Here is a 238,623-nt window from a genome sequence, read left to right as displayed (position 1 = left end):
CAGAGACCGGTGTGAACAGACACTGAAAAAAGAGTGTGTGTGTGGGGGGGGAAGCGGGGGGAGGTCACAGGACACTCAGGTTGACATGTCTTCAACGGACACATAATAGACTTGAGTGAAGACAAAGAGAAAGATTAGAGGGGAAATGACTGTTTCTGATCCAGCTCCACGTGGATTATTACTGCTTAATTTTCATCAAAAGCCAGCAGACTCTAAGAGCTTTACTCTCCTGTTAACCCCCCCCCCCATTCTTTTATTCTTTTTTTACCGCACCTACCACTCAGATATTGTGTCTCCAGATTTTCACTGAGGAAACGTCCCAATCCTGTACTGTAATATGTACATTTGTTGATATGTATATGCGTCTGAGTTTTTTCACATAATCCCTCTTTTATTTCCGTGAACAGTTCCACCTTGCATTGACTCTCTGAAGCAGCTTGAACAGTTCTGAAGTACTTTGCGGTTTATACCTGGTATAAATTGCTCTGTTTTATTGTGGTGACAGCTGCAGAGGTTAACTTTGAAACTTATAAGTAAAAAAAAAAAAAAAAAGTTGGACTATGAATGTGGAATGATAGAATATTTGCAACCCCTTTTCTGTTCCCGCCTTCACTGGATTTGTCATTATGATCATGTGCTCTAGGTGACCAGCGGGGGGTGCTGTTTTCACCTCAACAACTTTTGACTTCACCCTTTAAAATTAAACATTTTCAGGCCAACTTGCTCAAAATCTTTAACTCTGGTTTAGGTGGTTGTTTGGTTAAAATTCACATGGTTTGAGTTTCTGCGCCACAAAACTGAACAAAAGCTTAATTTATGAGTTTAGAATTTGAAAACACAACGATGGCACATCTAACACATCTCCCTGAAGAACACTGCAGGATCTCGCTCTCTATCCCTTCCCCAACCCCCCCACCCCCTTTTTAGTTTTTTGTTTTTTACTAACCGAAACATCTTTGATACTAACTCTCTTCTACTAAACATGATGTAGGTGTGTCCCCCCCCCCCCCCCCCGGAATGCAACAGGAGAAAGTGAATGTAACAGTACACCTGCTCCACTTGTCTCCTCTGAAGCCAACGCTGCACAGTCCCTGCAATATTTACGAGTTGACTGTGCTTGTTCCCTATGAACCTGAGCGTCTCTCTGTCATCTCATTACTGCGACCCACTCCACTGACTTCAACTCGCCAAGGGGGATGATGGACACTATTTTTGTGCAAACTCAGCTAACAAGCAGTTGCCTTAAATGCACTTTCCCCTTTTATCCACGTTTTTTTTTTTTTTTTATAATTATTTTTCCAGGTGGTTGATATTATCATGTAATGTGTATATAAACAGTATATATATATTCGTTTTTATTTAACAAAGATTTTTTTACATTTTATTTTACCTTGTCTGTCTTCCAACAACAATTTAACCCGCCCCCAACCACTTTCGTCTAGATTATTAAATAAACTGAAAAAAATGGAGTAATGCTGTAAAAAATAAAAAGAAATCATAGCCTTTGACCTCGAAGGATACAATCTCTTCTTTTTATACCGTTATTACAGCTTCAGTATAATATGCTTTGCTTGAAGGGGAACATTCTTCACATTCCAAACATTCATTCTTTCTACTACCTAACACGGAATTTTCAATTCACCAGTTCATTGCATTTGTACGGTGGCCCTGAGAGCTCAAAAATACATGCAAATAGACAAAACATAAGCAAATTAAAACAAAAGCAGCAGGTGCAGCACTTGCAAAAATAGAAAACAATTGTTTCTGGGGACACTAGAATTCATAGGGCGTAAACATTTTGTCGTTTTTTTGCACCCTGGAAACATTTATGTTGTCTTTATTATTTACAATAGGATTTGTGTGTGTGTGTGTGTGTGTGTGTGCTATATCTCGCTACAGTATTTTTTTAATAATGTGATGTAAAATTGTTGAGGTTTTCACGCTTTCTTGTGTTTTCTTTATTTGCATGTGTTATCTTAAATTGCAGCGTGTTGAGCTCTGTGGGCCACCGTACATTTAAGTGCTTTCTGCATTCACAGTTAAAGAATAATATCAGTACAAGACAGTTGAGACAATTACCTCATTGTTATATTTGTCATATTTACAGCATACTCATATTAATTCATATTGCGGAAAAGTAAAACTCATTTTAAGCTGTTATGACATTTGGAGTTAATGTGTCCTGTTTACAGTATTTGTCTAAATGTATTACATTCTTAAGTCTGAGTTTTACATCTATTTGAGCAAACAATGTCACCACAAGGTCCACTCAGAAGCTGTCCTGGTAGTTTCACTCATCACACGCTTTCCCAAAACATGCTTGTTATCGTGGATTTTGTCATTTTAATGCCTTCCTGTCCATGTTGGCTTAGTGCTGAGACTGGAACTGCATTTTTCGCCATAGAAACCACAGTTAATAGAACAGCCACTGCCCAATGTCCATTTAGTTGCTGTTCCTCAAGCGCCATCTGGTAAAGAAGATAACGTCATCTCCGGCTCAGCTACACTTTCAACGTTAAGAATGAACTTTCTGTCTTTGACATCGACATCTACACAATCCTATTTTTTAATAAGCAACAATTTGTTGCGTGTGATGCACTTCATTGCCAACTCCTGTCAGCTTCCATTACATCTGTCATCATTTGTCCCAGCTAAGGGAGAGCTGCTATGTTCAGCTCAGGAAGAGGGAAATAGGCTGTGAGCTGTGGGTCGTATTGATATTCTTCATCTGATGTGTACTGTAACTGTTTTTTCTGTTATAGATCAATAGTGTTCTTCATTTAGTGAAACAGTTTTAAGACTTGTGGTATAATATGAGACTCATGAAACCCTCCTTGTCTCATAAGCTTGTTAAGCAGCAGGGCTCTCCACATTTTTTTTAGCTCTATGGGAAATACTGCAGAGTCTGTCCAGAGTACGAGTCTGTTTTTTCACTTCAGTTGTGAATGTCCTTGCCAATTCAGACCAGAACTGGGGTCAAGCCAGGTTTTGTGCTGCCAAAGGACATCTTCTATAAAAGCACTTCTATCTGGCGTCCACTCACACAAGAGGCCACTCCCAGAGGTTACAGATGGAATGTCGGTCTTATCTAAAAACAAATTTAAATATGAGAAGAATGTTTTAAATGGGGAACAAAAGGCTCTGGGTAATTTAAGTCATGTTACACTCTGCATGTTTAAGTGAAGCTGGTTTTTGATAACTCAAAGTGACACTGTGTGTTAAAAAGCCTGCCTCACTGTAAGGGATACAATTCTAACAGCACATCCTGCGAGGCTCTTTAACCTTATTTCAGCAGCAGCTGGTGAGCAGCCAAAGCATCCCAGGCGGATGCAGCTGCCCAGTCTGCTCTGTTCAGCTGCTTCATAGCTCATGTACGAATGGCAACTCACTTGTTTGCCTTCAGCTACTCTTTTAACAATAGTGACGTGAGACTGAAATCACAATGCACGAGTGTATTAAAGTCATTTAAAGCAGGAAAAATGATTCAGTGACTTATTAACATCAGTTCAGACGAGTCCATTTTTTAATCAGATTCAAAGCCATTCATACAAGCACGGCAAGTCAATGTTGGCGTTAAATTCTGAAAATCATCCTTTGCATGTTGCAGTATGTAAAAGTATACAGAAGTATGTCATACAGAGGCCAGACAACAATGCAGACGAGCCAACTGGAGCCATCAAATTTAGATGTGAAGTACAGGTTCTGCTGTAAGTGTGCATGATACAAAGTCTTGAGGTTTAGTAGCTGCGGCAGAAAGACATGTACACTAAAGACGGCTAAATTGTAATGCAGTCGTGGGTCCCGAGCACACATATCTAAATACAGCAGTTATTTTGTCCTTTTTTATATCTATCCTTAACTATGTTTATTATCACCAACAGCATGTGACATGCCAGATCTTATTCGTTACCATTTGTGTTAAATGCTGCTGACGTGTCTGCGGAACAGTGGCCCACTTACCCACTTCTTCGAAAGTCTCACTCGCCGTAAGGCCTTTTGTGCCAAATCCATGAAGCCTATTGCGTGTGATAAGTCTGTCTTATCTGCTGTCAGTCCATCATGCCTGAATGAGCATTGCCACTGGAAACATGAGAGCTATTGTCTTGTGAAGGGGGGCACTCAGTTAACTAGCTGGCTTACCTTCCATCTACTTTTAATACGAAGATGGTTAAGCCAAAGCAATATCCTGTTTGTGATCATCTTGACAACAAGCTTTGTGTCCGAGGGTTGTGCATGTCGTCCAAATAGTGCAATGCCAAATTCTAGGCCTTTATGGAGACTATTTGCTTAAAAACACCAAAACCATAGAGATTCAGCTGGACCAAATGCAACAAAGCGCTCTGGTGACAGTTCTGTGGTTTGCAGCCATCATGACGTCACAGACCCTGAAAGCCAGACAGTGTGAGTTGATGGCTCCACTGCCTCCCAGTCAGTCTGGTCTGGCCTGACCACAGTGAGACAGGGTATAGTTTAAGACAAACACGCTCTGCATGAGCCTCTCAGCCCCGCCCTTTGCTCCCTCACACAATATCTCATTCTTTTCAAGTCAGCCGAACTGATTGCTAACAGCGTGTAAATGTGCGGCCCGGCTAAAACCCAAAGCCTGAGGGGGAAAATCTAAAGACTGATGTCACTTTACTTTCGTTTTGTCCAGCTTCTCTCTGCGTCATTTACTGCCTAAATACAAGTGTCATGTTGGAGGGAAGGAAGACAGCGCACACTCCACAGAATTACATTAGGCAGGAAATGTCCACAAACCTGGACGCTTTATAATCATGTTCATGTAAGCAGAAATTTCTGCTGGCCTGACAATGTGCTGCGCTAGATGCCAACAGAGCCACAAGAGCTGCAGCAGTGGTATTCAGCAAGGAATGTGTGGAAAAAAGCTGCTTATCATATTTTACTTTACTTCCGTATTCTGGAAAAATCTCCCTCTCTGTAGCATATGTTCTTTTCTTTCCCATATATTTCATATCTTGCGTTTCTGTGATTGTCAATAATAAAATGCAAATACTGTATGTGACAACTCCTATTAAACAAGACAGCAATATAAACACATTAAGCAGAGTTCAGATCAGAACAACTACAATCGCGTTGTTGACCTAATCAGTTCATCCTTGAGTCCTATGTGTTGCAAATGTAAAGAAATTCCTTGGCTTCCTTGGCTACAGCTGTTGTTGCTATGTAGATATAGTTGAAGCTACATATCAACTAACGATTCAAAGCAAAAACTCTGGTGGAAGTCATTTTCAATTTTGTAACATGCATGATAAAATATGTTTTTTCAATAAATTGCTTTACATCAAAGTACAGGTTGCTTTTCGAAAGCTGCACCTTGCTGCAGTTGGATGTTCCCTGACTTAGCAAATTTACAAAGACATTTTAAAACTGGTGTTATCACCAGTTATTTAAAAGTATGGTCGTCAACCGTGAGTCTGCCAGAGCTAAAATGACATAACTGCTGAGCCCAACGAAGCAACTTCATTTCAGTGATGACAACCTGTTAGATGAGACCTGAGGGTGCGTCCTGTTTGACTTTGCTGACTAACCTTGAGACTCTCTCTCTCAAAGCCCAAACACACACACACACACACACTCTTTTAGCACTTTAATGGGATGTGTTTCACCTAATCCAGCTGATGAGTTCACCTCACAGTGAAACCAAAGCCTCAGACAAACTGTTACAGGACATTTTTACTCAAAGTTATTTGTTACTCTTACCTGTATTGATTGTATGTGGGGGAAAAAAAGGAGGCTAGACCCCAGAACAGCAAAGAAGAAGCCTACAAACAAAAGGATTCTTTGAGATTACTGTGACCCCACTCAAACCCATGAAACATGCTGATGTGTTGCCGTTACATAACTGCATTCCCGACTCAGCAGTCTCTCCGTTTGAGGCCTTCTGCCTGAAAGCTGCGTGTCTCCCCTGCTGCTGACAAGATCCTGTCTCATTTGCGCTGGCGTAAGTACTAACCCTGCACTGTCACCGATGATGACCCAGACGAACACTATAACAAACATCAGCTCTATGCAAAATCTCAGTAGAACTGTTTCAAACTTTGGCCTCTTACAGGAAGAATATTTTGAAGAACCAGGCAGCAGAAACTGAAAACTGCAGTATGGTACAGGACACATGAACATCTACTGTAGATCGTCCTGAATCAGTCGGGTCAGTGTTTGTTAACATAAATACTAACTACTTTGAAACCAATTGGCCTGTGCAGGTACGATATGACAGGGTCTCACTATCTGCCCTCTGCTGAAACCTGGGATTCGTACTGTGAGCAAATGGCCAAAGGTTTAAGACGTCCAGTCGCTTAGGTTTCACTCCATATTATTTAGATCCACATAATCTGATTAACTAAAAATTGAAATTGAAATTTGCAGCCAAATTGTGTAACACGTCAGAACCTAGTTTTAAGAAGTGACATGTTTTAGTTTATTTTGCAGACATTATATTGGAGATACTAGTAAAACTTCTCCAATACTGGGCCCCGTACCACGTACAAAGTTGCTCTGTTTATGAAACACTGGTCACCGCCTGAACAAAGTGCAGTTTCCAATCTCGCAGGATTTCCTGCACTGTTGTGCGGATTTTCATACTAGAAACAACACGGTTTAGTACTTGTATCGGTACTCAATATCAGCGAGTGCCAAAATGTAAGTACTTGTACTTTTTCTGGGAAAAAGGAGGTCGGGACATCCTTAGATTTTACAGTATATTGCAAAGATTTGCAGGCTTGCGTGTATATTTTATTAGAATTAAACATTTATACAATGTTGCAACCAATTGTTTAACGGGAATGTGATTGAGTATAGGATAGAAAATAGTTTGAACAGCCAAAATTAATAACAATAATAATACATTCAGTGAAAACACAGAATGATAACGGCCATCAGAAACAGAGAAAATTATACATATTTACAGTTTTGCCTTTTGTCCTTTAAAAAAGACTTTGACTAGTAACTAATACTTTTTATATTGGCTCTAACGAATATTTGGCCCTGGGCGTGTTAGGAGCTAAATGCTTAAAAGTTTAATTTAAATCACAAACTCAAATGATAGAAAGAACTATTTGTCCACAACGATGCGCTTTCCAATTACTTTACTTCCAACATGTGTCACAAACCTTTACGCACCTCTGCCTCTAACTCAACTCCTGCCAACCGCTGGCTTCCTCGCAGCTCCACACACACACACACGCACACGCACACGCAGGCACACACCGCTTCAGCACCAGTTTCACCGTCTTTCCCGGTCACTCGTGCAGGGCTCCACCATGGCAGATCGCAGGGGAAACCGGGACAAGGCAGAAGACGACCTGCCGGTTTATCTCGCCCGACCCGGCACGGCCGACCAGGTACCTCGGCAGAAACACGGCGGCTTGTTTTGCAGCGTCGAGGGCGCATTTGAGAGTAAAACCATAGACTTTGATGCCCTGAGCGTTGGGCAGAGGGGCGCCCGCACCCCGAGGACCATCAAACGAGAGGGCGGCCAGGTGGCGACCGACAGGAGCCCGGTGGGGGACAACAAGAGCTCCCCAGCTGTGGAAAGTCTCACAGCGGCCGCGCGACAAGGAAAAGGCGCGTCTCAGGTGGAGGCGACAGGCGGCGGCGGTAAAGAAGTGCTGCAGAACCTGGGAGATGAAAAGGTACCTGGAAGTTTGGTGTCGGCAGACTGCAGACTCAGAAATGCTGCTGTGAACCTGTGGTGCTCACCTACATGCACTTTAGTTAGTGTCCAAATTCTGTTTGTCATCCTCATGTGGGGTGATTCTGCACAACGAATTATGCAGGTAAACCGGATCTCAGAGCTTTGCTGAGATGATTTAACGGCACAAGACAAACAATAGAGCTACATCATGATGCTAAAACTACTAAAAATATGTGTTGTGAACACATATAGTTACATATTGAGGCGCCATTTTTGCTATTGTTTTGCCACCAGTTGGGCCATTAAGCTGCAACCAATGACCTCAGCAATAAACGCACAGTTGATTTGTGTGTGTTTGTGTTATGGTCAGAGATATTAAGAAAAACACCAACTGCAAACAGTTAAAAACATGGGCAACAATCCATTGGTGACCAGTGCCCCTTAGTTGTGTTTTTGTGAAAAATGTCACCAAGTGCATCCTTCAGCAGAAGCAGCCTAATGGGAGTCGTTCAGACGCATATGTTTTAAATGATGTTACATTGAAACAGTTAAAATGCAGCCAGTAATATTGTGGGGCTGACTGATGTCTCAATAGGTGCATTTGCATTGGAAACTGTTTCATCCACTTCGTAGGAAGTGCAATAGTTCGAGGGGCTGTATGATATGTTGAAGAAAAAACTATTGCACATGTTTTGACCCACTGAGAGAAAAGTTTCTAATGTGTTCAAAGTGTTCGCAGTGTATTTTCAGGTGGTTGCAGTAGTGTTTTTGGTGGATGTTTGCGATGGTTGCTAGACTGAATTTTTCAGCGGCTGTCGTTTTATTATGGAACGTCTGGCTATGTGGAAGAAACAGAAAGACAGAAGCATGGTTGCTTAGATATTAAAATTGTAAGACTTCATAAAAGAGCAGGATGAGCCTCTCTTACTGCCGCGTTTCTCCAAGGGCTTAAAGGTCGCTGGTAGGGACTTATTCACGTGTTGACATGCAATTGTAACCCTCCACCCTAATTGGATAAAGATCTTCTTTCTGCGGGAACAAAGAGTGAAATTGACATTAAAAGCTCTGTAAGATATTAAATCTGTGTGAGCCAGTTTTGTGTTTTGGACCTTAACCGTGTTTACACCCCAACCACTAGTGGGTGCTGTGTTGTTGTAGACAGCAAAGTATTTAGTGAATCCATTTACCTCATTGTGGCTGCTTAAGTTTCACGACTCTCAGCTCAACTTTGCAGTTTGTTTGTGCAAAACAAGAGCATCATACTTCACTGCTGTTGAGCAGAACAGGACAACTTCTAGCTAACAACTATTTTATGTTTGCTTTCCACCCTTTGAGCCTTGAGTCACGCAGTTTCTTTCTCTTCAGTAGTTGAATGGCACCCGAGAACTAGTGCTACTGTTTACAATATCTCCATAAACTGATCAAATTTCCCTTTTCGGTCGTTGATTTTCTCGAATAGTGGTCGTATTTTGCTCTACATTTGAATGAAAACTCCCAAGTCAGCCTTAGCAATACCAGTACTCTGAAACTGCAGTAGCTAAATGGAATTCAGCCTTCATTAAAGTGGTTATTTACACATGTTATTTTCTTTTTGTGGCGTCTTTGTGGTAAGTAGGCCATGCGACACTAGGGAGTGATAAAAGCTGGTTTTTGAAAGACGCACAACAAAATTCACACTGCACATTTGCACTGTTTTGACTCCAAATGTGGACAGAACAACGGGAGAACACACATGTTTGCTTCTTCTAATGCATCAGCCTGAGATCACTTTCTGGGCACTAAAACTGATGATTCATGTCTCTTCGGGTTTTTTCTGGCTTCGGCACATAAACACAAATCACTTTGGCTCAGAGAGGAAAGAAGCCATTAGACAAAATTAGGATGATTACTAGTCAGTCGTGGCAGCGCTGGACACGTTATGGCTCACACAGTTCATCTAAAGTGTGAAAGAGGCAGAAGGATTTTAGGAGGAGCAGGAAAGAAATAATTTTCATAGTGTGTGTTGCAGAGGACAACAGTGCTAATGAGGACGTAAATATTTTCTCTTGATTACGATAATGGGGTTGAGTCGTGTGTTTGCACTGTGTTCTTGAATTAGGAAACTGTCTTTTCAGTACATTTTTAGACCATCTTTGAATTTCTTTTAAAAAGCAACATTTCCTGAGATGATATTTCTCTGGGAAGAATTAGTCAGCACCGGTGATGTGAGCTTCACTTTGTCCTCATCCTTTATGCTTCAGTGATTCCTGTGCTTCTCGGACAGACAGTTTGGGACACTAATCCTCACCAACCAGTCTGTATCTGCGCTGTATTTCTGTGATTCAGTGCTCACTTTTTTTCTGGTAAAATGTTTTATGTCTCTGTCTGTCGTTAGTACTTTATTACTCTAAGTGTGAAAATGTGGCAGCCAGTTTTCCCCCTTGTGGTCCGACACTGAACTGCAGCATTGGAACAGATGATTCAGCAGAGACTTTAAATTTGTATTTTTTTATTGTTTATTCTTTCTTTACAAAGTGTTGGAGGGAATCAGACTGACAGCCGAGACAGAGCCATGCTTGTCTTCCTCAAATGAACTACACTTGTACATTCCGGACGCCAATTACACTTTACAAGTTGCCCGATTTTTAAGTTTATAAAGGGAGCAATCAGGGTCTGGTTTGGGGAGGACCTCCTACTGTATCTTTTTACGTGCATGCTGAAAATGAGCATTTTACTTTACATTTAAAGTGAAAACATAAGTATAATAAACAGTACATGTCCACATATCCACTGAGATGTTTACACTCATCCATATGCACAAATGAACTGGAATAAATGTATGTGAGGGGCTTAGGTACAGGTACAAATGATGGAGAAATGTTTCAGGCCTGTTGTTGTTGTTGCTGCTCCTGGTGTCCTATTAAAGACACCAGGAGAGAAAAAGAAAAAGACACAGTTTTTGTGTCCAGTTCTTAAAGGTTCACTCCACCAATTTGATACAGTGGAGTGCAAAACTCGTCATCCCAAAAATGCTGTCATAAAAGCATTTAAAGCACGTTTGTTCTCTCATTATCAGAGGTAACAACGATGGTCAAGGTCAGTCAAGTGAAAGTTTTTTTTAATACTTGTATGTCCTTCCTTCGCATTTTTAACCTCCTCCAACCTCTTCAGGTACCCTGCGAGCAGCAGTTATATCCTTTCAGGTGTAGCAGATTCAATGATTTTTGTGTTGGGAGACTGGTGAGGTCATGGTAAAACATTCACCTTGTTCTTTTTAAACCACTCCGGAGTTGACTTTGCTTTATGCTTTGGATTTACCCAGAGGGACTTTTCAAAGCATTAAATGCATCCATCCACCAGTGTTACAGTGACTCTTTTTCCTTTGCCTAGTAATTGTACATGGGCCCAGCTAGTAAACATGATCGTGCTGATGGGTAGAAGTGAAGTTTGTCTTTTATCATGATTGCTGGCTATTAAAGCAGAGCTTTACCAGTTTCCGATTCCATATTGGAGCCACCAAAGGTGCGTAATTCGGCTGGTACAGCTTTGCCGACCTGATGGAGTCTTTTCTGCATCCTTGATCTGTCTGCCCCATGTCTGTCTGTCAGTGTCAGCTGGTTAATGTGGTCTGCAGAGGAGACAGGCCGGCAAAAGTGTGTTGTTGATGCATTCTTCAAAGCCTGGGAATGCTGAGGTAATGCTTTACTGCCTCACTGCCATGAAAGGACATGTCAGCATGCAGGCACTGTGTCCTCAACCAAGGAAAACAACCAGGGGCTATCTCCTCATTATCTACAGTATTTGTAATTTACAGTAAGGTACTGGCTCAGATACTAGTTTTGACAATAAATATAAAATGTATTGTTTATATTTTTATTACTTCACAACTAACATATATGTGTATGATCCCAATAATACAGTTTTAGATAGGCACTAAAAATTACACTAAAAGTATTTAAAATCGAGGCCTAAGTTTGATCATTCACAAGGGTAAGTAAGAATAACAATTTGGTAAATTTTTATCTTTTATCTTCAATCTATCAGGTTGAAGACCAAGTTGTCCACAAGGTCGGTGGTTCAAACCCCAGCTCCTCCATTTAGACATTGAAGCCCAAGTTGCTTCTGGGTTTGTGTCGTTCACTTTTAAGTTGTTTTATTTACTAAATGCAAATGGGAAAAAAATAAAACCAGATGACAAAAATCTTTACTAGATTTACTAGATTACGTTAGCAGCTAAAATATCAATGAAACCAACACAACGTGGTTGTGTTATGGTATCAAGCACAATGTTATTTCTTTTTTCTTTTTGTCATTACACATAGTATACAAATAAATCACAAATATGTTTTCTGCAAAGCTATGAAAACTCCAGTATGTATGAAATAACACTGTGATTTTTCAGTTTTTCAGAAACAAACATATTTGCTGGTCAGTCTCAGAACCTCATTATTGGTGCATTAGTGGTGAAGAGGGGAGTGGTGAAGGAAATGACTGGTGGTCTTTAGGGGTGGCTCCCCTTCAGACTCAAACAATAGAGACACATGGCTGGGTGGGGACATGGAGAGAGTGGGGGTAGTGTGTGTGTGTGTGTGTGTGTGTGTCGGTGTGGGGTGAGGAGACATTTGGGGGCTGTATGTGACAGACAGCTGCTGCACCATTTTGCTCCTCCTCTGTGTTCATAAAAAGAAACACTGAAATCTGTAGCTATCTGTACACTTAAAACTCTTTACATACACAATACAGATTTTTTATTTAGTTTAATAATTTACACAAAATGGCCATGAATTTAAATATACTATACTAGGTCTATAATATACTACAAACTGGTCTATTCGTGTTGATGTCTGTAATGTGAACAACAATAATGATGGTGATTTAAATGCTGCAGGGTATAGATTCAGACTTTTTCTTGTTCCAAATGGAAGTTCGGTGCAGCACATTACGCTCCAATCAAAAATGACTGATTGGATCATTCTCCTCTGATCAATTTATCCACTGTATAAATGCTGCATTCGTGTAATGACCAGCTGCTCCACTGCGCCCTCCGGTGGACGATTGTGACACTGCTCCTTTCCACATGAGCCCATTGAGGGAGGGGCCGCGGTGTCTGAGGGAGAGACGCTCCTGTAGCACTCTGCGAGGCACTTTACATCGCACTGACTGAGGGGTGACCATTCCCTGAAGCTCCCACCCAGGCGAGGCCCTTCTGCAGCATCCGTAAAGAAGGATTTTTTTTTTAAAGAAAAAAGCTTGATTTCGGAGCTGAAAGTGAAAGAAAAATGTCTTATCAAGGAAAAAAGAACATCCCAAAGATCACAGTGAGTAACAAAGCTCTTTATGCTTCACTGGCTGCGGGAACTTTAAGACCCGCTTTTGCAAATCACTGCGTTGTTGCTGCTGCTGCTGCTGCGCTGCGGTGATGCATCATAAACATATGTGCAGCCATTCTGGGCTTGTGAATTTTCTTCCTATTGTCAGATCTGACTGCAGTCCAAGCCGCCGGAAAAAAAAATGCGCACGATGAAATGGCATGACTGGCTGCCATAGTGACAGCCAGGCAGGGAGATAAGGCGTTTTCTTAAAGGTGTCCTGCATCTCCTTTGTTGCGGGGCTCCATGCGCACCGGCTCGCCCATAAAAACCATTTCTGCAGCGAGATCTGAGATTATGTTGACGCCGTAGGACCTTAGTAATCAAACCACTTTTAAATGTACGTTTGTAGTAAGAAGTTAGTAATGTTTGATGTATCACTATGCTTTACAGGACGTTATTTGAACAAACCTTTTGCTGTTTTTCTCTAAGAATGAACCACGTTTGACTTAAATCAAGTGATTTGGACACAATGCATTCAACCCTTTTCTTGTTGGAGATTATTTAGGGCCTCATTAATCTCTCATATGGGAGTCTAGCCCACAGTAATCTCATTTTCAATCGGATTTATCCCCTTTTAATTGTTTTTTATAAAATTTTTTTTAAAGCGTTCTGGTGAATATTATAGTTTCGCCATATTGTTATTACTTGGAAAATATTTGAAGAGAAGTGAGTTGTGTAAATCTTCTTCTAATTTTTTTCTTGCAAATCAGCTCTTTGTTTCCACAAAGGGTCGCAATAATTTAATGTTAAGAAATGGATCTGTCTGTGTAGACTACAGACATGGGCTTCTGTTCATGTTGCAGCCTGGTGCAGGGGACAGTGAGAGGCAGAGGAGAAAAGAAGAGGTGGGGGGGAGACACACGCCCATTTGTAATGAGCCGTCATGAGGCAGGAGAAAAAGAGCGATTCGGGCTCATGTCAGAGCATCTAGGGTGGAGGCTGAATTCAGGGAAGGCCATTCAACTGGACGCTGGTGTGTGTGTGTGTGTGTGAGAGAGAGAGAGAGAGCCCAAAATGCCTGCCTTCAAGTTTGTATTGTTGCAGCTCAGGCTGCAGTCAGGGGTGTGTTGCCCAGCTGTAGGAGACACAGCTTTTGTCCTCTTCTCAGTTGATACTACAGCAAAGGGGGTATTTGTGGGAAGTACCTGTATTTGAGCTGCTCCTTGATACCATTACACTCTCACTCTCCTGAATGTCTCTGTAATATAATGAGGTGGGCCTGGATTTACCAAGTCTTTTGAAAGTGACCAACCTTCTGCAAAGAGGGCGAGTGGTTGTTTAATGGATTGTTAATCCTGCACAATACACGTGTCAAACGCGCAGCACTTGACTCACCAAGTTAGGATCAGATCAGTTCAATATCTTCACATACTGGAAAGGACACGCGAAACTACTATTTTCAGTTCAGCCTGAAATAGTTGTAATTCCCAAAGATGCAGCAGCTACCACAGTCTACAGTATCTTCGCGATGTCCTTGACCCAGAGCAGTGATAAGGTGGCTTCATTTTAAGTCATTTGAAACGTGATGTAATGTCTGACTGAACCACCGGGGGAAGCTCACATATACTGTTAAGCACAAACGAAAAAAATCTGATCAGACGAATTTCACCCTGTTATATTTAATGATATAGTCAACACAACACAACAATTCTGCACAATGAAGACTGAATTATGACAACAATGGCAACTTCTGTGTAGAGAAACAGTTAACACAGTTAAAGGCCACTAGAAAATGGGCATAAGTAGCATCGAGACAGACTGATGTCATTATTTCTACTCAAATAAAAACCAAGACCAACAATAACTTGACCTTTTAACAAGTGTCGCTCTGTTACCACAATGTAATAAAGCTTATTCCTCTTCACGTCATGAATCTCCATTGGGATCGGTGTCATGGTGCTTCATTAAAATGAGCGTGTAATTTAGAGGAGGCACCAAGTCCAATAGTGGAAATAGTTCCTAACAAACACAGACAGAATTTACTCCATTTGGGTAAAGTCTCTAATAAACTACAGTTGCCATGTTTTGGTTTAGGATCTATGCAGTCAGTCAGAACCAATATGAATGAATTAAAAAACAAAAAGTATGCAGGTGACACATTTTTAACCACTGTAGCAGGCTGGACGCATACCAAGATGGCGCCCCTTCTTTTATCATCATATTCTCTATAGGCAAGCGAGAGACATGTGAACGTCTTGAGAGATGGGACTTCATGGAACAAAATCAAACCCTGACCCAAACCGTCTGAGCCGCTGTGTAATTAGAACTCTGTAATGTTGGTGGCACCGGCCCGAGAGCAGCTACCTTCTGAAAATCAAATGTTGGGCTCGAAGATTCAAAAAGTGCTTATGAAAAGTTTGCAGCTTCCTCCATCAAAGCAGACAGATGACGCCATAGACTCACAGAGTATAAAGGTACATAGTTACACAGACGTAACTTAAATCCTTATGTGGCTCTATCGCCCTCCCAGACTTTTTTCCTCTTTATTTCCATTCCTGTCCAGTCTACTCCAGCTGTTTCCTCACATCTCCTCCCTGCCAGAGTGGCTCTGTCAGATTTCTAGGTGTGGCCCTCCCCTTCCCTCACACCCTCTCACAGCAGCCTCAGTGTTGTTCCAGGGTGCTACATGTCATCAGTAATCCCCTCCAGCTGGAATGAGCATCTGTGGGCATGAGACAGACGGGCAGCTGTGCGCCGCCAAGTGAAACCCGTTCCCCGTGTTGACGCACCGCAAAGCAGCGCTCTGCCACACCAGAGGATGCCAACGCCAAAAAACCTGGCTGCAGCAAAGTGGGCTTGAGTGCAAACAAAATTCCCAGTGGCCACCCAGACATCGCCATGACGACCAGCATACAGTTGCGAAGGCAGGAAAACACAACCCCTGTTCGGCTTGTTGTGCGGGGGCGTGATTTGACACATATAATTTTGGTCGCACACACACACATTCTCAAAAGTTGTAACTCTGGCATTTTGTAATTCAACCTGTCGGGCCCAATCAGATGCAGACTGTTTTTTTTTTCGTCGCCATGGTTACGCTGCTGCCTATCACAAGATCAACATTCCAGACAGTCAGGATTTCTCTATGACCATGGCTGGCAGGAGCCTCCACAATTAATTTAGATTGATAACTCTCATTGTTTTCACTTTTCCAGAATGTGAAAAGAAAAAAATCCTCTGCAGTTTTGGGTAAAGTGTAAATATTTTTGCTCGCTAGGCAACAGGGCTGCAACAGAGGCCCTGGTGCACATTCAGGATGACTTCCCTCTTCCACTGGTTCCTGCTTGCTTCCCTGCTCTGCCCCTCCCCACACTGTGCACCAGGCTCTCTGTCACAGATAATGGAGGTCTTTTCTAATATCCCCTCAGACGCCTCAGCCTGCTTTGTAGCTCTGGACTTTTCCAGGACCCTCCCCACTTATTATGAACTGTGGAGAGGCTATATGCCTCCCAGGTTATGAGCGCTACTTCATCCAGTCTGGTGGAAGTGGAAAAAAGTTGTCAGTGTATATCGTAGTAGTAAAAGAACAACATCCTGCAGTCTGTTTTTTTTTTTTTTTTTTTTTTTTTGATTACTTCTGGCTTGTGTAACACAAAATGACAGTTTCCTGTGCAGAGAGGTGTGTTATTTTTGGTGCTTTGTGTGACAAGATATTTTTTCCTGCCTGAACTTTACACTTACTTTGTTGCCATGAATTTATGAGATGAGCTTGTCAGTAATAGTGGGAAAGATGCAACTGAGAAGGACAAAATGGTTTTGATTTTTCTTTTTTTGGCTCCTCAGATGAATAAAGCAGGAGGAAGTTGTAGATTTGTAACTTTCACTTGATCTGTGAGGATCATTCATAGACACAAGTCAGTGTGTACATGTGTTGGATTTCAGCACGTTGGGATTTGTCTTTGTGTTGTAATGTTTCATACTGCTTGTGTTAAAGATAATCCTCCTCCAACTGTCCTAATTTGTTAATTCTAAAAGCTGAAATCCTGTGCCATGACCCTAACCCTCCTCTGTTTACCCAGTGCCAAAGTGTTGAGAGCAGGTCACAGTTAGCCGCGCAGAGATACAATGATCAAACCCACATATGGAAGTAAAGGTGGGTAAGACTGGTTTGGGATTGCTGAGCCATGAAAATCCCTATCCGTGTAAATCCACGTTTAGATCAACTGGAAAGGTTTGTGACTCGCTTTACTGGATCTCTGCTGATACAATTTTGAAGTCCCAATTTGTGCTACGCAGTTGACAGTATTGCAGACCATTCAAGTCATTTTAAACGATGCAAAATCTCCATCACCACAGTGGAGAAATGTCAGAAATGAGGAGCGTTTTCTTGTTCTACCAACATTGTGTGAATGCAGAACGATCTCTGTATACACAATCTCTGATTATCACAAATAAACTCAAACTGCATGGTCCATTAGTCAAATTTGTGCACAACGCCTTGTTGCCAACAAAAATATGTGGCTCATACAATCGCTTATATGTGACATCACTGACGAGTTAGACCGAAAGGAAACACAAATGTCTTTCACATTCTTGTGTTTTCGCGTACATTTGGACGGGGGTTACTAAATATAATGTAACAATGGCGCCTATAGAAATCCATCCTGTGACCCAGAAATACATTTAGGAAAAAAGTTACATATTTTCGCTTTAACCTCCATACTTCTAACATGTGTGTAACAACAAGTAAATACCAGTCGGTTCAGTTAGGATGTGAATACGTGTTGTACTGACAGCTCCATGAGGCATTATTACACAGTATTTACTCTTCTTTCTCATCAAGACTTAATTGGATTTACGTCTGCCACTGATTCCAGACCATCAAACAAACTACACCACTGCCAAAGCCAGGCAACAGCATTGTAATACTTCATCTAAATGTGGATGGCTCTGTTTCTTTTTTTAACCACACAATAAGCGCAGACAAACTAAAAACGAGCATTATATCGTATCCCTTTAAATTATTGTAGTAGTGGAAAAAATGACATACTGGCATCTACCAACTACGTCATTGTGGTAACACCAGGAAATACGTTGTCATATTTACCAGTACATTTTTAAGGCTAACATTTCGCTGTTTGATTGACTAGAGTATAACAACCGGTGGCTTTCTGTTTATAAAAAGACCCACGATAAACGTAAATTCGCATTCATGAATTGTGATCAGTGTTCTTGACCCTACTGTCTCAGATTATGTGCCTTAAAAAGGACTGACAGCTCGGTCGCACATACGGCCAAACAGTACCACCACATAGGTTTAAGTTACATGTTCAGTGACATTTTGGACATGGTCTGCTGCGGCATGATTTTGCATGAGGATTTGTGTTGCTGACATTAAGTCATTTGTCGTCAATCGCCACCTATATGAAGTTTTTGACTGGCAGACGCAGCAACTGAGGGTTACAGAAATCAGCAGACTCATAGAGGCTGGAAAGCAACGGGAATGGAAAGCTATTGATTGTCAAATGGCAGTGGAAGAGAGTGAGCAGTGTGTGTGTGTGAGAGAGAGAGACAGAGAGAGAGAGAGTGAGAGAGTGAGAGAAAGGCCGCTAATATAATTTAGTAAGTGCGGGCACACCCATTGCTGCACTGTGATAAATCAGATAAAAACTCTTTGGGAATGGGAACAGGTCGGTACTGCTCAGCCGTACTTCATCATTACTGTATTATAACTGGAACTGGTTTTTCCGTCGTTTGTGATGTAAATATTTTATATTTCAGAAAATGTTAGAAAATAGATGTCCGTCACTTTTTTCTGTCGCCTGGAAACATTTCCACGACAGTTGTCTACTACGGTGCTGCACCTGTGTTGTCAAGTTGATGAAGTTGTTTTTGTGTATTGTCAATTTGCAGTGCGATGAGCTCTAAGGAATGCGGTTCTTTTCAGATATAAACATATAAATATGTTAACATTTCTGCGCATTAAAATTGTTCATTTACCAAACAGTATCATTTAGAGTGACATATTTGCATTTCACTCATTCGCCAGCTTTTTACACTAATCAGCTATTTAGACGAAATTGTTCACTTTCTGGAGAAAAGAAATTGTCAGCGGAGGACGTCTGAGAAGCTGAAAACAAAATGTGGACAAATACAATTAATGTAATTCAAACGCCCATTAGCTGCTACTGTGAGTAGGTGCTGATTTGCATTATGTTTACTTTTAATTTTCAGGCAGAGTATTACACAGCAGTATTTCTGTGAAAGAGGTCAAATAAAGTGATGCACTCCACATTCACGGGCTACATTAGAACGTCCGGGGTGATGAAGCACATAATTAGTGTTCTACTGTGGAACCAACTGTATCTGAGCTGATGAGTGACAGTTTTAGGGCAGCGTGTTCTGCAGTATGATCTATGCTATTGAGGCCATTGATGATAGTGTTTTCTCGGGGTGTGGTTGTCTGGGAAGACTCTGGGCTTTGGTTCACACTACTCCATCATCATCACCATCACACACACACACACACACACACACACACAAACATGAGAATGCTCATATTGAGTGCTCTGTAAGCTCAGCAGATATTTTGCTTGTGTTATTTAAGCTGCATACAAATCCATGTTTTGCTTTTTCCTCCTTTTCTGTTGTGTGAGGGAGTGGCTGCAGTTCAGTACAATGATGAAACTGTGGGTCCAAAGCCAGGGGTGTAAATTACTTCACACATGTGCTGATGGGAGAATGCGGAAGTCTGTTCCTCATAAAAGGGTGAAGAACCGAGTCTTACTATTTTACAGTGGGACTGTGAATGTATTATTAAGGTTATAGCCTGCTATTTAACATATTTTACAGAAGAAATTGCTTGTTCTGCAGCTGTGTTTACAATTATATTTATTTGTTGAAATGGGAATATAAAAATGTCTGTTTTCCCATGTCTTCAAAAAAAAAAACAAGGTCAACAACAAGGATAACAACAATGTTATACAAGATGAAGAAACGCCACAAAGAAGACAATGTCGAATATATTAATGAACAATGAATCCATCCAAATAACACAAATCTCTACGTGACAGGCCTAATCCAACATCACCAACCGCTCCCCTCTAATCACGTAGCCCTCCCTCCTCATACTGTAGCTCCCTGAGTTGTACCCTCAGCCAGTTACAGCATCCAATAGATCCAATAGCAGAAACAGACTCCCAGTCTCCTCTTCTCCCTGCAGTCACCATGGCAACGAGCTACCAGAGCCAGACCTCGGTGCAGCGGCGGCAGCAGATTCAATGTCTGACTGTGGCGTCATGGCGACGCCCAGATCAGACCATATTACAGGATGCAAGGTTGATGTGATTTAGTGCCGCAAATTGAGGATGCGTGAATGTTATTTTACTCGTGCAGGTTAAAAATATTGTCCGTCAACAAACGATGAGTTATCAATATTCGCAGTTGGATTTGATCTGTTAGATAAGTGGGTTACACTGAGAAAATAGCACAGTTAGTGTTGTTGTGTAACAAAATCTGGATAAACATGGTACAGATGTTAATCCATGATCAGTCCTTAAGAGCAGCTTCAGTTCTGCTTCCAGCAGCAAACTGTCATCCTCCCAAATGTCACCCCTCTGTGGTTTTACTGCAGGGGAATAGAAGTCACAGTGAAGCTTCTTTCTTTATCTTAAAGGACAACTTCACTGATATTTAACTTGGTTCCTTTGGTTCTTGTTTATTGCCTCTTTTTACAACCCTTCACGGCTGCAGAATATTAGCTTTCTGAAGAAAGCGAGCGACAGTAGAAGGCAGCTACCATGGTGGCAGTGATGAAGACTGTCCCTTGGACATTGTGCATTAGGTAAAGTTTTACATTTATGCATGCACACTGGCATCACAGGAGAAAAAGCCTCACATGCATTGTGTAGGGTTATACAGCCACAGCATCAGTGAGTGAATATAGGTTGCCAGCACAGGGAATGGAACCACTTTGCTGCACAGGACCACAGGGAAAGCTAAGGGTCCATAGCTAGTGTGTGAGTGTGTGGTGTGTTCACACGGGACAAGAGTGACAAACATGAGTTCCCAGCCATGAATGAATGCATGAATGAAGCATTGTTGATGTCCTCTGAGCAGAAGACAGATATAATGTAATATAACTACAGAGAAATACTATGAAGAGGCATTGTGCAATTCCAAATGTAGTCCAGACGTGATCTGGCCGATATTGCTCCAGTGAGACACTGCAAACCATGAAGGAAGATGCACTGAAACAAAACATTTCCTTTTATCCCCTCTCTCCCTCCCTCCCATTTTTCTTTCTGCAGAGTGACCGGCTTCTGATCAAAGGCGGGAGGATTGTGAACGATGACCAGTCCTTCTTTGCTGATGTCTACATGGAGGATGGCCTCATTAAGTAAGTCCTCATTTCTGCGCTGCTCTTTTCTGTTCCCATTCGCTTTCATCCCTCCCTCTTTAGTCTCGCCACCCATTTACTGTTTTTGAGTCAAGACAGCTGGATCTCGGTCTCTCCTTCACATTTAGCTCGACCTTTCTAATGAGAGTGCAGGTCACTGTTGCAGGCATTAAGATATTTGGGGCAATAATACTTTGAGCAAGACATCCTGACCATTCCATCAATAGGATCAAAGTAGGGGCAAAGGTGAACAAGCCTCCCACTTTGAGAAATGGCAGAAAAAAAATCCCAAACTGTTTAACTAAAAGTAAACACAGATATTGTTTAGCTGGAAAACTCCTCATAACCAATCACCACAGTGGACAAAAATGTGAAGGTAACAGCTTCTGATTTGTCTGCATTTTTGCACAGCAACATGCAAACTAGTGCAGGTCTCTCAACAAAATGATAACATGTTAAGCAGCATCCTAAACGTTGACAGGTATTACTGGTCTCATAGTAAAAGTTTTGACCATGAGACAGATGAGTAGTACTTGTCAGTGTTATCAGCTCTTCCTCCAGTGTGGCTGATTTCCTCTTTCTCGCTCTGCCTGAATCGGTATGTCTCCATCCCCCCCCCCCCCCCCCAATTGATTTTCAGTGAGGCACACACAGAAAGTCTGGGGTTGCATAATAACCAACTTGATGCCTGCTGGACCATTGGGCTCTTGGCAAATTCAGTGACCCTGGCCCCTGCCTGTCTGCCTGTCTGTCTCGTCCCCTCTATAAAGTCTGTTGGGGCAGATTAAAGTTAGCTGCCTTTGTTTTGGGGTCAGTTTTAAGGTTTTTTTTGCTCATGATTTCAGTGCATTAGAAATACAGGTTTCAGTAGATAAACGCTAAAAGTACAATTTCAAAAATCTTTCCCAGCTGCCACTTGTTTTGTTTGTAGCTTTGTTCTCAAGCAAGTTCAGAATTCTGACTTTTACATACATTTCAGTCGGATAGAGAAATGTCCTGCATGTGAGTGTGTAGCTACCAATGCTAATTTAGTGACATCTCTGATTTTACAATCCGGCCCAGGATAAAACGAAACACTATTTTCTGCTACAATCCTACCACATCTGACAGCGTAATCCGTCTCCCAACAGGCAAATTGGCGACAACCTGATCGTGCCTGGCGGTGTGAAGACCATCGAGGCCAATGGGAAGATGGTGGTGCCCGGCGGCATTGACATCCACACCCACTTCCAGATGCCGTACCGTGGAACCACAACTGTGGATGACTTTGCTCAGGGATCAAAGGCGGCTCTTGCTGGGGGCACGACCATGATCGGTAAGAGCTGGGGGAAAGGGCATTTTTTTTTTAGACAGAGGCTAAGGCTTAGATGAGTGGAGAAAATGCAGATGGGGGTGGTGTGGAGAAAAAGAGGAAGGGATGCCAAGTGGTTTTGGGCGGCTCTCCAAAAGAGGTCCACACAAAAGACTCAGTGTAAAAGGATAGAACTGATGGGGGGGCACAGAGTGAAGCTCTGCTCCCATGGAAGTAGAGCACCAGCCGTTGTCGTCATGCATGTCTACATACAGTATAGTAGTTTTCTATGGGTGTGCAGTTTGGACACAGATGCTAACGCAGCCAATAACTGGTAGATACCCCAGTCTCATTAATACTGTCAATGTCTTTTGAGCCAGCTCCTGCTCTGCCACCCGTCTCCCAGTGTCTCTCTGTGTTCGCTAACAGGCATGTTACTGTAGTAAACCCTATTCATGGGCTCCATTCACTGAGGGATTATATTCTAGCTAAAAGTGTATCAGTGTGTGTCCGTGCTAAATGTGTATTCTGTGCCCCAACATATAATGTGTCTGTATAGAAGTTGACCATGGTTTAGGGAAAAAAAGGTCAACAACAGTGTTTTGTTTTGTGACTGCTGTTTCCAGCTCTATCCTACTAACGTGCAAAGACCAGATAAGCAGATTGTGCCTTCTTTAATGAGATAAAGAAGCCAGTCAGGTGGCAGCCAGCAGGAGGCTTTATTTTATTACAGCTGAGTAAGATGGAGCGGGATTTTTTGGGTGCACAGTGATACTGTCGTGTACTGAGAGGATTTACTTTGACCATGAATAATTTTATGGAAAGCTGACACAAAAGAATGGGGCTATGGATTAGGGTGAGCATGTGCAATAAGAGTCCATGTGTATGCATTTGGTGATATTTGTATTTTTTATCTGCATGAGCATCATTCTCATTTGCTTGTTAGTTACTAAAAAGAAGCGCATCTGCTTCGTTATTGTTATAGATTCTTGTTAAACGGATAAAAACAGCCACTTTTCCCTATTAATCCAAAATCAATATTGCTAATAGAAATGTAAAAAGTAATGCACTGCCTGTTTGTGCCAATGCGAAACCTACTACACTGACCACGGTTACATAACTAGAAACACCGTTGAAGTGTCCGACAAGATTTTGAAGGACGCCCTCGCCCAGACAGAGATATTCAGAATGTAATGTGACAAGCAGGTCCCCAGTGGCTGAGCACTGCAGGAACTCAGACACACAACTCATTACGCAAGACAAAGAATAGGGGGAGAAAAGCAGCAAACACCAGCAGACATCACTCTGTTTTTGTCTTTCTGTGTGTGTGTGTGTGCGTGTGTGTGTAACCTTTTCTCCTTCTTTCTCTTCTAAAACCCATCCTACTTTCATCTTTTCATCCCTGTACCTTCTCCTCTCCCCCATCCGTCTCTCTTAGTGGACCATGTGATCCCGGAGCCTGGCAGCAGCCTGATGGAGGCCTATAACCAGTGGAGGCAGTGGGCCGATGAGAAGACCTGCTGCGACTACTCCCTCCACGTGGACATCACCCACTGGAACGACAGCGTAAAGCAGGAGGTGGACACCCTCATCAAGGAGAAAGGTACTGTAGGTCACCATGGCAGAATATGAGTGGTGTAACTTCTAATTTGAGAAAGTTATAGTGCTCTTAATTGAAAAAAAATATAGTGAATTTAGGATCTCGGGAAAGTGATCAAAAGACTACAACTTGACTGGAGTCCACCTGTGGGAAGTTCAGTTGATTGGGCAGGATTTGGAAAAGCATACACCTGACTATATAAGGTCCCACATGTCAGAGCAGAAACTAAGCCATGAAGTCCAACGAATTGTCTGTAAACCTTCGAGACAGGATGGATCGAGGCACAGAAGGTCCCAATGAGCACAGTGGCCTCCATTATCCATCAAAGCCTGGTGTTGGCAGCATCATGCCGTGGGGCATCAAGCCCTGGACTTCAGACTGCGATGGCGGTTCATCTTTCAACAGGACAGCGACCCTAAGCACACAGCCAGGATAAGATAGGATTGACTACAGGAAAACTCTGTGAATGTCTTTGAGTGGCCCAGCAAGAGCCCAGACTTGAACCCAATTGGAGAGATCTGAAAATTGCTGTGCACCGACGCTCCCCATCCAACCTGATGGAGCTTGTGAGGTACTGCAAAGAAGAATTGGAGAAACTGCACCAAAATAGGTGCAAGGCAAGCTTGTAGCATCATACTCAATATGACTTGAGTCTGTAATTGCTGCTAAAGGTGCTTCAACAAAGTATAAAGTAAAGGTGGTGAATACCTTTTATGTAAATGTGATTTATTGTTTTTTACAAATTTGCAAAGATTTTAAACAACTCTACGTTGTCATTATGGAGTATTGCTTGTAGAAATTTGAGGAAAATAATGAATTTTCAAATAAGGCTGTCACATAACAAAATGTGGACAACGTTAAGCAAATACTGGATGAGCTGTACATCAGTTATGGACATTTTCAGGATTTCCTTTTTATATTTGTGTCGCTTTTTTACAGGCGTGAACTCGTTCCAGGTTTACATGGCTTACAAGGACTACTTCCAGATGACCAACAGTGAGGTACGAAAAGAAATCTTTTGCACACGTACACTCACTGGCCACTTTACCCTGTTACTTATTAATGTTTTGGTCACCTTATTCAATTTAAATAGGGGGGCCAGAACAACCACCTCTTCTAATAATGCACACCAGTACAACTCCACTAACCACTTTAACTTCAATAATAGAATTATGAGTTTACAACTTAACTTATTGCACTTACAACTTAAAAACTGAGAAATTATAAAACATTGTAAATGTAGAATGTATGGTAGAGCTGCTGGATAGATTATACAGGTGTACTTAATAAAGTGGTGAGTGTGGTATATAGCACACTATAGATGTACATTTCAGTCCGTCATCATCTTATTCAACTAGTGAACTAGTAAATTGGTGCAGTTAACATCTATTCATGCTAACCTGTTATGATTGGTGTGGTACCATAAAGCATGAAATTCTGGTTTGGCTTCAGTCTTTCAGAGTGAATTTGTCTTGTTAGATTTTGCTGGATTAAAAGCATGTTACTCATGCAGCCATAGTTAATTTAGTTTGTCAGAAATAAAATCACATGCAGCAAATGAAACTCTCCAGCCTGAAAAACTGATGTCATGCAACTCGCCGAAGAACTGTGGCACAGCAACGTCACAATAACTCATCCCACATGAGCTTAATTTCTGCAGACCACACACAGTAATTGCAGCGTGTGGTTATAGACATCATGTCGGCTGTGGGCTTCTTTTAAATTGTGGCTTAAGGTTGAACCCTGAGTTAAAAAAGAGCATCTGATCCTTGTGTAAACAGCAAGGCAGGATGTTAAATATAAAAGCAGTGGCACTGTAATTTCACCGTTTCTTTCTGCTCCAGCTGTATGAGGTCTTTACCTTCTTGGGAGAGAGAGGAAGCATCGCTCAGGTCCATGCTGAAAACGGCGAGATCATTGCTGAGGTAACAATGAATATGTATTCTTCCTCCTCTGCTCGATCTTTAATTACTTGTCTCAGCTCTGTTTTGGCTTAGTGTGATTTATTTCAGCTCAGTTTGCATCCCTTCACCTGTCCACTCAAGCCTTATCACAGCACCTCTCCATGTTTTTCCTGTGGGACAGTAATGTGAGGGTGTAGTTTATACAGGGCTGCACCATACTGTGGACAAATGAAAGTGACTGAACTGTAATAGTTGGTGGATTGAGAAGGTTGGTATTAGTCAGAACTGCAGAGCATGCCTGGATTCTTTCACTGTGTGTGTGTGTGTGTGTGTGTGTGTGTGTGTGTGTGTGTGTGTCTCTGTTGGATCAGATTCATCACAAATCCCCGCTCTGCTATCCAGTCCTAAACTAAGACTTTAAGGGAGTCTGATTTCTATCAGCCTTAAGCTCAGAAATGTCTAAATCCAGATAATATGCCATGACCTGACATTACTTCAGAGCTCTTGAGATAAAGAGGCATTGTTTAGACCTGGGCATGAGAAATGTTGTTACAGAGAGTACAGGGAACGTCTTGTAATCAAATGAAAGTACAATGCAAAGAGTACCTGGGTTGTACGTAGATTCAGTATCGAAGTCACGTTTGGCTGATGTTGAACTTTTGGCCAAAGCCTCTAAAGATGCAATTCCTCTTAAAACCACTAGAGGTTTTCATGAGGAAAAACTTACATTTTCCTGCAAAAAATAAAAAATGTTTTTTTCCTTTCGGCTTATCCCGTGAGTTCAGGGTAGCTGATCATTTCTCATTAATATGGCACAGTTTTTTCACTTTCTGACAGAACCCTACCCGGATTCCACCGGGCTTGGGACTGGTGCTGCACGGCGGGGGGATGGGCTGTTGGGGGTTTCCGTTTTCGGCAATTTGGCACGTGGTCCGGAGGAGCGGGCCCTGAGCCTCCGACCCTGTGGTCAGTAGGCGGCCACTCTACCAGCCGAGCCACTGCTGCCCCTTCCCTGCAAAAATACTAAATTCAATTAACATTTTTCCTCCGAACGTTTACGTGTCCGACAAACAGAGAAAGCTCTTTCTAAATAAACACTCGTCTCTGTGTCCAGCCTACATGTAAACAGAAATTATACCCAGTTGAATAGCTAGAGCCCCTGCCCACATAGGCATCCACTTCCAGGAAAACTTACTGAGCAATCAGACAAGTTATCGTTTAATCTAGTTGTCTCTCAAACATTTATCATCAATTTATTATCAATTTTGCATGACTCACTACATCAGAGGCCAACGTGCTGTGGGCTAAAAGGGCTTGGTAGCTGTGTAAGTGCTGTAATCACTGTTGTTTACCACACTGAGAGTTGACTGTTTGGTCTGGCTGCCGTCTTCCAGTTGATTTTAGGGAACGAAACAATCACTAGACCAGTAATGCTGATCGAAGCAAGGCCTATGTGTAGAGTTTACAGAGGACCTCAATAGCCCCTGGAGTCTTACAGTCATTTGCATCCTTCACACCGACCCAAAAAAAGCCGAAATGTTGTTCTCTTAAAACTTTGCACGAGCCCAAGCGTTCAAGCCGCAGAACACCAAAACAAAATTCCGAACAGAAAATCCTGCACATACCATGTGTTTGAGCCAACAGCCAACTTTTTCTGTGCTTGTTCAACAGGAGCAGGCCCGCATGCTGCAGATGGGCATCACTGGACCAGAGGGACACGTGCTGAGCCGGCCAGAAGAGGTACAACACATACGATATACAATACAGTGCTAAAGTCTTTGGCCACCATGAGCTTTGCTGTTTCATGAAGGTTGCAGTGGCAATTCATATTTATTTCTAGGTCTATTTATTAGGATAGAACGTGAAAATAGAGGAAATACCTCCAAAATATTCAAAAGCGCAGTTTTGGTACAATAAAGCAGCTTCTACGGGCAGAATGAAGTATTTAGTGTGACCTCCTTTTGCATTTAGGCTGTTACGAATTCTTTTGGATACATTGTCTTGCAGTTTTCTTAAGTAATACTAATACTTTTTTCTACTTATCTTCACTCCAGTTTTTGTGAGCTTTTGCATATGTCTGCCGTTTTTCACACTGTTCCCTTCTGAAAAAGTGCTTTCTTGACTGCTATCCTTCCACAAAGACAAGGAAGGATCAACTTGACATTGCGCTTCTTTGAATGAACGTTAGCTGTTGGTATTGAATATAAATATACTGTGAATGTGCTGCCAATGCGGCCAGGGCTCTTTATTTTTTAATCCCAAAATCACATCCTAATTTTTCGTCTTTGCCTCTTTTTTTTCTATCGAATACCAACAGCCCATCCCAGACTACTAATACACTCACATTGTCCACAGTGGCATTCCTAGACATTTATTCACACATTTCTTGTTCCACACTCGTCATTTCCGACACATGAAAGGCTCTGGAAGATAATGGTTCAGTTCCCCCGATTGTTGCTTCTATCGTTTCTGCAACAATGCGAAATCCATGCGCTCAACTAAGCAACTTGTCTGCCTTTGGTGCGCTTGCCGTGTCCCGACCCTAAGCTTGACCGGGACTTTCCACTCTGCGGTGCAGCTCAGTGAAGACGTCCCACCAGACTCACAATGCCATGTAGTTACTGTAAGTGGCGTCTCAGGAATCAGATGCTTGGTAGTATAATTTAATTGAGCAGAGGCCAAGTTGGATTAAAGTCTGATGTCCTGTTTGGTTTGAATTTATTGCTTATTGGACCCAGGGTGAGCTCATGGACTAGTGCACATTATACAGGATAGTTTGCATCACCTTGCAAACTACAAAACACATGTAGCTGTTACTTTTTTAGCCTTTTCATACTGAAAGTTTTGGGGTGTTTTTCCTCATCCACAATTTCATGATCACCAAAAACGTTCATGTGCTCTGCAACTTGTCCAAAATGTTTTTGAATTGTTTATTTGTCGAATGCTTAATGTGGACTGCGAGATGAATATTCCAGGATTCTGATTGGTAAATGCTTAACAAGGCGGGAAATGTTTGTTGAAGTTGGAGAAATTACTCTGTACAACCAAATTATTGCTTAACCTCACCAGTTAATTATGTTCAAATTACAAGCTTCCACTTGTCATTTTAGTTAAAATGAGTTATTCAAATAATATAGTTCTAGAAATACATTATTTATTTTTTGCTGTGGTAAAGATATTTCAAGTTTTTGCCTTTTTTGAGGAAATCCTAACGGGAAAAACATTTCTAAGTCAGCCGCAATGTCCTGACCCTTCTGTAGCTGGAGGCAGAGGCGGTGTTTCGTGCCATCACCATCGCAAGCCAAACCAACTGCCCTCTGTATGTGACCCGCGTTATGAGCAAGAGCGCTGCTGACATCATCTCACAGGCCCGAAAAAAAGGTAAGGACAAGTGTATCTACTTCATTGCACAGTGCAAATTATAGTTTTTCTTTAAACGCATTTTTATTATGTGTTTATATCCAGCAAGCAATTTAATGAATTGCTTTGCACCCGAACAGCAAACTTGGTTTTTATTAACAGAAATGGAAAATATTATCATAGTATATTTGTGCAAGCACCTAAAAATAAGAACCGTGCTCTTTAGCATGGAATGAGCTGACGGTGCCACAATGGGCCGCCATGTTTCTACAGTAGCCCCAAACAGACAAACCAAACACTGGCTCATTCGTGTTTCCATGTCACACGCTGCACCTTTAAAATTGTGTCCTGAGAATATCACATCTGAATTGTATAAACCACAACTTCATTGCCCATTTTTTTTCTCTCCGAGAATGTCTTTGGTATTCCCCCGTCTTTTCTGTGTGATTTCTTAGAGGTTTGGAATGCACATACCAGCTTCACTACACCTACAAATGCCCTTATAAGATGATTTCACAGTCTTTCCTGAGGCTGCTGATGTAGACAGATGTGGACTTTGCTTGACATAATGAAAAAAAGATACTTTTATATCCTCAGAGGAATATTCAGCTCTGCCCAGCAGGTGTTTTTTGTGGTTTAGCTGTCCCACAGACTACACCTCACATTCCCAGCGTGAGGGAGCAGCGGTAAACCGAGGGTCTCTTCTTTGATTGTTTCGGAATGTACATCTTTTAAGAATGGCTTTTTTGCTCGGAAGCCGTTCTTCATTTGTGCCTCAATCAGTTGCCTTTAAGTCTTTGTGTGCATCTGGAGTTTTAAGAGTTACTCTTAAAAAGGACCCACTAAAGTTTGTGTCAAAAGACCACAAGGGTGAGCGTTAGTGAAAGAAATCAACCTCTTCATCGTACACGAGAGAACGATTGAACCCCAGGGAATAGCTTTGCAGATGTTTGGCTTTGCAGAGGTTGGACATAGTCCCCCTCCTGCAAACATTCAAATGATTTTCCAAACTTTTAGTGTGAGTCAAATGCCCATGAAAGGCCTGATGAACATAGCTAGTGATTTTGCCATCAATACCAATAAATTAATCAACTTCATATAATTTGATATTTTAAGTTATTTGTACCATTGTTTCTCTCCAGGAAATGTTGTGTTTGGGGAGCCAATCACAGCCAGCCTGGGGACTGACGGGACACATTACTGGAGCAAGAATTGGGCAAAGGCAGCTTCTTTTGTAACATCCCCTCCTCTCAGCCCTGATCCCACCACTCCAGACTATCTGAACACACTGCTGTCCAGGTACAAATTAAAATACTTCTCGTAACTAAGGTTGTCCTCAGCTGTGGCAGGATGCAAGATATTTTGAGAGTTTTACTTCCTGTTGTGTGTACAGTGTGTAAAGTTAACATAAGACTAAGCTGGATACAGTGTCCTATCCAAACTACGCACTGCTTGTTATATTTATGCAATAGACTAGCAAGAATAATAAAATAAAAAATTAGCTCCATGGTTATGGTTTGAGTAACATATAACAGGACTAATTTTAGTAGAACTTTAAAGTAGACTTTACCCTCTACCTTACATGTTCCATAACCAGGCCTTTAATGTGAGTTAGGAAACTTAAAGAAGAAGTCCAACAGTTGTTTTCTGTGATAAATGATAAATCTGCAGTTGTTGCACAATTTGTGGACTGTAAGTAAGTGGAAGTAAATGGAAACAAGAAACATGACTCTGTGTTAGAAGTAGAAACGCTGGAAAAAGACTCCCAGTCCTTGTTTTGGTTTGTTGTGGCTCTACGTCTCAAGTAAACATCTTTTCCCTGAGTGTGCGAGTCTTGTGTACACAAAGTGCGCTCTGCTGGCATCATTCCACCTTAACTGTGTGTCTGCGTTTCTCCCAGTGGAGACCTGAGTGTGACGGGCAGTGCTCACTGTACCTTCAGTGTGGCCCAGAAGGCCATCGGCAAGGATGACTTCACTCAGATCCCAGAAGGTGTGAACGGAGTGGAGGAGAGGATGGCTCTCATCTGGGACAAAGCTGTGGTGGGTTAGATTTACTTTTTCCATTTTTTACTTTTGGAAGAAAGAGAAGGATAAAAACTAACAGACTGTTTCCTTCCCTTTTGCCTTGATCCACATATTTTCAACTTTTTTTTCCCCAAGGGCGAAAAGTGAGAGAAAAGTGACAGAAAAGTGAAAGAAAAGTCTAAGCTTTGTTTAAAAATTGCATCATTTGTTTTATAGTTTTAGGAGGCTGTGGTTCTCTGCCTCTGTTCCTTCTCCGACGTTGCTGTTCTCAGCTAGTACTCTCAGTCCCTTCCCTTTGTCTGTCTTCTTTTCACTGTTTTTGTCTCATCCCATTGTCCCTTCTTTCACCTTTATACACGCCCTCATTTCTTTCCTCTTCTCCTTTATTATCGCTGCATCAGTGTACTGGTGTACAGACAGAGCTGTGGAGTGTTGTGCCACCTTATTACAAAAGCATTGATCTCTGTATGTGTAGCAAATGTTGCTTCACATGCTCTGAATCAGTATATCTACATGTACTCAGCCAGTCAACTGCACACATGTCACGTGGAATCACGGTAGTTCAATAGTCTGGACCATAATTCTAATGATCAGCAAATTTTGGGATGATGAAACATACAATGTCAACAAGCTAATCCAGGGCGCAGGCTGACAGCTAACCAAACGTGAACAGAGACGATTGGTTGGTTTGTAACGTCTGTGTGGTGATTGCAGACCGTTAATTTAGAAAATGAACAAAATGATCCTCTAAGCTAAGAGTCTTTTCATCTGACTCTTGGCAAAAAAGCAATTAGATTAAATCATGAACTACTCCTTTCATTCTATAGTTTTCTTTATGTAAGTATAGCTAATTTATAGATATCTTCAGCAAACACATAAGTCAAATTAGTAACAAACATTTCACCGTTTTCCTTCACAGACTACAGGTAAAATGGACGAGAACATGTTTGTGGCTGTCACCAGCACCAATGCAGCTAAGATCCTGAACCTGTACCCTCGCAAGGGTCGGATCGCCGTGGGCTCTGATGCCGACCTTGTCATCTGGGATACAGACTCCGTCCGCACCATCACCGCCAAGACGCACAACTCGGTATGTGCAGTGTGCACGAATTAAAGTTTCTACGAGTTTACAGAAATGTACGGCATTTTTATTGCATCTTTTCTTTGTTTTTACTTCACCATTCAGTTGAGCTGGAAATCATTTCCCCCAAAAACATTCAAACTAATGAGACTATTTTCCCACCTTCTCTGTCAATCTAACTTGATTAGAGTGGAGCAAAGCAGTTTCTGTGCACATGATGTGTCTACATCTGTGCAGGACTGTGTGCAAGATGCTGAGAGAAAGGAAAAAGACGGAGAGAGAGAGAGAGAGAGACAGAGTGTGTTAAGAGGCCTGAGAGCACATTTTTGAGCAGCTTCCAGAGAGCTCTCAGTTCCCCTGAACGGAAATGAAATCTCAGTGGATGCTCGCTACGACTCACTTGCCACATGACCGGGTCTCAATGTAATGTCGAAGCTCATTCATTCCAGAAACCCTAAGGAATGACGGAAGTAATTATAAAAAAAAAAAAAAAGGATTATACAGATATACTGGTGTATCCAAATACAAAATGCACATCAGTGATGCTGAGATTTTCCAGTATGCCCTGTACAGTGTGAGTACAGTTAATCAACAGGGAATCTGTATAATCAGGAGGTATTTCCTTACTCTGTATCGCATTCATTTGTGCAGATCATTCATAATATTCTCATGATTGGACAACCATAATAGCTTTAAAGAACGGCATTCATTGCACAAGATTGTGTTACAGTAAATACCAGCAGTGCAAATACTTTCACAAACCCCAGAGATGTGGAACATCTGAACAAATTGCTTAATGGATCCTCTAAACAGCTCTACAGTCATAAGACATCTGATTTCACAGTGACTATCTCACTTGATATGCAATTTGAATCCGAACCAGCAGTTTGGCATAACCGCCACTTAATCCATCCTCTGTCCTTTGCAGTCCACTTGGCTGCACATTGACGAAATGATTAAAAGAAAAGCTCCGCTCGCTACTCCTCCTTTCCTTTAACATATTACTGGACATCATAGCGAAGCAACAGGAATCCTCGTGTAGCTGTGCCTCTATACACTTTTCTTCTGATTATTCAGTAAATGTTCTTCAATTATACATGTCCGTTTCCACATGTTCAGTGTCAAATATTTAAACAAATGAAACTACATCAGAAACTATGTAACTGTACTGTATCAATGTTGTTTTTTGTGTAAGGCCTCCTAGTGATACACACACATTCATACTCACACATGCACACACATTTTGCATGCACGCTTCACGTACAGTACAGCACACCAGCCACATGTGAGTAATGAGGTCCTAACCATTACATAGACTTTAGAGAATCCCAAACAGGCCACTCAGCAGCGGAGGAAGTGTCCACTTGCAGGAAATGAAGGCTTTACAAGCCTTGCACAAACCCTGATTTTACAGAAATACACGAGCAAGGAAAGAATACATTTACTAACGGTGCATGTTTTAGGATTGCTTTGCTTGAAGGCTGAAGGGCTGTTGTTTAGTGGGAGCTAAATAACAGAGAACTGGGCTAATAATACGCCTTCTCCGCATGCGAAGTACGTCCTCTGTGGATCTGTGGGTTCTTACATAATGATGTCACCCTTTCATTTCCTGCTGTTCGTCCATACAGATAAAATAACACAAGAGAGCAGAGCACCAGAGCATGGCAGCTCCCAGCTCCAATAATCCACCTTAATGGACAGTCTGAGGCTTGGCCAAACAGGAGTGGACCTGTTTACCAGCCCACTGTGTTAGGGAATACCTTGTTCGATGAAGTTAAAACAACCTAGATTCTTGTTTATCTCTAGTTTCTTATCAGAAAGACCACATCTGGTTTGGATTGCTGATGGGGTCAACATAGAAATACATAGATGCACAAGAATATCCTGACCCACAAGAACAGGCAACACATAATCTTAGATGCACTTAGCCATGACATCATGTTTGGCTTAGAGTAAGTCTTAGTTATATCCTGTTCTGGCCTGAATTTGGACTGCAGCACAAAATGGGGCCGTGTGCAGAGGAAATAAATAACAATGGAATGAGGGGAGGGGATCATCACAGATCACAAACATGTCGAGAAAAGAAAGTTGGCACAAAGGAAAATTGAAAGAGGATGACGAGTGGTGCACAGGGCTGAAAAAACAAATGCAAAGGATTAAATAAATCAAGCAAAAAGGTAGATGACACCAGATGGATGTAGCTGTTGGTACACGCCAAACGGACAAATGTAAGACGAAAGGTGGCGAATGATAAAAAGGAGTGAGAAAGAGAGGGAGCGATTTAGGGCGGAAAGACATTACAGTTAATGCCCTCGTCCCTCCTCCCACAGCCCCGTCCCACCCCCCAGCCCCATTGTCTCTCCTATTTCATTACGACGGTTGCAGACGTTTCTCTGTATTTTTTATGTTAATAAAATTTTATTATTTTGTCATTTTTAATTTAATGCTCAAAATCACACAAAAAGTTAATAGAAAACGTCACTCTGCTGATTCGGACCATTAGTGGCATCATTTGTTCAAATGTATACTTCACTGTTGTCTGAATAAACACTTGTGAGTATTGATAGTGCATAATAATTTTATATCCCGCTGTCAGATTGTAAATGTTTCTTTTTAAACAGTAATTAGCATTTTACTGTTTAATTCGTCGCTTTGGTACATTTTTTTTCCCCTTTGGAAAATTCTTTTACTTCCTAATTTTTTCACAAGCTTCTAATCCATAGTATTTTACATTTTGTGTTTCAGGCTGCTGAGTACAATATCTTTGAGGGTGTGGAGCTGCGTGGGGCCCCACTAGTGGTGATTTGCCAGGGGAAGATTGTTCTGGAAGATGGGAACCTGCACGCCACCTCTGGTGTGGGCCGCTTCATTCCGTGCTCTGCCTTCCCTGACTTTGCCTACAAGCGTGTTAAAGCAAGAAAGCAGGTGAATGCTGGTTTTAGTACTGTCTGTTTACACCTTACAATGTAGTAATGTTAAAGCACTTTACAGGGTGTGTTTCAGACGCTGGCGAGACCTTTCAATTTTGAATGAAAATCATGTTGAACCTATGGAAACAAATAGAATGAGGTACTTTTCTCAACAAAGGGTTGATGCAAAAAGCCATTATAAGGCTCATCAAACTGTACTACAAATGAGCTGGGGTGAATGCAGTTGCAGCAAATAGCAGAAAAGCAGCAAAGTCTTGCTGTCGTGTTTGTCTAAATACAGCAAATATGATGAGAGGATAGAATTTGTGAGGGTGGGAGGTGGTGGGCTTTTTGGATTGGGGAATAAAGCAGTTTGGGCCTTTCCCCTCCATTATGATAATGGAGGGCAAGGTGGGAGTGGGAGAGTTGGAGGAAGTGAAGTGGGATGTAGGGGAGATAAGTCTGACATCAGCCTCCAAGGTTTAGCCGCAGGGTGCTGGCTGTGCTTTGAAAAGTCCTTGCAGTGAGGGTGGTCGACGGTTTGTCGTCATGGTGAGTCTGGATTTGGATAACTTTCCAAAGACACTTACCACACACAGTAGAAGAGTGTACATGGTCCAAAACTTACCATTTACTGTAGTACTCACTGCAAGCTTTGATTAACGGCCAGGCCAGAAGTAGGTAAGAATAAATTAAAAATATGAGAAATCAGCCTATTTAACCAATTGATTTATAACAGATGAAACAGAAAACAGAGCCCGATTTCTGGTCTTTTTTCCATTTATCTTATGAACCAAAAAATCTCATTGTTCAACAATTTCCTAATTCGCAGCTGGCTTCTGATGAGAAAATGGAGCTGTAGTAATAGTGTGCTGTTTATCTTGGTAGCAGTCACTGTTATGCTTTCTTCATTCACAGATGTCTCTTTTTAACTCCTCACAAAGCTTCCAAGATTCCACTGAGTCACGCCACAGACACACACACACACACACACACACACAGACAGACAGACAATGGCCTGTTCACTAACAACATAAAGTTTTAAATGGCTCGTAGACACACAAACACTACATGTTTGTCGTTTTCAGTCGGAGTTTGCTTACTTGTGTCTGTGCATCTATGTTTGTATTTGTGTGTGTGGATGTGTGAGTCTGGAACTGGTTCTCAGCAGGAAAAGGGCTCTCAGAAAAATGTGTATATAATTCAGACACAAACAGTTACACAAACCACCATATAATGCTAAACAGGTGTGGACTTGGCTGCATTTAATCTTTTGCGATACAAAACACTTTAATGTCTCTTTTTGTTCTTACCCATCCTCACTTCTTCTGCCTCTTCCTGTGCTTTAGTAACCTCTGACCTACCTCCGCCTCTGTACTTGTTTTCGTCCTGTAGCTGGCCGTCCTGAGGGCAGTGCCCAGGGGAATGTACGACGGCCCGGTGTCTGAATTCTCCCTGTCCCGTGGTGGAACTCCCTCGGCTTCTGCGCGTACTTCTCCCACCAAACAGCCTGTCAGAAACCTGCACCAGTCTGGATTTAGTCTAGCAGGTAACCCTGCGACATGTGGTGAGCCCAGCTTCTTTTACAACTCTCTAACCCCTCTATCATCAGGTCTTTCCTTCCATCTGTGTTTGATCTGCTTTGGTTTACTGCGTACTGTGTGTGGAAACATGAAGAGTAACCATGTGCATCAGTTGATCCACCAACACACCTCATCTTTTATTTCAACTCAGGTTCATGCTGCGAAGTACAACAATAATGTGATGTTAGTTGAATGAATAATGGCGATAAGCCTGTAGAGAAACCTCATAATCTGTTCTTATCCAGTTTTCATTGTGACAGTGTTCACACCGTCTGCAGTATATCACGATAATTTGAAAAAAGCAGTTCTACCGTGTTCTTATGACTATTTGTCTGTTTATGCATGAACTTTTCTCAGCCGCCTCAGCTTCTTTGAGATTTAATGAGTCACAGTGCAGACAGCATTAAGTAAGATTTATGTACTCAGTCATTTTTTTCTGCTTTAGCTTTAGAGTGGTTTAACATACACTATGTCAAATTAAAACCATGCAAACTGTACTTGTGATCCATAGTCCTTTATGAGGATTTATGTAGAGGCATTTGTGTTCAAGTTAGGAGCCGAGTAAGGAAATACTTTCTGGATGATCTGATCCGAAGATTGAATCACGTCAACTGGGCTTCTTTCTTCTTGGTTAGAAACGTTTCGCTACTTATCCAAACACCGTCTTCAGTCTAAATAAAGTGGCTAGGGAACCCGCTTATATCCTCCAGAGTGGGCCTTTGTTCCACCCGGGCCTGAATAGGTTCGTTACACCAGGAGGTGGGAACAGGGTGGAGTCATCAAGATGTAATGATTAAGACCCTAAACCCCTAAAAAGGGGGGTCGTTAGGTGTGGCCCTCTTGGTGGATGTGTGAAGCAGTCTTAATCTTCCTGCGGGGTGGATGAAAGGGATGGGAAGCATGAAAAATGTGAGACCGGTTGTGCCTGAGGCCTCCTCCTCTGCTGAGAGAATAATTCTTCATGTGAACATAAATGGCTTCACGTAATCGTCTGTCATACCATCTGTGTGTGACACTGTCATCCTCAAACGAGTGTCCTTTGTCCTTCATGTGTACGTACACTGCTGATTGTGTATGATCTGATGATTTCTATTATCCTGCATTGTGCATGCATTTTATAGTACATGTATTCAGATTTTTGTACTTTTCTTGAATATAAAACATGTGTTTTGCACTAAATTAGTTTAAACTTCCTCGTCCTGTTAGCTGGGTCCTACTCTTTAATGACTCATCTCTAAAGAACGCACCTTAAATCACTTTCTCCCACTGCATCCCTTTCTCACAGCATCTTAAATCTCTCCAATAAATACATTCTGAGGGCTCTTTAGGACACTTGGCTCTCTTGGATATGTCAAACAACCACAGGAATAAAGTTTTTCCCACAGTTGCACTTACTTTAAATTGCGCCGGATATGAGTGTATTTCAATTGTGGCATCTGGACATGCTGTATTAACGAAGCCTATCAAATGTGAGAGATCACATCACTATGTTTTCACATTAGACATCTGTTCCATTATGCAAAACTGCTGAGTGACAGTCGGATTGTACCCAGCTGTAAGGTCAGCAGTGGATTAGCTTAAAATTCTAAAACAAATGTGAGAAATTCCTTGTTCAGGCTACCAAACACTTTGTTGCACATGGTAAAATCAGTGTTATAGTCAGTGTTTCCACTGTTTCATTATCAAAAACACCCACTGTAGGTCTTTCTGTCCCCCCTGTCCATGGGTAACCGGGAACACAGGTGTATTCACCATTGTATTTGTGAATACAAAGTATTTTTAATGGTTGATAACTTTTAAAAGAAACGTCTACAGAATGGTGTTCAATCTTTGGCTTTGTAAGTGTGGAGTAGCTGATGTGTGACACCTGAAAAAAGGTGACCTCTGCTTTGAGTAGATGAATTCCAAAGTCAACAAGGCTCCTCCTGGCTTCTCAGGCTTTGTAGAGGTTGTGCATCTAAGCACAGAGCAAGTATGTGTACCAATTAGTCAGTCTCCCATTTGTTTAAGTTTTTCCAGGGCCACCACATGCAGAGTGGATTTACTTGTCTGGAAAAAAAGATGTAAAGGATTGTTTTCTTTGATGCAGAGTATCATGGTCTGACATCATTCTACTTTCCATTTATATACTCGCAGAAGATTTGTGGCAGCAGACAGCCTGGCTCATCCTTTGGAAACAACATGCTTTATGTCAAACTGTGGCTTCTCTTGATAATGTTACTGTCCAGGGGCACTCGTACAGCACGTGGTCTGCAGACATATGCACTCCCCTGTCATCTCTGTGAGATATACCAAATAGCACAGACAATAACAATGTGTCTTGAAAAACCTCTCGTGTCTGGAAAGTAATAATGTGAGTGAATGACAACAATTATTAGTGTGCTATGACAGGATGAAAGCTGTACTGTGTAGATTAAATCTAAGAGGATCGACAAATGATACCTGAATAATTTCCTAGAAATGACACATGTCATCATTATCATCTGCATAACCCTATAGATCTTATATAGGATGCATCAAATTAGCTTCTGCAATCGGATTCTTATGGCTTCTTCTATGGCAAATGCTCCTACTCTGTCACAAATACCTATGAAATGTCTGAAGACAAATCAAGTACTTTTATTAAACGTAATGGGTCTCTGATATTTCATGTTTAAAAGATCTCAATTAAAAGACACACATTAATTGCAAAGAAATGCACAACAATCACACAAATCAAACAAGCCAAGAATAAGAGATGTGCAGAATGGTTAAAAACAGGCACAAAATGACCTAAATGAGAGACAAAACATCCTAAATTAGACATGGAATGGCCACAAATATACTACAAATGACAATAATCTGACAGAACACATGTAAAATGACCCAAAATAGACTTCAAATGAGCAAAAAAAAAAAGAAAAAAGAAAAGGCTGGGGCCCACTTCCTCATGATCCGTCTCTCCTAATAACCAAACAAATAATTCAGAGACATTAACGCACTATCAAAGAGTAATGTTTTATTAAAAACTGTATTTATATGTGCATATTCCCTGTATCAGTATAAGTATTTCCTGTTTATTCTGTGCAAAGATGAAAATGTATAAAATCAGATTTGTAGCATTTGCTTGAATATATATTCTAGTGTTGCAATTCTACTGAAATTCTTCTCACACCATTATAAGTTAACTTTTTTCCTGCTTTTTCCACATTGTTCTTTTTCCTTATTGCCATATGTGGTCTTTGCTCCTTTCCCATGCACCTCACTCTTATCTTTCTCTACTTTTCTCTCTGTCCAGCTCCCCCTACCCCAGATGACATCCCCATCAGGCCTGCTGGCCGACGTATTGTAGTGCCCCCTGGTGGTCGTTCCAACATCACATCCCTCAGTTAAACAGCAGGAAGACGAGGGGAGCAATCCAGAAAGCGACAGCAGCCACAGTACGGCATTAGGGGGTGGGAGGGTGGGGTGGGGGGGGGGGGGGGGGGTGCAAAGAACCGTGATTAGTTAAAAGTTAAAAGAGCAAAACACTGAATCCTCATGCCTTACCTGTCACAGTGCTACCTTGCTCAGATGAGAACAGTATCCCTTTTCCTGGGGACTTTAAACCAAAGTGAAATCCTGACATTTCTGGAATTGCTATTAAAGCATAAATATATTAACAAAGCACAATACAAAATAACCCCGTTTTAGCCTCAATTCTTGTCATTACAGAAAACCCTACACACACAGTGAAACCATGTCAGTTTGATCCTTTGGAAAAGGTAAAGTGCACCAGGAAAACTGTTTACCATCACAGGCAATTGAAAAATAAAATAAATAAAATAAAATAAACTGTTGTCAAAGGAAAATGGATACCACTTTTCTCAGAATGATGCTATGGTTCATTCATCCTGTTTGGCTTTCATTGTCATGCCTCTTCTTTCAGTAGCCTGCCCTCTCCATAGTCAGCAAAACACTAGATCCCACATTAGCCATCATGCAGTTCCACTGATTAGCTTTAGGTGGCATTGTATATACAGTAGATGTAATGTAGCTTTGTGAATGATGTTGCAGACTGTTTTCTGGGTTTACTGGACCAATCTTGGGTGTTTATCAAATCTTTAAGCAGGATTGGTGTGGGACATGGAGATGCATGGGCCACATTAATATGGGTGACGTCATCCTTGACCCACTTCTATAAAGTATTTGATGAATACCCTCCCCATAATTGCATAATTGTTGATGTTAAAAAAAGGATGATATGCTTACGAAAAGATTCTGTTAAAAAATTGAAAAAAAAATATTATAAAGGGATTTCTTTATTTTCTTTCCTGCATTCCATAATAAAAGTGAAGATTGAACGAAACCGTCCTTTGCATTTGCTTCTAGCTTGCTGCCTGCTTCTGTCATCCCGCAGTCATCTAGAGGACAGTGGAGTAGAAGAGAAAAAACTGTTCACATTAATTACAAATAAACTCATAAGAAGGAAAACTATGAAACGAATCTGTTGCAAAAACCTGCTTTTTTTTCTTATTCCTGACAAACTGGGCTCTGATTGTAGGACAAGAGAAAAGACCAGAATACCCCTTGTCATTCCAGCAATAACCCTCTTACACAGTGTTTGCCAATACTAATTCATCCCCAGCCTGAATACGACTGGGTCCAGTCGGGGTTCTAACTAAAAACACTCTGGTTCTGATTGTGCTGAGGGAGGCATTTGGGATCTTTTTTATGTCTCTGCTGTTTTGTGATAAGGCAGAGGATTGCAGGATTGAAAGGGAAGCTTTTATTTTGTCACTGTCCCAGTGCAGGGGAGGGAGGAGTGGAAATGATGTTTCTATTTGGCAGTTGTGTGGCAGATTCTGAGGCAGGTACAAGTGGTAATTTGTTGTATTTATGTTAATTTGACAACATTTGTTATTGTTTTTATGTGTTTTTTTTTAACAGTTGTATCAAAACCCAGAGATGGCAGGTCAAAAGTATGGTGTGTTGTGGAAATTTGTTTCCTGAATAATAAACATGAGTTGCAACTGACTGACCGAGTTCTCTTTTTTATATAAGTATGCAACTTCATTGATTCACATTATTATATTATGCAATATATAAGTAGGGTTTATTCTGCAAATGCTCAGACTTTACCATCGTTAAATAACTGAAAATGGAAATGTAGGCCAGTTTATTCATTTATTGTTTTTACATCTGACAACATATTGTAAATGTATTGCAGTTTCCGGTTGACTGTGCTTATTTTTGGTACCTGTGATGTGTAACTCTGGAGACATTTTGCTGACGTGGCTCTGAAAACTGGTACAGCATGTGAGCCTATTTTTAACACCTTCACGATACACTTTCCTCAGATTTAATATACAATGTCACTACCTTTTACTCAATAAACCAGAATTACTTAAAAGCCCCGCAGCACCATAGTACATCTCTGTGTCACCATATTTTCTGAGTGTTTAGTCTGCACATTATCAGGCACTATAATTCTCTACATACAGTGTAAGGGCAGCTTGGTTCTCTAGACATTGAATCACTGCTGTGACAGACAGGGTTGGGAGATTAATGTTTGATTCGTAACAAGGTAAACATCAGAATCTTTGAGACACTTGGGAACATTTCAGTGTTACATTGTGATGTCAGATATGTATCAATTGTACAGTTAATACGATAGAAATAAACCAGTCAAAAACTTAGTGTTAAATCTCATGGAAAACAGTATTTTATGGATGTCTCTCTCCTTATAGCATCCTCACCTAAACCTGTTATCCCTCATTCTAATCAGTCTGCTGACACTCAAAATGACCATGTACCCAACACCTGCAAGTTATTTCTGCATACTTTTCAGTATTGGAATCTAATAAGGACTTTTTTTTTTATTGGGCGGATTTACATGGATTTAGTACGGGGCCCGGGAATGTACATGGTTGTAAAAAATAAAACTAAAAAACAAATACAAAAAACAGATAAACTTAAAAAAAAAAAAACTTGATGGTTGAAGAAAAAAAAGTTTTGCGAGCCGTTCATAGAGCTTCATTGTGAGCGTGGCTTCATATACAAACCCATTATGTCAGAGCTTGGCAGTAAACACATCTGTCATTTCCACGTGGGCCAAGCGACCCGGAAGTATATTTATAATGAAAACATTTGCGAGATCTCTCAAAAGTTACTGATTTTGTTTTTGCCAACCATGTCCCTCCCCGGGTTCCGTAATTTAGACCGGTCTTTAGCCATCGGGGTGATTTTTGTATCACTAGTACGTTTACCTTAATGAAATAACCAGCTTTTAAAATTGTAATAATATAATAATCATAAAATGCTAAATACTATTTGGGACAGGCGCGACAACGGGAAATATTAGGTTAGCATTTACTGCACCATCCCAAGCTACAACTGCAGTAACTTTAGCAGCGACGGCAGATAAGTAGCTGAACACAGAACCTGCGTGAAACTCATCACATCCTGGATTTGTCTTCAGTATCAGCATTGGTCCGTATATTTATTTTTCCAGTAAACGGTTAAAAACCGGGCTAATATAATAATAATAAACGCAAGCGGTTAGGCTATGATAGTTAAAAATTTTGCTAACGTTAACCATTTCACTTGCAGCTGTACATCATCGTTTAGCTAATACGACATCATCCCACCTTTACGCACCACTGTCATTAACAAATGAGCATCCTAGGAATTAAGTGTTACGCTACTTATGCTTAGCTTAGCTTAGCTTGGCTAGAACTTTGTAGCAAGTAGGAGGCACTTTAAGCACACGCGCTCACCTGTGCTGGTACCATTTAGTTCACTAGACCTGGCGCAATATTTCTTTCTTCCGTTAACTTAACGTTGTTATTTGTTTTACCGTAATATGCACTTCAGCACTGTGGTCCACTATGACAACATTGAAATCAGCGAAGGACTAGGTTGGTATAAGTTTCATATGTGTCTTAGGTGAACTTTTTTTTTGGGGGGGGGGGGGGGGGGGGCTGAGCGTCGCACACAGCGGATCATTTGTCCGCATGTTCATTTGGCATAGTTTTTTTTTGTCCTTTACGCAACCCTCCCCAATTTCTACCGGCCTTGGGACCGGCTCGGGCTGTTGGGGGCTTAGTGTCTTGTTCAGGGACACCTCAGCATGTGGTCGGGAAGGCGCGAAACTCCGCCCCTATAGTCAAGTTAACAGTACCTGATGTACTTTTAATCTTAAACATAAAAAACTGTACTAGATAAGGTTTGTTTCTGCAGACACCAAACTTCTGCAGCTTAAGAATACATTGAATCTGACTGGATTTTTATGAAGGCTGTTATTGGGGGCTTGTTACAGCATACTGCAGGGCTGAAAGTACTGTTTCCATAAGGCAGGGTGAGGAGGCATATGGTGCATGTCAGACACTGAGGATGCATTGCAAAGGAATGTCCTGAGACACCCTGGAAATGAGAGACAGTGAGAGAGACAAAAAATAACAGCCACTAAATATGAAGATGTTCACAATATACTTCGTGTAAAACTGGACTCCTGCCGCTCCTCATTAAAACATTTTAAACAACTTCATGGTTCCTTCATGCAGTAGTTTGAAGAATTAACAATAATTCTTCATAATTGTAACTGCAACTGTGTGAATTTATTTTAATAGCTTGACAGCCAAGAATCCCTGTTTCACATTTGACCACTTATATTCCAATAAGAAAACAATGTACTGTAAACAATTCTTAGTATGGCAATTATGGCAAAACATTATGGTAGTTGAAAAAAAAATGGGAGTCAAAGACCACTGTTTGTAAAGCTGGACCTGATTTTAACCACTTCATGCGCTAACCGGTGGTTAACCAAAAATGATACATCAGCATTTATTAGATCATAATACTTAAAAAAATAAAAAACATAGTATATTTTTATATTAAGACCTCCAGATTGTGTTAATGTTACGAATGATTAGTCTATAAATAAAATTGAACTGAACTGAGCCAAAGCTTTTTGATTTTTGCTTCTCTCTCAGTCATATTATTAAATTTGTCCAATATTTGTACTCTTGGCTGAGTTAAAATTTTACATAATACATAAAGTACAGCAGTCTGTAGTCAAAACAGTAAGTGTACTACTAGTCTATTAACACTGGGGGGCAGCATTACATTTGTTTGGATCAGTGTACCAACCTTCTGGTGGCTCAGTGGTAGATGATTGGCTTGGGATGCAGAAGGCAGCGGGTTCAAATCCCACCACACCAGGTGCTGTCCCACCCAACCACCAAGGGCAATCCAGGTGCGGGTCTCGAGCCCAGCCAAAATGGGAGGGCTGCTGCAGGCAGGGCATCTGGCATAAAAGCACATGCCAAATCAACATGCGGAACATGGTCCGCTGTGGCGACCCCTGGAGGGACAAGCCGAAAGCCATTGATTTGAGTGTACCAGCCGTCTGACAACATTAAAACCTTTTTAACTTTTGAATTCTTTCCTTATTTTTGATTCTTGATTAAAGCTTTCTTTAAAGATATCCTTTTCTAGCCCTTTGTACTTAAATTCCTTATTTAAAATAGCTGGATATTCAGACAGACAGACAGACAGGGAAATAAAGAATGAGCTATTGTAAAATTGATTCAGAATAAAAGTTATTTAAGGCACACCTTAATAGTTTGCAACTTCATCACATTTGAATACAATTAACACAGTGACAACTGAAGGACAACATAAGCTCTATAGAGATGAAACATAATGTTGCCAGACTAAATAATGTCTCTTTAGACTAGTTATCTTTTACCTTCCCTGCAACATCTGATGCTTACCAGAACAAAATAACATAATGTTACAAATGTTATTTACTATGGATTTACCCACTATTACTCCATCTTTTTAACTATCCAACTATATCTCACAGTATACAGAGAAGTCATCTTTGGATCTGTAAAATTACATCAGTGACAACAACAAGAAGAGCAACAACACCAACACAAAGGTAAGTCAAAATGTACCAGTTTTCAATAAAAGTGCCTTTAAATGGAATATTGTTTAAATAGAATTACACTTATTATGGACTTAATTTAGTCGTATTGCAGATAAGATGAAGGTCAATAGAATAACTAGGCATTAGTATAAATCACATTTACCTTCTAATTGTGAAAAAAAGTTCAGGTTTTTACTATATGGAGTTTTCACAAACATTATAGGGGAACCAGCTGTGTGCCATATCTCTAGCATAAGGCATCCCTCTGCAAATTGCAGAGGTAGGTATGGTTTCATGGGTGTGGTTTTAGCCATGTCTCCAGTAAATCTGAAAGTATGAATGGGGAGTATTGCCTGGATATCTTTTTTTTTTCTTCAATAGTTTTCTTGTTAAGAAGAATTTTTTTGAAAAAGAGTATTCAGATTTTTTTTTGCTACATTGTTATCAAGCTGATGCAGAATTGCTGGATACCATTTGCACAAGAGTATTGTTACAGAAGTGGATGGCAAACATGTTCTTCAATAAGAGCAGTACAAATGTGTTGCAGTACAAATGTGGTGCCTTGTCTGGCACATTTGTAATTGATTGTATTCAACACAAAAAAGGTGGGTCATTAAAATGATTTGACAATTTTCAGAAAACAAAAGCAACAAAGAAAATGAATCTTATCCAAAACGAAACATTATCCTTGCCTATAAAACCATTCCTAAGGGAATAAATATTGACTCACGGCTTAAGATTTTTTGTCTTTCTGTGCAGAAATGCTACAGTTGATGAAGAAGCATGTGCAAAGCAAGGTTCAGTGCAGAACATTTAACACTTACCATCTACCTTTTCATAACCATAACCCATTATTTCATGATCCAGCTAGTCTTTTGCAGATTTAGGCAATGGTTGCTCCAAACTGAGACAAGCTAGTTTGATAAAAACCTTTCATCAGGAAGTCCATTTGCTAGGTTTGACTGAAACTTTCAACCTTATTTGTTAGCTTCAATTAAGCAGTTGACTATAAAGTTCCAAGGTCAAGAATGGACCCTTCAGTCTTCATGTTAATCTCCCCAGCATGCTCTGCCTATATCTGCAGCTGATCTAGCTGAATCACTGTGTCAGATATTGCAATCCTAGCATCTAAGCATAATGACCCTTACAACCATGTATTTGCTGCTATGATAAAGTTAGCCATTCATGCTCAAGCTAACAGTTTAGTTCCTTTACGTCCATCGTTGAGAACTATATGGTAGCTCTCCTTGTTTTCCCTTAATTAACCTCCATTTTAATCTTTTGTACTTTTGCTTGAATGTCCAGTCACATGGGCACAAAGACATCCACTCTTTGTTTTTTATGTGTTCTCATCACAGCTACCTAATGTCAAATTTTAGCTCCACTTCAGTATTTAAATAACTTATTTACCAGCAAATGCTCAGATAATACTAAAAATCTGAGTGTCCTTTCAGCAACATAACATACAGCTTTAAGCTATAGTTGAGCACATTAGATTTTATTTCCTGTGTGGCATAGTCCTTTCTCCTTTTTTGGCTTCCTTTGCTCTTCAGCGCACTGCTCAGGCCAGAGGCTGGGCAGACCTTAAAGCACCCGGGTGATGTAAGGGAGCGTGAAATAAGTGACACCCTGCCGAAGGTCATTCCTGTTGGCAACAGAAAAGACTAGTACTGGCACAGCTGCTGCTCTAGGAGTCCATTTCACTCCTGAAGTTCTTGAGCTCTTAATAGTGTGATATATATCTATATCTATATATATAGATAGATATAAATATATATGTACACACACACACGTATATATATATTTTTTTTAGGTAGGTGAACAGTGATGCACAGGTTTGAACAGTGCTGTATTTGTGTGTATACCAAGACGAAATAGTGGTGCAGGAACACTGAAGACTGGATCTGAGTGCTGATCAGCCTTGTGTCTGGTTGTAAGTTGCTGATCTACAAGCTGTAGGCAGGTGCAAGTGATAAAGGAGTAAGTGAATCATTTGAGGTATCCAGTCTTGAGACCTATCCTGATAAGTAGGCAGCTGGCTCGACATTGTTATTCTGTCCGTCCTCTATTGCCTTATTCTTCTCACTCATGGACTGCTCAGAAATCTGTGAGCCCACCACTGCTTTCCTTGGCCTGTTGAGTAAAGAACATGTCTTATTAATATTGGACATACGCCAGAGCCTGAAGTCAAAATAACAAAACTGTTCTATAGAGAAAGAAAGGACAAACAAACAAACAAAAAAATCTAAAATAATATTCCAGACAGTTTACATTTCTGTTTTCACATTTGTCGTTCTGCTTCTGTACTCTTCTGCCTTGTAATGGGAAAATAACAAATATCCTAATTCTTTTATCATTTTATCCTCAAATATACAAGTAGCAATTTCTGTTACTGATATGTTATTATTTAAGGTCTCAGATTCAAATCCAGGCTGGCTGGTGGGATGTTTTCGGTGTGGACTTTACACATTCTTCTGTGATTCCGTGGGTTTCCTCTAGGTACTCCGGTTTCCTCCCACAGTCCAAAGACATGCTGTTAGGTTAATTGGTGACTCTAAATTTGGATTGTTCCGGATGGTTGTCTCTGTGAACAGAAACCCTGCCATATTATTTTTCAGTTGGCCCTTCTTTAGGGAGCCTCAATCAATTTACACCGAGCTAAAACATGGTGCCGTAAAAGCACTCCACTGTTCATTTTAGAGATGTATTGGCCATTTGTTATGAATGATATTTATTGTGACATTTACAATATGATTCAGACTCAAACCAAGTTGTTGTGCGTAAAGGACAACATGGCCATAAATGATTAGGGTCACAAATTCAGTTTCCGGTAGCAAGATGTGCGTGAGATTAGAGGCTATTTAGTAAATGTACATGGCTTATAACTGAATCAAAAAAGATTTTGACTATAGTAATTAATGAATAGTAGAGTCTGAATCATGTAAATCCAGTTTCTCCTCCAGTGAAGGGGGGAGAGACTAAAGAAACAACCTCAGAAGCTGGTGCCACAGTCAAATATAAAAAGAAATGCCTGGAGCCATTTACACAGGGTCAGTCTCAGAGGCAGTGTGAAATATTCCAAATTGGCAATGTTATTCTAACAGTCAACTTCAATGTTTGTCCTCCCTTCAATCGCCAAAGAGAGTGACTATGTTAGACATTTACTTTTCTAGCATTTTCTTTTGCCACAGACTTGTGAGGACCAGAATTAACTGCTGTTATTACCATTTGTCCTCCCTGTGTACTATCATTAAAGTACTCTACTGTGTGCTTAATACCAGTTTCTCACATTTCTTCATTTTATCTCACATCAGGACTTTTTTTTCTTTCTCCCCCAGAAGTGTCCCACAACTGTCCCAAAGCATAGATTTCATTGCCCCGAACATGGTCCCTTTTTGTCCTTTTTTGTTTTTAATAATTTACACTGAATCAGCACCGAGAGAGATGACCGCAAACCTATTCGAACGTCACTCAAGAACCGAAGGCTGGATCAATCAGATAAGTGACCTTCAAAAAGTAAAGTTACCCAACAGCAGTGTGAGAAACTGGTGGGGAGCATGCCACAAAGCATGAAAGCAGTGGTTGCTAATTAGGGTTTTTCCATCAAATACTGATTTCGGAATGTTCAAGCAATGTAAAAGCATTATCACCAGTTTGTTTTCAGTTGAATAGGGTTTTGTTTTATTTGAATTATTCAAAGTTCCATGATAATCATTTTTGATGTTTCGATTTGTTGTAGTTTCCTATAAAATTAGTGATTAAAATAACACTGGATTCATTTAGAATTTAGGATAAGTATTGTATGTGTACCTTTAAAGGACGAAACCTGAAAAATTGCTCATTGAGCTATATATATAGTCTACTATCTAGAACTCAAATTCCAAACAAGTTGGGAAGAATGCAATGAATTGCAAATCTCATCAACCCATATTTTTTTGAAACTGAGACATTTTAAAATTTCATGGAAAATACTAGCTCATTTTTAATTTGATGACAGGAACACATCTCAAAAAAGAAACAGGGTGATGTATAGCATCCACTCTAATTTTAACAACTGTGTTTAAACGTCTGAGAAGTGAGGAGACCACTTGCTAAAACTATGGGAGAGTTTTGACCTTTGACCTTATCCCTTGTGCACAGAGAATCTTTTGATGATATTATATACTGGATTGGATCGATAAAGTCTGCACAATTTTATGTTGAGGAACATTTTTCGGAACTTATTTGGCACAGTTTGTCAGATTGGTGAACCTACATTTGAGAGGCTCTGCCTCTCTGAAATGCTCCTTTTATATCCAGTCATGTTACTGACCTCTTGCCATTTCCCTAATTAGTTCTCAAATGCTCCTTTATTTGTTTTTGATTTGCAGCAATTACTTTTCCAGCCTCTCTTCCTACTTTTTTGAGATGCGCTGATTTAGATTGTATTTGGAATACAATCTAAACTTTATTATTAAACACATTATTCATGAAAGAGGATTTACTGCAGGAATGTTAGATTAGACTGACTTATTTTTTTGTTTAATGTATACAATAATCTGACAGCTGATTGCAAATTTATTGTCTACGACAGCGAAATCACAATATAGACTAAGCAATATAATAATAATCGCAATTATCAAAACGTGAATCATATACTTTCAGAATAGCCTATCTCATTAGTCTTTTGAAGAATTGATATCCCATGTCCCAAAATGGTCCCAGATCCTGAATCTTTGTGTTTCTGGTGCTATTTTACAACGGGACAGCATTAATTTCAAGCCCTGTCTGGCATAATTGATTTGTGAGGTGCTTGCTAATGTGTTACCCTTGGGAAGACTGAGACTGATGAATGATTTAGAGAGGCTATAAGAGAGAGATGATAATTTAGATTTCATTACATACAGGTATCTTCTGATCTATGGTCGCTTTATTGTATTAGTCTTTACTAACGCTAAGCAGCGGTGGATGCTTTTGAATTTGCTTATACTCAGTACAGTATAACATCAACATAGGAGACCCTCCTCTTTGCCAACTTCTGTGTTTCTATCTGAATCACACACCCCCATATATGGACCAGATCCTCTTCCACAAATAGCCACATTAGTGTCCTTTCACACCATCCTACATGCTTTCACCAGACAGCAAGTAAGACAGTTTTTTACCATTTTAAAGCTATGCTCCTGAATTCTTTAATAAAAAAATATTCAGTCAGAAATACTCAGAGTATTTATTAAAGATTTTGCAAACTGTTTAATGTTATTTTTACTAAATAAACATGTAAAATGCTTCATTAGTTTTAGAAAGGAGGCATAATATTTTAAACATACAGTATTTACGGTATTTGTACTGTTATAGTTTTTCACCAAAGATGTATAGAACTGGCTGTAGAGAATATGTAGGGAAGGTAGTGGAGCATCCTTACTTTTCTCTGTTAAAGACAATGAAGTCTCTCTGGACATTGTCCAATTGTTGCTGCAACTGACCATTCTGGAGGGGAGACAAAGAGAGAACAGCATCATCAACTCAACAATCATAGTTGGCAGCGGGTTGTTTTGGAAAAACGACAGAATTACAATCATTAGTCATTTATTCACAGGAATAGAACAAGTATTTAATACACAATAATAGTTTTGTACTTGTCCCTGCTTTCATAGTGCAAAATGTTTACTACACACTTTACTCATACTAGTTACTTCTTCTGTTGACCTAACAGAGGACAGTTGTACTCTGATGTCTTCACCTGCTCCATGTACTCATACATATTTGACCGAATAAATCATGTGCATCCTGCGCCATTACACCCGGTGTCGTCTCATGACTGTAGTGTCAAGTCAAGTACATAGGTGCTTTCTCTGTCTCCCAATGAGGACAGAGATCACAGAGATACATCATCATCATAACACTGCTCTCTGTGTATGTGTGCAGGTGTGTGTTTTCACACGTGTGTGCATGTGAAAAATTACATAAGACAAAAAAATTAAGATGCCAAAGTGTTTATTCTGGTAACTCACCAACTGGGTCCTTTTGAAATGGTTCATACATTCAAAAAGAAAAAGAAAAATGCCAACAGTTGCATATGTGCAAGTGCTGCTTCCCCACAAACCTCAGACTCATATTGGTTGTGTATATACAAGTAGCAGAAAGTGTAGCTTGTGTATTCCGATTCAGCATCTGTACAAGAGTGATGTAGAGCAAGTCAAGAAATCAACTGATTTAGGACAATTGAAAAACTTTTATCTGTGAGTTTGTGGTTATGGGAACCAGGTCACAGCAACATCAGAAAAGACAGCACGTTTGCACAAACGCAGAAGGAGCCTACATAACTACCAAATATTCGGACAGAGACTGGGAATATCTGTGTCATAGGTAATGCAGATTACAGAACAGATAAAGAAACGGGAACGGGCAGAGAGAGACAGAGGAGGAATACTGTACATCATTTGTCAAACAGCAGTGATAGATGTGATACACAAGTGACATGACAGATGACAGACTCAAGGTATGATGTAGTGTCCCACTCAAGCAGTCGTAACATATTCTTAGATCAAAGGCAAGACATGAAAACACCTCAGTTGTGTAACTTTCCCTCTCTCTGCATCTGTACCACTTAATCTCTCTAGTTTCTGATGTAAAACTTGAAAAGAGCCACAAAAGACAGTTTACCAAAACTGCATAGTTAATCGGTTGCAGGGAACATAAACCGAGCTTGCAAACAAATGCTTGCAGTGGAATTTCTCCCTAAGTCAGTCAGTGTTCGGTGCCTGGTAACCTTTACTGGTAAATGAGCAAATAAACTAGACATTTGAGCCTAAAGTTTTGAGGTTCCCATGCTAGTGTTTTAGAAGCACATTTTGTAAAAACACTTAACTATTATTGTTGACCATTTGTCAGTGCCCTGCTTCAGTCTTAGTTTCCATAAGCTACATGCAAATCAGGGCAGGCCTTCAATAAAAAGAATGGAGGCAATGGCAGTGGTGCATTGGATGCACTTATTTTGTTGAATTAAGAACTGAACTGCTGACTCACTTAGCACTGAAATTGTATACTTATGTACTGCATAGTAGGACTTTTTAGCAAGCTAATGGATGTCCCCAAATGTAAGGATTGGATCCTTGACAACACTAGATTAACTGGGATACAGTGTTTCTATTGTTATTTCAGTATTTTAGACAGCATTGACAGATATCCTATCTTGCCTTGAATACATAGCGAGAAAGTTTTGGTGAGTTTCAGGTAGTAGCAGGTAAACATGTCCGAGGTAATTTACCTTTGAAGTCAAAAATACTTGCGGTTCAGTTTGTATAACTACATTTTGTCTTTAAACCCAGGCTGTGAAAAATGTCGATATCGTAGCAATCTTTTTTCCTCTTTTGCACTTGTTTTGCCCTTCACCACTTTTCTACTGTGTAAATCTTTGCTTTGTCAAGGCTTTGATGGCCACCGAATGAAATTGTTTTGCATGTTCTTGCTGCTCGCTGTCTTGATCTTTGGGGGTTAGATGGGGATTGTTGATTCCTTACTTTAGGACTGGAGGAGTGAACAGATGGAGAATGAAGGTCTTAAAGAACCTCGGCTTCTGTGCAAAATAAATCAATAAAAACAATCCTATGGTCTTGCTGAGAGAACAGTAACGTCGCTTTAACGGTGGACCGTTCACCACTTGTTCGTCTCTCTCTGTCTCTCTGTATTTGATGGGTCTAAAAAGACAGTTCAGAAGCTAATTGCTCAAACTGCTAGATTAAACTTTCCATTTAATGAGACAAACCAACAGGGAGTACTGCAGGGAGTACTCTGCTGGACAGGAACCCATTGAGCACATTTCTCAATGTCCTTGTCTAGGCTCACTTTACCTGACTCTGTTGTATGTTAATTAAGTGATTTTACGTTATTGCAACTCTTTTTGCTTAGCAGCAACCAGACATACAGTAAATGTTTATGCACACAATAATTGCAGAGGATTGAATGAAATGCTAAAAGTCCCACAGCTTTGACATGCTACACTAAACACATGTATAGTTGTTTACCATGGTTTTAATTTTATGTGATTTCTGTTATTTTCAACATAAAATTCAGTGTGACTTGCTGCAACTATAAATTATGTTTCTCATGACTGCATGTGGCCACTGGATGATGTGAGAGATAAACAGTCTTTTTCCCCTCCAATGGAGACAAAGTCTTTAAACCCGTTTTCTTTTATGTCTTTATGTTTTACTCCATGATGCTGAAATATTTGTTCTTTTACATTCACTGTCACATAGTTTTACAGCATCAGTACTAGTGCTTTAGTAATCTTAAATCTGCAATAACTGATTCTCTGGTCACAATTGTTTAAACAAATGTGAATTTCAATTCTAAATACCTTTTTTAAAAAGCAAAAACAAAACAAAAATAACAATGCTGTGTAACGAAGGTCAAATTCTCCATGTTGTCAGCACACTTGTGATAGTTTTTACATTAGGGTTATTAATATGAATATACTGGATTCCCAATTTCATCCACACAGTCACAGATACACACATTCATCCATTTCTCCAGGTAAGTGGATAAGTGTTAATATCGAGTCCTAGAATACAAGTCATGGTTGTGTAGACAGATTACTTTACTTGGTCAACATGGTTACATGGTCAACAATCTAGACCATATAAATTGCTTCACTATTATTAGAAGACTCCCAGAAACTATTGTAATGAGCCAAAGAGTAAGAAAAGAGGCAAACTTACTTTGCAATGGTACAGGCTGTATGTGAGCGTGAATACTGTTTTGTTTGAAGGCAAGTTTCATTGGTGTGCCACAGTAATTTAGGAAAGTAACCACACCAACTACACACTACTACACTATTGCTGACAAATGCACACATTCAAATCATGACTCATTTGATTCTAGTTATTCACTGCCTGTTTTCTCTGAATATTTTATTTCTCAGTGGAAAAAATATAAAGAGGATGTATTTTTAAGGATGTATTGCTAAAGTTTTACTTTTGACAACTAAGAGGAAATGAGTGAGTGTAGAAATTATAATTATACCAATCATTGATACTAGTGGATCCAACAATTGTAGACATTTTCACATTTGTGAAAATTTATTTAGAGCAAAAAAGATGATAAAATATTTAAAATTATATAAAAAAACAATATTTCTGCCTGCTATCATTATCTTAATAGTGAGAGTTGGTACATCAAGATAAAAACCAGGAAACACCAACGATTAGCTGCCGCTGCTCCCTCCTCTGAGTGATTGTTATCTTAGAAGTACTTTTAAATGAATAAATTGTTTCATTTGACATCTGAACCTTGCTGCATACACCTATTTTTCACTACTTAATAATTTATCGTGTCCTGACGACATACTGTATATCTGTGTTGACCTGCCTACACCGGCTGCTGCACCCATCACTAGCATATTTCCATTCGCGTCAGCCAAAATGAAGATGGAAAGCCATGACAACATGCTTTTCCACCAGCATTCTGGCCTCACCTCAGCATCCCTCCTCGTCATGGGTACATCCACAGAGGCCCTGGATGGAGATTCGCTATTGACACTATGAACCCTATACCCTTCCTGTGGTCATCTTACAGGTATCCACTATGAAAGCAGGACGGGATGGGCAGCTGACCACAATGTGGTATAACTAACTTAGCTAGGTCAACTGGCTCTAACAGAGTTTGTCGCACCAGTATCGTCCCCTTCAACATCTGCTCACTAACCAGTGTCATCTCGTCTGTGATCTTGTCAAGGGTTATGGACTTGATTTCCTCTGTTTGACTGAGACCTGGTAGCAGCCCATGGCTTTGCTGGGCTTAATTAGTCCACTCCAGCTGGATTTGTTTACAGCTATCAATCACAACTCAACTTTCATGGTATCCCCTCTATCTCTTCCCACATTCAGCTCATAGGAATCCACATTTCTTCAAATCGCAGGCCCTGTTCCAACCATCTCAGCCAATCTATACTTCCTGGATATTGTTGCTAGTCTATGCCCTTTGTCCCCTAATATTATATTATTGGGAGACTTTAACATACACATGGATAATGTCAACAACTCTCTTATTAAGGATTTCACTTCAGCTTTGGACAGTTTTATACTTTAACAATGTGTAGACTCACACACTAAAGGTCATATCCTGGATCCCGTCTGCTGTTCTGGTGTCACCCCAACGATTTGCATTGCTTCTGAACTTCCTTCACTGATCACAGCTTAATCTCCTTTATAGTCAATTTACCAATATTCAAAACCAAGCTCTCCCATCAAATACAATTCCAGAACATTAAAAACATTGACCTATCTGCTCTCACTGATGGAATTAACAACCTTAACTTGCCCAATATCTCCTCTACAAATGTTTTTTTTTCACTACAATAACGGACTTCATAATCTGCTGGACTCCTTTGCTCCTCTGAAAACCCGGACTGCTTCATTCTCCCACTCTGCTCCATGGTGCCTTTGTCAGCTCAAACCCAAAGGCTGCTGCCTGGAACATCTGTACAAAAACACTGGTTTCACTATTCACAAGGACATGTTTCTCACACATAGTTCACTATTGTCTGCTGAATCTATCTATTATCCATCCCTTATAAACTCTGAGGAAAGAAACTCTGGAGCCCTTTTTTCCACTATCAGCATTCTCAAACCCCCAGACTCATTTATTCCTCTTTTAATAGTTTTATGTTCTTTTTCAATTCCAAAACCGAAAATATACACCTAACTGTAACCTCTATTTACTACTACACGTTCCTACCTGTTCTTCTCGCTCTAGCTTTCAACTTCCAACCACTAATGATATCTCCATTATCATCCATAAATTGAAACCCTCCTCATATATACTGGTTAACGCCAGTCTCCCTTCTTTGACTACTTTTATCACCAACATTACACACTCCTCCCTTAGTTCAGGTATTGTCCCATATTGAAAACTGGAATTATTACTCCCATTCTCAAACAACCTGGTATAGAACATTTCAATTTTAATAACTTCATGCCAATTATGAATTTACAATTTCTCTCAAAAATCTGGAAAAGAACGCTTGCTGCTCAGATCATCTTTCGGCCAATAACCTGGATGAACAATTCCAATTAAGTTTCCCCCCCATTCTTAGCTCAGAGAGAGCCCTGGTAAAAATCACAAACTATCTCCTGTGAGCTGCAGACTCTGGACTACTCACTATTCTTATCCTCCTGGACCTCACAGAAGCATTTGACACAATTTTTTACCCTTTCCTTCTCAAACGTTTAACTTCTATTGGCATCACAGACATTGTACACATCTGGTTCACTTCATCTCTGGCCGCTCTCGGTTTGTTCAGTTGTCAATACTGGTGTCCCCCAGGGCTCAGTCCTTGGCCCCCTCCTCTCCATCATATACCGACTCACCCTTGGTTCAATATTTAGTTCAATATAGTTACATCCCGTTTAGATAATTGTAATTCTCTCTTGTTTGGTTTGCCCCAAAAATCCCTCCAAAAACTTCATCTGACTCCCAGACCCCTCACATTCAAAGCCATCCATAACCTTGCACCCCCATACCTGTCAGACCTCCTCCTGTCATATACACCCGCATTCTTCCTCAGCCCACCTCTAGTCCACTCCTTACACTCACCTGTCTTCTATGGGAGCTAGAGCATTTAGTCGCTCTGCCCCCCATCTCTGGAATTCCCTTCCACCTGACCTCCGATCCACAGACTCTCTCCCCATTTTCAAATCCCATGTTTAAACTCATCTTGCCTATTTCACCTAAATCATTAAACAAAAACATTATTTTTCTTCAAACTGTTAATGTTACGTTGTTTTTTTAATATGCTACTGTAACTAATTTGTTGTTTTTACCTTGTGTCTGTAAGGTGATCGTGAGTGTTATGAAAGGCGTCCCCGATATGGTAACTGAAAAACTACATAATAAATTGATAGAAATCCATTAAGTCACCTCTTTGGTAGCATGTAGCAGATTTCTTTTATTGTATTGGATGGTAAAGCCATATTTAAGCATTTTCCCTTTGAATGCCTGCCAGAGAAAATTTTTGTATAGGCGTTTTTATCGATTTTAGGGTTTCCTCATGACTGTGGGTTGTGTTAACCCAAATGACGATGTGTCATTTAAGTTGCAGCTAACCTTGAAACACCATTGATCAGTTCCCACCGCTGCGCTAGACCCAAGGGGAATTAAATAAAGTCTCTGCTACTAGTCGTACCTGCCTAACTGCTTTCCCTATCGTGTGTGTGTGTGTGTGTGTGTAATGTCAGTATATATCTGTGTGTTCCCCCCACGTGTGACTTGACTGGGTGATCCAATTAACCTCGCAGTGCCTCACAGTAATTTCCTATCAGTTTTCTATATACACCCAGAGGACAACAGCTGATGCATGTGGACACAGTGAAATGATAAATTGGAAATAAAAAAGCTTGATGATTGCATTCTATGCCTTCCTCATTTGTAGAGCAGGCAGGTAATACATGAAATGTGTGCTCCCCATTCCCAATAGCAGTTAAGACACAAAGGAAGCAGCACATCATGTGTATCCTGGCCAAATTAAAGCATTGTTTCAGCTTTCTTTAATGAATAATGACGATCTGTATACAACTGATTGCAGAATATACCCAATGAAATTTTAAACTTTTAAAGGAGCAAAGAGCAAAGTCTGAATAATATATGATCTCTCAAAGTAATTTGATAAAAGTCAGCTTTCCACTGTCTCTTGACATAAGTTACATCATCATTGTGTGACAAATCCTTTTTATTCTTCTAGTGTAATGTGTAATTATTGTGTTCAGTGTTTCTAACTGAAAGTCCCACCTGTGGGGAGCCATCAGATCCCTGGTCCTTGGTTTTTCTTGCAAGCCTTTTCTTCTTCTTGTGAAGTGGCTTGGACTCGAGGATCATTTCTTCCAGCTCAAATGTAGGATCACAGTTTAGTCTTCTTCTCTACAGAGACAAACAGTACAGGGACACATAATAAACATTCACCTTAGAAAAAGTACTGTATGTACTCTTACAGTTAACTATTTCAGTCTCTATTGTACTACACTAATATATCACTATATAAACGATGAGATGGACATGGATGTCAATGTTGATAATATTACTTTTAGCACAAGGGAGGAATACTATTCAGGATGAAGTTAAAAAACACAACAAAACATCTGCTGTTCGACATAGAATAGTACTTATGCAACCCTTTTTTATTTTACAGGAAATGTCAGGTGAATGACAGCTAGTGAAAAGGTTAAGAGAGATCCCCCTTCATACTTAAACCATAAGAGTTAGCAAAGATCTAATGACAGAATGAGCTTATAATTAGGTATACACTGTCAATTCCTCATTGATTTTCTACGCGTTTCCTCTGCTGTGCCAGACTGGCTGCTGTGGAGACCCTCTGTGCTGCAGTTGCTTGAGAATTTTACTGGAATTAGATAGTCATTTAGTCATCACTTCTCTTGCAACAATCATTATTCTGCATTTCCTCAGCTCTGGCACCAAGCAGTGACAGTTATTGTCATCTTGCTGCTTCACCAAAGCAATAGAGGTCAGTTTTTGTGTTGCTTTATCTTTGAGTGGGGTTTCACTGACTTACAAAGACAGCTGTAATTATGAGGGATGTCCCGATCCTGGTGTTTGGATTCCAACATGATCTGATTCCTTTAGTATAAGGCTGATTATTATTATTAGCTGATACCAGTTCTGAAATACCTACATTCACCAACAGTACATGTAGTGTGTCTTAAACACTACAATAGATCTTGATACAAATATTGGAGTAAAAATATAAATTTTAAAAGTTTAAAAATGTTAAAGGTTAAACACTATTAAGTTAAATCTTCTTAAACCACTGAATACAAGAATCTTTGTAACATTAGAACTGTGAAGTGGCTTTATTTTGGCTGATACCAATCCTGATACTGATACTTAGTATAAGATCAGGTCATCTTTTCTAATTATGATGATTTTTTTTTTACGTGAGTGAATCATTTTTTCTTTAATTAACTCTGCATCTACAGTATTTTTAACTAAGTTACAGTTGGAGCTTGATTTTAATATTTCCATGGTTAAAGAGTTATTGCAATTTTTTGTACTGCATACTACAGAGAATACAGCCAACCAAGTAGCCTGACATGTTGCTATAATGATCAGAAGACCACCTGTAAAACTGTCATCATAGGCTGGATTCTGTGCATTATGTGTGCTTGCATCCTTAGTGGGAGATCCAGCTTGGCCCAGGAGGGGGCAGTGTCTACACCCTAACCATAGGCTGTGTGTGAGCTTGAGTAGAAAAGAATTAAGTGGGTAGTTCTGTTACAGCTTTCTTTCCCCATAAGCTTAGTTCCTTAAGGGGAAATACTGTGTGTGTGAATTGAAATGGTGTAGTGGCAAAAGAGAGAAGGGTTATAATAAAGCTGCAAATTAGTTTGAATTAAGGTATCCACAGATAGCTTTTTATCATGGGATGCTGTTTTCTTTTCTTTTGAAACATTCAGTGGTGCTGTGTTTTTCTGCCAGTTTATAGAGAAACAACAGAGCAGGAAATGTCAGAAAAAACATTTTGTTCTCTTCAGATGCTAGTAGTTTGTTGGGTGGCATACTAAGGGAGGCGCTCAGTTTATTTCTGATACTCACGTTGGGAATAAAGCCTGGACGGAGCTGTTTGCTGAGCACAGCATCCCAGTTGACATCTGACATGTAGTCCAGATCCTGCAGCTCTGCCAAACAGGAAATGCGTTTCTGGGCATCTATGCACAGCAACTGAAAGACACGAAAGGATTAGAATAAGAGCGATTGTCCACGAGGAGGCATGGCTGAAAGGTTAAGAGGGAGAGTCCCATTCAGACACAAGCACATGTTTGCGCTTAAGGATGCGTCTGAGAAGGAGGATATAGGGACAAAGGGGCTGGAGGTGGAAGATACGGAGTAAAGGATCGGGGGAGGGGACGATAAAGAGTGACAGGAGAGGAAAAGGAAATTATATGAGTTGTGCATTGTGAACGATGAAGGACAATTACAGTGAGTAATGTATTTTCCCCCCCTCACATTTTCGCTTTCTTTAAATCTCTCGGTCTCACGCACATTGCCTTTCTTTACCTCTCACACACGCATTTACACATGCGACTGGAATGCCAATGAGGCACGAGGAGTCTGAGCACGAAGCAATGCAACAGTTAGACTGCAGTGGAGCTCTGCCAGGAAAAAGCCCATAAGCTACTGCAATAGTGTATGTGTTAGCTTTGGAAGTGGCTTAACTGATTTAAGAAGTCTAACTCTAATAAATTAAAATAATATACTGTCATAATCGACAATTAAAATTAGAGTTAATTAAATAGCCAAGGAGACATACTTAATTCAGCTGCTTTGGGTTTGTGACTGTGTACCAAATGGTACCATTTTTCACAAACAATACTGTTAATGCTGATACTTATAATTCGGAAGCCCTACTTTTCACTGCATGATTTCGAGAAAGCAGTAAACCACGTGTTTACAAAGTAGGACTGCAGCAATTGCTATTACCACATATTTAAAATTCTCTAGATGTATTTTAGAGCCGTGCTTGTGTTTGTAATAGATAACTGTCGTCCCACAGGAAATAAGAATTCAAACGTGAGGTAAAAGTTATACAAAGTGGCAAGTGGACTTGGCTGTCAAATTGATGACAAGATGACAAGTTGGCAAGTGCAAGTTTAAACAAACAACTAAGTAACTTTCTGGAGGTGTGTTGGACCTAATTCAAACACCACTCCTGTTGTACAAGGTGACACTCTCACCCACCCATGTTTGGACAAGGTTTGTCACATACTCAGATCCTGGGCTGGTAGTTGCTTCAGTTCGTTAGTTCTGTTAAATGTCACCATTGGATTGAGCGCACATGACGCCACTGTATGCTGAAGCTGCCATGCTTACTCCTCAGGTGTGGCATAAGTTATCCCTTCAGGCTTTGTGCACTGTAAACATAATTCCATGATGTTCTTTGGTAGACGTTTGAAAGTTTTGATAAGTAGATTTCTTAAGTAAACTCTGGCACATTTTAGAGGGTCACTAGTCTAAATGAGCTGGTAACCAGTGGGGCACAGTATAACATAGAAAAGCGACAGATTAAATCCATATCCTCTATACCTTTACTGTTATAGTACATTTTAAATTATGCACATGCTAGACATTTACCTTTCTGAGAAGAGACTTCATCTCCAGAGACCAGCTTGCCGGGTAGCTGGGATGGACCTTGTGGAAGGTCTGAAGAATCTCATTAGTTGGTGTGCTGGATCTCATGACATATGGCCTCTTAAGACAGAAAAGTAAATGAGCAAGGACAGTAGGTTACAGACAGCTTGTATTCATAGCCATTCGCTGGTTGGAGGAGTTTCTTTTTGTAAAATGTGTGTCTTAAAGTTTGCACCTCTATCAGGTATTTCAAGGTGAGGATGGTGTTTAGAAAAGTGGGTTAAAAGAAAGTCTGGGGACAGGATTATAGAGGACCTTCCAGAAAGTGGAATATGAGAGAGAAATGGGGCTAAAGTCTAGAGTTTGTCACTGACTATTTTCTGGAGATTGCTTTTGTGATCAGCAGCAAACAGTGAAAGTTGAAGAGTACTTAAAAATCACAGGATGTGAAGAGCGAAGACTTGAGGTATCTTAGTGCAGGCAAGATGACGCTTTGAGGTCCAACAGAGGAGAAACATTTTAAAAGGGGTAAAGTCTAGAGGTAGAAAAAAGCTTTAGGGAGGACTCATTGAGGATAAGCAGAATGCGTTTGGCCTAAGCATAATCAGCACTGTTATGGAGAAGGTTGGAAGGTGGAAACACTGAAAATGTTAGAAATTTATTCCAATAACATTTTATGACAGCTCGCAATCAGCTGCAGGTTCTGGGCCCAGGTCAGACAGCGGTTACTGAAGTTGGTGTTTATACATCATCCAAAAATATGAGAAGAAATTCTGCCCGATAGAGCAAGAAGATTGAGTGAAAACATTATGTCCCTTGTTTAGTTCCATGAAATCAGAATTAAACTCCTCCAGATGGGACTCGTAAAGTATTAAATAAATAATATTTAGAAAATCAATTCTAATTACATGGCTCTTGAAATAACTCAGATTCTATCTTCTCTCTCTCCTGCAGCGATTCATCTCACACCATGACTAAACATTTAAACATCTTCTCCAGTAAGGTCAGCTTAAATGTAAAATTCAATTACAGCTTCACCTTCCTTTTTGTTTGCTAGAGACGGGAGATTTATTGTATGATTTGCTTTAATGCTGGAAGGACTTTTCCAGCACACAGATTTAGGTGCCATATGAATTTTTATTTGTATTGTTTATTGTGTGTGCCAGCCCGGATGTGGACAAGATGGTGGTTCTGTACCCTGCATGCGACTTACCTGTCCTCTTAGTAACTCATAGGCTGTGATGCCCAGGGACCACCAGTCGACTGAGAAGGAGTAGCCTGGGTGGAACCCTTCGAAGTTCTGAAAAAGCTCTGGAGCTAATAGATAAAAAGAATACGACAAAATGACATTTGAATGGTTACTAGCTTAGAAATGAGTTTCTTGTTTCTAGGTATTAGGCTGCACAGAAGAGGTTTATCAACTACTGACAAGCCAGTTTTCAAATATAACCGATGAGGTTTCATTATGGTTCTATCAGCCTTCAACAACGAACGTGTTTGTATTTTTACTTTTGTGTGCCATTTTGTGAGGATCGCTTAGTGGGTTAGTCCAAGTTGTGACTCTCATAATTCTGAAAAGTGTTGCACAATAGGACAGTGCTGCTGCCATAGTAGGTCAGTACACCATCACTGCCAAATTTGAGCAATTTAAATAACTTTCTAGCCAAATAAAACAAAAAGGATTTGCAGGTAACTGATTGTAACCATATCAGCATAACTGTTTTCCCAACTGTTACTGCGACATGACTAACATAGCAGACGTTATTTTGTGAGACTTGAGAGTAGTGACCTTGTGTCACATAACCAAACCGACTGCTCCTTTATTTTATTTGACAGTATTGCTAAGAAGTTTTTGAACTGACACATCAAATTGAAGACACAACCTACTGTATATATGTAATTGTCTGCATTAAAAACCTTTCCACATTAATAGCAATTTAGCTAAAATGTTAATGTGGTGGTTACTTTTGTTCTACACTTTGCTAGGAAATATTGTACTTTTCATCTGCACTACATTTATTCAACAAGTCTAAGTACTGGTTACTTTTCAGATTGGATGTCAAGTGCAGATCTATGGTTCTCCGCTGCCAAGCAGGTGCATTAATATGATTCTTGGGTAGTAACTGACCGGCATCCTATGTAAATAAGAAGGAAATGTAATTATTGGTAAGTTGTGACCTTGTAAATGATAAATGTCCTTACTATAAAAAGTTCATACCACACATTATAAGTTATAAGTAGGCCTACAATAATATTCAAAGTTTAGTCAGCATATAAAATTATATTATTATTACAATATTAACCTACAATCAACTTAGAAACATTTGATCATACGCGTTGACATAGAAACACTCTGTTCTTTCACTTCATGGATCAGTTTGTAAACTTCTTGGCGAAGTGGCAGGTAAAATGTGAAACTTCGGGGTCTCCCGCTTTGCTGTCAGGGAGCTTGCCAAGGATACAGATGGTTGAGCTGCATGTGCGGCAGGGAGTGATCGTTAGTTGGTCATGTGACATGAAGTCACTACTCCCACGTCTTAGGAACTAAATTCTACAGTTATGAAACTTGACGTTCTGTATACAGCACCCGGTGTCGAAGGTGTTATGCGGAGTCAAAATCCTAATCCTATTTGAAATGGTTAAGGGGGATTCCCTTCGGTCATCACTGACCCTTGCCTTATTTTCAATGTTTATTAAAATGCTTCTTGCTGAGTAGAAAAAAAAGTGCTTTTTATCTACTGAAGCTGCTGAGAGAGAAGGGTTTTTCTTTGTCCCAGAGCAGCCATGACTTATCTACTGTACCACAGAGGATTCGCCTGAAATCTCCCCACACATCATCACATCATTCTTCATCATGAGCGCACACTTTATGGGGATAGAGACTGACTCATACACACAAAGACAATACACAAAAATCCATCTCCAGCACATGCACACAGACACTCATGCACGGCCGCGTCATTTATTTCCCCCTGAAATGCTGTTAGCTCCTATCTGATCGGAGCACAACTGCAGCTGTGCTTTCTGCAAAAACACTGCTCTCAGGTTTTGCATCTCGTTATCAAAATGAAACAAACAAGTCTCGTGTACTGCATATACCAAAACAAACAAACAAAAAAAAACAACTAAAGACTAAATTATGCAGTAATCTCCCTTTTTACTTTCAGTGTATCTAACACCAAAAGTAGAATAAAGTAGAACTTGTTTCTTGGTCCAAATGTGCTCATTTATTTTCAGCTGTATCTTCTTGGCCGTGGGGCAGGTATTGCTTATAAGTCAGACTCTGTGAACTTGGCCTAAAATAGCTTGTTTTTCCTTTGTTCTTTCTCTTCCCTTCTTTATCAATCCCTTGATTACTCTTATAGTTTGGATTAGCAAAAACGATATATATGATTTCCTGTTTTACAGTTTCCCTTAGCTTCTGTTTAATGTCCACAGCTTTTTTGTGTATAACATTGTTTAAGCAAGTATTTACTTACCCATGTATGGCTTGGTTCCAGCAATGGATGTCGCTTTTAGGTCATCTTTCACAATGGCTGCAATGTTGAAGTCTGTTAGATGAACGTGTCCTGTAAATTAAAGACAATACCTCACAGATCATGTTTCTCTTAGAGATTTGCAGTACTTGACTAAAGTGAAAACTATAAATCCTGAAATTGCAATGTAAGTGTGTCTGTAAGACCATAAATCAATGTTTATAGCATTTGTACATACTTCCCTTTTAAAGTTGCAGCTTTTTCTTTTGGGATAAAATTTTACCAATGCTAAGAGATACAGTAGCAGTTTTTCTAAATTATACATATAGAGAGTACTATACAATCTAAAGCTAACATAACTCATTGCCTTTAAGTACTCTAGTGATTATAATGTATAATGTAATTGGAATGTTTTACAAGATATCAGCTGCAAATCAGCTTTATTGAATAGAATAGAAGATTGTATAGAAGAAGTTGTGCAGTATGATATTTCTCAGCAGTTTCCAAAGTCAAACAATTGACCTGTGTCCGACCATGCTGCAAGATGGCCCAGAATCTTTGCCATGCCCACTTAGCACATGCTAATGAGCTGAATCTGCTTGTGTGTATACGTGTGTGTATGTGTCACACTGAGTAAAACTGCTCAGAAAAGCGAGGGAGGTTTTGCCGCAGAATGATTGTTCGGATGAACAGGTGTCCTTGGTAACCCTGCAAACCTATACAGTACGGCTGCCTATTGTACACAAAAGCTGCATAGCTCTATTGTTCACAAAATGTGAATGTGAACAATAAAGCTGATGCACAAATGCGATGCACAAAAACCGATAACTGTGTGAATATCCACCAAAGTTAAAGACTTTATTTACTCAAAAACACTGGGCCTTACAGATAAGAGGAAGATTTTTATTTATTTTTTTTACTTCATTCCTAACAGTTTGAAACATGCTCAGGCACTGTATTTAGAGCGTTGGTGTATGAGTGTAGCTGAGTGATGCACAAGGTAAACAGCATTCACCATTGTACAGTGTGAAGACTGAAAGAGGTGCAGATTTAAAAACATTTAAGTGTTTGTGCTCGTGTAACAATAGAGCATTATGTTTTTCTCTTGTCTATTGATGCCTGCTTTCTCTTTCAGTATACTGTGCGTTTCTACTTCTATCTCCATTGTCTTTTCTGTTTCTATGGCAGACCACATACTTAGGACAGCAGTTGGACATAGTAGCCAGTGGGTTGGAACAGACAACCATCATCACAATATTGGGCTGCTAGGCCAAAAGTATCTGGAATAGACATGTTTGAAAATTTGTGTGCCACATTTTAATTTATTTATTTTGTCCATTCAGCTTATCCCGTGAGCGGACACAGCCGATCATTTGTCCATGTTGATTTAGCACAGTTTTTATGCCGGATGCTCTTCTTGACGCAAATTTTTATCCATCTTCAGTGCCTTGCCCAGAGACACTTCGACATGTGGTCGGAAGGGGCGGGGAACGAACCTCCGACTCTATGGTCGGTAGGCAGCCACTCTACCAACTGAGCCACTGTTTAAAATTTTAGTGCCACAGTGAGACTAAAAAAGAGCTCAAAGGATGGCAGCATTGGTCCATTGATTTGTCAGGTCAAATCTCTCCAGTACAAATACATTTTTATAAAATGTTAATTGTTCACTATTAGTTATGTAATTTGGAGTTTGGTTAGTGGTAGAGCACATGATATTTAATTCGAACTGTCAAGTGAAACTGAACAAAAACTACAGTGAGTTGATACTTCGTCAGCACTGTCGTGTTTGTAGAACACTTGCTGGGTACAGTGAGTGGATAAAATAAAGTGGTTCCATATGAGAAAAAGAGCATTTCTGTCGTAGTGCTTTGAATTTAAAGTCCCATGTCTCACTGTGGAGTGACTAACAGGAGAGACACAGAGAAAGTAATATATCAGAATTGTCATTAAAAGACAGCCTTGGTTTATAGTTACTTTCCTTCCATGCTCTGCTCCTATAGCCAAAAAGAGAAACACAAACATTTCTGTTTGTGAAGATGCTCATTGACCTAATGCAATCCCTAGCCCTTTACTCTAATGCTACCCATCAGAACTGAATGCCTGACTCTAACCTTAACCTAATTCCTGACCCTAAAACCAAGTATTAACTCTAAAGCTGCCCTTTGAAGTTGTGAGGAGCAGCTCAAATGTCATCACTTTCCAAAAGTGTCCTCACTCTGCAAGAGAAATACTTTGTTTTTTCCTCAATAAGCAGCAAGTACATGTAACACACACACGCGCTCATGATAAATATGCCAGTGAGTAGTAGGTGACCTGCCAAACCATAGGTATGGGTCGATAATGGCAGATTACTTGCCATTCAGTGTTTTGGTGGCCTGAATACCACTTGATGGTTGTTACAATACTTTTAACGTAGTATTTCTTTAGGACTCAGTGCCTTGCTGTTAGCTGTTGCCTGATTTGTTAGATGACCACTCCTATCTGCTCATGCACGTGCACTACTTGTACAACCTGTAGTTAAAAGCAGTGCTCCTAAATATAAATAAAATATCTTGCTTAGTCATCTTCAGTCAAACTGTAACCTGCCTGTGTGAGTGTTAAAATGAGTGAAGGCTGAACAGTAGCTAAGCAGGTGTCCTGCTGGCTTAGTTATCTAATGCATTTTACTGGGATTACGGTAACTCCACAACTGCTGATTTGACCTTTAGGTTATGTCACTCTCCTGCATATCTCTTCTATTTTTAATTTCTCTTTGCTTACTGTTACCTCAAAGCACCCCTACCACTGATTGCAACATAACACATACTGTACATAGACAATTAAGTTTACTCATAGTACTACTTTGGACATAGAGAACATCACACATAAGGAAATACAGAGGCTCCCGGCAAATTAAAAAAAAAAAAATGCAGGATCATACAACAAGGAAGTAAACAACAAATTGATTCAAAGTGCACATTGCTGATCGGTGATAGATGACGTAATGAGAGTGCTGCCTTTTTGCCACTTACTATTTGCAGTTCTTTCATGATAAAAATAAAATGATTGCCACTGTGATTTCACTAGATTTCACTATCCCTCAAACGACACCTGTTGAATTGTTTTAACTTTACCTAAAACATGACGACATTTCTTTTATTGCATTATGGTTTTAAGTGTAAAGTGGGCATTTAGAGATTTGCAGTAAATGTCCATCCACTCCTTTTTCCTAGTATTACCAGCCCCAAGGTCACAGAGGTGGTAGTCACAGATTTTTGGTTGCTCACTCAAAATGTATAAACATAGAGCATGAAAAACACTGGAGCCAGAGCAACATCGTAGCTGAATGGTTGCTGTGCATGCTACATAACCACATTGTTCCTGGTTTGATCTTTGTTGTATGTCCTGCCCTCCCACTCTCTCCTTATGTGTATTGTCGGCCTCTTCACTGGAAAATGTCTCCTTAATAATTCCATCCACCTTTATGCCCTAATAAGTTGTTTTCCCCCTACCCTCTCAAATGACCAGCAGGTCTGTTTGTTGAAGGAGTGCCGCTACAAAGGGATGCAGGAATGTGCAAATTCTGCATCCTTTTGACTCCAAGAGGATGGATGTTGGCGTTTGCAATGGTACCAAAATCGTGGCTGGCATAACACAATCACCGTAAACTGTCAAAAACACTGAAATACTGAGCAAACCAAATCGTTTACGTGGTATTCGGCACAGACCCATTAGGGTAGGCGTACGCACTAATCAAAGACGGTTAGTGTGGTTTGTTCACCTCACCTATCCCCTAAAATCCACCTTAGAAACTATTGTGTGTTTGAATACATGATGACAGTACTATCTTTACTACAGCTGCTATATGTCACCAAATGGTAATGCATATCATATATGCATGCCCTTTTTTAGCTGCTGGTGGAAGCTCGCTATAATAGTCATATTTTACAGGAAGATGGCCTCCAAAAAAAGGCTAAAAGGAGAGTGCCTGGACAGTTTTACTTAATTGTTCAGATATTGAATCTTGGATGTGTTAACTACCTCTTTATAGTAACTAAAACCTTATCTGGATACAAGAGGCATTGGAGCTGATACAATAATCACAGCTTTAAACATTCACAATCAGGCTAATGAAGATGTCAATTTAATAATGCATTACTTACAGTATTTCCATGGAAGCATGTCTGCCTTCAGGCACCACATCATATAGCTGGATAATGATCATCGTTAGTTTACTGAATCACACTAGGTTTTGTCTTTAACTACGATAGATAACCACTGTTAATCAGCTTTGCCATGAAAACCTTGTTCTGTTTTGGTAGAGGGTGTTTTCCAATATCCCCTTTCACATGCATCATGTGTGCACACATCCAGTTTATAACCCAGACAACATCAAGGTTAAGGATGAATTGTTTTTCCATATAACAAGAAGCTCTCAGAGGAATACAGGAAGTATGGGGCAGTTCCAGCTTGGAAAATTGATATGGTGTGCAGAAGCAAACAGCCTCATGTTGCTTTTTAGACTTCAGTGGAGAGGTAAACTACAGGTCTGCACATAAATACTGAGTGTGGGTAGAATGCATGAGGAGGAGAGATGTGCTTACTGAGTTTGAAAGTAGATGCACACATCCAGAGAGAGAGTAACCACAGGTGATTGTGGAAATTAAGCTGCCAATCTGTATTTGTTCTTTTTATGTTCTCTTTTTTTACCACATCCTCTTGTTTTTTGTCCATCCGGTTTTTCATCCTTTGACAAATCTTTCTTTGCAGAAATGTTTGCTCATCACATTCTTGCCTCTCTGTGTTTGTCTCGCTCCCTCCTCCTCTCTAATCTCCCCCCTCTCTCCCTCTGTCTGTCTTTCTTTGTCTGCTTCCAGTTTATAGCGACAGCAGGGTTGCCATCCCACATATCCACTCAGCTCCCTTGAGCAGCTGCCCAGTGCCCTCTGAGATTTCAGGATGTTTGTGGGTGTCTGTGTGTGTACTATGTGTACACACAGATACTTTTGTTCTCTGGGTCTTTTTCATGTCTAGATCCCTTTGTTTCAATTATAGGTAATCTTAATACTACAGTATAGTTGTATGCTAGACAAAATTCTGCAACAGAACTGAGAACCTTGTCTGGGGCTATAAATATAGAGTCAAGTTAATTTGAGTTATGCTCAAATTTTGTTCAGATCTTATGAGTCTGAGCACACAATAATACTGGTTGTTCTAACTTCATGCCAGATCCACATAGCTGAGACATAGTTCTTGTGGTTTACAGCTCTCTCGCTTCTGCAGTACATAACCAGTGTAATGGTACGCTGAACTTTACAAATACTGTACCCAAATGATCTTTAATATATTGTAGCGTGTTGTATAATGTTAATTGAAGGTTAAGTTAACAATACAAGTTTTCTGTTTGCTTATGTCTTGTCAGTGTGAGTGTGTAACCTAACAGGTCATGCATGTCAGGTCCTGCTCCTTCGAAACCTGAAATACAGGACCTGGATATCCTCACTCCAAGCAAAGCTTTCATCATCTTTTCATCATTTATGGTTTAACCTGGCAATGCCCCTGCATATAGGATAACCACTGCACATTGCATCTTTTACACTGCACAGAGCTGTGGCTAGTATTGGGAAGGAGTCAAAGGACCCTCCCACACGCTCACTTAAAAAAGCTGTGCATGCTTACACAGTGATATCACCTTATAGCGGTCCGACATAGGCTGTGTGCAACAGCTGGCTAATTCAGTTGAGAGAAGGGACATACACTCACTGGCCACTTCATTAGGTACGCCTGTACAATATAATGCAATTTAAATGCAGCAGCTCTGCCATGAGTCAAACTGGAGTGCAATATATTTAGAGGCAGTTTTAGGGTTTTGGCCACCCTATTTAAAATGAATGGGGGGGCACAACTTTACAACCACCTCTAACATAATGCACTCCAGTGCGACTCCACCACCCACTATGAACTAAATAATAAACGCATAGTAGAATTGTCACCTTACTGACAGTTTCAAATAAAAAAATAAACAACACTAAACCTGCATCTGACCATTTCAACTCTTCTGACCTGTGCAGATGTGAATCCAAGAAGTAGCCATTTTGTACAGGTCTTAGTCAGAAGCAGTTAAGTCTTAAACTTGGGATAAAAAGTCAAGTTAGGTCACTGTGTGAGAACTCACAAATGTGAGGGTACAGTTGGACTTATTTAATAAAACCATATTTAATAAAAGCATCATTAGAAAAAGAGATCTTACCATGTTCATCCAGTAGAATGTTGTCAGGTTTGATGTCTCTGGGAAAGTAAACATAAACAGAACAATGGAATAAGTACATGCATTTGTGTATATGTGCTCATGAATACTCAGTAAAACAAGGCCCTATTTATTTTCCTCTATATGTATATTTGAATGTCAATTCTGTTTAGCTATTCTCAACAGCTCAACTCAACTATTATGTGGACTACAGGCTAAAGCAGGATTTGCAAAATCTGTCTGACAATGAAGTCTGAGCCTTCAGTCTGAGCCAGACAAAAATGACTACAAAAAAACTATGTAAAGCAAAAAATATGAAAAGGCTAATTTAGTATTATTTGCTGTTAACTGAAAGTACTATAAACAATCCTGTTTAGCTTAAAGTTTTGAAGCAGAAGTTTTTTGCAGCGTTTGTTATGTGTGCAAAACAACAATTGTGTCTGAGTTTTGTATTTAAGTACCCAGTATTAATGAAAAACTGCCTCTGTCTTTCCTGCTTTTTGTATATTTTTGGTTAAAAGTGCACATTCTCATTAAGACGTTTTCCCAGGACTTGAAGCCAATCAATATCATCTATTTAGTATGAGGCTACAAGTCATTGCAGCGTCTGTGGGTGAGAAGTAAGATTAGTTATTTATTGAATAACCCGCTTACGAAATGCTTGGCTTTGACACAGGAGACCTGACTTTTCAGGCTAATTACTTTAAGTAGGAGGCAGGAGGTGAGAAGTTTTACTTGCCCTGAACCTAAAAATGACTTCACCACGAAGAAGGCATGCATGAATTTTAACAACTTAAAGTAAAGTGCATATTTGTTAAGACATGAGAACTTGTCAGTAACGTCATCCACCATGGCTCAAACTCGCATTCAAATTTATCAAGGATAAAACTTTTTACTTTTAAATATTGAGTCCCCAGAAGACAGGCCTGAGGAATTATTTAACAGAGCATTTCAATGTATTAAATCAAAGCAGGGGTGTCAGACTGAGATGGCTACAGCTTTCGGCTTGTCCCTTCAGGGGTCGCCACAGCGGAGCGTGTTCCGCATGTTGATTTGGCATGAGTTTTTATGCCGGATGCCCTTTCTACTGCTACCCTCCCATTTTTATCTGGGCTGAGGACCGGCACCAGGATGGCCCTTGGTGGCTGGGCAGGGCCACGCCTGGTGGGGCGGGATTCGATCCCGGGGCCTTCTGCATCCCAACCCAATGCTCTACCTATTGAGGAAAATTCTTTTATTCTCTCATTTCTTATATTGAGTTACATTTCTCCTCATTCTGAGAATTTGCTTATCTATAGGTGGCTGTTGACCACACCTTTGTGTAAGTTCGACATCAATACTACTTGCTCTACTAGAGTTTGTCTAGAGTTCTTATCTTAGTTTACCAGATACTCTGACTCGTGTATGAGTTGGTTGGATAAAGTGATTGAGGCAGCCTAAGACCTGGCTCACATGATCAACCTATTGCTGTTTGACATTGTTTGTACTCAACTCATGTTTGATAGTGCTCTATTTGTTTGATTAAATTAAATGCAATAAACAGGTGGATCCCTTGGGTCATAATTCCATCACAATGTCGCCCCCACTGACTATTAAGCAACATCATAGTCAGTCAGGAAAGACAAACTCAAATCATTCAACAGAGTCTCTCAAAGACAAACTTTGCATGCTGCACCAGCCCGGCAGACATACAGAGGTTGAAGCAACAGACAAATCGGCAAAGTTAGGGCGTGAGCAAACTAGCTAATCCAGGCTGCTGGAAGATTCAGTGTTGGTCTAAGCTCTGTATGGTAATTGTGGACAATACGATCAATTTAGAAAATGACCAAAGTTATCCTTTAATGACCACTAAAGATACGCTGCAGTAACACTCCTAATATGTGGGCTGAGATAAATAAATGTAAAAGCTTCTAGGAGGTAAATATGCAGTAGCCTGACTCACTGTTAAGTTGAATCATTTCACGTCAGAGAATGACACAAATTGAAATATAACACCTCCAAACAAAACTTGTACTGTGTTGCATCAGCGTGTACCAGGTGTGTAACATAATCTGAATACCTAAGACGTGAGGTGAGTGGGGTGGACAGCAGGTTTAGCTGTGGGAATATTTAAGACACCTGAGATATGGAACAGGTGTAACCTAAAACTTCTTTTCCGCCAGACTTTTTTTTTTTTCTTGTTACACCACTTAAATGAAATTGTAAGAGGAAAATGTTTTTACCTGTTGTATTTTCCATAAAAGCGGATATGGTAAGTCTATAGCTAGTGCTAAGTTAGCTATACCAGCATCCTTTGTATAGATTCAGGGAAACAAGAAATTGCATTAAACAGGAGATATCAGGGAAACCGGTTAGCTTTTAAGTACGCTCATTATAAACACCATTTCAGCAGAATCACTTTTTACGCTTTTCTTTGATTCACAAGAGAAGGAAACATGAGATTTAGCTGTCTGATATAGCCTTATATAAAAACATTATCCCTTTGGGTAAAAAAATACATGTTGTGTTCTTACTGCAATTTCAGGTACAACTGTAAGTAGACTATTTATTAAAATTATTTAATATCACTAAGCTCCTGAGTTTTTATTTTATTTTTTTTAATTGTTACCAAATAAATGAGTTTTGGAGGCATTTTAGTCATTACTCAGTCCAGAATGTGTGTTTTGTGTGTGCGTGTGTGTGTGTACAAGACTGACATTTACCAGCTTATATTCAGCTACTTTTTTTGCTTTTGTTGCTGTTGTGATTACGCACATATATTGACAAATGCTCACTTAGTCAATTCAGACAAGTAATGCACTGTGGATGTGAATGGTCTGTAACCACTGAAAGGGAATATTACAGAGGTGAGAGTGGGAATGCATTTTACAATTTAGGAGCAGAGAGTCTGGATTTCTAAATTGTAGTGACAAAGGCACCAGTAACAAAATGAAGGTCCCCTGTGACAATCAGCCACTTCAAAGAACAGTTGACTGCCCAACTCTCCTCTTCCTCATATTTCCTCATCTTTAGCTGTTTTTGACACTGCCAGTTCACTGTTTTCCTCTATACCATAAAATTATTTTTCTACTCATACTGTTCTGTATGTGCCTACGTGCTTTCTCATGCAGTTCACCTCTATGGCCCACTCTCAGAGACAGTCATACTCGCTCACTCACTCAAAACGTTGGACAGTGTCCTAGTTTGATAATTATGCTTTAGAGGAATGTTTTTTATATGACCTGTGCATGTCGTAATACACTGGTGTGGCTGCAGACTCAAAGAATGGTAAGGTACAGAGTGTTCCCGGGTTCTCTTGTGTCTGAAACGTATCCCCACAGCTTTAAATTGCTTAGAACTGGAGATGATATTCAATATTCAGCGTCCTTTTCAAAAGTTCCATTTGTGCTTAGTGATCAAATGCCTACACCATGAAATTGACATCAACATTAGACGACAAAAGACATTACAGAGGTACCGCTTCAGTGCACACTAACTTAGAAGCTGAAGTCCCAATGATGTTTTTCTATAATGTCATTTATAATCAGGATTTCACTAAGTGAGTTAATGTTCTTATTATCTTGCATTTCAGAATAAACTTTTTGTTGGAGATACTGTGCAGATTTTCAGATTCCAAAGTGAGCAATACAAATGGAATCCGTGCGTATTGTTAAGAAACATCAGATTGCAGGGAAACTTCTTATTTCTTAGAAAGACTAAATCTGTTTTTGCAAATGACAGTTTGAACAACATTTTGGATGCTGTGACACTGTAAAACACACACCTTTGTAGCAGCTGACATCTCATGGCTTTGTTGACAGCGTTACCGTTGTCAACAAAGCCAAGAGAAAACAAAATATTCGACTTAAGTAAAACTGTTTCCTCCATCTGTCTTGTTCAAAAGGTTAAGGCAATTCACCTGTTGCGCAATTCAGTTGGATTCAGAAACATTCTGTCTCTGCTATCTGACATAACCGGTTTTGGGACGAAAACTGATATCTTTTTAGCTGTTATCTAAGGAACGACAAAGTTCCAGGGAAATTGTTTTTACTCTCTAATAAAGCCTACTATTTCTGAAATAGTGCTGCTCTTTTAGTATGTATTTGTACTGAGACTCGCTAGATGAGATATCACAATTCTCTTGGACAAAGTTTGGAAGGCCAGCTCCTTCTGGGAAGGTTCACTGCTGTTCCAAGTAATGTCTTATGGTTTCTCTCACCGTGGATATCAAACAAGTTTCATGTTTACGACTCAAGATTGAGGATGGTCTGAGACTATCGGCAGCATTAAGATTGTGTCTCTAACCTCCTCACACTACAGGATCATTTGAGCCAATAAGTAGTTCTGACAACCCCCAAGTTTGGAAGGGCCCCCAATGTTGGAGAAGGGAAATGGAACCCAAAATCAGATTTTGCTGTAGTGCTTTAAAAGCTTTAAAATTTGCTTCCAAGTTGTCAGTGAGTGTCTCTAGTAATTAAGTCAGTATCTCTGTAGGAGCCCAGCAGTATTTACCACATCAAAGGCCTCGCTGACCTGTGTTTTGTGTGTATTTGTGTGTGCATATGTGTGTTTGAGGCACGCTCATTGAGATGAGGACATCCTGTAGCATGGGCCTCCGTTTTTTGGGTGTACTGGCAGATCAAGTGGTGCGAGGCCAGGTGGGGTTGAGAAAGGTCGACCGTGTTACCCTTAATTAGCTGACATTTGCCTCAAAGGCTGGCACTGAAAGAGAGAGAGAAGGAACGTGTGTGTCTATTAAAAAAAAAAGCAGGATAATGGTGGAAAAAAGAAGCCTATTTTATGGCCAAAGGCCAGGGTGCCATTGTGAAGCCACAGGACAAAGAGGTGACAAGCTAAGCACTAGGTCTCATTAGGTGGTGAACACATGGTAAATGCCACGATGTTGAGGCAAAGGTGATAATGACGACTATGACAGACTTTTTCTTCTGATAGCGAACATCAAAGAACAACTGAACCGGCTTTATTACTTGGTTTTCTCAAATCTTAAATCTGTCACTGCAGTTGACACTTTAGGCTAGAGCCAGATCCAGTGGGTGCCTCAATAAAATGAAAGAGGTGACTGCATTTGCAGTTATACTGACACAAAAAAGTGGATTTAGCGTAACCTTTTAGGTGAAAATGGGAGCTGTAATGTATAATATATAATGGCCACATTTTCTAAAGCTGTATATCATCATATTGATGTGAGAATCCTAAACAGTAACATCGTGAAAATGGTTTGGTAACAATACCTTAAATACAATATGTGAGCTTTTTGTTTCAAGAGAGGCTTAAAAATTGCAAAATAATAAGATTTGTTTAAATATAACAGTGCAAATGAACAGTCACTGACATCATCAATGTGCTTATTCCTTATTAAATATGGGATTTGCAATAAAACAACACTTTGTAAACCCCAGAGATTTTTGAACGCTCACAATCAGTACTCAGTTTCTTTAATGCTTTATGTTTTTCTATATCTATGTCTATTTCCTATAGTACAAGAGAAAACTTTGAGGTATCACCTGCTCATTGCAGCTGGCATTTTGTTCTGTGTTCATTAGCTTGGGTAACTGCTATGAAGCATCTATTAGTGCTGAGAAACAGATGGTGACCTCAAGACGGGGCCGCTTGGCTATGGCTGACACCTCAACCATCTGCAAGCACTGAATGGGATGCTTTTAAACGTAACTCAACAAAAAAGGCTTACGTGATAAAGCCACTTGAATATTCCACCATCTGATTCATATAAAATGTGACAAAAGAAAAGAAAATGACACTTCCATTTTCATTTTGGGAAATACTTGAATCCGTAAATTTGTAGGAGTGTGTCACTGTGTGGGCTTCAAGATTTGGACAAACTGAGCTTCTAAACCCAGAATCATTCACTCACAATCACTAAACATAGCAATTTGTATTCATCAGTGATTTTTGTTACTACCTATAAAATTGTAGCTCCTCCAGGTGCACATAGATATACAGTACAATGTAAAATCTATAAATATCAACTTGGCAACAGGGGGGAGATGGAAAGGTAAAAGGGATGAACTTGGCGAAATTGTTTCAGATGTACAGGCCAAAATGAGAAGGAGGAGGAAAACAGCATCACATTTACTGAGTAAGAGAGATAAAGAGCTCTGGGAATAAATTGGGACAGAGCAGGGATATAGTGGCAGTTTTAGAGAAAGCAGAACGTATAGTGGTATTCTGTATGAGTAAATTTGGAGAATGAAGTGGAGATCCAATGAGCCGACTGGGCCAGAAAAAGAAGGGGGGGGGGGGGAGCCAGAGAGTGCAAAGAGCAATTTGGGCAAATAAGGTAAAAGGGATGAAAGGAGCGACACAAAAAGAGGAGAATGGAGGTAAAAATTTGGGGCTTTTCTCCGTGAGGACAGAGATGAAGGGCTGGGAGAGCTCAGTGCAAGCTGATCCCCTCGGCTTTTCTCTTGGTTGACTGACCCTACAAGCTATTAGCAGGATATAATGGCCTCATTACAGGCTGCTATCAGAGGCAGAATGGTAACTGAACCCTGTACCTGGTCACTGGATACTGCACTAATACTGGAGCAGGCCGAAGCACCTGAGAATGCAGGCGTCTACAAATACACAGGCCACTCAAATCACTTTGAGACCTCATGACAGAATATACATGCTACGCTAAGTGAGTTGTTGGTGTTGTGGTGGAAAATACTTTTATTACTTTGCACGTTAGAAGAAATCTGAAGCCTATTTTGACAATTTAGATATAATAATAATAATAATAATAATAATAATAATAACAGGATAATGCTTAAAAAGTTAATAAACCTTTTAAAATCACATTACATACCTTACCAGATTCAGTATCTGTTACTAGGTTTCAGTACTTAGTAGCAAGGCTGCAGTTAATAATTTCAGTATTCAGGTTTAATCCACTACTTATTTTAATAATTTTGTTTTTTTTACTATTTGAATTATTCTTCTTCTAATATATTATTATTTAAACAATATATTTACTTTATACAATGAAAAAAGTGAAAATGTTCAATACTTTACACCTCTGTAAAGTATTTAAAAGATGTTTTTCTGCCCAACAGTCTAAAAAATAAAAAACCTTCTGATATTCACATCAGAGTAGGTAAAGCCAAATTCCTTTCTTATAAATGTTTTAATTTATTAAAGTATTATTAAAATTGTTATTTTAACAATTTCAGCCCCACTTGTTTTTGGTAATGTGCGCTACTGATATACAGTATTTTGGGCTGAAGCTGTTCTTAATTTATGTCTGACATTTATCTGTTTTTTTAGTTTCGGCCAAGATGGGATGCCCTCAGCCATTAAAAGGATTAAATGTATTTTTTTTTTTTTAAATTTACATTTGATATTTACCAAAGCCCTCAGCAGCTGATGTGAAATTGGTCTCACAGGTTTGATGGCAGTTTAATTAAACGCTCTTTCATGGCTTGGCTGCTTTAGTAGCTCTCTTCTCCAGTTTTGAATACAAGCGGAGAACTGCTGGGAGATTCTGCCTTTCCATCTCTGTCACCAAGGAGAGTGGAAGAGCTCTGGAAGCCCCTCTAACCCCACACACTCACACAAGCACTACACACATAAAAATACACAGTTTTACAGAAATATGCATACACTCAGTGTCAGAATCCCTCAGTTCTGAGTGCCCACACCCACCAGAAACCCAAGTCAGACAGCAGCTACCTTTGAACATGAACTGAAAGCCAAACTAGACCCACAGAGGCTTACAGCTCCAACCCACCAAACGTCTCACTCAGCCTTTCTTCTTTTTCTTAATGAAAAGCAGCTCTGACAAGTGTGAGAATAGCTCAGGTGTACATGTACATGTCTGTTGGGGTGGTGGGCACATGGGTAAACATTATCCATGTGTTCAACAGCGGCAAATCTGGAGCTAAGAAATATTCATTCCACACTGACACATACTAGACTAGACAGAGTCAGACTTTATAAGTCCTCAGTGTAATTTTGAGCTCTTTAGGGGGTGGGAACCAGACGTGTTGCCTCTGGACGCAGTCAGTTGGCACTAAAAAGTCAAGGCCAAACTCACATCACAATTACCAGTGATGAATAATTCACCGAGTCGGAAACATGCAGGGAGTGTTAGAAAAAATGTCAGCCTTCTCCACCCTCTCTGCCCAACTCTTTGACTCTGTATCTCTGCCTGTACCCCACTCTTTCTGTTTTCCACTCTGCCTTTTTGACTTCATGAATATATTGCTCTCTCCCAAAAACGTTATGGTTCTGTCTCCTTAAGGCAGGCACGTGAGTTAGATAAATAAGTAGGTAATTGGTGATCTTTTTGCAGCAGACTTTAAATGTTTCGTCTCCCACTGGCTAATCTGCCGCTGTGAGCTGGGATGAACTGTGGGAGATTTTCTAAAACGATAATGCTCTATTCACCAGTTTTGAGTGGAAACTCAAGAGCTGGCACCAGCTGCCACCTTAATCTGCATTTATGAAATATGAGCATATAATTTCTCCCATCCTCCCCTCTCATGGTTCTTCTTTTTCTTCTTCTGCTGTGAAATAAAACTTTAACACACACCATGAATAAAGAATCGTTCACTTGAAGACATGACAAATTATCATTTCAAGCAGCTGATGCAGAGTAAGAGTAATAACTTCTGTCTGCCTCCATGTCTTGATTTTATGACCCATCCATGAGTAGAGCCACTTTCTTTCACCTTCAATTAACCAGATAGGTGAATTAAGACCACTTTCCTTTTTGGCAGATTGGCAGTTGGATCACGGAGACGTGGATGAAGAAGCAAATGAATTATTTGAAGTAGAGCTATGCTTTGTGCCACCCCCTCAGAGAATGAGAGACTCCCTGCAAAACCCTGACTAAGAAATGAGGACGAGGGAGAAAACAGCATGGGAAAAGAATGACAGTATAGTAACTATAGAAAAGAGGGGAAAAGGGGTTGTGAGGGTGCCGGAAGAGATTATAGGGGAAAGGTGTGTGTGTGTAAGAGAGAGAAGAATAGATGGCGGGGGGAGAAGATCAGAGCTTGCAAAAGAAAATCCTCCATGAAATAGGTTTAGTGTTAGAACAGCTGTGTCTCAGTATGTTTCAGTTCAGTATGTTTGAAGAAATACGAATCTGACTAAATTGACTGGACAGTTTCCACTGTGGCTGTGGCAATTAGCTGGAAGCCCTTTTGTTCCAATGGAAGATGATAACTTTTGTTATTGTCACTTCTATACTGTATAGGGATGAGATATAGACTCAGCTAGACACTGTTTGTAAATGCAACAAGGAATAGATGCACACAGGAAATTGACCTGTAATAAGGGAATAAATTATTTAATAATTAAAGAAAAATAGACTGATAAGCATAATTAATGATGTCATCAATATCAATAGAAGCATATATCACACCCTGGCAGTACATCAATATGTGCACTGTATGTAGTGTACAGTATGTTTTACCTTGGGACTAAAGGACCAAAGTTATGATTTACCAAATGAAATTTCACTTTAACTGAAAACTGCTGAATCATTGTCCATCTCAGTCAGTTTCATAAGAGCCAAACAATTATTCCCTTAACCACTTTCAAGGGTTAGTGTGACATTGACTTCTTAATGAGTCAATGTCTGCATCTGCTGGGTGACAAACACCTTAAGATTTTCCATTATGAAGGTTCCATGAGGCACCAAATGCACCTGTGGATTCAGACAAGCATGAGTGTTGACTGCTGTGGTGAAAGTAGGAACAACCCCCACAAAGACAACACAACCATACACTTCTTCCACTGTCACACACCATTTTTCTTTCCACTTGTTTGGAGAGACTTGTCAAGTCTCTGAAGATGTCATCTAATTGAGAATTATTCTGCTGGTAATAATTCAATTCTTAAGAGAGTTTAGGGTTTAAAACACTAATTAAGCCTGAATTAGGTTGATCCAGATGATACTGCTGAGTGTAGTATCTCAAACCGCAAATACACACTAAATCCATGTTTTCATTAAAAAAAAAACACTAAGTGTTGTGTGTCCAAGAAAACATGTTTACTTTCAGCTTATCACATTTTTATCATTTTGTTTTCTTTTATAGTTCATCTGAACAGGGCAGTATTGTAGTGGTGAAGTGTTCCCAGATTTCATCAATTCCTTTTGTCACAGTATGCTCTGACAATGTTACTATGAAACTAGCATTAGCAAATGGAAGCATTTTTATTTTTTTATAATATTAGTAAGTCTAAATATTAGATACAGGCCAAAATAAATTTTTTCCTACTTTTGACATTTTAAGTAAACTCCACATCATCAACTTTGAATTAAATTAGCTGATATTGCATCATACTTGATGCCCAGAGGCTCCTCTATATCCCATGATGAGGCCCTTGAGCTTATTTAAGATTAGCCGAACTGCTTTTGTTAACGTCATTGCTGCTCCGTCTTCACTCCCCCGAGGTTGTTCATATTTGCCATAGAGTGCAAGGGCTTATTAGCCATAGCACTGTAAATGCAGAAATGTCTTTTCCATTATTATGAATGCCCGTGTAGTTACCGACAGAGGCACAATGTAATGTCTAAGCTAATTAATATAGACTGTAATTGTTGCCAGTTGTCCAAAAATCAAGTTAGTTCCTTAGTGGTTATCAAAGCTGTCTCAGAAACATCAATATTTGGCCACCTGCTGTTGTCTCCATACAGAAATAAAACATTTTTCTAACTAAGCACAGATATTTCAGTTTTTCTGCTCACAAGTCCCTCTTTTATGCCATTGTCTCCACTGCAAGTGAGGTTTTCTTCACACTGTGGTCTTTTTATGGTTTATATAGTTTACGCTTGTAAATGCTATAAAAACAACTGTACAACACAAACTTTGGATTTTTCAACTCCTGACACATACCTGAAGTGGAACCCTAATCAATTCAGTACTAAATGATAACATTATTTGTTTTTTAATGAAGCCTGCTGTCTTTCATAACTCATGTTAAACAATATTTAACGGGATTATTATCTGTACAGATTGTTATTTTAAAAAGAAAAAAAAAATTTTTTTTCCATCCACTATACAATCTAGGCTGGTTTACAGAGATATCCTCTATTCCCATGGTGCTGCTTTGCCTACTGAAAAACTTTAAACTGAAAAAATGTATTCATAGATAAAGATACAGTTTATTATTCAACGTGTCCAAGATACTTAACATTCTCAGTTCAAATTGAAAGACCATGACACCAGATTGCAGAAAAAGTCAACTTTAAATGTTACTTATACCAACTCGTTTTACTAACCATCTTTACCAAAGCAATGCCAAGCTTACTCTGTACCAATCATGATTAAACTTGCAAAACACGTTAATGAGTCATCATGTCACATGTGATTAATGTCATTATCATCATTACTCGACTCGTTATCAAAATCATCAAAGACCAACGGAAGGAGAAGGTGTACATCCTGCTGGCATACACATACACAGGTGCGTGAGCACACACTTACAAAGTCTGAACACTTGAAGCGACTTCACTCATCGTACCAAAGTCAGCACGTCCACATCTGAGGGAGGAAATTATGTATTCAATTTCCATAGAGATGAGCTGAGAGTTACTTTCAGCTCCTCTTCCTATTTGGAGCTAATGAATGCAGATTGAAAAGATGTTGATTCCGTCTAAACAAACGCCCCCAACACCTGCACATCAAGTGGAAAGTCTGTCCTCTCCAGCGCTAAAATAGAAAACATAATTTAAATATTCATATCCCTTCATGGTTTTAATGAATAAGCAAATTAATAATCCATTCCATTTTTTTCTCTCCCTCTCTCTTTGTGTGGTGGTCTAAGGGCATGGACAAGAGCAAGTAGTCTAATTTAAGCTAAATAGTGTAATTTATTATGTGGGGGGTGTTGATAAATTAATGGTCTGTATTGCATTGAACATTCCTATTAGTCATGAACTGGTAACGCTTCTTTTTCTAGGGTTACCTCCTTTGTCAGTCACCGCAGTAGAGGATTGAGTATAGGACATCAATAACATATTGGTCATGCTACAAACAATACAAAGCAATTTGTCTTGGTAGAATTTCTTAAAACAACCCACTACTAAAAGTCATAAATCAATATCAGAACTACTTTAAATGAGCCAGATCGTCCAGTTATTGTTAATAATGGACATTGTGAAAATATAACCTCTACTGACCATTTTGACTAATATTAGATAGATTAGATAGATTCACTCAAGTTAGTAATCATTTCACTAGATGATTTCAACAGTGGGGGATTTGGGACAGTTGTTCTGTGACAGTATATCTCACATGAGATGGATAAAATGAAGGGTGGAAATGATTGTAGGTTTTATTTTATTTTTTATAGTTGATGTAAGATACAGTTCAGAATGTATCAACATGCAAGGTGATAAGACTAAAGACTGGGGCAAACTTTCTGCAAAGGATCCATGTGAGCCCCTCTACAAGTGAGTGCTCCATTTGCAAAAATCAGTTTGTTCAGACTTGGTTGTGTTGTTTCTCTCTGACACTGTAGTCACGCTATGGATCAATCTATAGCAAATTTTATGCTGTTTTAGTCTCTTTTGGTGAAAAAGCAAATTGTTCGAACCAGGTTCCCTATCACCAGTGAGCCAATTACCAGAAGGCAGATGGGTGCTAGTGCATGTGGTGCTCTTTGGGCCAGCTGGAACTTTAAACATCAATACAGCTTTTTCAGGGCATTCACCAAAGTGCTACGATCCTATAGAGTATTGAAAATATAAAAACATGACGGGTGCCCAGTGTGGCTCTGAGTACAAATTCTTTGCATTGTGTTAGCACTTGTAGAAAGCAGTGAGTATTATTAGCACATCTGAAAATATAGTTGTGGTGTTCATAATGAGCTGTATGCCCTCTGTATGTTCCACCTGTCTGTGTAGCTGAGGTACATTCTGGTGGAGGCAGCAGCTCCCCTACTCCCAACAGCGGAACGTATTTCACACGTTGATTTAGCATGAGTTTTTACGTCAGATGCCCTTCCTGCTGCCACCCTCTCATTTTTATTTGTCCAAGCTCGAAACAGCAACCGAGGTAGTCCTTGGTCGCTTTGTGGGGCACCTAGTGGGGTGGGATTCGAGCCCGCAGTCTTCTGTGTCTTAACCCAGTGCTCTACCACTGAGCCACCAGGCCCCCTCAGTGGAAAAATGCTATGATGCTAAAAAATAAGACTAAAGATTTGTAAGATACTGTAATTTTCTTTTCTTAAAATTGATTTTACAAATTGGCCTCCAAAAAAGTATTTTTCCAGAACTGGTATTAATGTCAAGGTATCTAAATTTTTACCAGTATCAAATTTTTATTGTACCCAGGCCTAGTGTGTGCTGGGTTTTTTGACACCTTCTGCAGGAACCGTGAACCCTGTTTAAAATTGTAATATTTCTCCAAAAGTGGAGCTCAGATACAGAGTGTGAAAAACGTGCTGAGCAGATATGTCACTTGTTTCTGCCCTTAATAGGATAACTTCCCTAATACAAGGCCAACGGCATTTACTACAATTAAGACATACAGCTTTGGTTCGATGAAGGTCCATTCATATTAAAACAAGATAAGATTTTATACTTAAATCTAAAATTATTTCACTTGCTTGGAAGTAGTTTTGCAGAATATGCTCCATAATGCATGATTTTCTTTTGTGGTTATGTTTCGGAGACCATGAGATATACTGCTGACTTGTGCAGGGTGTATCCCACCTTTTGCCAAATGACAGCTGGGACTAAGTCCAGCAGCCCCATGTCCCTTAACAGGATAAGTGGTTTAGATAATGTATGGATTCATGGGGGGACTCAAATTATTTCATTAAGGTTGATAAAGGGATGTGGTTGACATTACGTACCTGACGTGTTGACTTATTTCAATATTGTAGTTTCTTATAAAGAGCATTTTTGAACAAATAACAGCCAGTAGCTAACAAAAGCCACCTGCAATCTGCTTCAGTGGCTCTAAATTCTCATGTCCATTTGCATGGCCCGTCACTACATTAGCCGAGTAATTTTATTTCCACCAAATGATTTCCAGTGACATAAGAAGTTTGTGTTAACAGGAAAAAATTACGGGTAAAAGTGTCCAATTTAAGCCCCTTTCAAATAAACACCTAGTTTCCCTGGATTTGGGAAAAAAATGGCAGCAAATATGTTTCTCCCAAAATGTTTTTGGCAAAGTAAAGTTAAAAATATTTAGTAGGAGATAGAGTAAACAAAAAAGATTGGTTTTGTGTTACTGGTAAGGCAGTGTTATTTGACTGCTATTGGCCCCAAACATGGGGGAAGCTTTAACCTCACCCAGTGTTTTCAATATATTTTTTGCTGCACTAGTGGTTGTGACAGGACATCCCAAGCTCGTTGAGCCACTTCAGTATCTTAAAATAATAACACTGGGCCGTAGCCATGCCTTTCTTGGCCATGTTAGTCTTTGGCTCTGCTGTAGGAGCAGATATTTCTGCCTTAAAAGCACTTAACCTGCATTTTGCAAATTAAAGAAGGCATCAACACAGCAGCATAGACAGAGCTGGTGCATTTCATGGTGGCCATAGTCTGCAGTTCGGGGTAAACCGTTGTGTCAGGTGTAACCTTTGTGTCAAAACAGTTTGACCTTTCTGCACAGTGGCGGAGCAGTCATATTAGAAAATAATATAGAAGTGGACAGCCAAGGAAAAAAGACCAATGGGTTATTTAATGCTTTGGCGTGGTGGAAAAACAAAGGAGAGAGACAGAAGGGGAAATGTACTGTAGCAGAAAGGTAAATAATGGTGCCGCCAGTCTATTCAGACTAGTTCCTTGAAGTTATTTGTACAGTGGGCATGTAGGTCTTTTCTGAATTACTAACATGGTTTCCAGAGAAAAGAAATGATTAGAAAAGCACTCACCTGTGTATGATGTGCTTAGTGCGGAGGTATCCCAAAGCCAGTGCCAGTTCACAGATGTAGAGTTTCACTGTGCTCTCTGAGAAATGGACATTTTGCTGGAGGTGGTAGCGCAGGTCTCCTCCAAGAAGCAGGTCCACCACCATAAACATGTCCTCCTCATCCTGGAAGGAATACCTGCAGGGGAAGGCAGTCAGAGGTGACATAAGGCTTTTAAGGTATCATGGAAGGTTTGGAAAGTAGACAATGACAAAAAGTTGGCTAGATGCATACAAGGGGGGCTAAAAATGTAGATGTGTAAGTTACAGGAGAAAAGTGGATGAATTGATGGCAAGAAGGAGAATCTCATATTTCCCAGTGCAATGTAGGGTTTCCAAAAGATGAAAATGGCGCAAATCCTTTTATATTTAGAATCGGCGGAGAAAAACTTTGTTACAGCATTGAGTATGTCGACTCATGTCAGCCTTGTGGTCCTTAGGCAAATCGACCTCGGTAAAAAGATTTTCACTAGGAGAAATAGTTTACCACAATTACCCATTAGTGTTTAAACAAGGGTCTTAGAGGGAGTAGCTTCCTCTGCTGATGACTTAAATCAAGCACAAGAAAAACACTCAACTTTTATACATTCCAGGAGGAGGATCTGGGACAGGCCTCAGGCAGTGTCCATTTTCCTGTTTTCCAAGATTAACAAGCTTGCAGAATCTGTTATTATCTTGTTCATAGAGGTAATATGATCATTAGGATGCAGGAGTGTTTGTATTAAACCTTTTGAAAGGAGACACCTGCAATTTTACAGGTTTTCAGGCCCATATCTGTTACGCATAACAGACTTGACAGATGTATTGATAAAAATGACCATATTAATGCAAATTATGAAGGACAGAACAAAACTATAAACGTGGCACCAAAATATTTAGTTTTGCTTTACGAGTGGTGAAATAAATATGAATCATCTGCATGTTTAAAAATACATTCAGGATAAGTCATCACCTTAGTTAGCTTCTGTAACGAAAGGCAAATGAGGAGAGTCCACAGAGAAAAAACATAATCTCTGATGTGATTACATTAGTGATCAGCAAGCAGATTATACAGGCTGTTTTGTTTACATATAAATGAAATGCAGAACACAGTATTATTGGGCATTTGTACATCTCTTATCCCATGACCCATCCCATCATCATTGATGGTATGAAATTTTTAAAAATATAACTCGATAGCTGAGCCGAATTCTAGTGACCGTTGTTGTCTGCTTAGATGGCTCTCTCTTCTCTTTCTCTTTAGGGTGAGCAGATTTTCCATGAGGCTGGTGACTGTCTTGCCATGTCATTAAAAGAGATCGTTACACCTATTAAATATTCCTTATGTCAGTGTGTGGTCAGAAGATTTGGCAGCGACAACTGAACTGTCTGCTTAGCTGTGTCCAATGGGAGAAAATGTCAAAAATGTCACTTTTTTTTTTTTTTTCTGTGCTCATTCATATTTATGTTTTTTAGGACATACTGTACTTAGTATTTGCACAATGCTTAATCCTTTGTTAGTGTTTCACGCTGGGCCGGAATGGTGCCTGCAGTCATCAATATATTCATCATTTTATCAAGCGTTTGCATCCACAGCAAGTCTTTATCTGCATGCAGCCCACTGCAATGCCATTTAAGAAACTTTACACAAATCAGCACTGATTTTTACTTGTCGAGCATCTCATCAAGGGACACTGACACTCCCCCAATACAAACAATGACCTAAGTTTCTGCACCACAAGAAACACATTTATACGCTTGCAGCAGCCAACATTTCTAGGCCTGAGGCAATGTCCCTAGTCTGCCGTTTACACGACACAATGGCCTAGATCTGCATCTTCAAAGACTGAAGACCACAGCCACCCTTTTATAAGTCCTTCTCTGTGCTCCTGACCTGAAATAAATAGACCACAATTTCACTTAAAATTTCGGAGAAGTGCCGTTGTTGACTAGAAGTTTCTACTGGCAGATGTTTCTCCCGACAAAACATCAACCTTGGCTCCAAATCAGAGCTCAATAACCAAGGGTAGTTTTTTGCCATGTTGGTGAACTTCGTCAGGGCTCTTCTCCAATAAACTAGAGGTGGCGCTTTTCCGCGTTGGATGGATGGGGATTGATTGAGCTGACTCCAAACTGTCTGCTAAGGCTTAGATAATGCTGAGACCACTTAACATCTGATTGCCGGTGTCACCTCGGAGTGCGGAAAGTCTATCTGTGAGATCCCCTTCCTGTGTATGTACTCACGTTTACCACGGTCACAGAGGGCTGTGTGACAATACACAAACTGACAGTAGTGTCCTCATTTGTTCTCAACGTAATATTTTAGGTAAAATATGCATCAGTAAATATTATTATATATTAATATATACATACTATTTCCGTAATTTTGAGGAAAATTTCTAGCCCTCCATTATAATAGGCCCCAGTGGGAGTTTTAGATGGCACTGCATGGCACGGCATTTAAAAACCGCAAGTCCTTTCACAATGAGAGTCACATTCCCTGAAAGAACACACAAGTAAGCTTTGTTTATGAAGGCTGAAAGTTTACTGAAGAAGAAAATAGACAAATAAGGTGACTGTAAGCAAACACACCAATGGAGAATTTGAAAATTGACCTAAAACTGAAATTTCCTGAACTCAGAAGGTATTATAAGAATACAGTATGAAGAAGCTGACCTAAAAGGAACAATTTTAAAAAGTCTAGACTCGTTTACATTTCAAAAGATGACTATACAGGAAGCTGATGAATAGAGGAAAGTTATTGAGAAGTTAAAGAGAAGTTACAGTTTTCTGAATGACTGCCTTTACAAAACAAGTTGCATAAAATAAAATGTGTAAAAGTAAAAAAAACAAAGACAGAATATCACATAAAGTCAGAGGAAGACATACGTTTAAAAAGTTGAATGAAGTATCTACGACAATCGGGGAAAACGTAGAGCGCAACTGAAAAAAGGGTGTAATAAGAAAGAGCGAAGCTAATAATGTGCTGGCTGTGTTGCACACACAGTAACATAAATCACAGCACATAAACATTCGGTTCTCTTCTACAGTAATGATGACTATCAGTTTTAGGAAAAAGGAGAAGGGACCATTCCCGCCCACTTACAGTGTAGGAAAAAATACAGTGCAGCTAAATGGATGGGACCAGCTGCAATGCTATCAATCACACAGACAAACAGCAATGACTTAGCCAAACCTACAGACACCAGAGTTCTTCAGCGTTCTTGGCAAGGTTTATACAGCATGTCTATATATGTGCACGTGGGACAGTAAACCCGATTAATGTTTTTTTTTCTGCAGATATTTCAGAAGGTTTTAGGAGTAGGAGTGTTCAAAATCACATTTTAAGAACCTGTGTGACCAGACATTTATCTAGGCAAACTAGTGTGAAACAATTTTCCATTCCTTTAACTGTGAATCTGTTAACTCGACAAAGCTAATCAAAGCTAAAGTGCATCTCCATCCATACATGCATCCATACTCTGACCACTGATACTGTAAGTGAAGTGAAAGTAAACAGTCAGTTCTTGAAGTTTGAGTTGAAGCAGGATGAAAGGACACATGTAAGGATTTGAGCAATTTTGACAAAGGCCAAATTGTGATAATCTGATGACTGGTTTAAAGAAACTTGTAAACTGCAGCGTTTGGGATGTTCTCGATCAGGAGTACTCAGGAACTACCGAAATTGGTACAAGGAAGGACGACTGGTGAACTAGCTCCAGGGCTAAGACTCAATGATGCGTGTAGGGAGCGAGGGCTGGCCCGAGTAGTCCGATCCAGAAGAACAGCTACTGTAGCTCTGTTTGTTGAAAAAAAAGGTTCATACTGGTTTAAATAAGTTGTCAGAACACAGTGCATTGCAGTTTGTTGACTACTGGGGCTACGTAGCTGCAGATCAGTCAGGGTGCCCATGCTGACCCGTGTAGTCCACGAAATGTTTCTAGAATGGGCACGTGAGCATCAGAACTGGACCATGATCAATCTGATGAATCGCATTTCTTATACATGGTGTGGATGGTCATGTGCGTGTGCAAACCTGTGGAAGAGAGGGCACCAGGATGCACTATGAGCTAGGAGGCAGTGTGATGCTTAGGACAACCATCTTTTACTACAGCTATAGGATCCAGAAGCTGCACTTAGATATAAAGGTGTGTGTGTGTGTGTGTGTGTGTGTGTGTTGCTGGATGGACTAAATTTACAGTCTATTAATTATTTCATTAAGTGTCTTTGTGTCTCATTTTCTTTTTCTCTCCCTCTCCCATTTCCTTCTGTTTCTTCTACTCTCCCACTCTCTTTCAAAAGAGACTGAGATACAGTAGCTCAGTCTCTTTCTCTCGCTCTGTCGTACACACAGACACACGTCCAGAGCGTAAATACTTCTAACCCAGCAAAGTTAGTTAAGTTGGTAAAGAATCCAAAAAGCTGCTGTCACAAATATTTAGCCAATACAAACTGGACTGGAATTTATTTTTTCTTGGCAGAGAACCACCGACTTAGTCCCAGGAAACAGCAGCCGATTTCTCATATATGTTACTGTGCACAATGTGAGAATGTCTTGTAGTTTATTGAAGTAATGACTTTTTCTATACGCTCATCATTAACTCTAAAGACTTTAACTCTCATCATCAATTGCTTATTTTGATTATTATTCTTGTATTAGACAAAATCAGTTAGTATTGACAGTGCTGAAGGACTCAGATTAGAATCTGAGCCAAAAGAAATGAAGCACAATCCTTAGCAAACTTTCATTCACTTTGAAGGCCTGAACACCACAATCGTTCTGTCTTCCAATTATTTCTTTCAGATGGTTATGCTTTCATAATTCTTATGCCAAATGCTCTTTTTTGCTCGCAGCCATGCCAAACTGCTGTTTGTGCTAAATAAATCTCTTTCTCTGCACTACAAGATTTCCATTTATCACATTTCCACCTTCCACTGTGGGATAAGAAAAAATTAATTAATACACAGAACATCCACAAAATTAAGACCAACTGGAGATTTTAGGGTTGTGGTGGACAGGGGTCAACATAAGAAACGTTTGCTGGCCATAATAAAAAAGAGTTAGAACACATCGTGCCACACAGCTTGCAGATCGGTCAGTGTGCCCGTACTGATCCCTGTCCACTTCAACATTAAAACTATCAGGTGCTATTAATGTTGTGGTTGATTGGTGTAGTATTAGTATGATAATGTTTTTTTGTTTAGTTTGTATTATTTTAACACATCGACTAAATAGTCACAACTTGAAGACGTCGGATTGGTGTTAAGGAGGCAAAGTAAGCTCATCAAGTCAATGGAGGGTGCTCCACATGTGAGACCTCAGTGAAATAAGTTTAATCGCGCAGAAAATCAGCTCTTATGCTTGACTGACGTTTCCATGTTTTCCATCCTGCCCCTGATTGCATCAGAAGTACAAGGTGGTAAAAACCCTCATTGCAGCCAGGGTAAGTTGTTCTGTCCTTTAAGCAAACTGCAATCTTTCACATGGTTGCTCTGGAACAGAGCTGCTATAAACAGAGTCAACAGCCTGGCATGGCTATACACACACTGAAGCACTTACACACTGCCACTCATCAGCCTTTATTGTCAGCTACCTTTTTGTCGTATGATCCAGTCATCATGGCTGAAACATTGTTCCTTGAGTCCCAAATCAAATGTACAACCTCACAGACAAAACATGACACACTAATCACATACATGCAAGTCCAAAGACACATTAACAGCTGTATATACAGCTACCTAACATACAAAAATCTATTATTTTACTGTTTCAGAACTGGACCATCAGCAGAACTGCCCATTATTTGTGTTATATGTACATTTTTTTTCTTTTGAATAAAGCTGGGTTCAACAGAGCTGGTGCTAATTGAGCACCAATAAAAGCTTAGTTTCTTCGAGAAACAATTCTGCTCCTCCTGTTTCTCTCTTTGAAATGGAAACATAGTCCTGGGATAGTCTTCAATATATAGATGGATTCAAGGCTAGTCTCCACTTTTCTGCTGCCGCTGCTGTCAGAATAAACTACAACTGTTTATGTACGTTCAGGCACAAGGCTGTAGTTTGTGCTGCTGTTTAACTGTATTATACAAGGACCTTTTTTTAAATTTAGCCCAACCTCATTGATATAACATGGTGTGGGAAAAAATAATGGCGTCACCTGTCAGTGTAATGTCACTGCATGCAACCTGAGACTCTGTTCCATCACAAAGAGGAAGCCATAAATCAGTTCTGTGCAGAAACACCACTGAGTTCTCTGGCCCAATTTCATGTCAGAATGTGTATCTTTATGTGGATATTTTCATAGTCTTTACGTTATTGTGTAAAGTGCCTCGAGATGACTTTGTTGTGAATTGGTGCTATATAAATACAGGTTCATTGAATTGAATTGATTGTGTTCTGTGTTCAGTCAAGTAAAAACAGATGTTGGATTCTCTATGCCAAAGATGAAAAAGACCTTCCCTAACCAGCCAAAGGTGCAAAAGCAAGCATCTCTAATGGTACAGGGTGTATTGGTGCCCATGGTTTGGATGACATATGTGCGACATTACCATTGACACTGAATATGGCATTGTAGACAGAGATTGGGTCTAAATCTGTCTCCTGCTGAAAATGCATGGCACATCATAAAGATGAAAACTGTTGAGCAGCAGATGTCCTGTATCCAGCAAGTATGGGCAATTAGCCACATGCCGAATTGCAACAATCAGTATTGTCTGGCCTGATTAAAGATTAAAACGTGTAATTAAAGGGGAGGTGATGTAACACAGTGATAAACATGTCTTGTTTTTTCGAGTGTGTTGCAGGAATCCAATTCTAAATTTGCCCGTATGTACAAAGAGTTTGTGAAAACTGCTTAATTTTGTTTGATAAATAGGGAACTGCACTGTCAAGTAGGTGGCAACTGAAATACTGCAAGCTGAAAAAGACAGGCAGAGAGCAAACAGAAAAAACAAGCTCTCCAGCCTCCGTTAACAGCTGTTGCTTGATCTCATGACCAGCATTTTTGTTAGAGGAAAGAAAACAGCATTTAGAATGCAGATTGGCACCTGGGCATTATGGTGCAGTTTTCATTAGCCTTCCTGGCATCAAGCCTCCTTTCTGACTAGCTTGCTCTTTCCCTCTTATATTCTCTTGTCCTCTAGCCCCCCTCCTCTTCTTTCAGTGTCTGTCTCTGCTCCAGTACACATGGATTTCAATGTGACCTCTTGGTGGCCTCCAGGCAGTCACTCAGATGGGAGAGCATCCTGCATGGAGCTTTTAGAGGCAGATACACCCCAGGCCACTTCAGTAGCCTAATGGAAGTCTCCAGAAACCACAGGGGCTCCAAAGCTGATGGCAATGTGTCCTTACAAAAAGACTTCCTTACCACCGCTCACTGTAACATTTAAAACATGTAAGGTCACACAGCTAAGTGGAAAAATACAGAATGTTGTTGTTTCCAAATTGCATTAAATTGATTTTTTTACTGAAGGGAAAATACACAATATTTCTTATTTAAGCAGACTGTGACACTTTCATTATACAGATATGGCCTTCAATCATGAAATATCCAGCAAAAATTCTAACTGTTAAGTTACATTATATTTGTAAATAAGTATCACACTCATTGATTATTGGACTTCTTATTTTCCCTTCCCAGGAAACCACCTTCATATAACCACCTATTAGTCTAAACCGTGAAGTAAATTTCAGCAATAACATTTCTTGTTAAGAATTTATTTAGTGCAGGACACTACATTTATGGTGATTAGACATAGTTACTACACACATTAACACACATCCACACACAGCATCAAACCGAAGCCCCTTGCTGAACCAGACACAGCTGGCTAACCTCTCAGACTGTGACAGGCTGGATCGATGTTGACGGCCCACTGACCTACCTCCCATCTCCCACTACCTCTCTTTGACTGACGGCCCACATCAATCTGTGTCTAATGGCACCCTCATGCAGAAATGATCCCTTACAAAAAAAAAAAAAAAAAAAAACAACACAGAAAATGAACTCACCAGATAAATATAATGTCACAATGAAACACTGTTAGTTTGATTATTTCCACTTGGAAATGTGAGTACTTAAAAAAACAACAACACATGATTCTATGATCTTCGATTTCACCGGGTCACCTTGACCTGCCAACATGCTGCATTTTAGTTCTTGGCATTGGCTGCAGTGTTGTAAAGTAAAATGAGGACGTGCAAATCTTGCAGATACACAAAGTTACAGCCTCAGGTACAAGTGGATCTTACTGACATAAAAAGATGGAGTCTGAAATTAAACTTAGCTCCTTCTATTCATTCAGAATGTAGCCTACACTTATGTAAGCAGACTGTCTTGTACAATTCAAGAGCTTTGATGTTAGGATGCTTGGAGGAGTAGTCCTCATTGCCTTTGTGGAACATTATGTCATTACTGTTTGGCTTTTCTGAAGAAAAATGCCCATGAATGTGGAGTAACACTGAATGATGTCTTTCCCTGCATGGAAATGTATTGCATTAGTAAGTTTACATAATAACTGAGCAAGAGAGTGTCTCTCCAAACCAAGTAAAGCTTGTACTCTTATTTTCCTTTGACAGTTACGCAATTACTCTTTTCCACAATGGGATGTTACATCATAGCTGTATTTGTTACAGAGGTTAGGTGGTTGAGAAAGTTTCAGGGAATTAAGTGCCCTACATACTTTGCTAAAAGCAGGTTTGACTGTGAAATCCTAAGCTAAGGTTGAAATACAACTGCAGTTGAGCATTTATATTTTGGTGGAAGAAGATGGAAAAACATATTCAAGATCTGTGGTGATATAAATTTCTAAATCCAACCCAATCCTTTTGGGTGGTACTAAAAACTACAAACACTAGTACTTTAAATTTCATGCCGGGCGGGTAATTGAAAACATGACAATCACAATACAGATGATTGCAATTATGAAATATAGGTGTTAACTAAGGTAGAACGATATGGGGGAAAAATCCAATTGTGATTTAACTTTTTTTTTCTAATTAAAGAACGTTTGCACATATGCAACTTCACTATTTGGCAATGTGTCCTTACAATGTGTCATTTGGCGACAGTATGTTAGTAAGCGCATGCTCTACTCCCTGATGTTTATCAAAGCCTTAAATCCAGCCTTGATGGCCACTGTAATCTGTGCTGTAGAGCATCATGTATTTCTCTAAAAACTCACCTATCGCAGCTTTTAATTTCCCCAATTTTTTATGCAGTGGCACTGCACTCACAAACACTTTAGCCAGTGATGGCTTCTGGCTGCTTGGGGTCCGAGTTTGTTATTCACTGAAAACCATGTTGTGTTGAATTCCCACTGAAAATGTATAACAGTGTACATCCAAACACTGAGTAGCATATATTGTAGGGTTTCTGGAATAATAAATGAAGTAAACTACTCCACAAAGCCCATTATTGCAATCGCAAATATATTCCCGCACGGCAGTTCTCCTTTCGCTTTGATGCCCTTAAAAAATGTGCTGCTCACAAAGAAAACATTGCACAGACACATCCATTACACCAAACAGCAGACCAGTAGTTTTTCTTCTGTGCAATTTCCTCCATCAGTAAACAAATCAGCTACAAAATCTACAATTAAAGAAGCCAGAAAACTGAAAGCTGAATTCAGCAGCACCTTAAGCTGGTTGGCTTCTCTGTCCTTCTCTGAAACGGTGTGAATGAACGGCTTTTCTGTCATAGCAGTGCATTGAGAGTTAGGGCTCCCCTGACACAGTGGGGCACACAGTTGTGCAGTGCAGCAACATGAGCTGCTGCTGGTGCTGGCACATCAATAACCTGACCATAACCCACATTTGATGCCAGAGGTCAGGATTCTTTCAAAATCAATTTTCTTTATTTTACCTAATAGTTTGCATAGAAGGAAAATAACTTGTTTAGGAGAGAGGGGTTTGCAATTACGTTGTTGCTGGAGGGCACACAGTGCTCAGACAGACATCTGAGGTTATGCCCAATAGCAAATGCAGTGACTGGAATAGGACAAAACGAGCTGAAGCAGGTGGCGTCGGAGAAAAATGGGAGAAGAGCAGAGGAGAAAATGTGATAAGCGAATGAAAAAGAGGACAGACAATGAAGATAAGAGGACAGGCCAGAGGAGAGACGTAGACAAAAGCCTGGTTTTCTGCATGTGCGCTAGCTTGCTCAGTGCAGCTGCCTGCAGGTCTCTCCCTCGTCTCTGACCTTGAGCGCTTACCTCAGGACAATCTCAACCTACACCGACCCAACGCAGCAAGAGAGACTGAAAAAGAGGCAGAGTGGGCAAGTGGGCACAGCGCTGATCCAAGCACATCTATAAAGAAAATCACCCCCCACCCCCGGGTGGTTTACGCTGCCAAAAGCATTAACGCTTCAACTTTTTTATTTTTTTTTTGTCCAACGCAGCATGCAATCAAGCAGGAAAGCAAGTGCTGGCATTGTTTGTGTGATGAGTCTGTATGTTGCAGTGCGCTCTTTTCCTCTGTTCTCATTCTCTATTATGGCTGGTCTCTTTTCCCCCCTTCCTCTCACGTCTCGTCTTATCCATTGCCTATGTATGAGGATTTACTTTTGTAGTACATTCAGAAAGAGAGATAAATAGAAGAAAAGGGAAGGTAGTGAAAAAAAGATGGGGGCCACAAGTCAGATTGTGTCATTTAACTCCTCAGATTTTCATAGCATCCACACATGTAATTCTAAGGGAGTAGTACTATACTGTAAATAAATGTGCTTTGACTTGAAGAAAATGGACTTCAGAGACTTAGAACCGTCATGTCTTCCTCTCTGCTGCTGTGCTTCACAGAAAACCAGGGTGGCTTTCTCTCAGATGTTGCACAATAATGGTGCCTATCAAAAATTAATGAAGCCTTTTTAAATGAAAAGTTAACAAGCAGCAATTATCGTGAATCTCAAACCTCAGATTCGCGTCCCCAGTATGCTCAGGCTTTTCACATTATGATGAAGAAGATGCTTAAAAGCACCTGATGAGTCATGTTAGATTAGCACTCACGGTTTGAATCAGCTTGTACAGTGTCGAGGAAAAGACTTCCTCAGCCCACAAATGTGGTGAGGCAAACAAGAAGCTGCCAGGAGAGGAGAGTCGTGCCCATAAAAGCTGCGCTCGGATCAGTGAGCAAACTACATTTTCCTTTTAGCAACTTCAAAGGGTGACAATGTGGATGGAAACTTGTCAGTGTACTTCACTGGTCACCGCCTTTCTGCGTGCATCTGCAGACTGAATCCAAGACTTTCCAAGACAAGAGAGGCTTTTTCAATTGTTGATACTTTTTGTGTGAAGTGTGCATTCTGTGATTTAATAGACAAAGTACAATTACTGTATAAAAATGAAATGAAAACCAAACACTGGTCTGTATTTACATGGCACTTTTCTACCTTATTGGTACCCAAAGCACTTTACACTGCTTCTCATTCACCCATTTGAACCAACAGTCACGTACCCACTCACACACCGATGGCCTACAATAAGCAACTAAGTTGGGGCTCGGTGTCTTCAAGGACACGTCAATGTGAGAGGAGGAGCCAGGAAGTTTGACCAAAGTTCAAACGTAAGACCTTAATATTTCTCTTCTAGAGAAAGATCATGCATTTTTACCGTACTAGTTTGGACAAATGTTGGATTAAATTTCCAACACTTGTACTTGAATACTGCAGCTGCTGTGACGCTTTGACGAAGCTTAATAAAAACCCTTTTGCCCATTGCTGTTTCTTTTCTAGGTGGCCCATGCTATCAGTACACAAAGACACAATTTTACTGTCACATTTTGTTCTCAGTTCTGTTACTTTGTTAATGTTGTTATGAAGTGATGAATTGATGTATATGTATTTAAGATGAAAACATCTTAATCATGAATATATAAAGTATCCCTCAGGGAAAAAAAAAAGCAAGCATCCTGTTTGAAACGCAAGCCTGTTGATTCAAGATTTTTTACAGGCACGTTTAAGGAATTCTGAATTTGAATTCAGAAAGTAGCGAAAGTCATTTTCTGAAACCTCTGTAATTAACAGCCTACTGTAGGGGGTTATTTCCTCTGCGAAAGCATGCTGGCTTACCAAAAGTTGACCAGAAAAGGATGTTCGAGGTTCTGCATGATCTGTAGCTCCTTCAGGACGTTCCTCACTTCATTCCTCTCCACACATTTCAGCTTGTTCATGTACTTCATGGCGTACATCTTCTTTGTGTCCTTTTTCTGCACAATGCAGACCTGGTGAGAGCACATTAGGGAGCAGTATGGAGATTTTTGTTATTATGCTTCAGTACTTTCAAGGCTATAAAAAAATTAATCAAATGTTGCTTCCTGTAAACATAACATCCATACAAATGGCGCTGCAATTCTCAGTGCCAGTAGGATAATATGTTATTTGTAAAGCACTTTTCCGTTTGAGTTAGCTTTTCACTTAGCAGGTAATGTTGACACTTGCATGCGTGACACATCACACACGAGTGTGTTTTCCATCATTCGTCTCGGCTTATCTAAACCTTTATTGCTTCTCATTTTAAGTGACTTTAATGTAATAGCCCGATGCTTCGTCCATCTAACAAGAGTGAAAGGAAACGTAAGAATCTCTTTTCCTGATCACAAATCTAGTCCTCCCTGAGGTGTTTTACCCTAGTTTGCATACAAAGATGAGAGACATCATTCTAGCATTCATTAGTATTGCTAGTGCACGACACTGTGGATTGTCGTTACTTGATTCTAAATGGCATAAAAATGGTTTGAAATGGCACTCAGTGTTCTTGAGTGAAAATAAAAAGCACAATTTCGCGATGTGACGCAGCAAAATGCACAACATAACACCTGGTGCAGTGCTGGTAGTTATGATTACATGTATATATCAAACTGTATGTGATTACTCCCTTTTGACAATGTGTTATTTTCAATATGCAGCTGTGTAGTGCCCCATATTTATATGTGGTGGTGTTTGTCTGTGCTACAGGCGTCAATAACCCAGTGATTACTGCTATCTAAGAGAGTGATCTGTAGACCAGCTGGCACAGTTAATCACCCAAACCCTGATCACACCACTTCTTCCATTGAGCAGCTTGTCATCTACTGTGATTAGACTGCTTATCTGTTGTCGGACACCGCGTTAATGCTGTGTGGGTCTGTGCTGTGTGTATGCGTGTGCATGTGAGCTGTGCTTACATGTGTTCTAAGTGCTGGTGTGAATTAGTCTCCGATATATGACTTAAAGCAAAAAACATGACTGCTATTGCCTCAGACTTGTTTCCACAGAGCTGCTGGTTGGTGCCGTGCAACCAACTGAATCGGAAGTCTTTACCAGACTGTATATGATACTATTATCAGAGAAGGGATATGGTTCATTATTTGTAACATGCTGTGCCTTATGCTAAAAGGGCTCCCTCAAACTAAAAATACATAAAAAAACTATATAGGTAAAAGAAGTAGCTGATCAACAGAAAATTACTGGCAGCTTTCTCCCAAGCAGAAAACAGTTGTTCCAGGTGCTACATTGTGAGGATGTGCTGCTAATTATTGTACACCAAGTGAACAGATGAATTGACAATTGACAGCATCTGTAGCTGCATCCTGACATCATGTGTCAACTTATAGATGGCATCATGTATTTGCATGTATTTTGTGACTTTTGGATGCCAATGTTTATTTGTATTAAGTGTTTTTTTGAGGTCATGTCTTGTGATGTTGTGGGAGACAGAGCCTTTAGCTATCAAGCAGACAAGCAAAGACAGACACCCCCTCTGCCTTTAAGCTTAGCGTAAATAACTTCCTCATGAAGCTCATAGTTAGATAATGTATTAATTAATATATTTGTTTTGCTGTTTGTATGTTGCATGGGAAAATACACTAGTAACTGACAAAGTTAGAAATTTATATATCGTGAAGTCTGCAAAGGAAGCACATTGGCAATCGAGGGCTTACCTTCCCAAAGCTCCCCTTTCCTATCGCCCTTAAGATCTGGAAGTGGTCAAAATTTACTGTAAGAAGAAAAATAGAAAATCTAGGTTAAAATATGTGGAAAAATAATTTAAGCAGGAAATCTGACATAATTTTCCCCCACTATTAAAACATTTGCTGCAGCTTAAACACTGTAAAAGTAACTGATTTCAGCTTTAAACACGTGACCAGCATATGCACCACATGGAAATGTGTAAAAGGTAGATGCACACTAGACAGCAAGTGTCACTGTCACTGCTTTTAAAATAAAAACTAGGTCATTGAATCATAAATGGGAAGAGATGAATGTTACAGTAAGTCAGTGTGTACAGTTACAGTGGGTTCACAGTGACGTTTACGTCCATCTCATCTGAGCAATGTGACAGTCAGGCTGAAGCAGATGGACTTCTCCAGGGCAAGGAGAGGTCACTGAGAACTGAAATGCGTTTCAGCACAAATATGCCATTTATGGCTGTTGTTCCTCCAGACAATAGACACCTTGTAGCTCTCTTTTTAGAGTTTGCTCTCATTCTCCGCACTGAACATGAACATTACTGAACAAATTCCCCGTTTCACTCTCCTCTGTCTATCAGCAGCATTTATTTGCCAATTGGAACCGGATAGGGCTGTTTGTTTCCTGCTGCCATGACAACCCGGACACAAGGTTTTCCCTCTCTGCTGTTTCCACAAGGATTGAACAGCTGCGGCTCACTACCTGCATCATCTGACCACACACACACACACACATGCATGCATTCAGATATAGATAAAGATAGACACACATATATTGGACATATAGTGCTCCCTTGAAACCTTTCCCTCTCCTCCTACATCCGTACACACACACCCTATGCCTGCAGTTTCTCAATCTATTGGATGTGACAGTTAATGTTATGCTCTGTTAGTCACGTATCGCTGGCACTTCCTCCTCTTTCACTGTCTGTGTTGGAGTGTTTACACAACTTGCTCGAATAGGGACCATATGAGGCCTGCTTTATAATGCACACACACACACACACACACAGTATGGAAAGATGTACAAATGGCAGTGTATAAACTCAACACACACTTCAGATAGAAATGGTCATTTTCCTGTTGAGTTACTTGGATATTAAGGTTTGTTTTGTTGTTGTTGTTTTTTTCCTCTCTGGTCTTGGATGAGAGGGAAACGGGGCAGACATACAAAGGGAGAGAGAGAGAGAAAGATAGTTCAGCAAAGAAAGGTGGGGGTGAGGGAGGGAGTGCGATGAAGACTCATATTTTACCAGCAGAACTTTGAATGGTTTAATGTGCCGTGCAAACTGATGGACACACGAGTAACAGAGCACGAAATTATCGCACAATGACACATTGACAGCTTTTCCATAGCTTGAACTAACTGAGGAAATGATTTTCTAATCAATTAGGTTTTGACTGGCATGTGCTAATTAGATTAGACTGACATGCTTGTTCAGTTTGAGTCTCTCACCCACTCTGTGTGTGTCTATGCCTTTCTCTCTCTGTCTGTCAGACGTCCATACAGCCTAACACCTCTCATAACTTATACATTTTCAACTACAGGTGAATATTCACAAAGATGTTGATTTGCCTTTGAAGCTGAAGGCAGATGAAAACAATTACATTGCACATTTACTTTACCCACACGACTTCAAATTGGAGCTTAAGATGGTAAATGTTCTGCACTTATATAGCGCTTTTCTACCTATTGGCACTCAAAGCGCTTTACACTGCTTCTCATTCACCAATTCGCACTCACAATCACACTCATTCCCTGATTGGCCAACACTCACCGGGAACAACTAAGTTGGGGTTCCGTGTCTTGCTCAAGGACACTTCGACATGTGACCGGAGGAGCCAGGGATCGAACCAACAACTATGCGTTTGAATGGTGTCTGAAAACTATTTTCCATTAAGTTTTAACGTTAAGTTTCCATATGGAAGAAAAATCTAATTCTGAACCTGAAATTATAGATCTTGAACAACTTCTTTTCCCCTTTAATCCCCTCTGTAATCACTTTTGTTGACAATAATTATTGATGGGGAAATGTTAATGAGGGAAATAAAGAAACACGCCAGAAACCGGGAGGAAACTGCATCCTTTCTTTCTCCCACCCTTTATACAGGTGCCTGTAAATCACTTAAGGACCCACCAATGTGGGAGCATCAGCCGTCATGCTGTTGCCTTGACAACTGAAAGAGTACCCATGGGTCCGTGTGCCACAGCAATGTGAATAAAGCATGATCAGCAGTAAACAGGCCCTGTCCATTAACAGGAGTGGAAAACGTATGTGTCCACATAAGGGACACGCATCATTCTCTGAGGAGATAAAACATGTCCTGACAAAGTTCGCCTTCATGCACATACATATCTCTGTAGAGCGACTCAGCAATGCTATTCTTAGATTTGAGAAATTAAATTTTAAACATGTACCACCATGCAGAAAGGTTATTTGGCGATTTAATGAGTCATTCTGCTGCTTGGGGTGTAAAATGTTTGTTGTTGTTTTTCTGTGTACAGTGTGTAAAATTTGGCCTCTGACAAACATAAAAAAAGAAGACAACATGTGAGTTATTAGAACACAATCCCATATTCGAAAAGGTTGAATCTGACAAAAAAAAAAACTTTGTTGAGGTGGCAAGTTAAATATTCTGTGTATTAAACATGTCCAAGGGTCACATTTTTGGAAGTCTGGCCTAATGGGAGCGCTGTACTAAATGTGTGAGCAAAAAAAATGTTTATTAAAACTTTACTAACAACCATATTAAAAGCCATTAGGGACTTTTTCCAGCTGCATAAGAACTTTAGGTGAACTTTACATTAACTAACCTCAGAAATGTTGCCGATTGTAAATGTCAACTGCTGACTTCCACATCTGTGGTCGCTCACGCCTGGCAGTGATGTTGGAGTGGAAACGTGAGCATCTTTACTGTTACTCAAAGGAGGGAGTTCATGGCGTAAACTCAACTTGCAGCAGCCACTAACATTTGCAATGGGATTTAAAGTGGAGATTGTCAGCACAGGAAGAGATGCAGCGACACCGGGAGTAATAGCTTCCATTTTTAATGATCTGTGTTAAAAATAACAACAACAACTTTGGGATCTTGATGATTTCCCCCCCCCCCCCCAAAGTCAGAATTTTTGCTTTTTCATTAGATGGTTGCAAGCGTGTGAAGTGCAGTAACTACAAAGTAAATTGTTCCTATATTTCTCTCTCCACTTATCTCTTCTCATCTTCTCTTCTCATTGTTCTCACGTCCTGCTTTGTCTTTCACTCTTCCCCAGTCATGCACAAGGTTTCCCATCTATCTTTTATACAGTATATAGAGCATTCAAGGGGATATAATAGCTGCTCTGCAATGTCGAATAATAATGTCAAAGTCAGGGAACACTGGCGTGGTTCCGCTGGTGTCTCTTATATGGATTTCATCAGCAAGGGTTTTTGTTGTTGTTGTTGTTATTGTTGTTGGTTTCTAGTGAGCAATGTTTTTTTTTTCATAGTTTAATTCAAAATATGTTTTTTTTTCTCCACTGCCCTCAATAACATAACTCACGTCATTTTGTGGGTGAGAAGTCAGAAAAAGTGCACTCTTACGTTAACTCAGAGTTTAGAGAAGCGTTTTTTTTTTTTTGTTTCTTTGTTTGTTTGGTTCATTTTTTTGCAGAACTGGATGACTAAGCAGCAAGGTTAACCATGAGTAATGAGTTTTTTTCTTTGATAGCCTTGAGTTATAAAAAAAAAAAAAAAAAAAAAAGAGAGAGAACCACAGATATGGATTTCATTAAAGGGAGCAATGCAGTAACTTGACAAGGTCGGGGTGAATAGTAATTTTGGTTTGACGCGATAATGAAATTTAGATCTGAACACACACACAAACACACAAAAAAAGGATGACTTAAAATTAATAGCATATTATCCCATCAACTGGGCTACATTATAAACCTATTATGTGTAGTTAGCAACATGCATACAATGACACCAGATACACTAACACACCCATTTCATCCACAGTGAGCAAATACCTATTAAAGCCGCCGTAATTCTGACTAAATCACCGACTCATGTAACACTGACTTATTTGAAGTTCTTGGGGTGCAGCCAGAGTGGAATTAATTTCAGTGACTGGCTCAGATCAATAAATTCACATTGTATTATCCAGTCAGGCCACAAAGAAAAAGGGAAATAATTCTAAAGAGGTTTGCCGATCAAATTATTAATTCATGTCAATTCTTTTCTTGATGGCAGTTGGTCTGACAGTTTCCAAGATAGCAGCTTGGCATCTTCAAGCAGTGCTCAATAATCAGTAATAGGAAGACACGAGGGTCAAAATTAGGGAAATATGTGTGGAAGACTCACATTGTCATGTTTTCTGAAAGCGAACTCCTTTTTATACTTTTCAACTCTATGTACAGCACTGTGCACATAACAAGGGGTTTTCCACTTTTCTTTTCTGGGGAGGACTAGTGGAAGACCTAATCAGCATCACCTCAATCTCAACACTTAGTCATGTCAGGTAACAAGAAAAGCTTAACACGCTGATAAAGCTGCAGAAACTGAATAGGCACCTGGAAAAGGTGTTAAAGCTTTGGTCACGTCTGCTTTGTCTTACACATGCTTCCTGTTTATCTTTGCCAGGTTTGCGCTGCAAATATACACAGAACCAACAAAAAGGAAAGTTTTAGCACTCACCCTCGTCTGTGTCGTCAGCGACCGGCGTCTTGCTGGACTGTCCGAGCCCCATGGCTGCTCCTCTCACAGGTTCTCCTGCTCTGCTCCCTTAGCTCAGCTCCCCCTCGGTGAAGCAGTCATAGCCTGGTCAACACTCTCCCCCTTCTCTCTTTTTTCTCTCTCTCACACACAGATACGCAGCTGCTGGTTCGGTTTTGCTGACTTGAACAGGTCCTGTCTTCAGCTTAACTCTCCGCCTTGACACACATTGTTGATCTCTCTCTATCTCTCTCTCTCACTCACACACACACACAGATAGAGAGAGAGGTGGCTGCACTACAGTATAGGCTCCTGTCTGTCCTCACTGCTGATTAGGTGAATGCAGGCAGGCGGACGAATCTTGCCAGCCAGGAGGAGGAGGGTTGATGATGTGTTTGTGCCTCTGACCCTCTGTTGACTGAGAGTCTAACCTGTGAGGGGAGGCTGGAAAACATGACACCACCAGCACAGTGAGGAAAGGAGGGACAGAGAGAAGAGACGGAGACGTGGAGGGAAGGAAAAAGTAGGATTATCAACATGAGATTTTCTTAGATAACAAGATGTTAAAGTACCAAAGACATCAAATCGCCGCAATAGTACTAAGATTATTATCAAGTTGACAAGTTGATTCCTTCTCAATTTCCTGCATGTGTCATCAGTCAGTTATTTAATTTTGATATTTCTTATCAGAACTCCGCCCCACAGGAGCACTGTCTCCAGTGCATGTGTGATGAGTAGTATGATTTGTATTTCTATTATCAGCACCTACATTTGAGGCTTGTGAGTTTCAAATTGCTGTTGGTTTCCACTGTTAATGGTGTCACTCAGGTCGGTTTCCTCAGATTAGGAGATCTCGGGACTTTCTACAGATTGTTAGACAAAGGAACTCACCCTTGTGTCAGGAAAGTTTGTCTGCTGGCATAGTATGATTATTCATATTCATATTAATTCATATTAAAGCTTTGCTGTTAAGTTTTTATCCATGTCACCTGTTTAAACTGACTGAATGACTGGACTGAGTTATGCGATGCGTTTGTTGGTTTGGGAAAGAAATTCCAAGCGATCGTTGCCACCTTCCATCTTTCATAAATGTCATTAACAGACCGCATGATGAGGTCGCCCCGAGCTTAACTGTCAGGCCGAATGAAATATTGAAAAACTACTGCGGGGGGCCGCAGTGCTGAGCTGCCCGCAGAGGACATGGAGCTCGGATCCCTTATCTGGCATCAAATAGGAGAAACGCGTAGAATACACACACACACACACACACACACACACACACACACACACACACACACACACACACACACACACTCCTTTGCATCCGTTCATGCAGGGCAGCTATGGAAACCTACCTCTGATCCGAGCGGCGCAGTTGAGCACAGGACCATTTCCAGTCCGGTTTGCTGCAGAGACGTGAAGCGACAGTGGAGCAACAGTGACGCTCAAAGCATCACTTTGTCTGTCCGGCGTCCGGACGACGCACCGGGACAATCCGGGCTTAGCAGCTGGAACGTGACTTCCACAACTGTTTCTGGAGGACAAGAGGACAGCGATATCAGAAAAGGGAGGTCCGGTAGGGGGGGAACAGATGAGCGACTGACCTGCACATCGCCGCCTGTGAAGTGAGCAGGGCCACCGTGGGTGTGGAGAGGCACGGCTCATCACAGGCTGACAGGCGGAGCTTTCCCTGTCCTCACTCAACATCCAATAAAAGTATCCTCTGATGATACAGAACAAATTGCATCAATATCTCAGTTCATTCTAACATTTCAACAACTGCACATTCTCTGCACACACCCTACAAGTTGTGTGAAAGTCAGTGAGATGCCACTGAGGTGATGAACTCAATACCCCGCGATGACCACATCGTTGGTCATTGACAGTAACGTTGCTCTCATCAACTATTGATGTCTTGCTGATAATATTTTATTTCAGCTCTAATTTGTCCCTTGTTGCCACAGCACTCGCAGAGAACATGATCCGCTGTCGAACAGCGCCCCCCAGAGTTGTTTAAAGCCACTTCTGCGGGGCGGGTTGTAGACGTGACTGTTTCAAGATGCTCTCCCCTCCGCCCCTCCAGGTGAGGGACAATCTCTTTATAGATGAGCTGAGCCTCGACTGCCTCATAACAGCCTTTAAAGTCAAATGGAAATAGTGATTGTGTAATGAACACAAAGGTATGAATGGGATTTTTGGTTTCTCTCTTCTGTTTCACATACTCAGATACTAATTTCAAATACTCCTCTAATGTTACCTGCTTTTTAGTTTTCATTACAGCATGTCGCCACAGCTGTACACTTGGCAATTGTTATAGGTCCAGACTAAGGGAGCCTGCTGTGTTGGCAAGACAAACAACCACAAAGACACGTAAAATGAGGTGTAAAACAACTACAAAGATGCAAAACAAAGATACACGAAATGACCACAGTAAGATGCAAAACATAGAATAGGAAATGCAAATTTATGTTTGCTTCAGTGTTCAAGTTCTGTCACAGCATATACAGTGCATGTCCAGGGTCCAGGATTTTCGAAAGCTGCCATTTTTTTTCATATTAGAGTATTTAACATTCTTAATTTTCATCCATTTATTGCGCTGAATAAGTGCTGCATGTATTAATGATGTACAGTTTGTGATCACAAAATGACAACTTTTAGGTGAAGTTTAAATCTGATATTTTTACTTTTACAGGCTAGAGACAGAGACAGAGACAGAGACAGAAGAGCTTTGTGTCCCTCCAACAAGCTCCCGAAGGTGCAGACTCCAGCAAGGACCACACCTCACTGCCGGCTTCAGTTCCCTCCCATGCTTCAAAGTCACGATTTCCAAGTGAGTTGGACACAATAAATTTGTAAAAATGTCAATACAAACATCTTCAGAATTAACAGTCTGCTTGCCTTGGTGTGAAGAATATTCATTGTGTAATGGCAATAGGATTCGAGGGCTTATGAACTGAAACATATCCTTGCTGCGTTGCATTTTGGGAAGAATTTAGTCATTCATACTGCAGCCATTAACTGTAAAACACATCCATCTATTGCACGGAGAACACGGTCACTTGCGTCCCCTGTTAATTGAGCACCACAAGGTCGAGAGGAGAAAGGCTGAGTGGGGGGTGGGGGTTGGGGGCTGTGGGACCAGAGAAATGCTTGCAGTGCATGCTGCCCACTTTCTGCCTCTTTATGCCTCTCCATCGGGCTAAGACATGCCGAGAGTGGCCCATCCATCTTCGCACAGAGGAAGGAGACCTCCAACTCTGAGCACAGCAAGCTACGCTGAGACACACGCCAACCCCTCAATCGAGTGTTTGGCAGCGTTGGGAAGTTTGCTGCGGATAAAGTGACTGATGTTTTGTTGTTGCTTTTTGTTGCTCTGTTCTTTTCTCTCTTCACTTTCCACTCACCCCAACCAGTCAAGGCAGATGGCCGCCCACCCTGAGCCTGGTTCTGCTGGAGGTTTTTTCCGTTAAAGGGAGTTTTTCCTCTCCACTTTTGCCTATGGCTTGCTCCAGGGGGAACTGTTGGGTTCTCTCTATACATCTTTATAATCTTGACTTTATTCTGTAAAGTGCCATGAGATGACTTTGTTGTGAATTGGCGCTATATAAATAAAGTTGAATTGAAAAATTAATAACGAAGCCATAGCCCACCTGGACAGAGACAGAGTAAATCTCAACAGGCACGAGAATCCGGGATCAGTTTGGTCCTGCTTATAAATGATTTCCATTAGGTTTTTTTCTGAATGTGCAGATGTCAAGTTGACCGGTGTGAAATCAGCCCCATCTAGTGGAAATAAAGAAAAACATAATGTCAGCAGGATGTTCTGTATGAGCTTCTTACTTTTTATATATTTATGCTAAAACTTTTAGGCTCAGGAGTTAGACACTAGCCCTCCTCCGCAACTGTGGTGTTTAATTATGGAGCTATATGGTGTGTAAGCATTTCAAGAGACAAATTTCATATTCGAGCTTTAATTTCTTTATTTTCTTGCAGAATATATTCCCAGTGTTGCTTTAGAATTTATATAAAAAGTTTTTATTTTTAATTTACAGACATCTGAAAATCTGCCAATCCCATAACTGTTGTCCCTCCACCAAATGTGAGTCAGTCTTGTTTTCCTTTATGTAACAAGGGCTTTTATGTCAAGTAATAAATTAGGCCTGTGAAAATGACAGCTGTCACTTATTTTTATCATTTTTAATTAATTATCAACATTTTCACTTTTTCTTTCTATTGGTTGTGTTATAGATGACTCAGCAAAAAACAGAATTTTTTTCCACTTGAAAATACATTTACAACATTGTAAAAAGTTCAAGTAGCATGAATAGTTTTGTTAGTGCCTGTCAGTCAAAGCAATGTGATGCCAATTAGCCCTGATATAACAAATACTATGCTGAATCTTTTTTTTTTTGTCCTTTCGGTTTATCCTGTGAGTTCAGGGTCGCCACAGCAGATCATTGTCCGCATGTTGATTTGGCACAGTTTTTACGCCGAATGCCCTTCCTGAGGCAACCCCCCCCAATTTCTACCGGGCTTGGACCGGCACTGCACAGCTAGGGAGGGGAATGGGCTGTTAGGGGTTCAGTGTCTTGCCCAGAGACACTTTTGATATATAGCCGGGACCAGGGATCGAACCACTGACCCTGTGATCCGTGGAAGACTGCCTTACCCCATGATGAAGATTCCTTCACAATGAAAAATTTAAGACACAAGTTCACAAAAGATAGCTGCAGTCTTCACCTGTCATTCTTCTGCAGTTGCATCCTCATTTCAGAGTAAACACAGGGGGTGTGTTCACGCTCTGTCCATATGCCTACGTGGCTGCTTGGTTGACACAAACAAACAAACAAAAGGCTCCGTTAGTGCTGCAGGTGTCAGTGAGTCATGTCGATCTTTAACCACTTGCTGGCTGTTTTCTGTTTGGTGCCGCTGGTACTTAGCTACCCGTTCTACCCACCAACATGCTACTCCAAGGTACTGATCATGGCACGAGACTGCACCCACTGGGCAGCAGATTTGAAGAGAGCTCCTGAAACCGTGAGTTTTGCTCTATGCTGAGCACATGTTGCACTCAAGTTGTGTTTTGTGGCAACTCTTGAATTTATTTTGTGCATTATTGTTCATTTTTTATCTGCTAATGTAGTTTAATATAAAATATTAAAGCATAGCAGGCAAAAAGGGTTAGGGGTTTCACAAAAAAGTTTTATAGTAGTTGGGTTAAGTTATATGATACACCTATGGCTTCCATATAAAACGTGATTTTTTAATTTAGAAACTTCATGATTCATTCCTTTTTCAATCAGGGTTTATGTATGGCACACATGCCAGAGCTTCACCTTGATGTCCATGTAAGTATGACTTCAAATTCCCTGACTGAAAGACAAACCTCCTATTGTTAATGGGAATATTACCTGATTTAGTTTCACATTTACAAGATGTGTATTTTCAATTGTTGTTGTGATGCTTTGTTTTGAGAAGTCAGAAGGTCAGTTTTCCACTCTAACCTCGGTGGTATTTTGACTGCAAACCTCAGCTTCTCTAAATCATGCAAAGGCACACTAATTGCTACCCATGCCGTCAGAATGCGTGTGTGATGTACAAAATAAGGGACTACATCTCCCTGGTGGAGGGCCTGCGAGACCGCCGCTGTGCTTACACCAGAGACGTGTGGAAGCTGGGTGTCACTCTGAGACAGCTCTTCGTCATCATGTCCGAGAGATGCCACGGGGTAAGACCCAACAAACTGTCCTAATGTGTGTGATACAGTCCGATTTAATGTATTGATGTCTGTCACAGAGCAGTTATGTCTGTTAAAGCACAAAGTGCTGTTCTGGCTTCATACAGGGACTAACTACACTACATGGAAAAACAATGTCTTAAAAATAACATGGTAAAGATTAAATAATGTAAACAAAAAGGGCAGAAGATATCTAAAATTTAAGGTTTGGGTAAGATAACAGGGTACAAAGCTGCTAAAGACTTTATTAGGCATTATCTACTGTACATGAAATATGGTTTTGATGTTCCTGTGTGAATACATAAGGTAATAGTGGTAGTAGCAGCAGTGCTCCAACTATGAAAAGCTACATCAACAAATAAATGTGTAGTGCTTTTATTGTATATCAGAAACATTAGACTTGATTGGCACACAATCTAAAAATGTGGTTTCTCTATATGATTGAAAAAGGTTTAGGATCAAAAATTGTTTTGATTTAGATGAATAACTATAGCCATGCTCGCAAGACATGCTTGTATCGTTGTATCTGGTAATTTTGTGTCTATTTTGGGATATTTTGTGTCAGTTTTTGATAATTTTGTGCCTTAAATTATCAAAGGCCATTGTCATTTTTAGGTTGCTGCACTTCTCTTTGTGGCAATTTTGTGTATTTTAACTGAGGGGACACACTGGTAGCTAAATATTTACAGTGCATGCCATGGAACTGCAGGGTTCTCCCTGTAGAGTAGCCCCATAAGGAGCCCTGTGGCCTCCTGACCTCTTGGGCCACGGGGCCTGTCCTTGGTTGGCCTGTTCAGTAATACATCCGTTGCAGCGTGTCCTAAATAAAGTAAAGCTTTGTTGTCTCTTTCTTGCCATTAACTTAGTCAATACCATGTTTGTGTTTCCATGGCAATACCAATGAACTTGTGTCAAAGGATTTAAGAAGTTTATAGTCCTTGTTTTTTTTATTCACAAAGTGAGATACAGGTTCTTCATTGTCACTTTTACATAAACAATATAGGTTTGTGTAACTGTGAAATATAAAACTAATTTACCTTTTTTAATTCTCAGATTAATCTAAAAACAAAACTAAAAGTATAACCGCTGAGCCAAACTCCAAACAGGAACTGCACAAGTAACTTCTCTGATTTATGTGCACAGTATTGTACAGTGTTACATTGTGAAAGAGTGAGAAAATCAGATGAGACGCCTCCAAACTGCTGTTTAATGGGTCACACAGTGGCTCACGTCACAGGATTAAACTGGGTTTATGATGCAGATTATGAAAAACATTTAGTTTTTTGGGGGGGATGATGCTCACGTGGACTGCAAAGTCACACTTTACCCTTCTAGAATAAATGAGTAAATGTACCTGGGTCAGACAGGTTGTTTTCAGATAGTATTTACACACACGTTCTGTCTGTTACATCTTTCTTGTCTTTTTTTTTTAATAGGACTTGGTCTTCACAAGCTATAACTGTGCTGCGCTTGAGCGCTAACATACTGGATCATGGAGTGACAGCTTCACTTTCTGCTCCAGGAGACACAGCAGTGCAGTTGTTATGTACAATCCTTAAAGTGTCTGACTATCAAAAGACACAAGACCGATGTTACCTTCAAATATATAGTTATCTAACAATAAATAAACACCATTTATCTCAGTGTAATTGATATTACTGTCAATAATTATCACATCTTTGCCATGTGAATTAATGATGGACTTATTTCATATAATAAACTGTATTAAAATATAATTTGTTCTCTCCCAATTTGATGAGTTTGGTAGTGTCTCATAGTTATGCAAAAGAAGGTGTGACACTATACAAAGCATCCAAGCACGTACTCCACATACCTGCATGAGTTTGTCTATTCCGTGTTGATTAATTGTCATTTGGAGATTTCCATAAGCTATTAATAATTTTCTCCCTGTATCAAAAATGTTTTACTGCAGTTTCAACAAATGGTATTATTGTGTTTTTGTGTCCAAAAATTGATAAATCACTGAAAACGGTCTTTCATACAAATAAAACTGCCTCAAGCAGGATGCCACTAAGGAATAATATGCCAGATGCCATTATGTTTTCCTTACTAATTAGCAAGCAATGCATGACTTGACCCCAGTGCCACCAATGTTCCTCCCGTCCCAAATTGGCAATTTAACAGTGAATTGTTAGGCTAATCTTTCCATAGAAAGGAATGATCGGGAGGGAGAAAATTATTTATGCACCTATGCAAGTGTCATTGTCAATGAATGTACAAAGAGTTTCATTTGGAAATTTTTAACAGATTCCGAGGCGAAATGTTACCTGACGTTCACTGTCTAATCATTTAAAATCACCATTGGTGTCAGGATTGTGACTTTAAATAACAATCATTTGTGCATAGATCAGTCATGCTTTAGAAATTGAGTTACCACACTTGCAAACAGTACACATGTCTTCCTCACACCACGCTAGACTGTATAAAAATCAACTGGAGGTCAACAAAACATATGCACATGACATGGACTGTTCAAAAATCTGTTTCTAAATCTATCGGGGTCTGGTATTGCAACCGTGCTGTGACTGAGCAGGGTTCAATGTCAGTATTGCGGTTGCATTAATATATATAATAAAACATAATATATATATAAAACAATACACAGAAAAATAAACAAGTGAATTCATTTTTTTAATCATTGAATATGGCATTTGCAAAGTTCTTGACGTGGTCAGCTGAAAGGCACCAGCAAGTATAAGTAATACAGTCCGTCATCATCATCCCTGTAATACTTAAATCTTTATTTAAATGGGTAAAATTATATGTTGTATCAAAGCAGTAATGTCTGCAAGGCTGCATTTATTTTTACCGAAATGAAAATAAAGAATAAAAAAAAAAGAAAGCGCCGTTTGCTTATTATGTGCTGTCAAACACACAAACGAAAAGGAGCAAATCTTCACATCCTGAAACAACACTGTTTAAATACGGATTGTTTCAGCGCTCGTGTGCTCGTGCGCCACCTGCTCACCAGGTAACAGTTCATTGAGGTGCATATGCCACTAGAGGGGGCTATAGCACCGCTTGTGCAGGTGAAGAGACCCGTATGCGTGCACGTGTGTTCTTGTTGAGAAACCAGTAAAATCCTTAGAGGTAAACTATGATTTACAAACGAATTATTATCAATCAAAGTATTACTCACCTCGTATGTCCTTATAATAGAAATCAATTAAATCAATTACGGTGTAAAAGAACAAATGAGTCAGAGTAAAATAATAACTTGTTCAGGTGCTTCATGTTTTTGGGTTTTTGGTTTCTTCAGGCGCTTCATGGTTTATTTAGACGCGTCAGAGGACCCGCCCAACAACAACAACCCGGACATGAAGTCCTCTTCCCCTCCCTAGTTCTGCGATCACAACAGCTCGCTCTGTCTGAGAAACTACATTTCCATGACGGCAGTGGGAGGGCTGTTGAGGAACGAGGTGGGGCTCGGCGCACAGTTGGAAGCAAGTTGCCCAAGCAGGCGGGCAGATGGACAGTTACTTCATCGCGTTTCCTGCGGCAGGTGGTCGCTGCGCGTTCCAGCCTTTACCGCAGATTGTGACTGGGATTATGCCTTGTTCAAACCTCAGAGTCTAAAGAGAAACGCGTTGACATGGGCGAAGCAGAAGAACTCTGAACCAGCACAGCTCTCGTCTTTGGTGAGAAATTAAAGAAGCAAAGACCGTGAACTAGTAAATTCGTGTTTTTGACAGGCGGCGCGTGCCTCTTCACAGTGTCACTCCGAGGCGGAACCGCTGTAGCGTTGTAAATGATGGCACTGGCTCGATTTAGTAAAATACTTCGTCTGCCCTCTTTGGACATCAAGAAGAAAGTCAAACAGTACGAGCACGTCCACCGGGACGTCAACCCTAACGACATATGGGAAATTATCGGCGAACTCGGCGACGGCGCGTTCGGGAAAGTCTACAAGGTGAGTGTAGAGGTCACGAGGCACCTGTTGATTGATTAAAAATGCTTATTTATTTTTTTGTAGTAGGAAATGTTAGAAATGATGCTCACCTGTCAGGTAAGGAGCAATCCCGTTGTGGCAAGAAGTTCACGTTTCACACTTTTACTCCTTCAGTGCTGCGATTAAAAAACATCTCTTTAAGTCTATTTCTTTTGAGGTGATATTACAGGAAACATTTCCTGCCCACAGCACAGTGTTTTTCCGATAATCAAATACAGCCTGCATTCCAGGTGTGGGAGATACTTCCGATCACCTGTGGATGCTTCACCCTCCCAGCATTGCTGAGATTGTGACTAATGTCTTAACGATGTCGTTTGTCCGGCGTCTCGGTGTGAAACGAGCTGAGTGCAGTCAGTCAGTCGGTGCTTCAAGGAAATGTTTCATCCAAAGCAGTGAAGGAAGATAATCATCCACAATTGTTCAGTGAGATGCATTTCATCCTGATTTCTGGTCGTCTGGTCTTGCTCAGTTGTTGTATGGTCTCCAAGTCACCAAAAGGGTCGACTCACTTCTCTTGTGATATTTATTTTTGCAAACCTCTGCAATAGACATCTCCACTAACCCATTCACCCACTCCCCCCCTTTCCTCAAGTTCCTACCGTGAATCCGGCAACAGGGGCAGTCAGTAAAAGCACCTTTTCTTGGTCCTGTCCATTCCTTACTCCAAAAGCTCAGCAGCACTCTGGGCTCTGAGGAGGCTTTTAATCTGGATCTGTTTGCTGGTCGTTTCCCTAAGTGAGACGGCGCTCTGCCCAGTGGAGCACAGTGATAGTCTTTGACACGTCGGGGGGCTTTAGCGGAAGAAGTGATGCTTCAGCAGAGGTCTGCACCAAACAGAAAATGTCTTGTTAGGGAGCTCCACCTAATGTCGCTGTTCTGTTTGTACTGGACAGTACAGTGTGTACACAGTCTGGGAATGCACCAAGAGCACAAACATATGAAGGTGAAATGTAAGTGTAGGACACAGACTATGGGACTAAACAGGACTGCGATGCATTTACATTGGGTCTTTCTGGCCACATTTTCTTTTATGTGGCCAAACAACACAGGTTTTCCTACGCAAGTGAAGTTTTTGTGCCGACCAAGCACGTGAGAGGCCTCCTGTGTCCAGATAAAAAGCAAACAAAGAAAGCAGCCAGTAAACCATTTAAAAACTATGCTTTCAGTTACTTTCTAATGTTACGAGGGACCGAGTGAGCTTGAGGGGCTTTAAGTGTGCGCCACAGGAATTAGAATTTTCAAGCGTTGAGCCTCTTAATCATAAAACCAAACCAAAATAAGCAGATAATTAGTGTCTCATTCCACCTATAACTGGCAAGTGTTCTGAAATGTGAAGTGTCCCCACTTTGTTTTCTTTTTTTCTTATACAAATGTCAAGCCTCTGCTGTGGCTTGTGTTTCCTCTCCTTGAGTGGGTTGAAAGGGACAGGGGTAGCAGCTCCACACCTGCAGCTGTCAGATCTAAGGGGGGGAAGAGACAAGGAGGCAGAGCGGGAGCAGATGATGGCCAAGAGAGGAAGTCGTGGGACTGTATCAGAGGATAGCTTCCTCTCACAGCTCCATAGAGTAATCAGCTCGTCTGTGGGAGGGACAGGCCTCAAGTGGCGCTCATGTTTTCCGTCGTCGTAGGCTTCGATAGAGCGGGCGTGAGCTGAGGTGCAGTTAGGAACTGTAAGGAGTGAAATCAGCTGCTTATCACATTGTCAGGGGTCACTAAACCCGCAGGCAGCTTCTTTTCCTTTTCTTTGAGATTGGGCACAGTGTCCTGTCACGTCGACTCTTACAGTTGACGTCACCACTGGGAGAAAGAGCACCGAGTTTGTTGCTCAGGAAAAAAAGAGATCTCCTAAAATGCACAATAATGTCTCAGTTGTCAAATAATGTTGACAGTCTCCTAGAGATGAGATGTCCAAATTCAGTGTAAGGGCCCATGAAATCATCAACAGGACAGGAGAGAGAAAGTGAAGTTTATTTGTCATCACCTTGTTTTGCTCTTTGCCAAACATTGCAGTTTTATCTTTTTCAGGCCCTTGAAAAGTCTTTTTCAATTGCTCTTGAACCTTTGTTCGCCCGACAACTGCAAGACTTCTCAACTGAGATTCAGTTTTTAAAAAAAAAACTAAACGCAGAACCCCCATGCTGCCTGGATTCCTTTATAACAGAGATATTTGACCTTTTTAATGCTCATATGCTGCGTTTGTCAGAGCTTCCTAAGCTTAAATTAGTTCCATGATGGCACTTGTTTACAACGGTGTTAGGTGTTGATGTCAGGACCAAACCTGGCCTGAGAGTTGATACTTTGGCTTCGGGACTGGTGCCAAATTAGTATTTTGATGTGCTGTCCGTGCTACTTTCAAAATTTTAAATTGCAGGTTTGATGTAATTACATTTGTCATGTTCGATGGCCCTTTAGTGTTTGAAATATTCAGCCATGTTGTGGTCACACCCACAAATGACTCAATGTGCATAATATTTGTTCTAATTCACTCCAGTGTCCTTGTCAGACGATCATCCTCACAACAACCACTTCAGAAGAATCTCTACGTACATTGTGCCATGGCATGTTTTCTTTGTCCTACATGTCTACGCACGGCTGCACTCGTAAGAAAGTGTTTGTGTGTATGAAAGGTGTGTGGCTGCAGCTGAAGCGTGAAGATGAGGCGTTGTAAGGTCCCCCCCCTCACTAATTAATGAGCCACGTGCTGCCGAGCACATTGCCCAGCTGCTGCTAGTGAAACGTTTCCATAGACACACACACACACACACACACACACACACACACACACACACACACACACACAGGCTGTAAAGTTAGGCTGAGTCATATTCCCATCAGGGCATGAAAAGCCCAGTGCGTCGCATCCCTGTTGGCCTGTTAGGTAAAAACCATGTGCTGAACATCACTTTACCTGTGATAAAGAACTATTCCAATGGATTCACACACTTCCGTTTGTTGGTCCAATTCTTTACAGATCCTCTTATTGAAACATATTCATTTTTCTGTTTGTGTTTGGGGGGGATTTGAGGTTCACAGGGTTTTGATGTCAATGCAGCACTTATCACTGAGGCTGAACATTGTTTCTCTCCACCATGACTCTTCCTTGACACCCACTTTAAAGTAAAACAAACAAATACAGTGTGATCAAGTTAAACCTGAAGGCCATTGGCAGAACAGATCCACTTTTCCCTGGTTCATATTTAAAAAGGGTGTAATCCTTAGGACCATGTGGAAATAATATTGTGTGTTTGTGAATTTTTTTTAATGCACATAACTAAAGGTTTTAACACACTGGTCCTTTACCAACACAGATGTTGGGGAACCTGGATTGCTTCATGCCCCAGAATCAAGTGAAAGCAAAACACACTGCTTGTATTATGTGTTAGGGGGGAGGGGGCAATGGGTTGCAACATCCTCTTTTTGAGAGAAAGTTTGTGTAAAAGCCTGAAGCTGTAATTAAGAGTACGGCAATGGCACTAAGATGTGTAAGAGTAGAGACACCGTTGTCATCTGGGGTTTTCTGGGCCTAATCTCAGGGGGCAGCTTGGGGCTTGGTGACTGATAAGAGCCCTGCGGGGTGGGCGTGGGCTCAGCATGCTGGGAGTCCCCTTCAAGTCTTGTGATGACATTGTTGCTGGAACTGACAGGAAGCGTTTTGTATACATCCACATGCTGCTGGTAGTTATAGGCCTATGACAAGCAGCAGGTCTTTGGATTTTGCTGAGATGTTGTTATACTGAATATCAGTGTAGTGGTTTTGTTGTGACGTTTTTGTTACACGTTCTTGTTATTTGTCTCCTTTTGCGCTGAACATTGAAACACGTTGCCGTGCCAATGAGGTTATTTTAGATTACTTCTCGGGCACAGTGAATATCTGCCGTCTTGGACTACCTGTCTACTCTTGCTTTTACTTGCAGCCAAGCCCTGAAATCTGGTACATGTAGAGTGTGTGTGTGTGTGTGTGTGTGTGTGTGTGTGTGTGTGTGTGTGCTGCAGTCAGGAAGTGTGTGTCATCTGTCATGAGATTTATGCTTTGTTGTGCAAGGCCCTGCATGAGTATGAATGATTGAAGAAAGATGTGTACACATGGCTTGTTTTCTTTCAAGGCTGTTTGTGGCGTATCATGATTTCCTGCCTACTGACCCGCTTTGGCTTTTTTGGTTGTTGCTTTGGACATTTTGCAGTGTTGATCAATACTTTCACATCCTGAAAAGACTCATTTGCTTCCTCAATGGGTGTAAAGTGTGAGCCAGAGTCTTTCTTTTTTCTTTAAATGAAATGCATTCATGCTTTCATGCAGTCAGTGGGTGGTATATGAGAGGAGGACATTCACTGCTGACTCGTAGTGAAAGTATCAACTCATTTTTCTAACCAGCAGGCTTAGCATCCTCATTTTTTATGTATCACATTTACCAGATGGGCTATGAATGCTTGACATAGAGCTGGTATTAAGTTCATATCTCTAATCAAAAACCTTTTAAGGAAAATACAATAATTTACTTTCTTAAAGTAACTAAACTAAAACAGTACAGTGTATTTCTTATACCAGCTGTAATGTATTATTACGCCCCACATGAAGCCTTATGCATATTTTTGGCATCATCTGCTGGTCTGTGCACCAAGACAGAGTGATCCATCACATTGGTCAGTTGACTCTTGGAGAAAGAAAAGTCCACCTCCACCAGGAAATAATTCCATGTTACATCCGCTTTACCGCCACGTGCTTTGCTACCACTGATGTGCGAGTTTACGTAGAAAATAATAAACCTCCATTTGATGTGCATCATACAGCAACATTGCGCTAAGGGCTTTTGTAGCTTGTACAATAGGTGCAACAGTAACCTTTGCATTATCATTGCAAACAAAGAAAACCACAGCATGCATAGTTAAATAGCCCTGAGCACATACAGTAGTGCTTATAGAGTATCCGTTACATCGACTTGGTTAAATAGACAAATGCTCATTCAAATTTTGCAGTAATAAGCTGTAAGTGGGGCTGGGCATTTAAATGGCAAACCACATAATGTCTTTGCAATCATTCTTCATTTGGGCTTCAAATGTATTTTTTGTAAAACCATAATTTTGCCTTTTTTTTATTTTATCACGCCCACTTCCATTGTTTTAGTATCTTAAACACAAAAACTTTTGTACTACAGTTTTGTTTTGTTTTTTTTCTTGGTTTTCTTCTTTCCTGCTTTCTTCTTTTCCTACACCTTCACACACAAATGTCCTTCAAAAAGTTCACAAAATGTGTCCAGTTTTAAGCTATATGAGTAACCAATACTCTCCGTAGCATTCTTTGCTTGTGCGGTTTGCTCATCGGAATGAGAGATCATCACTTCCACCAGTGTCTGCTTTTCAGAAATTAGGTTTTATTTTTAGCTGCCGCCATCATGTCGGAGCTCAGAAGCCTTTCACTGTTAGTAGATGCGTAGAGTGAGAGCCTGCAGAGGCGTGGATGATAGAACGGTAAAAGGTTTTACAGATTTATGATGGGGCAAAGGTCTAGCGTACAGTGTGTGTGTGAGCGAGAGAGACACTAACACACTATTTATGCTGAAACACACATCAGCATGTGTTACGTTCATTCAACCTGGAGGTGAGTGACCGCAGGAAAAGTTCCGTGTTCAGCTTCATGAGGTCACCTGGTCCTTTTAACACCAAGATTCCTTCTTCTTTTCAGAAAACAGTAGAAATTGACACATACAGTTGTGATTAACACCTTAGTCAACACACAGTATTAAACTTTATTTCCTAACCTGGTGTCAAAAGACGGTGTCCATCTGAATTCTAAATATAAACATACAGTGCAGCAAGACGGTCTGTTTACCAAGTCTACCGGTGCATACAGCATGTTTGCTATAACGTCATTGAGAAACATCTGCATCTACAGCTTTCTCTCCTCTAATGCTTCTGTGTCGCTCAATTTTGCATTGTGACCTTTTGACAGCCACTTATTAAAAACAGCTGGATAAATATACATGGCTGATGGGGAAAGATAAACTCCACAAGGGATGACGGACACATTAGGTGCAGGCGAACAAACTGCATACAGTGTGGCAGATGGTGAACGAGGCAGGATCGTAATCGAGGATACTAGTGGTACGGTGAGGGGAAACCGAGGGAAGTTGTTAAAACAAGCTGTGTGGGACACTGATAGATGTGCAGTCCATCTGCTGTGAGATGGATAGAAAAATCCATTAGGACTTTGGGGCATACTCTGAGTTTTATATATATGCGTGTCTTTTTGGAACTTGCCCTTTCACTTTGCAAGTGCTGGGTTGCCTGTGTCATGTGATCTAATCAGAGTTGCTCTGATGCAATACCAAGTATTGCTATCGGCATCTATCTGGTCATATTTCAAAAGATCATCACTGGCATCAGCCAAAATAAAACGCACCCAATTCTGAGCCTTATTCAGTTTTACTGTACTGTGTTTGAGCAGATAAGGCTCTCAGCGCTTCTGACGTGAGTAACCTATACTCTGCACTGTCCCTGAACGCCTCCCATGCACAGTGACAGCCTGATCACAATACTTAATGTTAAGTTGCCTTAGAAAAGGAAATGTCTGATTTCTGGGGATTTTTATGATGTGGGAGGTCTGCAACCAGAATATTACTGTGATTGACATTTTTGATTTTTGCCTTCTTACGGAGTCTTTAGAGCCACAGTCCAACCTACTAAATAAGAAAATGGCTATGGAAGACACGGGGGTGTCAAAAGAGACCTCATCTGGTTGTTTGTGTGTTTTTAAAACTTCCGAAGGGTGTGAGTGTCTCTGTTCCTGCACCCTTGGATCTTCCAGGTAACTTTTTGCACTTAACCTCCATGAAAGCCAGGTCACTAATGAACAGGAAATCGTCCGGGCAGAGATTTTTAGTGACACGATACTGAGCAGGCTCTTCTAATCTCCATGGAAACCACACCCAAACAAAGCCAGCGACTGTTGTTCTCCTCTGCAGGAAAGTTAGAAAGTGAAGAGTCAGTGGGTTAGAAACAGTGCAGCGTTGTTTTCTCCTGGGATGGCTGCAGCAGCTACAGCATGTAGTTAACTGTATGCCTACTCCTTCAATCTTGTGGTTGTGCACTCTTATTATGTAATATTTCAGTGTTCTCTGTGGTGCTGTCTGACATCTGACGCCTCTGGGCTTTCTGCCTTCCTGTAAACATGTAGAGAATGATGGAGGTGGTACATTCATGTGTGTTATCTACAACTGAAGCTGTTGACAATGTGGAAAATGTGACAGCGTGACTTCCTATTACATTAAAGACATAAAAACACAATATGCACGTATTGTTGAGGTATGACTATTGTGTGAGCAGATTGAGTGTAAATAAAAATGCAGAGTCAAAATTTTTGCTTACATACTGAGGCCCTGTGTACCCAATCTTTCTTTTGTTGGTCGGACACTAATATGACATAACAGGTTGTGTATAAAGACATCGGTCTCTTAGGCAGGGATTTACTTTGATGGGAGAAGCTGCTGCAGGTGATTAAGGTTACGATTAAAAGTCCAAAAACGCCTCCTTGTTAATTCCTTCTGTGTGTGTGTACTGAAACATTTAGAAAACCTCTGCTCACACTGCTGTCGTGCAACCTTGTATGAAGTGGGGGCATCTCCATGTGAGACACAATGAGGTGCTTCAGCGTAATGTTCTCACTGTGTGTACAGTATGCACCTTATGAATGCATGAGGCTCCGTCTGCCCACTTTGTCCACTCCTCCAAACATCTGAAAGCCAGAGGCGCATTCCTCAGCCCTTTTCCAGCTGAGAATGTAAGGGGTGTGTGTGTGTGTGTGTGTGTGTGTGTGTGTGTGTGTGTGTGTATCCTTGTGAGGCTGGGTCAGTAGTCTAGCTCGTGAAATGGTCTCTTGCAGCTCCAATATGTGCACAATTTGAGTCATTAATTTCAACATTTTCCCAGCTTCATGCAGGTATGACAGAAACCTGTAGATCTGACAAATCATTTAGTTCCTTTTCGATATGCTGGCGGCCCACTCATATCTGTTCGAGCGGAAAATAGGGGGAGGGAACCCCCACGTGCACTGCAATGCTCCTGCTTGTTCACATTCACAAGTCTGCAGCTGTTAAGTTGGTCTGCAAATGAGTGGGGAAAGTACAAAGTGTTAGGCAGATGTAAATAACTAGTTCAAAAATGTAAATATTTTTATTTTTTTAATGACTCATCCATACCTATTTTCAATATTATTTCAGGTCTTAAATATGCAAAATGGGTATAATTTTGTGACTTAATCAAATACTGTAGCTTATTTTGCTCATTTCGTCACCCTAAGATCTCAGATATTCTATTTTAAAAAATAAATGTGCTTCTCATTTATTTTTATTTCTAACAAACATTTAATAACTGTGAAATGTGTTTTTTAACTTCCTGTAAGTCATAAAAATAATGAATCAGCTAATTGTTTAAAGTTTACACTGATTGGAGACACCGAGTGCACCGAGAGGCCGATTCATGGACACTTTTTATCACAGATCGGACAGCGGGTTTGTAGCAGGGAGCTGAGATTTTAACAGAGAGTGAAAGTGTCTGGTGTCTCAGTATTTACTGTGGAGGCTTAACTGTGCCTGACTGATGGTTTGATGGCAGGAGTTAGACGTCTTGTTGACTCAATCAGTGGGGGGGGTCAGTTTGCCATCTCTGGAGCTCTGTTTGACAAACACACTCAGGATTGAGATGAGTTAAAGAGAGAGAGTGTGTGTGTGTGTGTGTGTGTTCCTCAGAGCTCGTTCTGTGTATTCAGATGTTTTCTCACAGCCCCGGTAAAGCGTGAATGCACGAGCCCCAACTGAGCTGTTTAGTCTGTCGGGCTTCTGCAGCTCGCACACAGTGGGATCTGCTGTTTCTCACCGTGACTTATCATTCTCCAGATATGCTCACCAACTCTCACACACTGGATCCTGGAGCTTCACTCTTTTGTCAGTCCTGTGGTTTCAGGTGTTTTGATGCTTTCCGGAAAAACACTGAACAACTGACTTGTGTTTGTGTTCACTTCCCTTTCTTACTCATAAGTGCTAGGAAGTCTTTGTCTGTCTGTGTCTGTCTGTGTCTTAGTTTTGACAAACTCACAATTTTGATTTTTGTGGTGTTGGACCGCTCTCTTTCTGTTTTGTCTCTAAATGTTAAAATTTTTATTGCTTGAATTTCCTTTGGCTTTTTTCTACCTAAACTTGAAAAGTTGAGTTTAAGTGAATAAAACCTCACATTTTGTTTTCTCCCTTTCATCCGACGCTTAACTACAGACTCTTAACTTCAGAAATGCTTGCAAACAGAATGATATATTCTGTTTGCACCCTCTTTATATCACACAGCCACACCCAGTTTAAATGAATTGCCCTCTAGAGAATTGAAACTCCGGAGTCCCTCAGATTAGTTACTGTTACTCTTATTTATAGTTTAATCCTAAAAAAAAAAAAGAGGACGTAAAATGCAAGATTCTATTAGAGCCCTGCCAATAATCACGCATGTTTAATGTGATCTCCTTTTTATTTCTCTGTCTCTCAGGCCAGGAACAAGGAGACGGGAGTTCTGGCTGCAGCCAAAGTGATCGAGACAAAAAGCGAGGAGGAGTTGGAGGACTACATAGTGGAGATCGACATCCTGGCCAAATGTGACCACCATTACATTGTCAAGCTGCTTGATGCATTTTACCATGACAACAAACTGTGGGTAGGTAGCACAAGTGTCTGGTTAAGCCAGCATGCCTCGAGTGTAAACCACAGACCTGTCAGCTCTTCTTTCTGTCTCATAACTTCCTCTGCGCACTATTAAACAAGTCCAACATACAAATATTTAACATCCTGTCGCCATGTTTGCACTTCAACCCAACACACAAAGGAATGTACGGTCCACTGCTGCATGAGAGCACTAGCTGCTTACATCGACCCAAATGTTTCACTAATAATCAGATGAGGAGCTCAATAAGAATCAAAATGGATCACGTGACTATGTCAGCTGGCCTGATCAGAATGAATGTTTACCTGATCAACAGGAACATTTTAGCCATAGAAACACTTGATTTGATTATTGCTGTCTTGTTGAAATAAATATATTAGTGAATATTCATCCGTTCCACCATAGCTCAGTTGGTAGAACGGTTGACTCCTGTTCCTCCTGGCTGCATGTCAAAGTGTCCCTAAGTAAGACAAAAGTCTCCAAAAGTTTTCCATCGTGTCTGCTGCTACTTGTAAGTTGCTTTGGATAAAAGCATCTGCTAAATGACTAATTTTAATATTTTCATTCTGTGCATGTTAGGATTTTTTTTTTTTTTTTTTTAATTACTGATGAGCTGTAAGGCTGCTCATACACTCTCCTCCTGTATCAAAATTGCAGGAGGAGTATCTGCTTCTGAGATCACTGCTTAAATAGGAAAACGAGCAGAAACCAAATATTCTTCCCATGATGCAATGTGGCTCCTCCTGGTCTTCTATGATAGAATCCCTAAAGCTGGAAAAATGGAACAAAAAAAAAACAAACGTTTGGTGGAACCACATCTAAACACTTTTGCTCAGCTACTATGTGATCATCATACTGTACCAAAGATCTCGTGTCTACAGTTATCGGAAGATGTGTCATCATCTTTGCATGGACCAGTTTCTGTGACTGTCCTGAGTTTTCTTTGCAGTCCTTCCACGCCAAGCCAAAAGTGCCGAAGCGTGTACGTTGGCAAGCTCATGGCGTGTTCCATTTCAATCTGTAACTGCTTTGTTATTTTAGTGCAACAATATCTCATCTGGAGTTTACATCCTCTAAATGCTGAAGATGAGAGAAGTGGAATGGAGATGGCAGCAGACCCCCACAGTGACATCATGCATCAGAAATGAGCCGGTCCTCACCCTAGTGTTACTGCAATAATTCAGATGGATTTCAGATCAGTGTTTTCTGCTCTCCGCACTCGCTCACTGGGTCAAGTGTTGACTTTTCGACTCCCTCTGTAATCTCCATCTGTCCGGCCAATACAAATAATAGTGACCTCAAGCTGGTCAACGACCTCAAATACCAGAATCACAAGGCAGCGTTAAGCCACTGAGGGTTTGTGTTAAAGGCTCCTCGTGGGGTTTTCTCCTATTGTCCAGTGTTTTTTCTGTATTTAGCTATGAAAACCAATACTAAATGAGGGGTGGCTGTGCCTCAGGAGAGAGAGAGCAATCGTCCCCGGCTCCTCTTGTTTATATGCCAGTGGCCTTGGGCATCACACTGAATCCTGAGTCAGTGTGTGTGTGTGTGTGTGTGTGTGTGTGTGTGTGTGTGTGTGTGTGAGAATGAAAACATTGTCCAGTGCTTTGTGTACTAATGAGTTAGGAAGAACCTATATAAGCATGATGCTTAACATTTCATTCCTGGTTGGTTTGGGACATGCAAAGTTGCCATGGAAACAGGAAATGTGCTATGTCAGAAATGCAACAGAAAAGCAGCTGGTATATCTGTTTGCAGTGGAGCCAAACAAACTTTATAATTAAGAATTCAGTCAGTAATGGTTAAAAATGCAACCTGATTTCCTGCTGTGCACAGGGCAAGTTGTTTTCCACTCAGCGGCAGAGTAACGTAATAGTGAGTCTCCACACACTAAATATAACTTCGGAAATGATGCAAAGATGAGATGGATGCTTGTATTCATTGGTCCTTCCTCGTTTGGTCGTGCAGAAAGTAATATTACAGATGTGTGTGTGTGCTGTGTGAACAGCTCATTACAAACCACAGTAACAAACGCACTGTTTCCTTTGCTACTGCTTCACAATAAATGCTTTGTGGAAATGCCAGTTACTGTAAGTACTAGTAATAACGTAATGAAGAAAACAATAGTAAATAATGCACTTAAATTTCACTCAATTATATTTAGAAATTATTTTCTTCAGAATGTTAGGTATTTTAGGTATGGGAATAAAAACTCCTCCTCTATTAAATAGAGCCATAATTACTGGATGGAACTATGTTAAATAGCTAGTTTAGGGGGAAAAAAGAGGGTACAAATCGTGGCTACTTCTCTCAGACTCCAGGAAGAGTTACTTGACAAACCACTAGATGTATTCTCTAGTTTCTGTGCACACACACACACACACACACACACACACACACACACACACACACACACACACACACACACACACACACACACACACACACACACACACACACACACACACACACACACACACACACAGCTGTGTCACACTCAAGGCAGTCACTGCTGGGTTCACCATAGCTGGAATTCCTGAGCAAGGAAGGTGAACATCCCCTATCAGTCAAAGCTGGAATCTGTTGGTTTGTGCAGATAATTTAAATTTACAAACACCTCCGCCTGCAGCTTTCCAACCACATGCTTCCTGTATATATATTTATGTGTGCATGAGTTTTCAGATTTGGCTTGACAATCTCATTTTAACTCTAAATGTATTTACTCTCAGCTTCTCCATAATCTGTTCAAGCACAACCACATTTGTCTGAGTTAGTGTAGACACCACAATGGACAAATGAGCATGTACATGCCATTGGTAACAAATGCTGCATTGCTATGAGTGTGTGTTCTGCCCGCAGGATTTCAACAATTAGCCCAGTGGTTGGTGTCAAGACCACAGCGGCCTCCAGTTGGGTGGACCGGGGAGGGGTGAGAGGATGCATTCCAGCTCTGACCCACCCGTTCTGGTTTCTGGTTTTCTCTCCAAAAGAAGGAGAGAGGGACAGAAGAGCGGTTTCAGGAACAATGTGGTCTTGAGACCAGGGAGGCGACCAGGCCCAAAGCGTGAGAAAAACGGGGCCTTTAACATGGGGATGGGGGGGTTGCTGACATCAGCGTGATGAGGCTAACGAAGACAAAGAGGAGGACAGTTAAACAGAACGACCCCGATAGCGTTAACTTCTTTGATAGAAAGTTGCCACGCAGAAAAGTGTTGACAGTGCCTGAGCTTGGAAAGCTGTCAGGAAAGAGAAAATGCTGTTGAAAATCTAGAGCACCAATCTTGGTGAACCAGTTTTACATTGGTAAAGTTAGTTTCCGTCTGCAGATGTCTCCTCCACCCTCTAATCTCCCACTCCCTTCAGTTATGGCAGCCTGTGAGTGACCTAAAATAAGAGTCATGCTTTCAGCTGGTAATCGGAGTAGACATCCAACAGAAACGTTGACCAAAACTTGTATCAAAGTATATATATTATTTATTTATTTATTTAGAAAGATTGTGGTGTTTTTAATAAGAGTATTTTATGCATGTCTGGGCCTTGACATAGGTTTATGGGCTGTTCTGCTGTCAGGAAAACATGAAATATAAAAGCAAGAAAGTATTCAGAGAGCTGTCTTAAACATATCAAACTAAATATTAATGCACAATATGTGAAATGGCTGCTAATCATATCTTGTTTCTCCACTTACCAACTGTAACATTCTAAATTTAAAAGTGGATTTGTATTGTCCATCAAGTTACAGATGAGTTCAATACCAGTAAAGCTCCTTTTGAAGTCGTCTTTCTCGACTGTCTGCAGCAGGACCACGTCCTTGGCTTGGTGAATTCTAACTTCTGTAATACCTGTACTTTGAGAAAACGCCTCTTCGCATGATGTCTGAAGTTATGTTCTGCCTCAACCGACTATAATCCACCTCTCAATTTCCCATCTGTACCATCTGTTAGCAGACTGTTATGCTACCAATGAGCTTTACCCAGCATGCTGCTGGGTAATGTACAGTTGTTGGTGCCACAAAGTCGTCGTGTGCCGTGGCCTTTTGCCCTGTTAGAAGGCATTCAGTGTAATGGGTTGGTATTTTTAGCTTTTTTTTAAATTAGCAATTCCTCAGCTAAGTAATGGGGAAAGTGCAGCTATTGTTCATTTTTTCGGGGAGAATGTATAAGGTAATACACCTTGGGGCATTTAGATGGAGAGAAAATTGCGAAGACTTGTTTTAATATATACTTTTCCACTATTTGCATATGGTGAAGTCTACAAAATGGCTCCAACTCTGGTTGCTAGGAGACCTTTAGTGACACTCGAGAAGTTGGTGTGGTGTCTCTTGGCTGGCACCACCCTTTACAGCGTACTCCTTGGAGAACACACACGTCACTGATGCATTAGTCATGTTCAATGGGTAGCACCATACAGGAGTGTATATGTGTTTATGTGATTCATGTTTTATGTGGTTGTAATTCTTCTTGTGATTCTTCAGGATAGATTGGACTTTTCAAGCAGGTCTTTGTTAGAAAAGGCCTTTTCAAAGGGTTTAGTCCTCGGACAGAACGAGGTAAATCAGTACAGTATGGAAAGTACAGAACTGTGGACTGGAGGAACAGTGCAGTGTCAGCAAGTGTTTGTGGAGGGTTTGTGTCTTAATTGTTCCAGCTTAGCTCCAAAAGAAAATTGTGGTATTTTGTGTAATAAGAAATCTACTATGATAAAATAAAATAAATTTTAATTTATTATTAATTCATACATATATCTCTAGGTGTGTGTGTGTGTGTGTGTGTGTGTGTGTGTGTGTGAGATGGAGAGAACATGTGCCTGAATGCGTGTTCAGTCCACAGTGGCTATGCTTTGCATGCAGCCTGACCAGTTAGGACACATTTTTTACTGCAGCAAAACTCGAGATCCAGAATTCTTTCAGGAGAGAGCAAATCTGGCTGCAGAGGCACTGACAAAAATGCAAAGTCGCTGTGAAATGTGTAGGTGTTTACACTGGGGACCACAGTGTGTTTTTATCGTTTTACATTTTTTTATTTTGCAGAAGCCTTTATTTATTTGTTTTTTTATTTTGTTAAACAGAAAATGAAATAGGTGTTTGGTTAGTGGTGAGGATGAATAAGGAATTAGTTTGTACTGAAATGTGTTATAAACCTCCCTCTAAGTAGCTTAGCAAACGCCATTAATGCATTAGAAATGCATTTCACTGTAAACACAAGAGAGTTTTATCTGTACTTAACACCACATGAAAATGTACACATTTCAACGATCCAAACATTTTCTCACAAAAATAAAGTTATCTTGAACTTTAAAACATAGATGCATGATTTAAACATCAAATGTTGACACTGACCTTTTTTTAGATTTCACTGTGTCAAACGTTCATATTGAGCAGACAAACGGCTGCTGTACACTTTAAATTTCAAGCAAACTTTCTGAGGTTAAAAACTTTTGTCCTAAGAAACTGAAGTCATAATCTCCGGAGAAATGAAAGCTAGAAGTAATGGCACTTGTAATACACTGGACAAACGCTTTCCGTTGTCTGTCATCTAAGAAGAAAGCAGAACACACAGACCATTGTTTCCCCAGGACCTGAATGTCCACATTGACATTACTCCTCTTCTGGTCTTCATGTGATTATGGGTGCATGGCGGTATGCACAGCTACTCGCAGTGAAATATTTGATTGTGTTGCTTGTGTCTGTAGTTCTCTTGTTTGGCTTTGTCTGCACTGAAACTCCACTCCCTGTCCAGTACCAGGTTGGTGCTTTGACAGTGTGATTAAACAAGGATGAGTTCACACACCAGGTATGCTGAACACCACTAAGGGTGCTCTTTGACCATTTAGAAAGTAATAGGCAGATTTGTCTGTCAATACTGCATTTACATGTGTACACCCTATAGTTTTGTTAACACACCTCAACTGGTCTGCACGGGATTATTACCAAATCCCATTGTGTCGTTGCTGTCTTTGGTCCCACTTTACTTGAATGAAAATGTTTTCTGGCAGGTTTGTGACTATGTAAGGAAAGGAAATGAGAGGTAATTGTTGGCCAAGAAGTCCCCATTTACGGAGTGGGTTCTTACATTTATTTCTTTTTTTTTTCCTCACTCACTGCTGAACTGTGATTATGCATTTGGCAGTGCGGCCCAGGAAGTGTGTGTGGTTTCAGCCTGGTAGTTTATCAGACGCCTCAGTCTGAATCCAGCTGTCCTCTGTTGCAAAGGGTGTGTTTACCAGAACGTTCACCATAAACCTGGAATAGTGTTTGGAGTAGGAAGTGCTCTTCAGTAATGACAAACAGTAACAGTGCAGGTATAATGATATATTAAAAAAAAAAAAAAACCTTTTAATACTAAATGCAGCGAGTGGAGAAATAGGTCAAGGACATCATTAGTTATATAAATGTGAGGGTACTCTGTTACAGTACATTAATGTCACTACTTCTGCTAAATTAATCACAAACAGAAAGAAACACAAGATTCCTTGAAACTCAAATTCAGACGACGTACTGAAATTGCCACAACTGTATAATCCAATTAACAGTGGTAAACTTATGTGTCTACGCAATCACAGGCCAAACTCACTCTCTGCTTCTGCTGTTAGGAAATATTAGTGCTGGGATTCTATGGTCTCTGTTGATGCCACAAGCAAAGTTTCTCTCAGCTCCCTTTTAATACTTGGAGTGTGTGTGTGTGTGTGTGTGTGTGTGTGTGTTGAAGCATGGCTGAAGTGGACTTTCTCAAACCCATCAACCCTTTCCTCTCTGCTCCACACACTTTGTTTCTGTTTGCTCTATCAACAATACACATTTTTGCTTTTGTTTCTTTTACATTTTTGGCTGATTTTATAAAATCATGTAAATAGCAGTGACTGAGAATGTGACACATAAAGCTGCAGTAGAGAGAGAGAGAGAGAGAGAGAGATTTTTTTTTGTCCATGTCTAACACCTTTCATAAAAGTTGTGCATGCGTTCTTTGCAGTGCAGTGAACCCAGTTGAACCTCTCTCTCTTTTCCTAGATCATGATTGAGTTCTGCCCTGGAGGTGCTGTGGATGCCATAATGCTGGGTAGGTCTGTCTTTATAACCCCTCATGTTTCTCCCTGTCACAGAAAACACCTGTGGCTGTGCTTTGACTACACCTGTCTCCTTCGCCAGTGACTCTGAGGAAGTGTGGATATTTTTAAAGCTGCCTAATCATTTTCCACAAAGGAGGAAACCAAGTATTTTCCTTTGTAATGGTCATGTTCTGCAACTTCAGAATAGAGTCAGGCACAGTGGAGTCCTCTTGTGTGGGAAGTCCCTCCGGTCTGTTTTCACTTGACAATCCACATCCTCATAACTGTCTGTACCCCCTCTGCTGCTAACCAAACACACACAAAGTAAAGTCTGCAGGGCAGTTTGGATATGTGTGAAAGCTTTTCTGATCTGGGATTACTTATCTAGCAACACTATCTCAGAGATCAACATCATCACAGGTTTTACTTGTTCTGTTTTCTTATAGTGAAGTATACACACACACACACGCACACACACGCACACGCACACGCACACACACACACACACACACACACACACACACACACACACACACACACACACACATACGATCAGTCTTTGAGAATTAGCTTTGCCATGATTGTCTCTAAACTAAATCTGGAAAGTGCAAAGTCTTCGTCTGCTCTCACGCTCATGCACTCGTCTCTACACCACATCCGATCATTCCTCCACCTCTTCTGTTCTTATCAGACCTGGATCGTGGGCTGATCGAGCCACAGATTAAGGTGGTTTGTCGCCAGATGTTGGAGGCTCTGAACTACCTTCACAGCATGAGGATTATTCACAGAGACCTGAAGGCTGGTAACATCCTGCTCATGCTGGACGGCGACATCAAGCTGGGTGAGGTTTCAATTTTTATTGTTTCTTTTCAAATGCTTTTACAGTGCATTTTGGCCTGAACACCAAGTGTCATGTCTGGAGAAACCAGGCACCGCTCACCACCTGGCTGATGCCATCCCTACAGTAAAGCATGGGGGTGGCAGCATCTTGCTGTGGGGATGATTTTTAGCAACAGGAACTTGGAGACTAGTCAAGATCAAGGGAAAGATGAAAGCAGCAATGTACAGAGAGATTCTTGATGAAAACCTGTTCCAGAGCGCTTGGACCTCATACTCAAATAAACTTGAGGCCTTAATTGGTGCTTAAGGTGCTTCAACAAAGTATTAAGCAAAAGCAGTAAATATTTGTTCATGCGATTTCAAACAAACCTTTCTCACATTGTCATTATTGGGGAAATGTTTATAAAACTTGAGGGGGAGAAAATGAATCTAATCCATTTTGGAATAAAGCTGTAACATAACAAAAGTTAAGTGCTGGGAATATTTTCTGGATGTACTGTACGTATAAAATTAACAATAAAGTAAATATTTAGTACATTTGAGGTTACAGACATAAAGTAAATTGCTTCCACATTTGTAGTATTTTACCTCTAAAGGGTAGAAAAGCTTTTTTTTCCAACCAATGAAGAAGGATTCTAAAATTCTGCATATTTTAATTCTTTCATTTGATTTGTAAAGATTACTGTCAGAAAACATAGGCGCAACTTTGTTAGTGATGCTTTTTAAAAGTATTGAAGCCCCAAGCAGAAGAAAACACGAGATGCCACAGTCGCTAGTGGTGCTGTGCAGCATCAGTCGAATGAAGGGAAAACTGAATGTTGTAGAAAACTGCTGCAGAGAAAGTGAAGGGTTGGATCTTATTTCAAGTCCTGGAGCAATCTCTCGCTCCCTCTCTCTCTCCTTTACATCCCATAATTCACAAAGAAAACGGTTTTACTGCCAAAATGAGGCAAATAGAACACAGTCAGATAAACTCCACATTCCCACTGCACACTGCTGGTTATCTCTGCAGCTCTGGCTGTGTTGTCACTCGCATGCAGAGGCCCCTGGTCATCGAAAGAGTGAGTGTTGCATGGGAAAGCAACATTCTGAGAAGTATTTGCATTTATTGGTCTTCTCCACATTTTTCACATTGCACGGCTTCAAACTGTGACTCCGGTGCGAAGGCCAGCGTGGTTTGAATTAAAGTGTAGCCTTCTAGAAAAAGGTGAAAAATGATGTTCGTGGTTCTGTAGTAAAGAGTAACTAACTATAAACTCCCTCTTTATTTAAAATCAGTGGTCCATGGTTTTACTTTCAGATCCTCTATATATCTCAATTCAAGTGACATAAAGTGCTCACTGAGCACGAGTCTTTTTCTGCTGACTAGCAGTGTAATCTTCCCCACAGTGAGATATAATCACTGGGAGTTGCCTCTTTAAGTTCATTAAGCCATGACACCGACTCGTTTACAGTCTCTAAACTCGTCTAACTACATGTTAATTCAAACAAGGCAGCAATTAGCTGTCCTTGAAGTCAGCCACATGCTTTATCTCCACCTATGCTACATGGCTGTAAGCACCGTTCTTCCATGCAGTACAGCCTGTAGCTCCGTCCTCCTACTGCTTTATTGAGGCAAGGATAAATTACCACAGCAAATGTGTTTAGAACAGGGTCTGCGCTTGACTTACCTCAATTTCAAAGCATAATTCGTGTGTTTTTCTTTTAATCATTTAGTTCCTGGGGCAATATGAGCACCTTTAGCTATGTACTGTACAATTATTTTATTAGCATAAAGTAGTAATAATTGTGAAGGACAGTTGGGTAGTTTGACCCTATATTCATATTCTGGAGAGTATGTACACAATGTTTTGTTTGGTGTACTGACAATAGACATAACTGTCCTTGTAGGAAGTAAAAATACTCTCTGCACAAGTCTAGATTGCAACAGTCCAAATAATATGTTTGATGGCAAAGTCAAGGACATTTCAGAACAGTGACTCGAGTCCCTGTAATAGAAAATGAGAGTTTGTAATTGAAGCAGTCAGATTTCGGCCTTATGAGTAAAAATCCTAGGGCGTCTGCCAAACTCTCCTCTGCCATTCATGATGTTCTTGTTCAGCTGAAGTGAAAAGTACAGCCCTGTAATCGGAGGGTAATGTCAGTGAATAGATCCGGCTTGTTCAGGGAAGCCAGACTGCTGGGAAATGGACTAATTTTTGCCTTTGTGTCTCTGTGTATCACAAGTTCATGACAGCTTTACAGTCTGTCCACTAAGGGATTCACTCCTGTTTTTTATTTTTATTTTTTTATTAATATTTTGGAATGCGGGTGAATGCCTTTTATCAGTCTCACGTCTTTTTTTTTCTTTTTTTTTTTTAAATGTCTTATTTCGTTTCCATTCTTATAGCTGATTTTGGCGTGTCTGCAAAAAACAACAAAACCCTACAAAGAAGAGATTCTTTCATTGGAACACCATACTGGTGAGTAGAACCACAGCAGACCCCATAATATATATGGAGATAAGCTTCTGTGTCAGTATAGACAAGATGAGATTTATCTTGTTAAATTGGTGCATATTATAACCTAAGTCCAGAAATTATGTTATTATGACCTGCTTAAAAGGAAAACACACACGCACACTGGTTCAGGAACTTCAAATATTCAGTTAATTACAGTGTCAGGTTCCAATGAAGCTGAAGACCCACTCTGTAGTCAGCAGGGTCATCCGGGTTCATCTCGTCTGAGCTGCCGCACCCACTCCATTGTTCTTGTAACACAAGTTAGTTGATAAGTAACTGTTTTGTGATAGTTAATTTAAAATGTGACCCACATCATTGTGACAAATTTAATGTAATCTGATTACAGCAGCGCATTACTCCGTAACTCATTAACCCCTAACACTGGTGGTGGAATATTAGCTGTTGAACACACATTTCTCGTCCATAGTAGTTGAAAACGCATTATGTCATGTGCTCACATACTCAACCCAAAACTTCAGCTTAGTCCTTTAAACTTTGGTAACAACAGTGCAGCTCCTCCTTCTACACCTGAACAAAGTCTTCACAGTGACCCTTGTTCCATTATCTCCTACGTGAATATGATTGGCAGCAGTTAACCATTGACCAGACCAAGCTTTCATCCCGCGAGGGAAATCCTCCCAACTCTGTGAAAACACGACTGTGCTCTGACGTGGCCATACTCATCAGTCCTAATGTTGCTGTTCGTCTGTGTGTTGTGTGCTCATTTCTCGTTGAATGCACCACCCAGCAAAGTCAAAAGGAAACCACAAGGCAACATTAGTTCATTTGTAGTTGAGTGTTTCCGCAGAATGTCAGCAAACACGCTGACTGGAGATGTGCGCTTGATGTTGATATATGCAAAAAAGTGACTAATGAGAAAAGACAAGCAATCCTTAACTTATTACAGTAATCTGCACTTTCTCACTGTACTGTTGAGTTATTAGTTCCGTTTGTCAACTATTCTCCACTCATAAAAGTTGACTTTAATTAAAAGAAGCATGCTGCACGTCCCATATATTTTAACATCTACACAATGTACAGCAGTTGAGTATACTAGAGTCTTTAGTGTAAGGTTTGACGCTTTTGTCTCTCCCACAGGATGGCTCCGGAGGTGGTCATGTGCGAGACGGTGAAGGACGCTCCGTACGACTACAAGGCTGATATCTGGTCTCTGGGAATCACTCTGATCGAGCTCGCTCAGATCGAACCCCCACACCACGAGCTCAACCCCATGAGGGTGCTGCTGAAGATCGCCAAGTCCGAACCCCCCACCCTGGAGCAGCCACAGAAATGGTGAGAATGAATGAGGATGAATCAGAATTTGGCTGTAAACACAGTAAATACGTCGTACATGTGAAGGGAAGCAGAGACATTTATCAGAGGAAACTACTGTAGTCATGAGGGACTGCGTGGATGGAGGGACTCATTCTTTAGCAGAATGAGTGACAAAAAGTAATGGATATCACTTGGCTATATTTGGATGAATAACCACATTTTTGCACCCTCGGTATCCTGTTATCAACTTTTGACACTCCTCCTCCCCCTCAGTTGCCCTTTAGCAAAACTACAACAACAATTTAGTAGAGAGGCAGGACTTGAGCACTGCCAAACCACAACTTTTTTGTATCAAATTCATTTGTGTGAATGTTCCATGGCTACAAATGTATTACTGCAAAGGTGGTAAAAGGTTTCACTTTATGAAAACATACCCGTGCATGATGATGATGATCCACATGCACAAACATATGTGGAAATGTTTTGTTATGTTGCAACTCTTCCTTCACACCCTTTTCCTCTTACGTTGGCGCTCTTCTCTTTGATTAATAGCCTTTTCTTGCACTATTCAAGGTCGCCGGAGTTTAATGATTTCCTGAAGAAGGCTTTGGATAAAAACCCAGAAACACGTCCAACTGCAGCTCAACTCCAGGAGGTAAGCTCTGACCAAATGTGAAATTAGAACCAGTGCTATTCTCACATGCCAGTGCCCAGTGGAGGGCACTGGCATGTGAGTCGGACAGAACCGGAGTAGAAGTGAGGGCAAGACAGGGAGCAGAAAGAGGGAGAGTAGGATGGCAGGTAATTAGCCAATTACTGAAAAGGAACATTCCCACATTTTGAAGCCACTTTGAAGCACCAAAATATCATTGTCTCAGGGGTAACGGCTGAAAAATAGTTGCACTTCAGCACACGAACAGTGGCATCGCAAGGAGAGCTTTTTATTCAGCGTTAAACTGCTAATATCAGAGGATGAGCTGTGGCAAATGTTCCTCAAAATCCCGAGATTTTTTCAAGCAGTAGAAATGAGTGTGTGAGCAGGGTGTGGATTAAAACATGAGAGCAGCATCTATTAAAATTCAGAGCCACAATTTCCTGTCTGCATCCCACTGCTGAGGGAACGTCAGCTATTTACATTCCCACTCTCAGCCAATCGTACGCCCGGATGGGGCCTAAGCTTGCCACCGCTGGCCAATTAGAGAGCGGCAGGGATGAAAACCCTACACCCGGGGGGCCCCCTGGGAATTCTGCATGTGCTCTCCGGTGGCGGGGAAAAGAGACGGGCGCGGTGTAGTTTTTGGGCGTTTTAGATTTTTATCATGCCTGCCGATTCTAACGGCTGTCAGATAGTATTTACTCTAGACAGTTGTGCAATGACAGGATTAAATTGTGTTTTGCAATGCATGCTGAATGATGTCAGTTTACTGGAAGTTACAGTGTATGTGACGAATTTTAGGTCGGGTTTGTTGTGCAGTTTCTAGCTGGAGTGTATGGATATGGAGAACCAGATGTGGTGCAGCAGGATGACAAGGGGTTACAATGAATCATAGATAAGAATGTCTTGAGTGTAAGTGCTCTTACAGTAGGCGTGTGTGTGTGTGTGTGTGTGTGTGGTGTGTGTGCGAGATTCAATAGAAAGAGGAAATTAAATGTCAGGGCTTCACAAAGTTGTCAAGCTGTTCATATAAAAAAGTGATTTGTTGCATTAAAAGGAAGATAGAGAAAGCAGTTTACAGATGATTAAAAGGGTCTTACATGTGTGCTGGTGAGGAATGTATACAAAACAACATGATGCAGCATCAATCACTGTGGCTTTGTGGCTGGTGGGAGACCATCTGCAAGTGTTATGCTAACACAAAATGCTACTTTTTCTACATAGGTTCTCGTCTATCTGTCTTTCATCCATGGCTACGTGACAAACAGGAAATGCTGATAGCTGCGTTGGAAGACTTTTCAATAGCCGAATTGTTTCATTTCATTTAAGAAGTCTGTTCTACTTTAATTTGTCCAAGTTTTCGGAAATATATTTCTGACATTTGAAGAAAATAAAGACTATGGCAAAGGCTTTTCTTTTTTTTTTCAACACTTTCTCAACAGTTTTTCAGCAGGAAGTATTTTTTTTACGTTAGTTCCTGTGAGGTCTGAGTAAAATGAGCGTGACGAGAGCAGCAATCTCAGACTGGTCGTTTATTTAAGCAAATAAAAGTCAAGTCTTTTTATTTATGGAGACCAAAATTACTACGTGCCTAAGCCCAAACTCAACCTAAACCTAATTATAACTGTAACCTTAAAGACAGGTCTTAACCTCCAAATCACCCTTTGAAGGCATGAGACCCAAATGTTCCCACTTTCTGAATAAAATGTCTTTACCCAAGGTCTAAAGGTCTTACATTTCATCATCAAGTCAACAACCTACTGTCACGGATGCACAGGTAGCTCTGCCTCCTGCTGCCAGACTCTTTACATTGAGCTTCTTTTCACAAGCAGCCAGGGAAGAAAGACACAAAATCAGCAGCGTGTCGAAGGCTGAAGCAACGTGAAACCTAAAAGACAGGACATGAACTCCACTGACCCACATCTTCAGCCATAATGGCAGTGAAGAAAAAACATACAGTAGCTACATTTAACAGGGCGGCAACATTACACAGTTTGACCTGTGCCTTTCGCATGTTACAAGTGTTTGAAGCTGAAATCTCAGCAGGTATGTGAATGAGGCCTAAGTAAAAAGCACGAGAATCGACCCAAATATTCAGACGGGACGTTGTTTTGGTTGAGTCATTAATTTGAGGTAACAGTGCAGGCAAGAGTGAGTGTGAGTATGAGTATGTCACAACCAGAGTTCTGTATGAAATTAGTTGGTATTTAGGCAAAAATAATAATAATTTCAGCTTGTAAATGCAAAAATATTCTGCTCTCTCTTGTCTCAATATAATTTCTAATTTAAAATACAAATGTTTTGGTGGTTATTTCTCACAGTTTAAGTGTTCAAATTTAAATTATGTAAATAATTTGCAGCTTCTTCTTGAGCTTCGTTCAGCCTACGGGGCTCTGAAATAACTCCAACCCTCTACAAATGCACAGGAACTGGGTTATTTAGTTACTTTTGCCCTTAAATTCATGGACCCACGGCAGTGTTGAGTCCTCTGTCATGCCCTTGTTCGAGTATCACAAGCTTACACGGTGGACGTGTCGGGTCTTATTGGAGTCTCAGCGTTTACGTGTCTCGTTTTTGCACCAGTATGGTTTTAACCATCTGATGCCACATAATAGATGCAGGTGATCTCTTCATTTGCTTGAACATAAAACACACATTCAATATATTTTATGCAAGAATAAAATTTGGGATTGTTTACATGTAATAGTGTAATGTAGTGACTATGTAATGAAAGTACTACGCAACCTTACAAGTTAAATATCTCTTGAACACACTTCTAAAATAACTACACATACATGTACCTGTGAACACTATATTATGCATCTTAAGAGAGTCATACTTTCATCTATGTGCTCTTATTTCCACGTTAAATGTTTAGGTGGCACTCTGTACCCACCCGACTCATTAGACAATAGCTGACTGTTGTTTGTCACCGGAGAAGTTAAAAGCTGAGGTCTAATAAAGTCCTCAAGGACTGTGATCCCCCGCGCACTTAGACACACTTCATGCTCCAGCATCGCGTGTAGCCTTTCCCTTGGTCGGCCGCTCCAATTAAGTTAGACAGCATACATAATAGATGACTGGTGTTTTTTATTCTCTGTGCATTTAATTTATTATTGCGCCTTTTAAAGCAAGTAGTCTTTTTACATGTTAAGGTGGCGTTTAGGTTTAAGGGTATGATGTTGGATTCAGCATTGTAACAACACCATGTTGGAGCTGTCCAGGAACTGGCAGGTGGTCGGCAGTTTCTCCTGCCTTCTGTGCACGTTACCCGTGTCAGCTGTCACATATGCTCAGGATATGACTCTTAAAATGAATCAAAAACACAAGAAATGTATGTTTTTGTTTGTTGGTTTGTTTTCTTCCTTTTTAGGCACCAATCACTGTTTATAATGAACTAATATTAACCTGGCCACCTGTCTCCTTTGTGCCCAGCACCCTTTTGTGAAATCGGTGACGTCAAACCGTCCGCTGCGGGAGCTGGTGGCAGAGGCCAAGGCTGAGGTCATGGAGGAAATCGAGGACAATAAAGAGGAAGGAGAGGACGACCCAATGGAGCTCTCTGTGGTACTTTCTTCTTTTCCTTCTCTTCCCTCCCTTTCCTTTTCTTCTCTCGTTGTTTGTTTCTAAAAGGAGTGAGTGTTTAGTCCTCGTTCGTGCTGCTCATTTAGCATTACCAGATCAACGGGCTGTCTTTTGGTAAACACAGTCTTCTTGCTAGTGGTCCTCTCTGCAGAAGCCATTCAGAAACTTTCCCTAGGGCATAAGATTAGAAGGTGAGCGTAGCACGAGGGCGCAGTTTACTTCCTGCCCTCAACAAAAACAAAGGAGCAGAAACCGGATTACTGGCAGTCACCCACCATCCACACGGGGCTAAATATAGGTTCAGTGCCTCATCTCGCAGCCCATGACAAGGTTAATAAGAGTGTACATTGTTCTGCTGGACACATTTTTCTGTCTGTGAAGAATGTTTGCACACATTTCTTACTCCTTTAATGTCAACAGTTAGTCTGTTGACCGATTTTATCAAAATGAATAGTTCAGCTGTTGTGTAGTGAAGCTTGCCCAGTTCCTCAGGTTTGCACTGCCTTTTCCAGACATGTTGCTTATCATTGTTGGTGTTGCATCTGACTTCGTGGAGGTGGTGCTGCTCTCTTTGGGGTGTCTAGTTTTGTTTTATCCAACTCTGTTGACTGAAAACAGCAGTCAAAGCGTATCGTTTGCTGTGTGTCGGGCGTTTCCCTGGATAAGACCCACTAGACAGTGAAGATTGTAAACACGAAACGTTACAGTACATTTATCCTGTACAGGGTTACTTCCTAATGTACACGTCTGACTTTAGGTCTGAGACAAACAGTTGTTTGCAGGGCAGTAATCAGCTTAATGTAAATGTCTAAATATGTGGCTACTGGCTGTGTCCAAACAGAATGTAGCATCTCTTCCTGCAGGGCCACACTCACAGGAGCCACATTTTGACAAATACCGTACATTTACAGGCCGTACAGGCCGTGCAGCCCAGCGGAACTGTTACTTGACCTTTTATCCCTTCCACTATATCAAATGCAGCCTGCTGCTGCATGATGTGCGGGACTGCAATATGTGCTGGGCCCTGGAAAATGAACAAATTACCAAAAGAAATCTAATGATGGTATTGTGTGGTATTCCAAGATGCAGTGTACTGTGCATTATCCTGAACTAATGTCCTCAGGAGTATTTGTAATTACAGATGATAGACTTTCCATCTCAATAACAAATGGAAATTTTACTCACAATTTTGAAAACTGCCTCTTTGCGCAAATTGATAGAATTGCTGCAGAAACTCTCTTCTTTTTTCTGGTTACTGATGTTCAGGGTATATAGTCAGTCCTCTAGTTAGTTGATATTTTACTCTCTGCATATGTTAGTGTTTTTAAATTGTATTTCTAGGATTTTTTGTTTTGTGTTAAGTTGGTCTGTTTCACCATCCACACATTTGATAAATAATTATAGGCTCTTTTATCCCAGTGTGTTTTCTTTGATTCCTCTCATCTTTTAGTCAGTGTGGCTGTGAAACGTGTTAAATTACATCCTATGTGGTTTTTTAAAGTGGCCACAGTGAAAAGTAGCAGAACAGGAGCATTAGGTAGGACTGACAGCATTCCTACTAAAGCAAAGGTCAGTGAAGGTGTGAGGCCCGAAGGACTTTATCCATTAATGTTTGGGAGGCTCCTTAAAACAAATGCTTTGTCACATCAGTGCGTAACAAACTTTCTCTTCTTTTCACCTTCTTGTTTCTTTAGTCTTCAGAAAAGGAGCCATGCCAGAGCAGTCAGACCAGTTTGGAAGTGGACCAGTCTTCAGACACCCCAAGTCCCACCACACCCTTCCCAACAACAGCAGTACATTTGCCCAGGAAGGAACCTGAGTCAGAAAAGCACCCAGGTCCCCTCATGGGGGTCCCTGTTCCCTTGCCACGGCAGAATCTTTCTTCAAAGGTTCCAGAGGAGCTGGGGGACAAACTGGTGGATGAAGGCACACAGGACTCAGACAAATCTGAAAGCGAGGCCTCGACCAAGACTTCCAACTCAGACTCTGGCATTGAGGATGGGAAGAGCACCCCCACGTCAGAGACGGAAAAGGTGCTCTTTGTTTTAGATTTACCTGTACTGATGGATAATAATTAAGTGTGGCGTAATTTTAATAAATAATTCCATATTTTTAAGGCTGCTGTGGAGACCCCAGAGACGGAACAGCCTCCATCTCTCCCCCTATCTGAGACGTCTGAGGAGAACATGGACATCACCAAAGACTTGCATAAGGTGCCCAGGATCCAGGTGGATGAGGAGCAGAGCAACGCTGTGGCCAACGGAGAGGTGTCAACTCCAAACCCAAGTCCCACTGTCACTCCCACAGGGTCTTCTGCTAATACGCCAGTACCTTTACCCCGTGCTGGGCGGAGTGGACGCCTAACGAAAGAGTCCTCAGAGCGTACCACAGTGGGAGAAAATCTTGAGACTGGGTCCCCTTTCATCAACGGAGGGATCATCAACACACGGCACTCTTACTCATCGGGCAGCATGGCGTCCGGGAGCATGGACATGTCCATCCACAAGGGAAGCATGTCAATGTCTTCTAAGGTGAGTCGAAATGAAGCTGGCCTTGCTGCACTTGTAAATGCCATGATGTGCCCCCTATGCCTACCATCTAGAATGATCCAAATGTCTTTGTATGGTTTAGTGATGCAGGGACGGTGAATTAAGTTTGACAGTAAAATGTGTCTTTTAAAATGAAATGGTATTTAGGACAGTGTGAAAGTCAAACTGAGGCGACGCCTTGCCTTCAGAGGGAAACCCCTCCTTGGAAAAACTGTTTCTCGGCACCCAGTGAAGAACTGAAACTGCATTGTGTTGTGCTTTTGGGTGGGGTTGTTAACCATCCAGAGCGGACAGAATGTCTTCCATTAGGCTTGGACCGCTTTAATGGAGATGTTGAAAATAATAGTGATTAATGCTCCCAGTTAATTATCTTTTTCGTTGGTTTATTATTTAGAAATATGATGAAACACTTCTCTACAATAGAAGATGTTTTTAAATTTGTATTAGTCTAAATCCACAGGGGACGATGTGTCTAGTTCAATTGTTCGTCTTTGTTAGGATGTTACAGGGAGAGAAGAGTGAAACCATTTAATCCTTAGACACCGAGCCTTTCTGAAGCAAAATACACACCATTTTCCATTCATCAGGACCAACGGCGCTCTTTGTGTGGGCACAGTCCAGCATTCACCACTGTGAAAGCTGCTCTTTATGTAGCTTATTGTCGTTCAGCTGCTTCTGGAGGCTGATGGACCGACCGTGATTGAACTCCTGTTGACTGTGCATGGAGTTGTCTGTTTGTGGCATGTCAAGTTTTTCCAGAACAGATTATTCAGCAGCCTGAAGCGAGAGAGAGAGAGAGAGAGAGAGAGAATGGACTGTCTTTGTGATAGGACAGGAGGACAGGCAGGAGCAAGAAGTCAAGTCTGTTATTTTGTATTGCGTTAATAAGCGTGTGTGTGTGCACGCATTTTTGTGAATGGACTCTGCAGCCCTTGGCAGTGGAGCTATGTAGAGACTGACCCTTGTTGTTGTGTACTTTATATCTTCATGCTGTACAATAAATGTGAGTCAAGTAGAAACAGTAGGTGCCACTTGTATTAGCAGCCTGACGGATCCGTATGCAGTCTATTTGCTCAGCTGTAGTGGCTCCACAAGGAAGCTTTGACAGGGGACAGCAGTTGACACAAACCATAATTAATGAACTAATTGTCCTGCTGCCTGGTGGAGGGCTCCACGGTCCTTTTCCCCACTGTAGATCCTTGTTCTTTTCTCTCTCACACTCTCTTCCTCTGTCAGGCTTCTCTGCTCTGCTCTTGTCTTTATATATATATAAACTATTTATAAACCAGGAAATGACGACATCCAGTGTTTGCGGTGTAAACCCTGCCCTATCACTATTGTAAATACTTTCAGGGGGAAGCTGGTTTAGATAGAGGGCACTGGAAACCTAAGCATGAACCAAGACTTGCTCAGTCAGCCCTGATAAATGAGTCCATTACAAGGTGAGGTCACACTCTGCCCCTCGCAGTGCGACGTCCACAACCAGTATTTAATCGACCCGTGCTGCATTTCTGATCACTGATTTCTCCTAAACACAAGTGTGTTTTTGGTCTGACCATGTCAGGAAACTGAGTGCCCTTGTGCGTTGCTGGTTTATCAGGGGCAAAAAGCAATTAAATCCACTGTAGATGAAGGATTTCACTGCGTATTGTTATGATTCAATGGTGCATAAAATGTCAGGCCAGCTGATGTCTTATTCGTAGTTACTTCCTGCATGACGCTCCTAGTTACAATCACAAATGAAGCATCTTGCTGCAGTAAAACCAGACTGACAGGAATGTTAATGCCTTTTAAAGAAGGCACCTACACACATTTGTACACGCATTAATGTGAGGACATTTATTGACATACTGCATTCCCTGGCCCCCAACCATCCCACATGAATCAAGTTTAACTCTAAAGCCAAGTCATCACAAATGAGAAGCTGAGGAATAATTTTACTCGGTGGTGGAAAGATTCAAACCGGTCCTCCCTCTGCTGCTGTTTATACATTCATACAACACACACACACACACACACACACACACACACTTCCAGAGAAAAAGGCTGAAAATCAAAAGCTCATTTAAAGGGAAATTCCACCAACTTTACAACATCAAAGTTTGTTTCCAGGTCATGAAGTGTACTTCAAGTGTGTGTGTGTGTGTGTGTGTGTGTGTGTGTGTGTGTGGAGTACGAGATGGGTTGGGATTTGTTTCAAGGCTTGTGTGTTCCAGAGGGACCTAAAGTCTGATAGCAAAACTGAAATGGGAGGGGGTCTGTTCCACATGTCTGCTCGAGTAGCACCTGAATCTGTCCCGGTTTACGATAAGGACAAGACAGTGTTGCTGCTAAATGTCTATGTCTGTTGCAGTGTTACCAGTGGCTCAGTGTGCTCTGAGTTTACCCATAATGACATGTTGTGAGGCCTTTTTTTTTTTTTCTCCCTGCATCTGCCTCTCAGGACTTTTCCAGTAAGACCCTGAAGCGAACCAGGAAGTTTGTTATTGACGGTGTGGAGGTGAGCGTGACCACCTCCAAGATCATCGGCGATGATGAGAAAAAAGATGAAGAGATGAGATTCCTGAGGTATGTGCACGACTCTGGGCTCCACAGACCACACCTTCAGCACACAAACTCATCTTGGTTTCCCTTTTCTTCCATGGAGCAATTAGGTTTTCATTCCTCACAAATGATGCCAAATGTAGACTGAACTACTCTTAGTACACAAGACAAGTCCTCCTGTTCTTTTGGGCTTTGGCCCCTTGGGATCAGAGTTATGAAGAATTATTTATTTAGGCACTGGCTTGAAAGAAAAATGGCTCTGAAGTTACTTTTAGATCAGGGTGAAGACTAGGTTAAGTCAATTTTGGGGGGGGATCCAGATGTTGTAAAGGAGGATCCAAACACGTACTGTTTTATCAAATAAAATAAATACATTTAACTAACATGGTTTTAAACAAATAGCAATTCAGACGGTGAAATGGCAAATAAAAACGCTGCTGTGACTGTGATGCTCCTTGGTTCACTATTCCTGCCATCTACTGGTGGAAATGTGGCATTACACCATGACTGCACTTGCAAACAGAATTCCTGTAGTTTTACTTGTCTACAATTAAATAAACCAGTTTCCACCCACCTCCCAAACATAAGAATTAATTGGTGCCAAGTGTGGGAGTTACTTTTCTAAACAGTCAGATAATTTATCATTTTTGCATGATTAGTTAGAGAATGTAATTTTGTAGTTTTTGGAACATTTATTGTAATAAAGCAACTACAGGAAGAGCTGGGAAGAATTGATCAAAGCTAATGTGTGTGTGTGTGCGTGTGTGCAGACGTCAGGAGCTGCGTGAGCTCCGTTTGCTGCAGAAGGAAGAGCACCGCGCTCAGGCTGCTCTGAACACCAAACTGGAAATGCAGAGAGATCAAATGCAGAGACGTTTTGACCAGGAAATGAATGTGAGTCACAGCAACACACACTGATACATGTTGCTGAAGTAGTACAAGACACTGCACTCGGACTCCATCAGTTGTTTAGTAATGTACCTTCTAATCTTGTTTCCTGTTGGTGCATCTCAGACCAAGAAGAAGCACTATGACATGGAGCTAGAGAACCTGGAGAAGCAGCATAAGCAAACCATTGAAAAGATGGAGGCAGACCACAATATTAAACTCAAAGAAGAAACCAAGCGCATCAAAATTGAGCAGGAACGAGAAAACCACAGGTTCCAGGAGCATCTAAAACAACAAAAAAAGGAGGTGTGTGTGTTAGAAATCACCTTGCTTTCATTTGGTAATAAATCATAGAATGTGGATAAAATAATGAAAATACTTTTGTGCAAACCGTGCACAAGACTTTTTTTTTTTCCCCCAGTACATACTCACATACACCTACAAACTAGCCAGCAAATTAAGATTCAAATCTTTATTTATTTTTTAAAAAAAGGTAAAACAGTCTGTTGATAAGCTGCCCAGAAATCAGCGTAAAGACACTTTGAAACAGAAGATGAATTCCTACCAAGAAATGAGGATTAGAGAGGTGAGTTGCTTTCTTAACTCCGTTCTCCTTTTTGTTAAGGCACCACAACCGTTATAGGAATATACTTTTTATCCTGCACGGAGAAAAGGCCTGTTTACACCTACTTTCTGTGTTTTAGGAGGAGAAATTCATAAACGGACAGAAGGTCTACTTGGACACCACGCTGAAGAAAATCATCTCTAACAACAAGAGAGAGATTACAGAGATGGAGAGGAATTGCCTGAACAAAAAGCACGAACTAATCAGAGGTGTGCTATCATTTCAGCTTGGGGATGCGGTGAAACACAATGAGGTGATTTTTCATATTTTGCTTTGATCACTGATTTAGGGCGTGAAGCTACAATATGGGACATGGAGGAGAGAAATCTTTACGAAAAGCACCAGTTACTGAAGCAGCAGCTGAAAGATCAGTACTTTCTCCAGAGGCATCAGCTCCTCAAGAAACACGAGAAGGTAAATCAGCAGATCGAGCTTCCCTTCGCGTAGTGAATGATGCGACCATGTCGTAAATGAAGTCTTGGAGCTCACAGGAATTAATTTCTCCCTGCAGGAGCTGGAGCAGATGCAGTGCTACAATCAGCGAATGACTGAGATCCTGAAAGCTCGACAGCAGCAGGAAAAGCACCGGCTGCCCAAGATTCAACGTAGCGAAGCCAAGACCCGGATGACCATGTTCAAGAAGAGCCTCCGCATCAACTCAACTGGGAATTCCTCCGAGGACAGAGAGAAGATCAAACAGGTAGAGGGAGAATTTTTTAATTTGGTTTTTTTTCACTCCATATTAAAGCATGAAGTTAATTATGCACTGACTTGCTGCCTTTGTCTCCCTCTCTCTAGTTTTCCCTGCAGGAGGAGAAGCGGCAGAAGGCAGAGAAGCTGCATCAGCAGCAGAAACACGAGAGCCAGATGAGGGAGATGTTGGGGCAGTGTGAGAGCAACATGAGAGAGCTGCAGCAGCTACAGGTACGTCTGCGCACGTCTTTCTGTGATGGGTGGACAACGTGGACAGAGTAAATGGCCTGTAGTGATTATTGATCTTTGTGCCCCAGAATGAAAAATGCCACCTGTTGGTTGAGAACGAGACACAGAGGCTCAAACAGCTGGATGAGCAACACAACCAGCTGATGAAGGAATGGAGGGATCAGCTGAAACCAAGGAAGAAGGTACATGTCTCCTTTCAAAGTTACTACAGGTAAATGATAAAACAACCAAAAACTAACATCTCGCAGCATCAAATGTGGATCAGGGAGACACTGAAATAACGGCTGTTCCTTTACTTTCTGTCACCTCTCACTCGTATTTCTGTTTGTTCTAGGCCCTTGAAGATGAGCTCAACATGAAGAGAAGGGAGATGGAGGCTTTCTTCAAGATGACTGAGGTCGCTGACTGCCCGAACCCCAGTTCTCCCAATAAACTCTCTAAGTTTGTGCCTTATCAAGACTCTTCTAACACATAAGAACAGCCGACCAATGTTAGATCAACACACACCTACAGTACAGGTGGTAACAATTACCTGCTGCCTCAGTTTTACTTTGCTTTCGCTCCATCCCTCCGCTACTTTTTAACTTGTTTGGAAAAATGTCCACCTCATTTACATAGCGTCTGCTCCCATTCAGTGTTTTCATTTCCACTTTTTGTTCATGTCTGCTACTTAATGCTCACCAGTGAAATATGAGTTATTAGTTTGGGGTTGAGTTGAAGACAACAATTTATCAGTCTTAATGTGTAAATGTGTTTAAAGCGACCAGCGAGGGAATTTCTTTTAACCGTGTTTGTTTCTATGTAGTCTGGTGAGCCAGTAACTATGCACTTTTTATTTACCCCAATTATCAGTGCTGCCTTCCAAAGAAAATACCAAACTTTGATGATTTACCTTTTTCCATAGCTGTGCCTGGGCCCCTTCACCTCATTTGCCTTTATTTATTTTATTGATGTAAGAGAAACCTTATCTAGATTTATCACTGTAAATGCTAATTTAAACTTGTGTTGTTTTTTTTTTTAACCTACACTGATGGTATAAAGGATTTGCTTGTTATTTCGCATTTTGTTTAAAATTTGGGATGAGGCTAAATCCTAAGATATTACAACTTCTTCTTTTTAAAATTACAAAGGAATTGCATTTTAATTTTTAGGCAAGGGAATTCTTATCTGCAGTGTTTCTGTGCTGCCGTTTTTTTTTTTTTACTGTAAAATCAGTCACACTGGATGGGAACTGATGAAGCCAAAGCAAAATACTGTTCTTTGAATGATGTTAGACAGGATTTAAATATATAAATTGTATACTATGTGCAGTAAATACACTGCCTGCTAACCAAAGTGCAATATTTCTCACTGGTCATTAGGTGCAAACTAATGTCCAGTAAACCCATAAAGTGGAACGTGCTGCCATTAATTCTGCATTTGCAAGGTTCTATTTTCTCCCTTTTTAAGTTCAAACTGTCACAAAGGTGATAATTGTACAATTTGTATATTGAGCTTATAGTGGCCGGTGGAGTCGTGCTGGGGTGCATTTTAATGTGCGGGCCAAAAACAGACCACCAGCAGAATTATCACCTTTTTGAATGTTTCAACATCAACACTGTGGAATTATAACCTTGTGAAAGTAGAATCGGTGGCCAAGCTGCTGCACTGGGTTGTACAGGTTTCTCTAATCATGTGGCCAGAATGTCTTCGCTAAGCTTAAGAACTGTCTTTATCTCTGCCTTCCTTTGCACTGAGAGGAATAATGTGAGGAGTTTAACCAAAAACAGATGTAATCAATGTTCTGATAGAAAAATTGCTTTAGAAAAAAAAGTTTCCATTGCCACAGATTTTAGTACTTGAAAGGCAATAATTTAGGGTTGTCGTTTGTTTTTTTCCTGATCTTATTTTGGAACATAACTCTTCATATCATTTTTAAGGGAGTGCCTTTAAATATAGTTTGCAGCCAAGGAACTTGTTGGTCTAAGTGAAAGAATTTGTTTAGAGCAGTATGGCCTGCAGAATCAGGTACAGCTTGATCACTATCTCACACTGTCTTTGGGAAGTATTTACATTTGTTGTTTAAAAAAAAAAAAAACTTTCTCTCACATTACATTCTCGTATGTCTTCCTCTGTCTGTTTTACTTAACATTGTTTTCATGGAGGGGAACTGTACCAGAGGGAACCCATTGTTGTAAATAACTCAATAAATGCAAGTTTTCTAATTACTGGATCGTGGTGGAGGCTCTTCCTGGTAGTAGCAGCAGATGACGCCATCAAAGCACAAATCTTACTGGACCTTTAACACGAGGAAATAAACACGTTAAAATACTGGTTTACAGATTGGACAGCTGAGCTGAAAAATCAGAAACTTTATTGACTTGGATAAAAGGAGACAATGGAATGAAAAATACATAAAAAATACAAGATTACAATACTGAAATGACACCTCACTTGCCATGCAGTGTACTATACTGTAGCATCCTCTCAATTAACCGAAGCCATTTCAACCTAACGATACACTTTTAGAGTTAACACTTGTTCGTTGCAAAACACAGGTGGTAAGTGGTGTAACATTAAAGCGACTAGAAGCCGAACAATTGATGTTATGGCTTATAGCCTTGTCAGATTATGTCCAGATTCATGGACAGGTTTTTTTTTTTTTGTTTGTTTAACCTGGACCACCAGATGTTTCAAAGACCAAGTAAATTAGATTTTTTTTCCCCCCTAATTAGAAATATCCAACACATCAACCAGCCAGATTCCTCCTTGGCTCTTTTCCATAGTCTCCTCATCGCTACACACGGTAAAAGACATAACATATGGGTCAAAGAGTTACAACAGCTCAGATATGACTCATTACTGTACAATTAAGAATATTGTTTCTAATGCTTGAGACCAGTCAAGCATTAAATGTAAAACATTTTTACACAATGGTCACACTTGTTTAGCACCCAATGTCTGTTAAGAACAGACTGTACACTTACAATACTGTAAATCATTGCACACATCACCATGAAGCTCCCATTTCTCACGCCATGTCTCAGATATGCAGACGTGCTCTGCATGTGGCACTTCGCAATTCGTTTGGGTGTGTAATGGCTGTTGAAACTCATCTTTACGTCTTGCCTGTTTTGTTCTTGCCTTTTCGCTACATGAGAGATTTTGTGACATAAAAACAACAACAAAAACTACAATAACAAGTAAAACCAAGAACTAAAATGCACAGTGACATTCTTCCTTTAGCATGTGCAAAATTAAATTACCTCATCTGAAATGACTGGAAAAGTGCACATCTCTTACTAGTTACATTAATTATGCAGTTGACAAACATAAGGGCACAAAAATGTATGTATTTTTTGAGTATAAAATGGCTTTTATACTTGGCAAATACTTTATTTTATTTGATATAACAGCTCTCTAAAAGCATCTGCTTCCCCTAGTGAGTTCATGTGCCGTCTTTAAAAGACAGCATGACCTCATGCTATTGTTTGCTTGCTGCTCAGGTTAGACTAGATGGATCTGAAAATCTTGTTTCTACTATGATTGTGGAGTTTTAGTCAAATATTTTACTGAATGTCTATAGTTGCATAATGTTTATTAAGCACTTTGCATATACTATTGAGGCACCATATCATAGAAGGCATGGGTGTACATTTATCGGTTTTATACTCTACGTAAATACTGTACAAGACTGGCACAGCCTGCAACTAGCATTTGGCAACAGAAGCAAGTAACTTCACAAAAAACTTAATGATTATCTAGATTAAAAAAAGTAAACACCACAAGACCCATAAGGTTATGTGTTATTGCTGGTTCAGTTTAGATAGAATATCCTCATTAAAAAAAAGGTACCTAATAAATAAAAAAGGCTACCAAGCTACAAAGTAGTGATATTTTGTTCATTTAAAACCTTTTTTTCTTTACTCATGGTTTGGAGAGCAAAATTCCACTAAGGTTTCTTGCTCAGGTAATTCGAAGGGATCCAGCCCTCGACTTCTTCTCCTACATTTTTACAGAACCACCAGCCGCTGCTGTTTTTTTCCAGCACTTCAAACACTGTACCCACCTTGAAGCCAGCGGTTTGTTCATCCCCTTCAAAGTCTGCCACAGCTAGATACAGCTCATCCTTACTGGGCTCCTTAAGTAAAGGTGGAAGCTTGTCTTTGGGAGGACTGGGCTTCTCACTCTTCAACTGGGGCTTGGGAGGAATTGGGACTTTAACCTTTGGCTCATCTTTCTCTTTATTTGCAGGTGACAGAACAAAGCCTTTGGGTTTAGGTGGGGGGGGTCTGCTGAGTTGTGGTCCAGCTTTGGGAGCGTCTTCTTTCAGCTCAGTTGGGCTAGATGAGTCAGTCTTCTTTGGAGGCGGAGGTCTCCTTGGAACCATTGCAGGGGGTCGCTGAGGAGGTTCCTTGTGGGGAGGCACGGGTGGTTTTGCAGGGGGTGATGAGCTCTCTTGGCTATGACCATTAATGTGTTTTGGGGGGAGTTTTGGCTCATCGCTGTACTTACCATTATTAAGATTGGGGACATGAATTGGGGGAGAGCTATGAGGTGAACTGGGGTGTGAGCTATTTACTGCTGCAAAGGTTTCATTCTGATGGCCAACATCCGCTGCTCCAGGACCAAGATCTGCAGGTTTTGAAGGCCGCAGCTTGCTTCTCAGGTTGGTGATGTCTAGTTTGTTCTCTGCAGGGGGGTCTGGCTTCGCAGCTGGTACAGGTTTAGGTCTGACCACTGGCTTGGGCTTCATAAACACTGCAGGGCCTGTTGGCTCTGGTTTCTCCTCCTGCACTTCTGCTTTGGGTTTTGGTGGTTGTTTAGGTACCGGTTTCAGATTAAACTTCTTTACTTCTTTGGCAGAGATTTTGTGACCACATTCGAGGCCCATCTCGTTCCGAAGGTGAAGAGCTTTGCTTTTATCTTCTTTCTTTGGCTCTGGTGGTTTGTCTGGTTTGAAGGGAGCCGTCTTGGGCGTTACCAGTGGCACAATGACACCAGGAGCTGGGGGTTTTGGGGGTAAAGGCTTAGAAAGATCAGGTCTTGGTTTCTCTGCTACTTCAGATTCAAAACTCTTATTAATAGACTCCCTTCGAGGTGGCAGAGCTGGTTTCTCTTCAGGTGGAGGGGCAGCTGGAGGCAAAGGCCCGGAGAAGGCAGAGGCCCCCTTGGCGGCACTGGACTTCCAATCTCTCAGTTTAGGCCGGGCAGAGGACTCAGGGACTGTGGTGGGTTCATCAGGTAAAGGCTTTGACCAGCTGTCATCTGGGCCTGAAACATTTGAAGAACCACCATCTTCCAGTCTCAGCTTCTCCATCTCATTGGGCAGAGGGGCAAGGAAATTGGGCCGTAGAGCATTACTGGTCTTCTTGTACTTGTCAATAAAGGTGGCAGGGGCCCAGCCCTCTTTGTCATCTATCTGGATATACCACCAGCCACTCGCATTCTTCTCAATCACCTGGTTGGAAAAATTCAAATCAATCAATCAATTGGGAGAGAGAGATATAGATTTTTTTTTTTTAAAGTACCCAACCCACCTCAACTTTGATTCCAGCCTGGAAACTAATACCATCTGGGATGGTAGTTTGGAAGTCTGCTATTGTGTAGAACTCCTCCTCAACCTGAGGAGGAACGGGAGGCTTGGGCAGGTTCGGACCACGGGGCTGTGTAATGTGAAAGCAAGACATGCAAAAGACTCGTAAGTCATTAAAAATTTTTTGTTAGGAGAAAGTTCAGAACTTTCTTTGAATATAATAAAATCCCATCTGTCTTAAATCTTACAATGGTAAGATCTCTGCGTGGAGGAGGTCTGTGTCTCGATCCCACTTCTGTGGAGGAAAAACATTTTTTTTTTTTTTGAGCTGTGGATTTTGCAGAGAACAGCCCATTTTAAAACTTGCACTGTGCACGATGAGAGGCACAACATATTTTTCATTTAGTCTTTCATGTGATTTTAAATTTAGGAACATGCATCAAGTGTTGATAAAGATACATGTGAAAAGACAAAGACGAGCTGCATTTTGAAAAACGTTACTGACTGCTTTTGTTGTCATCGGCGAACGAGAGCCTGTTTTCTTTGTGGTTGTTGTCTCGGTTCTCTCTGGCTGCATTGCTTTGTCTGGAAAACCCGTCTAGGTCATTTGCGCTGGCGTGAACTGCAACCCCCCCTGACTGCTTCTGGCTTTGAATGTCAGACTTCTTCAGGTAAGAGGCCGGGGCCCAGCCCTCACGGCCCTGGTACCTGAGCAGAGAAGAGATACATATACAGTCCAAGAGAGCACCTCTGCCAGGAATTCTCAGTTTTAAAGATGGAACTGTCAAAAAGGTCATTCTACTTGTAATTCTGTTTATTATTGAGGTCATAGTGGCTGGTGGAGTCACACAGGAAGTGGTTCTAATTTTTGGCCTCCGTAAGTCGGGTTAAGGGTCAGTTAAAGTTAAATTACCTGATCTTCCACCAGCCCTCCAAATTCTTCTGAATCACCTCGACAATCATGCCCCTCTCCAGGTCGATCTCGTCCTGGTCCCTGGCCGAGTACGGGTAAATCACTGAATACTTCTCTTCTAGGGTCAGAAAACAGCAATTGTGTTAAATCTGAGAACATAATGTCTGTTTTGAACATTACTGTGTATAAGCTCACAAACTGGGAAGCACATATTAAGGCCTGGGAGAGAAAACACTGTTCAGAATACTCTGTCCAGCACAATGCTTCCTTATGTGATTTGGGATGAAATACTGTTTCTAAAGAAGTAAATTGGTTCAACTTTTGCTGTGTGATTAAATGAGGCAAGGCTTGAGCAGCATCTTGTGGAGTGAGAAGATGTAAGATACACAAATGTGCAACACACAAAACACAGACAGTGTCTCCCACAAATATTGGCCACAAACAGGACAAATGTTACTGGACTGGAAATTAATTTCTGTTTTTACTGCATTTCTATGTTATAGAAATCCTATTTACAGTAAAACTACTATTCATGTATCGATTCTTGATTAATGCAGGTTAAAAATGTTTTTAATTTCTAAACATACATTATAAACAATCAATTTAGCATGCGAGGATTTCATTTCCATGCTTGGGTCTATCATGCAGCAGCTGCAGCAGCTGCATCATGCAAAGGCATGGCCAAACATGCATCCACGTGTGTATGCATGTGTGTGTGCACACACACTTAGAATAGGGGGAAAGAAAGGCGTGCGCTCCACCTTGCCCAAAGCCTGTGCTGAATAGATCCCCTAACGTTCTGCGGCGACCCACGTGCCTTGGCAGTGACCAGAATCTCCGAGGCACTGACATCCCAGCACAATAAGTGGGGCAAAATAGGAAGGGAACATTACATATGGCATCCAGGTGATGTTTTCAACTTATAGTAAAGCATTTCATTACTGTTGGACCTGATGAAATACTGACAGCTACTCGTAGCAGGTTTGGTGATATGTCAAGGTTTGTGCAAAGTTTGGTTGTTTTTTATTTCTTTTAAATCACATTGATTTAGGGACCAGACATTGAGTCCTACTTTCCCTTCTCTTTACCAGTTTTCTGGAGATACTACTGTACTATGCTACTAACGGAGGATGGACTGATTTAAAACTTAGGTTATAGACCATATGCTTTGTAGGAAACGGCGATATCAGCCATCTGCATCGTCTTATTATTTATTAAATCTTACTACTTCCGGGGCAACACTGGACATCTTGACCACACTTTATTGCAATGTTAGACCTAGACAGTCACTGTCCACATTAACATCACATACATGTGATCTGCCAATACGTTAACATATTGGTCTGGTACTCTGGTCTTTAACAGGGCTCCTACCATATATTGTGTAGTATCTTCGCAGTGTCACTTTTTATATATATATATATATATATATATATATATATATATATATATACACACACACACACACACACACACACACACACACACCCCTCACACTTTTCTATGGACTTTATGCCACAAAATCTTTTTTTTAAATTCATGTTTTGTTCACCTTGCAATTGCTTACATACATTACATTAAACATATTTAGGCTGCTGTTGTTAGCGGGAACACACACCAGCAGAAACGTGGAAAGCTTTATGTACCTTCTTCCCCCGGAAGAGTGAAGTCATCAGGGTCGTCCTGTGCCTCAAGACAGGTGGCAGGGACCCAGCCCTGGGCATCTTCTGAGCTCACAAACCACCACCCTGATTGGATGGGGAAATAAAACAGCAACATATGAGAAGTCATGTTATTCCGATGCTGTAATGCCCAACAAATACATGTAGACTTTTAATTCATGGGTAAACTGAACAATAAAATAACCTTACAGATACTTATAACTACTACTGTTCTCTAACATGCCTCTGTCCATCTACTACTAAATCAGGTTTAGCAGCACATTCAACAGCGGTCAACCCAAGATGCTGATCTTTCAGCATCAGAAATAGCCCAAGTGGTTTTTAAACCAACTACCTCAGCACAATCAAAAGTTAATTGAATAAATACATATAGAACTTACCAGACTCATTTTTCTCAATGACCTCCACCACCTGGCCCACGTGCAGGCTGATCTCAGAGCTCTCCTGCTTCTCATAGTCTGTTACTGCCACATACTGGTCGAGGAGGAGAGGGTCTGCTGAGGTGGAATCTCCTGTTAAGCACAACAGAGGCTTATTTAGGGCTTTTCCCTCTCACCACGTGTTGCAGGAGGGTCAAGAATGAAATCTCAATAACGTACAAAAGCCTCCACTCATTACTTGTTAGACAAGGTGACTTTAAGGTGATGTACATGAACTTGAATCATAAGAACGCTTATGTGTGGCTTTGAGATTTTGACCTTTAGAACTGCATCTCATTGACCAGTGGAATTTGGCCTTTTCAAATAAAAGCTTTTAAATGCACTTTTGAAGAACCTGAAGATCCAATTATGAACAAAAATCCATCTGTAGTGAGCACCTCATTTATGATGAAACACCACAAATATATCCTAGGTCACAATTATGTAAAAGGCTTAAATGAGAGGAGGCTTATCTAGAGTATGGAGATTCATTCAGACAGGAAGCAGAGTAGGTAGCACACGTGATTGGAGAGATGGCGTGAGGGAGACAATGAGCAGACAGGAGGACAAAAGTAGATTTGGAGAATGGGAGTGATTGGGTAAATTTTTTTAAAGCGTGTCATGGGTTAAGTTGGTCATCAACACGGCTGTGATGTCCACATAGGAAACAAACTAGCACCAGTAAGACCCACCACCAATATTAGCAACAAGCCAGCACATGAAAAACAAGTTGAGGGCTCACAAAAGAACCGCTGATTAGAAAAAACCCAAACTCCTTTCTATTGATTTATCATTAACAACTCTTAATAACAACCACAATAATGAAAAAAAATTGTTCATCTTAATAATGTAATAAATCTGGGAAAGGTGCAGAGAAGGCTTATTTTGTGCCATCATTTGCCTAAAGGGTAAGAATGAGGAGTCACAACATCCATCACAAAATGTGCATCACAGAGGGTGTTAATGGATACAGATCAGCAAACGTGTTCAGAAGTCACACGCAGCTAAAACTGCTCTAAACACACCAGAAGAATACGACGTAATTATATTAAATGGAAGCTACATGTATAATTCTACCTTTACAATTCTTAAAAAAACAATGAATATTAGCACTAATATCTGAGATATAGTTCATTGCAGCACTTCCGAACATAAAAGTTTATTTTGCTTCAATAATTTACACACAATTTAGCTAGTGATATTATTTCTGCCTCTGGGGATCAGCACTAGAGAATTATTTGTGTAACTAAGTACTGTATCCATGATTTCGCTAGAAGACATACAGTTAAGTAGCTAGAATACATGGCCCTACTGGATCCCTGATATATAATAAATGTCTTAGCACGATGTGTTAACAGTTAAAATCCCATGATTATGGTGAGTCTATTCTGTTGCAACAAATCATATTTAAATGTCCCCAGAAATTAGCTACACAAGATTAATTATACAGAATCCGTCCTTTACAGAGCCAATGCAAGCCCCAAGCCATCAACAAAGGCACATCCCTCCTGCCCAGGCCAGGGAAGGAGAAGGGGAACGGGCCACTAGAAACCCACCGGGTCACACACACAGCACGACCAAGCATGACAGTGCGTTTACTACCTCGCTTTAGGAAAGTAGTCGCTCTCTCCACAAACCCTGATGGAAAGGAAAATGAATGGAAAACTGAAAAAATGACATTGATTGAACTTAATATTCAAAGAGTGAGTCGGATAGGAAGAGTATTAAAAAACAAAAATAAAAAAACCTGCAGAAATGGTGGTTTCTTGGTAACTGGTACTGGAATTTTAAACTCCAGGTAAGCTTTTTAATATTTTTCAGCATGAGCAGAATATGTTTTTGTTTCTGAAACTGAAATTGTTGTATTGTTTTTTCAAATGTTTTTTTTTTCCTTTTTACCTGTGTGAAAGCCAATGACCAGTAGATGGCGATAATGTCATATTATAGGTTACTGAGTCTTCTGTCACTTCTACTGTTAATTATAAAATCTCTTACAATTAATAGGAGTCCGAATGTAAAACTGCTCATATTTTAAAAGAAAACGACGCCACAGCAAACACCACCAAACCCGGTTTTCACCTAAAACATACAAATAAAGCTGCAGCTTACCTGATTTCTTCTTTCCAATGGGTTCCCTGGTAATGAGAGGAAATCATTACATTACCACCAGGACATAAATACATTTGCAGAGCTTATGATTTATTCCAGGCCAAAATTGATTCATCATCATCATTATTATTATTCACATAAACTCCTTAAAGTCAAATATTCCAAAACGTTCTTTGAATCCCTCATTACTTGTCATTTAATCTATACTTTGACAGAATGACCCTTGCTTCTTTTGTTTTAAGATAATTCTTGTTTCTTGTATTTATGCATTTCGTACTATTGATGACCTGCTTTATTAACTTTATTGCAATCTGAACTATGACAAAAAACAACTAAACTTAGTTGTAGCGTAATTGATTTGATATTTAATTTGTGATGGTGCAACAACACAACATAGCAAACACTTGCCACTAGCATAATCATTTCTGTTAGATTTATGTGCACCAGCTCCATATGAGAAAAAGATATGCCTCTCTCTAGTGTGAGTAAAGAGCTTCTAGATAGCTGGTCTCTGAAATGTAGTCAGTTAAATTAAATTCGGCATCTGGTGTGTCTGGTTTAGACGTTAGCCAGATAAATCGACCATCAGCCTACAGCAGGATGCAGGAACGATTCAATGTCCAGATGCCCTGAAAACTCAGTGGTGGTTAATGTTCAATTTTTTACTCTCTCACTGTCTAAATATTGTGCGCTCACATTTAGGCTTTCCATCGTCTTCCTTTCAGCTCACATTTACTTAACTCACTCCATCTCCCTTGATCATTTCTTTGGCCACATAAAGCATTCTTCGATCGGCAGAGCTGTTAATTGCAGGGGCTTAAAGCTCAATAAACCTTTCCCTATAAGTGAAGCCATTTATGTACTATAACTCCCGACCCAATGGGCCAACCAAAGCAATTCCTAGGTTTTGGATTATTACAGTAACAGGTATGAAAAGTACATGTATACTTTGCATTTTTTGACCTGAGGTGAAACCAGGGTCAAGCTAAGAACCCTTGGTGTAATACAAGTTTGCTCATGCTCACATGTTTTCGTGTGGTTACTCTAGGGATGGTTATGAACGACTCAACTGAACAATGAATAACTTCAATTTCAACTTTTTGGGGGAAATAAAAAAATCCCCTTTCCTTTTTGCAATACTTCCTCTTGTTCACAGAAACATTCCCTCCCCAGTTCTCATCCATCTTTTCTGGTTTTCTGACATCAACTTCCTCTTTAGAATTTCAGTAAGTACTCCTTTTCTTCTTCTCTTCAACTTCTCCCACACTCACTTTGCTGCTGTTAAGAGGGAAGTCTAAGATGAGTGTTGTAGATATATAGGCCATGATAAATCTTCCCCACAGTTGTTGCTGTGTCTGTACACCAGCTCTTTTGTCAGTCAGCCAAACAACAGGCTGCACTAGCAGAAAGCAGTAATCCAATTTTAATAAAGACAAACCAAGGTCTTCCCTATATTCATCCGCCTCAAATATTTGATCTGCTCTTCCCTGCTTCTCCCTAAACAGGCTTGGGGTTTTGTATGAGACCTGAGGTATAAGTGTCCTTAGCCAACCTCCTCTGTAAGAGGACAGCAAGCAGTGTGTGAGTGAGCAAGAGCAAAGAGGACACAGAGAGGAGTCTAGCTGTCAGAATATATGCATATAGATCAACCATCTGCTGGCAGGCTTTCAGACATATTGTTTCTTTAACCACTAGAGATTTCAGAGATCTTTCTTTACATGTGATTTTCATAATACAACACCACTACAGCTGAAGGTCCCCCACCTCCAAAAAGACACAGGAAATGTGCGCTTGTCTTGACTGTGGATACTGAGAGGATATGTTAATAACATTTGTAGTGAGAAAATCCTTGAACTATTTCCCAATACTAATGCTTATTGGCAAATTGGTTAAGTATTTTAATGTGCTTCCTACCACTCTGACAGTTTCAAATGGAAAAAAAAAAAAAAAAAAAAAAGAGAAACTACCATTTAAAAAATGTAGAATTCATGGCAGAGCTGCAGTATTGGCCTGCATTAAATTGTACAGGTGTGCCTAATAAAGTGGCCAGTGAGTGTATAAGGCACATCAAATCCATCCAGATTATACAGTGCGTGGCAGACTGGTCTCCGTCTCATATTCAAATCCCTATACAGCCACGTGTCCCTTTAATTGTCCTTGAGCAAGACGTCCCAGCTGCTCACTCATGTAAGTCACTGCTGATGGATACTCACTAAATAAATACTGTGCTGCTTTTATCAATGTGGAAATTGTATCATTTGATTATTTCATTGCTAAACTTGAGACTTACTAACGGCACGTTAAACTCATGTACAGTCATTATTCTAAAAAAAAATGTTAATACTGTTAAACAAAGGCCTGCCGCACTGTAAAAGTATATTTTCCCCTCAGGTAAGGAGCAAATGAGGAGCTGAACTGAACTGTCACATGGATTATCTAATTTTTGAAATGCGCTGTGTAATACTCTAGCTCCTGATGCACTTGCAATATACAATTTATCCAAAATGGGCTTAGTAATTTGTAATATCACTGGCTAATCAGTTTTAGGAAGTTTAAATGTCACGGTAACTAGGGGGGTTAGCAGAGTCCTGACACCTAAACTAAGGAGAACTTTGTGAAATGAACAACCTGCCTGCTAAAGCTCCTAAATTTGTTTGACATCAAGTAGGTACTGATGCGAGAACTTGGAAAACATCTTTGTAAACAATAAAGTCCTTAATACTGTTGGGAGTGGTAGTAAATATATTGGAGTGGCCTACAGTAAATCCTCTGGGAGTAACCAGCAAAAAGTACTGATGCAGCATGGTAGTACTGGGACTGGGACACAATCACAGGCTCATTTTTAGGAATTGCTTTTTGCAACAGTCTTGCACACAGAAAAAAATACTTGCTTCACTGCATCCTATCTTACTGCTGGGCCTGGAATATATCACAGGACTTAAGTAAATTTCCTGATGACTGAGGCATCTTCTCCATGCCTGGCATCAAATATCAGCATGTGATGACAGAGAGGTTAAAACTAATGCCCCAGCTGACAGCTGTTGATGTAGAAACCATCTATGAGGTCAAAATGTGAGCCCCACGCTATGGTCTCTATGGAGGCAGCCACCCATAACCTCCACTGCCCTAAAGGTATTGGTGACCCAGACCAGTGAATGACTTCATATGTGTGTCAACACATGCCTGTTGGCATTCACTGCCCACTGCTCTCAGCAGCGGATATGACGTTAACGTGTTGGCTGATATTTACAAGTGACACCAAAGCATTTCTGCACACCTTCAGAGAAACTATGCAATCTTAGCCGTCTGATCCGAGCTGCAGCTACATGCTTAAATGCTAACTCAGCATTTAGAAAAGGATTTATGAGGTGTTTTTCTTCTTGCACTACTTCCTATTGGATTTCTTCAACAGTGTGAATTCCTATTCATTAGAGGGTGTAATGAATGCTCATTACCACCAAACTGGGGCTAAATGCTGGCAGGACACGACATGGCATGAGTCAGGGGAGCCATAATGGGTGTTTCCATTGCATGTGAGCATGGCAGCTTCTAACAGTTGAAATATATACGTGTGCCTATTTTGCGTGTACAATGATGGTACTTACTCCGTCGGTGGGTTTAGGTCTTCAGGTCTAGTCTCAAAAAACACTCTGACCTCCTCGCACTGGGAGATGTAGACAGGCAACTGAATGAGGGCCTGCGGGGAAGTAGGATAGCAGAAAACTTGGTAATCACATGAAAGTCAACCGGAGTTCAAACAGAGCATTCATTGTGTGTCTGGCCTTTCAGAAAATGCAATGTGTCCATCAAATATTCAAGGGAACTTCTTCAGACAGTTATAAAATGACAGTATACATTTGCATTGTCTCGATTTTTTAAATATGTTTTAACACTCCTACATTACTCTAATCCTCTCTACGGTTGCTCAATAATCTTGTTTCCAAATATGCCACAATTATAGGTAAGCTACAATAATGAAGAATGGATTGTGCAATAATAAGAAGGGGTAATATGCAAGTGTTCATTTGAAGCAATTAAAAGTAGAAAACTTGATATATTTGGGTGGCACTACCTTAATACAATTCTAATTAAAAGAATAACACATGTAGTTTATTGTGCAGACATATAGTCTTGAAACACAGGAGACAAGAGACACACGTTTAGTTTCCACTTTATTGGTGTGACATCTCTCTCACTCACATGATTCTTCATTTTATCATTGATCTGCCTCTTCTAATGTCATTCACTCACTTTCAAACTTCTAAAGGGCAGCCTTTAAACAGATAATCACCTTAACAGCTTGATGTCACAAGCTAGAAGACAGAATAACTGCTGCCAAAGACCTTGTGGTGACTCTCTCTCTCAGTGCTGAGGGAGGTGGGCCAGTCCTCCTCTGTTTGCTGGCAGGAAAAGCTCAATCCTATCCATCAAGCGTCCTCTGCTGGCCTCCACCTGATTTTAATACCCCTAAGTGTTTCAGTTCTGTCTTTTAAGGTAGCAGAAACTCTGCCTACCTCCTGCACTCCCTGACCCACACAAATAATGTCAGGACTGACGTTTATGAAATGGAAGCCAAAGACCCAACCCTGTGTCCTTGTCCCATGAGCTACATTTGCCTTGTCATAGTTATGACCGTGAATCTCAGTTTGGGTTGAAGGAGCAGAAAACTGCCGAGGACAAAGTGTGAAACCAGTGTTTACATTGGTCATAAAAAGTGCAGTTGTGCATGATTGCTGTGTACATGCTTGTTGATACATGCTACATATTTAATACTGATACATTATTATGTTTCAGTCTAAGCTTAGAATCTCCCAATTTAAAGTAACTTCCTCCATTAGCTTAAACGGTTTACCAGTGATCGTCATAGGACCCCCACAATGTGTAGTCCTGCAGCCAAGAATGCTGTGCTATGACTGAGGTCAGAGTGCATTCTGAAATGGTTTTGCTCCGTCTGGATTTATTCCTCTCCTCGTGTCAGTTTGTGGCCCGTCCACTCATTACAATTCTCCCCAGGGAGGAAACGGGAGGGAGGCTCTGAGTACATTACAGCAAATGGACTTTATGGGTGTTCTTTACAGCAGACAGCATTAAGGTAATTGTGTGTGCCTGTGCATTTGTGCATAAGCATGTGTGCATGCTTTCACCAATGAACAAATAGCTAATGGAAATGAGAGATCTACTCATGGCTTCCTATTAAAAGGTACAGTGGATGGAGAATTTAGAGGCCAATGTATAGGCTACATTTTTAAAAAAGGGCAAAATATATCTGAATACATTTTAAAACTACTCACAAAGAAAAGCATTTGCTCTCAAAAATGTCTGAGGTCCTCAGAAGCCTATTCAGAAGCACATATTAATACTTACTTATACTTAATGTTTACAATTTCTTTTAGTATTTTTTATGAAGCCCTGGTGATTTATTTCTTAATAAACTTTTGACTGGATGAATTTCACTAAGTTCTGAGACCTGGCTAGTAATCTCAGCCCCACAGTCTTGTCTTGACTTATTGCACACAATGACCAATTCCTTGTGTTTTTTTTTCCTCCTTTCCTTTATTTTAATGTGGAAACACATTCAAACTAGTAAAGATTTCAAAACCAGGGAACTTCCACACGAGTCAGATTAAAGCCTCAGCTGTACAATGTAGGAGCTAACTCAGCTTTTCCCAAACAATAACATGAGGTTTCACCTGGTCAACCTGACTGCATGTGGGGGTGGATGAAAATGAAATTTTTTATGTCATGTTCAGCAGTTGCTATAATACACAAATTCACTGCCAAGGCCGAATTCTAAGATCTGAATTGTATGATCAAAAGAGTTCCCTTTTATCAGTTATCAATTATGTGTGATTGACACTGCTGACATACATCATGTGGCAAGTTGTGACAAAATCAATTAGCCCTAAAAACAAAAAAACAAATAAAAGACCATTTAACTCCACAACTGAACAATTATCCACATCTACATTGCATTTTTAACTTTTCAGATACAGTATTGCCACAAAAACAACTTTGACTGTGGTGAAACTGGCTCATCTATTCCCATAAACATCCACACCCATAGGCATAAACCCACAACTCTACACATTTCTCCCCCAAACTCTTACTTTTCAAATAAGTGGTTAAAGATGTTGGCGTACACCGGCTGAACATTCCTTTAATCCCAGAAGACACTTTGATGGGTAGATTGTATGTTTACCAGCCTCTCCAGCCCTCAACATTGTTTACAATATATAATTGCTTTTCTCTTTATTGACAAGGATACAGGTGAGGGATGAAGTGAAGGATGAATGAGTAAGAGCTAAGTCAGTCACTCACTTGTAAAAACCTCCTCAAATTCCCCTTTCAGATAGACAAAATGAGCTATGTACGGTTTAAGGGCCCTGCGGCTAGATTGTAAAACAAAAACAAAGTCTATGGGCTGTGGATGTGCTGACTGGAGCAAGCTCAGCACCAGCAAGCTCCCTGCCTTTGGCACCACTGATAGAAACACCACAGCATGAGATAAAACAACAGCTCATCCTGTATTTTGAAATGCCTGAGCACTATTTCACAGCTTAATCATAAACTGTAGCCAAAATATGTTTTGAAACAGTCTGGTCGGAAACTTACCCCTCAGTTACAGCAGACAAACAATAATCCAAAATGATGTTGTAAATTATTGCTTAGAACTTATTTCAAGGGCACAAAACTGTGTCTTACTGCTAAGAACCTGAACATCGTAATTTATAATTTTTTTTTTATTTATTTAGGCTGCTGTGGTTAAATTTTTGTCAAATTAAGGGAATTAGTTGCTTGGTATAGACAGTTTTATGGACACAGTTCTGCTACAGTGGAGCTGGTAAAAAAAAAAAAAAACATGTAACAGGCAAAGTAATGCAAGTTGTACAATATTTACTTTTAACTAGTGCAAAGTGCCGTAGTTTCTCTGACAATAAACTCTCTGACAGCAACCCAACAACATATTTCTAATATTTAGAAATATTTTCCCCAATGGGCTTATGAGGCAAGAACATCTGGTTGTTAGAACGACCACTTCTCACTTATCTGCAGCTACAGGTTTTTGCATATACAGAATTGATCCCTAGAGATAAATTCTCCTTTAGTTTGGATCCTTTTGCAGAGGTCAGACTCGGCAACAAAGCACTGGGGAGCTTTTAAGACACCTCAGCAGGGTGGATGCCTGCTGTCACCAAGGTTGGCTCTCAGGAGTTCAGTGCCGCACACACAACTCAGTGCCAATATAAAAGGCAAGAGCAACAGCATTTTTCATATAGCTATTCTTGGAAAAATATGATACTATAAAGCTTGCTGTTACCCAAAGCTTACAGTGTGACTTTGAGCTTAATTTTAATAAATACAGCATTTGTTGGTTTTGATAATTGTTGTCGACAGCTCCTATATTCAAGTCGCTACTACTTAGGGATTTCCGTGTCTTGCCCAAGGACACTTGCGGCCAAGCAAAACAGGGAATCGAACCACCACCACTGTGGTCCATGGATGACTGCTCAGTTGGCAGAGCAGTGGCTCAGTTGGTAAAGCAAAAACTATTTCGTGTTTGCTCAGGTGGCCTTTGAAGCTCAGAAAAAGTTTAGTATGACATACATACAAAAGGAGAAGAAATCAGCAGAGGGTACATTTTTTAAAGCACCATATTTAATGACACATGTTTATGAAATGAGACGATCTCGTCCCTCAGTGTAACTGGTTTAGCTCAAAGAAATGGCTACTTTCACATTACTTACCACTTGCTCACATATTTATATTCAGAGGGAACGAAGAAAGTATAAGAAAGTATATTTTTCTGTTCATACAAATTAGATACTTTGTCTACTTTTGCGCACCGTACTTTCTGCAATGATTTTAGATTTGCCTTCTAAGAGTGTTAATGCTCTCTAATCGAGTTGGGTACAGAACCCGGGTGCTAACATGGCAACAGTTCAAATCAGAATCTACAGGGCCCAATTTCTACACAGATTACAGGAATTCATTTAGATGGTGGAGTTGGTGATTAAGATAGATCTTGTGCTCCAGATGAACAAGACTGACATCAGAGGCATCACTGCCTGCCATGTGCCATCACTAGTTACAAATACCCTCTAATCCCAACAGATGCTTACTGTTAGCTAATAGCTAGTTAATTGCTAAATAAGAAAAGCAAAATGATACCTATGATACCCATCCCTACTTGCTAGACTGTGTAGCTTTCAATATATTTATTACAGATTTATAAGTTAGTCACATATTAGACAATATACTCACCCTGCAGTATTCGTTGATGGGTCTCAGCCTTTTCATGGCCACATCTCTAATATGGCTTCTCCTAAACAGGATTTTTCCTGAAAATAGTATGAAAAACCGACTTAGAAAAGACAACACAAGTATATCAAAAGGACCACAGTTACTTACTATACACCAATCAGGCAGAACATTATGACCACCTGTGCAATTTTATGCAGTGCACCCTGTTTAAAATGAATGAGGTGGCCAAAACACTTGAACCCCCTCTTCTTATAATGGACTCGAATACAAGTCCACTACTCACTTTGACATCAGTAATAAACACATAGTAGAATTATCCCCCTCTGATGCACAAAGACGACATTAATATGGTGTTTTGTAAGACTATATGTACTTTTCCCAACAAAGTAACAAGCCAATATTTTAATATTAGCAGCAGCTAGCTTAGCTTTAGCATACAGTATATTACTGTAGCTGACTAAAAGAAGAAACCGTATTTCTAGCTTGTTTTGAAACACGAGTGTTCAAAGCACACTTCCAACCATATGCTTTGCCCTCACTCAGCTGCAAGTTACTAATCTTCTAATCTTCGTCAGTCTGACTACACATTTGATTGTGATAACACAACACACACAGTATCAACATGCTTGCACTTGCAGTGGAAGATTCGAGTATAATAACATTAAAACACTACAAAGATTTTAGGCCTCTCACAATCCAATCATCCACAAAGCTCATTTTTCTTGGTTTCCATAATACTTGCTCTTTGAAAGTCCACAGGAACATCGTTAGTGAATCAGCATGCAGACAGAATACAGACAAATCATCAATACCAATGACATCACAATGAGATGGGTAAGGAGCTTGGTGAATAGCTGGCCTTTCCAAGTAATGAATAAATGATTTGGGGAAAGCAAAGTATGCTTGCATGACAGCTCGAATTCCTATTTCCTATTCTTATCTCTAGGCACAAATAACCACAGGCCCAGGCAAGCTGTGCAGCCATAACATTAACAAGTAATGGCTACAAATAGATCTCTTTAAACACTAACAGTAACCGTATGCAAGAAGTCTCACAGACAGCATCTATTTTCTGATGTTGAACTTTGCCAAATAAATTCAATGAGACCTTTTTAAATACACACACAAACTGGGCAGGAAGTCAAAAATGTAACAAATCCAGAATCCAATAGGGGCATGTTTAGAGTAGTTACTGTAATAAATGGTTGTCAGTGTTTTTAATAAGTATTTAAAGTAGACTTGGTGAAACATGATTCTCACTGGAAATGGCAACGGAGCAGTCAACCCATCTAATCCTCCATCCTACAAAACAATGCTTTTCCTGCTTCATAAACTCTCAAACCCACAAATTATTTTTTGTTTTTATAGTCACATATAAACTGTGATTATCACAGCAACTATGAATATTATTGCCATTGTGTCATGTAGGCTAAGGAAAAACACCCACCTGAGTCGAATTAATTCTGAACTAATCAGGTATTATTGACAGCGTTTACAGACACTTGAGTAACCAGTTTAATCAGAGAAATCAGCTTTCAGGTAACAAAGTTTACATGCACTTAAACCTGGCTACTGGAAATCCATGTAAACATGCAGCAGCTGAGTAATCTGATTTCTTCTCCACCTCTGATTTATTTTGGAAGCCTGGATCATAGATTTTAACTTTATAGTGACAGAAAACATGCCTTATGATTTTATTTCCCTTTTTCTTTCTTTTTGCTATGTTTGTGTTTCTGCAGTGTGACAGCTCAGAAGGATCAAGAGGAAAAGAGAGAGGAAGACAGACAGCTAATCCCCACACAAAGTGTTTGAATTCATTGTTTAAATATGAGCTTCTTTTTTTTTTTTTTTTTTTTTTTTTAAATCAAAGTGGCTTACTTAGACTTCTACAAGGCCCTGTACACGCAGGTGGACTGTTAATGATCTCTCTCTCATTTAGCCTTTGAAGCATGTCTGCAGCCTTTTGTTACATACATCTGCTGTAGGAGAAAGCTGATTAGATACTTCTTTAAGAGTATACCTGGCATACATTTTTCCAGGAGAAATCTACCTGGGGGAATCAGGTTCCCCTAATCTCCTTCCCCTGACTTCGGGAACCCGCTTTACCATTTACATGACGGTTGCAATAGAGTGTACGTGATCTGACCAGCCTAATTTCTCACCTGTGCAGAGCAGAAGCATTGTTGCATTGCCTGAAGGAGACTTGAAAAAGGAGATTAAACAAATTAAGAATGGGAAAAGACAGTGTAAATCTCTAAGGACACACTGGACACACTTGAAAACTAAAGAGATTTGAAAGTCAACCCCCCCCTCCCCTCTCCTCTTACTGCTCAAACAGAAAGCTTTTTTGACAGTTTTCCAAAGCTCTCCAGGGTCAAGAGAGAAGCACTGACTCAACACAGCTCACTCTGTATGCACAGCAGCTCATGGGTGCAACCATCGAAAAGGACTTGTGTGGGGACAGACGGAGGAAGGAGGCGAGCTGGAGCAGAGTAGATTTTCTGGCAAATCTGTGAGCCAGCAGTGATTAAGTGTATCAAACATCTGTGACCACACATGCCCCTTTTGCACTGCCTGTTTAAAGCAGGATTACTGGGGCCTTTTGCTGTGCTTTATAAAAAGGTGGGGACATGGTATTGGTGACAATTGCAGACCGCCCTTTATACCATCACTGGATCAGGTAAAATTGCTGTCTGTATAAAAGGGGAGAGGGGAAATTTGGTAATTTCTGAAAGGAGCCACTATTGACGATTGTGGAAATAAAAGCATTTATGACATGATTGAGATGCAGCAGTTATAGAACATGTTTATGATTGCAATAACATTTGGACACATTTGAATTCAGATAGGACTTAAAAGAACCACTCCAACATTTAACATTTAAGGTGGTCAGCTACTTTTCATTAAGTTAAAGCCACAATAACATGTCTGTGTGCTACAATTACTGGGATTTTAGGTAAGATGCTGACAGGGCAACTTAATAAGCTGCCAAATTAGACAGGTCAGAATAGTGGTCTCTCTAACAGTCAAGAGATGAACATGATATGAATGAGGCATAACCAACAAGGCCATTGTAAACATTTTTGCTATTGTGTGTATTTCTGCTGACTGTATGTAATGGAATGTACGGAATGTAAATTATTCAGCTCTACATACTCAAAATACTGTGCACCCTACTGTGGCAGGCAGAGAGATCTCCAGCACAACAAAGTAGCTACAAACATATATAGCATTGCTCTATCATTAGGAGCCGAAAGAAAAACGTCAACACATTTTTCAAACTGATAATGTACTTCTGGGATCCAAGTTGATGAAAGAGCATTACCTCATGCAGAGGCCCTAAAAAAGACAGACTCACATTCCACGTTGGGTTTTGATGCATCTTTTAAACATCCCCAGCATTAGATAATTGATCAACAGCATACTGGCTTTTTTTCTTATTCAAAGGCTGTTTAGCTGACACAGACATCGATTAATGTATCAAATGTAAATGTCATGTTTTAACTCATGAAAATGAACCAATAATAAAAAACAGTTGACTTCCTACTAGATAAAGATAAAAGGTAAGGTAACTGGCCAAGTTTAGACTTACTGGAAGTCCTGAAAGGTAAAGCATTGGCCCTAAGAAAACAAGCAGCCAAGCCTTTGGTGCGAAGACCTAGTTGAAAACAAAGCAGAAATTCTGCACTATGCACACACGCAGACGAGTCACTATGCTGATGTGGAGATACAAGGGGAGAAAAAAACAGCTTGGGGCCTTGAACAAACAAAACCAAGAAGGAAAAACCACTTCCGTGCCATGTTAGGTTGGCCTCAGCCCACAATCCAGACTTATGCTCTGTAAGTGAATGATTTTCTTTTGCCTTTGGGAAAGTTCTTCAGCATATGAAGCAGCTCAGAGTCCTTTTCAGAGACATGTATCACCTTATCAGAGCTCTAAGACTCATTCCCTTATGAGGTTTTCGAATAACATCAAGCTACTATTACAAAGAGATCCATAGTGAAAATCTTTCAGGATGCCACACTCCACTGGACCAGTTGAGGATTTATGTTTAGTGTGTCTCTCAGGGGAACCTGAATTGTAAGAGTAGTGAGAACTTACAAAGACTCACAACTCTTTACTAGAAGACAGAACAGATAAACTTTTTAATCCAAGAGTAAATCAAAGTACCTTAAGAATACGTAACAGTATGCATAGTCAGTATACTGTATATGTCTATGACTATAACAGGGATAGTATGAAAAGCATTTTTTTGTCTTCCTTCCCTCTTTCCTTTCTCTACTGAAGAGTCCATCCAACAAACTGTGTGTGTGTGTGTGTGTGTGTGTGTGTGTGTGTGTGTGTGTGTGTGTGTGTGTGTGTGTGTGTGTGTGTGTGTGTGTGTGTGTGTGTATTCTTTCAATGAGTTCCAGACCTGCAAGGCCACAAAACCCCCACTCATCCCATGCTTGGTAGGGGAGATATGGGTGGGGTTTTCGGGTGAGGCTCTCTCTTAAAAAAATTTCCCATAAAATTTTATGTCTGTAGGAATTGTTGTAGGCCCTTATTCCTTACAAACATAATTACTACTTGTAGGAAGCTAATGAAAACTAAAAATATTAAATCAATAATTTGATGAATGTAAAGTTGTCTAATACAGTGCAGATGGACCATATACTGAGAGTTCAACTGAATCAGCGGAATGTTTGGACAAAGAATCTTGTATGATTCACAGAACAGTGAGGTTTTGAAGAATTATGGTTTGTTCAGATTCTTCTGTTACTGAGTTATTTTGTATGTAGTATACAACAAGACATTCTGCCGTCTACTAATTTATCTACAGACTATCAATAACTATCACAGTGGTACACATATTAACCCACTGTGTGCAAGTGTTTCTGATGGCGTAATCCCAGAAAGTGAGACAAAGACCCGACAATACAGCGAGGGGGGACATAAAGTGACAGTGGCAAAGCCTTAGCAAAAAAAGCCACAAGTGCTCCAATTTCTTGATATATTTTTATGAAAAGGTTTATTCTAGACAACTCACATGAGTGAGAGAGAGCGAGACAGAGACAGAGAGAGGGGGGGTCTTTGGGGACTTTGTATGTTTAACTCTTACCTGGTAGGAAAGGAATGATCCTGCGCTTAGGATCTTTCTGGCCTCCTTCCACTGGGAATTTATCCAGCAATTCCATCTAAAAATACCACAATTAATTAAAGGTTAGCAGCACACAAACTTACATGTATACAAAAACATGCATTTTACACTACAGGATGGCTGAGGCTAGGAAGAGTTTCCATTTTTACAGATCAGTGCTTCCTACTAGGAATTCGACAAATAAAGGGAGGCCTGCCACTGATTAGAAATGTATTGAGCAGATGGTCTGTTTTTTCTCTTTCTACATATGCTGCTGTAGCTAGGGCGTTGTTAACAGCAAGGCACCAATGACATAGTGGAACAATTCTGTTCCCATAGTTTCCAAAGGCCACACAGCAGTGATCCCATACATCTCTTGATGACCAGGTCTCCCAGTTGGACTTTTGTTCTCTCTTTCTACAACTCATTTTGTCTTAAGGCTCTGTCTTTTGTTTTAAATTGCCAACATCTTCCTCCCTCTGTCATGCATAACAATAGATAATATTTCATCATTTTGGCCACAAATTCTTCTGTGTATATGTGTGTCTTCTTCATGCAGCTGAGGCCAATTAAATAAAACCTGGCCATTTTAGCACGGTTGGTGCAGTGTGCACTCCATCTCAAACGCATGTTTCCAACAATGGATCGCCACTTTGTCTTCACTTAAAGATTCTTGCACATTGCTTGAGAATATCTCATTTGAATAGTCAACCCAAACAAATTGAAGTTGGGAATATAAAAATACCTAAAATATAAATTTGCTAATTGTCCCCACTTTGAAGTTCTCACTGTGCTTGTGTGGGTTTCCTCCCACAGTCCAAAGACATTCACGCTAGCTTAATTGGTGACTCTAAAGGTGAGTGTGAATGGCGTGAATACTAAGCTTAAACTGAAATCTGATCTTCTGCTACCAAATAAGGATAAATAAACAGTTAGAAATGGCCATTTCTGACTGTTGTGCTAAAGGTTAACCTGACAGATGATTTATCTACCAAGGCTGTGCCATACAAAAGTATTTCAGGGTCAAAACGAACAGCCTCACTAAAAAAAAAACTAAAAGCTGGGATTGTTTTCATTTCCTCCACTGCTAAATAGCTGAACCTTGACTGGTATGTGAAAATTATTTCAAGAATATTCAGCACCAATGTTCAAACAGGGTCACAGTTTGTACTGTAGTATGTTTGCTTTTGATGGGTACATTTCAGATGAGATATGCATTCACAATTAAACTATTTCTAGGCCTTTAAATAATCTTTCTAAATCTCACTTGCTGTTACCAATACAAACAAAACATCACTGACAAGGCTACTCTGATGCACCTACTCTTGAATCCATCTTTACATGTCTGTGTCATGAAACAATGACAGTGTGCATCTATGAAAAAATTATATGTATAAATAAATATTGTATGTGCATAAAATATTGTAATTTTATAGGCCTTACCAATAAAAAAAAAAAAAAAAAAAGAAAACTCTTCCACACCTTCCTATGTACTTCCTTAAATGTAAATGTAAATGCAATAAAAGAAAGATAAAAAATTTATATAAAATTTCCATTGGACATAAAATTTGTTTAGCTACATCTTATTTGAGGCGAGGTGATAAAGAGGATATGGTGCTGAAGGGATTGATACATCTCAATTTTGTGGGCTACACTGATGGAATAACGTAAAGATAAAGCAACAGAGATATTCTGACAGTGTTGCCATCTTATAATTGTTTACCTGACTGCAACAACTGTAAGAACGAACTAAATATTTAAAGCTAACTGAAGACTACATTAGATGGCATCCTTCTACCAAGGTGTGTGGGATATAATAGATATTTCTGTTTAAAACTCCAAGGGAAAGATAACAGTAATCTCTAATTGGGAGAGGAAAATAAAACAAACAACCAAAATGCCAGAGTAGTAGCACAGTGAAAGTTTGTTTTTTTTTCTTTAATTCACAGTTTTAAATGATGAATAGCCCCTGAACAGTTAGTCAGCTAGATGGAAAACATGGAGTAACATGATATATGTTCAAGCATAAAGAGGACATATGTTTCACAGGTGAATGAATGTTCGGCCCTGCTGTGTTGGCCTCAGCACACATTTCAAGCGCTTGCACTGTAAGTGAATGAATTTCTTGGCTGTTCTGCAGCCAATCAGGCATCTCCGAATCCTTCTCGGGGACGTGTATAACCTTATCTGGGATCTGAGACTCATTACTATACAATGTAACATAATTCCTCAAATGCAAAAAGCTCCACAGTGGCATTTCCAGAAGGTTCTGTGTCTTTAACTTTTAGCATCTTAGCTAGTCAGGAATTTATTGTCTTTCTCAGGGGAGTTTGTATTGTAATTTTCTATCACTTAAAAAAGGAAGACTCAACAAAGTTACCAACGCTACCAATACCCACAGCAAGCCATAAACAGAAACTAAAACTGCATTTTAGACTTAAACAGTAAAAATTTGAAAGGAGGCAGGGAATGCAAAATAGCAAACACAGAATGAGGGATAAATATCAAGCCAAGCCATATCAAGTCAAAAGCCACAATTTCCTCTGAAAAAAGAAAAGAAAGGGGGAAGAGAACGAGTCATGAAGTCAGTCTTTTTGTCTAGAAAATTCAAACAGGTGAGTCACATTTGGAGATTCTTTAGGTACAAAGACAAGGTAAAGAAGAAATTCAGTAACAAAGAACTAAACTCAAAGCATCACTGATGTTTCACCACTGACACAGAGCTCTCTTAATTGAGACTGTATAAACAGAGAGACACACGCTGAGAAGCCAGTACCCCACACGCTCTAATTGTTCCCATGAGTCTGACTCGGAGCCCAGACACACCCAGTCTCTGTGTTTACTCTAAACCTTGTATCTACTCTGTAATCAGAGCCATTCCAACAAGAAAAGGCATCTGGAGAGAGTAAAGATGTCTCTTCAAAATACCAGTTAAATCATGCAGCCAACATAAAATATTCATGCTTTACAGGCAGGAGGATGACAGGCCAAAGCAGAACACCGTCAAACTCCACATGACTTTTCATGTCTACTATGAACTGTGTTTTAAATGAGATCCTGGTGTGTTCATTTGACTGCATGTCAGATGAGTACTATAGAGATGATTTAATGGATGTATATTAATAACAAAAAGAACAATTGTGAAGCACCAGACTGTTGAATGTTCCACAAACAATGACTGCTCTCTTTACAATCTTCCTATCTCAGTAGGCCCCTGACGCTTTGACTCCTACATTCATGTACTGTATGAGGTCATTTCTGACCCTTTGTATACAGCCATACTGCACACAAACCCTGCATTTAAGGTAACAAAAGATGTAATTTATACCCAGCAGCACTGTGTGAATGTTAACGATTGCCCTAATGCCCCTGGAATTAGAATGCCAGAGGCTTATCTGTGCAGTAGCTAAAACTGTAAGTTAGTTCAGTGGCTATAAACTGCACAGCCTTTTGTAGAGCAGAAAACAAATACAATCATTTCAAAATATGATACTATAATATTTTGCACTGCCAATGTATGTTTACCATTTCCACATGAATGCCAAGTATGTTCAGTCTAGATGCAGTCAATATAATATGAATGCCGTTTTTTTTAGTCAGTCTGCATAGATGTGTTAGATGTTTCACTTAAAACTCATGCACAAAGATTAACTACAGGCCCATGGTCATTAGGAAATATCACTACCAATGTTAATGGTACAGACAAATATCCAATCAGCTGTTTGATTAGCTTGGTGAAAAGCATTAGACACACACACACACACACACACACACACACACACACACACACACACACACACACACACACACACACACACACACACACACACACACACACACACACACACACACACACACACACACACACACACACACACACACACACCCCCCCCCCCCCCCGCAGGTTACTCCTGAGCCAGCTTACCTCAAGTCACATTTTTTGTTGCTTTTGTTTGCTGCTTGTAGTTGTTTTTAGATTATGGGATGATGCCAAAAAGCATTTTTTTGTTCATTATGCTTAATGTACAAAAACTAGGGCCCTCTATGGTAAAGCGAATCCTACATCCTTTACTTCACAAACAAAGCATACACACAAACAAAATACACAATTTAATCAAGCACACATTTCAGAATGAAGAAAAATGTCATCAAGCCAAGACATGTCTCTGGCTGATTATTATTCCAACTAATCATTTTATGAAGACTGTAAATGGAACCAATAGGTTAATAAATATCTATTACAAATACAACCAGAGCTCTTATTTTACATTGAAATGTATGTAATCCCAGTAAGCAATCATGAACAAAAAGAAATTTCTAAAATTGTTAACATTGCTAATACATACAGCTATGGTGATGAGGTCTGTGTGTTCTGTATAAATCTGTAAAGTAAAGTTTTAAGTGTTTTTCACTGAATTATTAAGATTACAACGTACCCAAGTATAAGCATATTTAAGTTATTTTTTATAGAACACTGCTTTGCTTAAGTATAATATACAGTATAGTATGTTTTAGCCTGAAAATGGCTGAAGTTACTGAGAACAAGAAGGAATTGCTACTTTGTGAAGTGCACAACAAGCAACTCCTTTGCTCTAAGCAAATTAATATGCCCACGCTTCAAAGTTTTGTTAATTCATTACTGCAGATGGAAAATATGTGACAGCTGTGCAACTCTGTACAAACAAGAAGCAAAGTATTACTTTAAAGCTGTAGGAAAGATTTTAGTGTATCCTGTATCCTAAGAGAGTGGGATTGGTGATATACCAAACAGTGTGAACCTGAGGACACGTAGGCAGCATGGAAACTGTTCTTAGTGACATGGAAATAAAATGCTAGGATGCTACATTGACCCTATGGCAGAAAAATGTCTGCACTTACCATCTTATAAACAGCACAGTCTATTCTTGTTCGTGATTTCACACATTAACACATGAAAACACCTGCAGGGTTTATATTAAAAGCTAATGGCTGTTTGCTTACTAAATATTACTTAAACTAATTTACCTAACCACTGTGTACCATGACACTTTTGTGCTATTCTGGGGTGCTACCTATTTTAAGACAATAGGTGGGTGAGACGTAGCAACATGGGTGAGAAGAACATCTGGCTCTCAAACAAGTATTTTCAGGAAGTGATTGTTGTCAGGCTTGTCAAACAGTGCATCAGAAACAAAGCATGATGCCTTGTTCTACAGCTGTTCCTATGCATTTGATGTCCGTACTTAGTACTAGTCTATTTTGTTTTTCAATCCCATTACCAACAATCATTACAAGGGCGATTAAGTGCAAAAAAACAACTTTCAAAAAGGTGAGGGAATGCAAATTGATTATAAACTTCCCTTTTTTTAGATTGCTTTCTGGATTTAACCAGAAAAAAAACATAACATTTAAGCTATCATCATTTTGAAGTCTAAGAAGGTGAATACATAGTCTGTGGTAAGTGACCACACAAAAAAGACTTTAGTTGAACTAAAGCATCAGCTGTTCTTGCCAGTGATGTTGACAGCATGTGGTGAAAACCACCACTCTGCAATGTGGAATTTATATATTATCTCCCTTTTGAGTCACAAGATGGGAAATTTAGAAATGGTATTAAGGGGACCTGAATGATGTCTCTGTGTCGCAATGCTGGCACCTATGATGCCCAATTATTTCTCATCATAGTCCAAATATATCAGGTCAATAATGATAAAACAACATTTCTAAAAACAGACGACCAACACAACTTTAAATTGCTGAAACTCTACAAAAAAAAAAACCTTTACTAGATAAAACATATTCAGACACTTCATTAAAGTGAAGTAAATAAAACATGCTACTTATCTAAAAAAATACCTCAGACCAATTAGAGATAAGAGACTGTGTTTTAATTTCCCTCACCCCTGAGAGCCCATCTGCATACTGTCAAAACTGTAGAAAGCAGCTGTATGGCATGATGGGGTGGATGATCAGTGATGGGGACTATATTTATCAATATTTATAGCAATATCGCCAACTTGTCTCTAACACCAGCTGTAATAAGTCAGTAGTCCAAATTGTAGGGCCCCCGCTTCGTACTCATGGTGTTAAGGGTTTGTAACTCTTAAATTTATAAAGACAAATAGGTATCCAATACCCCATAGCACACAACAATTTGTATCACAAACAATGTAGGCAATTTTTGGCAGGTCAAAAGACTAACTGCTGCAGCTGCTGCTGCTGCTGGTAACACTAGCAACAATATACTCTGTGAAAATAGTCTGAAATAACAGGAATGGATTACAGTCAGCAGATTCAAGCACTAGGCCATAATAACTGATGTAAAAGAGGGACAGCATCTTTGCTTGAATCAGAGGAGATAAGTGTGTTATTGTAGTACATTTCAGTCAAGAGCAGACAACTGCCCTGTTTCTCTCTTATCAACACAATACAAAGATTACTGTTCATAGTTATCCATGCACCTTTACTTTAGCACAGCCTAAACAGAATGGGGATCTAATTAAAAGACAATTATGTCTGTGATTGATAAGAGAAGGTTTTTGGCAGCATTTCCAAGTCTAATCAGCTTATAGAATGTGTAATGAAATTGTTTACACTCATCTAGGAACATATATTTTATAGCCTTACAAAACCTTGGTGGAGCATAATAGTTTTTTATTTCATTGCTCATGCTTTGACAATTCCTATAAATTTAATCAAATTTGGGGTGACAGTATGCTTTGCCTTAATCCACTGTTTTTCATTAAAAGTGGCTGGCTTACTGGGTTTTATGGAGTTCATGCTCTGTAAGCTCAGATGTGGCCAGCAGCCTGGATCCTTTGCCTTCAAAAGAGGAAGGGACACTACAATACTAATGAGATTCCCTTGTTGTGCAATGCACACTGCCAGCGTGATGCGCGAGAATGATTCAAGCATGTCTGTGGTCATCAGTGCTGTGTTGTTACATTCATCACTATCCTCTATTAACTTCATACATTCATTTTCCGAGTTCTCTCACACAGTATAATTACTAGTGTCATTTGGGTGGGGCAGGAATTGCCTGGCTACAAGTACTAGGCCTACAGGGGGACTGTGTTGCATAGAAAGAGAGGTTCCATTCCCTTTGAGGCCTATGATAGTCTTCGCCAGTGGAAATCTGGTAACTTTTGACACTACACAGTAATTATTACATACAGCTGTACACACACACATAATGAAAATCACCAGGACACACCAACACAGTTTCAAACATGCACACACTCACCTGCAGGTCAAAGAACTTGCTGTAGCGTCTGAAAATGATTTCTGTGTCGCCATCGCTCCAGCACACTTTGATGATGTAAACCTGGAAAAGAAAAAGACAAAAAAATAAATGGGGCACTTAACCATTATTGTCAAATACTTGATAATCTGAATCCCGTCTGGGCATCAGTCCTGACTCATAGTGCCAGTAATTGGCAGCTGCGTGACTCTGAGGGTAGCATGTGATAGCAAACAGCATAACTTGTCAGGCAATACCAAGCAGCAGCTCCTGTCATCATCCGTTCACACGAATGCAACAAGGATATCTGATTTTTCACATCCCTGTTCATTGGTGTCACATCCTGCTGAAGAGGAAGTCATTATCCTGTATGGATACTCTGCTCACGGTGAAACACAACTTTGCCATAAAGAAGTCAGTAGTAAAAGCATTTGTGAAAAAAATATGGTCACAAGTTAAAAACATCCCGTTTAAAACTACGTTTTCCAATACCAGATGAGTATGGAGATTATCCTCATTATCTGTGTGGACTTAATCCAAGTTAAAAAGTAACTTCTTCAACATGGAAACCAAAACTTCAACCAGCTTTATGTCAACAAGAGTAAAACATCACAACACATCTGACCGAGAGCAGCTAGCCTTTTACCAACAGTCTGGAGGCAACAGACACAGCACTTCATTCTTTTCTCTGGAAAGGGGAGAGGCAACGAGGTGATTGGAAACTCCCTGGTGGATCACTGTGTCTGGCTGAATGCTCTTGGCCCCACTCCCAGACCTTCTCTGGCCTCACTTTTACGGCACTAGAATCAGATATGGCCATGGATGGACCAACTACAAGAGCTATATAGGCCACCAGGGAAAGTCTTCATTCAATAGAAAGAATGATATTTCAAAACATGATATATGCATTACAATGAGTGTAAATTCAATCCAGTGACTAATCAAGTAGACATTAAGAAAAACATAGAGGTATTCAGGCTAAAATCAAATATCTATAAAACAAAATAAAATACTACAACTTTCTGAGGCACAACTTAGACAGGCTTTAACCAACAGGCTTTTTTTTGTACTTTCAAGCAAACTGATGCCAGGCCAGTGTGTTTAGCGAGAGCACCAAAGGCACAAAACAACATGGGCTGTACCAGAGAGCAAACGGACAGATGGAGAAGACCCAGGGCCCCTGAAACTCTGTGTCCTTGAACACCAACACTCACAGTGGTACATGGTCTGTTGGGCCTTCGACCCAGGTATTACTTCCACACATATGAATACAAACCAACATATGTATACGAATGCACACACAGGCTTACACTAAGTACACAAAACAAACATGAACACCCGCTAAGGCCTTGGCGGAGGTTCTTACTGTTGGCCCTCAAAATCAGATGATGTCATGTGTTACTTAAAGGGACTGTGTGCTTTTTGTAGACATATTTAAACCGCTATTGTTTGTGAATTCCAGACCTGTAAACTTGCATCTATCTTTTTGTCTTCCACACAAGCTTTGCTGTACCAGTGGAGATTGACTGTTAAAATAAAAGTTTTTTAAAATCCACACTGTGTTCTCTACCCACTTTTATCCTGCCCTGTAAATCGTAACAACTATACACTAAATTAGCAAAAAAATATTTCATACCAATATGGGATACTGACATTGATAGCATGTATCTTTTATTAAACAAAAAGTGTTCTCAAATGTTTCCCCTATTAGCCAAACCCTCTAAAATTTTAACAATTCTGTGTAGTCCAAATAATAATAAAACTGTTATTTCATTAACATTAATCACCCCTCAAACATTTCCTCGCCTTCACTGCGATGACCTTAGGAACTTTCTGGTTATCCGTGCTTGCAGCTATGTTTTTAAATTGGAGAGCCTGAGGCATGACAAAGCTGGGATGCTCAATTTTAACTGTCCCTATGAGGATTAATCTGGATGGTTTGTGCACTGATTTGCCTATTAAGACGTTTTTCTGGGACCTTCCTCTATGATGGCAGCAAGAATGTGAGCTGTACTTGAATAAATTGTTATATATTATTATATAACAAACTCTGGCAGTATTGGTACAATCCTTGTTTTCATATGTACATGTGATACATAATTCCTGAAGGTATGCAGACAGAGAGGTCATAGGGCACATAAGCCACATGCACTTGAACACTCCTTAATAAGCCAAAACGACTATAAAGCTTCCGACTGAAAAATCAAATGGTGTTGGTCCAATCCAGGCCCAAACAAAGAACTGATGAAGCAAGACATTTTTTTTTACCATTTGTTTTACAACCTACATCACGGGAGAAAACAAAAAAGCAACAACTTGAGGGACGTGATGTAACTCTTTAAGGGTGTCAAACTTCATTGTGGTTGGGGTTTTTTTAAACCCTATGCCGTGTGAGTCTGCCTGGCCGTCCTGGCTGCCTTGGTGGACTGTAATTCGATACGCTCTTTGTTTTTACTTTACGGGACAGGAACAGGGGAGGAACGGGCAAATGCTCTCGATCTGTTGCTCAATTCAATAACATAGCGGTGCGGCTGGAATAATAAAATGACACTCACGTAGTGCTTATTCGGATTCCGTCGCTTCTGGACATCTTGCACTGTTACTTCTTGCACGGTGCGCCGTGGCATGACCGTCCTCTTCTTTACCCCTCCGTCAAAAAGACAAAACCGAATCCCCTGTTGGGTTTCACGAGCGATCGGAGCCGGTAGATAAAGTTTGCCAGGCAACGACTGTTTTCTTGTTGGTCATTCGCGTCGCTCAGATCATTGGCTTCTGAATGCAACAAATGGCGTTTTCCGTAAAGCTGCCTACGTCAAATTTCCGTTCCAACACTCATCGGCTCGGAAGCCAGAAGTTAATTGTCCGTCGTTTCTCCCCGTTTTCTTATGCCTCGTCCAGTCCCGCTGACGGCTCCAACCAAACTCCCAGCCTATCCCAGCTCGCCCACTCCCATTTCAGCAACTGGGCCATTGTGCTTGAAAGACCAACCCTCCAGCGTCAGAGTAAAAGCCACAGACCAGTCAGCCAAGGGTTTAAGTCTACGCATTACGAGCAGCATCGATGAGTTTACAATTTAATGTTGGGAATCCTAAAGAAAGTCAAGAGTGAAATCTCTGGAATTGGACTAAAGAGAAACACGTGTTTACATGTTGTGTGGACTGAGGCACTTAACATGTCGAATGTTTCCATACATCATATTGTTCTTTGACATTAAATTGTAACTTACACTGCTGCTACATTGGCTGTGTAACTGCAGTACACTGTGCTCGGATTTAACATTACTCACGTTAAAAAAACATATAGCAAACTAAATGTTAATACATGTCAATAATATTAACTATTACTTATGTAAAAATGTACTTATTTTTAATCCAATTGAGCTGTCAATGTGCAGGCCGTTGCAGAAGATGGACGTTGGAAATATCACGCTAGCTTTTTCAGCCGTTTACGCAACGTTAGAAACTGAAATTATTAGCTCATTGAGTTCTTAACATGTAGCGTTAGCAACTTGGCCATTACCGTTAACTATTTACCGAGCTCGCCTACATTTAGATACTCTCACCAATTAATGACGTTCCTTAAGCACTTTAAAAATTAATTACTCTTCTGAGAATATAACAATACGCCAGTTACTTCTATTTAAATAATTTAGCCCCTTACTTTTAGCTGTTTAACAGTTTGACCAATAGGTTTATTTTAGGTCCATCTTTTGGTCCGCTGTTAGCTTTAGCGTTAGCTCTGCTATCTCTTTCAATTAGCTAAGCTGGCGTGAGACGTTAGCCCAGCCGTAAAATGTGCCTATCGTATTAGCACAGTCTATCTTTCTCTACGGGTGACGTTCAGAAAACTCCGAACCTTGTTTTTAACACGTGTCGTTGCTCTAAATGCTCTAAATTAAATGAAGGCAGTCCACGTGGATTGACGGCTTCACCTCCGTAGGAAAACACAGCTGGCGTCGATCACCTGGATCGGAAGTGGCAGCTTGGTGAGTTCAGTCTTACGGTTCCAAATCAGTGATTCACGTGTAGATAACTGACGACTGCTGTGCGGATTCTAAAACCTTTTTCAAGGCAGGAAACTGGGCTGGTTTTATAAAGTCTATTGTAAATAAAACTGATTTGGAGTGTGGATCAAAATGAATACTTTTTAATCTAACACCGTTTTTAATATTTCTTCTAAAAAATGAAAATAACTCTCATTTCTTTCAAATCAAGTCTTAATTTATTCGTTTTAATTTAATCTTGTGTCTGTCTTTGTTGTTTGTCACTCACATTTACCATTTGTCTTTCACTGTATTATTCAAACCAGTGTGACTGAACCTCATCCTAGTCAGCAAGTTTTTTAAAAAATATAAAAGGGAACGTTTTGTAGCAATTGCAATTTAGTCATTTTAATTTTCTCATGTGCACCAGTTGTTACGCTGGTGCTCACACAACTGTATTCAACATGCAAATTCACCACATGTTTCCTGCTAGATAAAAATGTCATGATGCAAAAATAATAACAATATTAATTAATTATTAAACAAATAGAGGAAACTGTCCAGCTGGCTGGGTCACATGATTGAGCTGGATTTCTTTGATGTAGTGAAAATGTGTGAGTTCTATTTAAGAAAATTGCTTTACAAATAATACTGTTGTGTTATGTTGTTGTTTTAGACTTAGCTTTAAGTATTTTTATCAAATAGCCCTTACAAAACAATCATAATCTAGTGAAAAGATGACTTTTGTAGACATCTGTCTGTGCACTAGTGACCAAGTTTTAGCGTTTACTTTCAATTTTGTTGCAAAATAGCTCCATCTTTTGGTCTGTTGTATTTATTACATTAACACTGTATATGTGGCAGTTCTCTCTTATTTACAAAAGTACACCCCTCAAAATAAACATAATGTTTTATTTTTATGACCAGTCATAAAGCTACGTGATTGCCCATGTAATCATGTCACAACCTACATTAATTTCCTGGTGGGTTACTGGAAACAACAAGCTTTTTATTCAAAAGCAGAAATGAAACTCATGCCTGCATGATTCAATTGCATCATTCAAATATAAAGACATTACCTCAAAAGAGTCAAATGAGTCCTTGCTCAAAATAGATTATTTTCTCCTTCCCCTTTAATATGATAATGTAAGAGTCATAATTATTGAAAGTGGTCAGTTTTTCCAGTTAACTTCATAATAAATGCTTAAAAATGAAAACATGGGGAAAAACAGTCAAACTATAGCTGGCCATCATAAATGGCCATGGATGCAGATATCTTTTTATGTTGTTTTCTTGTGATAACTGAATAATTTTCTTGTTATCTCAGGATGACAAAGCTCTTTGACTTATGATATCGAGATAATCTTTCTCGTTATCTCAGAAAAAAGTTTTTCTTTCTCGTGATGAAAAGATAATTTCCAAATACGTGTCTGAGCTTCTTTAGACCACAACTTTATCCTTTAGGGAATTAAATATGATTTTGCTATGGTTCAAACGTGAATATAGGCTATTTGATTTTTCATATGATTCCCTTCATGCCAAGTGGTAAGTTACTTAGACTACTTAGACAAACAGCGCTCCCCAACTTCCCCCTTACCCCTATCCGTCAGATATTGCATGTTCTGGCCTTCACACCCCAGTGCCTTGCATAGATCAATGTGTTATGCACAACCATCCACAATGTGCCTTGATACCTTAATTAAATGGTGTGCAAATGACACCAGACAGCTATGAGAGAGGCATGAGACAGTAGAAGGCCGATGAATGATTGGATTGATGTAAGCTATCATTGGTGATGAGTTACTTTCTCAGCTACCTCTCCATGAGCGACAAAGTTAATCATACCTTTAAGGAATCTGCTGCCTCTAAAATGACATTTTCTTAAGTGATTTATCATTATGTGGAAAACGTTTTTTAAGCCTGCTGATGAATAGGAGGCTGGAATTGAATTGCACACAGACAGCCACATATGCTCCTTTCTTGGAAAAGTAGCAGCATGTCAATTTAGTGTGCTGTCAAAAGCTAATGGGGGGCCGAACATGAACTGTCTGTTGGATGGGTGTGTTCCAGGAACTCAGAATAAGACAGAGGAACGATGGCCTTTTACTTTGACCTGGCACCTGCTGTTTTTTCAGCACCACATATCTCAGCAGTCTAATAACTTAACCACTAAAGTAAATCATTATGTCAACCATGTTTTTTTTCCTACAGAAACTTTAAAAGATGAGGCGTTGGTTGTTATTTCTGGAATCAGAGACTTTATCATGTCAAGAAATTCTGTGGTTTGTGGAACAGTGTGCATTTTCCTCCAAAGACAAGAACAACTATCATCGTTATTACAAGAAAATGAGCTTTTATATTTGTGAGATTTAAAACACTTTTAGATTTTGGTCACCCAGATTCATTATCTAGAAATGTTAGGACTAATCTAAAGTGTCATGATTAGACATCCAGGATAAAATATACAAAGTCATGGGGGAAATGAGCTAAGGCTAAAGAGAAGTCATACGAAAGCTACAAGCTCCGAAGCAATGAAACAGCTTAGATGTCAGATGAATGGTGAAGGGTCAGTGCCGTCACACATTTGCAGCTCCAGGTGTGATGTGATGCCAGAGAAGCGTTCCTGCAGCGGTAACACATAACCAAAGGCTTCCCCCTGAGCCACTGGACCGTGGTAACGGTAAGGACGAATGTTTAAGATCTTCACACAGTGCACTGGGTAAGATAGAAACGAAAATTAATAGTTCTGAGAACATGAGTGCCCTTTTATTTGGTATTTTTATTTTGAACTGCACATCGTATTTCCTTAAATAATTTAAGAATAGCGTGACATTTTTGTAATTTATATCATTTATAACAGAGGTCAGGTTATTGCTTTACATACACTGGGTATTGTAAAGGTTTGAATAAACCCATCTGTCCTACTCCAATCTCTGTAAAGAGTATATGCACTTGAGTTGAACATTTCAGGAGGAAAAAAAAGGAAGTCAATGGCTGATCAAATAAACAAAAAAAGATAAATTGGAGAGAAACTCTAGATTTCCAAAGTCTTCCTAAAGTATTCTCACTTGATGAGCTGTATACAATTTTTATAACCGCACATAACTCCCATACTGATAAAAATGCCCTTGTACTTATTAAATGTATAAAATAGTGAGGCTGATAATTGCTTAGGCTTAAGATCCTAAAAAGGAGCTGTCTTCAATTCACCACTCTGAAGACAAACAACAAGCAAGCTGCCAACTTAGAACAAACAACCCAAAAGTAGGTTAGTCCACAAGAAGCTCCACACCATCATTAAATCCTGCGAGCTCCTAATGATCAGTGTCTCAGCATTAATGTGGGTGTCATGGCGAGGTAATGTGTCTGTGTGATGTCTAATCATGTCTGCGCCTTGCCCAGAGATGAAAGGAGCTGACAGTACATGTGTTCTTCTGATAATACACTTCAATTAGGCGTAGTGGCAGAAGGAGGACTAATGATGTTTACTCATCACTCCAGCTCTTTATCAGGTCAGGACGCTCTCAAAATACACTCTCTCACACATGCACAGACACAAGTATACTGTATGTTGTGAAGCTGTGTGTGATCCATTAACACAGATGGAGACACACAAATGCTGAGGCATCATTTTGTTCTGTAATGATGGTCCTTAGTTGGGGGTCATTACTCATAAGCAGTCTGGGGGTTTCACAGTTAGAACCAACCAGGACTTCAAACACCTTGATGAATCCCTCTACATCACTCTTTTCTCGTTCCATCCCCACATCGCCCCGTCCATTAACATGCAGAGGTAACGCGGCAAGATTATAGTTGTTTTGCAGAACCTGCTTTTCCATTTTTTTTCCCCCCAATGTAGCAAAATTGTGTGCTTTTAGCCTTTTAGATGATTTTTTAGAGGCAAAGGGACTGGCGTGCCTGCTCAGTTCCCAGATGGTAAATCCTGCTCTCCCTGAATTATCTAGCCCCACCCACGTTTCTCTATCCGTTGCTGCATCATAAAGCTGCTAGCATTTATCACTATAGCTATAATATGCAACATTTGGGAATCCAGCTGTGTCCGAGTGCAGTGATGCCTTCTTTGATTGGTTAGGGGGGCGAGCATCGGTGAAAAATCTTCAGAAGGGACCATCTCTGCACTGCTGATTTTTCTGAGTGTGTGTCACCGGAGATTTATAAAGCATGAGTTTACATTTAGATACTGTAAGTTATTGAGTATACTAAAAAGATACTAGAAAAATGTTGGCCATGGATGTTTGTGTCACATGATCATTGTTAGTCTTGAGCATATTATACGATACACTGAGGTGGTTCATTTTCAGAGGTTTCCTTTCTTTGCACCACTCATTGTCACGTACTGTATTAGCATTATGTCCTTCTTACCATCATTGAGGAGTTTGACCCCATCATACTGAATCCCTGTGGGGTCTTTCTGAATAACTGGACCATCTAGATAGCCTGAGAATGGAGCGTTGACAGCCCCATATTCATCACACACCAGGTCCACCGCTTTATGTAAGCCATTACCTCTGCAAGACAAGTGAGAGAATTTTGTTAAAATGATATTTACTTTTTTAAATTCCCCTGTATATATTCCATATTTCTGGAGGTTACTCATATTTGGAGACAATATACTAACAGAAAGCAATCTACACATGCGGAGAAACCCGACTAATCCTTAAATAAACTTGGTTGATAAAGGTGGCATGAAATGACATCGACCAAAAAAAAAAATAAAAATTTAAGTTTAAAAAAAGGATTTTAATTAACATTTTAAATCATTTTCGAATGACAAGGTTCAAGCCTCATCAGGAGCCACAATGTGAACTGTTTTGCAAAGTATGCCTCACCGAACGTAATGCTGCCTTATCAACTAATCTGTACTGTGATTCTTTCGTGTGGTGCAGCATCAGCAGGCTTCTGAGGATTGAGCATAAAATCAGCTTTAGAAAAAATAAATCACCTTTTGGAGTTGAAAGCTCCACAGCCATGCGAATCACATGCTCTTACTCTGTTGTTGTGGTGACCAGCACAAAAACCACTCCAGGCTCCAACTGCAGACGGAATGTAAAGTATTTAAAAGTCCAAACACATTTCTTTCAATAATACACCATATATAAAGTTAGCTGCATTGCATTCCACAACACCAAGCAAATATGTGTGACTTTATTTTAACATCAGCTCAGTCTGCGTTTCCTCAGGCTCTATTTATGTGGAAATTATGGCAATTACAGTGGAAAGACACTATTCACATGTCATTTATTGATGTCTTTCATATAAGTGGTGTGTCAGACATTAACACACCCACACGAACACATTATTATGACTCAGATGGGAAGGCAGACAGTACACAGCCCCTTCCTGATCTGTGGCAGAAAGCTCATATGGTGGAGATCTCGCAAATACCTTTGTAATATTTACATAGAGTGCATTAAAAAGTGTTTATCTGCATTCACATGTATAGCCGTGTGATTATACCTGGCATACAACAATGCCTCGTCTTAGACCCTGAACACTTGTCGTGTAGGTATCGGCCCTGGCAGATGTATCGTTTGGGTTGGCAGATGCCTCCCAGTCTAATGCAGCTGATGTCACTTCTTGGTCTCGAGGAAATTCTCTTACTCTCTGTTTTCTTGACCTTCTTCCTTGGAGTCACAAGTATCCTGTCATGTGCTCTTGTGTAATTTCTCTTCTCCTTGGTGATGGTGTCTGTGTTTTTGTCAGGGCTTTGAAATGTGTCACCTTTTCTCTCTTCATGTTCTGAAGCACAGATCAACAGGACACCTGGAAGAGAAATGAAAAGCACTAGATCACACTTAGAATTCTGTAACCTGCACATTTGTCTTGTTGTTGAATCTTGATGAATAGTCAATGTATTTTATTATTATTATTATTATTATTAAGTGAATCAGAATATACCAATAACAATGTTTGTACCTATTATACTACACATCTACTTAACCTTTTATAGATGTCACACATAAATTTGTGAAAAATAGGTCTAGTTACTTGCTCAAAATGATAAAATGTTGTTCAACTTTGATAAATTCTCAGAAACTTATCAATATTGCTGTGTCACTTTAAGAGTTCTAGCTACATCTGAGCTCTCCGCCTGCTTGCTGAGAACTGTGTTACTTGTCCGCCCTGACAGACGGAGTCATAGTTCAGTTATTTTATAACATGTTTTAACTTTGACAGGATACTGCTTATTCTGCCCCGACATGTGTCTTTAATCCTCATTGACTCTATTAACCTCAGAGGCACAGAAAATATTTCAATCACTCTGTACTGGCAAAGGAACACACGCTGGGCTCAGTGGTTGAAAGAAGCTGCTTATCACTAGAAACCCTTAATTACTGGGAGACAGTCGAGCAGGATGGCTGGCTGTGGCATGGAGAAGCAATTTTCCTCAGTGTGTGAGTCAAAATTTGAAAAGGCAAAATTTTGAGGCTAAAATGGAAGTGTGCTAATTGTTGCAAGAGCAGCTTGGAATAGGGTTCTGCTTAGATGGTTGTTAAGGCCTTGCTGGGTGGCAGAGTGCTAGGATGCAGTATGTGTCATCACTGTTTGTGTAGGTCGTTAGAGTGTCATTCTACTGTTGCAGAGCAGTAAATGTAATGTTAGGGATGTTTGGCAGGGTTCAGCTAAATGCTTGCTGCAGTGCTCGGTGTGATTGTTTGGGAATATTGAGTCACATCCAGCGACTCTGGCAAATATGTTTGCAAATTTGTCATTCTTCCATCTGGATGCACCAAGACTAGTGCAAAAAAAAAAAAAACATCCAGTATATTTAGCAAAATTCAAAAAACAACTGATTGTTTACCTGTGAACAAAAAGGAGTTGAAAGTAGCCTGGTAGTTAAAGTTGGTAAACAGCAGCTGCATTCCATCATACTTTTCCTCTGATTGCTTGGTTTTATGCGTAGAGGTGAAGCACCACAGATGCACACGCAGTGAATCTTTACATTAAGGAAAAGAAATACATTCATGAATGGATGCAAACTGGGACCATTTAACTTCACAGTGGCATGAATTATTCTTTTCTAAGTGAGAAGACCTCATATTCATTTCGCTCCACAATCCCTCAGAATCAGACTGTGCCCTAAGCTTTGCAGTTAGATGCAATGATGTACTGTTGCATTAAGCATTCAGTCATGCTTTAAATGTCTCATCTACTTGCGCCAACAGCGATGGCCCGAACCCCCCACAAGGTTTGTGTTTACTGGAGTTTATAGTCTCCTAATAGAGCTCAGTTCATTGTGATCTCCAGGCCAGGAAGATATTTATACACCATTTATTGTTCATATAACAGGAGTCTTATTATTGTACTCTGCTGAACGGCAAATTGCATTGTGTGCATGTGAGTGTGCATACACAAGCATGCCTACATAGCTGTGAGTAGACATTTTGTGCAAGTGTGTGTGTGTGTGTGTGTGTGTGTGTGTGTGTGGGTTCATCCTGGCACATTGTATGATGCACGTTAAAACATGTGCAGTATACATGTTTCATATTGAGGCTACTTACAACATAGTAGCAGAGCGGCAATGAGACACACCCTCGACAGCATTGTCATCCTCAGAGCATCAGGCCAGAATGGAAAAAGCTGTGAAGCAAAGTCCTATAAATAAGCAAGCTAATATTTTATTTCTTGCAGAAACTAAATCCTATGAAACTAATCTAAAGTGTCTCCCTTTTTATATTGCAGACAAGCAATCTCAAGGGCCAATGACAAGCAAACCAAATTGTGACTGAGTACTGCTCGAAATTTCTAGTGAGAGAAAACCTACTTACAAATCTTGTGGAGACCTTGCAGTGTGGCTGCAGGCACAGCCAGTGGAAACACAAAGCAGGGGCTGTTTGAAAACCTGCCTGCTGTGAGAGCTGCAGGCCCGGACCACAGGACGTTCCCCCACTGTCAATATTGATACTGGCCTTTAGAAAACACCTCCATTCACTTGCTGTATAAGGCTCACTTTATTGACTTTTTGTAGCCGCACTGAAAGTTACACAGAGCTGGTTATTGACCCCTGAGAAAAAGCTGCTGCGAGTAAGTTTTGACCAAACAGCCTTCAAGTTCCACTTTTGTTATTACTAAAATGAGCAATAGCAATACAAAAGTTCACGGTGGTATTGTTTAACTTTTTAAAACCAGTTTAGCATCAAAAATAATTAGACAGTAATGATGTATAAATTGTACTGGTCCTCTTCCCTTCAGCTTCCCTGCACTATCAATACTTATTGGTACGATTGGTATTAAAATACCTGGTGATGTCTTCTTCTGGCATTTTGTTACAGTTTTTGAATGTCAACCTTTAGTTTATATAGTCATTGTTTGCTTTACAGAATTATGTGGTGGTGAGAAATGTAATTGCTGCCTTTTATTCTTTTTTTTATTATTTGCACAGCCCTTTCAGTACGATGACAATTTTATTTTATCGTTCCTGTTGCTTTCCACAAGGTCCACAAAGGAATTGAGTTCATCACAATTTTGATAATTTCTCTTCTGTGGATGCAGCAGTCATGTAGTAAACATGGAGTGAAGACCAAGGCTCCAATTACACTGGATAAACTGTATATAATAATATAATATTTGCTGTGCAGTCCACAGGGACAGGACTGATGTGTCAAGTCTCTTGATGCTGTCAAATCCTGCTTCTACCCTTAACAAGACCAAAAAACAAAACAAAAAACCCATCTCCATGCAGAAGCATCTATTATGAAATAATTACCTTTAAAGCCTCACACAGTACAATGAAAGTCAGCCAACGGTATGATTTTCCTCCTCTCCTAGTGGGAGGGGGAAATGTAGATACATGGATGTAAATATGGATGAACAGCAGAGGAGGTTCAGAGTCGGCTTTGTGCAGAATGTATATGGTGAAAGACGGCAAAGCCGATTTCTTCAAGGATACATGGGCTGTAATCCAGTTCAGAGACTGAGTGAAGCTGCTGTGGTATAGGCATTTGTGGCAGCTTGTCTATAGTTGTCTTTATTTCAGAGATGCTACACCTTCAATTTACAGAACTAAATATTCAGAGCTGGCATGAAGAAAATACAGACTCATGTATTGTAGAAGTTCATAATTATGCAACACACATCTAGGTTCTTTTTTTTTTTTAAATAAACATGGTCCTTCAGGGTTGTGAGGTTCAGAAATGAATGGTTATTTGACTTTTGTTTGCTCTTTCTTCTCATTTGTATGTACACGTGTATCTTTCTCTTCTGATGTATAGTGGTGCAGACCAGGTTTCTGTTGAATTTGAATGCTTTTATTCTAATTCTGAGCTGGTTACTCCCTCTGAATTACAATTTACTGAGTACGAGGGCAATGGGCTGAATAACAGCCAGTGACGAGTCCAGTCTCTTGCAGCCAGGCAGCATTGATAATCAAATATCTGGGCAGAGGGTTATACTGATGGACCGTATGGCTTGGAATTTGAAAAGGAGAGAGAGTGAGCCAGACAAATAAAAAAAGCAGACAAAAAGGGGAGAATAATGAGGAGTAACACTGCTCAACTGTGGGCGTGTGAGAGCATGAGTGAGAGGAGGGTGTGGATAAAGATGTGGGAGGAAGGAGACAGGCAGAAACAATTTAAAAGACAGAATAAAAGGAAAAAACCAAAGAAAAACAAGAAAAGGGACAACAAAACAGACAAACAGAAGACGAGAAAGAAGCAGTCGATGCTCCAGCCTGCATTTTAAACACTCTCTGAAGGATTTGTGTTGACTCTTTGAGAACCCTTTGATAAACACGGCTACTTAAATCGAAACACACGCCACATTCTTCAAACTCCTGGGAGGATAGGACTGACATTTCACTCCGGCTTCTCTGTCAGTTAGTTCTGGCATTTCAAGGAGAGAGAGAGAGAGAGAGAGAGAGAGAGAGAAAAAAAAAGCCACAAGTGTTTCCTAGCAACAGTTTGCTGCAAAAATCTCCCTCCCCTGCCCTCCCTTCCTACTCCCTCCTTCCCTGAGATTCGAGTTGCAGCAATGCACCACTTGCTTCAGACCTGAAATACATTCTAATTCTCTTGACTCGCCTTCCCTCTTCCTCCTGTTCTCTTCAGCAAACTGCCAGACTTGCATCAAATGACATTCAGGCCCCTGTCATCTGTAAAGAAAAAGCACACAGTGAGGCTGTTCCCTCACTGTGAAGGCTGAAGGAACTGCAACTGAGAACTGCTGGCAGACAAAATATCGTCCGTACGCAGCGATAATTCAGCCTTTTTAGAAGCCGAGTGGTTACTGGGCACGAGCCTGACTTTTACTCTTTCATTTCTGCCTGCTCCTTTTTCTGGTGCTCAGGTGAAAGGAACATCTCACAGAAACAGGCTTGTGAAAAAGGCTGTGTGGTTTGTTGATGGATCAGAATTGCTCCACTGGTCTAAATCCGCTTTCTCAACTCGGCGGCCCATTCACACTCACTTGGCTCTGTCAATTTGTAAACATATTCGGGGGGTTTGGGGAGAGGGCATTTAGCTGGCTGAGCAGACAAATAGAGCGCCGCAGGGCAGGGGATGAACTATGTGGTGCTGGTGGTATCAGACAGGGGGCGCCAAAGTCCGGACAATCTGTTCTACTAAAAGTCTTTCCATGTATGTGAAGAGAGACGGCTTTCAAATGGTGTTAGTTACACATCTCTGTCTCGTTTTGGGTCTGTAGGGAATAAATCAATGAGATTTAGGCTGGAGCATATACTTAAAATTCACAAATGTCAACCCATGTCCTTCATGTCTCTTGAATTGAATCCCCATGGACCCACAGTACAAGGTGACATGAGTGACAAGCGCTGAGACAACGAAGCAGAAAGTGAAAGTGTTAAATGCCCATCCCCATTAAACACGTTGGCTAAGATGGGAATGAAAGAGATTGGTTGCTATGTTATTAGCATTACCATCAGGTGCCTGCTAGTAGGCGCGTTATAGAATATTGCATAATAATGACCTATCTATAATATTATTTTGATTTTTGTCTTGCTTTGGCACATAAAATCCACGCTTATGGTTAGATTCATGGGTCTTCACACATAGTGTGGGGCATTGACCGGCTTAACTTATGCAAAAATATTCTCTGACACTGTGCAGCTACAGCTGTATGTGGGAGCCAATTGGAATGATCTTGATTTCAGCAGAAACCGAATCATTTGTGACTGAATGTGAATAGAAACCAATAGATGTTGGATGTTGCAGATGATGCTGCAATGTCTGAACAATGTCCGTAGTAGACTTAAAACAATTTAGGGGGGGGGAAAGCGCGCTCACTTTCATTGCTCTCATCATTAAAATGTGTTTAATACTTTATGTAACATTACATAAGGACAGAAAAGAAACCCCATTGTTGTTGTCCGGCAGTAGGTACATCAGACATTAACCATCGACCAGTCAGAGCAGCGCATGTAAATAATCTCAGTAGTACTACACAAGCGGGTAGTAGGTGATCTATGGAAAACAGAACAATGGCCTAATAATGACTGATAACTCTCCATTGAGTGATGAGATATCGCTAAAAGCAGCTTGTTTTTCCAAGTCGTTACATAATCTGAAATCCTACAATGGATGTCTGCACTTGACACTTCTTGAGAGCCATTATACTCAGTTTTATTTTATAAAAACAACTATGAAGAGTGCAGAGATAAGTCTTAGTAATGGTCCATGATGTTATCATATCATTATCATCATCATCATCATCATCATCATCATCATCTATAATCATGCTATTTGCTAATACAAAAGTTGGCTTTTGGAACAGTTTTTGTATTCAAAATGACTCCTCTTGAAACTCAAGATCTTAAAATTAACTTCATCTTCTTTTTAAAATGTTCATTGATCCTGAATAGACCTTGATACAACAAATACTGTACAGGGTTCGATGCGAGGAAACTTGAAATCACTAAACTTGAATCTACTCTAGTTCACTGTGGAGAGAGAGTGCGAAGGGTTAAAGTTAACAGACAGAAGCCTTTGAACTATGCAGGAGTGGACATAACCACAGGAGTGAACAGGACAGGCCAAGATGATGGATGTCGCACATGTCACAGCCAATCGTGTATGGATCAAAGCGAGGTTTCATGATTGGTGGATCGCTGCAGAGGAAAGTTAGAATATCAAACAGAGCAGGGAGGGTGGCTAAAAATGCCTTTGCTTTGATGAGGAAGAAGCCAGAGGACGAGGTAGAACAGAGACATAAGACAGAGCAAAGTCATGGCTAGAAAACGTGGCAGTCAGCTGTGCCACCATGACTAGTATCGGATCCCAGCAGATGCTCTTCAGCTTTCTCAGGCTGGATATAGCCAAGCAGTAACATGTACCATCATACATTTCAGACACAAGACTAATGTTTGGTAATAATCAGGATTTATTCTCGGACAGGGAAAATGAGACATTCTCACCATGAAGCATATCGCAGGTGTTTAAATGTGGTGACCACCGGCACAGCGGCCGCTAAATCGACTGGCCTGCACCGTGAGGTGGCATTGATGAGCGATTAGGGCAGATGACCCTCATATTCACGTCACACATCGCTGCTGCAAGCTCATAAAGTAGGCCTAGAGTTCTGCGAGGACAATGCATCGAAAGTAAGTCCAAAAAGTCTCTCTGTCCTATCCAGCTCCTGCTCTCATCGAAGCGACATTTCATTTAAAGTCTGCTCATTAAGAAGTAGCTAATTACACCCACATTATCTATAATTATAGTGTTTTTACATCACACTCCAAAGATAAAACTCTTTCAATGCAGCTTCAATGTATAATTAGCCTTCGTAGGGACCTACTGCACACATAATTAGATAGAAATTGATACTAATACACCTGTCTACCAGGCAGACAAAGCTAGTCTGTGCAGAGACACAAACATTTTCACAGAGATGATTATTGTTTTAAACTCCTGCTGGGATAATACTGGAGAGGCGCAATATAAAGGGATTGACCTGTCGTGTATTGGTAGAACAAAAACAATCAAAGAAAAGAAGTAGACTTGTGCATTTCTTTAAATGAGCAAGTCGGGAAATTGCTCAGGGCCCCCAAGAGGTGGCCTCCGAGGAATCATAATGGGGCTGAATATTGACATCTTCAGTCCAATACTCAAAATAGCCGGCGTAAAGCCACTGCTGCAATGACCCACACAGGGTGTTTCACCGTACCTGCCTACTGTGATTTTCAGTTTGTGTCAAAGCAGAAACTGACGGGAAAATCAACCCCAAAAAATGAAAGGACGAAAAAAAATGGAAGAAGTGGAGGAAACGGCAACAGAGCAGACTCAAGTAGGAGCAGCAGCTGAGTGTCCCGGAAGTTTGTAAGTTCACACTTTTTTAAAGCTTTATTCAAAAAAAAACAAAAAAACATTCAATTACACTTTGTTGTAAATTAGCGCTATATAAATAAAGTCATTCCTACATACGATACAGATACAGTATGTAGAGAGCCCAACAAATCCCCCTAGGTAACAGTGGAGAGGAAAAACTCCCTTTAATGAAGAGACTTCCAGCAGAAGCGGCTCAGGGTGAGCGGCCATTTGCCTTGACCGGTTAACGTAGATGGAAAGTGGAGAGAAAAAAGAAAAGAGCAACAACGAAACATTGGGCAGTTTGGTTGGAGCAGTAGCTGCACTCTCCCAGTTTGCATGGCTGGGGATGGCGATGGGCTGTGGGCTTCAGGGTTTGCCCAGGGACACTTCGACAGACAGTTCTAACGGTTTAAAAACTTTTGATGTCAAAAACATTATTATTATTTATTTGATTCATGTGATGAAAGTGATCAGTGTCCTCATTTTCAGCAATGAAAACTTGGAGCTGTGTAGATTAAAGCCAAAGATATCATTCAATTTCGTTGTTTTCATTTTTCATTTCTTTTTCACCCTTTCCCTAACCCTACCCCTTTTTTTAAAGTTCAGCAGCTCAAAGGCTTTAATTCTCTAGACTCTAATCCCATATACCTCTAAGGAAGAAAATAAGAGAGTGAGGGCATTTTGCATGTTCACCCGTTGATGACTTTTGACTGGGCAGCAATCCGTCATCTCAGGAATAACCAGGAAAATGTCAACTGCCTCCTCCAACACATCTTTGTCTCCCAGGGAAGATGCCCGGGTTTCTCTTTGGCCAGTAGATGGTAGTAGTAATCCACCAGAGGAAGCCAGTGGGGCAGGCATGAGGCACGTTGCAACAGCAGGAATCTCATAGGTTAATTATATAGCACTCTCATGTCAGGGAACGTGATCATTCAAACAGTATCTAACTGGATAGAAACACAGAGCGCAATCAGGACAGTTAGAAAATATGTGTGAGAGGTGGATGGCAGTTTAAGAAAAGGAGAAATCGTTCATTTTTGTTAATGATCGTGTCATCGTGTTTGCTTGCTAATAATCTGCACACATCTTCTCAATTTGTCATCGGTTTCCAGGAGCTCTTTTTTCTATGACTGTCCAAATAATGACTAACAAGACCTGGCAAAGCTGTTTAAAGCTGACGTATACACAACCTGATCTTGAGATGAAGAAAGTGAAGCTAGATTGTGTTATTTTCCAGTGCACACACATTCATGCACGTGTTTTGAATGTGTGCCTTGCTCAAGGGGACAGCAGCAGTGACTGAGTGTGTGTGTGACCTTAAGAAGATGTAAAACAACCTGAAAAACTGCCCAACTAAAGCAAATTCTTCTTAAGAAAGTAATGAACTCTTATGTTTGGCTGAAGCTATTAAAATTGAAATAAATGCAGTTTAATGTTAACCAGTTTAGTCCAACCACTGCAGACTAGTTTTGGGAGGAAACTCATTGTGTTGTGAGCTCCTGTGGTGGATATTGGCATTATTATCAGGTGCTGGAGGCCACTGGCTACATGTGCAATGAACTGGATCAATAGTGATTAGTGATTATCATCCAAATGGTTTGAGCTAGAACTGTGCTAGTTCAAGGTTGCTTGATTCGATGAAATGAACCGTGGGCCATTGGTTGCCGACACCTGCCACATTAAGTCGCATGTGGGTGAATCCATCATTTTGTAAGTTCATAAGGTGTTTACTGCTTTCCTCCATGGCTGTAGCTGAATTTCTGACAGCTATTTACACAGTAAACACAGAGGATTTCAGGTGGCTGCTCTGGCTGCTCCTTTCTTGCAGCCGGTAATCTCATCATGCTTTGTGTCAATTTACAAATTGTCAAAAAAATGAGTGGGAGGTGGCATCCAACACACCGCTCACAACGCTCAGTAAGGCTACAGGAATAATGGGGGGGGTGCAGGAATACAGTAGGGCATTTGTGCTGTGTCCACTTCACTAAACCAGGGTTTTAGAGGCAAAAGTTTAATGGACCTCTCTGACCAGGTCACACACACCAATGTTCAATATCAACCTGTTTCTAATGGAATCTTGTAGTGTAAAACCATTTCAATCCACAATGGTGGCTCCATGATTACTGGGCTATACACCCAGCTAAAGGAATCTTAGCAGCTCTCCCACTGAAGCTCTGAAAACTTTGCTCAGTAAAACTCGCCCTGCAGTACTCTGCACCTCTGTCGAATTGGTTTTTGCGAGCAGCACATGTATATGACGAAAAAGGCGGCACCCTCAACCACACCACGAACCAATGAAAGTTTCAGTGGAGTGGTAGAGAGCTACCAGTTCTGCGGGTAGATCAAGATCTAGTGTTGATGTGTTAACCACTTTTTAATATAAAAAAGACTTATCATGACACATCGTCTCAAATACATCACAGTGATGAAAGTCTCTTGAGGTCTTAAACTTGAATTACACATATCGAAATGAATTTCTGTTTCAAAACACTGTCAAAACAAACCTTTTTATTGAACTTTGTCAGGTGCAAGACAGGATTAATGTACTACATTGGTCCATCAACCTACAGTCAATTACAGTTGGTCGTTCAACTGGTCATATTTAATGTCTAAGTCTGTTGCATTTTCAGCAATAATAATGCACAAAACCATCGAAGAACATCAGAAGTTTAGAAGCTTTGTATACAAGAATCAGTCTTATAAACGCATTATATAATATAGTATATGGCTCATGTTTCTATGGTCATGTGGATATTTTGTGTTTTTGTCTATTTATCTATATCTCTATCTATATATAACACGGTTAAATGAGGCAGCGAGCCAAAAAAATAAAAAAATAAACAGAGTGAGCAGAAATGTGTGCTAACAGTCCTACAGTGTGTAACCCTGGGCTAGAGGCATGGACATTGTTAACAAGAGTCATTAGTGTCACCACAGTCAGACATAAACAGTATAAAGAATACACAGGGGTACCTTTTTGCCCATTTAGCACAGCACAGAATGCACTGACCAACTTACTGAAGAAGGTGCGTGTGTGTGTGTGTGGATCCCAATTATGCTGCACTCCCACAGTGGCAATATTCTCTCCTTCCCCCCCATGTAGTAGAATGGTGTTTTGTCACTGGAATCACCAGTAGTTTGAATATTTTCCAGGATGCTAAGGTTGAAAAATCTATTATGGGGCTATACACAAATATACTGTACAGACCAAATTCAAAAGCAGAGATTACGCAGTGCGACAGCAACACAAAAGGCTGCAGCCAGTTTTGAATCATGGGACAACTACAGGACAATATTTTTTGTATGAATTGCTATAGTTTATTTACTTCGGTATTTCAATCGGTCATTTTGTTTCACTTATCAGTCATTTAATCGGTCATTTTGTTCCACAATCACTTATTTGATTAAAAAAAAAAAAAAAAAAAAAATTGGAAAAAAAGTTGGAAAAATTACAAATGAAAGTTTTATGACAGGGAGGATGAGGTGGCCTGAGAGTTCTGAGAGAAAAGTCCAAAAACGAAACAGACTTTGCGATGAAAATAACAAAATGCGAGAGGGCAGGAGTCGCTGTATGCTGTGTGCTTCGATTCTCCTCTGTTAGGAATTTGTCAGTGGATGAGGTGGCGGGGCTACACAGACATCCAATAGGGAGTGACACACATCGCCCAACACTATTCACCTCTGCAGTGATGCCTAAAACTTTTTTCCTGCCAGCTACCCCCCCGCCACTCCCCACTTCCCCTTTAGCATTCAAAGAAATATTCTCAAAACCTATCGGAACCCATAAAATGCACCACAGCTTTACAAAGAAACCAGGGTTTCTAATATCACATAGTGCTATACAGATCCTGTGTATAAAAAAATCACTAAGGACAGGTTGGGAACACCACAAAATACAAACTATATATTTATATTCAATTAAATATTCTTTTGTGTTTTAGATATTCATAATTATCCACTTCTGTTGTGCTGTGTGAAAAAATGTAACATGTCTTGTAGTGTATAAGTGTGGTTTCATCTTCCTAATATTTGAAATGCAAATTTGATGAGATGGGGTTTGTTCAAAGTGCACTCATGGAATCTACATAACTATAAAAACCTGTGATGTTGGCGACCTTACTGGATCTTAAAAAAAAAAAAAAAAAAAACAACGATAAGGTTTTGTGATTCCGATACACGAAATACACTTTCACTGGCAAAACATGAAGAGAAAGAAGCAAGTTAACTTGAACAATGACTCCACTTAACAGAAAGGAAAGAAGCGTGTGTTGGGATAAATCACATATGACATAAATATTATAACTGGGGCAAAAAACAACAAAATTGCAACATATTTCCAATGCATAATATGACCGTTATATGCATAGGTGATCAGTAGCCTTGTACTGCACCCTTGGGTCCTATATGCTGGGAGAGTGAATGCATCTGTGAGTGACTTTGGTCATAAATATTCATACATGGTTTTTGCGCTGGGGAGCAAAAAAGAGGCTCTGGAGAATGGGGAGCATATCCGAAAGCAAATGAGTGGAGGTTGGCAATAAACCAAAGTCAAAAGACAAAGTTAGCCATAATGGCCCTCCACCTAGATCCCTATAGGAAATGACAGATGGAAAAGCGATACTTCATTAGCACTGCCACAGCAAGAACCAAATAGGCAGGACTAACAATTAAAAAGGACTTTTCGGTGACATGGAGTTTGCTCCAGCTGCATTACACAAGTAAACATTTAACACTTTCTCGATAGTTTTTACATTGAACCCCAAAAGATTTAGATCCTGGAGCATTTTATATTGGCACTGCTGCTGCACAAACACCAGGCTGCATGATACATTTAGCCAGAGGATGTGAAAGTCAATTGTGGGGAAAAGGAGAAATATCTTTCGGATGCAGGATTTGGAGTGTTTCTACTTAGTGCTCCTTTTACTTTTTTTTTGTTTATCAGTCAAATGAATTGTTCACAAATACATGAAAAACTTGCTAAAATGAGCAGGAGATATGATGAGATTAGTTGTAACCTTAAGAGGATCAACAGGATACATGGAGAACATGAAAGGATTTTCAGATAGTTTAGAGTATATTTAAGATACAATAAAACATCAAATCATTCGTGGGCATTTCCATGATTATGTTGATATGCCACTGGTGAGCGCACACTCACACACACACACACACACACAAACACTCCTATGTGTACACACACAGAGAGGCATCATATCTCTGGTGTTCACCTTGACTTAGCAAAGGGCTGTCTTCATGAATCCCTCCTTATCTCGGGTTTCAAATGCACAAGGATAAAAAACACCATCAGAGGCGGCGATGGGGACCCCCACAATGCAAAAAATCTATTTCAAGAAATAAACGGCTTGTTTTACAGAAATAAGTAAGTCTAAATTTAAGGTCCTCAAATGTTTTACTTGGTAAAATACTTATTTTAAACCAAACGATGATCTTTCCCTAAGGCCTGTGACAACGTGTGTCTGTCCTCCTGATTTCGGTAGTGTGTCCTGAGCCGTTTGCACTAGTCGGACCCCGGTCAGGGGTCTGTGCAGTTTCTTCTCACCTTCTTATTTCTTCCACCCATTCCTCCATTATCTGTAACCGCTTATCCTCCGTAGGGTCGGGGTGGGTGGGGTTCACCCTGGACAGGTCTATCTCAGGGCCAACACAGATAGACATACACAGACAGACGACCATTCACACTCACATTCAAACATACAGGCAATTTAGAGACATCAATTACGCCGTGTTGCCCAAAAACACTTGGATTGAACTACTTCTGTGAAATTATTTGGATAGTTGGCATCTTAGTTGGTCCTTGACTGTGTCTTTGCAGTGTATGCAGGTGTCACCTTTTGGCCCATTTAAAGCCAAGACAACAGTCAACCTCGATTCCTGCTCCTTCCTTCATGTTGGATTTGTGTGTCTCAAGTTGATCCTGTGCCTAAAGCAAAGCGAGTCTTTAATGTGGCACTTTCACCTCATACATCAACGAGCTCTTTGTTTTTCAGCTGTGATTTTTCACATTTTATTTGTCTACAAATTGATAAATGCTGTGTAATTACTGAATTTCATAAATAACCACATTACTGTAATGTGTTACTGGGCAATGAGCTACAGCAAACTGGTGCAATGGACCTGCTCATTCCTAAACAGATGAGCAGATTCTCTCTTTATCTCTGTCTGTACTGTGAGTCTAGCGAATCAAACTTAAAGGCACCATCTTTGATCCTGATGTGACTGTGGATGGTCCTACTGTGTGCTAGTCAACATGTGAACTGAACAGCAGCATGAAGACACAGGTGTGTGTGAAGAAATAACAATATTGGTCAAGACACCTTGAAACCCGAAGATGTCAGCTCCTGGACTGCAAGCTGGCTGATTGCTGATCCAGCGCTTGCTGAGTATCTCAGGACTAGAGACTGCCTCTGGGAAAAAGCAGGAATGGTTGGGCAGTAGAGAGACGAAAGCAGCCAAAACTGATAAGAAGACACAGAGTCAAAGAGAATAAGATAGAGAACCATGAGATGTTTCTGACTACAATGTAGCACTTAAGATTTAGCCAAAAGGCCTAAGGGGAGGTAAGTAGAGGACACTTAGAGTTGGAAGATTTAAAAGGCAGTGAGGCTAAGGAACATTGAAAGAAAGAGGTAAGAGGTGGATGCATGGCCCAGAGCACTGGGGGAGAAGGAGAGGAAAAGGAAAGTTGGGAGAACAAGGGTGGAACATTGAGGTTGTAGCGGCAGCATCCTGAGGGACACCCCACCTGCAGAGCAAAGCCATTGGGCATTGACACTGCCCTTACCATGATTAATAGGACTGTCACTTATGACAAATGTATCACTTGGTATGTGACCTACTTCAAGATAACAGAAATCCCACAGTCCTCTTTTCCTTCAACCCTTTCACCCCTTTTCTCTCATTGCAAAAGAAGGACCAACTACTCCTTGTACAACTCCTCTATCTGGTGCTTTCTTGTTGTTGGAGTCCTGCCAATGTCCTGCCTTTATCTGGAGCTATAAAGACTACACGGACCCGGGTCCTGACTCTTTTGTGTGACTTTCCAGGACAGTACTCAGGTTTCTGTTACAGTGAGGTCCCTTACTGTTGATTTTAGGACTCAAGCAGATGTTCAGAGTCCTGTATACTTGCCCAGTATCAAATGGGTATTCTGCATAAACTGTGTGAAATTAAAATAACAGTTGGCTTGGATTAAAAAATATTCACGACAAATAAGCATTATACTAAAATAATGAAGGTCATAAAAATGGCTTTTGACATGAAAGTGTTTTCACCAACTTTGTGTAACTGTTATAAAAAGGTTTCATTTGTAAATATCAGCATAACCCAGTAAAGGCTATGATGGCCAACAAACGTCGGTTTTACTGTGATCGGCAAGAGATGAACAATACATATCAAAATTAAATAACTTCAACTGAACTTAGAGTTGTTTTTTTGCCTACTTTTAGTGATGTTGGAGTTTTTGTGTTCAGTTCTGTGGCATATAGCTCTAGTTTCGTTATCTCTCTGGCTATGTATAGCCTTTCTAAGCTCAGTCTCCCTCAGGGTCTGTCAGTCTTCATGAAAGAAAACATTTGCAGCACACAAACACACGTTATCACAAGATATAAGCTGATGAAATATGGAACACATACTGTATGTGTGCTGAGCAGAGGTAGAGGGAGGGTTTATGGATGCTCTCAGACAGTCAGCGGTTAGCAAATCCTGAAAGGACACATTAGACAAAATTGTTTTGATTCGATTTTGGTGAACACACATTAGCAAGCACGTCAAGGCATTGAACTCAGCTGTCTAAGGTGATGCAGGCAATTTAGACTCACTAATTAACCTAAGATGCACGTGTTTGGACTGTGGGAGGAAGCCAGAGTACCTGGAGGAAACCACCCCAAGAACGGGGAGAACGCACCAACTCCAAACAGAGAGGCCACAGAAGGCCGCTGGATTCGAACTAGCATCTAACCATTCAGCCACCATGCCACCCCCGGGACAGACCTTTGGAAGGGAAATGAAGTGCGGTTTAGATGCTTTTCACTACTATGTTGGATGCCAAATTCAGAAGAAATGACATGAGGATGTTGTGAAAAAAGAGATTACTCTGTTTAACAGTGGCTAACAACCAAGACACTGAGGTGACACAGGCTGCTGCTCCCTTTTGTAGACATGTGGTAGAGATGCCCTCGGAGTGCAATGCCGATTTGAAAGCTACACTGAAGTACATGCTGGAGGTTGAAACACGTCACATTTGGGCAGAGCTCTATTTCCAGTGGCCCCCCGCTTTACATTCATGGCAAACAAAGTGAGCGAATATGCCACAGATACTCACCAGTCAAGTCAAACCTTAGTGGTGAGTCCCAAGATTGTCCGGAATGGTGCCAGCTGTCACCTTGGCATCTCATTGTCTACCTTCAATAATTCTCTACTTGTGTCCCCTGCAGGCACCTTTGGCTCGACTGGTTTTGGATGTGCATGTATCTGTTTGCATGTGTCAGTGTCTCTACATAGCCCAACACCTCCCCTCCCTGTCAGCGTTTCTTCTTTGCAGTGCTTTCCGTGTGAATGCCACTCCTGTATACACAAATGTGTATCCCTGAGTTGTTTGTATGTCCGCTCTTTGTGACTCATGATCCTTGGGGTGTGTGTGCGATCGAGCTCCTCTGGAGGTGTGTGCGCAGTGATGGGGAACAGAGTGACAGCCCATGTCACCCCTTTCACCAGACGCTGGGGCAGATCAAAGGCAAGAAAAAAAAAAAACAAGAGACGAAGGAGACACTCGCCTTGGCTTTCTCACTGGAGGCAGCCTAGGACATGACAAGTCCATTCAAACATCCTAGGAAAAAAAGGGTACACGCGCCACACACTCATGGAAGAATATACTCGCTCACAGGTAGATCTGCACACAAAAAAGACACGTGTTCTAAGGTTCGTCCCAGGCTGCTAAAATATACAAACCTTTGACCTAAACGTCATTATTACCTCTAAGATTGTAGCAATACGTTTTTAAGAGTGTCACTGTTAATAAGCTCCATTCTAACACGCACACACTTGTGCATCTATAAATTCAGAGCAGACATTTGGGGAGTCGAAATGGGTTTCGTCACTTACGCTGCTACAACTACTTTCACAACTATGGCATCTCAGTGCAGACATCTTTGTACTCAGTTACACCAATATCCGGATGGGTCTTTCTCCATGTGTCCTTTATTTGTCCTTTTCTCTGCCTTTGAAAACTCTTCCTTGAGCCCCTTCCAGTCTGTTCTTCTGTAAAATATGAGTGTCCAAACAGATGTGTGCACAGATGTAATTCAGTCTTGTGACTGAACTGTTTGACATGAAAAATAGAGTTACTAACTGCCATTTTGGTGAAATTCTGAAGCGAAAAGGGTTACATTTTCAATTTCATGCCTGCATCCCTCTTTCAACAAATGCTTTTGTGGGTCCTATGGAAGGGTGGGCACAAATAATATGGGTGCTAAGGTAAGAGGGCTTCTAGGATTTTATCTCTTACTAGCCTTCTGTGTCGTTCCTCCCCCACTTATCCTCATGTCTCACATGACTGAATGCCTAAAAGCTTTAATCAACAAAGTAAGATGGCCAGTCCAATATCTCACCCATTTGTTAAAATGAAACCACAATCAGACACAACAGACCATACCCTACTTCCACTGAAGTGACAAAAATATGTCCCTTTGTCCATTGCTTCTTTGGGCCTAGACATGTTGCCTTGTGATGGTACACATATTTTCCTTTTAACATATTTTAACAGATAAAACACTATGAACAGCAGGTCTGTCTCTTTGTATCGCTTCACAAATCATCTGTCTCTCTCTGCACCTTTACCCCAGCACCTCCTCACATCACGAATAATGGGAGTGTGGAGCAGACAGTCATGATACATCTTTAAGGACAGATTGCATCCAGCGCTATCACAGCGTAAATGGTAACAGAAGCACATGTAGAGTGTTCTGAGAGACTGCAACTATCATCAGGATAAAGTATTGTGACAGTTTGTTTGTGGCTCTGCAGCGAAAGGTCACGGTGAGGTCGATGGCTCAGGCTCGTGCCTTTGTCTGCTTTATAAGTGGATTTGTTTGCACATATCACTGTAAAATGGGTTGGATTTAGAAAAAAAATGACCAACTAAGTTCATGTAAATAGTGAGATAGACAGAAGCTGTATTGGCCAAAACAAACCCTGGCAGAGGGTTTTACAGACATCCCTGCTCAGTGTGATGATGTGAATGTAAAAGGGCATGAGATTTGGAAGCTGCATAAAGATGCCAAAGGTGACTGGCAGTCCTACCTATGGATACAAAATAGATTTAACAGCAAAATGTCACTAGGTTTGTGGTGGAACATGTTCAGCTTCAATAATAAGGCAGCAACTCATTCTGAAACAGCTTCTGATGTTTCTCTGGTACCCGCTGAAAGTTCTACTTAAGTAAAGGTAAATAAGTACATTATTTATATTTGACTATATATTTAAGGGTATTTTTAGAGTATTAAAAGTGAGAGTACTTGACAATTTTTTTTCTTCGTCCTTTTCTCTGGACCAGTGCTGCTTCATGTTTGGAGGGACATTAACTAATTAATGGTAATAGATATAAATTATGGTTTGAAACTGACGTTTTTGTTTTTTTTCTTCTAAACTTCAGGTTCAGGAAGCCAAAGAGTAAAGCTACTGCATACCAGCTCACTTTGAGGACTGCTAATATGTCAAATAAGTCCTTTTAAATAAGAGCATGGAAGGAGAAATTGACACTGTACTTGTCTCTCTAGTGATTTAATTTCACTAAAAAAATGGAAAAGGTGGGAACAGGTGAAAACAATCAGGGCCGATGATGAGTCGTGAAGTTTCCAGAGTAAACTATAAAACAGGAAATGAGATGGAGGAACTTCAAAATAAAAGCCAGGGAACAGAAGGTAAAGCTGTGCATCATGACACCTTTTTTTCTGAGCAGCAGCCAAAATACCAAAGCTACTCTACTTACTGTAATCCAAACCAGAGAAAAGCAATAAATGATCACAGAGAATAAGTATAAAAATGGTTTCAAATGTTCTGCAGAAAAATTACTCAACATTATGAAAATTATTGTGAAAAATTGCAGATAATTTTGCTTTTGATTAGCCTTTGTGGGAAAAAGTATAAAGAAAGTAAAATCAAGAGTAGAATTTATTTTCTGGTCCAGAAAAGCCAAAAAAAAACCCTGATTTGGGAAGTTTAGCAGCCTGACAATGCACCAATGTCGCCCATTGAGTCATTCACTTAACATCTACAGTCTAACAAATGTTTAACAAATGTTATAGTACAGCGATTACCACCACACCGTGTCTTTGTTTGAAGCACATGGACAACAGAGATTATTACCAAAACAATTTGAGCATTAAGCGAGACTCATTCATGAATTCTCTTCAGTATAATGGAAAACCTGATGTTAGATCTGGTTTGAGGGATCGTAGAGTCTCACCTGCTTCGTCAGCAATGCGCTTGCCTGTCAAACAGTGTGGAGAGAAGCAACGCTCTGAGCAACATGACATTTAACCGTCCTGCTTGGAAAAGCAATTTATACCAACATTTAATTCACAGGTCTCATTCTCTCCTCTGACCTAAAGTGATAGTTTGAGAGCATTCTCAGGAAGATTAAATTCTCCTCTGGTAAAATCTCCTTGTGTCCCATTTGAGTCCTGAGGGAGAGAAGAGAAAGACAAAGACATCACCTTCTCGAATATTCTGTCCCATCCATGGCAGGTCTTAGTCCAGGCTGTTGATAAATGGGATGCCTCATTCTAATACATTTGTAAATTCACAATTACAGTTTCTTTTTTGTGCAAACAAGTCTAATTCTAATAACCTATATATCTATATACCTATATATAAATACACACTCACCTACTTCATTTCTTACAATGCTGTGCACTAACTGTAGTACGAGTTAAATGTGGAACAAGTTCTGCAGTTTCCGATCAGCCAAAAAAACTCTCAGTCTTCATTAAGAGGGAAGAAAGGCCTGCCTGTGCCCAATGCTCTGAGAACCTGATGAAGTAATAAAATTAAATAAAAAGAACAAAAGAGGTCCTCACATAAATCAGCAACATTATCACAAATGTCACTATAGCAGGTAAAAGGTTTTTCATGCCAAAAGAGAACGGTGTTGCAGAACTTTGCATGCTATTTATTTAAGTAAAATAAAATAGACAATAGCATTTGTTAATGCTTGTGCCAAAAACGTATTCATATCACATCAGAGACAATTTGGCCTCAGACCCCTTCAGATCCATTGTAGCTTTAGGGATTAACTGCACTCAGGGATGTATCAGAACCCCCCTTCATAATACATTCTACTTTGCGTGCTGTTAGTTAGACCTGACATTGGGCCTCTGCAATGTAGCAGCCCCTGGCCATGAGCTTTTGCAGTAATCAGCTAACAAAAGAGCTGAAATGGAAGATCAATGTGAGTTAGTGTTATCTTTCTTAGTGCCTGCAGCATGTTACGCAGGACAAAAATGTCAGTGAAGTAAATGGATTCAGATTCGGCGTTGGAACATGGTGGTGAACTGCAGATGATGTTGTGAAGGTCCAATCAGTCATGGTCATGAGAGGTAGCATGGCCACAGAGAGCTGGATCTGAATGGAGTTTGTTAGTGCTTAAATTCAGCGTATGCAACCTTTCAAACTAGTTAAGGTTTAAAAACCGTAAACAGAAGCTTCCAGGTTGCTACAGTGTTTACGAACAAAACAAAACATTACAATTGTTCATGCATAGGTTCACCTGCATAAAGATTGAATATAAGCCTAACTATAATTCTTCTAATACAAATAACAATAAATAGGTTCATCACCATTAGATGATGGCACCAAGCCAACAGTCGGCTGTCAGTCGGCTAGCATCCGTCGGCCTCGTCTTTGCAGTGAATCCCACACTGTTGGCACTAGCTGGACCCCTTTTTGGCTGATTCAAAATGTTGACCGGGGTTTGACTCTAATGCCAGATGTTGTGGCAATAATGCTGATCGTAACAACTTAACACACGTGGTTACTACAGTAAGGAAGCAGGTGTGTGACGTTGTCACTGATTGTAGCCTTTTGTTTTTTTGGCGTTTTGAGCGCGGTTTTATCAATGCCAGCACACACTGTAACTTCTTATCAGACACCCTGTCGATTTGAAGTAGTTATACACTGTCTGACTAAAAATGGTAAGTTTGTACATATGCCGTCCCCAGTTTTTCACTTTCCCTTCCTCTAATGCAGGAGCAGAATATGCAGTGCCACTGGCTCGTCTGCACTTGTCAGAGACGTAAGCGTCTCATTTGACAGAAGCTTTATTTTCCTCGTCCTAAGCAAAGACATCACTCTCAGTACTGCTGGAGGTTGTTTCTTACTTAAGGGTTGCGGTTTTTCTCTTGCCATTTCGTGTTCCCTTCAGCATGTTCACATCAAATTGTGTCTTTCCATTGGTTTTTGCACATTATCCTTGATTTCCAGCCTGGTGACACTTCTGAGAATGCACCCAGTCATTTTGTGTTGTTTTTTTTTCCACTTTCATCCACAGGCTCTGAAGCACCAGTGTAACTCCAGATGTGAAAATGACCATCAGCATGCACTGGGGCATTTTACAGCTCACTTTAAAACAGTTAAAAAGTACCCGTCAGAGTCTACAGGGCGACAGAACATGCGGCCCTTTTAATTGGACTAATCAGTTTTTATTACAGTAGCATTGGATGAAGTGACTAACTGAATACTCTTTTGCATGGTGTCTAAAATAATTTCAGTCTGGGCAGCATTGTTTGTTTTTAGACATTTATATTAAATTTGAGTCTTTTACGGTTTCCTAGTTTCTTGGTAAACACATTTATAAAACAATAGATATTACACACTTTGAATGGATGTCACATACACCTTCCATACAGCCATAGCTTATTTTTTATTTTCTGTTGTTGCGATTTCTCCTCTGGTGAGAACAGCGTCTGTTTCCTTAATGGCTTTCCCACCTGCTTCACTAATTACCAGCCCACTGCATGTCAACAGAAAGCACTGGCTTCTAATAAATTCCACACATACAACTGCACCAACATTAGGTATAGATCGCGGTAAGTGATGTTAAATTGTGTGGCATTTAGGAGAAAATTGTGACCTCACCATGGCAGCTGCTCACAAAAACAGAACATCCACAATATTATATGAATCTTATGAATAAATTACTCAAGGCACAGAACGATGTGGCTGTCTGTGTTTTGCCTATTCATGATACATATTGGATCAAATACTTTATTACAGTAGGTGATGTGTAAACACGTGTAAAGGTTATGTAGATGATTTTTACAAAAACAAAGTCTAGTTGCTTAAAAACACAAATATATTACTTGACAAACGATTCCACGCTGCTGGCTTTTTTAATAGTGGAAAAACTGTGGCAAAATGCAAAGTTTAATAACATTTCCTTGTACAACTTTGGAGTGTTGGATACTTTGCATGTGTGTGTTTGACATTTTAAGCAGCTCTCCAAAGACCAAAACACAAAGAGATGAGACGAGCAGCTTGTGAATGTAATTCACCCCAAGTCACCACTTGAAAAACAGTTGTATTGAGACTTGCAAATGGCAGTTTGTTTATGGCTGGTACCCACATGCTGCCTGTGCTGTTTTCTTCTTCCTGTTTGCAAGAGTGTGTGTGTTTGTGCGTGCGTGTGTGTGGAAAGTGAACCCCTCCTCCCTACATTTGGCCTGTTACATGCTGGCAAGCTAACGTATGGCTCTTAGCATTCCCAAGGTTTCCATCTAATTGGTTCTCTACAGGGAACACTGATGCCTTCATGCATCCCATATTGCAATCACTTATAACATTCAAGCGTGCCAGTTAACTTTAATCACACACACACACGGAGTAAAGCACAAAATAAAAGCTGAAATCAAAGTCACACACACTAACATATCATGCTTTTAGCTTTGATTACAGCACGAATCGGCCTTGGCATCGTTTCAATGTGCTTATGCACTACATTTATTTTCGTCCGAGTTGCATTTTTTTTCTTTTTTCAATTGATGATGGGAGAGTCAGATTTCTGCGGATTTTTTTTTTTCTGCCCATCCCAAAGATTCTCAATGGGGTTAAGGTCAGGACTCTGTGGTGGCCAATCCATGTGTGAAAGTGATGTCTCATGCTCCCTGAACCACTCTTTCACAATTTGAGCCAGATGAATCCTGGCATTGTCATCTTGAAATATGCCTGTTCCATCAGCGAAGAAAAAAATCCACTGATGTAAAAACATTCGGTACATTCAGGTAGTAAGCTACTCATTGAATCATATTTGTGATGCATTAGAGACATATTAATCACTGCAGAAACTATCCAAGGGAAGGCTCTTACCTATTTGCTTATTAAATCCAGTGGTGACTTTTTTTTAGGTCAGATGGTCAGACATTGTCCTACTGGTGTCTTAAAGTTGTGCACAAACCCACTAGACTATCAAATGAAAAAGAACCAGGATGGGCAGCCCTGGTTCTCAGGAGCCTCTGCCCTGCTTGTTTTCCTGATTTCCTGAATCAGATCTGTTCAGTCAATCAGAATCACTTAGTCAACCCCCAGGACTTTATCTTAGGTGGTATTTTCCAGGTTCTGATTGGCGACACACCTGACCCAGGTAATCGGCAGTGGGTAGTGCAGGGACAGTTGGAAAACAAGTAGGACAGCGAGATCTGTGCCAAAATCCAGGCCTAGCCTTCTTCACTTCAATAATGTGTGACGAGTCTAATCAGGACATCTTTTAAAGCTGAACAACTACTGCTCAGGGGAAAAATGAGACCTGTTCTTTCAGGGTCTGTCCTGTTAAAAAGTCCCACAGTAATCTGAAAGACTGCCTGTGGCTGCAAGGCTATCAGACCGCAGAAAAGTGTGTGAACTCTTGGCTAAACATAAGCCTGATTTAAGGCGTGGGCACCTGTGGATGTCCCCTGTTAGCTGACCATTCCGCTGTTTGAATCATTTTATCATTATTTCATTTGAAAGACTACAGTCTGTTATAGGCCCTTCGGCTCCGTGGTGCAACTCGTTGTCTGACTGCACGATGTGTGTAGCAAAATGCAGCATAAAAACATGAATGCACATCCAGAAAAGGTCTCTATGACAACTTGCTTAAGTATAAATTTCTTTGTAATATATAAATAGTTTTTGTAATGTGGCCTTGTTAGAAAAGAAATAGGAAGCCTCTGAAAACACTGTGCACATTAAACAGGTGGATATATGGAGGCAGGGTCACAGAGCTGAGACACAGCAGACGGTGAGACATCCATTTGGGACGCAAAGACACTGATATTGTCAAACTTAAAGCCAAAGATTCTGTGGCAGTATAAAAGAGCAATTCTCAAGGAACTCTCAAAAATAACCTGTGCAGTTATAATATGCATGTTCCGGGACCTAAAATAGGATTAAAATACTAATTAGTGCTGAACGTTTTCTATTAAATATGGGACGAGTTACAACGAATTCATACTTTCCAAAAGGAGTCTACGTAGGTCTCCCAAAAAGAGTATTCAGCTCTTCTCCCTCTGATTTCTGAATCCAAACTGACCTGCTGTTTCAGGACAGGGGCAATAAACCGTATGTTAGTGTTTTTCACAAGCACCATGACATTACGTTCATGGTTTTTGCAGTTAAGCGAATGCGTGAAAGCAGGAACGCATGTTTGCTATAGCAATGACTCTCTCTGCCTGCTCTGCTGGCTCCTCCATGGGCAAGTCTGTGATGGGAGAATGAAGAATCAGTGGTTGCAAACATTCTGCTCTCAGCACTCATAAGTTGGGCTGGTATGTGTCTCCTCCACTTGTAAAACAAATACTTTAAAGATCCTTCGATTCAGACAAGTGCGATTAAACAAAGCGCAGACCACATCGAGAGTGTGGGCAGGCGATCGATCCCCCAGCGGTGCCAACATGCTAATGCGGAAGGCGATTAAGGCCAACAAACTAAAACGAGGTACTGACCTTAAAACGAAGGACGTGTCCTTCGGTTGAGAGTCTAGTTGCAACTGCTGCCTGTTTCATAGTTTTTCAGAAACACACAGAAACATTAAGGCTTGTGAACTTAACATTCGAATTTAAAACCTTTTAAAAATTTTATGCAAAAATGATATTTCAGAACAGTGCAGAGATTTACTGAAAAAGGCACATTACATACATCTGGTAAATATTACAGCTCAGCACATATTTACACAAACATAAGTAGATAGTGCAGCCTGGGTTGCAGTATTCCTGACCCCTGATGCTTCTCCTTGCTGGTGGTGACTCCATGGGGCTTTTTTAGGCTGTGCCAGACTGGGCTCCATAGTTCAAGCTCCAGGCACTGGACCACTTTGCCTCAGTAGACTCTACCAGTGATGTTTGAACCCAACAGCATAGCTTCTAGGGTCATCTGGTCACACAAACCCCTTCAAAATGTTTCTGGGCACATCTAACTGGAAGGAGGCCCTGCGGCAGATAGATCTCGTTTGGCCAGGGAATGCTCCTGGATCCCCCAGACAGAGAGGGAAGGCACATTTAGACTACCGTGCTGAACCCTCTACCTTCTCAACCCTATTTCAAATAACCACAAGATAATTGATGAATGGATTAAAACCATATTTTGCGTCTGTCGGACTTATACTCATAGTCAGTCCTAATTTCTGTGTTTTTTCACACACACAACCACTGAGTTGTAATTCATGTTGTAAGCATTTAAGCAACACCAATCCAAATAAATATGTTTTGCTTAAATTAAGTTAGTTGAAGTTATTTGACCTAAAGAATTCTGCAATCCGCTGCTCTGATACCTGTATTATGTCTTTTTGTAGGTTTAAAACCTAGAGATATTAATGCAACCCATGGGAAACAGAAGGCCTCCATTTTCTGTGTTGAAAAAAGCCACTGCTGACTGGAAATGAATTGACTGTATCGCTTAACATGCAGAGCTGTGATCCGATGGCCATCTTATCCTTTAATAGAAAGGATTGAATCATCTGATCAGTCTCTAATTACTCCCACTCCTCATTTACCTCAGATCCATAGTGAAAATCTAGGTTAGTAAGTGTGTGGGCTGAACACATTCGCACAGTCATTACTCATTACACACCACAAATCTGTCATATCTATCTTAAGATATGATTTCATCTTGTATTCAATCTTTTACATCTTTGTCTTTGAGCAATAAACCCTTTGTTTCACTGACGCTGTCTTCCTTTAAAAGACCACTCTGTGGGTTGTTTGTGCCAGCAGCCAAGAATGACCGAGAGATACATGTTACCGCTTGGTGACATCTGGTGGCTGTAGTAAATTTCAGACCATCACATCCCTCAAAAGAAGGGGGCGCGAGTCCAGTATGAAGGGACTGCCATTGTCATGTGGTGCATGTCATGTGACATTGGATGCGATGTTAAGGAAGTAGTGATTTTAAGGCAAACTATGGTATTTTCACTAATTCTAAACTAGCCATGATGTTTTTATACCTAAGCTTAGCCAAACTGCTATGTGTAGACATTTTCAATCCTGCATTTGTAAGAGTTTAGAACAAACAATAGTTTGACACTAGCCACCATTTTGCTGCCATTGTAAGCGACGGTGTCTGCCATTTTGTTGCCTAGCACCAAAATGGGTCCAATATCAATACGCGCCTACCTCCCAACATAGCGGTGCTCATCTGGGACGAATGAGAGAGTGTAGGGACAAATTACCTACATGGGGGTTAAAGGGGTTAAACTTGCTAGTTGTATCGACTCATATTGCTTTTTTGTAAATCCCTTTCGTAGTAAGGATGAAATAATTTATTCTACCTACGGCAAATGCTGTGTTTTGCATTGTTTGATGGGTGAAGGTGTTAAAGTTTGGGGTTGCACATATGTTCATCTTTTCCTTTCTTATAAAGGCAATATCTCAGGACATCCTTGGGCAAATTTCTTCTACATTTGCATTTCTGGATAAACTGATTAGACTGTGTGTCTGAACAGACAGGCATGTAAAGTGCAACTGCATTGGTAGGTGAAGGCTCATGACCATGAGGGACTAATTTCTTCACTAAAACAGTATAAAGAAAAGAATAATAATGTTTGCACAATGTCAGTGTATTGTGTAAGCGCTTTATTTCTCCGCTGATTGGTTGCTCTAAGCCAAAGCATAGCAATGTGTATTCTCACACTCCTACAGGTCGCATAATTGCACAGCATCTCGGTAAATAAGTAATGAAAATGTGGCAAATGCTCATAAATCCTGTATCAAGGATGCATCCTGCATTTGCAATCCTTTTCCTAGACTTGAGCAGAATACCAGTGTGGCGCGTTAATCAAAGAGCTTAGGTGAAACCCAATATACTGTAGCTGATAACAAAACCCGTGGACCTTAGTACCCAAAAGTCAATCTGCAGATAAACTATTTAAATATGCAATGCTGTCATGATATATTATATAAATAGTGGGATCAGTTGCAGCTTTGATTGACTCTGCCTTGTGAGAAAAGACTGTCTACACAGGAAAAATTTTTTCCTTTGACATGGAAATCCACAGAACTTTTACCTTTGAGATTTGAACAGCATCTGTCTGACAGAAGACACCGAGAGACAAAAGAGGGGAAAGATAAACCTTTTGATTAAGAAAAAACAAGATGGGGAGAGATGGGAAAAAGTCAAAACCTTGAACAAAATTCTTATTGTTTTCTTTAACTAATAACAGTGTGTGCTGACTGTGAAGAATATGGTTGTTTTGGAAGTGTGAATTGCAAATTTGTGTTTTATTGCTTTTTGATCTGGAGGTACAGTTCAGAAAGTACATTCATAAGGATATCAATAGGAGAATATTTAAAGTGTTTATAGTTCTTCAAAAAAGAATTATCATGGTGTTCAAGTGCGAACTGATTAGATTTTGTGGGTCATACATCAGAAATGAAGGTAACTGTAACCTCACACCTGGCTATTCTTGTGAACGTCACATCAGAAGAATGGCTTGAGAAATGTCTACAAATTAAGCTTAAACATTCAACAGCACGGAGTGATGAATTGATTCCATGTTGTTGGCCAAAGGTCAAAGGTCACGGTCACCGTGGCCACACTTTCTTTTAATTCTTATTAGCACAATATGACAGGAACTCCTTGCGGGAATTTCTTGAATTCTAAACCAGGCATCCACTTGAACTCCTTGGGCTCTGGTGGCTTAAGTTCAAAGGTCAAGGTCACATCATGTTTGTATTTTTAGTCCCTCCTATTTTAAACCTCCAGTTTCAAAACAAGCATCCTATTTCTTTACGGATGAACTAAATACACCTTGGGGGTGGGAGGTCAAAGATCAAGGTGACTGCTCTCTGAGGCATCTCATCTGTCCCTTTATTGCGAGCACAATATTCCTGGAATGTCTTCAGGGAATTTCTTTAAATTCGACACAATCATGCACTTGGACTCAAGGATGAACCAATTAGATTTTAGTGGTAAAAGGTCAAAAGTGCTGTAAACTCACATCCATCCCATTCTCAATAACACTGTGTCTCAGAAATGCCTAGCTGGATAGACATGCATGCAAACTGCAATCTGACTAGCAGCTAAAAATGATCAACAGATATGTATTATTGTTCATATCTAGCATATGTAGGGAACTTAGGATGGTTACAAATGTGCCACTTAGGCACAAATGTAAGCAACACTGTGCAGTTCTTGTTGCACGTCAAAAGGGGGTCAGTTTTAACAGATGCCTGCCCCTAGTATTTCAACAGTTTGGGTGTCAAGGTTGTAGGACTTGTAAAAATGGCCACGTGTGTTTAATGTGGCTGTGATATAAACTATATTACCAGAGTCTGTTCTCTAGACCCCACAAGTATGCAACTGTTAAATATGTGACCCAGAAAGTTTGAAAAATTCCAAACATTTGGTTTCAACCAGCAGCTGTGAATGTGATTTTGATCCAGATGTGGCAAAAGTTCACAGACTTCATATTCAAGTAATGTTGCAATAAAGAACCACTTCATCTTTGTTTTAAATGTGAAGTAATACAGTAGGTGCGTGCTTAAAATCTAGAAGTACAAAACTACACATACAGTAATCTGCCAAGAATGAATAACTTTTAAACACTATGGTGAAACACTAGGTGAATGTGTACATCAAATCCAGATTAATGTGACATGTGCCTCATAAATAACATCTCTGCCAACATCTAAAATGTTTAGGCTTTGTGAAGAAACGACTATTTTAAAAGGAATACAAATTTATATTACACTTGTTTTATGTCTGTGTCACCAAGTGCAAACTTAAATTTCACAAGTGAAGAAAAAAATATGGCAAAGAAAATTGTCTAGGAATTAATAACAAAAAAGCCAAAGATCTCTGTTACCTAGCAACTTCGTGTGGAATAAAAACAGCAGCTGTCAAGTCACAAGAACAGAAAAGACTTGATTAACCGCATGTGTTTCTGGCCCTCCTGAGCAGTGGTGGAAGTGGTGGATCTTCTTCTGAAGCAAAAGTGACATCGCCACAATGTATATTTATTCTAACTGATTTATTCTAACTGGCAGAGGCAAATACCAGTAAAACAAACAGCAGTTAAATTCTCAAGTAAATGAATGAGTTTCTCTGTTGTGATCAAATAACGACATTGCTTCTACATTTATGTGTTTTTTTTTTTTTCATCAAGACTAAGAGCACTGTGTGACTGCTTTCACTTATGTGAAATAAAAGTGTTCATCAGCACCACGACGAATGTTTCATTTGATAGGCTCTAAAAATCTGTTATAGGAGATTAAACTGGCACCTCATGCACAGACCTCAGGAAAAAAAGAGTGACATATGTAGTCAGGTGAGGAACATTAGCATGTGTCTAGTCGCTACAGATCACCGTGTTCTCAGACACTGATCAGTTGCCTGGTGTCTCACGCTCTGGTCCGCTACCTGCCAGAAGGCTTAACCACTTCCCCCCCAACTACCTTCTCCGATTATACCACTATTTTTGCTTGAACAGCCTTCATCAGACTTTAATTTGTATGGAAATAGACATTCTGTATTTTAAAGAAAAGTTCGGAATAAGTAAACTGACCGTGTGAAGTAAACACTATAATTTAGAGTGAAAGAAAAGTGTGGTAATTGAATATGAACTAAAGAGCGACAGCGTGTGTGGGAAGGGATTGTGTCATTTATTACTGGGATTGAATTTATCTGCAGAGCCAAAGACATCACCTGCTGATGCAAATCCAGAGCCTTGTTTAAATCTCTAATTTCCTACCCTCAAAATCCACTTCAACGGGAATTTAGTGAGAGGGGCCTAACTTGCAACTTTGTGCATAGGAATAAGCTAAGCCTCTCAAAGGCCCTTGATATGACTTTGCATTCGAAAGACTCCCACTTTTTTCACTTTGTCATCGCTCTCTCCCTTTCTCTCTCTCTCTCTCTCTCGCTCACACACTAACATTTTAAGAAGGATATCACCCTAGATCACCTTGACACACTTTTACTCGTCAGAAGAAATTCAGAAGGCAACAGATAAACTTCTTAAGTGTACAAAAAGAGGACTGTACATGTTTTTAGATGTCTGGAAATCGTTTAAGTCCACTTTAAAAAAAAAAATACTTTACTGCTTACTCCCGATAACAGAATGATGTATTCATTATATCAGCATGCCCTTGAGTAAGATAATATAGCAATAGAAGCAAATGCCTTTTTTTTTTCCTGGCTCATCCTACACTGAGCTGTGAGCTTTGGAGCTATCCCAAAATGCTGGAGGGATGATACAGGAGAGAGAACACACACACACGCACACACAGTATCGTGCATGTCATTCACACTTGCACACCTGCAGTACAGTGTGCATCAACACATGCAGCGAACACACACATTGAGCATTTCCTGGGCTCACACTATAAGCATTCTTGTTTTTATCAGTGGAGCACCTTGTGTCTTTGGAGAGAGTTACCTGATCTCACAGTGAGAAGCTGAGCCAAGACTGGTGTCTGAGCGCTGAGGCAGAACAATGACACGAGGAGCCCCCTTGTCACCCAAAACGGGGACACACGGAGAGACAGATGCCACCAAACACTGGAGCCAGTGCATCTGGAGCTCTGCTGAGACGGGGGCAAGGTCCTCCTAGACATGTTCATAAGCGTATAATTTGCAATATGTACAAATAGCACGTAAATAGCATGCTAAGATATGTCTGATCATGTGTGCAGCTATTAAAAAAGATTTAATGAAACCCACAGGCAGACAAGGCCTTTGCAATGTAATTAGATACCAGCATGAATGGATATGTTAAAGAAAGCTGTGGGATGGAAGCCGAGAAGGCTGCACTACAAGAGATGGAAAATAAAGCCAAATTATGTAATTGCCCAGTGACATCATAGGTTTGCATTTACCGTCCAGACTGCAAGTATTTGGAGTATTTCACAGTTTTAGTTTATGGGCTTTTAATGTGCTTCAGCACTAAATAAATAATCCATATTACATTAAAGTGACATTACGGTGCCGCATTCCACAGCACGAGAGGGTGAAAGTGACAGCGTGTGAATGTGAAAAATAATTCGAGGCAAACTAGTGAGGGTCTGCAGTTGGCAACATGTGTGGATTTACTTAAATCTGATTAGGCAGCAGTGGTTGGGCCTTTTAATGTCAGCACCACCACAACGCTAGTGCCCTTGAGCCAGGGCCCTTAACTCCAGCTGCCTCAGTAAAACTGCTCAGGAGTCCCAGGCCAGACTGTGCTTGTACGAGGAGCTGTTTCAATGGGATTAGGGCAAAATCATTTACAGGACTGATTTGCAAACACACACCCACTATGTATTCGTGATCTCATATGATTCATCATCATTTATTTTCGCCTTTTTCCACCTGTCCTCAGGAACGTTTTCCAACTTGTCCCACAGGCAGTCTGCTGTGGGTGGGTGTAGCGCACAGCGCAGTTGTCCATGAACCACGGGGTCAGGGGTTCGACTGCCTGTCCTCCTGCCCGCATACTGAAGCGGTTCTGGGCAAAACACTAAACTGCTACTTACTTGTATATCGCTTTGGATGAAAGTGTGATAAAAGTGCTAAATGACTAATTGTAATTGTGTAAACTGATAAAAACCTTCTCAAATTAAGGCGGAGACAAAAACAATGCAAATTTACATATACTCACGGTCTGGAGTGGGTGCAGAGACAAATCAAGATAAAAGCTATATACTTTTTTATGGCCATGGTTCACTTTGTTTACTCGTTTGTTTAAGCTCTGCCAATCCCCCCCCCCCCCCCCCCCCCAAAAAAAAAAGATGCATTCAGGCTGAAAGCCATCAATAAAAATGCAATTTGAGCGAATTGCTTCGTTTCACCACAGCCCTGTGATGGCTTTTTAGCATCAAACAATATATTTCAACTTGATTTTAAAATGCAGAGCACTGAAAAACAAGCGCAAAGTAAGGCATGACAAATGAAGTCCAAAGATGACGGAGAGAGACAGGAACAGATGGAATTTAAAAAAGGTCAGCAGAAACACTCTTTACATGCATTTTTTATGTGAGTTAATTTAAATCTTTTCCGCTTCCTGCTTGAAGGACAAAAGTTTTCCCCTACTCCCCTCATGTTTTCTCATTAGCAGGTGGAAGAAGGGGAAGTTGTAAAACCACTTTTTCATTACAGTGAAAAAGAACAGATTTAAACCAAGATGACATTTTTCAGAACATGATCCACCTCAACAGAGACTCCAGGTGCAGGGTGAACCTAAGGAGAACTCACCGGTGCATGTAGAGTATATTTCCTGGAATACAATTGATAGAATGACTTCAGCTGGCATGTACAATTTATCAGCATGAGGCCAATCATGAGAAAGCCTGTTCCAGTGGATCAATACTCCTAGGCTCCCTATAATTAGCTTGGCCTTTACCTTTTCCATCTGAAGGACCTACGGCAGTAATTGTTGCCCGTGACAGCGGGCTTTAGGACACCATTGAACACCATTCCTTAATAATGATAGCATACAACTGTATATGCTAACCCTCATATTGGAGCCCAGAGTCAAGCTGACTTGGGTGGAATACGCATATGATGATGCTGTACTCCTGTCATGGATGGAGCCACTAATATGATCGGTGCTGCATGACCACAGCTGAGGAGCATCAACTCGCTGAGTGGGATGTGGGGTTTGAAACAACTGGCCCAAATTAATCTGTGTAAACAGCACATCTGTGTGCTCACCATTTCCTCCATCCAACCGTTTGGCCGAATTCTTGCCGATAGTGTTTTAATTTATCTAAAAAGCAAAAAAAAAAAAAAAGACTGTGTTCAATTTAAAATGATTTCGTCATGCAAAGTCAATTTGCTCTATAGTAATGGCTTGGCCCCTTGGTACTTGCCTATTCTTCATGAAGGCGGCAACTGGCCACGGGCCACCACTGAGCTTGTAGCTCATTTTCACAGGCCAAGCCAGAGGGAAAATTATGTGCCAACTAATAAAGACTCCAGGTTCTGCAGCAGAATCAATAAAACGGGACAAATGGCTGCATTTTGATGCAGTGTGGCCTCAATCAAGTTCAACAAATGTTCTAATGGGTTTTCAGTTGTATCATATTGAATTTCTGATATAAACATTTGCACCTTTCGTCAAGTGCATATGCTAATGTGTGATATTTACATAACAGATTTCAATTAGTTATAGCATAAAGTTTAATACGGAGCTTGAGCTATTACACTATTTCTGCTCCAGCTCTCTTGCCCCTGCCTGTCTCACTACTGAGCCCAAGTAAGTACAGGGGCATGAAAAGCAGAAATTAGAAGTTGGAATAGTTCACAGTGACCCAGCATAATTCACGTTTTATTCCATCTCCGTTTTAATGAGAATTTTAACTCCCCCATGTTTCCGGAGCCATTTGTGTGACATCATACCTTGCTGGATAAATTTGCTGCCATATTTTGTAAAAGTAACGAGCATCTACATGTTGACTTTTTCGTTGCAAAGGTTACTGGTTAATCCAATGTCCTTCACTTGACGGTAACCATTTCCTGTTTATCAAGTGTCCTTATGACATGTTCACACAAGTGCACACTCCGCGAGCTGTGTGCTTTTTCTTCCTTGTTCTTAAATCCACTTACATGAATCAATCTCTGCAGCTTGTACACACATACATGGTATCATTTATCTCTCTTGACATTGATTTTGGGGTGTGGATGTGGTGGTCTGCATTATCAAAGCCACCAATACAACATTATAGTTCAGTTATTTAATATGTGAAATTACAGTCAAGACCAGTGTTTTGCTCAAAGCTGCGATTCCGACAGCGTCTCAGTGTGAAATTTTAATTGCTTTAAATGCACATTAGTGTCACATTCATATTGTCATTTAACTCCAAAGGGTCTTACGCTGAATAGATAAACGTAATATTTACTCTATCTCCTAACAAGTACAATGACAGAAAAGGGTCACTTTTGTTAACTTGTCTCAACAAAACTGGAACCAGCTTGACATTCAATTAAAGTTATGTTTTCTTAAGTGTAACTGATTTTATGTTTCATTATTTAGCTCTTTTGACCTCCAGCTATGAAGAAATTATTCATGCTGCTTCTTTTTCCATTGTTTTGCAGTTGTACTTTTCTCTCAGAATTCACTTTACTTTTATCCAATTAAACACAAATTCACTCATGAATTGCCAGCGTGCTAAAATATTTGATAATTGTGGATAAGTGCAAACTGGACTGGTGTGATGCTCTAGGTTGTGGGAAAACTAAATACCGCGTCAAAGTCACATTAGCAGATGTGGACATCAAGAGTAGGTTCAGTGGACTGTGTGTCAACATTTGTCTGATGTGGGACTATGGATAGCTGTGGAAATGGACCAAATGGCCACAGGCCCAGGGACCCAGAACTCAGTGGGCCCCTGGGACGGAACCTCTGGGGGCTACTGTTCATATTTCTTGTTGTAAAGAACATAATTTAAAGACAAATGTCTGTTTGTTTGTTTTTGTTTGTATTTGTCTTTCGGCTTTACCCGTAAGTTCAGGGCCACCTCAGCGGACCTTCTTGATACAACCCTACCCATTTTTACCAGGCTTGGGAATGGCACTGCACAGCTGGGGATGGGGACTCGCGATTTGACGTTCAATGTCTTGCACAGGGACACCTTGGTCAGGGAGAGGCGCAAACCTTCCACCTTATCTTCAGTGGGCGGTCACTCGACTAACTGAGCCACTGCCGCACATAATAATTAAAGAAAGATGCCTCATGTCTCAAATGATAACCAACCTGAAAACTATCCAAAGCTAGACAGAAAAAATCACCAAAAACAAACAAAAATAGACATAAAATGACTATGGGATAGAGAGAACTCAAATTACACTAAATCACACAAGAGACATAAACTTCTCTCCGTCTGTGCCCAGGGACTCATTTTGAGTCCCATGTGTGGGACACATTAGTGTGTCTCATGCAATGTGAAGTGTTGAAATACCTAAGCTACATTTCCTGTGTGTCACAAAGCTGGAATGAGCTGATTCCTTCTTTTTCATGGCTTTTTATAAATGCACACGGATGCTACCACATTCGCTGCTTATGGTGCTGCACTTATTTTTGTGAACACGACCCACATTCTCCATGGTTTGGAGCACGTTTCCTCGCCATCGCAGCAGATCTTCAGATGGACAAACTTCAATTTCCTTTCTGACCGAGGCCTCACTGAAGATGTAGAAAGGTGAAAGAAGGAAAATCTAATTCCTCAAGGAGAGAGAAAGGAAGAGCTCTCTTTAGTGTTAAGCATTGATTCTTCGGGTTCTTCAACTGTCTTATCTACTTAAGATGCATTACTCAGTGTGACACTGAATACTTATCACTTTGGTGAAGCGTTTGCCACTTCAGATTCCTGTCAGAGCGGCAGCTTTTGCATTTATAGTACGAGTCAGATGTTGTTGGATCTGTGTATTGGCAGGGTGTGTGGGTATCACTCTTTCTGCCCCAAAGCATAGACAGAGCAAAGTCTTAATGAAACGATGTCTTGAGTGTTTGGAGTGAAATTGCAGTACTAGTTTAGAATGAAAAACAAATGGTTAAACCCCAGTATCAGTAAGACGAACTCAACATAAAGACCTCTTCTCCACATCCACTGAAACCACCCAATTCGGTTTAAATAGGGTGGTCAAAACATTAGAAACACCAATTCGTATACTGCACTTGGAGCTAAATAATAAACACATAGTAGAATTATCGTCTTTCTGACAGTTAAGGAGTAAGGAGAAGAGATTCTCCTCAGCACCGTGACCTGTTCACAGAACAGAACGTAGTATATTATATTTACGGACTCTACTAAAAATCACATTATTGTAGTAATAATTAAAGATAAGTTTAACTTTTTAACTGGTGCCCGATAGGATCCACAATCAGACCTACTTAATGATTAAATAGGAAAAACACAAGCTGGTATTATTAATGTGTTGAGCAAAATACTTTGCACAAATGTGTCTTATTGTAGTGATTGACATAAAAACCTGGAGGAAACTTGAAAACATTTTGAAAAAAAAAGTTGAATATCAAAATGTTGCTGGTCAATTTCAGTGCATTCTTAATCGCGACACACTGTGAATTTCCTGTGCAGTATGCATTCTGTAAGATCAAATAATATTTTTTTTGCATTTTTGCTAAGCAGTTTTGTTTAGAGTGGGAAAAATGTTTGTGTATAAGCAAATCAATTTAAACAGCTCAGAGAGAAACTTTCCACTGCACAGGAAAACAAATCAGAATTAAGGAGACATTAATAGCTTTAAAATGCTTCTGCAAAATTAACACACAGAATATTCCAGAGAATCATCTGGCTTAGATGTTGTGACTTTGCATCTCTCTCTCTCTCTCCCTCCCTCCCTCTCTCCCTCCTCAATGCATGAATGAGCAGATGAATAAGCTCCATGCCTAATTTACAGATGATTTCTCCCATTAATCTGCAGTCTGCAGATGTTGTTAATTTATTTTACTCCTCTAACCTCCTGTTGTCGCAGCTGTTGGAGGCTGGGAAGGGGAATTTTGTGTGTTTGTGTGTGTATAGACGGGGCATATGCAAGGGTTTGTTTGAGCATATGTACTGTAGGTGTTCACGTGTGTTGCAGTGAGTGTGCACACGTGTCTGTATATTTGGATGCTGTGCCGGTGTTCGGGTGGTGTTAGGGCAAAGGAACAGGTGGAGCACAAAGTGAGACATGCATAGCAAGCAAAGCTGGTCACACATCTCTGTGCACCGAAGCCACTAAAGGATGTGACCAGACTTCATCTCTGCCAAATCCTGCACAGATACTAATGTGAGCATGTGTGTATGTGTGTACCAGGATGTTGGGAAGTCACATGTCGTATGAGCTGCTGGACTCAACTGGACTTTTTCTGTGAGTCCAAGGACCTGTGACCTCATGACACTTTAGCCTTTTTGACTTGAAGCGACTTGTGCCCTCCCTACACGGAAAGACGAACAAACAATGACGCTATCAAAATGTTATGCTTCTATTTGTTTCTACCTCCCGAGGCAATCGCTCTACTCAGCATGATTGCTGAGTAATAAGAAAACAGAATATTTGATCAGTTTTATGCCTTACATTTAGATTTACATTTAGTCATTTAGACTTACAAGTGAGATACAAGGCAGCAAAAATCAAGTCAAGGAGAAAACATCAAATCAAAGTCCTATCAGAAAAGTGCGAGACGCAAGTGCAAGAAAGAGCAGAAAGGAATTTATTTTATTTACTTTTTTTTAAAAAAGAGATTTAAGTGCATAGGCCAGTGCCTTTTTATGCCCGTCGTGTTGTTTTGGGTTGGGTTTGGTTTCATGCATGCGAACGTGATATGCCAGGAACACCTGGTGGGAATTTCTGCAAATTAGGGACTAAAGTCCACAGGAGGTTTTGGTGCTGAGTTCAAGGTGACCTCATGTCTGACAGTAGTAAGTCTCGTTCACGTTCTCATCCCACAGCTTCGGCTGGTGACGCTTCCTAAGGTGACTTCCTAAAGTCCTTTGGTGAATCCTATTGACACCACAGGTGTGGCGACATGGCAGCAACGTTGTCTGAAATTGACGCAACAGGTACACTTTGGCATCATATAGGATGTTCTAGAAGCATTACCATTTGAGGCCACAGGAACTACTTTAATTACACACAAAAGCTGCGTTAGAGTTAGAGAAAACAACTTCAGGGTAATGTTAAAACACAACATGGGTTAGGCCCAAAAAGAGAAATTACATAAAAACAAAACTTCAAACTTCCTTACTATAGTAAGGACATGCACCATGTTGTGTTACAATCATTAATAAAGTGGACAATGTCTCGCGCTAGAGTCGAACCCAGGTCTCCTGTGGAAAAGTCCTTCATTTACTAAGTCATTGCTTTAATATTGGAACGTTGGGGTTTCTGTTGTACTACACTGAGAACTTAGAGCGTCCATCACCGATGCGTCAGCAAAAGCACTGCACAAAGCCGCACTTTCTGGCGGCTTCGGAATAAGAACAGGCTTTAATTCTACTAGTTTTGGAACAAATTGGGTATCAAGAACAGACAGGAGAGCAGTATTATGCAAAGCTTTGCTAGGAGAAATTTGATCCTGAGTCTGAGTTCATTGTGTGAAAAATGTGTTACCCTACTACAATGTAACAAGCAAATCTGACCCATCATGTGATGCACATTTGGATTGTATTTTTGTGTCTCTTAAAGTCTTCCCACCATGTGGAGTCTCGTTGGTCTTAATGATAATGTCTTGATAATAAAGTAGAAAAATCTTTGTACGTATACAGTACTTTGTGAAATGATCTTTAGAAACATTCATACGACGAGATGGAGAAAGACAGGACCGAGTGCAATGATATCATCCTGTGAATTCAGCTCCATATTTATCTTTCTTGATAGCCCCTGAAATGAAAGCCCCTTTGGGAGAAGCACAACTCAGTTTTCAAGAATAAATTCTTTTACAGTGGCACTTGAGTTAGTTGATGGCAAACATCAGCTAATCAATGCACACATTCTTTTAGATCATTTACTAAAAGCTTGTAAGACCTAAAACCGACCCACTCAAAAAACCTTTCTGCCATCTTTTCTTGCCGTTTCAGCTTGGATAGCACTAATGTTTGCTTTTCAAATGTTCAAAGGTTTGAGAGGTTTTTTTTAGTGAACAAAGAGGACACCTTGTCTTGTCTTGCACAAAATGATTGTTTCATCGAGGTGCCAAATTCAGCAGGCAAAGGCATCAGGATTCTTATTTGTATTTCAAAATAAACCCAAAGAATCAGCTGCATTTCCTGGATTAAAGTTGAAAAGCATAAAACTCACACACTCACGTGCACCAACCTCTCACATGCACTCTCACCGATCACTCTCTAAGCCTGTCTGACCTCTAAAATGAAAGGTTAAGTGCTAATCATATTGATAAACCATTGGCTCCATTGATCCTGCTCCGGAGCTAACGCGGCGTTACTCGTTAAAGTTTACACTAATTAAGTGAATTAGAAGCTTTAGCAGTGGCGGAGGCAGTGCCTGCTATTCCACGCTCACTAACTACTTCTGCTGAAGCCTCCTCATTACCTCCCCAAACATCCACAGAAACGCTGGCAAGGTATAAGCGAGCCCTGATGAGAGAAGGGCACCGATGGGTCAAGTCTCTTTTTATCGTCCCAATCAGCGCTGTCTGTTTGTAATCAAAAGGCACAGCGTGGGCTCAGCCAAAGTATGTCAGGACATCCTCTAAATGTGCACTAATTAGATACAATGACTGACACAAGGAGAACAGCTTGAGGCTTCATCTCACAGCGTGTGAGGATTTCATTGCTACTTTTACTATAGCTGTCTTTCTGTTCATGCGTGTTTGCTTAAACTTTGGGCAAACTACAGCATGAGTCCATGGCTTTATTGACTTCTCAACCATACGTCTCGCTGTGCTGTGTCAATATTTAAATTAGCATGAAAAGCTTGCAGATGCCCTACAGGGAAAGGGTGCAATCAGCATCATTATACATCCCTGCAAAATAATAAAATAAATAAAAAAAACACATCTAGTAATTTGTTTTTTATGTGTGTATGAAGAATCTATGAAGGCATTGTTATTGTTACATAAATGAGCTGGTGACAGCAATAGAAGACTGATAAAAATATTTTAACAGTACTTCCCTCACTTATAGAGTCCATAAAGAAGTCGCACAGTACAGCCCATTAAGTCCAATACTGTACCCAATATGCATGAAATGGATTACAGACTATTACAGATTATTCAGGCTTGGTAAAAAGAAAAAAAAAAAGAACAATGAACCAGCGCCAAGATAAGCATTCATTTTCAACTCAGAATGACGAGATCTGAAAAACAAGTCCTTCTGTGCCTTACGCTGCTTGGTACAGCACGGCTCCATCATACAGTGTTTCAAACCGATTCCACAGCCGGAGGAAAAGTAAACAAAAACACGACAGAACCTGCATGAGCCCGAACGGCTCAAAAATAACCAGAGCCGCCGCGCTATCACAGCCCTCAGCGACAGCGTGCCTGCGGGTGGGTGTTACCTGGCAGCGAGCTGGATGGCAGCAGTGGCTGGTGTATCATCTGAGCCCAGTGGAGCCAGCGAGGCCATATGCCCAGGCCGCTTGTCTTGTGGTCAACTGCTAGGACCAAACTGCCAGACCATATGGAGATGAATAATGTGAGTCTTTTAAAAGAAACACTGGAGGGCCTTTGCATGTTGGCACGGCTAACACAAACTGACAACCCGTCTGCGATTTCTCCTGCTGCCGGACTGTGAAATACAAAATGCTTTGTGTTAGGGACAGGATTAACATTATGTGGCACAAACAAACATCCCACTTTTGCAAAGCAAATGTTCCCCGTTCGGCACGGTGGTGGAGCGGTTGCCACTCACAGCCTGGAGGTTGCGGGGTCGCACCATGGATGAATGTTGCCTCTCATGTGAAAGATACATAGCAGCTTTGCCTGTGGTGCCAAAGAAGGAGTCTTCTCCTGATTGGCCTATTTCTGGCTGTGGCAGGAGAGGAGTTAAAATCAAATGGCAAAGAAACATCTTCTTGCTGACACAATGGTTCTGATAGCACTTAGTACTGGGTTTATGTTAGGGTGCTGCTGAAGTGGCATGAGGTAACAGGGAGGGTGCAGATGAGCTTGATAATAGCTAATGTACTGTAATATCATGTACTGATAGGGAGAGGAATATGATAAATCACCCTGTGACTTATGAGGTGAATGCATTATTAATAGGGTATGTCTGACTATATTTAATAAAATCATCACTAAATTATTGTCCAAACATTCACTAAGGCATTTCTTTACGCCGTTCTCTGTTAATTCTTTTTCTAATTTATCAAGCTGTGGCTGCTGCCGTAAACTAAAAGTTGGGTAAAGGCTACTTTTCCTCAGCTACTCCACAAGGGGAACAATAAAGTCCAGTGCTAAACAATGATTCTGATTCGCACAGATGCTCAGTGGGTTGGGGGTGTTTTGGCATCAATCTTGTTGACAATATTAGTGATGAAAACCTTGCACCCGCAGTATTAATACTTTGTACTCCTGAACTGTCTGTTTCTAAGACTCCAAGCTGAAATGTAGAGGAGCCTAAATGGGAGCATTGATTTTTAAATGTGAGCAAAATATATTCAAATTTAAATCCAGAAAGATGTGGGTGGAAAACGTTTCTGATGCTCTTTGATAATGCACAACATCTCAACATCATCAGGCTCTACAACCTGTAGATCCTAACTGCTGTTTTTTCAAAAGCAAAATACATAAATATTCAAATTTTATTGTCATTCCCTGCAGCGATGCACAACGTCTCCGAAAGCCAGAACCAAACCAGGTGAACCGGTGCTAGAATGCTACTTGATAATAAATGTCCCATTAGGAGCATTGGTGAGAGATTGGTGAGAGGTGCCGCACTGTGCAGCTGTAACAGACTGAAAAATCAAGATGCCCACTCTGGCAGTAATAGAAGCTTTGCTGCACTGTGAAAGTGGACCATGCTGAACGAGACGCTCGTATGTGGGTACGTTTGCGTATGTGTATGTGTGTGTAGCCGAAATGCCGGTTCCAGACTGGGACACTGTTTGGATTTTATATCTATAGCCGGGATACTATTTCTGCTTATTTCCTTTTCTATCTACATGTTTGCACGGTGTGAAACACATGTTGTAGCTTTGTTTTTGGCATCATGCAACATTGTGGATGGATTATTCAACGGCCCAAAGGTCAGAGTGCTTTGGACCAGAGCCTCTGAAGATGTGAAACCTGTCTGCACGAGGGGCCCACTTGCTTATAATCCATGCATGCATGCCCACCAAAAAAAGTGTTCACCATGCTGTATAGATGTCTTACAGTGTGCGCCACATTGTTCAGAATGCGTCATGTTTTGACATATGTACCTGTGCACACCTGTCATATGTCTTTGTGTCCGTGTGTGTCAGTTGTTCATTCTACAGCTTAGCACTAAATTGAACAACTCTTAGCAAATTTGTGTAATTTGAAGACTGTGTGCAATAACCCATTCAACCGTTCACTTTTAGTCCTACTGCATCATTCAAGACAAGCGTGGGGGAGAGAGCTGTACTGCAACTTTAAAATCACATTCCAATTTGATGTGAACTATGGCTAACAAATAATATGCTCATAAGGAAAAAGCTACACGATCAACAATCAGACACCTTGCAATGACTGACTGAATCTATTTAGTGGCATAAAATGAGCCTAGTCAGGTCTCAGACTCAATAGAAACAGAAGAGCAGACTCCACATTCAGGTCAGTAGAAAACAAGTCAAGATTAACACTGTGTCAGGGATTTCAAAGACGAGCATCAGATGTCACAGCATTTAAAGACAGTTTAATTGAAGTGGCACTGAGATGGAGAGGACTAAAAACATTCACGAAGGCGCAGGATCTTATTCTGTATTTTAGTTGCCTGTTATTCTGGAAAAAAACACACCAAGCACAGCTGCCATTTCCAGCGGTGATCCGAGCCAGTCAGTATTCTGCCTTTGGCTTGTTGGCGGTATCTCATTATTTCACAAGAATTTCCGCATCATTTGAGATGGGAGTGTGGCTTTGCTGCAGCCGACCCTGACCCCGTGCTTCAGAAATCAATCGAGTGAAATCAATCATTTTATTAGCATTCGTACAAGCCCTTGAAGAACTAACGCCACAGTTCCGCAGTTGTGCAGCTTTCACGTCAAAGACCCGCTTGTTGAAGCATTTGTTTAGCCTCACATTGCTGTATTTGCCAGCGACAGTTCTGGCTTCGGCAGATGCATAAAAATAATACAGATTTCATGCCAGTCTCCTGCGCAGGTCTCATTTTGACCCAAACAAGGTGTTATTTTGCGGTGCGTAAACAACTCTGGTATTCATGAGTCAGACGTCTCCCCCGATAAAGGAGGCAGGCAGACACGAGACTGGCTGGCAGATGCTGGCATTTTCAGATGGCACCCTGTGAGTGTAGATGTCCCTGCCCTTTCTCTAACACCCTGGCTCTGACTCCTGCAGCCTATGTGCAAGGATTGTAAAGGGTAAAAGGAGTAAAAGTCCTCCTGCTTCAATCACGGCTGCATTGGCCTCATGTTGGCCTTTACATTTTCACTTCCTTTATGTCAGAACACCGTGCTTCACGTTAATAACACTTTAAATCCTTTTGTGTTTGTGTCCGGCAAAATCAAGGCAAAATTACATTTAATAAAAATTTGCAGGAATTTGTTCAAGTTGTTCATCTTCCTCTTCTCGCCCTCTTCTCTGATTTTGTTCTATGTAACCTCTCACCACCACGAGAGCACCGTGTCACAGCCAATCAGCAAAAACGGTGCATCGTCTTGAAAAGTAAACACTATCACTGGTCACAGATAGAACGAGTTGTTACAGTCTTGTCTGTGATTGTCTAAATAATTATTGTTAGATCCCTGCACCTCGGTCGTCGCAAGGCTTCTTTCAGTTTTACATTACCTTGTTCTGCCAAGGAACTGTCATCCATATTCATGCCTTGGTCAAGGTAATAAGTTATGACACTCCTGAGTCTCCTGTGCTTCACTGTGTATGCCTGCTTGTTATATGGGTGAAAATTAAAATCAATAAAAGTTGGTAACAGTCGGGGTATCCAAGGTTTTCTGTCATCTTTACTGAATATTGAACTGAGCTTTTGCAAGTGCAGTGGACAGGGCGATAAAATTATGTCCATTCAGGGCTGCATTTATCAGGATGTGCTGCTTACTTACTAAATAATGAATTACTTAATTGGAAATTATTCATTTATAAGTAAGTATGATTAATAAATGTTAAATGTGAACCTTTCTTTCTCTGTTAAAACGCTGACCCGATTACAGTACAGAAGGATAGGAAACACCTGCTATGGCTGCATTTATACTCCCCAGAGTCTGAAGGTCAGCTTCCATCATGCCGCACTCCTGGTGTGACTTACTGCTGCTCGTACTTGCCAGAAATGACTTGCCAAGTGAGAGACATCTTGAGTTCCTTACAAAAGTTCACGTACACGTCTGCTTGAGTGATATGAAATGCCGGTGTGGCTGAGATTTAAGTGACCTGTCTCGACCTCAGGAGAGAGCGATTAAGTTCAGGCCGCAGACAGCTGCAAGGCCAGAAGAGCTTATAAGTGGTCGCTGATGGGCATGAGTGTGTTGGTGCTTCACGATCGTCACAGACTGTGAATTAGCATCGTGTCCCACTTATCAGCTTTGAATTTAATGCATCTAATGTACGCTCAGGGAATTAGGAAATACGTGATTATTTTTTTTACCATCAGGGGGTATGGTGGCTTAGTGGTAGAGCATTGGGTTGGGATCCCATGGCACCAGGTGTGGCCCCGCCCAGACACCAAGGGCCAACTCGGTGCCAGTCCTGAACAAATCCAAATCGACGCGTGAAAGACATTCATCCGTGGCGACTCCCTAAAGGGACAAAGCCGTGGATCTATTTTTTTTTATTATTTTTTTTGACAATCTGCCCATAGCAACAGATCCTTGGCAAACAGCCGCAGCTTATTAGATCAATATAAAGAAATGCATTTTACTGCACCAAAGTAACAAGTACAAAATGTTCATTGGCCCAAATAGAACTGATAGTGGCTGGATCCACCAATCTGGTCAGAGACAAGGATTTTATGATGATTGTTTACTGAAACTGCAGGAATAATCGTCAGAGACAGCTCATGACAGCAGCAGAGGGTTTTCTATGGGGAATGAATCACAGTTTTCTACACTAAGCTTAAATGTTAGATGGTGTTTCTGAGCTTTTACTGTCACTTGAAAATTTTTTTTACACATACAAAATCATAGGTCGACCTGAGCAGCTAGGTTTGCTGCTTATTCGTTAACACGATCGCCACAACTGGCTGGTCTGTAGGTCTCTAGTCTGCCCCAGCTGTCAATCAATAAACCTTTGCAAACACAATAGGCATCGTTAAGTATTTACTATGTTTGTAACAGATCATTAAAGAACTTAATGGCTTGAAGTATAAAATACATAAATCAAGTATTGGTGTTTTACACTCATACAGGGGACTAAATGAAAAATTAATCAGAATAAACAACAACTGGTGTCATAGCTTCTGTCGTGCAGAGCAAACCTAGAGTAACTACAACTTAATATGCAGTGTTACGGTACTTGTTGCTTTCATGAATTTTCTAATTAAAATAACATTATTGTTGCTCTTCCTGTGTAAACCACTTTTCAGTTATTATGCCATAATAACACTTTTTTTTGTCATCAAGATCAATAATTGGCTCATTTGTTTTTGCAGAAGAGAAACTGTCTGCAGAAACTGGTACTCTGACTCTGGAGCTGGAGCATCCTGTCATAATTAATGCATTAAATTAGCAGGCATAATCACCATTTCTGATTGACAACTGAATATATGTGTGTGCTTTGAGTGAGGTTTCTGGTTAATAATACACAGCAGGTGAACAAACATCAACATAGTGATGGATAAACACAACAGGACTGGCCACAGTTAAAGTCACCTCAAAATTACATGTTGGACTTTAAATACTGTCTACTTCTCCACCCAGTTTAAGATTTATTTATTGTGGACCAGACAAAAACGCAGCTCAAACTGGTTTTGGTTTATGTGTACGAATCTATATAAAGAAATAATAAAAAATAAGAACAAATGAAACCTAAAACTAGTCAAAACAGGCACAAAGACATATCACAACTAATTAATACCGAATTAAGACAATCTATTACTTCTTCTGCAGTAACAATATGAATAATATATTCTAATTTGTCTCACCCGGGAAGGTCAAAAATTGATGATATTTAGGGTACTCTGGAGACTATTTCACCATAAAATGATAGAATTCCCCTCTATTTCCCCCCAGTCTGGTATGGCCTAACGTTCCCCTGCTATAGAGAGCTAGACAACCCCTGACTTCCTGTTTGACAGTCTGGACCTGTGCCCTGTTGGTGGATGGAGTAGTACACACACGAACATTTGGTAAGTATCACACTGACAATGGTTTTTGGAAAATGTGTCCATGCGGTTAAGTTGCCTTCAGTTTAACTTGAGCTTTTTAAAAGTAGCGTAAAGTTCAAATATTCATACATTTATAACCCTTTGGGGTTATAAATGAGACCGTTCTTATTCCACAGCAACATGTTGACCATCATCCCACAGTGAGACCATTTCAGGTTTCTCCTTCACAGTCCCCCACAACATGTGCTCACATCTGACCTTTTCTTCACTTTCAGCTAAATTAAATGTCACTTTACCGCAGTTTCCAGCTCGGCGGGGGGCCTGCTTTGATATGCTCCGTCAGTCGGGGGATGCCCGGCAATCACAGTTTCAGATATATAAATGCATAAATGTGCATTAATGCTTTTAAACTTCCCTCTGATTCCCCTACATCAAAAAATTTGTCTGCCACTAGTCCTTGCATGGACACCGAAACTGGTTTTTGGAAGCTGAGGTGGCACATTTTTGTAAAAAGTACAGACATAAACTTGGCATGTTTTCCAGCCTCGTATCATCAGCCCCAGTTTTTCAGTTTTGCACCTCATTCTGTATATGACCTTTCTGTATGTCAGTCCCACAGTTTCATAGTTCGTCCGGCAAACACACTGATCGAGAAAAGCGAGGCTGAGTAAGCAGAATTAGTTTGAAGCAGTTAGAAGGCAGAGAATGAGACAGTAGGGGCCAAGAGGGGGAAAGGAGAGTTGTTATAGAAAACATTGAAAAAGGAGAAAGTAAGAGGAGCAGCATCACGGTCATAACGTTTCAACCCCTCTGCAGCCTACAGCTTCCTTGCAAAACCAAACAGCTTCCACGTTCTGATTACAGAGTTTGTCCATGGTGAGTGCTTAGACAGACAGTCCATTAGTCCACTTTACCATTAATCTTCATCACTGCACTCCCGCTATACTTCTCTGGATTGGTTGGGGCTCACTACCGCCATCTAACAAATTGAGGTTTGACCTAGTGATGATCCATCTCCCTTAATAGAAAATGAACAAAAATATAAATTAGACTCGTAGACTGTCTTCCTCCCTCATCCAGCCCTTCTCTTTCCCCGACCTTTCACTTAATGTTACTCACTCTATCCACAAACTCCGATTATTGGACTGTCCCTCTGGATGACAGAACACAGGACAAGTATTATCCCATTGATTTTTTTATTTTTTTTTTGCTTATACAAAACTCTTGAACGCAGAAAAAAAAAACTCATTCTCTTCTGCTTTAGCAAACTGCCTATTCTGAGCCAGTGCATCTCCTTCCTGCCCAGCCACCTGGAAGACATCCTTCGGGTCATAATTGTACCCAACAATAATAATAATAAAATTCTCTTTTCTTTAGAGTTTTCTTTAAAATTTTCCTGCCAGCCAAAAAAAAAAAAAAACCCAAAAAAACAAAAATGAATAAAGCAAAAAGGAGGCAGTGTTAATAACAAAGTACAGCTGTAATCAAGACTACTGTCACCACTGTCACCCCAGGGTTGTCCCAGCAGGTTATTTGTACGCATATTGATTTGGGACGGTTTTTACGCCAAATGCCCTTCTTGACGCTACCCTCCCCAGCTTCTACCGGGCTCGGGACCGGCACTGCGCGGCTGGGGATGGGGATGGGCTGTCGGTGGTTCGGTGTCTCACTCAGGTGTGTCTCGAAGAGCGGGGCATGAACCTCCGACCCTATGGTCGATAGGCGGCCGCTCTATCAACTAAACAACTGCCTCGCCCTGTCAACATTAGTCAATAATATGATCATAAAATAGCTGCTTACCCTCCACTGTCATTAACACTGGCTTTGCACTCGGCAAATCGGCTCACTTCCCTCCCATCTGTGAACATGATGGTTTTCGCCTATATTTACATACCATTACTGACCATCATCACCGAGTCGCCAACACTGTCCCCGTACTAATCGCTGCACTCTGAGGCCTGTTGTGCTGTAACCTCTCACGTGCAGCACTGAAAAGAGGCAATCGTCACTTTTGTTGTAAATCATCCCTCTGTTCGGCAGCATTCATTATTTACAGTGAAGCTCCATCTTTAGTTTTCTAATGATTTTAGTGAGATTATAATGATCAAACTAATGGTTCCAGCACCTTGTGAAGGATAAGAAAAACCAGAATGAGTCAAAACGTGCACATGTCTTGTAAATTCCAAACCCCTTCAGAGCTGCCCAACAGAGTTATTCACACTTGCTGACCAGTCAGGAGTCCTTCAGACTAGTAAGTACGGTTGCCATTCTATCTCAGGGCCACACAGAGACACACAGAGAGACAACCATTCACACTCACATTCACACCTACGGCAATTTAAAGTTCACCAATTAACCTAACATCCATGTTTTTCGGACGGCCAGGGCATGAACCACGCAACCTTTTAGCTGTGAGGCGGCAGCACTAACCACTCCATCCATGATGCCCCCTGTCAGTGTATTTAAATCTCTCATCCCACTGTTTATAATCTGGATGGGTATAAGCAAAGATCACAGTAAATGTAAGTGCTTTGTGACTATCAGGGGAGCTTTGATGTCATCATTACTATCTTATGCACATGGTGACATGTTGCTCATGGGTTTGGGTTCTTTGCTGCAAAGAACAATAATGTTCTTCATGAGACGTCAGATGATATATTTTCATGTGTTGGAACAACATGAAGTGGCTGCGTGGCAGGAGCATCTTGTTCCATCAGTTGGGGGGTTGGCAGGTTGGGGCAAGTCTGGGTAGGAGAAATGAAGAACTGTCACATGCCTCTAATAGAGGACTAGAGGTCTTTTTTTCCCCAAACACCCGTTTTAAACTGATCTTTAAAGCAGGCTATGACATTGTCCGTTTACTGGTGTGTTGTTTGCAGGCTTGTCAGCCCACGTGACACAATGAAGCAGTTTTTTTCCACAGACACGTTTTGAAGGCTTCCTGCTCTGGTTTTTGGTTGCTACTGTCCCACAGTGACGTACGTGGATAAAGTGAACGGCGTATTCATTTGCACCTCATAAGGTCGGTCTCAATCCCAGAATGGGCCAAATGTTTATGTGTAACACGGACCATGTGATTAGCTGAGGTAGCGGAGGTATTTTCGTTTCTATGGCTGGAAACTCGTGAATGTTTTCATCATAGTGTAACACTACATCCAGTTGTGTGTTTTGTCTTGGTTTTTTGGTTTAAAGTGGTTGGAGGTACTGGACTTAGCTGGCAGCATTTCATTTTTTTGTCAGTATCTAACGCTAATTGAATCGAATACACCAATCTTGCAAGAAATCACCCCCTTTAACAAATGTATGCACACGTTAAAGGTTGTAGTTTGCGCTGGTAAACTGTACATATTTATACTCTTTTACACAACCTCTGTCTTCAACGTCTGCTGCAAGTGGCCAAAAAGCAATCGGAGGCATTAAATAGTTAAGTACTTGACCAAAGTACTGCACTATTAGTACAATTTTTTTTTAAGTGCACTGTGTATTTTACTTTGGGTAAAAAACATTGTAGTAGTAGTTCTTCTTGTGTTGGAGTATTTTTTGGCAAATACTTGCAATTTTACTTGAGTATTGAGGTTGTGTACGTCT

At 40.4% G+C, this 238,623-nt stretch overlaps 6 protein-coding genes across 15 annotated transcripts; 3 read left to right on the top strand and 3 right to left on the bottom strand.

Annotated features, from left to right (window-relative positions):
- The first annotated feature begins 7,265 nt into the window (after window positions 1–7,265).
- Window positions 7,266–42,090, top strand: dpysl3 (dihydropyrimidinase like 3). Of its 4 annotated transcripts, none has more exons than XM_067491878.1 (14): window positions 7,266–7,652; window positions 21,252–21,340; window positions 22,471–22,655; window positions 24,070–24,234; window positions 25,171–25,232; window positions 26,076–26,156; window positions 27,807–27,875; window positions 29,396–29,516; window positions 30,638–30,794; window positions 31,396–31,537; window positions 32,442–32,612; window positions 35,349–35,528; window positions 36,908–37,061; window positions 40,373–42,090. In XM_067491878.1, the coding sequence occupies exons 1-14, from the start codon at window positions 7,281–7,283 to the stop codon at window positions 40,465–40,467; spliced, it is 2,043 nt and encodes a 680-aa protein (XP_067347979.1). In that variant the 5' UTR covers window positions 7,266–7,280; the 3' UTR covers window positions 40,468–42,090. The 4 variants fall into 4 exon arrangements, with proteins under 4 accessions (XP_067347979.1, XP_067347978.1, XP_067347981.1 ...); XM_067491877.1 differs by having other exon boundaries at window positions 36,908–37,079; XM_067491880.1 differs by lacking the exon at window positions 7,266–7,652 and adding an exon at window positions 12,747–12,951.
- Window positions 42,091–45,639: 3,549 nt separating this feature from the next.
- Window positions 45,640–105,591, bottom strand: stk32a (serine/threonine kinase 32A). Its single transcript, XM_067491881.1, has 12 exons — window positions 105,282–105,591; window positions 100,579–100,634; window positions 98,729–98,880; window positions 86,651–86,824; window positions 71,813–71,850; window positions 65,587–65,676; window positions 63,321–63,424; window positions 62,111–62,227; window positions 60,575–60,700; window positions 58,757–58,885; window positions 51,393–51,457; window positions 45,640–48,121 (listed from the first exon to the last, which is right to left on the bottom strand). The coding sequence occupies exons 1-12, from the start codon at window positions 105,331–105,333 to the stop codon at window positions 48,004–48,006; spliced, it is 1,221 nt and encodes a 406-aa protein (XP_067347982.1). The 5' UTR covers window positions 105,334–105,591; the 3' UTR covers window positions 45,640–48,003.
- A 4,592-nt stretch (window positions 105,592–110,183) lies between these two features.
- On the top strand, window positions 110,184–113,899 carry zmp:0000001268 (CYTL1 domain-containing protein). Its single transcript, XM_067491882.1, has 4 exons — window positions 110,184–110,336; window positions 110,603–110,647; window positions 110,881–111,027; window positions 112,473–113,899. The coding sequence occupies exons 1-4, from the start codon at window positions 110,184–110,186 to the stop codon at window positions 112,515–112,517; spliced, it is 390 nt and encodes a 129-aa protein (XP_067347983.1). The 3' UTR covers window positions 112,518–113,899.
- A 578-nt stretch (window positions 113,900–114,477) lies between these two features.
- stk10 (serine/threonine kinase 10) lies at window positions 114,478–150,354 on the top strand. Of its 2 annotated transcripts, none has more exons than XM_067491871.1 (20): window positions 114,478–114,967; window positions 124,529–124,693; window positions 131,706–131,754; window positions 132,435–132,584; window positions 134,973–135,045; window positions 136,183–136,377; window positions 136,933–137,014; window positions 140,450–140,581; window positions 142,294–142,632; window positions 142,717–143,130; window positions 145,592–145,716; window positions 146,463–146,586; window positions 146,707–146,886; window positions 147,074–147,166; window positions 147,285–147,414; window positions 147,495–147,619; window positions 147,717–147,905; window positions 148,004–148,129; window positions 148,216–148,358; window positions 148,482–150,354. In XM_067491871.1, exons 1-20 carry the CDS (start codon window positions 114,806–114,808, stop codon window positions 148,504–148,506), a joined length of 3,021 nt encoding a protein of 1,006 aa, XP_067347972.1. In that variant the 5' UTR covers window positions 114,478–114,805; the 3' UTR covers window positions 148,507–150,354. The 2 variants fall into 2 exon arrangements, with proteins under 2 accessions (XP_067347972.1, XP_067347971.1); XM_067491870.1 differs by having other exon boundaries at window positions 114,481–114,967; window positions 148,216–148,329.
- Window positions 150,355–150,483: 129 nt separating this feature from the next.
- sh3pxd2b (SH3 and PX domains 2B) lies at window positions 150,484–182,353 on the bottom strand. 5 transcript variants are annotated; one of them, XM_067491872.1, is made up of 15 exons: window positions 181,942–182,353; window positions 179,390–179,470; window positions 172,150–172,225; window positions 167,048–167,124; window positions 162,391–162,482; window positions 158,786–158,811; window positions 158,279–158,314; window positions 156,638–156,769; window positions 156,222–156,323; window positions 155,337–155,420; window positions 154,576–154,693; window positions 154,168–154,370; window positions 153,911–153,957; window positions 153,667–153,792; window positions 150,484–153,587 (listed from the first exon to the last, which is right to left on the bottom strand). In XM_067491872.1, exons 1-15 carry the CDS (start codon window positions 182,011–182,013, stop codon window positions 152,079–152,081), a joined length of 2,781 nt encoding a protein of 926 aa, XP_067347973.1. In that variant the 5' UTR covers window positions 182,014–182,353; the 3' UTR covers window positions 150,484–152,078. The 5 variants fall into 5 exon arrangements, with proteins under 5 accessions (XP_067347973.1, XP_067347975.1, XP_067347974.1 ...); XM_067491874.1 differs by lacking the exon at window positions 155,337–155,420 and having other exon boundaries at window positions 181,942–182,352; XM_067491873.1 differs by lacking the exon at window positions 158,279–158,314 and having other exon boundaries at window positions 181,942–182,352.
- Window positions 182,354–184,349: 1,996 nt separating this feature from the next.
- Window positions 184,350–191,272, bottom strand: LOC137108309 (leukocyte cell-derived chemotaxin-2-like). 2 transcript variants are annotated; one of them, XM_067492719.1, is made up of 6 exons: window positions 191,159–191,272; window positions 190,892–190,970; window positions 188,847–189,152; window positions 188,332–188,422; window positions 187,752–187,897; window positions 184,350–186,083 (listed from the first exon to the last, which is right to left on the bottom strand). In XM_067492719.1, the coding sequence occupies exons 2-6, from the start codon at window positions 190,938–190,940 to the stop codon at window positions 185,917–185,919; spliced, it is 759 nt and encodes a 252-aa protein (XP_067348820.1). In that variant the 5' UTR covers window positions 190,941–190,970; window positions 191,159–191,272; the 3' UTR covers window positions 184,350–185,916. The 2 variants fall into 2 exon arrangements, with proteins under 2 accessions (XP_067348820.1, XP_067348819.1); XM_067492718.1 differs by lacking the exons at window positions 190,892–190,970; window positions 191,159–191,272 and adding an exon at window positions 190,192–190,667.
- Window positions 191,273–238,623: the final 47,351 nt, after the last annotated feature.

The sequence above is a fragment of the Channa argus genome, chromosome 22 (assembly GCF_033026475.1).
Source record: "Channa argus isolate prfri chromosome 22, Channa argus male v1.0, whole genome shotgun sequence".
NCBI lineage: Eukaryota > Metazoa > Chordata > Actinopteri > Anabantiformes > Channidae > Channa > Channa argus.
The sequence above is the reverse complement of the archived record's forward strand: the minus strand, read 5'-3'. Positions and strand labels throughout refer to the sequence as shown.

Coding starts and splice junctions, on each gene's coding strand:
- zmp:0000001268 (XM_067491882.1), top strand. CDS start 110,184: ATGTCGATCTTTAACCACTTGCTGGCTGTTTTCTGTTTGGTGCCGCTG. Junction 110,337..110,602: donor TGAAGAGAGCTCCTGAAACC/GTGAGTTTTGCT, acceptor TTTTTCAATCAG/GGTTTATGTATGGCACACAT. Junction 111,028..112,472: donor TGTCCGAGAGATGCCACGGG/GTAAGACCCAAC, acceptor TTTTTTTAATAG/GACTTGGTCTTCACAAGCTA.
- stk32a (XM_067491881.1), bottom strand. CDS start 105,333: ATGGGGCTCGGACAGTCCAGCAAGACGCCGGTCGCTGACGACACAGAC. Junction 100,635..105,281: donor CGCTGACGACACAGACGAGG/GTGAGTGCTAAA, acceptor TTCTTCTTACAG/TAAATTTTGACCACTTCCAG. Junction 51,458..58,756: donor GATCTGATGGCTCCCCACAG/GTGGGACTTTCA, acceptor TCTCCCCTCCAG/AATGGTCAGTTGCAGCAACA.
- LOC137108309 (XM_067492718.1), bottom strand. CDS start 190,252: ATGCAGCTGCTGTTTACCAACTTTAACTACCAGGCTACTTTCAACTCC. Junction 189,153..190,191: donor CAACTCCTTTTTGTTCACAG/GTAAACAATCAG, acceptor TTTCTCTTCCAG/GTGTCCTGTTGATCTGTGCT. Junction 188,423..188,846: donor GAGGCATTGTTGTATGCCAG/GTATAATCACAC, acceptor TTCCGTCTGCAG/TTGGAGCCTGGAGTGGTTTT.
- sh3pxd2b (XM_067491872.1), bottom strand. CDS start 182,013: ATGCCACGGCGCACCGTGCAAGAAGTAACAGTGCAAGATGTCCAGAAG. Junction 172,226..179,389: donor GCAAGTTCTTTGACCTGCAG/GTGAGTGTGTGC, acceptor TGGTATTTTTAG/ATGGAATTGCTGGATAAATT. Junction 162,483..167,047: donor CCATCAACGAATACTGCAGG/GTGAGTATATTG, acceptor ACTTCCCCGCAG/GCCCTCATTCAGTTGCCTGT.
- stk10 (XM_067491870.1), top strand. CDS start 114,806: ATGATGGCACTGGCTCGATTTAGTAAAATACTTCGTCTGCCCTCTTTG. Junction 124,694..131,705: donor ACCATGACAACAAACTGTGG/GTAGGTAGCACA, acceptor CTCTTTTCCTAG/ATCATGATTGAGTTCTGCCC. Junction 147,415..147,494: donor AAAGCACGAACTAATCAGAG/GTGTGCTATCAT, acceptor TCACTGATTTAG/GGCGTGAAGCTACAATATGG.
- dpysl3 (XM_067491877.1), top strand. CDS start 7,281: ATGGCAGATCGCAGGGGAAACCGGGACAAGGCAGAAGACGACCTGCCG. Junction 22,656..24,069: donor TGGGGGCACGACCATGATCG/GTAAGAGCTGGG, acceptor CGTCTCTCTTAG/TGGACCATGTGATCCCGGAG. Junction 32,613..35,348: donor CCGCCAAGACGCACAACTCG/GTATGTGCAGTG, acceptor TTTGTGTTTCAG/GCTGCTGAGTACAATATCTT.